This window comes from Rhinoderma darwinii, chromosome 7, assembly GCF_050947455.1.
Source record: "Rhinoderma darwinii isolate aRhiDar2 chromosome 7, aRhiDar2.hap1, whole genome shotgun sequence".
In the NCBI taxonomy this organism is placed as follows: Eukaryota; Metazoa; Chordata; class Amphibia; order Anura; family Rhinodermatidae; genus Rhinoderma; species Rhinoderma darwinii.
In genome coordinates, this window is record NC_134693.1 from 76,468,655 (window position 1) to 76,712,447 (window position 243,793).

Below are 243,793 nucleotides of genomic sequence, written 5' to 3' on the forward strand. Positions count from 1 at the left end.
GCCCCCCCCCCGGGTGCCACAAGCAGCCCCCCTTATAAATAGTGCCCCCTGTAGAATGTGCTATATAGCCCCTCCTATAGACAGTGTCACACCCCATTTGTAGATAGCGCCCCCACCTCCCGCTTGTAGATAGTGCAATACAGCCCCCCTGTAGATATTGCCATAAAGCCCCCACTGTATATAGCGCTATACCGCTCCCACTGTATATAGTGCCACACAGCCCCCCTCCTTTGTATATAGTGCCACACAGCCCCTTAGTAGAAAGTGCAGCACAGCCCGACCCCTTAGTAGAAAGTGCCACACACAGACCCCTGTAGATAGAGACACAGCCCTCCCCCTTGTAAATAGTGCCATACAGTTCCCCCTTGTGTATAGTGCCACACAGCTCCCCCTTGTGTATAGTGCCACACAGCCCCCCCTTGTGTATAGTGCCACAAGGCAATGGCACATCCGAGAAAGTTGTGACAGCCAGGGGGATGTCCATCAAACATGGAAAGGTGGGTTTGGAGGCAGGACTATGTGACTCTTCAGGATTGCGGCACCGCCCCATGACGCTCTAATGAGTAATTAGCATATAGTGTGCGCCATTTTAAAAGTAGATTTTAAGAATTTTGCTGCATCTGAAAAAAACATACAAGGGAATATTTGGAAATATTGTCAGGTCATGTAATACCGCATGGTGGCGGTTCAAGGGGTTAAAACCACCTGACGGATTTCCATTAAATATTCAATAAATTGAGAACAATTCCATCTGCCTTGCAATTTTGTCATTATAAATATATCCTATATAACTACAGATCCAGAACCAAGCTCTGACATAAATACAGTACCACAACCAAGATCAGTACATAAATACAGCACTAGAACCAAGCTAAGTACATATAGACAGCGAAAAACAAAGAGATGGATCCAGCGCTGTGTCCTTGAGGATTGTTCTACTACTTATTTGAGAATATCCATTTGTAACGCTACCTGTTTTTATACCAATTTTCATTAAAACTTGGAAATAGTTTCCGTTTTTAAACAATCCTCAAGGACACAGCGCTGGATCCATCTCTTTGTTTTTCCCTGTACAGCAAAAGCCATGACTAAGGACGCTGCATGCGTCAGAAACGCGTAGGCACCGCTCACACTGCCATAAACCCTACTACTTATTTGAGAATATCCATTTGTAACGCTACCTGTTTTTATACCAATTTTCATTAAAACTTGGAAATAGTTTCCGTTTTTAAACAATCCTCAAGGACACAGCGCTGGATCCATCTCTTTGTTTTTCCCTGTATTCCATACGTGTGCCGACACGAGGACCCGTGCGCAAGTCTACACATGCGATAAGGTGAGCTGGAGGAATCCTCCCAAACTTTTTTCTACATATAGACAGCACCAGAACAAAGCTCAGTACATAGATACAGCACTAGAACCAAGCTCTGACATATATACAGCACCAGAACAAAGCTCAGTACATAAATACAGCACCAAAAGCAACCTCAGTACATAAAAACATCCCCAGAACCAAGCTCAGAACATATATACAGCACCAGAACCAAACTCATTACATATATACACAGCACCAAAACCAATCTCATACGTATATACAGCACCAGAACCAAGCTCAGTACTTACATACAGCATCAGAACCAAGATCAGTACATATATACAATACCAGAACAAATACAGCTCAATTTAGTGCAACCCTTGCCGTATGGGTTTGTACGGCGTAAAACTACAGCTCCCAGCATGGCCCGAACAATGGTGAGGATATGCTGGGAGATGATGTTTCACCAAAAAAAAATCATATCATCTCGCTGCAGATCATACAGTGACTACAGTGCTGATTAGAGGCAGAATAAACATTTACATTAAGTGACTCACTGGTGACGTCTCAGATTCTAGTTCTTTTCTTCTCCCTCCGGTCCAGACCTCTATGATGGATTTCTACCGGCCATGACCCATTTCTGCAGTTTTCCGCTCAGATATCTACAGCTTCTCACTTTTAAAAAAAATTCTGTACCTATAAACAAAGTTAAAATTCTCCACACTTCTTGCACCTCTAACTATAATAGCACCATACACTGTGTCCCTGATTATAATAGTACCATACACTGTCACACACACACACACACACACACACACACACCGTCCCCCCTGTAGATAGTGCCCCCATAGCCACTGTGCTGCCCTACATAGGTAGTGCTCCACGTAAAGCCCACCTCTGTAGACAGTGCCCTACATATAGCCACCCTGTTGCTAGTGCCCCACAGGTAACCCACCCCTGTATATAGTGTCCCACATATAGCCCACCCCTATAGAAAGTGGCCTAAAAAAAAATAGCTCCCCTATAGATAGTGATCTACATATAGCACACCCCTGTATATTGTCTCACATATAGCTCCCCATGTATATAGTGCCCCACATATAGACCACCCTGTAGATAGTGCCCCACATATAGACCACCCTGTAGATAGTGGCCCACATATAGACCCCCTGTATATAGTGGCCCACATCCCCACATATAGACCCCCCTGTAGATTGTGCCCCACATCGACACATACAGACCACCCCTGTAGCTAGTGCCCCACATCCCCCCATATAGACCCCTCCTGTGTATAGTGGCCCACATATAGACGACCCCCGTGTAGATAGAGCCCCCACTATAGATAACGACATTAACAGTTTTATGAGAAAAAAAAAAAAAAACTTTACATACTCACATGATCCCGTTCCTGTTCGCTGGCGATGCAGATCTGCTCTCTTCTGAGCGGGTCTGCAGGAGCTGAACGAGCGTCGTCCAATGACGCTGATTGGCGGGGCAGAATGACATGCCTCGTCAATCAGCACCTTTCAAGCATGGAAGCGGCGCAATGACGTCATCGCGCTGCTAGCCAATCAGCGTCATTGTAAGGCGCTGAATGGTCGCCTACAGGCATGAGGGGGCCTGTGTCGTCCGGCCCATATTTGTTGGAGGCTAGGCGGCCCGGGCCCCATAGTAGTGGCACTAGTGCTGTAGCAGCCATAACGGCTGCTAGCGGCACCACCGGGCATATGGGGGGGCGTGTCGGCTGGCCGCTACGGCTGCTACCGCGGTAGTTACGCCACTCTCGCTGCTGTTCGGAGCAATGTGATCGTTGTAACAGGTTGTCACAACGATCACATGACCAGAGACCACGTTGAGTGGTCTCTGGTTAAAGTTCCATGATACAGCTGTCTAGAGACAACTGTATCACGGAGCTAAAGGCCGCCGGGGAGCGGCAAACAAGCTAACTCTGCAGGACGTTCTGCAACAGCCCTGCAGAGTTAATTGCGGAGTGCCTGGACGTTTATAGTCTATGGGCGGTCTGGAAGTGGTTAATTAGCAACAATTTTGTGTGGTATAACTGCCTGTCTTACAAGCAGATACATTTAAATTTAGAAAAATGAAATTTTTCGCTAAATTTTGGTGTTTTTCACAATTAAATACTGAATGTATCAAGCAAATTTTGCAAGTAACATAAAGTACAATGTGTCTCGAGAAAACAATCTCAGAATCGCTTGGATAGGTAAAAGCATTCCCAAGTTATTACAACATAAAGTGACACATGTCAGATTTGAAAAATGAGGCTCTGCCAGGAATGTCAAAAGTGGCCAAAGAGGGAAGGCGTTAATACAGTGATGCATATTTATGTCTCTGCATGAAGCAGGGGCATAGGGAGGCTGCAGGGATGGAAGCAGTTTCTATACCAGTCAACATCAGTTATAAGCTGTGATCTTCCCCATGTGTTAACAAAAGCATGTTTATAGTGTTGGCCTGCTTTAGACAACCCCTTTCCACGTGCGCTTTAAAGGCAATAGAGGCGGGTGCACCTGCTTAGGACCTTTCCCTATATAAACCTCTGTTCACACTAGCCTACATTATTACCGAAACCATGACCGTTATGACGGATCTGTTGCGTAGCCCCATTGACTTATAATCAGTCTATTGTGCATCACACTATCCTGTGAGTCAAAAAGCAACAAAAACTTGACAGAACAGATAGATAGATAGATAGATAGATAGATAGATAGATAGATAGATAGATAGATAGATAGATAGATAGATAGATAGATAGATAGATAGATAGATATGTGATAGATAGATAGATAGATAGATAGATAGATAGATAGATAGATAGATAGATAGATAGATAGATAGATAGATACAGATAGATAGATACCCTCATACACAAGAGAGATTTTGTTTGTACCATTCTTTAGTCTAGATTGATATTTGATTGCTGAGCTGCCATGGAGATAGTCAGGCAATAATAGGGCCAGCTACCGCAATTTCGTCTCCAGGGCGACGGAGGTGAAAGCCCCAACATACGTCAGCAGGAAGGCCGTCCTCCGTTTACCAATCGTAGGCGGTGTGTGAAGAAGAGGGCGTGGTCTACATGTCGGTGGCTCCGCTTCCGGGTTTGCTTGCGGTTGCCAGGGGAGGCCTGGGCCGCGGCATAGCAACGGAGAGCGGAGGGACGCTGTGTGAAGTCAGAGACCGATGCAGACTACCCTGGGCTGCGGTAAGTAATCGTGGGGTGGCTTTTAAAAGGGGGGCTGAAGTCACACTCTACACGTTGTACTGAAGAGAAGAATAGACCTGGAAAGAACAAAAGTAAACGACATTCTAGATACATGAACAGATCCAGCGGGAGAGTGCTAAAAGTCATAGAATGGAACGGGCACAGGGCACCGGGAGGGCAGATTGGAAAGATATGCGGGGATAAGCATTCGATAGTAGACTGCCCATAGCCTTTGTTTAAAAAAACTGCTCATCCATAGCAGTGATTGGCTCTTTGTGTTCTGCTGTCCCTGACTCCAGGTGATCACTGGTACTGCTCTGCTGCCATGTGTATGAGGGGGCTGTGGACGGCTGGAAAACACATGGAAAGTATCAGTCCATTGGAATGATCTTGACTTTCTCTGTACAAAAGCAAATGGAAGTTTCCCTTAAATTGAGATGATCACTGGGGGGCATATTACTGCAGACTTCAGGAGCTAGTGTGATTTTTTTCAGTAGCCAGACAGCTAGAACTACCTTATACATCAATGCTAAGAACCCTAAAAAGTTAGGCGCCAGCATCAAATTTGATTGGCTGCTTGGCTCCTGCCATTTGTCTTCTCTTCATCCTACGTATCCCAAGCATGTATGGCCACAGCATTGTTGCTACAACCAAAAGATGTCTTCATTTCGCCCGAGTATATAAGGGCATATACGTATTACTTGTTGTCATTCCATGCTCACTTATAACATCTTTCCCATTTAAAAGGGTCCTTGCTTTGTACAACACACCACCCCATATGGAGGTAGTAAAGTACAGGTAGGGTTCCATGATCGGAGTCCCCTCTCTCCCCAAAGGGGCACTACATGGAGCAGCTCCACTCTGCATGGAGGGCTTATTGACACGTGGGCTGCAGTGGAGATAATCAATTGGAAGCTTCTTCTCAATAAGGGTATGTGCACACGATAGCTGGCTTTTACGTCTGAAATTACAGACTGTTTTCAAGAGAAAACAGCTGCCTCGTTTCAGACGTAAAAGTTCCTCCTCGCATTATGCGAGGCGTCTTTGACGGCCGAACATTTGAGCTGTTCTTCATTGAATTCAAATTACGTTTCAAAGAAGTGTCCTGCACTTCTTTGACGAGGCAGTCATTTTACGCGTAGTCGTTTGACAGCTGTCAAACGACGACGCGTAAATGACAGGTCGTCGGCACAGTACGTCGGCAAACCCATTCAAATGAATGGGCAGATGTTTGCCGACGTATTGGAGCCGTATTTTCAGACGTAAAATGAGGCATAATACGCCTCGTTTATGCCTGAAAATAGGTCGTGTGAAGCCAGCCTAACAGGTGATCGCCAGGGATTAAAGTAGTAGTACCCCCTTTATCAGGTAGCCACTGGCAACGGTGATCGCCAAACTGGAGTTTTTAAAAGAAGACCACCTCTTCATGGTGAAATGCTGTGAAATGTGAAGCTACTTAAAAAAGATATTAGGGAAAATTCCCTAACCTTATAGAGTGATCCTATAATAATAAGAGTCTGCAGGGCTGTAGGTGGCGGGCCTCTCCTTCTCCTGCTGGGACCCTCACAGATCACTAGCATGGGGGACCTCACCAGGTGGGAAGCCCATTTCTGCTAACATAATAACATCAAGAAGAGTGAAATAATAAATGTTTGTCTGTTCCCAGAGGGCACTGGGGACATCGCGTTCAGAGATCTCTATAGTGAAAACATGAAAGCCAACACAACAATGGATTGCGGCGCTTGTTTTCGCAGGTTGCTATTATTCAGCATTGTATTGACACAACACCTGAAGACTGTTTGCAGGGTGTTTGATATTAAAATGAGGGGGGGGGGGGGTCCAGAGCCTCCACACTAGAAGTGACTCTTCTTTTAGTACCAAAAGCAATCAAATACAAGACGGGACTGGTCTCTTCTTTTCATTGTATATTATTGTGTCTGCAACAGTTTTGTTTTGTTTTTTGGAGACCATAGGTTGAGCACTATATATATATATATATATATATATATATATATATATATATATGAAAACAAACTACAACGAGGAAAACACTATCCGGATCAAAAAGTTGCACCAGTGCATTAAAGAGGCTCTATCACTAGTTTATCAATTCCCTATCTCCTATACTAATCTAACAGGTGCTATGATCCTGATAACTACAGTGTGATTTTGTAAATATTCTAATGTGGCTCTAATAGCCAAATAGGAGGTGGCCCTCTATTTTCACTCTGGGCAGTGTAATGTTTTCTGTCTGATGCTGTCCAATCAGGATGCAGCTTCTCCCCCTTCCCAGATCCCAGAAGCACAATGTGATTATATAATATACTGCTTCCATTCCTGACTGTGTATTCAACTGGTGATATCTCCGGTTGTTTCACATCTGCAATCCTGGTGTCGCTTGGAAGATTAGAATCTCGTCTTTCATATGACACCAGAACCACTGTTCTAGTTGGTTCACAGCCCAAGATATAGCTATATGAAGTGATACCCCTTCCCTCCAGCCTCAGTCTGTCACACTGTGTGAAGCAGCTTCATGCTGATAGGACAGCGTCAGAGGCTGTGAGGAGGCTCCACCTCAGGAGAATCGCTGCTGTCGACACCCACTTGTCTAATAAGGCTCATTTATATATTTATAAAAAAAGCTCATAACTTTTAAAATAATAAACGTTTTGGCACACAATTTTCTCTAGTATTATCAGTGTGACCTTGCCTATTAGATTAGCTAAGAGATTGGACATTACTAAACTAGTGACAGATCCTCTTTGCTATAAGCACATGTAGCAATTTTATAAACCACCGAACAATCAGAGTAATTGCTCGGGCTGATGATTTTACACTCACAGCTTGGGGCCTAAGATATGCGTTAATAGATGCCATTTTATATGCACAGGCAGTAGTGTATTAGTTCCTGTTTACGCAATGTATATTTTGGCACATTTTACACGCCGAAATACGCATCAAAAAGCGCTTCATTAAGCTTCTCATTCAAATTAATGGGAAAGCGCATAGTACATACAAGTTTTTTTACGCAAGCATGTTTAAAACTACGCCTGGTGTAAAAAAGAAGCGTCAGGTCAATTCTTTCACGTGTTAGGCACGCTGAAAACTTGCCAAATGTACCCATAGTCAATGGGAGTCCTAATTGCGCTCCAAAAAGCCCACATAAAATGCTTAAAAAAACACATGGAAAGCGCGTCAAAAACTACTGTCTTTTAAAAAGCGCTTCACGAGAAGCGCTGACAAGTTTACATGTCGTTTTTTTTTTTTTTGCAATCTTACAATGCAATACACTGAAAACTGATCGTTCAAAAGTCCCCTAGTTAGTGCCTGTTCACATCACCGTTGTGTAAGGGCCTGTTCACATCACTGTTGTGTAAGGGCCTGTTCACATCACTGTTGTGTAAGGGCCTGTTCACATCACCGTTGTGTAAGGGCCTGTTCACATCACTGTTGCCCTTCCGTAAGGAGTTCCGTCGGGTTGACCCCTCAGCGGAAAGGCAAACGGAAACCTAAGCTTCCGTTTCCCTCATCATTGATATCAATGATGACGGAAACCTAGCTAATGGTTTCCGTCTGTCACCGTTGTGACAGGGTTCCATTGTTCTTGACGGAACCAATAGCGCAGTAGATTGCGCTACTGATTTTGTCAAAACGACAGAACCCTGTCACAATGGTGACAGACTGAAACAATTAGCTAGGTTTCCGTCACCATTGAGTTCAATGGTGAGAGAAACGGAAGCTGAGGTTTCCATTTGCCTTTCTGCTGAGGGGTCAACCTGACGGAAACCTCCGACAGAACCCCTCAACGGAACACAGACGGTGATGTGCACACTGCCTTAGGCCCCATGACACTACCACAAAAAATCTCCATAATTACAGACTGTAATACGGTCCGCAATTACTGACCCGTTCGGTTCTATTGGGCGCGGACACCTTCCCATATTGCTACGGATAGGTGTCCGTGCCGTAGAACCGTGCCGGGAATTATGGAGCATGTCTTACTTTTCGTATTTTGCAGTATGCATGAGGCCAAAGGCCCCATGCAAACGAACGTGCTTTTGCGGCCGCAATTCCCCCGAAAATCCACGGGAGAATTGGGGCCCCATTCGTTTCTATGGGGCCATGCACACGATTGTAGTTTTTACGGTCTGTGCATGGCCCGGGAGCCCGCACCGCAGAAAGAGCAGACATGTCTTATTACGGCCGTCTTCTGCGGTCCAGGCTCATTGAAAATAATGGCCACGGCCATGTGCATGTGCATTGCCCGCGATTTGAAGGTGGCTTGCGGCTGACAGTCCGCTGCCGGCCGACCCGAAAATCACGGCCGTGCACATGGCTACGGTCATGTGCATGAGGCCTAAGGGCTCGTTCACATCAGCCTTAGGTTCTGTTGATGGGTTCCGTCAGACCGTTCCGTCAGGGGAACCCATCAACGGAAAGGCAAACGGAAACCATAGCTTTCCGTTTGCATTACCATTGATTTCAATGGTAATTCTTCCATTGCTTATGGTTTCCGTTTGTCACCGTTCCGTATGGTTTCCGTTTTTTTTGCAGAAACAATAGTGCAGTTGACTGCGCTATTGATTCTGTCAAAAAAACTGAATTGCTTCAGGATTGAGGGACGCATCACCATGGCTGCGAGTAAGTATACGTTTTTTTGTGTTTTTTTTTTTACACGTGCAGTTTTCCGCAGCGGACATTCCGCCCGTAAAACTGTACTACAATTTGGTGCGGTTTTTGGGACGGAATTCTCTCTGGTCTCCAGGGTGGATACGCTATGTATTTTTACACAGCGTATTCGCCCTTTGTTAACATACCCTTATGCCGAGTTCCCACATAGTGTAAATGCTGCAGAATTTGCACAGTATTTACAGTAGCAGCAAAGTGGATGAGAAACGCAGCGTAATCGTTAATAAATTGACCTGTGGTGTGGAATTTAAATCCGCAGCATGTAAATTTATGCTGCGTTTATGTTGATTTTCTGTTGCGGGTTTTCCCCATTGAATTCAATGGGGATGCCAACCCCGCAACAGAAAGCCAAGTGTTGCAAATTTTGCGTCAGAATCACAGCGATTACACCGAAAAAATCGCAACTCCGGATAATAAAAAAATCATACTTACCTAGAATGCTCTCCTTACTGTAGTCCAGCCTCCTGGGATGACATTTCATCCCATGTGTCCGCTGCAGCCAATCACAGGCTGCAGCGGACTACGCACAGAGAGGAGGGAGGGTCTAAGTATGAACAGCTATTTTTGGGAACACGGCCTAAGTGTGAGTTCACACAAAGTTTTTGGACGCGGAGACCGCGTCAGAATCGGTGCCAAAAATCAGCTCAAATCACCCCCCATTGATTTCCCTGGTGGCTTTTGGCCACTTGCGAAAATAAAAGCGCATGCTCTTTCTTTGAGCGGTTTCCGTCTGTCCTCCCATTGAATTCAATGAGCGTCAGAAAAAACTCCACTGCGTTTGGAGCGTTCTTTGCTCCGTTTGCAGGCAAAAACGCGGGGAAAAAAGTGTCAAACGGCATTGGTAATTCAAAATCTGCCTAAAAAACTCCTGAAGGAATTGTCTGTCATAATACTTCGTGTGAACTAGGCCTAAGGCTATGTTCACACACAGTATTTTGCAGGCAGAATTTCTTCCTCAAAAAATTCCGTTTGGAAGTTTGAGGCAGATTTTCCTCTCCCTGCACGCCGATTTTCGCGGCGTTTTTCGCCCACGGTCATTGGGCGCTGCGGGCATAAAACGCAGCGAAATACGCTTTCTCTGCCTCCCATTGAAGTCAATGGGAGGTCAGAGGCGGATACGCCCGAAGATAGGGCATGTCGCTTCTTTCTCCCGCGAGCCGGTTTTACTGCTCGCGGGAGAAAACCGCCCCCGCCTCCCATTGAAATCGACGGGAGGCATTTTCTGGCCGTTTTTGACGAGCTTTTTGGCGCGGTTTCCGCGTAAAAAAACTCTGTGTGAACTTAGCCTTAGGGTGTATTCACACTTTGCGGACCCGAAGCAAAAAAATGTGACAAAACTGCACTATGTGAATAGACCCTTAGTTCTGAGTTCCCCTTTGCACACTCTCATCAGCAGAACATATAAGTTCTTTTAACCCTTTAGGACTGGCCTAATTTGGCACATAAAGAGGATTTGTCACTAGTTTAGTTTTGCCCTATCTCCTAGCTAATCTAATAGGCGATGTTACACTGATAATACTAGTAAAAATTGTGTCCCAAACAGTTTATTATTTTAGAAGTTATGAGCTTTTTTCTAAATATGTAAATGAGCCTTATTAGACAACTGGGAAGTAACAGCAGCGATTCTCCTGAGGTGGAGCCTCCTCACAGCCTCTGACGCTGTCCTATCAGCATGAAGCTGCTTCACACAGTGTGAGAGACTGAGGCTGGAGGGAAGGGGGATCACTTCAAACAGCCATATCTCCGGCTGTGGCCCACCTAGAATAGTGGTTCTGGTGTCATATGAAAGATGAGATTCTAATCTTTTATATGACACCAGAACCACTGAAACCACAGTCGGGAATGGAAGCTGTATACTAAATGATCAGGCTGTGTTGCTGGCAGGGAAGGGGGAGAAGCTGTATGCTGATTGGACAGTGTCATACAGAAAACATTACACGGCCCTGAGTGAAAAGAAAGAGTCACCTCCCATTTGGCTATTAGAGACAAATTAGCATATTTAGAAAAATGCTCATAACTTTGCAAATAATAAAAGTTTTTTTTAAAACAAACTGTTATCAGCATCATGGTGCCTATTAGGCTATGTTCACACGGAGTATTTTGGGGGAGGAATATCTGCCTCAAAATTCCGTTTGGAACTTTGAGGCAGATATTCCTCTCCCTGCACGCCGATTTTCGCGGCAATTATCGCGCCGTTGTTCGCCCGCGGCCATTGAGCGCCGCGGGCATAAAACAGCAAGATATACGCTTTCTCCTGCCTCCCATTGAAGTCAATCGGAGGTCGGAGGCGGAAGCGCCCGAAGATAGGGCATGTCGCTTCTTTTTCCCGCGAGGCAGTTTTACTGCTCGCGGGAAAAAGACGCCGACGCCTCCCATTGAAATCAATGGGAGGCGTTCTCGGGCCGTTTCTGCCGAGTTTTGCGACGCGGTTTCCGCGTCAAAAAACTCGGCAAAATACCCCGTGTGAACATAGCCTTACATTAGTTAGGAGATAGGGCATTCATAAACAAGTGATAGATCCTCTTTAACCCCTTAATGACCAGGCCATTTTGCGCTTTAATGACCAAGGATTATTTTTTGTTTCACAGTCACATTCCAAGAGTCGTAACTTTTTTTTTATTCCGTCGACATAGCCGTAAAAGGGCTTTGTTTTTTGCGGGACGAGTTGTATTTTGTAATTGTACCATTTTTAGATGGTTATAATATATCGATTAACTTTTATTAACTTTTTATTTTAGGAGAGAATTGAAAATAAGCAGCTATTCCAACATTGATTTTCACGTTATAAATTTACGCCGTTTACTATGCAGCGTAAATAACATGTTAACTTTATTCTATGGGTCGGCACGATTAAGGGGATACCAAATATGTAAAGGTTTTATATGTTTTCCTACGTTTGCACAATAAAAACCCTTTTATAAAAAAATTACTTGTTTTTGCATCGCTGCATTCCAAGAGCCGTAACTTTTTTATTTTTCTGTCAATGTGGCTGTATGTGGGCTTGATTTTTGCGGTGTAGTTTTCATTAGTACTATTTTGGAGTACGTAGGACTTATAGATTAACTTTTATTAAATTTTTTATGGGGGAATGGGAGAAAAGAGATAATTTTGCTGTTGTTTTTTTTGGACGCCGTTTACCCGGCAGTTTAATTAATGTGTTAATTTATTGTTCAAGTCGTTAAGATCGCGGGGATAACATATATGTGTATGTGTTATTTGTTTTGTCACTTTTACAAAATAAAACCACTTTTTGGGCAAAAAAAAGTTTTATTTGATTTTGACTGTAAATTATAATTTTTTTTTCCACAAACTTTAAAGGCATGGTGTTGCCAGAAAAACATGTTTTTTTTTTAAAAATTAAACATTTAGTGTGTGGGTGATTAAACATGGTTCAAATTTTTTTTATTTTTTTCACGAGTCAGGAAATAGTCAGGAAATATTATAAATTAATTCTAATTTATAATACTACCCATTTTTGGTCACTAGATGGAGCTAGTTCCCAAAATTGCAGCATTGCAACATTGGGTTAAAAGCCCTCGCTCTAGTGAGCTCTCAGCATCCCCCCCTCCTTTATCCTGGCTAGTGCCGGGATAAACGAGGGGTTTGAAAGGTTTAACCTCCTACACTGTATGTCGCCATTTTTTGAGGTAACCCACAGTGTAGTAGGTTTACATACAGTAGTAAACACACACAAACACTAACATACATTGAAATGTCTTACCTGCTCCTGCCGCCGCGGCTCCCTCCGGCCCGTCCGCTCCCTTTGCTGCCGCTGTTCCATGTGCACAAGTCCGGAAGCCGCGACCGGAAGTAGTAATATTACAGTCCGGCCGCGACTTCCGGTCCACAGGAAAATGGCGCCGGACGGCGCCAATTTCGAATAGGACTGTGTGGGAGCGGCGCATGCGCAGTTCCCACACAGACGCCGTACACGGACGTGAATGGGACGGGAGCCGTTCACAGTCCCTATGGGACTGTGGCTGCCGTACTGCATGTCTGTGTGTGTCGTTAATCGACACACACAGAAATGGAACAAAAAATGGCAGCCCCCATAGGGAAGAAAAAGTGTAAAAATAAGAAAAAGTAAAACACAAACACACAAATAAATATAAACGTTTTTATTAAAGCACTAACATCTTTAACATATAAAAAAAATTATTTGCCATGACACTGTTCCTTTAACTGCTTTCCATTTTTTTCTAGTCCCACCAGGGGACTTCACTATGCGATCTGCTGATCGCATATATAATGCTTTGGTATACTTAGTATACCAAAGCATTATTGCCTGTCAGTGTAACAGCCTAACAGGCATTTGCTGAAGGCAGACCTGGGGGCCTATGTTAGGTCCCCGGCTGCCATGGAAACCCGACGGCGCCCCGCGGGGGCGCCGATGGGGTGACAGAGAGAGCTCCCTCCCTCTGTCAAACTCATTAGATGTCGCTGTTGCTATTGACAGCGGCATTTAATGGGTTGAACTGCCAGAATCGGAGCGCGCTTCGAGTTGCAGCAGGAGCCAGGCTGAGTATAGCAGCCGTGCTCCTGCTGCTGATCGCGTGTGTACACTGGCAGTGCCCACGCGATCAGAGGACGGATCTAGCAGCTGCAGAGGACGGATCTATCCAACCAATCAATTTTTTTCTATTTTTTTTCATCCTTACATTCAGAGAGCTATAACTTTTTTATTTTTCAGTCGACATAGTCGTATGAGGGCTTATCACGATCACGGCGCAAACATATATGTGTATTTTTACACTTTGACATAATAAGACAACTTTTTATAGAAAAAAAAATTTCTAAATAGTTTTACTATGCATCGTTTTTGAATTCACTTTATTTGACATTAACAAATAATTTTTCTAGTACCACTAGGGGGCATCTTTTAATCTAATCTTTTGATATACTTAGTATACCAAAGCATTATTGCATTATTGTCTGGCACAGCCTAATAGGCATAAAGCCATGGCAGTCCTTAAAGGAACAGTGTTACCACAAATTTTTTTTTAATATGTTAAAGATGTTAGTGCTTTATTAAAAACGTTTGGATTAATTTGTGTGTTTGTGTGTTACTTTTTCTTATTTTTACACTTTTTCTTCCCTATGGGGGCTGCCATTTTTTTTTCCATTTCTGTATGTGTCGATTAACGACACATACAGACATGGAATACGGCAGCTCCAGTCCCATAGGGACTGCGAACGGGGCCCGTTCCATCCACTAACATGTACGCCGCTGTGTGGGAACGGCACATGCGCCGCTCCCACACAGTTCAATTTGAAATGCGCGCCGTCCGGCGCCATTTTCCTGTAGACCGGAAGTCGCGGCCGGACAGTAAGATTACTACTTCCGGTCGCGGCTTCCGGACTTGTGCACATGGAGCAGCAGACGGAGCGGATGGACCGGAGGGAGCGGCGGCGACTGGAGCAGGTAAGGGATTTCTATGTATGTTTGTGTTTCAGTGTGTTTTACTAGTGTATGTAAACCTTCTACACTGTGTGTTAGCTCAAAAAATGGCGACACACAGTGTAGGAGGTTAGACCGTTCAAACCCCTCGTTTCTCCCGGCACTAGCCAGGATAAAGGAGGGGGGGATGCTGAGAGCTCACTAAAGCGAGGGCTTTTTACCCAATTTTGCAGCATAAAGCAATGTGGTTGCTTTACCACATGCAATGCTGCAATTTTGGGAATGGCTCCATCTAGTGACCAGCAATGGGAAATATTATAAATTAGAATCCAATTGAATCCAATTTATAATATTTCCTGACTCGTGAAAAAAATAAATAAAATTAGAACAATGTTTAATCACCTACACACTAATTGTTTAACTAAAAAAAAAAAAAGCATGTTTTGCTGGCAACACATTCCCTTTAAGGCCTTTCTTAGGCCCCTTACTGTTATGACAACCCATTGGCAGCCCACAATCCCATTCGTGAGCTACAGTCGGGTAACAGAGGGAGCCCCCTTCCTCTGTAAACCAGTTAGATACCACTGGCGCTATTGACCATGGCGTCTAAGGGGTTAAACAGCTGGAATTGGAACTAGCTACGATCCCGGCTGTTAGAGCAGCACCCCGGCTATCATTAGACAGCCTATCACCCGCTTCTAGCTTATTCTGATGTCCCATAAAAAGGCTCACGCATCGGAATAGGGCCTCTCATTGACCACCAAGAAAAGGCGTATTGGCGGTCACTAATTGTTTAAGGAACACTAGGAATGAATAATAAAAGTAAACAAGAGAGACTGTCAGTCTGCATTTACTACATTCTCCGGAAGTGTTGTTGTAGGAATCTTGCAGAGAAGATCGCTGTTTATTTCCTTTTTATAACTCCCACATATGGCTGAAGTTGTGAGACCATGATCATTAGAATAGGGGAGGGCTACGCCTAAAGGTGGCCATACACATTAGACAGCAGTAGGTTGATATTCGGCCAACAAATATTCGCTAAGCCGACGTTTCCATTAGGCCTCGTGCACACTTACGTCACCGTTTTCACGGCCGCTTTTGCCGGGTCCGTGAACCCGTTTTAGCGGCCGTGTGGTTTCCGTGTGCACTCCGTGTTTCCGTTTCAGTGCGCCGAGCATGGTACTGTCCAGGGTGACAGTACCATGCTCGGCGCGCGGAAAATACAATTTTAATGTAATAAAAAATGTTTAAAAAAAATAAGTTCATAGTTACATTCCTCCTGTCCGGCCTCCAGCGATGACGTTCAATCCATGTCGCCGCTGCAGCCAATCACAGGCTGCCGCGGCCACTGCAACCAATCACAGGCTGCTGCGTCCGCTGCAACCAATCACAGGCTGCTGCGGCCTCTGCAGCCAATCACAGGCTGCCGCGTCACAAAAGAAGGTCGGACTGGAGGAAGAAGAGGGACTCGTCACCAAGACAACGACCGGGTACGTATGAAATGCTTTTTATTTTATTTTTAATCAGCAGCCTCTTTTCTCTATCAGTTATTGATAGAGACAAGTGGCTGCCGATTAGTGTAATATTTTTCTAATGTTTTTCTGCCCGCCCGGCAGTTGCTAGGCAACGGCTCCGTCACACACGGACGGCACACGGATGCCTTCCGTGCGCCTTCAGTTTTTTTGACGGCCCCATTGACTTGCATGGGCCTCACGGTCACGGAATCCCGGACCAAAGTAGGACATGCTCTACTTTGGATCGGAAAGGAGCAACGGACCGTCAAAAAAACTGAAGTGTGCATGGCCCCATTGAAATTAATGGGTTCAGGGTGCTATCAGTGACAAAAACGGATAGCATCCTGAAGGAAAAAACTGAAGTGTGCATGAGGCCTTAGGGATGCACGATACATCAAAACTTGAATGAGGGGCTTCAACCTGGAGCTTCAACGGCTTGGTTTTAGAAACGATCGGGTCGGGCAGAGGCAGTCCACTCACTGAGGTAACAGCCAAAGATGTCTCCAGGGGTACTGTCGGCAACTGGAGATGATCCACTAGCTCCTTTTGGATGAAGTTTTCCGCGGACCTGGAGTCTAGATAGGCAGAAACCCGATGCATCACAGGAATAGTCAACTTGGAACAGAATGCTTTATTTGGTACCGTTCCACATAGGGTTGTGTCTCCAACCAATCCTAGGCACTGGGGTCTCTCCGGCCTCTTGGGAAACAAACGCACGATATGGCCTCCGAGGCCGCAATACAGACACCGTCCAGAAGTGCGTCTGCGTTGTCTCCTGGGTAGACCATTTGACACGGTTCATCTGCATAAGATCCTCTGGTAGGACGACTGAGGAGAATAGTAAGGATTGCTGGAAAGTAGAAAGTGGGAAATCTCTCCCGGGGAACCTCTTGGGAACGCTCCTGGATCCTCATGTCAACCCGGGTGGCAAGTAGGATGAGATCGTCCAGGGTAGATGGCAGATAGCGAGTGGCCAGCTCGTCCTTAATCCCAGAAGACAGTCCCTGCCAAAATGTGGCCACCAAAGCCTCGTTCCAGGTTAATTCAGCAGCCAGCATACGGAACTGAATGGCATACTCGCCCACGGAGTGGTCTCCCTGGTGTAGGGTCAGCAGAGATGCAGCAGCCAAAGAAACTCTCCCAGGTTCCTCAAAAATCGAGCGGAAAGTCCGTAAGAAGCACTGTAAGTCGCGGGTCTCTGGTCCCGGATGTTCCCACAGAGGATTTGCCCATGCCAGGGCTTTGCCAGTAAGGAGAGAGATGATGGAGGCGATTCTGACATGATCAGAACAGAAGGCCCTGGCATGTAGTCTGAAGTGGATTTGGCACTGATTCAGAAATCCTCTGCAGGTCCTCGTGTCTCCGTCATAGCGAGGAGGTAGCGGCAAGAAGCACAGGGGATCGGCACTGGTACAGATAGGAAGTGTAGCAGGAGGAACAGCTGGAATGTGTGCGGTGACGACTGTGGTTGGAGCAACCAACCGATGGGCAATGGCGTTCATCGACAGGAGGAGTTTGTCTTGCTCTGACTGGAGGTCTTGTATCTCAGCCAGCATGGCTTGTGTCGTCAAGGTCTCAGGTTGACCAGTGGGGTCCATGGCCTGAGCGTACTGTCACGGTTTGTGGGTATGTGGACCCACTATTCCGCACCGCCGTAGCATGGAGGCAGCGGGCCAAACAACAGAGCACCCCAGTAATACAAAGTTCCGCACTAGGGTACCTGAATAGTCCAGACAGTGACCGAGGCTTTTTTCACGGATGGAGGTGGGTGCAGCAGGTTACGCCAGACGTGGCAGATGACAGCAGGTGCTGCAGGTTGTGCCAGATGTGGCAGATCACACTGGACGTGGAAGATGACACTGGACGTGACGGATAACACAGGACGTGGCAAACGACAGCAGGTGCAGTGGACATGACTCAAACACTAGTAGGCACAGGAACAAGAACATAGCACGGGATACAGGAACAGGTAACAGCTGGAACGGGAAAACACTAAGGGACAGACTTGGGATACACTAACAATGCTCAGGCAAGGATCAGAAGGGCAGGCACCTTCTTATAGTCCAGGAAATCATGTGAGTTGATGATGATGATTGTTTTCATGTGCGCGCAATGGCCCTTTAACCCCTTCCCGACATTATACGCCAATGTCGGGTAGCGGAAGTATGGAACGGGCTCACCGAGTGAACCCGCTCCATACGATGCCTGTGTCGGCTGTTTGTTACAGCCGACACTTCAGAGTAACAAGCGGCATCGCGCTCGAGTGCGATCCCGCTCGTTAAATACTGCGGTCAATACCGACCGCAGCATTTAAACTGTTAGAAAGAGGGGGCGACCCCCTCTAACAGCTCATCGCGCCCCCCGCAACGCAATCATTGGGGCGATGGTTGCTATGGCTGCCTGGGGGCCTAATGAAGGCCCCCAGGTCCGCCATCTTTGTGCTCCTATTAAGCCCAATACATTAGTATAGCAGTATATCGTGCAAGCGATCGCTGGTTGAAGTCCCGTAGGGGAACTAATAAAAAATGAGTTAAATAAAGTTGTTGTTTTTTTTTAATGTAAAATTGTAAGGTTTAAAAAAAAAACCTTTTCCCATTTTCCCCTTAGAGCATAATAAAAAAATAAATAAATAAACATAATTGGCATCGCTGCGTCCGTAAAAGTCTGAACTATTCCAATATATCAATTTTTAACCCGCACGGTGAACGGCGTAAAAAATAAAATAAATTGTAAACGCCAGAATCTCTATTTTTTGGTCACCTCATCTCCTACAAAAAAATGAAATAAAAAGTGATAAAAACGTTGCATTTACACCAAAATGTTATTATTAAAAACTATAGCTTATCCCGCAAAAAATAAGCCCTCATACCACTTATTCGACAGAAAAATAAAAAAGTTATGGCTCTTGGAATTTGGCGACACAAAATAAAGTTTATTTTTTACACTTAGGTTTTTATTTGTAAAAGTAGTAAAATATAGAAAAAAATTATATCTTTGGTATCACCGTAATCGTATTGACCCACAGAATAAAGTTAATATGTTTTAATTGCACAGTGAATTCCCTAAAAACGACACGCAAAAAACAATGGAGGAATCGCTGTTTTTTCCATTTTCTACCCCACAAATATTTTTTTTTCCCGTTTCCTAGTACATTATATGGCACTATATATAGTGCTACGAAAAACTACAACTCGTTCCGCAAAAATCAAGCCCTCATAGGACTATATCGATGGAAAAATAAAGAAGTTATGGCTTTTGGAATGTGGGGAGGAAAAAACAAAGATGAAAACCGGAAAAAGGGCTGCGGCGGGAAGGGGTTAAGAGCGGGCACGAGCTTGCGTGCACCCTACGGGACACAGCGGACCAGAGCAGAAGTGAGCGCTGGCGTCTCCTAGGAAGGAGATGGGGGCCAGCGATCACAGATACATTGCTGTGGGCGTCGGGAGGTGAGTAAACCCGACGGCCCGCGGCCATGGACGCTACACTTATCCTGAAAAGTCAAATGAAACGACCAGTACCTTTTAAGGTAAAGTGGATACACCAGTTAGATTGGAAGAAGAGCAAGTTACTGGTGACCAACAAATACACTACTAAATGGGGTGTATTTAGACTACATCTGGTGCTGTCCCATACATTGAAATACAGCCCTGCTTGATTTTAGTCCAGCCCTATAATGCTTCAGAAGAAGTTAACATTTACTGTACAATACAGTAGATCATTGGCACTCCAGGCACAGAGACCCTCCACAATAGATTGCCAGCAGGGGAATCCCACAATGTTAGAAGAGGTTGACCAAACCTGGATAAGTAAAATAAAACAAAAGTGATCAATTTAAAGTTTTCCTGACTGTTTGTAGATGAGGAGTGTGAACGTTTTATTGTTCTCTAGTTTTGATCTATAGAGGGGATGTCCCCAAAAATGACTTAAATCTATCCATGTTTTGAGTATGTCAAAAGTTAGTACTCCAAGACTCATGTCTTTCTGTAACTTTAAATTTCTCTTCAATATCAATGTAATTTCTGTTATAAATGTGATAAGGCCTAACAAAATCTTTCAGCAATGTCTTTTATTTTCTACTTATTGTTTAAAATTTTACTTAAAAGGACACTAACTTTTTTTTTTTTCAAACTCTTTATTTGGTAAAAAAAGACATAACAAATCTGTAAACATTCCCACAAATCGGGAGCATGTTTAGCTTCGCAGAGCTATGATAATATTTCTAGAAGGAAACGTTGTGATAGTTTAATATCTAAACAGATGTTGCAGAAATATCAAAAAAATTGTCCATATGATGAGTTTGTTATATCAATGCAGTAAAGGATAGTTATGAGTACGGTGTTAGGAAAAAACACATAACCTCTTCCTAGTGTACGATGAAGTAAAATTCAGTAAATGTTTGTCTCTAGATGAAGTTGGGTAATCCGGCTCGAGATTGTAGAGGCAAGCAAGGAATGTTCAACAATTAAACCAAAACAGTTAAAACTTGGTGCAGCTAACTTTAGTAATGAATCTAATGCTTATCCTAGACAAATGAGTCCTAGAAACTAACTAAAGGCTCTAAGCGATTTCTACGAGGACCAACCCAGCCACTGGGCTTCACATTGTGGCAATCTGTTTTCCAGAATACTAATTAATTTCTCAAATTGGTGTATCTCTTTAGTTTTGTTGAGTATCCTCAGAAATGGCATATTTAGGGATTTCCAGCTAATGGCTACTGTCCATTTGGCTGCTGATAGAATATGTGAGATTAATTTTCTATTTTGTTTGGGTACATCAGGAATGTCTGCGTTCAGCAACGCCCACCAAGGGGATAACTTTATTTGTAAATGTAATTTAGAATTAATAAGGCGCTCAATTCGTTTCCAATGAGCCTGTACTACTGGAAGGACACTAACTTTTTAACAAACTTTTCATACATCAATAGTACAAGCAAATATAAAAAAAACTGTAATATATCTTATTAGAGAAAAATTTCACTTTCTTCACTTATCAAGCTCCTTTCCTTCACGCCCCCCTTCTCTAACTGTTCCCTCACTCTGAATTTACTGTTTTTTTCCGTCTCTTCAACACAAGATAAATTATTAGCTCACTGGGGGGTCAGGTTACATGTTGCCCACAGAAGTCTATGGAGAGTGGGAGGAGGAGTAGAGTGAGAGAGCGACACAGACCGTTCTGTAGCCTACTAGTAAATGTTTTATCCCACCCCAGTGCTAGATTCACAGCCACACTGCTCATTACTGCTATATGATGTCCTCCATGTCTCTGCTGCTATATATGTGTGTGTGATAAATAGAAAAAGAAGAGCAGGATTTTCCTCTTTTATGTGTGCAGTCTATGGGAAGCATGATAGCAGTTAGGCTCCAACAACATATGAGAGCGTATTCTGAAAAGTCACCTAAAAAATTTGGTAAACTTTAAAAGATAAAGTGCATCGATCTTTTTTTATTAGGTCCAAAACTCTACACGTATTAATTTCCTGATATACCGTATCTTTATAGGAGCCAGACTTCCATTGTTTCTTTTTTTTTTTTGTGTGTGTGTCACGGCGCGGGGTGTGGACCCACTGGGCCGTACCGCGTAGCGGGATAGCAGCTGGCCAACTAGGTATAAAACAATGTCTATAGTTCAGAAAGGGTACCTGAGGCAATGTAGACAGTGGCGGAGACACAACTTGACATTCACTGTAGATGGCACAGTAGATGCAGCTGAAGAAACTACTTGGCTCTCACTGTAGATGGCACAGAGGCACGGTAGCACGGGATACAGGGTACAGGCAGCAGGAACGAGTAACACTGGGAACTGGAAAACACTGGGAGACCATTTGCAAGACAAACTTTAGGTATACAACAATGCTCAGGCAAGGAACAAGTGGGCAGAACCCTTTTTATAGTCCAGCAGCATTCTGGGCTAATTACTGATTATAAACAACTCAACGAGTACAGGCCCTTTAAGGTCGTGCACGCCCTGTGGGAAACAGTCACAGAACCCGGAAGTGAGTGCCGGCGTCTCCCCGGAGGGAGATGTTGGCGAGAACACAGGCGCCCATGGCCGGAGCCGTCAGATGGTAAGTCTGAACGACGGTCCGCGGCCATGGACGTTACAGTATCCCCATGGACGTTACAGTATACCCCCCTCTTACGCCCCCTCTTCTTGGGGCCAGAGCGGGAGAGAAATCTCTTCACGAGGACAGGGGCATCGATGTTCTCCACTAGCTCCCAAGACCTCTCCTCTGGACTAAATCCCCTCCAATCCACCAAATAAAACGTCCTTCCTCCCACTTTCTTGGTGGCCAGGATCTCCCTCACTTCGAAAGTCCCTGACGATCCACCAGGAGCTACTGCGGTACTAGGAGTCCTGGAGTAGCGGTTCAGGACCACGGGCTTCAGCAAGGAGACATGGAAGGAGTTCGGGATCTTGAGGGTAGGAGGCAGCCGAAGCTTGTAAGTCACAGGATTGATTTGTAGCAGAATCTCAAAGGGTCCGAGGAACCTGTGAGCAAACTTGCAAGACGGCACCCTCAGCCGAATATTCCTGGAAGACAGCCAGACCTTCGTACCTGGAAGAAACTGGGGAGGTTCTCGTCTTCTAGTGTCTGCCTTTCTCTTCATGTGGTCCACCGCCAGCAGAATAGAAGATCGTGTCTGTTGCCATATCTGCAGAAAGTCCCTGACGGTAGAGTCAGCTGCAGGCACCTGGGACATAGTAGAGACAGGAAGAGGTATACGAGGATGTTGGCCGTAGACGATGAAAAACAGACTGGAGGTGGTGGACCCACTAGTATGGTTATTATAGGAGAACTCAGCCCACGGGAGCAGCTGCACCACGTCATCATGCCGTCTGGAGACAAAGTGCCGCAGATAGTTCTCCATAATCTGGTTAACCCTTTCGACTTGTCCATTGGACTGAGGATGATAAGCCGAGGAGAAGTCCAACTTTACACCGAGGAGGCCGCAGAGTGCTCTTCAGAACTTCGAGGTGAACTGGACTCCTCGATCCGAGACAATATGCAGAGGCAAGCCGTGCAAACGGAACATGCGTTGAACGAAGAGGTCGGTCAGTCGAGCAGCGGAAGGCAGGCCAGACGGGAACAAAATGAGCCATTTTAGAAAATCGATCCACCACCACCCAGATCACACTGCATCCCGCAGAGAGAGGCAGATCTATGACAAAGTCCATAGCAACATGCTGCCAGGGGGCATTGGGCACAGGCAGTGGTTGGAGCAGACCGGCTGGTCTGGAGTGGACAACTTTGTTTGCTGCGCACACCGTACAGGAGGAGACAATGTCCATGACGTCTTTGGGCAGAGTGGGCCACCAGAACTGACGGGCAATTAGGTCTCGGGTCTTACGGGCACCCGCGTGACCTGAGAGCTTGGAACTGTGACCCCAGCGCAGGATTCTTCCTCTGTCACTGCCAGACATACAAAAGTTCTTCCCGGAGGAATGTCTCTAACTTGCAGAGGGTTAACAGAGAAGATGCAGGAAGGATCAATAATATTCCTTGGGGACTCCACAGTGTCCTCTGTTTCAAACGACCTAGACAAGGCATCTGCCCTCACATTCTTGTCGGCAGGTCGATAGTGGAGTTCGAACCGGGACCGAGGAAAGAACGACCACCTGGCTTGACGAGGATTCAGCCGTTGAGCCGTATTTATATAGGTCAGGTTCTTGTGGTCCGTGAAGACCAGGATAGGATGAGCTGTGCCTTCCAGTAGGTGTCTACACTCCTGCAGGGCCAGCTTGATGGCCAGTAACTCTTGATCCCCAATCGAATAGTTGCGCTCTGCGGGAGAAAACCGCTTAGAATAGTAGCCGCATACCACAGTCTTGCCTTTGTAACCTCTCTGGAACAAAAGTGCAGCGGCACCAACAGAGGAAGCGTCCACCTCTAATGAAAACTATAGGGACACATCAGGGTGATGAAGAATAGAGGCTGACGTGAAGGCAGTTTTTAAATGCGACTTCTGCTTCTGGAGTCCACATCTTGGCATTCATACCCTTTTTTAGTGAGGGTGGAGATGGGAGCTGTTAATGAAGAGAAGTTGGGTATGAACAGCCGGTAGAAGTTGGCAAATCCCAGTAAGTGTTGTATAGCCCTTTAAGCCTTGGGGGCGTGGCCATTCCAGGACAGCCTTTACCTTCTCAGGGTCCATTTTGAGACCCTGATCAAAGATGATATAGCCCAGGAAGGGTAGAGACTTCTTTTCAAACTCGCACTTCTCCAGCTTGGCATAAAGATGATTCTCCCTTAATCGAAGCAACACCTGACGGACATGACCCTGATGAGTCACAAGATCTGGGGAAAAAATCAAAATGTCATCGAGATACAACATAGACATAGAGGAGATCACGAAAAATGTCATTGACAAATTCTTGAAACACCGCTGGGGCGTTACACAGGCCGAAGGGCGTGACCAGATATTTGTAGTGTCCGTCACGTGTATTAAATACAGTCTTCCACTCGTCACCCTGACGAATCCGGATTAGATTGTAAGCCCCCTGCAGGTCTAGCTTAGAATTTTTTTTTGCCCCCCCCCATATGCGATCAAACCGTTCCTATGAACGAGGTGAGGATTTAAGTATGAAGCCCCTCTCCAGATTCTCCTTAATGTAGGCTGACATAGACTGAGTCCCCGGAAAGCAGAGAGGGTATACTCTACCGTGAGGAGGGGACGAATCAGGAAAAGTTGATAGGGCAATCATATGCTCGATGTGGAGGGCAATGTCTCTGCTTCCTTCTTGTTGAAGATATCTGAGAACAGAGAGTAAAGCCTCATGCACACTTCCATCACCGTTTTCATTGCCGTTTTTCACGGCTCTGTGTGTTCGTGATTGGAACAGTGTGCTTCCCGTGTGTACTCCGTGTAACTTTCCGTGTTTCAGTTTCCGGGAGGAAACTGAAATCCATTCACACTATGTACACGATATTGTGAGTGCAGCACATGCTATTCCCTGTCCAGCGGTGTCCTTAAAAAAAAAAAAAAAAAAAAACTGCAACAAAAAAAAAGTTACTACTTACCCAGAACTCCCTGTTTGCCTGCTTCTTCCTCAAGTCCGGCCTCCTGAGATGACGTTTCAGACCATGTGACCGCTGCAGCCAATCACAGGCTGCAGCGGTCACATGGACTGCCGCATCATCCAGGGAGGTCGGACTGAATGTCAGAAGAGGGACGCGTCACCAAGACAATGACCGGGGTACGTATGAACTTATTTTTCTTAATATCGCTGTGTTCCAGCACTAATCAGCAGTCTCTTCTCTCTATCAGTGCTGACAGAGAGAAGGGGCTGCCGATTAGAGCAGTGCAGTATCTGTCTGTATGTGTACCTCTGCCTGTCTGTCTGTTGCTAGGCAACGGCTCCGTCACATACGGACGGCACACAGTCACGGAATCTCGGACCAAAGTAGGACATTTTTGTAGGACATTCTTGTAGGACATACTTTTGTCGGAACGGAGCAACGGGGCCGTCAAAAAAACTGAAGTGTGCATGGCCCCATTGAAATGAATGGGTCTGGGTGCTAGCCGTCTGAAAAACCCTGAAGAAAAAGACTGAAGTGGGCATGAACTGATTATAAACAACTGGACGCGTACTGGCCCTTTAAGGACGTGCGCGCGCGCCCTGCGGGAAACAGTCACAGAACCCGGAAGTGAGTGCCGCCAAGAACACAGACGTCCATGGCCGGAACCGTCAGATGGTAGTCTGAACGACGGTCCGCGGCCATGGACTTTACAGTGTGTGTGTGTGTGTGTGTGTGTGTGTGTGTGTGTGTGGGTAGAGCTGGCATTAAGGGGGCGGGAAAACTGGGCAATTGCCCAGGGCCCAAATCCTTTTATGGATGGCATGGGCCCCCTCATCCTCAGTGGCGTCGCTAGCACCAGAGGGGGCTCCAGTGCTAGCGTCAGCCACATTCACTTGTATCTGCATCCTCAGAACGCATATACTAATGAATACTATAAGCTGCAGGCCATGTTTGGACTTCAGCGTATAATGCGCTGGGAAGACTCCCTGCGCAGGCCGGCATGATGATGTCACTGCGTCATGCTGATCTGCGTGTGCGTCCCGACCAGAGCCTGTGCACCGCTCCGTCCATCGCGGAAACTGGGCTGGGTAAGTGCAATATTATAATGTTTTTTTGGGTGGGGGGGGCTGTGTGGCAATGTACAAGAGGGGATAGCTGTGTAGCACTATATACAAGGGAGGGGGCAGTGTGGCACTATATACAAGGGAGGGGGCAGTGTGGCACTATATTCAAGGGGAGGGCTGTGTGGAACTATATGCAAGGGGTTGTGTGGCACTATATATACAAGAGGGGCTGTGTGGCACTATATACAAGGGGGGCTGTGTGCACTGTATGCAAGGAGGGGCTGTGTGGCACTATATACAAGGGGCTGTGTGGCACTATATACAAGGGGGGCTGTGTAGCACTATATACCAGGGAGGGGGGCTGTGTGGCACTATATACCAGGGAGGGGGGCTGTTTGGCAATATATATATACAAGGGGAAGGCTTTGGAACTATATACAAGGGAGGGGGCTGTGTGGCACTATACAGGGGTGGGCTGTGTGGCACTGTATACAAGGGGGCTGTGTAGCACTATATACAAGGGCAGCTGTGTGGCACTCTATAGTAAGGGGGATTATGTGGCACTATACCCAAGTGGGGGCTTTGGCACTATATACAAGGGGGCCTGTGTGGCACTATATACAATGGGGCCTGTGTGGCACTATATACAATGGGGCCTGTGTGGCACTATATACAAGGGGGGCTGTGTGGCACTATATACAAGGGGGGCTGTGTAGCACTATATACCAGGGAGGGGGCTGTGTGGCACTATATACCAGGGAGGGGGGCTGTTTGGCAATATATATACAAGGGGAAGGCTTTGGAACTATATACAAGGGAGGGGGCTGTGTGGCACTGTATACAAGGGGGCTGTGTAGCACTATATACAAGGGCAGCTGTGTGGCACTCTATAGTAAGGGGGACTATGTGGCACTATACCCAAGTGGGGGCTTTGGCACTATATACAAGGGAGGGGCTGTGTGGCACTATATACAAGGGGGCCTATGTGGCACTATATACAAGGGGGGGCTGTGTGGCACTATATACAAGTCGGGGCTGTGTGGCACTGTATACAAGGGGGGCTGTGTGGCACTGCATACAAGAAGGGCGGCTGTGGCACTGTATACACGGGGGGCTGTGTGGCACTGTATACAAGAGGGGGCTGTGTGGCACTGTATACAAGGGGGGCTGTGTGGCACTATTTACAAGGGGGGCTGTGTGGCACTATACTAAGTGGGTGGGCTGTTTGGCGCTATCTATATGGGGCTGTGTGTGGCACTATCTAAAGGGGGCATCAGTCACTGTGGTTATGGTGTGGCGGTATTAATCAGTAACAGTATGGAGGTATTATTCAGTCACTATGTGGTCATGGTGTGGTGGTATTATTCAGTAACCGTATGGGGGTATTATTCAGTCATTATGTGGTTATGGTGTGGCAGTTTTAATCAGTAACAGCATGGGCATATTATTCAGTCACTATGTGGTTATCATGTGGCAGTATTATTCAGTAACAGTATGGCGGTATTATTCAGTCACTGTTATGGTGTGGAGGTATTATTCAGTAACAGTATTGGGTATTATTAAGTCACTCTGGTTATGGTGTGGCGATATTATACAGTAACCGTATGGGGTATTAGTAAGTCACTATGTGGTTATGGTGTGGCAATATTATACAGTAACAGTATAGGGTATTATTCAGTCACTAAGTGGTTGTGGTGTGGCGTTATTATTCAGTATCAGTATGGGGGTATTATTCAGTCACTGTGGTTGTGGTGTGGCGGTATTATTCAGTATCAGTATGGGGGTATTATTTACTCACTGTGGTTATGGTTTGGTGGTAGTATTTGGACCATATATTCTGTTATTATTGATAATATTGGTCTTTATAATAGTGAGTTGTGTTTAGTAACAGTATGTAGATAATATTTCATCTGGTGTAGTGGTATGATTTAATAACTGTACATGTATATAGATACATTTTTGGGTGAGAGGGGGGACATATTATTTTGGACTTGTAACACTCCTGGACGCGCTAGAAATCAGTGATGCAGTTCTCTGCACATCGCGTTCTGAATTTACTGAATTTACTGCATTATTGATACAGTAAGGGTGTGTTCACATCAGTGTTTGGTTTTCGTTGATGGGTTCATCAGACCTTTCCATCGGAGGAACCCAACAACGGAAAGGCAAACGGAAAAATAGCTTCCGTTTGCGTTACCGTTGATTTCAATGGTAACACTTCCGTTGATAATGGTTTCCGTTTGTCTCCGTTCCGTAAGGATTCCGTTTTTGTTGACTGAATCAATAGCGCAGTCGACTACGCTATTGATTCCGTCAAAAAAAGCAAACCGTACAGAACGGATATATTAATAATATATATAAAAAAAATATTTTGAAGCCAGAGTTGGAGTTGATCTATTTTTACCAACTCCGACTTCTCTAAAAGCTGACACCGTATCTGGTGAGAACACCTTGAATAGTTTTATACGCTTGTTATTTAAGCTAGTCATTCTCCGGATCGCTTGCACAGGTGTATTTAATGTTAAGGTATCCGTTGAAAGGGAAACGGTCAGCTACATTATGCTTCGCTCAGTGAGGACAGCATAATGTAGTGACAGACACACTGATTTCCGCGGTCTGTCACTTATCTGCTAATGTGAAGACGTTTCTAAGAACTTACATGAAGAGAAAAGGCATCATCGGCAGAGATGAGTCCGGTGTATTCATGAGCTGCCGCTTGCTCTGCCCACTCTCCGCTGATTAACAGATGTCACCCTATTACTGTACATAGGGAGACCGCTGTTAATCTGCTTAGAGTGGGCGGAGCAAACAGACAGTGGGTGGAGGTAGCGGCCTCTAATCTATACTCCAGACTCCTGTTTGCCTACGCTGCGTGGGCTCTTCATGCGAGGCAGGATAATGTGCATGACCAGTTCCCTTTAAATGTATACAATATCATTCTCCTGGCAACTGTCTTGTAACATTTAAAGGATTTTTTTCTTCGTAGATTTCTTTCTTTGAACACAATCCTATCTGCTGGTTGCCCTGGAGATACAAAGAAGAGCTGTTTTCTTTAATGTTTAGCCTGCTATTGTTTGGAAGTAAAAATAATATTATCTGGCACACTAGTGGCACTGAAGTTCACACACAGAACATTTCTAACACTTCATACTATTTTTTCCTTCCTCTGAATGTATTATTCTGGTCCAGGACTCGTTGCAATGTTTGATAAAAAGATCAAGACATCTTTTTTAATAGGAGAGGGGAAGCGGGGAAAAAGAGAGAGCAGATGAACAATGACATTTGGTATACCGTAGCTTGGGCTACATTATATATTCTGTGTGTGTTTTTAGGGTTTTGATCACGAACGCTCGACTGGATCTACACTTTATGTTCTGTTTTGCACAACACTAATTGCTGTTACTTGAGGAGGAAGAGTCATGGCAGATCCCGGAGAGGGCAAGAAGGATGAAGCGGACTACAAGAGAATGCACAGCTTCCCATTAATACGGGTAATAAGACATTTGTTCCAGCATCACCGGTTTTAAAAGGAGTGCTAGACCTATTAAATAAGCACTGTTTATTTTTTAAAGTGAAACTCTTAAAATATGGCCATAAGCAGATGTCAATTTTAGCATGTTTGTAATATATCTCCATTTCCTTTTTGCTGTTTTGACTTTCTCTTAAGGCCCTGTTCACACGGAGGATTTTGCAGGCAAAACAAATCTGCCTCAAATTTCCTTCAGGAATTTTGAGGCCGATTTTGACCTGCCTGCACTTTCTTGCCGTGGTTTTCGCTGCATTTTTATTTTTTTTGCAAAAAGGCAAAGAACGCTTTCTCTGCCTCTCATTTTAATGGGAGGTCAAAGGCAGAACAACAGCAAGAAAGAGCATGCCGCTTTTTTTTCCCGAGAGCGGCTAAAAGCCACTGTTGAGAAAAAAACGCCTCTGCCTCCCATTGAAATCAATGGGAGGCGGTTTTGGCCATTTCTTGGCACTGATTCCGACACGATTTCCGCGTCAAAATCAGCGCCAAAGAATTTTGTGTGAACTAGGCCTTATGTCGTTTTATTCTAGCAGGCTAGCTACTATCGACAGATATTATGACCTATGTAAACAATAACGACATTGACTGAGATTCATTAAAATATGAATATCAAAATAGTGTGATTGATATATGAATCAGTTTCAATATATTTTATTATAATGAAAAGTTATACATCTTGTTTTATATACTTTGTATTTCAATGATTCGCCGTTTTCAGGATAGTTCCTTACGCTCAGTACTCTGAACACTCATCCTGACCCAGTCCGTCTCACAATGGGTATCCGTTTATGAATCTATCAGTTTTGGTAAGAGACCAGTCTATGGACATATGGAAACATCACTTTTTTACTCAGCTGTATCTGAATCACCCAAAGACTTAAATAGAGAGAGATGACTCCACCAGGAAAAGGGACCAGGTGCCCCATTCTCAGAAATCATGGGGTTCCAGTAGTCATATCCCCACTGATCAATCATCTTTGGAATAGATATAATTTAGTACAGATACAGATGCCACTAGCCTCTCAAATTGATCGGGGACTGTAGTATCTGCAGCTTTGGCCATGCGTATTGGATGTTCTATTTAGATACGGTTTTGAGTTAAGTAAATTTTAATGTGCTCCAGACGTATTCTATAAGAATTTCACAACATTGTGTTTGTTTGTGTGGATACACATGTGTGTAAATACATAGATACACATACTACATGACCAAAAGTATGTGGATATCCAGACATTAAATTCATATGTGCTTTTTGAACATCTCAAAACCACTTTTCCTCTAGAAGAACAGAATTATTGAGGTCCTCAATTTCAGTTTAACTCAAAAGTGTTAAATGGGGTTGAGGTCACAGCTCTGCCAACCAGTCAAGCTTTTTCACACCACACTTAGGGCTCATTTAGACGAGCGTATATGTAGTCCATGTGACGGCCGTTAAAACGACGGCCGTCACACCGACTTATGTACTTCAATTGGGCCATTCGCACGACCATTGTTTCCACAGAGCGTGTGAAGGGTCCATGAAAAAATAGGACATGTACTATTTTACTGCATGTCACACATCCCTCCATAGACTAGTCTCTGAGAGATCCGTGACAACGCGCCCCGCACAGGTGCACCTCGGACGAGAAAAACTGCAGTTTTTCACGTCTGAGGTTAACTACGCTCATCTGAATGTAGCCTCAGAAAAGCTTTTTGTGTATTGACCTTGCTTTGCACATACATTGCCACAGGTGTAGAAGCAAACTACCTCTAGAACATTATTGCATGCTGTAATTCCCTTCACTGGATCTAAGGTGTGCAATCCATAAAAAGAGAGCCCCAGACTATTATCAGTACCTAGATTCCTCCAGAGTCAAATGGTGATATGATTCACAACACTTTTGTCGACGCTTTGCATTGTCCATAATAACTAGGCTTGTGTTTGGCCATGGAAAACCCATTTATGAACCGCCCTACAAACAGTCCTTGTGATGGAATTCCTAGAGGCAGTTTGGTACTCGGTATTAGGCATTTTTTGTGTGCTTGCGTCCTGACAGATTGTGTGGCCTACCACTAAGATGTTGTTACTTCTAGATGCTTCTACTTCACAGCAACAACACTTTCAGTTGAACAAGGCACCTCTAACTTTAGAAACTGTCTGGGAATGGTAGCACCCTATCACAGTGCCGCAGTGAAAGTCATTGAGTTCCCCAGAATGATCTATTCTGCTAATATTTGTCAATGAAGATTGTTAGAAATGGGTGTGGCTGTAATTGCCACACCCACTAATTCGAGGGGTGTCCAGATAATTTTGGCCATGTAGTATATACAGTTATATTTAATCATGATAATATGTGAAGTGTTAAATAACAGCATTTCTCTGGCCAAAAACTTGCTGTAACAGCCATTGTTTTTCCCTCCAGCACACAGACATGCCAGAAGAGATGCGAGTAGAAACCATGGAGCTTTGTGTTACAGCCTGTGAAAAGTTTGCCAGTAATAATGAGGTAACTTCAGTCTTCACATCCAAGATAAAAGACTCTTCCTACCACTGCGGTCATTTATACAGCACGCAGTGGGCTTAGAATACTACTCTGCAAGTGAATTACATGGATGGTACATTGTAAAATGATAGCACATTGGTGACTTGTACTATATACAATACATTGGCACTGGTGTTTTAGTCCATTGTAAGTGCAGCGGTGGTCAAGAACTTTCTACTCATGGACACTGCAATAATCCCCTTTACTTTTCTAAAGCTGGTCTTAGATGTAACGATTATTTTTAAAGAGAATCTCACTGTTTCTTGAGTTATAATTAATGTCATGTTACAATATATTTTCTTGGGAGTAATTCAATTTAATGAGGCATTTTTTAGTTCTGAGACCGCTGTATTCATGAGGGGAGCACTCCTCACCACTCAGTAGTGATTGACGGGCTGCTGTGAATCTGCATACATAGCAGCCAGCCATCAATACTACTGAGAGGTAGGAGGGGGCGCCCCCCTCATGAATACAGCGGACTTATAACTATGAGTTTACTCTATGCTTTGATCGCTACTATTAGCCAAAAGGCAATATATTTTTATTTTGTGCTGTTTGGGCTAATAGGAGAGTGGACCTGTCCCCACTCAATACTGCCCTTACATAAAGTAGCATAGTCTGAGGATAGATCCGCTTTAACTGTTGCGCAGATCTAAATGGTGTCGGTGGGAGAGAGAGTGAGCTCCCTCCCTCTCTCCAAAACCACTCTGATGCGTTGCTCACTATTGAGCACCGCATCTGAGGGGTTAAACGTGTGAGATCGATACTAATATCGATCTCACACGGCAGAGCAGGGACGCTCCCAGCCCTCAGCTGCCTCTAGCAGCTGAGAGCAGGGAGATTTGACAGCTCCCTGCTCTGTTTACTTATTCCGATGCCACGACGTAAAAAGTCTATGGCATCGGAATAAGGCCCGTTAGTGACCGACGTAGAAACACGATCGGCACCAGGCGACAGAGGCTACATCGACTTACCTGCAAACGCCGATGCTGCTGCAGAATGAACTGTAGCCTCTGTCACCTGGTGCCGATGTCCTCGCTCGTCCGACACGATGCAGGACCTGGGGCAGGAAGTGACGTCACAGCGTGATCTCTCGAGAACACGCTGTGTGTCTGTGCACTGCCAGAAGCTGGGTGGTAACGAAGAGAAGTGGATGATGCTGATTCGTCAGCATCATACACTTCCATTCACAACGCCCAGCTAGTAAAATAAGTAAAAACGCCCAGATGTACACATACAATACACGCCCACTTGTACTTCACTTTAAACACGCCCAGTTGTACTTAAAAAAGGCTCATTTGCATAAATATATATAAATGCTCATAACTTGGCCAAAAATGCTCGTTTTTGAAAAAAAACAAACGTTACTGTAATCTACATTGCAGCGCCGATCTGCTGCAATACGAGATAGGGGTTTGAAAATCTGGTGACAGAGCCTCTTTAAACATTATGTTGACGCAATCCTGGCCAAAATATATTAGATTGACATTTTAGATGGGTGTTTCAACTGACACCCTTCAGTACACTTATCCAGATCCATATCTATATGTTATATCGATACATCAGAGAGAAGTAAGAGAGACAGAGACAATGCTTGTATACCCAAAATATCCATCTCCGCTTTATTGACAGAATGTAATTACAATAATCTCTTTCAAAAGGGGAGTAGCCTTGAGCTCAGCCAATCGTTTACAATGTGACGTTGGCTCTATCTCAGCCATTTACATACAATGGGTAATTGCTCGTGCTGAGCCAATCACGAGCATGAAAGGCTATTCACTTGTAAGACTACAATTTCCCATAACATGCATTGTCACCACGACTGATGGGTCATAATGACCCCACAGCTGCCATATCACCAGTCTATTCCTCATAACAAAAATGGTACACAAACTGTGTTCCCAGACGGTATGGGGCAGCAGAAACGAAAGAACTGGTAAATATTTAGCTATATTCTCCAGCTAAGGAATAAAAAGCATATAATTATTCAGACAATCCCAGCATGAATTTACTTCTTTTAAAAGAAATAGATGATTCTTCAAACACAAAATGGATTCTTTAAGACAAGATGGATACTCCATGCAAGATGGAGTCACATAAACACATTTTACTCACTTTCACACACTATAATACATTGTTTTAATTATAAAAAGTCTTCAAAGGTTTCCATAGCCTTGAAAAAGAGTCATTTTGGTCGAATGGTGTCAGCAAAATTTGCTCTTCAAAACCAGTTTGCGCCCCATTCATTGTAAGCTCCACCTTGCACCCAGCGTATAAAAAAAATGCACATACATTTGGTATGACTGAAGACGGCAGAAGTTGTTTAATATGTACCTAAATTCACATGTTCACTTTCTTTTTTTCTCATTTGGTTTTTCTTTCTTCCTTCCATATTCTAAAAAAAAAGTAAAATGTAGCACTTTTTGTTTACACAATATGGAAACCAAATATGTTTTCAGTAAAACAAAACCAAATACTTGTAGGTTTGAATAGGAATAGAGCAACAATTTGCATTTAACCCGTACACGCACCAGGATGCAATTGTACTTCCTGGTGGGAAGTTACTTCGTGCACCAGGACGTACAGTTACTGAGACGTTCCCGGTGAACACTTTGTGTTAGTGTGAACCGGGAACCAGGAGAGCAGCTGTCCGCGACAGCCAACACTCCCCAGTCACCGTCAACGGACCCGTAAAAGCGGTCCAATGAGGCGATCGAAGTGATCGGTGAATCTGTACAGATTCACCAAACACATTGTTTTTACTGTAATAGTTTAAAAAAAAAACACGTTCCCGGGACTTATATTTCAGTCCGGGAACGGTTACTTTAGTCTCCCCCCTCCTAGCCCCATGTCCCATGTGACCGGCAATGGACCAATAGCAGCGGTCTATTGCCGTGATTGATGGGTCTGTTCAGACCCACCAATCACAGTGCGTTTTCTTCCAGGGCTTGTGAAAAAATACCGGATACAGGCTCTGATCTCTTAGTTGGTGAAGAGAAGTTGGAGGTCAGAGCCTGCATCGTGTTTTCTGCGCCAGAGAATAAACCCTAATTTTCAGTTCCCCTGTTCCCATTGTTTGACTCCCACCACCTCCCAGTGTATAAGGGAGTTTTGTTTTTTTTTTTGTTTTTTTCCGTCATAAATCACTAAATAATAATTAGATTTAGTTGTTAGGAAGTTGTCTAGCTCGTCTACGTCCATTTGTCGTGTCCGCTTGTCAACGTCAATCCGTTGTCAGTGTCTGTCTGTAGCGTCCGTCGCGTCACTTGTCCGTCAGTGTCAATGCGGCAAGAATTTATGTGCAAACAGAATGGGCTGCCTGTAATCGACTTTTTTTTAATTGTTTTTTACCGACAATTTAATACAGCTCGTGGTGGACCAAACCAACGTTTATGCCCACCAATTTATTGCTGAAAACCCCAACTCCTTTTATGCTCAGCCCAATCGCTGGGAACCAACGAATTGTTAAAAAATGCAAAAATATTGGGGGTAAGTACTCCACATGGGTCTCACTAAAAAGCCAGAAGTGAGAGCCTACTGGTCCACGGACATTTTGTATCATTGTCCGTTGTACCGCAATACTATGACCCGACACCGCTTTGAGGCTCTCCATACATTTTTGCACTTTAATGACAACACCCAATGCCCCCCCCCCACCTCCCCAGGATGACCCCAATTCGAACAGACTTTTTTTAAAATTAGGCCCCTCAATATTTTCTCCCAAAATTTTTCAGACCTCTACACCCCAGACAAAGAAATTTTAATTGACGAATCCCTGGTGCACTTCAAGGGCAGGCCGAAGTTTCGCCAATATTTGCCCAAAAAGCATATAAGTGATCACACCCTAAATAAATTCTTTGAAGGGTGCAGTTTCCAAAATGGGGGTCACTTCTTGGGGATTTTCGCTGTACTGGTACCTCAGGAGTTCTGCAAACGTGACATGGCACCTGAAAACCATTCCAGCAAAATCTGTACTCCAAATGGCGCTCCTTCTCTTCTGAGCCCTTCCGTGGGTCCAAACAGCAGTTTGACACATATGGGGTATTGCCGTAATCGGGAGAAATTGCTTTACAAATGTTGAGGTGCTTTTTTTTTTTTTTCCTTTATTCCTTGTAAGAATTAAAAAACTCTGTTTTTTCAGAAAAAAAGGAGATTTTCATCTTCTTAGACTAATTCCACTAAATTCCTCAAAAAAACATGTGTGGTCAAAATGCTAACTATACCCCTAGAAAAAGAGTGATGTCGTTTCCAAAATGGGGTGACTTTTGGGGATTTTCACTGTTTTGTTCCCTCCAGGGCATTGCAAACACGACATTGCACCAAAAACCATTCCAGCAAAATCTGCGCTCCAAAATCCATTGATTTTCGGCAAAAAAAATTAGACATATGGAAAATATAAAGTAGACATATGGAAAATGTTAATTAGCAACTATTTTGTGTGGTATTACTATCTGTTTTAAAAGGCGATGCATTTAAATTTAGAAAAATGCTCTTTGTTTCAAATTTTCGCCAAATTTTGGTGTTTTTCACAAATATTAAATTTGTTGACCAAATATTTTTCACTAACATAAAGTACAATATGTCACAAGAAAACAGTCTCACAATCGCTTGGATAGGTAAAAGCATTCCGAAGTTATAAAGTAACATGTCCGATTTGAAAGAATAGACTGTGCCAGAAGGCCAAAACAGCCTGCGTCTCCAAGGGGTTAAATTGGCACATGGCTAAAACTTAAAAATATGCCTGGTCAGAAAGGGGGGTAAAGCTTCTTATCATGAAGTGGTTAAACCTGTTTTCATAACTGCTTCCACGTGAAGCTGCTCTAGGACTTGTGATTCATTCATTTCTGTAGTTACCGTAAAGGGAGAAGCTTCACTAAAGCACTTCCAGGATGTTTCACACCATACTGTCACAGTTTAGGGCAGTGTTTCCCAACCAGGGTTCCTTGGAACCTGGTCATGGGTTCCTCAGGAGAAAGCATCAGGAGGAGTCGTTACTTTTACAGTAGGGATGGACTACTTCCTGCTCGAAGATCATTGGCAAAGTAGTCCACATATCTAGGCAAGAATATAGCTCAGGGCAATAATTATACAATTCTACCCCCCCCCCCCCTTCCCTACACCAGCTGCTTTGAATTAGGAATGGAAGTAGGGGTTCCCAGACAGTGGCTTTAAAGCAAATTCCGGGGGGTTCCTCCATGAAAATAGGGGTTTATGTAGGGGTTTAATAGGGGTTTAAATAGGGGCAATCCTAAGCAATTCAATATGGAGTGGGGAATGCAAGGATTGGCCCCGGGCAGCAAAGAACCATCAATATCTTGCATTTGACAATTCTGCTTCTGTAATATAAGGTTAAAGGCTATTTACTACTTAGACATTTTTATTTAAAAAAAACTCAAAAATTATTTCAATCAATGCGTTTTGTTGAACTTTCCAAAACCTCTTTTTTTTTTAAATTACAATTTTTTTACGTTTTGAGATACAGTTGCTTTTGTATTCTGAATACGCTCTGTTTCTAGCGCTGAAACCTGTATCTGTCAGGTCAGCGGCACCTACTGGTTCAGTGTCAGCGGATCCACCTGTTAACGATCACATCTGAGTTGTGATCGGTAACAGCTCGATTCTGCTGTCACTGAACCCATTGACAGTGCCATTGACCTAACGGATACAGGTTTCAGCGCTAGAAACAGAAATTTTTATTAAAAAGAAAACTATTTCAAAGGTGTACATATCCTTTAAGTACTTCACACAGCTACTGCACATGAGGATTGAGGAGCACTAGAAAGTTTTCATTTTGCCTGGATGTACACAATAACTTCTTAATGACATGGCCAATCTTCGTTTTTAAGTTTCGTTTTTTTCTCCCCGCCTTCCAAAAATGATAAGTTTTACGTTTTTTCGTCCACATAGCTGTATGAGGGCTTGTTTTTTGCGGGACAAGTTGTAGGTTTTCATGGCACCATACAGGATAATGTACTGGGAAGCTGAGAAGAAATTATTTGTGTGGTGAAATGGGGGGGGGGGGGGCGATTACGCCATTTTTGGGGGGTTTTGTTTTTACGCAGTCCATCAGGCGGTAAAAACTATATTCTCAACTTATTCTATGGGTTGATACGATTACGGCGATACCAAAAGTATGTTTTTTTTTAATGTTTTGCCACTTTTACAAGAAAAATAACTATTTGCTTAAAAAAGTTTTGTATCGCCATATTCTGAGAGCCATAACTTGACGAGCTGTAGTATTTACAGATACAGAGTCAGGGCTTCAAAGGAGTACAAAGATGGCAGACCTGGAGGCCTTCATCAGGTCCCCAGGCTGCAATAATGAACATCGGTATCCCGTGAACGCGTTGTGGGGGGCCGAGGGCACATTGGAGGGGATTGTCCCCCTGATTCTAACAATTTAAATGCTGCAGTCACGATTGATCGCGGCATTTAAGATGTTAAACGAGCGGAATCAAATTGATTCCGCCCGTTTCAGTGAAGTGTCGGCTGTATTACACAGCCGACACCCGCTGAATATGGAGCGCACTCAGCCCGTGAGCCCGCACCATACAATCTCTTTTATGGGTCATGGTGATGGCATTCAACTTCATGCTGTGCAGACAACTTTATTTGTGCAGCCCAAGATATAAAGGCTGGACGTGACATGAGAGGACATAGGGGCAGGGACCGCTCTTCTTTTGTCTTATTGTTCGTTTGTTTGATTATTTGTCATTTAACTTGTTTGCTACTTCTCCATTTGTAAAGCGCTGCGGAATATGTCGGCGCTATATAAATAAAGATTATTATTATTATAATTGATGTACAATGTAAATTAATGCAACTTTCTTTGTGTTTTAATTCCTGACCATTGTCAAGATCCCTGCCTGCTGTCGGTGACTTGAAACATTCTTGATTTACTTCTAAAGGCTTAAAGGGAATGTGTTGCCAGAAAAACATGTTTGTTTTTTTTTAATTAAACATTTAGTGTGTGGGTGATTAAACATTGTTCAAATTTTTTTTATTTTTTTCACGAGTCAGGAAATATTATAAATTAATTCTAATTTATAATATTTCCCATTTCTGGTCACTAGATGGAGCTATTCCCAAAATTGCAGCATTGCAACATTGGGTGAAAAGCCCTCGCTCTAGTGAGCTCTCAGCATCCCCCCCCTCCTTTATCCTGGCTAGTGCCGGGATAAACGAGGGGTTTGAACGGTGTAACCTCCTACACTGTGTGTCGCCATTTTTTGAGCTAACACACAGTGTAGTAGGTTTACATACAGTAGTAAACACACACAAACACGGAACATACATTGAAATCTCTTACCTGCTCCTGCCGCCGCGGCTCCCTCCGGCCCGTCCGCTCCGTCTGCTGCCGCTGGTCCAAGTGCACAAGTCCGGAAGCCGCGACCGGAAGTAGTAATATTACTGTCCGGCCGCGACTTCCGGTCCACAGGAAAATGGCGCCGGACGGCGCCAATTTCAAATTGGACTGTGTGGGAGCGGCGCATGCGCAGTTCCCACATAGACACCGTACACACAAGTGAATGGGACGGGAGCCGTTCGCAGTCCCTATGGGACTGTGGCTGCCGTATTCCATGTCTGTATGTGTCGTTAATCGACACATACAGAAATGGAACAAAAAATGGCAGCCCCCATAGGGAAGAAAAAGTGTAAAAATAAGAAAAAGTAAAACACAAACACACAAATAAATATAAACGTTTTTAATAAAGCACTAACATCTTTAACATATAAAAAAATAATTTGTGATGACACTGTTCCTTTAAGAGTGAGGCGACAGGTAGCGGCTGCGTAGTGAATAGAAACCGCGCTGGCAGAGCTGTGTTTTCTAACAATCACCTGTGCAAAAACTCTAGATATAAATGAACTGAATCTGAAAAATCGTGAGGGATTGAAGCACAACGTATATTAGAATGCTACAAAACATTATACAATGAATAAGCTTTATTTACATAAAACTGAAAAGTCCCTTTAAGTGAAAATGACCTGAGACTTGTTATATTCTGAAATGCTCAATCTTTATATTTTTCAGAGTGCAGCAAAAATGATAAAAGAGACAATGGACAAGAAGTTTGGGTCCTCGTGGCACGTGGTGATTGGAGAAGGCTTTGGTTTTGAGATCACTCATGAAGTCAAGAACCTTCTATACATGTTTTTTGGGGGCAGTTTGGCTATTTGTGTCTGGAAGTGTTCATGAGAGACCTTGCTTAGGATGGCCCCCTTTCACTTCTTATCTTCTACTCAGGATGTGCTGCTACAAGGCCTCGCTCAGGAAAGAGTCCACAGCCAGGCTCTCTATTTATCTTTTGGGGTGTCTGGGAGTCACCTCTTAACCCATTGGGAATCAGAAGGGTTTGCAATAGATTTGCAGGCACCTCCAGCTTGGATTGTTTTTGCTATACAAGAAGGGGAATACATCGGCTCTTGCAATATGTTCCAAATTAGACTCTCCAGAGCTTTTCAACAATCAATTACACCAAATGAAGAATAGCAACAGCCGTCAAACACCTTTTCAAACCCCTGACCCTCAGAGGCTTTTGTAACCAGTAATAAAGTATGCACAGGGTTTTACCGTCCAAATGGCACCGCAGCTCTGTTTGGTTTCCCAAATATATTTTATGGTCACTCTCATTCCTCATTTTCTTTTCCCCTCTGAGTATAATAAGAACATTTCTCCTCCATTATCGATTTTCTTGACACTCTACCCCCTTGTTATTCTCTGTATCACACATTCTGTCATGTATGAGTCATTCCTAACTTTTACTCTTAACAAGCCTCCCCTCTGAGAATATTTTTTAACATATATATATAATGTCATCACATCTAGAATTTTGTTATGAATTCTTAAACCGTATTTCTAAAGTAGACCTGTCATTCATACACTTCTAGAGTACCAGCATGTAAAGGAGAAAAGTGTCTATGACCTAAGAATTACTCAAGCTATGTGCAAATAAGTAACATTGAGTTTATTTGCATTGAATGTGTAATAGATGTGACAAATGGTGGGGTTCCGGAAATGTGTAGTAGTTTTGTTTAGGTTAGCTATTAAGTAACGTGTTTAGAACGGTTGATGGGCTGGTTTTCTCTATTCATTATACTTGCATTCTCCTGAGTGACATGTATACACTCATAAATAGATAGATATATATATATATATATTTGTGCAATATATTTTGTTTAAACTTCATTCTTTTTTACCTGCATGTGATCATATATATATTTACATCTCTTCACTCTATTTCTCACTCTCCCTCACCTCCTTTTTGTCCATTTGACGTAGATATGCATCATAAACGATCCGCAAGCCATAAATAATAGATCAGGAGATTAGGATACCACAGAGAAGCCTGCCAGCTACCAGTCCTTAATTCCTCTTGTTCAGTGGCAGAAACGTGAAGCCTTGTTTCTTTGAAAGATTTTATACTCTGCTGGAACTTCAATTATGCTGTTTTTTATGTTACCTCTAGTTATGAAATTGTTTACTCTACTTGTCATTAATAAACTACTTTTGATTTTTTTACAGAAAATGTGTGTGTGTGTGTGTGTGTGTGTGTGTGTGTGTGTGTGTGTGTCTGTATAGTGAAACCTCTTTGAGACGACCACCCAAAATTGCACGAAAAAATTGGTCTTTTATGGGGGTGTTCTCTCAAAGAAAAAAAGTATACAGAGTGCTGGTTAACCCCTTGACGCATTATCACGTACATATACAGACGTAGCCATCTTTACCTTGACTTTTAACGCATTAAATAAACAATGGCTAGATCCCTTATCTTGACTTTTTCAATGATATTTCAATGGCTTTTGTTGTATGATATCCTGCTGCAGCAAGTTATCAGAGTCCAGTTAAAGATGGCTACATCTGTACTTGATAAGCGTCATAGGGAAGTATGGAGCGCGCTCCATACTCAGCGGGTGTCAGCAGCGTATTGCAGCTGACACCCGGGATTAACGGCCAGGAACAGCTATCGCTTTGTTCCTGGCCGTTTAACCACTCAAATAGTGCAGGCAAACGCGACAGCAGCATCTGAGGCGGCCCCATAACGCGATAGTGGGTTGCCAATCGTTGTCATATTGAAGGCCCCCCAGGACTGCCTTTCTGCCTCTGGCACGGCTTAACAGAAGCCTGTAGAAATGACAGTACACTGGAATACATTATTATTGCAGTGTATTTTATCAGCGATGTGACGATCGCTGGTTCAAGTCCCCTAGGGGGCTAATACAATCTGTAATAAAAAAAAAAGTTTGATAAAGTTGTTAGTAGTGAAAAAAAAATATTAAAGTTACTTTTCCTCTAAAGTAATGTAAAAAAAAAAAAAATTGGTATCGCTGCATCCATAAAAGTCCGAACTATTAGAATATACAATTAATTAACTCACACGTTGAACGTCGTAAAAAAATTAAAAACTCCAAAATCGCTGTTTTTACCCAAAAATGACACCAATAAAAACTATAGCTTGTCCCGCAAAAAATAAGCCCTCAACCTGCTCAATCCACGGAAAAATTAAAAAGGTATGGCTCTCAGAATGTGGTGAAACAAAACAATTTATGTTTTTTAACAAAAAGATTTTTTTTAAAAAGTATTAAAATATAAAAAAAAACTATATCAATTAGTTATCACGGTAATCGTATTAAGCTGCAGAATAAAGTAAAGTTGTCATTTTTACCGAATGGTGAAAGCCGTAAAAATTAAAAACAAAAAATAATGTTGGAATCGCATTTTTTACCAATTTCAGCCCGCAAATAATTTTTTTTCAGTATCCAGTACGTTGTATGGTACTTTAAATGGTGCCATTAGAACGGCAACTCCTCTTGCAAAAAATTAGCCCTCGCACCACTCTCTTGACAGAAAAATAAAAAAGTTATAGCTCTTGGAAGGCAGGGAGTGAAAAATAAAGAAATGCCTCAGTCCTCAGTTAAGGGGTTAAACAGTTTAATGCAGTCCGCAAACCTGTACAGCACACATAGAAGTATAAATAATGATGATGAAACACGCCAACATCATGACATGTCATTTTCCATTTACCCTATATATGGGAAATATAGTCCTGACCTGTACTTGTATAAGTCTTGTAACTTATATGCAGGGCCGGCCTTAGGGGTGTGCGAGCGCACAGGGCGCTGCACCCTCCCAGCATGTAGGGGGCGCCACTGGGCTCTGCCTCTAGTCTGTGCTCTGTTCTTAGTTAAACAACGGTAGAGACAAGACCCAAATAGTTGGTGGGCTAATTTACGATCAATAGGAATAGCTGCCTGCCGGCAAAGGCCCTTGTTCTTAGTTACACACACAAAGTAAATAAAAGCCGAGAAGGAAGCTCCGCCCACAGCCCATCCTGCAAGAAGCCTGTGATTCTGTCAGCAAGGAGAGATGGTGAGTGTCTATGTGTGTGTATACAGTATGTATCTCTGTGTTTGTATGTACAGTGTGTGTATATATATGTCTGCATGTGTTTGTCTCTTTTTGTAAAAGTGTGTGTTCAATATTAAAGTAGAACAGATAAAACGAAGATATCTGTGCTGCCTCCTATATACCCTGCTGCCCCTTATATAACCTGCTGCCTAGTATATACCCTGCTGCCCCTTATATACTCTGATGCCCCTTATATACCCTATTTAGAACGGCGCCCCATTCTATCTTACCCGGCTCCGCTGTCTTACGGCCACTTCCTGGTTACATGGCCAAGTTACGCAAACAGTGTAACTCGCTGAGCTACGCAGTTTCCTTAACTTCCATAGAATTGAATAGTAGTTACAGAAACAGCGTAGCATGCTACGCTGCTTCTGTAACTGCCATTCACTACTATGGGAGTTACGGAAACAGCGTAGCTCAGCGAGTTACGCTGTTTTCGTAACTCATCCATGTATTGCAGTGTATTGTACCAGAGATCTAATGATCACTGGTTCAAGTCCCCTAGGGGAACTAATAAAATGTGTAAAAAAAAAGTTAGATACATTTTCAGTAGTGTAAAAATGTTTTAAAAGTGAAAAAAAAAAAAAACCTTTTCCCATTTTTCCCCAAGCACGATGTAAAAAGAAAAAAATTGGTATCGCTGCGTCTGTAAGAGTCTGAAGCTATTACAATAGAGCATTATTTGACTCACACAGTGAACGGCGTAAATAATGTCAATTTAAAACCCCAGAATCGTTGTCTTTTGGTCACATAGCGCTAAAAAGAATGAAATAAAAAGTGATATAAAAATCGTATGTACCAAAAAATGGTGCTAATAAAAACTACAGCTCGTCCCACAAAAAATAAGCCCTCACACCGCTCAAACGATGGAAAAATATAAGTTATGGCTCTCAGAATGTGGTGAAACTGAACAAATTATTTTTTTAGCCAATAGTTTTTTCTTTGTAAAATATGAATTTTTTTCCTATTTTCTGTTGTCTAAAACCTGGGTGCGTCTTATAGTCAGGTGCGTCTTATATTCCGAAAAATACGGTATATGTTCCAGTATGTGCGTGTCTATATGTGTGGTTAATTTTTAGTTTGTGTACAGGGTGGCAATAGAGAGTCCCGCACAGGGTGCCATCCAACCTAAGGCTGGCCAAGCTTATATGTAACCAATGAACTCCGTATACAAACTGTATATTGCAGTGACCTTCTACCTGTGCCTTCCCAGTTTACCCTGCCAGAGACTTGTAGCATTTTATGTGAATTTTTGTATTTTAACAGTATCCTTCTCAATCCCCCTCACCTTAGTCCCCAGCATGGCTCCACTCCCTTTCTCAATAGTCTCAAGCATCACTTTCCTCTTTTCAGTCCCCTGCATGGCCTTCCTTTCCTCAGTTCGCTAGCATAGCCTCACCTCTCGTTCTATCCAGCATGACTAACTTGTTTTCCTGTAAAAGATAGTGCTTCCCTCAACAGGTAGTGGTTCGCTGTGCTGCAGCTTATCGCATTGGCTGACCTCTGTTTACGTGCAGTCTGCCCGTATAGCTTGACAATGCCCCTTCTCTAGCTCCCTCAATCCTCCAGTAAGCGGCACCTTGCTCGCCTGTACTGCATTCACATCAGTGCTGGCAAGGCGGAAGCAAGACAAGTGATTCAAAGCTTTGCAGCTCCCTCCTTTCTTCTGGCTCCTTCCGGTCTTCTGCTAGGCCTTGCTGTACCGCCCTGCATTTTATTTCATAGGACACCGCAGAACATAGAAGGGTCAAATAAGTGACATATGTTGTCTTTACAAAGGGGGTCCCAGCAAAAAACGTGTTCAAACAAGGGTCGTAGGTGGTTAGAATGCAAGGTTTTTTTTTTTTTAATTTATGTATTTTTTTATTTTTGTAAACTGTACAAAGAAGCAAACAAAAAGAAAAAAATCAACAACAAGATGTCCCATGACAATAGCATCTCTGAACACTTATACCACTTTTTTGCATGTTGTATAATGTGCAAACAGTATAAAATACTTCAAATTGTCCTGGATAAAGATTTTACCCCAAAGACCAATTGAAAAAGTGTCAAAAGTCATAGAACATAAACCACAATAAATAAACCATAAAGAAAGGGGAAAGGGAAGGATAGAGGGGGAGGGGGGATGGGGAAAGAGGATGGACACGTGTATCCTCTATTGTTGCCGTGACGTAGTACGGATATTAAGGAATCATATTATGATTGGTGTCACACCAGACAGCTGATGTTCCAGATACCAAGTTGTGGAGCCAAAGCATGCAATTAGTTTTTGTTTTATATGAAGTGGTAAGAGAGGTATATAGTTCTCCCATAACGTAAAAAGGCTTCAGTTTTGTGCTCTTTTCGAAGAGAGATTTCCACCCAATCCATTCTGAAAAGATAAGATATTTTTTCTAGGAAAATGCGATGTGAGGGGGGTGCATTGTTTATCCAAACCTGGAGGATCGCCTTCCTAGCAGCCGCAGAGACATAATACAATACATTTTGTGATTTTTTTTTTTTGGTAGAGGGGTCATGGAAGGTGGCAGTATCCCAAATAGACCCCACTTCTGGGTGGAGGGGCATTGTATAGACAAGGGTGTTTGACACAAAATATTGTACTTTTCGCCAAAAGTCAACAATAGCTGGGCATAACCAGAGACAATGTAATAAGTCTGCACACGGTGCTCCACATTTCAAACATGAATGGTCAGAGGAGTTACCCATGAGAAAGCCCCTGTAAGGGGAGACGTAAGCCCTATGAGCTATTTTAAAGGACATATCCCTGTACATGGCTGATGGCAGGTATTTGGCAGCCCTAGTTACAGATGACTTGATGTCATCATGAGTTATTTGATCTAAGTGGTCAACCCAGTAAGATATGCCTGATCTCGATTTAGTGTAGTCCAATGGTTGTCTTAAAGCGTTATAATAGGTAGTGATCAGTCTTTTGTGGCATTGATGAGATGGAGTTAAGTGACAGAAGAAGTCATCCCAGTCTTGATCTTGTAAGTGACGAATGACCTTATGAGCATAGCTACAGGCCTGCATGTAATAAAATGGGTGTCGTCCCAGAAAATCGAATTGTATGCGTAGTTCATTAAATGAGTAGGGGCAACGAGTGAGCATGTTAATTATTTGGTTAATGCAGGGGAACCCCCTCCGAGCCCATCCATGAAAGACCGCACGGGGATTGGCAGCTTCGAAGTCAAAGTTATTGATCCAAGGAAGGAGTAGGGAGAGTCTAGGGTTTAAACCTAAGTGTTGTCTGTCCTTGGTCCATGTCTTCCAGGAGGACATGACGAGTGGATAAGCTCGTTGATCAGGTGACAGAGCCGAGTAAGGAGTGTGTAGGAGGCACATTAAGGAAGCAGGTCTTGAAAACTGTTGGTCTAATGTAGAATCCGTAGAGCAGGAGCTACCAGTTATCTAATCTCCAATCACTCGTAGTTGAGCTGCCATATTGTATAAGTGAATCTGTAGAAAGTTAATCCCACCATGTTTGCATAGGCTCACTCTTGGTCTCTTCTGGTTCCAAATGTAGCCACGAAAGAGAGCGTTCAGCTGCCTAATGTCCACTGGTCTCAAGTATATAGGCAAGGATTGTAGTAAATATAACAATTTAGGGAATATAACCATTTTTAATAGATTAGCCCTACCTAAAAAGGATAAAGTAAAATGCCTCCAAGCCATGAGTTGGGATTCCAAGCATGCAATAAAGGGATGTAGGTTTTGTTTATATAGACAGGATGGTTGTCTCGTGAGGCGCACCCCCAAATAGGCACTGTAATCAGAGTTCCATTTAAATGCATGCTTCGAGGACCACAGTGGCCTGGAGGGACCCTTAAGAACTAGGGCTTCCGATTTTTGTAGATTGATCTTGAAACCTGACAGGGAACCATAAAATGAGATATCCTGGAGGATCGGTTGGAGAGTAGAAGCAGGATTAGATATGAACAACAATATGTCGTCTGCAAATGCTGATAATTTAATTTGAGAATCTCCAATTTGTATACCTTGAAAACATGCTAGGGACTGTAGATGACAAAGTAGTGGATCTAGGGACAAGTTAAATCGTAATGGTGAGAGAGGGCATGATGTTGTTTTTTTTTTTGGAATGGTTTCGCTGTATACCCAATGTTTTTTTCACTGCGTTTTTCAAGAATCTTAAAAAAAAAAAAACGATACTTATTTAATTTCTTTTTACCAGATGATAAACTGCAATGGAGATATCTACTTGGGTGTGTGTGGCATTATCTGCAGAGGGCACTGTAGCAGCGTCTGTGGAGTGCACTGTGGCAGCGTCTGCGGAGGGCATTGTGGCAGCGTCTGCGGAGGGCACTGTGGCAGCGTCTGCGGAGGGCACTGTGGCAGCGTCTGCGGAGGGCACTGTGGCAGCATCTACTGAGGGCACTGTGGCAGCATCTTACAGAGGGCACTGTGGCATTATCTACAAGTTGGTGTGTGGCAGTATCTACAGAGGACACTGTGGCATTATCTACAGAGGGCACAGTGGCAGTATCTACAGATGGCACTGTGGCATTATCTACAGAGGACTCTGTGGCACTATCTAAAAAGGGGTTGCCCAATCTTGACATGTGTGTCTGCCAAACGCTGCCAACGGAGCCGCCGGACTGCATTTAGCGACACTTAAACTGGAAAATTGGATTGTTGAAATAAGCATGTGGAGAATTCTCTCAAATTTTAAACCTAGCGGTATTATTCTAGTAATGTAGTATTATTAATATAATAATATAGTGTTATAGTAGTTCAAATAACTAATTGATTAACCCCTTGACGATTGGCGTATAGTGTTTTTACGTCGGACGTTCAGGGTAGTTCTTCTGAAACGCTGCCTTTTCACGTCAGCATTTCAGATGAACTTTCCCCGTATCGTGTAGGGATCTCCTGAAGCCCGTGCTGTTGCTAACAGTCTCGGGCTTCAGGGCAACGATCGGAGACCACTAGCAGTGTTCTCCGATCATATTTAACCCCTCCGATGCGGCGCTCAATAGCGAGCGCCGCATCTGAGTAATTTTAGAAGGAGGGGGCTCCCATTCTCATCCCACTGGCATCCAACGTCTTGGTGACATTGAACAGGGCCTCACCAGATTACATCAGCATCTGGATGATCAGGAGAACAGACTGAGGTGCTGTAACCTTCGCTTTATAGGCCTGCCAGAGGGTTCGGAAGGGTTCTCTCCTAAATCCTTCTTAGAAAATCTAATCACTACCACCTTCGGCAGGGAGAAATTCTCTGTTATGTTTACAGTGGAAAGGGCGCACTGTATTCTATCCAAACCTCCAACTCCGGGAGCTCCGCCTCGCACGTTTATTGCTAAACTCCTTAACTACCGGGACAGGGACACTATCCTTTAACTCACAAGAGAAAAAGCATCAATTCCGTATGCCAACTCACAGATCTCAGGTTATCCTTATTTCTCTATTGAGGCTCAGAAGAAGAGAGCTTTAGGGTATATTCACACGCAGTGAGCAAAAACGTCTGAATATACGGAGCTGTTTTCAGGTGAAAACAGCTCCTGATTTTCAGACGTTTTTTTTTAACAACTCGCGTTTTTCGCTGCGTTTTTTACGGTCGTTTTTGGAGCTGTTTTTCAATGGAGTCAATGAAAAACGCCTCCAAAAACGTCCCAAGAAGTGTCCTGCACTTCTTTTGACGAGACGTCATTTTACGCGCCGTATTTTGACAGCGACGCGTAAAATAAAGGCTCGTGGGAACAGAACATCGTAATTCCCATTGAAAGCAATGGGCAGATGTTTGTAGGCGTATTAGGGGCGTTTTTTCAGGCGTAATTCGAGGCGTAAAACGCCCGAATTACGTCTGAAAATAGTGCGTGTGAACATACCCTTATTCCTCACTGCCAAGAGAAAGCTCAAGGAAATTGATCTCAAATGCGAAATGTTGTACCCTGCATGGTTGAAAGTTCTGGTGGATGGCAGATCACATTTTTTCACCACTCCCCAATAGGTCCTCGAGTGGTTGGAAACTTGTCCTCGTGGTCAATCAGGCTCTCCCCGTTGTCCGTATGCTTAATTGCTGATATTTGTAGCTGTGTAGCTCTACTGTACCGCGGTTCCAAGCTTATAGAACACTTTTCGTCTCTGACATCCTATGATGGAACTGTGGATCATTCATTCACCGTATGGACACCTTCATTCTTCAGTATCCTTTTTCTACTGGGGGGCTGCACCCTTGCATCCTTCTTTCTCATGCTCTTTGATAACTACTGTTTGTACTTTGTACTACTGTTGTTACGACTACTTTTTGTTTAAGGAAACCAAGACTTCATGCCTGCGTGCAGGGCCGCCATCAGGAATTTCTGGGCCCCATACAGCTAAATTTTCTGGGCCCCCGTTTTACTGCTCGCGGGAAAAAGACGCCGACGCCTCCCATTTAAATCAATGGGAGGCATTTTCGGGCCGTTTTTGACGAGTTTTGCGACGTGGTTTGCGCGTCAAAAAACTTGTCAAAATACTCCGTGTGAACATAGCCTTACACGTATAAATTCCCTGCGAGTGGTGCAGCACCCCAGCCTACTGTATAATGATATTCTGCAGCTTTCTGTCTTCTTGCTTCAGTTCCTCATGATTTTCAAGATCTCTGCCTGCTGTCTGTGAATCAGAACATTAAAACCAGTCCTGGCTTATTACTTTCACAGCTGATGGTCTTGTTACAATGTATCAGTGTAGATAAGAGCCATCTGCCTGGAGTCCAGCACAGGAGAGGGGTTTGTGCTGTTTCTGCGTTTAGCTCACAGATGATTTACTGATACATTGTAACAAACTTTCTTATATACAACTTTAACGCCATACAGCCCCCTCTGTAGAGAACTCCATACAGCCCCCCTTGTAGAGAACGCCATACAGCCCCCTCTGTAGATAACGCCATACAGCCCCCTCTGTAGAGAACTCCATACAGCCCCCCTTGTAGAGAACGCCATACAGCCCCCACTGTAGAGAACGCCATACAGAGTCCCCCCTGTAGATAACGTCATACAGCCCCCTCTGTAGATATCTACAAAGGGGGCTGTATGGCGTTATCTACAGGGGGTCTGTATGGCGTTCTCTACAAGGGGGTCTGTATGGCGTTCTCTACTGTGTTGGCTTTATGGTGTTCTCTACAGAGGGGGCTGTATGGCGTTCTCTACAAGGGGGTCTGTATGGCGTTCTCTACAGAGGGGGCTGTATGGCGTTCTCTACAAGGGGGTCTGTATGGCATTCTCTACAAGGGGGGCTGTATGGAGTTCTCTACAGAGGGGGCTGTATGGAGTTCTCTACAGAGGGGGCTGTATGGAGTTCTCTACAGGGGAGGCTGTATGGCGTTCTTTACGGGGGGGGGGTGTATGGCGTTATCTACAGGGGGCTGTATAGCATTACCCACAGGGGGGGACTGTATAGCGTTACCCACAGGGGGGGCTGTATAGTTCTCCATGACTAACCTCTGACTTACGGCGTCTGCGCAGCTCAATAAAAATGAAAGGAGCGCTGGTCACGCATGCGCACAAGCGCGACCGGCGCTCCATTCATTTCTACGGAGCTGTCGACACAGACCCTGGAAGTCCAAGGTTTGTGATGGAGAACTTCAGGGGACTTTCAGTCCCCCGTCCTCCCTATCAATGCCAGCGATCACACATGTATCCCCTATCCTGTGGATAGGGGATACATGTCTTTTGTTTAATGGCAGAGCGGGCCGTGCCGCAGGCCACTGGCCAGGCCCCTTACAGAAGTACCCCTAATACCCCCCTGATGGCGGCCCTGCCTGCGTGCATTATAGTAGGGAGGGGGGAAGGGATTTGTTTCCACTCTTTTTTTTTTTGCATGTCTCTTTCCACAATGCATATCACACTTCTAATCTTTACAGGTCTGAGGTATATTATGTTGCTCATCTACTGTTATGTACTAAGGTATGGGGCCTAGACTTGAACTTTTGCCTTTTAACATGTCTTCTGACTTAGTGTCCTTTTTAACGTGAAATGTGAGAGGTTTTAATGACCGCATTGAGAGCCCTTGTGTTTCGGTATTTACAGAAGCATGACTGTCATATTATATGTTTTCAGGAGACCCACATGACGGATGACAGGCTCCGTCTTCTAAGTAGACCCGGGATTGGCTGGTCATACCATTCCACATTCACTAATTTGGCCAGGGGTGTCTCACTATTGATAAAATGCTCTGTCCCCTTTCACCTGGTAGATATGTCTTCGGACCCGAGTGGTAAATTTGTTCTGATAGACTGTCTCATTTATCATAAGCCATTTCTCTTGATAGGGGTTTATGTCCCCCTTCCTTTTTCCCTTGCCACTATTAATGCCATCCTGTCGTTTATAACCAGTCACCCGTCAAATTCCTCCACCCTGGCCAAGACCTTGTAGCTCCTCCCTCCAGTCTCTCCTTTTAAAGTTCAATATTACGGATACCTGGAGAACTATAAATCCTCTTACCCGGCAATATTCTTGCTTTACTCCTCAATTTGAGGCTTTATCCCGCATTGACTTAATGCTAATACACACCTCCCTCCTGACGGCTGTGGATTCTGCAGAGTATCTCTCCAGGTCTGTCTCGGATCACTCCCCTTGCCGCTTATGTATTAGACCCCCCAATATACCCCCAAAAAATCAAATTAACCTCCCCTGTACAAGAAAAGGTTAGCATGTACATAACTATGATGCTAGGAGCCCGGTTCCCTGCAGTGTGTTCGGTCTGGGAATCGCGGCCGATATACGTTCCGTCCTTTACAGACCGAACATGCTCGTGTGAATCCAGCCTCACAGGGGGATAGTATGTTTATGTGGTAATAACTTTGGCATGCTTTCACCTATCCAAGCGATTCTGAGATTGTTTTCTCGTGACACATTGGACTTTAAGTTAGTGGTAAAATTTGGTAAATACATGCATTGTTTATTTGTGAAAACACCAAAATGTAGAGAAAATTTGTAAAGATTTGCATTTCTATAAATTTAAATGTAGCTTGTAAGACAGATAGTAATACCAGACAAAATACTTACAAACATTTACCATATGTCTACTTTATGTTGGCATTGTTTTTTGAAAATTTGTATTTTTATGGGACGTTACAAGGCTTAGAACTATAGCAGCAGTTTCTCACATTTTCAATAAAATTTCAAAAGGCTATTTTTTTAGAAACCACTTCAGTTCTAAAGTGACTTTGAGGGCCCAATATATTAGGAACCCCCATAAATCACCGCATTTTAAAAACTGCACCCCTCAAAGTATTCAATACAGCATTTAGAAAGTTTATTTACTCTTTAGGCGCTTCACAGGAATTACAGCAAAGTGGAGGGGAAATTTACAAATTTTATTTTCTTCGCATAAAATCTGTTTTAATTATTTTTTTTCTGTAACACAGAAGATTTTTTTTACCAGAGAAAGGCTGCTCAATATTTATTGCCCAGATTCTGCAGTTTTTAGAAATATCCCACATGTGGCCCTAGTGTGGTAAGTGACTGAAACACCGGCCTCAGAATCAAAGGAGCACCTAGTTGATTTTGGGGCCTCCTTTTATTAAAATATATTTTAGGCACCATGTGAGGTTTGAAGAAGTCTTATGGTGCCAAAACAGTGAAAACCCCCAAAAAGTGACCCCATTTAGGAAACTACACCCCTAAAGGAACTTATCTAAGGGTATAGTTAGCATTTTGACCCCACACTTTTTTTTTGCTGAATTTATTTGAATTAGACCATTATTTAAATTTATAATGTGGGGGCATGTATAAGTTGTGAATAGCAAATCAGAGTAAAATAAAAGGGTACATAAATAATAAAATTTATAATTCATAGATGTGTGGTAAGACTTGAAGAAATCCTTCATGCAAAGGCCAGGTTTTTTGGGTCAGGTGTCGCACTGGTAAGTGGTGTCCTTTCTCTTCCCCTTTTGCTACAAACTACACCTATTTTTGGGCTCTTCCCTTCTTTGCAGTTTGGGGAACGATGCAGGGAAAGTGTTTCCCTAGTACAATACAGGCACCCTCGTTCTCAGCAGATGTGCTTGGGCCCTCCTTTGCCTGGTTTTCAAACACAAGTGCCTTGATAATCTCCTCTTGAAACTGAAGGAATGATCCTGCCTGGCCTGCACATTTGGATAGCACGTAAGTGTTATACAATGCCATCTGTACCATGTGCACGGCCACCTCTGTACAGCGCTGCGTAATATGTTGGCGCTATATAAGTAACTGTAAATAAATAAATAAATATCTCATGGCACTATACGGCTTCAGCACTTGATCTGAGAGATCAACCCCTCCCATGTACTTCTTATAGCCCACAATGCAATCTGACTTGGGGGTCATTGTTGTGCTACCTCGTACAGGGACAGGGATGCTGCCGTTCCCATGTATTGTGGTCAAGAGAAAGACATCCCTCTTGTCCTTATAGTTGACGAACAGCACATTCTCGCTGCATTCTGCCCTGCTCTCACCCCTTCGGACACGTTGGCCAAGCTGTGTTTTAGGGAGGCCACCCTGGTTTTTGCTCACCGTGCCGCATGCTGCAGTATTTTTGGTGGAGAGGCATTTAAATAGTGGGATGCTGGTGTAGAAGTTATCCACATAAAGGTGGTAATCCTGGTCCAGCAATGGGTACATTAAATCCCACACTATTTTCCCGCTAACTCCCAGGACGGGGGGGGGGGGGGGATTGGCATTCTGGGGATACAATCTTGGAGTCCTTCCCTTCACAAACCCGAAACCCGTTAGGGTGTACCCTGAGCTACTCTCGCACAGCAAGTATATTTTAATTCCATACTTCGTCTTCTTACTGGACAGGTATTGGCGGAATTTTAGCCTCTCCTTAAAATGTACAGGCAACTCGTCTATAGCAATGTTTTTCTCGGGGGTGTAAGCTTCTTGAAAGTTGGTGTAAAAATGATTAATGACTGGCCTGATTTTGAATAGGCGGTCATATGTGGGGTCATCCCTGGGTGGGCACTGTGTATTATCATTATAATGCAAAATGTCTGTACTACAGTATTGCCTTATCCTTGGCTTCTTTACTAGCCCCATATGCAGCACAAGGACCCAAAATTTGAGCATCTCCGCTGCATCTACAGGGGTCCATCTGAGGGGTCCAGCATATGCTGACGTGGGGTTCTGGGCAATAAATTGCTAAATGTATAAATTGGTCGGGCCACCATTAAATTCACTAAATCCTCACTGAAAAAAACTTAAAAAAATTAATTATGTGAGACCTTCAGTCTCAAAATGAGTTCCTGAGCTGCCTATGACTTTAGTTATTTGAGGCTCATAATTCTCGTGGGGGGTGGGGGGTGGGTTCCACATGCATGGGATCACTTATCTGGGGGGTTGCCTCAGTTGATGTCTTGGATCGCCTTTACAGGGGGTTCCTCATCACCGGATGATATGGAAGAGGTGGAGGACAAGATGTATGGCATAAATTTCTCTTCTTCCTCGCTGGCCGAATGAGTGTCAGAGGCCAGGATGGCGTGTGCATCCTCTGCTGAATAGACCCTTTGGGATGATTGGGACATTTTTATTAGGGGGGTGTGTAGTGCTTGAACACGTGTAACACTGACTTTATTTTTACACAGGGCGTCGTATGTGTTGTGCTTTTACACGTGTATTTCAAAATTGCTGAATAAAAAAAAAAAGAAAAAAAAGGAAAATAAAAGTTTCGAAAGAAAATGCAGTATAAAAAAAATATACTAAACAAACTTCAGTAACAAAAAATTATGGCAAAATAGAACTGTAAAGAATTTCCTGCCTACCTGACACTAACTAAAATTTAGTGACAATGAATCTGCAACGCTATATATTAGTGCTAAAAAAAAACTGTAGTATAAAAACTATACTGCAGAAAATTTAGACTAAAACTATAAAGCTACGCTATGTAATATTTAGCGAACGAACGAAAAACTGAACGTCTGTCACTAACTGACGCTAAATCTGTAGGACTACAAAAAAACTGTAGTATAAAAATTATACTGCAGTAAATTTGGACTAAAACTATAAAGTTACGGTAACCACTGAGACTAAATATAACACTATATTTTAGAAAAAACTATAGTATAAGAAATATACTACAGTAAATTAACACTAACTTTAGAAAAATTATATAGATAAAAAACTACCTAAAATGCTATGTAATTGTTTTTTAGTATATAACGAACGCTACCCTAACACCCTACCTATTAACTACACCTAATCAGCTCTCCTAAACTACTGCTACCCTAATTTCCTACCTATGCAAGCACTAACTACATCTAACTATATTTTATTAAATTTTTTTTTTACAGTTTTAGGGCGGATTCAGACAAACGTGTTTTGCATCCGTGCCGGCCGCGTGGTTTTCATGCGGCTCGCGCGGACCTAGAGAAGTCTATGGGGCAGTGCAGACAGTCCGTGAGTTTTGCGCAGCGTTAGTCCGCTGCGTAAAACTCGCGACATGTTTTATGTGTCAGCGTTTTTCGCGCATCATGCACCCATTGAAGTCAATGGGTGCGTGAAAATCACGCATGCCCCACGGAAGCACTTCCGTGGGACAAGCGTTATTCGCACAATAACAGTAAAAGAATGAATGTAAACAGAAAAGCACCACGTGCTTTTCTGTTTACAAACATCCAAACGGAGTATCATAAAGATGGCGGCTGCGCGAAAAGCACGCAGCCGCGCATCCATATGAACAGGGCACACGGAGCTGTCAAGTGCCTTTTGCGCACGCAAAACGCAGCGGTTTTTGCGTGCGCAAAAACGGCACGTTCGTCTGAATCAGCCCTTATATATAAGAAAAAGAGCCCCAAAAAAACCTGTCAACAAACTACCACTGAGGCTGATTATGCACACAAGAAGATGGTGCAATAAAAACAGGCCCAAAATAAAAAACCTGCGCCAAAAAATTAGCACAAATGCCGATCAGTGATGGCGCACACACGGAGATGATGCAGAGGAAAAAATTACAAAAAAAAAAGTCCTGTGGCAAAAATTGCTGGTCAGTGATGGCAGTCACTGATCAGCGGCCGCAGCAAGTACACAGGAGGGGGAGACAGGAACAGGGACTGGGAAAGGGAAATTTAGGGATTTACTAGTGCTGCTGTAGTAGTAGTGCAGCGCAGTTGATGATGATGATCACAGTGAGTGATCACACAGCAGAATGCAGAAGAGGGAAATCGCAGCACAGAAGGCCACAGCAAGGGTAAGTATTCGGTTCAGAGACGGTCACACCAGCTCTGCTCACCGTTCCTAACCGGAATGAGGCGGGTAGAGCTGGTGGAGGGTGTTTGAAACGCCCGCCATGGCTACGATTGGCCACCACCGGGCAGCATGTCCTAGACAGCGCCAATCCCCACCATATTACTGTGCGACAGGGCACAGTGATTGGATAAAGCGGCAAAAAGCCGTGGTTGGCCGGTTTGAATTGACCGGCCAATCGCAGCAATCGCAAAAACCCCCTGGGCCACGAGTAAAGATGGCCTGCTATCAGGGACAGCAGCCATCTTTACTTGGTCACCGTGTATTTTGACACGGTGACCACTTAACGCTCCAACGTACCTATACGTCGGATTGCGTTACGGGGTTACAAAAGAAAATGTGGGACAACATCCCGGACTTACTCCAGTAGGGGGTGATATCCCAAGTATCTCAGGCTCAGTGGGGAGAAGGTCACTATTCCTCTCTGTTCCTGATAAAAAAGCCAAAGAACAAATACAGACTAATAATAAACCTGAAATACTGCAACAGATGGATAACTTACAGGAGTTTCTCATTTGGAATCAATAACATCTAAGACTCCCCTAATAAACAGAGGACTTACATCTGCACCCTAGATCTAAAGGACGCTTACTACCATGTCCCTATTCATCCCTCCTCACAAAAGTTCCTGGGGTTTGCCATAGAAGTCTCTTCAGACCGGATCTTACATTATCAATTTACGGATCAGCCCCAAGTGTATTTACAAAAATGATGATAGATGTAGTAGCATAATTTCGCAGACAGGGAATAATTATAGCCCTCTATCTAGACGACTTTTTGATTACAGCAAACACCTAGAATATCCTTTCCACTCAGGTGGAATTGGTAATACAGCAGTTATCAGACCTAGGCTGGATTATAAATTTCCAGAAATCCGATCTCATACCACACACACTCAGAAAAAGTTCCTAGGGGTTCTACTGTACTCGACTTTCCAGATATCCTTACTAGAGATGAGCGAACCGGGACAACCGAACCCGGTTTCGGTCCGAACATCAGGAAAAGTTCGGTTCGCAGCGAATCCGAACTTCACCGGGTTCGGCCGAACCCGTTTTGACCGAACCCGGTCAAAAATATTATACAAATAGGCAGCCACTTGTCTTTATCAATCACTGATAGAGAAAAGAGGCTGCTGATTAAAAATAAAATAAAAAGCATTTCATACGTACCTGGTCGTTGTCTTGGTGACGAGTCCCTCTTCTTCCTCAAGTCCGACCTTCTTTTCTGACGCGGCAGTCTGTGATTGGCTGCAGAGGCCTCTGCAGCCTGTGATTGGCTGCAGAGGCCTCTGCAGCCTGTGATTGGCTGCAGCGGTCACATGGGCTGTAACGTCACCCAGGAATGTCGGGCCGGATGTCGAGAGGGACGCGTCACCAAGGCAACGGCCAGGAGACCGGACTGGAGGAAGCAGAAAGTTCTCGGTAAGTATGAACGTCTTTTTTTTTTGACAGGTTACTCTATATTCTGATCAGAATTCACTGTCCAGGGTGCTGAAACAGTTACTGCCGATCAGTTAACTCTTTCGGCACCCTGGACAGTGACTATTTACGGACGTCGCCTAGCAACGCTGCCGTAATGACGGGTGCACACACGTAGTCACCCGTCATTACGGGGCCTCATGCACACGACCGTAAAAACACCCATTATTACGGGTCGTAATTACGACACGAAATAACGGGCCCATAGACTTCTGTTAGCCACGGGTACCTTCCCGTTTTCTCACGGGAAGGTGCCCGTGCCGTTAAAAAGATAGAACATGTTCTATTTTTTTATTTTACGGGCCGTGCTCCTATACTTTATAATGGGAGCACGGCTCGGAAAAACGACCGGCTGCCCGTGGCCGGCCGTGCTCATCTCCTGAAATACTCTGTGCTGCCTTAAACTCTGTGGACAGGTCAGGATCCTGTTTCTTTTAAATGCTGCTGGGGAACCCGCTCGATCCACTATATAAGGCTGCGCTACAGTGCAGCATTTAAAAGAAACAGGATCCTGACCTGTCCACAGAGTTTAAGGCAGCACAGAGTATTTCAGGAGATGAGCGTGCAGATTCAGTGCTGCTGTGAACTCTGCTCTTACCATTACGTAGCTCTCAGTCTGTTACCTCTCCTCCACTCCTGTCCTCAATAACACCTTCACATGATTGGCAAGTCACCACGTAATGGTAAGAGCAGAGTTCACAGCAGCACAGAGTATTTCAGGAGATGAGCATGCGGATCTTGTGCGGGGTGGTGACTTGCCAATCATGTGAAGGTGTTATTGAGGACAGGAGTGGAGGAGAGGTAACAGACTGAGCTACGTAATGGTAAGAGCAGAGTTCACAGCAGCACAGAGTATTTCAGGAGAAGAGCGTGCAGATTCTGTGCTGCTGTGAACTCTGCTCTTACCATTACGTAGCTCTCAGTCTGTTACCTCTCCTCCACTCCTGTCCTCAATAACACCTTCACATCATTGGCAAGTCACCACCCCGCACAAGATCCGCACGCTCATCTCCTGAAATACTCTGTGCTGCTGTGAACTCTGCTCTTACCATTACGTGGTGACTTGCCAATCATGTGAAGGTGTTATTGAGGACAGGAGTGGAGGAGAGGTAACAGACTGAGAGCTACGTAATGGTAAGAGCAGAGTTCACAGCAGCACTGAATCTGCACGCTCATCTCCTGAAATACTCTGTGCTGCCTTAAACTCTGTGGACAGGTCAGGATCCTGTTTCTTTTAAATGCTGCACTGTAGCGCAGCCTTATATAGTGGATCGAGCGGGTTCCCCAGCAGCATTTAAAAGAAACAGGATCCTGACCTGTCCACAGAGTTTAAGGCAGCGCAGCACAGAGTATTTCAGGAGAGGAGCGTGTGATTGGCTGCAGAGGCCGGTGCAGCCTGTGATTGGCTGCAGAGGCTGCTGCAGCCTGTGATTGGCTGCAGAGGCGGTCACGTGGGATGAAGCGTCATCCCTGGAGGCCGGCCTTCTGACGTCATCCTGACGTGCGTGACCGCCACTACAGCCTGTGATTGGCTGCAGCGGCGACATGGATGAAACGTCATCGCTGGAGGCCGGACAGGAGGAATGTAAGTATGAACGTATTTATTTATTTTTTTATTACATTAAAATTTTATTTTCCGTGCACCGAGCATGGTACTGTCAAGGTTGCTGAAAGAGTTAGTGCAGCCCATTAACTCTTTCAGCACCCTGGACAGTACCATGCTCGGCGCACGGAAATTACAGGTTCGGTCAGAACTAGTTCGGTCCGAATCGAACTTTTTCGTGAAATTCGGCGAACTAGCCGAACCGAACTTTTCATAAGTTCGCTCATCTCTAATCCTTACGCCCGGGGTAAAAAAGACAGAAACGAATTTCCAACATCAAAAAATGTCAACGCGCAGTCTCTTACAAAATAAGAACAGCTATGAATATGCTGGGCCAGATGACGGCTTGCATCCAATCAGTTGCCTGGAGCCAGAACCATTCCCGTCAGCTTCAGAAGTGGGTACTCTCATCATGGGACAAAAAACAATCATTCCTAGAACAGAAGATAAAAATACCCCTAATAGTAAAATCATCTCTGTGTTGGTGGACAAAGCACTCAAATCTCAGGAGGGGAGTAACTTGGCAACAATTGCCGGTAATCACCATACTAACAGACATATGTATTTTTTCAACCGTACTATCTTTGTAACAGATGCCAGCAAACAAGAGTGGGAAGCAAAACTTCCAGACAAATATATTCAGGGGACTTGGCCATCTTCCCTCAGTACCCGGTCTCCAAACTACTGAGAGCTCAGAGCAGTCTGGGAGACATTGAAGACCAATGGTGGATCATCATATGGGAACGCGCATAATCTTAAAAAACTATGGTCCCGCTTCCATCCGCAGGACGCAGATTCAGTTGGGTTAAATGCTGGAGCCTCGCTCCAGCATGCACTCTGCCGTGAGCGGCTCGGCGCAGGCAGGCGCGATGTAGTGATGTCATCGCGCCTGTCTGCACCGAGTCACTCACGGGACAGTGCAGAGGAAGAGAAGCATCCTCCACCCGTCGTGGGAACAGGAATAGGTAAGTAATTATGTTATTATTTTTCTATTTGGTACATACATATGGGGCATTATACTGTATAGGACAGCTAAGGGGAACATTATACTGTATGGGGCAGCTATGGGGGACATTATACTGAGCAATTACAAGAGCTGCAGGTCCAAGGAGTGGAGGCGCTGTGTAGCACTATATAGAAGGGGGGATTGCTGTATAGCATTATATAGAAGGGGGGAGCACTGTGTATCACTATATCTAAGGGAGGATTGCTGTGTAGCACTATATACAAGGGGGGACTTTGTGGCACTATATACAAGAGGGGGAGGGCTGTGTGATGCTATTTACAGCGGTCTGTGTGCAGCGCTATCTACAGGGGGGGCAGTGTGTGGCTCTATCTACAGGGGTCTGTGTTTGAAGCTATCTACAGGGGGCTGTGTATGTGTGGTGCTCTCTACAGGCGATCAGTGTGGCGCTATCTACAGGGGCTGCGTGTGATGCGATCTGCAGGGGTGGTGTGGCGCTATCTGCAGGGGGGGTGTGGCGCTATCTATAGGTAGGGCTGTGTGTAATGCTATCTACAAGGGGATGTGTGTGGCGCTACCCACAGGGGGGGGTGGCGCTATCCTCAGGGGTATTTGTATGGCGCTCTCTACAGGGGATGTGTGGCGCTATCTATAGAGGGGGTGGCGCAATCTACAGGGGGATGTGTGTGTGATGCTATCTACAGGGGCTGTGTGTGGCGCTATGTTCAGGGGGCTGTGTGTTGCACTATCTACAGGGGCTGTATGTATGTGGTACTTTACTTTACAGTGTTTGAAACAATTATATTCAGGGATAAAGTCTATGGTGGTATAATATTTAGGGGCACAGCGTTTGGTACTATTTTATTCAGGGGCGCAGTGTTTGGTGCTATTATATTTAGGGGCACAGTGTGTGGCACCATGATAATTTTATCTTTGTTTATAGGTGTGAAAATGTTGGAAAACTGAGGAGCCAAAGACATCTGAGTGCCAAATTGTGCAGAAATGGGTCATGGCCGGGAGAAGTCGTCATGAAGTCTGGACCGGAGTAGAAAAGAGAAATAAAACTACGTCGTCACCTGTGAGTCACTAGATTTATAGACAATCTGTCATCTCTACCGACATGTTTATTATAGGAAATCCTTGTATTTCACAAAAAGTCTTTGTGCAGTCCAGGACTGAAAGACAAATAAGTGTTACTATTCCCCTTGTGAGGAGAATGTGTCCCTACACAGTGCGATACTGTCAGCGATGGTTGGAGACTGTCAGTATGTGGGGACACAGCCTTTTGACAAGGGGAGTCGTAACACCCATTTGTTAATGCCTGGACAAAAAGGAAGTGTCAACAATAGTTACAGGGCGGCGGTGGAGAAGGGGGGCCCAACTTTGGGTAACAGCCCAGGGCCTATGGTCTACTTAATCTGCCACTGCTGTACATGTTTCAGCCTTAAGTACATTCTTTGACACCCAGCTCACAGAACACAGGTGGGTAAAAAGATTAATGACCGCAGATTCAGGGTGAGACCAACTATTAGACAAACATCTCCTCAGTGGGAGCTTGGCATTGTCCTAAGGGCCTTAAGCAGACCTCACTTCAAACCAATGGAGATCATAGACATCAAACACTTATCCTTTAAGGTAGCCTTTCTAATAACCATAATCACAGCAAGGAGGCTCTGTGAAATTCATGCTTTAGCCAAAAACGAACCTAATCTGAGAATAACCGATGATAGAATTGTATTCCAACTACATCCAAATTTTCTCCCTAAAGTTGTCTCAGACTTTCATAGGAATCAGGAGATTGTTCTCCCATCATTTTGTCAATATCCAAAGTCAGATTAAGAATTCCATTGTCTGGACGTCAGACGAGCAGTCTTACAATTTTTACAAGCTACTGCAGATTGGCGCATGGATTCAAACCTCCTCATCCAATTTGGGGGATAGAATAAAGGTCACAAAACCTCAATACTACCATAGCCAGATGGATTAAAACAACAATTAAAGATTGTTGTACTCTTGAGGGAAAATATGTACCAATAAACACCAGGGCCCACTCCACCAGATCCACAGCTTCATCATGGGCGGGGGGGGGGGGCTCCTTAGACCAGATTTGTACTGCAACTACCTGGGCTAGCTCCCTTACCTTTGCAAAACATTATAGGCGGGATCTTTCATCCAATAGAGACTTAGCCTTCGGCCGTAAAGTACTTCAAGCGGTATTCCCACCCTAAACCATCTCATTTGGTATTCTCCTAGTATGCCGTCATGGGGGAACTAGCATTCACATTCCCACTAATATCAAAAGTTCTTCAGGAAGACTACAGGGAGAATCTAAGACTAATTCTGATTGTCCCATTCTGGGACGTGGAAAATAAGAATTAGTCTTATCGGTAATTCAGTTATCCTAAGCTCACCATGACGGCATACGTTTGCCCGCCCTACTTTCTCAGTGGTATGTAACGTTAACATATGAATAAAATCAATTAGTTCCTTCCGGTGTAGTGATATAGTATACACTGGTCAGAGGCTGAAGGTGGGGCCTTTTTACCTCTCTCAGTTTCTGTCCTTACATAGGTCAAGGGATGATCCTCCTAGTGTGCTGTCATGGTGCACTCATGGAAACCGAATTACCGGTAAGACTAATTCTTATTTTAATTATGCCACAAAAACACACACAATTAAAACATCAAATACGGTCATATCAAGGTTCTGTCCAAAATAAGACACGTGACCAGAGACCAGCTACATAAATACACACTAGTCCCACCCAGTAAAAGAATCAATAATGGTAAAAAATCTAATGCAACAAATGGCGCACAAATAGAACATATACATATATAAAATGCCTTTTGTTATATACAATACCAACTGTGGCTTCTATAATCTCAAGATGTAAAAGCCTGTACAAGGTAAAGTAGCTTGGGTAGGCACTCTCACATTCTGTGGGTATGTGGACCCACTGGGCCGTACTGCCGTAGCGGTTTAGCAGCTGGCCAACAGGATACCAAGTCAATGTTTATAGTTCGAATAAGGTTACCTGTGGTAATTCAGACAGTAGCAATGTCTAGGCTCGGATGGGACCTTGGCAGTAGGCAGACACCAGGCATGGTGTAACACAGCAAGCGTAGTATATGGCACAACACGACTTCAACTCTCTACGACACAGGAACAAGGTAGCACGGGATACAGGATACAGGTAGCAGGTACGGGAACACTGGGAACTGGAAAACACTAAGGGACCATTTGCAAAGACTAACACGGGTAAACACAAGGCTCAGGCAACATAGGAAGGGTCAGGGCCCTTCTTATAGTCCAGGGTGATCATGGGCTAATTTTACATACTATTGAGGTGCGTGTGCTGGCCCTTTAAGGCCGGGCACGAGTGTGCGCGTGCACCCTACGGGACACCGCAGGGTGAAGCGGAAGTGAGTGCTGGCGTCTCCTGAGGAGGAGATGCGGGCCAGCGCTCACAGATCCATGGCTGCGTCCATCGAGAGGTGAGTAATCCCGACGGTCTGTGGCCATAGGCGTTACAGTATCCCCCTCTTCTTTTGGCCAGAGCGGGAGAGAAACTTCTTCACGAGGATAGGAGCATTGAGGTTCTCCTCTGGCTCCCAGGACCTCTCTTCTGGACCAAACCCCCTCCCATCCACCAAGTAAAAGGCTTTTTCTCTTATCCTCTTGAAGTCCAAGATCCCCTTGACCTCAAATACATTGGCAGAACCGCTGGGGGAAACTGCAAGGCTAAGAGTCTTAGAGTAGTGGTTAAGAAACACAGGCTCCAGAAGAGACACGTGAAAGGAGTTGGGGATTCTGCGGGTAGCGGGCAGCCTAAGCTTATAAGAGATGCTGGAGGATCTCAAAGGGTCAGAGGAACCTGGAAGCAAATTTGTAAGACGGCAGCCTCAGCCGAATATTTCTTAAGGACAGCCAGACCTTGGAACCCGGAAGAAACTGAGGCGGGTCTCTTCTCCTCGTGTCTGCCTTTTGCTACATACGATCGACCGCCAGCAGAATAGAGGACCGGGTCTGCTGCGTAAAAAGTCCCGGAACACAGAGTCAGCTGCAGGCACCTGGGGTGTAGCAGAAACAGGAAGAGGCATTCGTAGATGTTGGCCGTAGACAATAAAGAATGGTGTGGAGGCAGTGGACTTGCTTGTGTGGTTGTTGTAAGAGAGCCCTGGGAAGAAGCTGCACCCAGTCATCCTGCTGCCTGGAGATGAAATGTAGTAGATAGTTCTCCATGATCTGATTGATCCTCTCGACTTGCCCATTGGACTGGTGATGGTAGGCTGAGGAAAAGTCCCTTTACATCAAGGAGTTTACAGAGGGGCTCTCCAGAATTTTGAGGTAAACTGAACCCCCCGATCAGACACAATATGCAGAGGAAAGCCATGCAGGCGGAAGATGTGTTGGATGAAGAGGTTGGCCAGTCGAGAAGTAGAACGTAGGCCGGTCAGTGGAATGAAGTGAGCCATTTTCAAGAACTAGTGCACCACCACCCAGACCGTATTGCATCCAGCAGAGGACGGAAGGTTTGTGACAATGTCCATTGCTATATGCTGCCAGGGAGCAATGGGCACAGGCAGAGGTTGGAGCTGACCGGCAGGATTGGAGTAAGCAACTATATTGGTAGCGCACACCGTGCAGGACGAGACAAAGTCCACAATGTCTTTGGGCAGCGTGGGCCACCAGAAATGGCGGGCAATCAAATCTCGGGTCTTACTGGTACCCACGTGCCCTGCAAGTTTGTAGCTGTGTCCCCAGCGAAGTCCTGTCTGACAAGCGCACAAAAGTCCTCCCAGGAGGGATGTCTCTAACATGCAGAGGATTAACTGAGATGATACAGCATGGATCAATGATATTTTGTGGAGAGTCCACTGTATCCCCCATCTCGAACGACTTGGAAAAGGCATCGGCCCTCACAATTTTGTCGGCAGGGCGGTAGTGAAGCACAAACTGGAACCAAGCAAAGAACAGCGACCACCTGGCTTGACAGGGGTTCAGTCGTTGGGCCGCCTGGAGATAGGTGAGGATCTTGTGGTCTGTATATATCAGGGTGGGATGAGCTGTGCCTTCTAATAGATGTCTCCACTCCTCTAGAGCCAACTTGGTGGTCAGTAATTCCCGATCTCCAATCGAGTAATTGCCTTCTGTGGATGAAAAAAGTCTGGAATAATAGCCACATACCACTGCCTTCCCTTTAGAACCTCTATGGAACAGAAGTGCACGTGCACCAACAGAGGAGGCGTCCACCTCCAACGAAAACTGTAGCGATACATCAGGATGGTGGAGGGTTGAGGCTGACGTGAAGGCACTCTTAAGGCTATTAAATGCAGCTTTTGCCTCTAGAGTCCACACTTTGGCGTTCATACTTTTCTTGGTTAGGGTAGAGATGGGACCTGTCACTGAAGAGAAGTGTGGGATAAACTGCCGGTAAAAGTTGGTGAATCCCAAAAAACGCTGTATGGATCTCAAGCCTTGAGAAGGTGGCCATTGCAGGATGGCCTTTACCTCCTCAGGATCCATCTTGAGGCCTTGATCCGAGATGATGTAGCCCAGGACGGGTAGAGAATTCTTCTCAAACACGCACTTCTCCAGCTTGGCATAACAGCAATTCTACCTTAGTCGCAGCAGAACTTGGCAGACATGTCTCCGATGAGACGACGGATCTGGGGAAAAAAATCAAAATGTCATCGAGATAGACCACAACACAAACATAGAGGAGATCTTGGAAGATGTCATTGACGAATTCTTGGAAGACCGCGGGAGCGTTACAAATACCAAAGGGCATCACTAGGTATTCATAGTGCCCGTCTAGAGTGTTGAACGCAGTCTTCCACTCATCACCTAGACGGATTCTAATTAAATTTTAAGCCCCACGCAAGTCTAGTTTGGAGAAGATCTTGGCTCCTCATAAGCGGTCAAATAGTCCGGAAATAAGTGGCAACGGATATTTATTTTTAACTATGTCTTGATTGAGACCACGGTAGTCGATGCAAGGTCGAAGAGATCCGTCTTTTTACTAGACAAAGAAGAGGAGGATTCTTGTATGAAACCCCTCTACAGATTCTCCTTGACGTAGGTCGACATGGACTGAGTCTCTGGCAAGGAGAGTGGTATACCTGGCCACGGGGGGGGGGGGGATGGACGCATCTGGAACCAGTTCAATGGGGCAGTCATAAGCCCGGTGTGGAGCCTCCTTTTTACTGAAAAATTGAGAGAAGTGGGGAGGTAATCCTGCCAATGACAGGGGCAGAGGAAACTGGGCAGGATGAATCTGTAACCGACAGCGGCTGCGACGTTTAGAACCCCATTGGAGAACTTCCTCGGAATTCCAGTCAAGAACTGGGGCATGTAGTTGAAGCCAAGGCAGGCCCAGCAGGACAGGATTGACGGCTTTAGGCAAGACAAGAAAGGAAATTTGTTTAGAATGAAGGGCGTCTCAGTGGCTTGCTTGTAGAAGAAGGAAGGATTAATATTTAAAATTTAACCTTTAATACTGTCCATATAAAAATGGAATATCAATATAGTATAGTTATACTGTTGAGTTTCTCAGACATACATAACATACTCTATTCACAGTGATGTATAGAGGGTTCCAGTTTCTTGTATATATAGCAGAGTAAGCTTGGATCATGCACGTTTGCACAATGGCATTCTGTCTGTCCCTTAAGCCTCACACTCAGCCCTCACTGTTGACAACGTAATGGTCACCCATTCTGAAAAAAAAAGACCCTGCTGTCTCCAGAACCTATCCCTAAAATTGCATAGTAATTCCCTAGTGTTAAGGATCTGCCAGGCACAGCTTCTGTATCTACGCCCATAGGTAATCAGTCTGCACCTGCTTCTATGTCTGTAAGACTGACTCTATCTTCCACCACTCAGGATGGCAGGCTTAGGAGTGGGAGAGCCTATCACAGCCTGGCCAGACAGAGCTAGCTCCCGCCCTCTGTCTATTTATACCTGCCTTTCCTGTTCCTCCTTGCTTGTGATTCTTCTCGTTTGGTTTCCTGGCCCTGCTGCAGCTTCTTGAACTTTTTGACCCTGCTTCATATTGACCCTGGCTTGTTCACTACTCTCCTGCTCTGCGTTTGGTACCTCGTACACTCCTGGTTTGACTCGGCTCGTTCACCACTCTTGTTGCTAACGGTGTTGCCGTGGGCAACTGCCCCTTTTCCCTTGCTTCTGTGTACCCTTGTCTGTTTGTCTGTCGTGCACTTATTGAGCGTAGGGACAGTCGCCCAGTTGTACCCCGTCGCCTAGGGCGGGTCGTTGCAAGTAGGCAGGGACTGAGTGGCAGGTAGATTAGGGCTCACTTGTCTGTTTCCTTACCCCCATCATTACATAATCACAAGCCCATTTACCTAGTCTACCCTGGTCCCTCACACTACTATGGACCCCCTTGAGACCCTGGCTCAGCAAATGCAGGGTCTCTCCCTACACGCCCAGGCCCTGGCTCAGAGGGTCAACCAGCCTGATGCTACCATGGTAGTGCCCCTCACCTCACCTCTGAACCCCACCTCAAGTTGCCTGACCGGTTCTCAGGGGACCGGAAGACTTTTCTCTCCTTTCGGGAGAGTTTGTAAGCTCTATTTTAAAGTCCCACTCCTCAGGTTCTGAGAGCCAGCGGATGGGTATAATTATGTCCCGGCTCCAGGAAGGGCCCCAAGAATGGGCCTTCTCCTTGGCTCCTGACGCCCCTGAACTTTCCTCCGTTGATCTTTTCTTTTCTGCTCTCTGACTCATTTATGACGAGACTGACAGGACTGCCTTTGCCGAGAGTCAGCTGGTGACCTTACGTCAGGGTAAGAGATCTGTGGAGGAGTATTGTTCTGACTTTAGGAAGTGGTGCATAGCTTCTCGGTGGAATGACCCTGCCTTAAGGTGCCAGTTTAGGTTGGGTCTGTCGAACGCCCTGAAAGACCTGCTAGTTAGCAATCCCTCTTCTGACTCCCTAGACCAGGTTATGGCTTTAGCGGTATGACTTGACCGACGTCTCAGGGAACGACAACTTGAACGTTTTTGTGTTTTCCCCTCTGACTCCCCAATGATGCCTCCCGAGGTTCCGTTGTTTCGCTCTTCCACGGAAGACTCGGAGGTACCTATGCAACTCGGGGCCTCCGTGTCCGCCCGACAACGTAGAGAGTTCCGCAGGAAGAATGGTCTTTGATTCTATTGTGGGGATGACAAGCATCAAGTGAACACCTGTCCTAGGCGTAAGAATAAGCAGCCGGAAAACTTCCGCGCCTAAGTGATCATCGGGGAGGTCACTTGTGCGCACAGGTATTTCCCGTAAATATGAAACGTAATAAAATCTTGCTTCCCTTTCAGGTCTCTTTTGGTGGTAGGTCTGCTACCGGCAGTGCCTTCGTGGATTCAGGGTCTTCTGCCTGTGGAATTTGCTATGTCTCTAGCTATACCTTTGATTGATTTGCCTAAACCTGTCCCGGTAGTGGGTATCGACTCCACTCCTCTTGCTAATGGTTATTTTACACAGCATACCCCTGTTTTTGAACTCCTTGTTGGCTCCATGCATTTGGAGCAGTGCTCTGTGCTGTTGATGCAGGGATTATCGTCCGATTTGGTTTTAGGCCTTCCCTGGTTGCAGTTGCATAATCCCACGTTTGACTGGAATACTGGGGAGCTTACCAAATGGGGTAATGAATGCTTGACGTCATGTTTTTCTGTTAATTCTATTTCTCCCCCTGAGGAGGTGAACACGCTACCTGAGTTTGTTCAGGACTTCGCTGATGTTTTCTCTAAGGAGGCCTCCGAAGTGTTACCTCCTCATAGAGAATACGATTGCGCCATCGATTTGGTACCAGGAGCTAAGCTCCCTAAGGGTAGGATATTTAATCTCTCTTGTCCCGAACGTGAAGCCATGAGAGAGTATATCCAGGAATGCCTGGCCAAGGGTTACATTCGCCCCTCTACTTCTCCGGTAGGTGCTGGCTTCTTCTTCGTAGGGAAGAAGGATGGTGGTCTTAGGCCATGCATTGACTACCGTAACTTTAATAAGGTCACTGTAAGGAACCAGTATCCCCTTCCTTTGATTCCTGATCTCTTTAATCAGGTTCAGGGGGTCCAATGGTTCTCTAAGTTTGATCTACGGGGGGCGTATAACCTTATCCGCATCAAAGAGGGGGATGAGTGGAAGACTGCGTTTAACACGCCCGAAGGTCATTTCGAATACCTCGTCATGCCCTTTGGGTTGTGTAATGCTCCCGCGGTCTTCCAGAATGTCATAAATGAGATTTTAAGAGATTACCTGGGGGTATTTCTTGTAGTGTACCTTGATGACATACTTGTGTTTTCCAAGGACTGGTCCTCCCACATTGAGCATGTCAGGAAGGTGCTCCATGTCCTTCGGGAAAACAAACTGTTTGCGAAGACCGAAAAATGTGTGTTTGGGGTGCAGGAGATACCATTTTTGGGTCAAATCCTCACTCCTCATGAATTCCGCATGGACCCCGCCAAGGTCCAGGCTGTGGCAGAATGGGTCCAACCTGCCTCCCTGAAGGCGTTACAGTGCTTCTTGGGGTTCGCTAATTATTACAGGAGATTTATTGCTAACTTCTCTGTCATCGCTAAGCCTCTTACGGACCTCACTCGCAAAGGTGCTGATCTCCACTTGCCTCCTGAGGCTGTCCAGGCTATTGAGGTCCTTAAGAAGTGCTTTATCTCGGCCCCGGTGCTGGTTCAGCCCAACCAAATGGAGCCATTTATCGTGGAGATTGACGCATCCGAGGTGGGAGTGGGGGCTGTCTTGTCCCAAGGTACCAGGTCCCTCACCCATCTCCGTCCCTGTGCCTACTTCTCCACTAAGTTTTCGCACACTGAGAGTAACTAGGATATTGGCAACCGCGAACTCTTTGTCATTAAATGGGCATTTGAAGAGTGGCGCCACTTCCTGGAGGGGGCTAGGCACCAGGTAACCGTCCTTACCGACCACAAGAATCTGGTTTTCCTAGAATATGCCCGGAGGCTAAACCCGAGACAAGCTCGATGGGCGTTATTTTTTACCAGATTCAACTTTTTGGTTACCTATAGGGCTGGGTCTAAAAATATTAAGGCTGATGCACTGTCGCGTATCTTCATGGCCAGCCCTCCTTCGGAGGAGGATCCTGCTTGTATTTTGCCTTCAGGTATAATAATTTCCTCTATTGATTCGGATTTAGTCTCTGAAATTGCGGCTGATCAAGGTTCAGCTCCCGGGAACCTTCCTGAGAACAAGCTGTTTGTTCCCCTGCAATTCCGGCTAAAGGTACTTCGGGAAAATCATGACTCCGCACTATCTGGTCATCCAGGCATCCTGGGTACCAAGCACCTCATTGCCAGAAACTATTGGTGGCCTAGGTTGCCTAAGGACGTTAGGGCCTACGTCGCCGCTTGTGAGGTTTGTGCTAGGTCCAAGACTCCCAGGTCCCGACCAGCAGGCTTACTACGTTCTTTGCCCATTCCCCAGAGACCTTGGACCAATATCTCCATGGATTTTATCACCAATTTGCCTCCATCTCAAGGCAAGATTGTGGACAGCAAGATGGTCCAAGGCTCCCTCCAGTACCTGGTCCAATGGAGAGGATACGGGCCTGAGGAGAGGACTTGGGTACCCGCCCGGGATGTTCACGCTGGGGTATTGGTCAGGAGGTTCCACCTTCGTTTCCCAAATAAACCAGGTCCACCAAGAAAGGGTCCGGTGGCCCCTCATAAAAGGGGGGGTACTGTAAAGAATCTGCCAGGCACAGCTTCTGTGTCAACGCCCATAGGTAATCACTCTGCACCTGCTTCTATGTCTGTGAGACTGACTCCATCTTCCACCACTCAGGATGGCCAGACGGAGCTAGCTCCCGCCCTCTGTCTATTTATACCTGCCTTTCCTGTTCCTCCTTGCTTGTGATTCTTCTCGTTTGGTTTCCTAGCCCTGCTGCAGCTTCTGAACTATTTGACCCTGCTTCATATGACCCTGGCTTACTGACTACTCTCCTGCTCTGCGTTTTGTACCTCGTACACTCCTGGTTTGACTCGGCTCGTTCACCACTCTTGTTGTTCACGGTGTTGCCGTGGGCAACTGCCCCATTTCCCTTTGCTTCTGTGTGCCCTTGTCTGTTTGTCTGTCGTGAACTTATTGAGCGTAGGGACCGTCGCCCAGTTGTACCCCGTCGCCTAGGGCGGGTCGTTGCAAGTAGGCAGGGACTGAGTGGCGGGTAGATTAGGGCTCACTTGTCTGTTTCCCTATCCCCACCATTACAACACCTAGATAACATCCTAGCCTTTCGACAGGGGTGTTTCTAGACTCTGAAGACACTTGAACCACTAGTTTTCCAAGGGGTGTGTGGTATGGGGATGGCTTATAGTTAAAGTCATGTGTCCCACTTTAACCCCAGTACCATCACCGAATGGGAACTCTTCATAAAACATAACCTTTATTCATTATTCAGATTAAAATAGTCTATGTAACTCTTTTGAATACAAATACCCCTGACACAACTAGGGTTGAATCAAGTAATTAATCCACAATAATCACCTGGAGTATCCAGAAAATTATATCTAGATGTCACGGTACCATACGCCACCTATGGACAAACTCCAGGGATACAAAAAATTCTATCACACACAATTAGTGTAATTTCTAAGCACAAAATATTGCATAAAATTACCATAACATTGACACTTCATAACCGTCCTAACGCATTTCCCCAACCTAGTTGGTTCCTCAAGGGACAATATTGGACAATTTGTTTGTAATTGGAGACCTATAACGGTATATATGCATATATAAAAAATATTTACTTGTATCGGCACATTTGTGCCAGATTACAACTCACGAGTAAAGATGACAATTAGTTGAGGAAGGAACAGGTGGAAGTCATCACAGACCATGTGGAATGCCAAGCCTCCATCTACAGCTTCTAAAAATCAGCATGCCTTGTAAAATGGATTATCTTCATCCATCTGTTCCTTCCTCAGCCAATTGTCATCTTTCCTCCCAGGAGTCATGAGTTGTAATCTGACACAAAGGTGCCGATACAGGCACAAAGGTGCTTATGTACTTATCCCCTCCTATTTTGTCCGTTCACTTTTAATACACGTTGTACTACATATATTTTTCTATGTGCTATGTATTTTTTGCACGGTATTTTGTTTCTTATTTTGTATTTTGTGTTATTCACGTGTTTTCGCGATTTATGTTGCGATATAATCACTTTTGATTATTAGTGTCACTGTAACTGCATGATATATTATTGATATCAAATAATAATTATTTTTTAATTTTTATTAATTTTTATTAATTATTTTTTCTTTACACAGTTTATATATTTAATTGACTATTTTGTACACTTACGTTTCACTCTTTCTGTCCATTTGAGACAGTTATGTATTGCTTTGGCTGTAAACTCAGACTATGTATAAATTACTGTGTGCCGATTCACTAGTTCTTTATATCACATCTTTGCTGTCACAGACTAATGGGATGGGGCTTAAGGATGATCACACCTGTAAAACTATACACATCATTTGTGATATCCCAAATAACGGTTACATTATCTTAGCTGGGGTTGCGCATGAGCGGCGATGTGTGGCGTGAGACTCCTTCGCCGGTCGTCAGCGTGTGCACTCTACGCCTGCGCCGTCTCCCTAGTGACGCATCTTGGGAGCCGCACACGCGCAGTAGTGTCATGGCGAACGGATGATCAGTTCTCCCGTGCTCTCACCCAAATCGCTCGCATGTGCCGTTGACCGGTGTGCTGATTGGCTGTAAGCACATCACCTGATCACTTCCGTTTGATATTTATTCTGAGCACAAACATAGGATCTTCACCCCTTGAAAAAGCTGTATATTGCGAAACACGCATCGGGCGCTGTCTAAATTCTTTCTGGGCCATATGACGACACCCATAGGTAAGGTATGCTTTATGCTGTGTTATCATTACTCTTCCACCCCCTGTTTCTGGGGAGCTAGTTATGCTTGGCTACCATGCTAGTTTCTATCCCTCCAGTCTATAACCATACTCCCCATATACTGTTGTTGTAGTGGGTTTAAGAATGCACACTGTAAATACTCAGTCACTTAGACAGATACGCAGCATGTATTTAAGTTATTAGTATTTGAATTTTCAAACTATACTAAATGCTTGTTTTGCCACTGTTAATTACATGGTCTGTGCATTTCTATACTATAAACATATGTGGTGTTTATACTATTATATATATGGCCCTTATACAGACTCGATTTTTGGTTCCTCTGTAGTCTTTTATATGTCCTAATATTTAAATTGATATAATAACATTTATATTTTCTACTTTTTCAATAGTAGTGTTCAACTCCTTTTTCTCTGTGTTAATATATGTCATTGTGGAGTTTCTATCCCTGTAAGATTCTTTCTGAGACATTTTGTAGGTGGTAAACATTACATTGGTATCACCTAGCCATTCAATTGACCTGTGAGATTTGTTGTCTTTATCACTGGAGGGACCTAAACAGTAGAAACTCCCCAAAAGTGACCCCATTTTGAAAACTATACCCCTCAAGGAATTTTTCTAGTGGTGTAGTTGGCATTTTGACCCCACAGTTTTTTTTTCCCTGAATTTATTGGAATTAGTCTATGAAGATGAACATCTTTTTTTTCTGAAAAAACATTAAATTTTCTAATTTTTATAAGGAATAAAGGAGAAAAAGCACTACAACATTTGTAAAGCAATTTCTCCTGATTACGGCAATAGCCCATATGTGGTAATAAACTGCTGCTTGGACCCATGGCAGGGCTCAGGAGGGACGGAGCACCATTTGGATTTTGCAGCTCAGATTTTGCTGAATTGGTTTCTGGGGGCCATGTCGCATTTGCAGAGCCCCTGAAGTACCAGTATAGTAGAAATTCCCCAGGTGTGATCCCATTTTGGAGACTATATCCCTCAAATAATTAAATTAGAGGTGTAGTGAGCATTTTGATCCCTCAGGTGTTTTATAGATTTTATTAGAAATTGTCGTGAAAATGAAAAAATATTGTTTTTTCCAATAGCATGTCGTTTTAGCTCATAATTTTTCATTTCCTCAAGGAATACAGGAGAAAACACAGTCCAAAATGTGTTACACAATTTTTCCTGAGTAGGGAAATACCCCATATGTGGTTGTAAACTGCTATTTGGACACATGGCAAGGGTCTAAAAGGAAAAAGCGCAATTTTGGTTTTGGGGTGGAGATTTTACAAAATTGTTTTGCATTGCGCTATGGTACCAGTACAGTGAAAACCCCAGAGAAGTGACCCCATTTAGGAAACTACACCCCTCAAGGAATTAATCTAGAAGTGTAGTGAGAATTTCACCCCAAAGGTTTTGAAGAAATTTGTGCACAGTAGATGTTGCAGATTGAAATTTGCCATTTTCCACATATATGCTATTTCAGTGCTCAATGTGTTGTGCCCAGCTTGTACCACTAGAGACACACACCCCATAAATTGTTAAGTGGTTCTCCAGAGTACAGTAAGACACCATATGTGATCATAAACTGCTGTTTGGGCACACTGCCAGGCCTAGAAGAACCGCCATTTTGCTTTTGGAGAGCAGATTTGGCTTGGTAGTAGTTTATAATGTGGGGGCATATGTAAGCTGTGCGGAGTACATCAGGGAATATGTAAGCTGGGCAGAGTGCATCAGGTCATAATAGGATGATGATCAATATATAAACTCCAAAAGCAATTTTGTTAGAGGTTGGGTGATGTTTTTAATACCAACATCCCCCCATGATTTACCCTGCAGACAACTCCATAACTATATAAAACATATCAAAAGAATTGGAGCATGTAGCCAAAAGTATATAAGAATATAACAATTTTATTACACAAATAAGACAAACACTGTATTAAAAAACATATAAAGACAAGACTCTAGTACAAACAATGTGGTATAGTGGAGCGAAACATAGAAAATGCTGGATAACATTTAAAAATAGATAGGCTGCAATAAGTAACAACAAAATATTTTTAAACCCAAAGGGGTTCCATACTGTTTAATTCTAATACCCTGTAAACATATACGACTGGTCAAACGGGGAAAAGAAAAAGTATCAGTGCATAGAAATCACAGTTAAAAGGCAGCCTTACACATAGCAGCAGAATGGTTTACAAGATGTTCGCTCTCCCACAGAGACCCTAACGCGCGTTTCGCTGTAAGTGGGTCCTGAGGGGGTGTGTGTTGTTTCCTCATGCTATCCGGCCCTTATATAGTGTGGAGATAAGTGTATCCAATGTACACCATCGCCACAAAGACAAAATCGGCGGATTCCCACTGACGCGACCGGATTTTCTATATGTATCTAATATGTCGATCTGTGAGGCTAAGGCTGTTCTTTCAGAGATATTTCATTAGCTTGGGCTCATAGTCTTCTAAATCCATCTCCAGCGATGATGTGCACATGCTCGCTGTTGCTGCTGGCGGCGATGCATTGCCCTCTTCGGTTCCTTAGGCATATTGCACATATCCGCAACTCCCGTCACGCGTGGGGAATCCGGATGTGCGCTCCAGCGCTTGGAGCCAGAAGTGGGGCATGCCTCGCTTAAGGTCGCGGTTCCGGTTTGTTTTTAGATGCTAGTGGTAGGGATTGTAGAGAATTCAGCAGTAGGCTGAAAACATTATTGAACCAAAGAACAAAAATTTGATGGAACAAGGCATTTCTGGAAAAAAATTTATCTAAAAATCTCGTTCCCCGGGGCTTGAGAGTTTAGGTGTTCCCCTCATTTGATATTGAGAATGATGATTTTAAGAAGAAATGGGAGGAGCTTTCTGACATGCTCAAATGGTTACATGGAGTTGTTAGTACTATCTAATCAAGCTACTCTTATTGAATTAGAGAAAGGTACAGAGGATATTCATACTAAACTTAACACAGAACTCTCTAGCGGAGAATTTAATCAATTATCTGAGGACCTTAACAGGGAATTTGAGAAATGGGAGAAAGAGATATGTGCAGTGAAATCAGGTAAATTTCAACGAAATGTTCAGGACTGCCAACAGCACCGGGTATATAGATGGTGTAAGGGTAGGGATCGATCTAGGATTATGTCTCACTCTAGATCATCCTCCACCTCATCCCGTACATCTGTGGACGAGTCCTCTAGATTTAGAGAGACCAGAAATACCTCCGAATCTGGTAATACCCAGGGATCTCAAGGCCCGCGAAGGCACTATGACAGAAGTAAAACCCAAGAATCCATCTAACCACCAACAGGATAAGAAGCCTAGGAGCAACCTAGAGGTAAAAATCTCCCTTCATATGTCCTCTCTGATGCCCAATGTGAGGTCTTGGGTAAAGGCTTAACTTTCTCACCCACTAATTCCTTCAATTTCTTTACAGCCCTAAAAAATCTACATCTTTTTCAAGGAAAGTGGTGCTGAAAAAGTTACACAGTAGGGGAGATGGGCCTCTGGAAATTACTAGCCCGATGGAAAGGGAAGCTCTATAAGCATTGGAAGATTTACTGCGGGAACAAACTGCCGATGTGCCAGGTATGTTTCCAACAGCTGTTGTACCCAAATCTACCAGGTTTCCCCCCTTGTCCCTATGCCCTCAGGTGGAAATCTTTACTAAATTAGTCATCGATGATTTCAAAAGGTTATCCACCTACAGGACTAATGATAATCTAACCTCAGATCAATGATGTAGTATTTAAAGCTGCGGACAAGTGGGGAAACGTTGTGATTTGGCCAATAGTCAAATATGAGAATGAGGCATTTAGACAGCTATGGGATAGGCAGACTTATGCTAGGTTACCATCTAATCCAGGGTGCCCCTTTTCTCGGGAATTACTTACGATTTTGAATGGGCCTATGATAAGGGCATCATCCCTACAAAAAAATACATGATGGTTTAGTGACCAATGACCCTAAAATTCCCACTTTGTATTTTTTGCAAAGGATACATAAGAATCCCACGGACCCCCCCCCCCCCCCAGGACGTCCGATCGTGTCTGGTAATGATGGACTTTGTGACCCTATATGTAAATTCATTGACCACTATTTGAAACCTATGGTCAACGATTTACCTTCGTACGTCAAGGACACGACGGACGTCCTTGGGAGGATCGATGGGATTCAAATTGAATCTGACATGTATCTTGTGACACCAGACATAGAGTCACTCTATACCAGTATAAGACACCATGATGGGTTGGGGGCGGTCCGCTTCTTCCTGGTGACCGGCAACCGGGATGGCCAACTTTGTGACCTTATTCTGGAGCTATTACAATTTATTTTCAGCCATAATTTTTTTGTATTTCAAGATTGTTTTTATTTACAGAAACAGGGCACTGCCATGGGGGCGGAGTGCGTCCGTCCTATGCAAACCTGTTCCTCGGCTTTTGGGAGAGACGGCTTTTCCATGGGGACGGCGCTCGCGCCGCGGACCATGTGCATTCCTGGTTACGCTATATTGACAATATTTTTTTATCTGGCAAGGATCCAAGTCTGGGCTGATGAATTTCATGCAGCAGCTAAACGAAAACCAATTCAATATTAAGTTGACATATAAATATCATCCACAACGTGTTGACTTTCTGGATATACAGATTTTTACAGATAACTCTGGCTTTCTTCATAAAGATGTATTCCGGAAGTCAACACCTGTTAATGCGCTGCTGCACGCTTCATCAGCCCATACTACATCCACCATTAAAGCCATCCCGGTTGGTTCGTTCCTCAGGATGAGGCGGATCTGCTCTTCCAATGCCTTATTTGAACAGCAATCCAAAGATCTCAAGTCTAGATTCAAAGACAGAGGTTATAGCAATAGAACCATTAAATTGGGATACAGAAGAGCAAGAGTAACCCCCCCCCCCCCATAGGGATCTCTTGAGACCTAAACAACAACAACAACGTGCTAATGAGCCAGGTGTACGATTTATATCTACATTTAATGGTCAGTGGGATGAGATGAGGAATATCTTGGAGAGGTATTGGCCTATCTTGAGATCTGAACCACAACTGGCTTTAAATTTATCGGAGAGACCTATGATGACAACGAGGAGGACAAAAAATCTAGAAGCCCTCCTTGTTAAAAGTCATTACGTGCCGCGACAGAAATGTCCTTTTGGCTCTCGTGGACCCAGAAAGGGATGTTACCCCTGTGGAGATTGTAGATCTTGCACTAACATCTGTCGGGCAATTAATTTTTCGTCAGTCGATGGAATGAGGCAGTTTGAGATCAGAGAATACATCTCATGTAGTACGACACATGGGGTATATTATGCCATATGTGGGTGCCCTAAAGTATATATAGGACTTACCTCCAGAGACTTGAGAATTCGTACAAGAGAGCAGGTGCGTGATATTATGGGGGCTAGTGAAATTGAGGACTTAACACAGTTAAAGACCTTGCCCAAACACTTTAAAATTACATCATGGTTGCAATCCCAGAACGCTATCAGTGCGGGGGATTGATAGAACACATTGTAGTATCAGAGGTGGGAATGTGAGGAGAGTTTTGGCACAGAAATATTGAAAATGGATCGTCATGTTGGGATCAATGAAACCTTATGGACTCAATGAAAAACGTAGTTTTTTTCATTTTCTATAATCCCTGTGTAAAGGATTTGCCAGACACAGCTTCTGTGTCAACGCCCGTGGGCAATCAGTCTGCATCTGCTCCTATGTCTGTGAGACTGACTCCATCTTCCACCACTCAGGATGGCAGGCTTAGGTGTGGGAGAGCCCATCACAGCCTGGCCAGACGGAGCTAGTTCCCGCCCACTGTCTATTTATACCTGCCTTTCCTGTTCCTCCTTTGTCTGTGATTCTTCTATGCTTGTTTCCTGGCTTGCTGCTGCTGCTTGTACTACTCATCCTCTGCTTGTTATTGACCTTGACTTTCTGACCACTCTTCTGCTCAGCGTTTTGTACCTCGCTCTCTCCTGGTTTGACTCGGCTCGTTCACTACTCTTGTTGCTCACGGTGTCTCCGTGGGCAGCTGCCCCGTTTCCCTAGCTTCTGTGTACCCTTGTCTGTTTTGTCTGTCTTGCACTTACTAAGCGTAGGGACAGTCGCCCAGTTGTACCCCGTCGCTTAGGACGGGTCGTTGCAAGTAGGCAGGGACTGAGTGGCGGGTAGATTAGGGCTCACCTGTCTGTCTCCCTACCCTGTCATTAAATAATCACAGGCCCATATACCTAGTCTACCCTGGTCCCTGACACTTCTATGGACCCCCTTGAGACACTGGCTCAGCAGATGCAGGGCCTCTCCCTACAGGTCCAGGCCCTGGCTCAGAGGGACAATCTGCGTGATGCTTCCCTGGTAGTGCCCCCCACCTCACCTCAAGAACCCCACCTCAAGCTGCCTGACCTGTTCTCAGGGGACCGGAAGATTTTTTCTCCTTTCGGGAGAGTTGTAGGCTCTATTTTCGATTAAAGCGCCACTCCTCAGGTTCTGAGAGCCAGCGGGTGGGTATAATTATGTCCCGGCTCCAGGACGGGCCCCAAGAATGGGCCATCTCCTTGGCTCCTGATGCCCCTGAACTTTCCTCCATTGATCTTTTCTGCTCTCGGGCTCATTTATGACGAGACTGACAAGACTGCCTTTGCCGAGAGTCAGCTGGTGACCTTACGTCAGGGTAAGAGACCTGTAGAGGAGTACTGTTCTGACTTTAGGAAGTGGTGTGTAGCTTCTCGGTGGAATGACCCTGCCTTGAGGCGCCAGTTTAGATTGGGTCTGTCGAATGCCCTAAGAGACCTGCTAGTTAGCTATCCCTCTGCTGACTCCCTAGATCAGGTTATGGCTTTAGGGGAACGACTTGACCGACGTCTCAGGGAACGACGACCTGAACGTTTTTGTGTTTTCTCCTCTCACTCCCCCATGATGGCTCCCGAGGTTCCGTTGCTTCATTCTTCCACGGAAAACTCGGATGAACCTATGCAACTCGGGGCCTCCGTGTCCCCCCAACAACGTAGAGAGTTCCGCAGGAAGAATGGTCTCTGCTTCTACTGTGGGGATGACAAGCATCAAGTGAACAACTGTCCTGGGCGTAAGAATAAGCAGCCGGAAAAACTTCCGCACCTAAGTGATCATCGGGGAGGTCACTTGGGCGCACCGGTATTTCCCGTAAAGATGAAACCTAATAAAATCTTGCTTCCCTTTCAGGTCTCTTTTGGTGGTAGGTCTGCTACCGGCAGTGCCTTCGTGGATTCAGGGTCTTCTGCTAATATTATGTCTGTGGAATTTTCTATGTCTCTAGCTATGCCATTGATTGATTTGCCTAAACCTGTCCCGGTAGTGGGTATCGACTCCACTCCTCTGGCTAATGGTTATTTTACACAGCATACCCCTGTTTTTGAACTCCTTGTTGGCTCCATGCATTTGGAGCAGTGCTCTGTACTGGTGATGCAGGGATTATCGTCCGATTTGGTTTTAGGCCTTCCCTGGTTGCAGTTGCATAATCCCATGTTTAACTGGATTACTGGGGAGCTTACCAAATGGGGTAATGAATGCATGACGTCATGTTTTTCTGTTAATTCTATTTCTCTCCCTGAGGAGGTGAACACTCTACCTGAGTTTGTTCAGGACTTCGCTGATGTTTTCTCTAAAGAGGCCTCCGAAGTGTTACCTCCTCATAGAGCATACGATTGCACAATCGATTTGGTACCAGGAGCTAAGCTCCCTAAGGGTAGGATATTCAATCTCTCTTGTCCCGAACGTTAAGTCATGAGAGAGTATATCCAGGAATGCCTGGCCAAGGGTTACATTCGCCCCTCTCCTTCTCCGGTAGGTGCTTTCTTCTTCGTAGGGAAGAAGGATGGTGGTCTTAGGCCATGCATTGACTACCGTAACTTGAATAAGGTCACTGTAAGGAACCAGTATCCCCTTCCTTTGATTCCTGATCTCTTTAATCAGGTTCAGGGGGACCAATGGTTCTCTAAGTTTGATCTACGGGGGGCGTATAACCTTATCCGCATCAAAGAGTGGGATGAGTGGAAGACTGCGTTTAACACGCCCGAAGGTCATTTCGAATACCTCGTCATGCCCTTTGGGTTGTGTAATGCTCCCGCGGTCTTCCAGAATTTCATAAATGAGATTTTAAGAGACTATCTGGGGGTATTTCTTGTAGTGTACCTTGATGACATACTTGTGTTTTCCAAGGACTGGTCCTCCCACATTGAGTATGTCAGGAAGGTGCTCCAGGTCCTTCGGGAAAACAAACTGTTTGCAAAGACCGAAAAATGTGTGTTTGGGGTGCAAGAGATACCATTTTTGGGTCAAATCCTCACTCCTCATGAATTCTGCATGGACCCCGCCAAGGTCCAGGCTGTGGCGGAATGGGTCCAACCTGCCTCCTTGAAGGCGTTACAGTGCTTCCTGGGGTTCGCTAATTATTACAGGAGATTTATTGCTAACTTCTCGATCATCGCTAAGCCTCTTACGGATCTCACTTGCAAAGGTGCTGATCTCCTCCACTGGCCTCCTGAGGCTGTCCAGGCTTTTGAGGTCCTTAAGAGGTGCTTTATCTCGACCCCAGTGCTGGTTCAGTCGAACCAAATGGAGCCATTCATCGTGGAGGTTGACGCCTGCGAGGTGGGAGTGGGTGCTGTCTTGTCCCAGGGTACCAGGTCCCTCACCCATCTCTGTCCCTGTGCCTACTTCTCCAGGAAGTTTTCGTCCACTGAGAGTAACTATGATATTGGCAACCGCAAACTCTTAGCCATTAAATGGGCATTTGAAGAGTGGCGCCACTTCCTGGAGGGGGCTAGGCACCAGGTAACGGTCCTTACCGACCACAAAAATCTGGTTTTCTTAGAATCTGCCCGGAGGCTAAACCCGAGACAAGCTCGATAGGCGTTATTTTTTACCAGATTAAACTTTTTGGTCATCTATAGGGCTGGGTCTAAAAATATTAAGGCTGTCGCACTGTCGCGTAGCTTCATGGCCAGCCCTCCTTCGGAGCAGGATCCTGCTTGTGTTTTGCCTCTAGGTATAATCATTTCCTCTATTGATTCTGATTTAGTCTCCGAAATTGCGGCTGATCAAGGTCCAGCTCCCGGGAACCTTCTTGAGAACAAGCTGTTTGTTCCCCTGCAACTCCGGCTAAGGGTACTTAGGGAAAATCATGACTCTGCACTATCTGGCCATCCAGGCATACTGGGTACCAAGCACCTCATTGCCAGAAACTACTGGTGGCCTGGGTTGCTTAAAGATGTTAAGGCCTACGTCGCCGCTTGTGAGGTTTGTGCTAGGTTCAAGACTCCCAGGTCCCGACCAGCGGGCTTACTATGTTCTTTGCCCATTCCCCAGAGACCTTGGACCCATATCTCCATGGATTTTATCACCAATTTGCCTCCATCTCAAGGCAAGTCGGTGGTGTGGGTTGTAGTAGACCGCTTCAGTAAGATGTGCCACTTTGTTCCTCTCAAGAAACTACCCAATGCTAAGACGTTAGCTACTTTGTTTGTCAAACACATCCTGGGTCTCCATGGGGTTCCTGTCAATATTGTTTCTGACAGAGGGGTACAATTTGTTTCATTGTTTTGGAGAGCCTTCTGTAAAAAGTTGGAGATTGATCTGTCCTTCTCCTCGGCTTTCCATCCTGAAACTAATGTCCAAACTGAGAGGACTAATCAGTCTCTAGAACAATATTTAAGGTGTTTTATCTCTGACTGTCAACATGATTGGGTCTCATTCATTCCCCTCGCCGAATTTTCCCTTAATAACCGGGTCAGTAACTCGTCAGGGGTCTCCCCCTTTTTCTGTAATTTTGGGTTTAATCCACGGTTCTCCTCCGTTTCACCTGGTAGCTCCAACAACTGTGCACAGTCTGGGCCCAGGTTCAGAAGAACCTAGAGGCGTCCCAGAGCATACAAAAGACTCAGGCAGAAAGAAGACGTTCTGCTAACCCCTTGTTTGTGGTCGGTGATCTGGTGTGGCTATCTTCTAAAAATTTGCGCCTTAAAGTCCCGTCTAAGAAGTTCGCTCCCCGGTTTATAGGGCCGTACAAGGTCATTGAAGTCCTTAACCCTGTCTCCTTCCGACTGGAGTTGCCCCCGTCTTTTCGAGTGCACGACGTCTTTCATGCCTCCCTCCTTAAACGCTGCTCCCCGTCCTTGGCTCCCTCGAGGAAACCTCCGGTCCCTGTTCTCACCCCTGAGGGGGTAGAATTCGAGGTGGCCAAGATTGTGGACAGCAGGATGGTCCAAGGCTCCCTCCAGTACCTTGTCCATTGGAGAGGATACGGGCCTGAGGAGAGGACTTGGGTACCCGCCCGGGATGTTCACGCTGGGGTATTGCTCAGGAGGTTCCACCTTTGTTTCCCCAATAAACCAGGTCCACCTAGAAAGGGTCCGGTGGCCCCTCATAAAAAGGGGGGTACTGTAAAGGATTTGCCAGACACAGCTTCTGTGTCAACGCCCGTGGGCAATCAGTCTGCACCTGCTCCTATGTCTGTGAGACTGACTCCATCTTCCACCACTCAGGATGGCAGGCTTAGGAGTGGCAGAGCCTATCACAGCCTGGCCAGACGGAGCTAGTTCCCGCCCACTGTCTATTTATACCTGCCTTTCCTGTTCCTCCTTTGCCTGTGATTCTTCTATGCTTGTTTCCTGGCTTGCTGCTGCTGCTCGTGCTACTCATCCTCTGCGTGTTATTGACCTTGGCTTTCTGACCACTCTTCTGTTCAGCGTTTTGTACCTCGCTCCCTCCTGGTTTGACTCGGCTCGTTCACTACTCTTGTTGCTCACGGTGTCTCCGTGGCCAGCTGCCGCGTTTCCCTAGCTTCTGTGTACCCTTGTCTGTTTTGTCTGTCTTGCACTTACTGAGCGTAGGGACCGTCGCCAAGTTGTACCCCGTCGCTTAGGACGGGTCGTTGCAAGTAGGCAGGGACTGAGTGGCGGGTAGATTAGGGCTCACCTGTCTGTCTCCCTACCCTGTCATTACACCCTGCCATCTATGCGTTTTTACTAATTGTGTTCTGTATTATATGTTATTTATAGGTATTTGTTATTTTATTTCTTCATATCCGATTGCCTGAATAGAGGAGAATAGATCTTAGTCCATTGAATATCTTGTATGAAGATCAATTGTGGGAATGAGGATCCACTGCTTTACGTTTTGTGACCCAGTGTCATGCCGCTTTTTTCCTCATTTCTTCCTTTTGCCTCTCTTTATCCCCTTTTATATATATATATATATATATATATATATATATATATATATATACTACCGTTCAAAAGTTTGGGGTCACCCAGACAATTTTGTGTTTTCCATGAAAACTCACACTTATATTTATCAAATGAGTTGCAAAATGACTAGAAAATATAGTCTAGACATTGACAAGGTTAGAAATAATGATTTTTATTTGAAATAATAATTTTCTCCTTCAAACTTTGCTTTCGTCAAAGAATGCTCCATTTGCAGCAATTACAGCATTGCAGACCTTTGGCATTCTAGCTGTTAATTTGCAGAGGTAATCTGGAGAAATTTCAGCCCATGCTTCCAGAAGCCCCTCCCACAAGTTGGATTGGCTTGATGGCCACTTCTTGCGTACCATACGGTCAAGCTGCTCCCACAACAGCTCTATGGGGTTGAGATCTGGTGACTGCGCTGGCCACTCCATTACAGATAGAATACCAGCTGCCTGCTTCTTCCCTAAATAGTTGTTGCATAATTTGGAGGTGTGCTTTGGGTCATTGTCCTGTTGTAGGATGAAATTGGCTCCAATCAAGCGCTGTCCACAGGGTATGGCATGGCATTGCAAAATGGAGTGATAGCCTTCCTTATTCAAAATCCCTTTTACCATATACAAATCTCCCACTTTACCAGCACCAAAGCAACCCCAAACCATCACATTACCTCCACCATGCTTGACAGATGGCGTCAGGCACTCTTCCAGCATCTTTTCAGTTGTTCTGCGTGTTACAAATGTTCTTCTGTGTGATCCAAACACCTCAAACTTCGATTCGTCTGTCCATAACACTTTTTTCCCATCTTCCTCTTTTCTTTTTTTTTATCACATTTGTTTTTATTGAGTTTTTCAAATCGAACATACAAGTAAGCAGGAACTAAGCTTACTTACAAAACTTAAAGGGAACCTGTCACCAGCATTTCACCTATTAAACCGACTATACCTGGTGGTAGTGGGTGAAAAATCATTTCTATATAACCTATAATTATCTTCTTAGTCGGCTCTGTAGCTTTAGTATTTAGCTTTTTAGTGTTCCCACACCGTATGCTAATGAGCAGAAAAGAGTCAGATCTTCATTTGAAAAGAGTCAAATCTTCGTTTTGAAAAGAGTCAAATCTTCATTCCTCAAGTCTTTCCGAGTTTACCTCACATTCTTACTTTTGATTGACAGCTCCTCGCCTTCCCCCAGCACACAACATCCCGCGCTTGTGCATTGATGTCCTCCTTTGGTGTGTGCACACAAAGGGACACCGGATTATTACGATAAAAGGCGCGAAACGTTTGCAGACCGTTATTTACAGTCGGAGGAGGAGTTTAGGAAAGGGGATAACGGCAATGAACTTTTTATAGCAGCAACTAGTGAGGGAGAAGTAAAGTTCAATAGGTGAAATGCTAGTGACAGGTTCCCTTTAACATAGTAAAAATAGAAATAAATTTACATAACTTAACATAACAAAGGTATCAGTACAATATCATAGCTTTGTGTACAATAAATCATTATGAACAATAAAACAATATGTAAGGGAATACATCAGGGAGTCTCAATGGTATTTTTGCACAATAATATATGGTTTGTATGTGTGAATATCCATAAATCTAGTGTATCGCATTACAATACTGGCTGGAGGTCCAAACATCCCACATGTTGTCAAATGAGCTTTTTTTATTTAAGGAAGAGGCGATCATAGATTCAAACCAGCAGTTGTTGTTTATTCCCTGAATAATTTCTGACAAGGATGGGATTTTATTGGTTTTCCAGTATTTTGCTATTTTGAATCTAGTCACTATAATAGTGTGTAGGATAACTGCTCTGTGAGTGCGATCATACTTGTCGGCACCAATTGCCAACAAGCATAATGGGGCATCTAGGATAATTGGGTATCCACATATATTTGACAGAAAACGACCCATTTTTCTCCACACTTCCAGGATATGTGGACACTTCCACCAGATGTGCAACATAGTGCCTGTATTACTACATCTCCAACACTCTTTTGATTCTTCGTAAAATTTATGAAGTTTCTCCGGGGTGAGGTACCATCTATACAAGAGTTTTCTGGCTGTTTCAATATGATTAGTACATCTGGAGATCGATGAGACAGCATAGAAGGCCGAGTTCCATTGATCTTCAGATATAGTGACCTCAAGATCATGTTCCCACTTTTGTTTGTATATATGCAAGTCATTTGGGAAGGAGTTTAGTAAAAATTTATAACATTGGGAGATATTACCTCTGGAGGATGAGTTATTTGCTAACCATTTGCTTAATTTGGATTCTGATGTTGGGAGAGGTTTGGGTATGGATGTCAGTGCATGCCTAATTTGTAGATATTTATAAAAGTCATGTTTCTGAATATTGTACATTTGGGCCAGAGTTTGGAAGGGTATCAGGATGTCATTTTCCCATAAATCGGACATGTGGAGTAATCCATTAGCCATCCAAGTAGAGATGTCAAGATCTGGAATGAGAGCCATCAGTAGTGCAATACTAGATTTCTCATAATCCGTAGAATACAGGCTATGTTTAATAACTAGGTGGTGCCATAACTCCGTGATTGCCCTTATTGTAGGATGTGTGGACCTCATATGGTTCCCAAATAAAGAGGAAGCAGATAGGAATATTGCTAATGAGTGCCTTCCCAATACAGATGATTCAATGGAAACCCAATGTTTAGAAGCATCCTGTGACCATAACGATTTTAATTGGTCGAATATAGCGGCTCTATAGTATTGTAATAAAGTGGGGCATCCCAATCCCCCCTCACGCATGGGTCTGTAAAGAATATCTGCTTTAACTCTTGATTTGGTTTTCCCCCATACGAATCTCATTAAGATGGATTGCAGTTTATTTATGAAAGCGTTTGTCACAAATATGGGAACATTCCTAAAAGTGTATAGAATCTTAGGAAGAGTTAACATTTTGATGGCAGCTATTCTACCTAACCAAGAAACACCGTGGTGTTTATAGTTATGTAGGTCCTCAATGATTTTCTTGTGGAGAGGAATATAATTTTGGTCAAACAATTTTGAGACTGGAAATGTTAGATTAACCCCTAGATAAGGCAGGGCGTCTTCCACCCATTTGAAGGGGAATGATGCTTTAAGTTGTGCTACCATTTTCTGGGAAAGCCCCATATTCAGAATTTGTGACTTAGAAGTGTTTATTTTGTAGTAAGACGCATTACTAAATTCTGATAAAACTTTACTTATTTCTGGAAGGGACGTGGTTGGGGAAGAGCATATTATTATTACATCATCCGCGAACAGACCTATACGGTGTTCCTTTTTCCCTATTGTGATTCCGGAAATTGAACTAGAAGACCTTATTTTCTCAGCCAGAGGTTCCATTAAAAGCGCAAAAATTAAAGGGGACATGGGACATCCCTGTCTAGTTCCATTTGTAATGTCAAAGCGTGAGGATAAAAATCCGGCTGAGTATACGGAGGCGGAAGGACCGGAGTATAGAGCTAAAATGGCTTTCCCAAACGGGCCCACTATTCCTATTTTATCCAGAACCGACTCTAGATAACCCCAATGGATCCTATCAAAGGCCTTCTCTGCATCTAATGATAGGAGCAGAGAAGGGGTGTTATGCGTTTCTGCATAGTGAAGGATGTTGATTAGTCTTCTAGTTCCATCTACCGTTTGTCTATTTTTAATAAATCCTACTTGATCAATATTGATTAGAGAAGGAAGGATATCAACCAGCCTGTTGGCCAACACTTTTGAATATATTTTCAAATCGCAATTTAGCAAAGAAATTGGTCTAAAATTTTCGGGTCTGTCAGGAGATTTACCTGGTTTCGGGAGGGTAATTATTAGTGCTTGTAGCATTTCTTTAGGAAAACGACCTGAAATAGTGGCCTGATTGAACATTGATACTAGGTGAGGGGCTATAATCTGAGAGAACTGTTTATAATATTCATTTGTTAGACCGTCTGGTCCGGGAGATTTATTAATCTTGAGTTGTTTAATGACATTTTGTACCTCTGATACTGTGAATTGTGCATTAAGGAGTGTCATTTGATCACTCGGGATCGACGGTAAATTGACCGAATCTAGAAAGCCATCTATAAGTTGCTGCGTAGGTTGTTTGGTGAGAGGATCTTTGTTTAAATTGTATAAATGACCATAGTATTCAGCAAAGGCTTCAGCTATCCCCTGTGGGTTTAAGATTTTATCCCCAGATGGTTTAAAAATATAGGGTATTTTAGCCTTCAATGTTTTGTTTTTAAATTTGTTAGCTAACATCTTCCCAGCCTTATTACCCTGCCAGTAATAGATCATTCTGCTCCTTCTCAGGGCGTATTCACACTTGTGGTATAACAATTGGTGAAGTTGTGTTCTTAATTGTTTTAATTCGATTGTTAGACCTCTCGTGGTTCTCTTTTTATTAAGATCTTCTAATTTCTTAATTTTAAGCAACAATTCTTCTGTTTTAGCTAATCTTATTTTCTTTGCTGTTGCCGCAATTTTGATAAGGTGACCTCTGATTACTGCTTTGTGTGCACACCAGTTGTTAAAGGTGGACGTGTCATCCGGTTTATTAGTTTCGAAAAAGTCAGTCAACGCTTTGTTTATCTGTGCATTGTATTCCTCTTTGTTTAGTAAGGAGTTGTTTATGCGCCAGGGGGAGGTGGGAACTCGATTATATTGCTCATTAATAGAGATAGAGACTGGGGCGTGGTCCGACCAAGTGATTGTCCCGATGTTAGGGTTGATCACACGCTGGAGTAACCATTGGTCAGCAATAATAAAGTCAATTCTAGAATAGCATTTGTGGGGGTGAGAGAAAAAAGTATAATCTCTTTCTGAGGCATTACAAGTTCTCCATGTGTCATAGAGATTTCCCCTGAATAAAATGTTATAGATATCTGTGTTTTTTTCTTTTGGTTTGCTCCTACTCTTGTCTAATTGAGGAATCAGTACTTTATTGAAGTCCCCACATAGTATTAGGGAACCAAATTTATTATTCTCAATTCGTTTAAGTAGACGTTTGAGAAATCTGCCTTGATGCTTATTAGGAGCGTATAATGAGACCAAGGTGTATTTCTCATTGTTAATGAGGCACTGTATGATTACAAACCTATCACATTTATCATAAGTTACTTGTATAAGTTGAAAGGCCACAGAATTTTTGATAGCAATCAACGTCCCCTTTTTCTTGCCTGAGTTTGGGGTACAAAAAATATGGGGGAACTGTGCATTTTTAAGCCTGTGGATGTCTTTCTCCAAGAGGTGTGTCTCTTGTGCACATAACACATCACATTTCAGCATTTTACACTCTTTCCACATGAGAGAGCGTTTGAATGGACTATTAAGGCCCTTCACATTCAAAGATGATATTTTAAAGACCATTATACCCTAAGAAAGATCGATACTGTGTACTCTTGTAGCATACCTGAACTCTAAATATCTCCCCTACGTGAGTAATATTATGTGAGTGAGGACCACTCATCTCCGTTATTCCCCAACAAGAAAGACTATATGTACATAACGTATTTTTCTTATCAATCAGTAGTGATACCTTGTAACATAAAAACCTGAGAACACATATGAAAATATGTTCAAATATATCTAGCCAACTCCTTGTAAAGGAAGTTGGCCTCATGGGGGGGGGAAGAGACACAACACGTGTAACATAAGTGCCTTCCTAGCCCACATGGTTATTTAAAGGCACAATACAACCTGCAGCAATAAGATTATCAAAAAGAAAAAAAAAGGATATCAGACAACACCGTGAGTTCCTTATTCTGGATTCAACAGGGAGTCCAAAATTCTTGCTGGGTCATTCTCCTCTATATTCAATCAGATTGAATTCAGGGATTCTTAGGAGATCCAACCTGTGTCCATTCCTGGGATAATACCGGTGGTTTCTTTTTCGCCATCATTTGATGATCTCGAGGCTGAAAGTCGGGAAACCATTTTGCTAGAAGAGACGCTGCTTCTTTGGGTGTGTGAAGGACATGGGTGGCTCCATTTTTCGTGATGAGGAGCTTGACCGGGTAACCCCATTTATAGGGAATTTCTTGGTCACGTAGATGCTTTGTGAAAGGCGCAAATTCTCTTCTGCGATTCATCGTGGTTGGTGATAAATCTGCGTACAACGAGATGCCCACAAACCGCTCAGGGATGTCGTTATTTTTAAACGCCGACTTCAAGATGGCCTCTTTTGTTTGATAGAAATGAATTCTTGCCAGAACATCTCTCGGCGTTGTTTGCGGTAGATGTTTGGGTTTTGGCAATCTGTGTACTCTATCAATCATCAAATCTCTTTGATCCGCCTCTGGGATTAAAGCAGAAAAATAATCAATCAGGAACTCTCTGAGTCGCGCCGGCATGATGGATTCCGGTATACCGCGGAAACGAATGTTGTTCCTTCTGGAGCGGTCTTCCAAGTCAGCCAATTTTAATTTTACTGCTAGCATGTCTTCATCTGTCTCATTTTGAGCGTCCACTAAAGTATTAAAAGCAGAGGAAAATTCATCCATTTTTGTTTCAAGATGAGCTGTGCGATCACCAATATCTCTAATGTCCTTAGACAGTGTGGTAAAGGCAGTTTGGAAATCGTTTTGCATGGATGTCCTTAATTCTGACAATAGACTCCTCATATTAGATAAGGTGATGGCTGATTCCTCAGACGGGCTGCTTTCCCTAGATTTCCCCAGATTGGGCAAACTAGGAGGGAGAGAGACTGACCTGAAATCCAGTGCATACAGCTTGTCTGGTGTGCTTGAAGTTCCTTCCACACTTGGACTGCCTGCTGTGCAATGTGCTGCCTGGGAGAGGATAGGAGCTCCTAGGACCGGAGCGTTTTCCTGCAGAGTGTGGCCGGCGCCATTTTGTGAGTTTCCCGCCGGGGGATAGAAGGACGTGAGTTTAACCGGGGCAGCCGGTTTAGATCTTCCTCTCACCATCCCTTCTGCTTTGTGGCTACTTCAGGAGTCTCCAGGTATATTTTTGTGTCGGTATCCGACCTTTAAGGGTGGTTATGAGCCGCTTTATCTGAGGCTAGGAGAGGAGCTCAGACTTATGTGACCGCTCTCCTCGGCATCCGGACACCATCTTCCTCTTTTCAATGTCTGTCTGCTTTTGCCCATATTAATCTTTTCCTTTTATTAGCCAGTCTCAGATATGGCTTTTTCTTTGCCACTCTGCCCTGAAGGCAAGCATCCCGGAGTCGCCTATTCACTGTAGACGTTGACACTGGAGTTTTGCAGGTACAATTTAAAGGCAATGTGTTGCCAGAAAAACATGTTTGTTTTTTTTAATTAAACATTTAGTGTGTAGGTGATTAAACATTGTTCAAATTTTTTTTATTTTTTTCACGAGTCAGGAAATATTATAAATTAATTCTAATTTATAATATTTCCCATTGTTGGTCACTAGATGGAGCTATTCCCAAAATTGCAGCATTGCAAAATTGGGTAAAAAGCCCTCGCTCTAGTGAGCTCTCAGCATCCCCCCTCCTTTATCCTGGCTAGTGCCGGGATAAACGAGGGGTTTGAACGGTCTAACCTCCTACACTGTGTGTCGCCATTTTTTGAGCTAACACACAGTGTAGTAGGTTTACATACAGTAGTAAACGTACACAAACACGAACATACATATAAATCTCTTACCTGCTCCTGCCGCCGCGGCTCCCTCCGGCCCGTCCGCTCCGTCTGCTGCCGCTGGTCCAAGTGCACAAGTCCGGAAGCCGCGACCGGAAGAAGTAATCTTACTGTCCGGGCGCGACTTCCGGTCCACACGAAAATGGCGCCGGACGGCGCGCATTTCAAATTGGACTGTGTGGGAGTGGCGCATGCGCAGTTCCCACACAGACGGCGTACATTGAAGTGGATGGGACGGGAGCCGTTCGCAGTCCCTATGGGACTGTGGCTGCCGTATTCCATGTCTGTATGTGTCGTTAATCGACACATACAGAAATGGAAAAAAAAATGGCAGCCCCCATAGGGAAGAAAAAGTGTAAAAATAAGAAAAAGTAAAACACAAACACACAAATAAATATAAACATTTTTAATAAAGCACTAACATCGTTAACATATTAAAAAAAAAATTGTGATGACACTGTTCCTTTAATGAAGCTGCCAGTTGAGGACCTGTGAGGCGTCTATTTCTCAAACTAGAGACTCTAATGTACTTGTCTTGTTACTCAGTTGTGCAGCGGGGCCTCCCACTTCTCTTTCTACTCTGGTTAGAGCCTGTTTGTGCTGTCCTCTGAAGGGAGTAGTACACACCGTTGTAGGAAATCTTCAGTTTCTTGGCAATTTCTCGCATGGAATAGCCTTAATTTCTAAGAACAAGAATAGACTGTCGAGTTTCACATGAAAGCTCTCGTTTTCTAGCCATTTTGAGAGTTTAATCGAACCCACAAATGTAATGCTCCAGATTCTCTACTAGCTCAACGGAAGGTCAGTTTTATAGCTCTTCTAAACAGCAAAACTGTTTACAGCGGTGCTAACATAATTGCACAAGGGTTTTCAAGTGTTTTCTAATCATCCATTAGCCTTCTAACACAGTTAGCAAACACAATGTACCATTAGAACACTGGAGTGATGGTTGCTGGAAATGGGCCTCTATACACCTATGTAGATATTGCATTAAAAACCAGACGTTTGCAGCTAGAATTGTCATTTAGCACATTAACAATGTATAGAGTGTATTTCTGATTAATTTAATGTTATCTTCATTGAAAAAAACTGTGCTTTTCTTTCAAAAATAAGGACATTTCTAAGTGACCCTAAACTTTTGAACGGTAGTGTGTATATATATATATATCAGCATTGTGAGAAACTAGACATGGACCGCACAATCCACAGTATATACGTTGATCTGAGCCGCTAGGCATAATTTAGAAACATGAACATGAGGTTCTTTGTAAACATTTTGATCAAACTGTATAAGCCCACTTGCCACTTCACGGCGACCTCTTTAAAGTGGGTCCCTACTCTAGCGGTTGCAGCACCGCATGGCGGCTACCACCACCGCAGCACCGCTCCTGCAGAGGGAGCAACCCAGCGGCCCAAAAGCACCCATGCCTTCAGACCGTGCCAAGCCTCCTTGGCTCTGGGCCACGTCCCCCCACAAGTGCAGCACCACAGCAACAGACACCACCATACAGCACCACAACATGTGAACAGATGGAATGAGCTCACCTTGCCATGCGCCCCCAGTGGCCAACTGAGAGCACAAGCAAGAGCAGGAACACTTATGAGGTCATTCTGGAATTAAAATCAGCTGGGTATTTTTTCAAATGCGTGGAGTGCTGGTACCAAGTAAAACAAAGGAAATGAGGAGGATAGACTATACAATATCAGCTTGGAGGCTTGGCACGGTCTGAAGGCATGGGTGCTTTTGGGCCCCTGGGTTGCTCCCTCTGCAGGAGCGGTGCTGCGGTGGCGGTTGCCGCCATGCGGTGCTGCAACCGCTAGAGTAGGGACCCACTTTAAGAGGTCGCCGTGAAGTGGCAAGTGGGCTTGCATACAATTTGATCAAAATGTTACAAAGAACCTCTCGTTCATATTTAAATATTTTGCCTAGCCGCATTGATCATAGTATACAGTGGATGTGCGGTCCATGTCTTTTCTCTCCCCTTTGATATATATATATATATATATATATATATATATATATATATATATTACCCCTTTTGTTTATTTTTGTTTATTTTATATTCTAATTTGGTTTATGAAGTATGCTTTGCATTTTAGAAGAGGCTCTTTGTATAATGTAATAGTTCGTTACGAAAATATTACACATGTATCATACCTATTTCACTTCATTGGTACTCTGTGATATTATGTTATTTATCTCTGATTTGGGATAATACACTCTGTAATGTTGTTTATTGGGTTGAATCCTAACCCCCTAATTATGTGTTGTTGTTTCAATATACACATTTATGTATGAGACTAATCTTAATGTGTTTGGCTGTTGTATATTAGCATCTTTTCACTTTATTTATATATATATTTTTTCACATGTAGTCTAGTATCATATTTTTTCGTTTAGTTATTCATACTATCCACTATTTTTCTTTCACTTCACTTCAGAATTGTCATTTTTTTTGTAATTTTTGCTATACAAGGTTTTTTCTTTATTTTGCAATACATGCTTTATTTCAAGAGACTCTGTCACCACATTATAAGTGCCCTATCTCCTACATAAGCAGATGGGCGCTATAATGTAGGTGACATCAGTGGTTTTTATTTAGAAAAACGATCTATTTTTACCACTTTATGAGCGATTTTTAGCTTTATGCTAATTAGTTTCTTAATGCCCAAGTGGACGTGTTTTTACTTTAGACCAAGTGGGCATTGTACAGAGGAGTGTATGACGCTGACCAATCAGCGTTATACACTTCTCTCCATTCATTTACACTGCACTAGCTATATCGCTATGTGCAGCCACATAAACACACTATAACGTTACTGCAGTGTCCTGACAATGAATATACATTACCTCTAGCCAGGACATCATGTGTATTCAGAATCCTGACACGTCTGAATCTTTTCTGTGAGATTTCCAGCAAGGCAAACGTAATCTCGCGAGATTATGATGTAAACTGTCATTTAAAATGAGATTACATTTGCCTTGCTGGAAATCTCAGAGAAAAGATTCAGACGTGTCAGGATTCTGAATACACATCACGTCCTGGCTGGAGGTAATGTATATTCACTGTCATGACACTGCAGTAATGTTAGTGTTTGTGTATGTGGCTGCACATAGCGATATAGCTATATCGCTAGTGCTGTGTAAATGAATGGAGAGAAGTGCATGACGCTGATTGGTAAAAACACGCCCACTTGGGCATTAAGAAACTAATTAGCATAATGCTAAAAATCGCTCATAAAGTGGTAAAAATAGATAGTTTTTCTAAATAAAAAGCACTGCTGTCACCTACATTATAGTGCCCATCTCCTTGTAGGAGATAGGCCACTTATAATGTGGTGACAGAGTCTCTTTAAGTTATTCATTGTGGATATACTATTTTAATTTATCGTTTATTTGGGTTTGCTATATGTATCTAATATGTCGATCTATAAGGCTACGGCAGTTCTTTCAGAGATATTTCATTACTTTTGGCTCATAGTCTCCTAAATCCATCTCCAGCGATGATGTGCACATGCTCTCTGTTGCTGTTGGCGGCCATGTATTGCCCCTTCGGTTCCTTAGGCGCTTTGCGCAAGTCCGGAACTCCCGTCACGCGTGAGGAATCTGGATGTGCGCTCCAGCGCTTGGAGCCAGAAGTGGGGCATGTCTCGCTTCCGGTTGCGTCAGCCGGCATGCGCCGATTTTGCATTGAGGTGATGGTGTACATTGGATACACTTATCTCCACACTATATAAGGGCCGGATAGCATCAGGACACAACACACCTCCCCAGAGGAAGCACTTACAGCGAAACGCGCGTTGGGGTCTCTGTGGGAGAGCGAACATCTTGTAAATCATTCTGCTGCTATGGGTAAGGCTGCTTTTTGACTGTGATTTCCATGCACTTTTTCTTTTCCCCCTTTCACCAGTCGTATATGTTTACAGGGTATTAGACTCAAACGGTATGGAAACCCTTCGGGTTTAAAAATATTTTGCGGTTACTTATTGCAGCCTATCTATTTTTACATGTTATCCAGCATTTTCTATGTTTCGCTCCGCTATACCACATTGTTTGTACTAGAGTCTTGTCTTTATATGTTTTTTAATACAGTGTTTGTCTTATTTGTGTAATAAAATTGTTATATTACTTATATACTTTTGGCTACATGCTCCAATTCTTTTGGTATGGTTTACATAATAGGATGATGTAATAATGGGGTAAGTGAATAATAAAACTAATTATCCATGGATAATTATCCACGTACGCTTTGAACCAATCCTTTATGCACAGCCCAGATTTTTGGGTGCAGGAGTTGCATTTCTAAAGGGCCTCTGTGGCATCGTACAAAATATCCGCACTCCAGCATTGCCTAATCTTTGACTTCTTCACTAGCCCCATACACATGCACAGACCCCAAAATGTCATAGTTTCTGCTGCATTTACTGGGTCTGTCAGTGGGGGCCAGCAAATGATGACGTGGGGTTTTAGATGAGGAACTGCTGAACATATAAATTAGTCTGGGCCGTCGTTTTGCATTATTGCATTATTGCATTCCAAGAGTCATAACTTTTTATTTTTCCGTGGAACGAGCTGTAGTTTTTATTAGTATCATTTTGGGGTACATGTGATAATTTGATCCGTTTTTATAAATTTTTTGGGGAGGTGAGGAGACCAAAAAACAGAAATTCTCTCACAGTTTTTTTTATACATTTTTAACGACGTTCTCTGTGCAGTATAAACAACATGTTTACTTTATTCTGTGGTTCGATATGATTATGGTAATACGACATTTATACAGTTTTTATATGTTTTACTACTTTTACACAATAAAAACACTTTAGTGTCACCATATCCTGAGAGCCATAACTTTTTTATTTTTTTGTCGACGGAACCTTGTGAGGGCTTGTATTTTGCGTGTCAAACTGTAGTCTTGGTACCATGTTGAGGTACGTGCGACTTTTTGATCACTTTTTATTAAATTTTTTTTGGAAATAACGTGACCAAAAAAGGAAATTCTGCCATTGTTTTTTATTTTATTTTTTTACGGTGTTCACCGGGCGGGATAAATAATATGATTTTTTGATAGGTCAAGCCGACACGAACGCGGCGATATCTATTATGTATAGTTTTGTTTTTCTTTTTTCATTTTTTTCTAATTATAAAGAGCTTGATCAGGGAAACAGGGCGAATATTGTTTTTATTACATAAAACTTTTATTTATTTATCTAAAACATTTTTATTTATTTTTTTCACTTTTTATTTTACACATACTAGGGAACTTGAAGATCTGATGTTCTGATCCACAGTACAATACACTGCACTACTTATGTATGTAGTGCAGTGTATTGTAACTGTCATTTTACATCTGACAGTTAGCCTATTAGGTCCTGCAATGGCATTGTATGACTTGTTTTATAAGGTAATTTTAATATTAAATAGAATGCTTTAAGTTGAATTTCATTCTTTGTTAGTAAAGTTTATGGTTCGGTCATGTTGACCTGAGAAAGGCTTTTTCTGTTTACCGACAGCCTTTTTATCTTGCCATGGTTGTTTGAATATAGTAATGCTGCCCCTGATTCTGGTGTCAGCATGACCTGAAAACATTTTTTCCCCTATTTTTAACTAATTTGTCATTACTTTTCTATTCTGTAGTCTATGCCAGTGATCCCAAACTAGGATCTTTTAAATAATAAACAGGAAAATGAAATGGCAGATTCACTTTATTTTTTTGCTCTATGCTTACACAAGGTCCTTCCACAAAGCCAGCTGTGACATCTGTAACAGAACAATAACCATAAATATACATAACAAATGCTCAAATAGAAAAAAAATATTTAAATAGATAAAAAATGATCAATTTTTAAAAAAAAAGCCAAGGGGAGGGAGGGCGGGGGTCCCTTTCCTTATTTGGAGTGAGTCCAAATAGGGAGAAACCTCCCACCACAGGAATATTTATTGTGGTGGGAAGGCTGCCAATATTTTCCTCCAGCCAATGAAAGATCACCCACAGAATGTAGAATGCTGGGTAATTCCCTTAAGGGGACATTGCCTGGCATTAAGTGGCTCCCAAGCGTAAAATAGTATGGGAGCCATGAAGCACCTCATATTTAATGCAATTAAAAACCCAAAGTTCATACTTAAAAGCAATGTTTACCAGAGACACATTTAACTTCCAGAAATCTGGATTAGACCATTTTCACAATGTGCGGTTTCTTACAGAGCTAGAATCCATTTTGGCTCATAGAGGAGGGGTTGTGAGTGGGAAATCCTCCTCCTTTGTCAAAGACAAAAAAGATGTATAGGATAGAATATAGATTGTAGAAATATTGCCTATACAAACTGCAACTCAGTAGCTACTATGTTCATACCTCCCAACTTTCAAGTATCGCAAAGAGGGACAAACCTCGCGTAGCGTTTCACTGCAAATATTTTTCTTTTAAACCACACCTCAAACCCTGCCCAATCCCCGCCCATACACACCCGTTTCAGCCCACACAGTATCATGCTGCCATAGTGCCTCCCCAAAGTATAATGCCCCATAGAACCCCCCACACAGTATAATGCCCTTCTAGCTGCCCCGCCCAGAGTATAATACACCATAGTGCCTCCCACACAGTATAATGCCTAATAGCTGCTCCCACACGGTATAATGCCCCCATAGCTGCCCCCATACAGTATAATGTCCCCATAGATGCCCCCATAATGTATAATGCCCCCATAGCTGCCCCCATACAGTATAATGTCCACACAGACATCCTCTTACAGTATAATGCCCACACAAAGTCCCTCATACAGTATAATGACTCATAGCTGCCCCCGTACCATATAATGCCACCATAGCTGCCCCCATACAGTATAATGTCTGCACAGATGCCCCATACAGTATAATGCCCAAACAGATGCCTCCATAGCTGCCCTCCTACAGTATAATGCCCACACAGATGCCCCCATGCAGTACAATTCCCACACAAATTCCCTCATACAGTAAAATGCCCCCATAGCTGGCCCCATACAGTATAATGCCCCATAGCTGACCATACAGCATAATGCCCCATAGCTGCCAATACAGTATAATTCCCCCATAGCTTCCCCTTACAGTTCATTGTCCCTATAGCTGCCCCATACAGTTTAATGCCCTCATAGCTGCCCCATACAGTATAATGCCCCCTTAGCTGCCACAATACAATATGTCTCCTTACCTACCACCATACAGTATAATGCCCCCTTAGTTTCCTCCATACAGTATAATGCCCCCTCAGCTGCCCCCATACAGTAGAAAGCCTCCTTAGCTGGCCCCATACAGTATAATGCCCCCTTAGCTGCCCCTAGTTCCAGTGCCCACATAGTGCCACAGTGCCCATGTCGATAGTGCCACACACAGTGCCCACGTAGATAGTGCCACAGTATCCCCTGTAGAAAGTGCCTATATAAAGCCACAATGCCCATGTAGATAGTGCCACACCCCCTTAAATATAGTGCCACACCCCCCTTGAATATAGAGCGCCCTATACTAGATACAGTTGACACCTGGTCATACCACCAGCCGCCTGGGACAGCGGAACACAGCCCGGAATCCGGGGCTGTCGAGCGGAATCCGGGACGATTGGGAGGTATGTAAGTTGATCAGGGCAGCAGGCACCACAGCCTAACCTCTACACTCCATTGGAAATCCTGTGATGCCCAATCACAGCAGTGGTTCTGATAGCGCATATTAAATGACCAGCATTACTCAAGGGAACATGGTCGCTTATCTCCAGCACAGTTAAGAAATACATTTTTTGGGGTGTTTTTTAAGGTAGAATCATTATGACAGATATATCCATCACAGTGCAGGAGCTAGCACTCAACATATCTGGCATAACCCCTTAAAGACTAAGACAGTTTTAGCCTTAAATGAGTATTCCCATATTATGCCATATGCACTCAGCCATGTCTAAAAGTTGTAGATTTTAAATGCTCCATTTCGGAGTACATACAAAGTGTTGACTTGATCTGAATGTTTTTAATGACAGAATACATAAAAAAGCAATCTTGACATTTTTTTTTTCTTAATAGATGGGATAATTTTATTGTACAGGTTATTAGGGATAGTAAAGGGATACCTAATATGCATATGTTTTTTACTATTCATGGAGTTTCATTTAAAAAAATTTTTTATATGGAATTCAGCTTTGGGCTCCACATTGTGAAAAGGATATAGAAGAACTGGAGAGCTCTCAAAGGCGGGCAACTAGATTATTAAATAGTATGGGAGGTGTCGCTTACAATGAAAGGCTAGAAAAATTGGGCTTGTTCAGCTTGGAAAAAAGACGTCTTAGGGTATGTGCTTCGAAAAACGCCTGAAAAAACGGAAGCAGAACGCCTACAAACATCTGGCCATTGATTTCACTGGGAAATACGGCGTTACGTGCTGACGGGGCGTTCTTTTACACCTCGTTTTCTAAAAACGGCACGTAAAAAGACGCCCGTAAAAAATAAGTGCATGTCACTTCCCGAGCCATTTTTTGAGCCCTTTTTCATTGACTCCATAGAAAAACAGCTTCAAAAACGGCCGTAAAAACGCAGCAAAAAAACGCAAGTGGCTTAAAAAACGCCTGAAAATCAGGAGCTGTTTTTCCTAGAAAACAGCTCTGTATTTTCAGACGTTTTTGAGTTTGCGTGTGCACATACCCTTAGAGGTGATCGTATTAACATGTATAAGTATATCTGTGGTCAATACAGAGAACTAGCACATAATCTATTCTTTCCAAGGACTCTACAAAGGACAAGGAGACATTCATTGCGTGTGGAAGAAAGATGTTTCAGACATAAATATAGAAATGGGTTCTTTACAGTTAGAGTAGTCAAACTGTGGAATGCACTACCCCAAGAGGTAGAAATGGCAGATACTATGTCAGCATTTAAAAAAAAAAGGCTAGGTGATTAATTCATGACAAATGCCATTGAGGGTTATAATTAATCAATCATTAAATGACGTGTAATATATTGAGAAAGGTTGAACTTGATGGATCTGTCTTTTTTCAACCTATGTAACTATGTAATATAAAAAAAAATATGTTCATTGTATTTTTTTTCATTTACAACATTTTAACAATAATTATTATTATTAAAGGGGACTTTAACATTTTTATTCGTACACCGATGCAATTTTTCATAGGGGACATCTGCACTCATACAGGATCCATGCGTGGATTACTTTTTAAACGGTGGCACACAGAAGCATTGTACGGGTCAGTTTACACAGTCTTTGGGCGCTGGTTTTGACACAGAAACCGTGTCGGAATCAGCGCCAAAAAACGGCCTGAATTGCCCCCCTCCCCATTCATTTCAATGGGACGCAGAGGCGGAGAAAAAAGTGGCATGCTCTTTCTTCAGGTCTTATCTGCCTCTGACCTCCCATTGAAATCAATGGGAGGCAGAAAAAAATCCATGGCGCTAGTTTTTAAGGTTTTTGCGGCGATTGTTGCTCGCAGTTTTTGCATTAGAGTCAACGGCCTGAACAAAAAACATTGCAATAAAATAAAAATAAAAACGCTGGCAATTCAATATCTGCTTCAATATCCCTGTAGGAATTTAGAGGCAGATTTTTTTCTGCCTGTCAAAAAACTCGACCTGTGTAAACTAGGTCTAACATATAGGATCACAATAAGGGTAGGGACACACAGGGTGGATATGCTGTGTAAAGGTACACAGCGCATCCATCTTGGAAACCACAGGGAATTCTGCCCTAAAAAAATGCACCAAATTGTGGCGTTGTATTTCGGGCAGAAAAAGTTTATACTTACTGCTCAGGCGTTGTTAGGGCTTCACTTCCCTCTGCTCTGTGTCAAAAGCGACTGCAACATCTAAGTGGTTTGTAGCGGATTGGCATCGATGCGATCATGGGGGTGCCGATGGCTAACAATAGCTTCCTGGTCTGCCAAGTACAGAAGCCAGTGACAGGACCTAATAGGCTGCCTGTCAGTGTGACACAGACTGTTCTATTGCATTGCTTAGGTAGTGCAATGTATTACAGTAGAATAGCAATCAGACAGTTGGACATTCTAGTTTCCTTGTGAGACTAAAAAAAAAGTTAATAAAAAGTATTTTTTTTTTAAATAAAAACATAAACTAAAATTGCCCTTCCTTTTTGTCCTTCAGCCGCACCGGAGGGTAAATGGCCTTTGAGGCTTTAGCCCTGGGACAAGCACACCTAGGACAAATTAACATAATTAGTTAGTAATCATTAGCTACCAATCCACAAGTACCTGGCTGTTTAAAAGATTTGTCTTTAAGGAAGCAGGTAAAGCTTGCTTTACCTGCATGGCCCACCATCTTTTTTTTAAACTTTTTTTTATTTGATCAAATATTGAATAAACAAACAAATGACATGAATCCAATTTCTACCTTGGATACCCTGCACCCTCCCACCCCTCACCCTAAACCCGGTCTGGAGTGTTACAATAAATAAAGAGCAGTATTTATGCACAAGCTTGATTTTCCAAGAGTTCTATCTAGTACACCAGTGCATTGCGTATTTTTGAATTTTCAGACCTTGATAATGCATCTTTTCGATTACAATTATGTAGTTTAGTTGTTGGTTCCCACAGTAATTCAACTGAATAAGAGCTGGAAACTGCTGGGTACGTTTTCTAACCGGCAGGGACCATTAAGGTTTTCACAATGGCGGATCATCATTAGGGAGTTTTGGGCGGCCGCCTGGGGCCCAAGGCTCCCATTGCCGCCCAAAGTACAATTCAGTTTTGTAGCGTTTTTGCCGCAGCAAAAACCGAGACAAAACTGCATTGTGTATGTCTTGCAAAATTACCTTAAAGAGGCTCTGTCACCACATTTTGCAACCCCTATCTCCTATTGCAGCAGATCGGCGCTGCAATGTAGATAAGAGTAACGTTTTGTTTTTTTTTCAAAAACGAGCATTTTTGCCCAAGTTATGACCATTTTTATATTTATGCAAATGAGGCTTTCTAAAGTACAACTGGGCGTGTTTAAAGTTAAAGTACAACTGGGCGTGTATTGTGTATGTACATCTGGGCGTTTTTACTTATTTTACTAGCTGGGCATTGTGAATAGAAGTGTATGATGCTGACGAATCAGCATCATCCACTTCTCTTCGTTAACACCCAGCTTCTGGCAGTGCACAGACACACAGCGTGTTCTCGAGAGATCACGCTGTGACGTCACTTCCTGCCCCAGGTCCTGCATCGTGTCGGACGAGCGAGGACACATCGGCACCAGAGGCTACAGTTGATTCTGCAGCAGCATCAGCGTTTGCAGGTAAGTAGCTACATCGACTTACCTGCAAACGCCAATGCTGCTGCAGAATCAAATGTAGCCTCTGGTGCTGATGTGTCCTCGCTCGTCCGACACGATGCAGGACCTGGGGCAGGAAGTAACGTCACAGCGTGATCTTTCGAGAACACGCTGTGTGTCTGTGCACTGCCAGAAGCTGGGTGTTAACGAAGAGAAGTGGATGATGCTGATTCGTCAGCATCATACACTTCTATTCACAACGCCCAGCTAATAAAAGAAGTAAAAATGCCCAGATGTACATACACAATACACGCCCAGTTGTACTTTAACTTTAAACACGCCCAGTTGTACTTTAGAAAGCCTCATTTGCATAAATATAAAAATGGTCATAACTTGGCCAAAAATGCTCGTTTAAAAAAAAATAAAAAAAAAATATTACTCTTATCTACATTGCAGCGCCGATCTGCTGCAATAGGAGATAGGGGTTGCAAAATCTGGTGACAGAGCCTCTTTAAGACATTAGGTCACTTGATCTTATCTCTGCCGTTCTTACTACTGCTTAGAGACCTGCTGGTCACATGACCGCAGGTCCTCGAACAGCAGCAAGACTCCAGAGGAAAAACTGTGAGCTGCTAGGTAAGTATAAGGGGGATGGGTTTGTTTAGGAGAGTCTATATTTAGGGGGTCTGTTCTGCAGTGTGTATTTAGGGGGTCTGTATTTAGGGGGTCTATATTTAGGGGGTATGTATTAGTTTAAATGGCCTGGGGTCTGTATTTAGGGGGTCTGTATTCATTTAAGGGGCCTGGGCTCTCTATCAGTTTAAGGGGTTTGGGGTCTGTTTATTTAGGGGGACTTGTCTGCGTTCTGTATTAGCTTAGGGGGTCTGGGGTCTATAATCCCTTTAATGAATGGGCCTGGGCCTTGGTGTCTGAATTGGTGTGCTTATATGGAGGCTGGAAATGACTGCAGAAGCTAGGAACAAATGTCTCATCAGGAGAAGTCACCATAACGGTCTGTGTCAGATAAAGAAGAAAACAGAACGACTCCCATCAGAGAAGACATCTGTAAAGGATCTGCCAGGCACTACTTCTGTGGATACTCCCAGGATTAATCAATCTACACCTGAGGCCGGACCTCTTAGACTGACTCCGGCTCCCACCAATCAGGGTGGCAGGCTCAGGAGTGGGAGAGCCTATCGCGGCCTGGTCAGTCGGAGTTAGCTCCGCCCCCTGTCCATTTACTCCTGCCGTTTTCTCTTCCTCATTGCTTGTGATTCTTCCTGGTTTCCTGGCCTTGCTTCAGCCTTGCTACAGCTTCCGCTTATCCTGCTTCGCTCTGACCCCGGCTTGCTTTCTGCTCCTTGCTCTGCGTGCGTATACTTTGTGTCATCCTGATTCTGACTGGCTCGTTTACCACTCTGGTTTCCTCACGGTGTTCCGTGGGCTACTGCCCCTTCCCTTGCTTGTTCCCTGTTTGTATTCCCTTGCACTTAGTCAGCGTAGGGACCGCCGCCCAGTTGTACCCCGTCGCCTAGGGCGGGTCATTGCAAGTAGGCAGGGACAGGGCGGTGGGTAGATTAGGGCTCACTTATCCCCTTCCCCTTCTTCCGGCCATAACAACATCACTTGTGAGTCACTGGATCTATAGAGGATCTATTCCCTCTTCTGACATCTCTGTTGTAGGTAATCCTTGTATTCTATATATCTTTGTGTATGCAGGACTAATAGACAAATGCGTGTTACCATTCCCGTTTTTAAGAGGATGTGTTCTACACAGTGTGATGTCAGCGATGGTTGGAGACTGTTGGTATGTAGGGACACAGCCCTTTGATAAGGGGAATCGTAACACCCATTTGTCAATGCTCACACAGAAAGGTGGTGCTCACTATAGACACGGCAGAGCGGCGGTGGGGAAGGGGGCCTCAAGTTTGTGGAACAGCCCAGGGCCTATGGGCTACTTAATCCACGACCGGGTTTACATCTTTATGGTTCAATTTGGATTTACCTAAACTATACACTATATCGGGATATAATCTCCTGGGGGAAAATAGAGGATTAAAAACATCAGTGATATTATCGAGAACAGGAAAATGTAAAACTTGGGACACTATGGAAAGTTTGATAAATCTGTGGACAAGGAGATGTTCCAAATATTACCCATTTAGGGGGTATATAGGTTATTAGTGGAACAAAATTTGAAGAAAAAGGTTCAAATTTTAGTCATCTTGACTATTGTAGAAATGTGTGTTCTTGTTTATTGGGGTTTTCTTTCTTTCTGTACTAGGATACGATTTAAATTATCCTTATCTTTATGATCCTTTTTTTTTTTCTGGTCAGCATATTATAATGAATGTTATATTTATTACAGATGTCAAGCGTACAGAGAGAATGTTCTAAGAGAAAAAGAAAATCTAAACACCGTTTAGATTATTGTGAGAAATGTGTATCAGCTAAAAGAGAGAAAGGAAGACATCTTCTAAACAAAGATTGTGCATTTCCCCTATCAAACCACTTCCTGAGGATTGTACATCACATTTATTTGATTCTCCACCTCAACCCTCTTCCTTTGAGAAAAAAGCTAAAGATTTTTCTGTTGGTTAAAAAAAGAAATGACCATGTCCATGGAGGCAAAGAAATGTTCTTCAGAAAGTCAAAAAGTGGATGTGTTCCTACCATTTCTTCTTCATCCTCTGGGCACATTTTACTAAATATTAATTATGGTTGGATTTTAGCTTTGTGCAAAAGTAGTAAAAATCAACTTCCCAGGGTACTATTAACTGGTTCCCGTGGTATCAACAATATCAAAAGTTGCTCAGCTTATCTAGGGCATATCTAGATAAAAAAAACTGTAAAAACAAGATTAACCAGTTTGGGACCACCCATAGACTAAACGTCCGGCCGGTCCGCAATTAACTCTACAGAGACGTTCTAGAACGTCCTGCAGATCACCACTATTTGCCGTTCTGTAGCGGCATTTAGCTCCATGAGAAAGCTGTCTTTGGGCATGTGATCATTGTGACAACCTGTTACAATGATCAAAACACTTTCCCCCTCGGCAACCCCCCTCCTGTGCGCCCCTACCTCGCCACACCATCCCCCGGCACCCCCCCCCCTTGGGGCCTCTGAATTGTCAGGAAAAAATAGAGGGCTAAAGTTGTTTATTTAACTTTAAATGAATACCTTGGGGGGTCTAATTTCCTAAAAAGTCATTTTGGGGGTGTTCACAATGTTTTGGAAGTTCGCGACATCTGTAATGGTCATATGGTGTCAGCAAACCAGCCTTGGAATATTTGCTCTCCAAAAGCCAGTTTGTGCAGTATTAATTAGATGCTCCAACTTGCGCCCAGCGTGTAAGAAATGCACACATATTTAGTATCGCTAAAGTCGGCAGAAGTTGCCAAATATATATTCAGGTGTCATACACCAGATGTCAAGAAAACATCACCTAAATTTACATATTCACATTTATTTTAATTATTTTCCCTCTTTTCCTTTTATATTTACAAGTAAAATATAGCACTTATTTTTTTTTACACACTATGGAAGCCCATCATGTTCTGAGAAAAACAAGACCAAATACATGTAGGTTGCAGAGATCTTGACAACCGTGAGGAATTTATAGAGAAAGTATATTGGAAAATGTTATAACATTTAAACAAAAAATTTACATTAATTTGCTGAAACGTGACAAACTGGAATTCACTCTCCAGACCAGAATCCTATATACTTCCCCCTCTCTGGGTAGTAAATCACAGCACACTTGAAGTTACTGTGAAAAGTCCATTTTTATACTATACAGACACCTAAATGAATTCAGACCCCAGACAAGACCCCTAAATTAATTCCGACCCCAGGGTCAAAGCCTCCTAAAAAATTCAGACCCCAGACAAGACCCCTATGTACTTACCACTCCCGGGTCCCGCCTCAAGCTCCTGACGCTGCAGCTCTGCTCACAAGGTTCTGACACTTGCTTTTCTTCCACCCCCACTTTGTCACTATTATCCTCAGAAAAAAACAGGAGCAGAAGGAAATCAATTCAGCCACCCAAAAGTCAGCCTGTAGTAGCAGAATCGGTATAGATGGGTGATTATAGGCATAGAACAGCTCCTGCTCCTGGTCAGCAGGAAGACTCAGAGCCGCTCCTGTTTAGCCATTTAGCAGGGGGGCTCAGAGGAAGCCGCTTACTACTTAATTTATTTCATGGTTGGCATCTCTGCACATGATCGCCGTCCCAGCATCCCCGGTAACAAGGCATGCCCCAGGTGGACTATACAGCATTAGGTGGTGTCTCCTCAATCAGGCGCTCAGAGGTTGCAACACCGCATGCTACACTACATTCTCCAAACATCTAAAGGTACTAGGAGGAGGACGGTGGCAGCAGGCGGCAGAGGCGGAGCTCCTTTTTCTAAGATTTGTTGGTCGGGCCCCTGGCGGCAATACCAGCCGGTCCAGTCTAGAACTTACCTCCTCATAGAAGCTGATCAGATTAGGTGGACAGGGCCTATCCCTTATAAACCCATACTGATATGGAGTTATACCTTATTCTCATTGAGGAACTCCAGGATAGCATGTTTAAGGCCTCATGCACACGTCCGTATTCTGGTCAGTATTTTGCTTCAGTATTTGGAAGCCAAAACCACGAGTGGGTCCAAAACACGGAAAAGGTGCAAATCTTTCCATTATAGGTTTTTCCTGTTTATGGGGTCTGTCAAATACTGAAGCAAAATACTGACCAGAATATTGACATGTGCATGAGGCCTTGGAAGACCTTTAAACATTTTACCCACAATTGAGGTTTATAGTTCCCAGGCTCACTTTGACCCCTTTTTGAATATTGGTACAATATTTGTTATGCGCCATTCCTGTGGAACAGACCAAGTTATTCTAGACTTTTTAAATCCTAGTGGTGGCTTCAGGGAGAATTTTTTTTTATCAATTACCAGCTACTATCCAGATATGCAGAAATTAATAAGCACAGATTTTTATTTTAACCTATTTGGATTTAAAAGAAAAAAAAAAAATTCTGAGCAAAGGTAGACATTCACTTTAACTTCTTTAGAACTGAGTTGTCCTCACATCATTTGAAAAGACTTTAAAATAACTCATTTATGCTGTGTTTTGTATCCAGCCAGCCAACCAACAGGTATTCGACTAATAGTTTCTCTCTTTTTAATTGGATAATACAGATGTAAATACTAAACAATATTGCCTGCCATTTTATTTTGTCAAGTAAAGCTGTTCCTACCTGAGAAGAAGTCCATTTTATAACTCTCCATTTGTTAAAAGGTGCTTTTAGCATTTTAGTTTCCAGAGGTTATTGCCAAAATTCTTGCAAGTAAAATATTGGCTGGAGCTACATTTATTGATTGCACCTTGCTATCTCTCAATCTGATCTATTTCTATTGACACTGCTCTCAAATAACTCTCCAATGAAAAGTTGTCCTCTTTCTGCCCACATCAGGAGTCATCATGAGTCGCACTTTCTGAATCGGAAATAATGACAGGATAAAAGGGATCTTAATAGCTTTTACTTTCTTTTTCTTAAATTAACTTATTTTCCCTAAACTCTAAAGATTTATTATCAAATTTTTATTTGCTGGATTTAAAAAAAAAAAAATGATACGGCGTCTACAATTTTCAGTCCGAAGAAGGTTCAAGTTGATGGTCCTGTCACTTCTCTTCCTTATATTTATTATGCATTTTGCTCTGGACATTTTTTCTGTTTCCACTACAGTTTCATGCTCTTGCCCACCTCAAAACCACCCCAGAGCCAAGATACACATGGTAAGGAAATCACCACTTGTAAGAGCATTGCAAGATTTTAGTGGTAGTAATGGATCTTCCCTGGATGGAAGTCAGATGGTGAAAGTTTCAAAATCAAGTCCAAAAGTTTTGAACAAATCGTGGAAAAAATATCAAGGATCAAAATTAACATCTCTTTTCCAGCATCCTCTCTTTAATACCCTAATGCCAAATATTAAGGAAGAGGACAAGCTTTTTAGAGTTAACGCTGAGCAACGATTTTCACTGAAAGGCAGCGGGAGTGAGGAATGGTAAGTAACTTTTCAGTCAAATCTGAATTAGAAAAATCATTGTCAAAATGTTTTACATTTTTTTAAAAAAAAATAGGGAATTCGGAGTTAAAATAGGGGGTGATTCATTTAGAACCCTCATCTATAAACCAGATTGGTGGAGCTTCTCATTCTGGAGGCCGATTTGAACAGTGTAATGCTTAGTTTTTCTGATGGCCCCGCTACACGGAATTGAACTTGCTATCGGGTTTCACTACATACTACAGATGATCACTGGGGGTCACAGTTTATGACAAAAAGAGAATCTAGGTACAATCTGGATAACAAAGAAAGAAAATTCATTATTATCCAACAGTTTACCTGTACCCTATTTTTTGACAGACTTTTAGACATCATGAACACTTTTTAACCCTATCCAGACTAGGAAATAGATGTTTGAACTCATATTTCATTTGCAAGATTGGATGTAGTTATCGGAGCTAAATAATGATACAGGGAACTGATTCTAATGTATAAATGCCAGTGTAATTACTCATGAATTAATAACTATCTCTAAACATTGTCAAGTCAATCATTAAGAGATTAACCAACATAAGCCAGAACACACATATGCATATTTTGAAAGCCAACAAAAATTAGACGTAGATGGAGTGAAGTAATCAGACTGTAAACCACATACATTATGATACAGTTTAAATGGTATCCAAGGCTTAAAGGGAATATGTCATGTTGAAAATGCAGATCAATCTGCAGACAGTATTGTTATGACCAACAGGTTTGTGGACCCCCTGGGCTTCTACTTGAGGTGGTCCCAGCAGAGTAGCTGCTGGCCAGACAGGCAAGAAACAGGCACTGACAGATAGTACCTTGATGGATGTAAGCTGACAGCGGATCACTGGTCACAGGTGGATAGCAGATAGCTGAACACAGGCAGGCAGCTGTACACAGGTGGGTGGCAGGTAGATGGACACAGACAGGTGGCAGGACACAGGCCGGTGGCAGGTGGCTGGACACAGGCAGGTGGTAGGTGGTTGAACACAAGCAGGTAACTGATAGCAACAGTGGACAGGATACAGGCTGGTAACGGATGAATACAGGCTGATACCTAATGGCAATGGCAGACTGGATACAGGCTGATAACGGAGAAATGGATACAGGCTGATAACTGATGGTAATAGCAGGCTAGATACAGGCTGATAACGGACAACTCGATACAGGTTGATAACTGATGGCAATAGCAGACTGGATCAGCTGGATAACACTAGGTTGTTCCAATACTGCTCAGGCACCTGGTGAATAGTGAAGGTTCCTTAAATTGTCCTGGGGTGGGCAATAGGAATTGGTGAGACACTTTGGAATTTCGAGCGTGCTGGCCCTATAAGAGGCGCACGCACTAGGAACAGTGCGACTGCTAGCAGGGAACACAGTCAGATGCCGGAAGCCTGGTGGAGGGACAGGCCACCGAATAAGGTACAAGACCCGATGGCGGGGACCCGCCGCTGGCGTTACAAGTATGTTATAAAGCAAGAGGAGATGAGCAGGTTGATGTATATTTTTTTAGCATTTGAACCTCTGCTTTTTCTTGGCTTAGGGGTTCAGGGGGTGGTCCTAATAACTGATTGACAGCTATCTCTTTTTCACACTTGTACAGGGAAGGCTGTCAATCACTTTATAGGATAGCCCACTGAAAGAACAGGAGTTGAAATGAATAAATAACAAGTTATACTGAATCTTTTGATACAAAAATATGCATCAACCTGCTCATCTCCTCATGCTCAATAACATGATGCCCACCGTTTGGTCTGCTTTTTCAACATGACAGGTCCCCTTTAAGCCCCCGGGATAATAAAGTATATGTAAAGGATCAGCCAGACACAGCTTCTGTGTCGACGCCCGTGGTTAATCAGTCTGCACCTGCTCCTAAGTCTGATAGAGTGACTCGATCTGCTGCCACTCAGGCTGGTAGGCTCAGGAGAGGTAGAACCTATCACAGCCTGGCCAGACGGTTCTAGCTCCCGCCCTCGGTCTATTTATACCTTCATTTCCTGCTTGTCTCTGCCTGTGATACTTTCCTGTTTCCTGGCTCTGCTGCTCCTCCTCCATTATTGACCTTGCTTCATTTTGACCCTGGTTTTACTGACTACGCTCCTGCTCTGCGTTTGGTACCCCGTACACTCCTGGTTTGACTCGGCTCGTTCACTACTCTTGTTGCTCACGGTCTTGCCGTGGGCAACTGCCCCATTTCCCTTAGCTTCTGTGTACCCTTGTCCGTTTGTTTGTCGTGAACATATTGAGCGTAGGAACTGTCACCCAGTTGTACGCTGTCGCCTAGGATGGGCCGTTCAAGTAGGCAGGGACTGAGTGGCGGGTAGATTAGGGCTCACCTGTCTGTCTCTCTACCCCGTCATTACAGTATAATTAAAAGACTGATTAAGAATATGGATAAGAATAATAAAGAGCACCTTTCATACAATGTCATCTTAAATGTAGGGAATCACTGAGCATATTGCACAAAGGCTTTACAAATTGCAAAGTTTAAGCAAGTGAAAAGTACAATGTAATGTTCCTAATGAAGCACAACGCTGGGATGTACCATTGACTGTGAAAGTGTTAAAAAGTTGTCTCACACAGACACTCCTGTCCATATGCACAAAGATGGACTTTGGACAAACCTTAAAAGGGGTATTACCATTTTGAACATATATGGCATATCCAAAGAAAATGCCATAAATGTCTGATAGCACCACCTCTGAGACCCACACCTAACTCCATAACAGTGTTCCAGTGAACTCAGAATAAATGGAAAGGTGGCCAGGAATTACGGAAACAGCTGAGCTTGCTGTGACCTGCATTTTATAGACATATGGATTCACAGGGGAGAAAAGAAAGTCTGTACCGCACTTCCACTTGCTATACTTGATCTATTGCGGCTCAGCAAAATAAAATGTACGAACATGAGGTTCTTAGTAAACATTTTGATCAAACTGTTTAAGCCCCCTTGCCACTTCACGACGACCTCTTTCAAGTGGGTCCCTACTCTACTAAGTGTAGTATCCCATGGCAACTAATGCCGCTGCAACACCACACCTGCAGAGGGAGCAACCCAGAAAACCAACAGCACCCATGCTGCCGGACCGAGCCCTGAAGTCAGGGGGCCAACGGCCCCCCGCACCACATCAATGAAAAGTTACTATAGTAACTGGGGCATATGTAACAATATGCGCACAACATCCCGACCCTGGATGGAGTCAGGATCTCAGCTGCGGCCGAAGAGGAGGCTAAGTTTAATTCCACTGTCTGCTGGAGCTGATAGGTCGGGGTCCAACTCCCGGGAACCCCGCCAATCACCAGATTTGAAGGGTCATTCCGGTTACTTTCTCACACTGTGAATCGCCGACACGGACGTGTCAGCGATTCATAGTGTGAGCAACTAAGGGAAATGAAGGGTAAGCAGTGCTTGTACGAATGCTGCACTCCCTACAAAACAGCTGATTGGTGGGGGTCTCGGGAGTCGGACTCTGACCCATCAGCTATTGATGGCCTATCCTGGGGATAGGACATCAATGTTTAGGGACTGGACAACCATTTTAAGCCTACTATGTGGTAGGCTTAGATACGGGGCCCCAGCAGACAGTAATCTTATACTGTATAAGATTACTGTCTGCTGGACCCTGTAGGTAGCCTAGGTAGGCTTAGATACAGGGTCAAACAAACAGTATCACACATGCACATGGACCCTGTATCTAAGCCTACCATATGTGTTAGGCTGTGTTCACATCATTGCCCTTCCGTTGACGGGGTCCGTCGGAGGTTTCCGTCGGGTAACCCCTCAACGGAAAGGCAAACTGAAACCTCAGCTTCCGTTTCCCTCACTATTGATCTCCATGGTGAGGGAAAAGTTGTTTCCGTTTGTCACTGTTGTGTTTGTCAGGGTTGTGTTGTTCTTGACGCAACCAAAAGTGCAGTATTGATTCCGTCAAAACACGGAACCCGGTCACAACGGTAACCTTCAGCAATGTTTCTGTCGCCATGACGATCAATGGTGAGGGAAATAGAAGCTGAGGTTTCAGTTTATCTTTCCTTTGAGGGGTTACTCGACGGAAAGCTCCGATGGAACCCCTCAACGGAAGGGCAACGGTGATGTGAACAGGCCCTTACCAATGTTTTTTTTTGTGTTTGTGTTTTTTTTACAGGTTCGGTCGTTGGACTACGTCGGATTCGAGGACTAGTTCGATGACGGCTTTATTTTATTATCAATAAAATGGTTAACTAGGGTTGTGTGGGTTTTTTTAATTTCAGTTAACCTATTTTTTCTATGTCTTTGTATTTTTTTTAAACTTTATTACTACCGCCTTAGTAATGGCCGCTGACTGATTAACAGTGTCCATTACTAAGGCGGGGGTTATTGTTAGCCGGTGAAAAGCTAACACTAACCCCCATTATTACCCTGGTACCCATCGCGACCAGGGGTACCAGGAAGAGTCGGGTATGATTCAGTACCCGATCATCTGCAGTGATGGTCGGGCACTGGGGTGGCCACAAGCTGGTATTATTAGGCTGGGAAAGGCCAAACACAGTGGCCTTTCCCATCCTGGTAATGCTAGCCTGCTGCTGCTGTGTTGTATCTGGCTGGTTATGGAAAATGGGAGGGCCCCCATGTCATTTAAAAAATAAAATATAATAATTGGAAAGAACGATGTGGGGTTCCCCCATTTTTATAACCAGCCAAATACAACATAGCAGCAGCAGGCTAGCATTACCAGTGTGGGAAAGGCCACTGTTTTTGGGCTTTTCCAGCCTAATAGTAACAGCCTGCGGCCGCGCTAGTGCCCCTCCATCACTACAGATGGTCGGGTACTGGAACGTACCCGGCTCTTCCCGGTACCCCTAGTGGCGGTGGGTACCGGGGTAATAATGGGGGTTAGTGTTAGCCTCTTCATGTCTAACATTAAGCTCTGCCTTAGTAATGGACGTTGTCAATCAGCCAGCGGCCATTACTAAGGTGGTAGTAATAAAGTTTAGAAAAATTCATAGACATAGAAAAAATATTTTATGGAAATAAAAATCCCACACAACCCTCATTAAATATTTTATTGAGAATAAAAATAAACGCCATTATCAAAGTAGTCAACCGAACTTGTAAAAAACCACAAACACACAAAAATAATTAATAACACATAAAAAAGCAAACAATTATTATATTTACCTTTCCTGGATCCAGCGCTGGAGCCGCAATGTCAGCAAGCTGGGCCCTATATCTAATCCTATCATGTGTGATACTGTCTGCTGAGCCACTGTATCTAATCCAATCATATGTGATAAAGTCTGCTAAGCCACTGTATGTAATCCTAGCCATCGCTATAGGGTCATAGTGCTATAGATATGCTGTCTCCTATATACACATATACATACACGCACACAAATTTTTTTGGGGGGGGACATATGTATTGTGGCTATTTCCCCTGATGCGTCAAGACCTTAGTGATGCCCCAGTCTGCTAGGTCTGCATCGTTGGGTTACTTAGGATACCCAGTAATTCAGCTGAAAGCTGCGGGCCGTTGGCCATGAGAAGTTTGGGGTGTGTGGCCCAAGAAGAATCTTTTCATCGGGGCCCATGAGCATGTTTGTTGCAACTTTCTAATTACATTTTAGTAAAAATAATTGTTACTTTTTGAGATACAGCTGCTTTGTATACTATATGCAGAGCAGCTGTATCGTGAGTTGAATCCTGTATCCGTCAGATCAGCTGGACTGACGGGTTCAGTGTCAGCGGGTTCTGCGTGTCTCTGACAGACAGAATCGAGCTGTTACCGATCACATCTAAGTTCATAACTTAGATATGATCGATTACAGGTGTATCCTGTGTGTCAGAGACAAACTAGACCTGCTGACACTGAACCCGTCACTCCCACTGACCAGACAGATTCAGCTCTCAGCGCACGATACAACTACTCTGTATTAATAGCATCATAGATTTCACTCTGTAGGGCATAGCAAGTTAGATTGGGTGGGGGACCCTCCCGGACCCTCCCGGACCCTCCCAACCCCCATCAGACAATTACATAAAAGGAAAATTAAATAAAAAATAAATAAAAATGAATGTTCACCTCACTGCTCTTCTTCTCCCCTCAAGGCCCCTTCAGCATGACGTGGCTCATATAACATACTGAAGCTGAACAGTGTCAGGGCGACACAGCACTGATGACGTTGTTCAGCGTCAGGACCTTGTATAAGTCGTACTAGAATTCTGAGAGAACCGTGAGGGGAGAAGATGTGCGGTGATGTGAGTATGTGTTTTCTTTTCATTTTATGGCTGTTAGGGGAAAATGGACGGCACACAGCCTACCAAAAGATGTGACAGATTTATTAAAAGATGTTCCCCTCTTAATAACAGTTTTGCATGTTAGGCTTAATGTACACGACTGTGGTGATTTTGCAGTCCACAAAACCATGGATCCGTTGTCTGTATTTGCAGTCTGTTTGTCCCCAAAAAAACTTTCCGTAGTTCATCCGTGTGTCATCAGTATTCAGGGAGCCGAAAAAAAAAAAGTCTGGAACCCCCTGGGTAGGTCACATGATCCGCAAATACGGACAGTAAAATGTCCTGAGTTTTTGCAGACCGGAATTGCGGCCCCCAGACGGATCCCTGAACATCACGGTCATGTGCATGGGGCCCTATAAACAAAATTGCGGATAACACACTGACAAAATACCATAGTCGTGTGCAGTAGGCCTTACTCCAACTCTCTTTCTATTAAGACTGGCATAAAAAATTCTCCCCATTGTCCTTCTTGTCATTTGCCATTACTGCATATTTTCTACATTGCAGAATAAAATGGCTGCTATCTCCATGACACAAATGTTTGCCTCCTTGCATAACGTGAACTTTATTCTGAAGTACATACAAGTTAGCGTTTAATTTATATTAACTTTGTTTTCATAGCAGGATACATAAAGAAGAAAATTCCCTTTATTGTTTCGAGTACTTTGGATATATACTTTGGATATTTACAGCATTAAAACATTGTTCTACACAAAACATTTCAATTGAAAAAACTATGAGAAATGTAAAAGCTGCGTAATAGAGTGAAATGTTAAATAAAAAAATAATTAAACATGAACTTTTACAAAATATAAATACTGGATAAAAGTCAAGAATCCAAAAGTTATAAGTAAATGTAAACTATTTAGATTTGTATTGTGTTGGGCTACGTGAACACAGTAGCATAAGGCTGGGTTCCCACGTAGCGTAAATGCTGCAGAATTTCCGCAATGGAATTCTGTGCGGAAATTCCGCAGCATTTAAAGTAGCAGCAAAGTGGATGAGATTTTATAAATCTCATACCCATGCTGCGAAAAAAACTTCAGAGAAAACGTTAATAATTTGACCTGCTGAATGCTGCGTTTTTGTTGCTTTTCTGTTGCGGGTTTCCCCAATTGAATTCAATGGGGATGCAAAACCCGCAACAGGGTAGCGTCTTTTGGAGCGGAATCACAGCTTCTTCCTCCAGTCTGGCCTCCTGGGATAACATTTCATCCTCTGTGACCGCTGCAGCCAATCACAGGCTACAGCAGTCACATGGGCTGCAGCGGCATTCAGGGAGGTCGGACCGGACATCAAAGGAGGGACGCGTCACCATAACAACGGCCGCGGTATGTATAAACATTTTTTTGCTCACATTACAATGTGGTGCGGTTTTTCAGACGGAATGTGCTTGCGGGTTCCAGGTCGGATAAGCTGCATAGTTTTTACGCAGCGTATTCGACCCGTGGGAACCCGGCCTTAGTGTGCAATAGCTGTTGCAGCCTTTACGCTATACTTTTCTGTGGGACAGGGATGAACATCATATGGCCAGAGAATACTATTATCCAGATGGTAGGTGGCACTCCCCTCCACACAAAATGCAAACATCAGAGCAGGGTAACAACTACTGCAAACTAAGGCAAATATACGTTTGCCTTAGGCCTCATTTACACGAACGTGATATACGTCCGTGAGACTCGCGTGCTTTTCACGCGGGTCACACGGACCTATACAAGTCTATGGGGGCATGCAGACAGTCTGTGAGTTTTGCTCAGCGTGAGTGCGCTGAAAAAAACTCATGACATGTTTTAAAAAGCTGCGTTTTTCGCGCATCACGCACCCATTGAAGTCAATGGGTGCGTGAAAACCACGAAGGTCGCACGGAAGCACTTCCGTGCGAACTGCGTGATTCGCGCAAGAGCTGTCAAACTGAATGTAAACAGAAAAGCACCACGTGCTTTTCTGTTTAAAAACATCCGAACGGAGTGTCTTAGAGATGACCGAACCGAACTTCACCGGGTTCGGCCGAACTCGTTTTGACCGAACCCGGCAGGAGACAGTCACTGTCCAGGGTGCTGAAAGAGTTAAACTGTTTCAGCACCCTAGACAGTGACTTCCGATCCCAATATACGTGAACGTGTAAAAAAAAAAAAAAAGTTCTGACTTACCGATAACTCCCGGCTTCTTCCTCCAGTCTGACCTCCCGGGATGACAATTCAGTCCAAGTGACCGCAGCAGCCAATCACAAGCCAAGCACAGGCTGCAGCGGTCACATGGACTGCCGCGTCATCCAGGGAGGTGGGGCCAGATGTCAAGAGAGGCGCGTCATCAAGGACGCGTCACCAAGGCAACGGCTGGGAAGTTCTCGGTAAGTACGAACCCCTTTTTTTTTAAACAGGTTACTCGATATGGTGATCGGAATTCACTGTCGAGGGTGCTGAAAGAGTTACTGCCGATCAGTTAACTCTTTCAGCACCCTGGACAGTGACTGACGTCGACTAGCCTCATCTCTATGATGGCGGCTGCGCGAAAATCAAGCAGCCGCGCATCATACACCGATGACACACAGAGCTGTCAAGTGCCTTTTGCGCACGCAAAATGCTGCGTTTTTTTGCCTGCGCAAAATGCACACGCTCGTGTAAATGAGGCCTAATAGTGTATCAGGATTGTTAAAACGTGTATTTTATTTTACACTGGATGTTTTTTTCTATGAATAGGTCCCTAAATATGAAAATGTCTGCATAAAACTTTACTGAAAATAGTAATGTTTTATGTCTATTTCTTAGGATCAGTGCTGGAATGGAGTTTGAACTTCCCACAGGAGAAACAGCTGCTGACACTTATCCCACATGGTTAAAATATCACATAGCAATCAACCGCTATGAGTTATACCCAAGACAGGACCCTCTGGTACCCATCCTGCTTAAAGAAATGTCTACTCAGCGTATTCTTAATTCTGGTAATATCCTCCTCACAAAATATCCCCATATATTACAAAAGACAAAAATTGCTTGAAACAGGTTTTATTTAGACAAAAATTTCCTTTTTTATATAAAGAGGGATGTGGAGAAAATGATCGCTCCTAATTTAGCGCTGTCATCAGTGGTAAAAAATAAGCCAAGCGGCCTTTACAAAACGGTATCTTTATTCCAGCACTACTCAAGTCCTGGAATAAATATTTCTCCTAGTTGCAGGATAACACAAATATGCACATACTCTCTCTATCGCTAAGTTATTGCGCCCAGAGGCAAAGATGTACCTTTTTACCACATGTACATGTGGTGCCAAAACAATCAAAAGTGACCCTTTAAAGTACACCACTGAATAAATGGTATTCAAAGAGGGGTCTATTGGAAAATTGCCAATTTTTCATTTTTATCTAGTTTTGTTGGAAGATGGCACCAAAAATAAAAACGAGCACATTTTTTTTAACTTTGGTGTCAACTCAAAATAGTTTTTCTTGTACACCCCACAAATCATAGTAAAAAAAACAATCCATTATCTATACAGCAGCTTCTGCTGAAGAAAACTATATTCCCACTTGTGCATGTGACTCGCTTTTTGGTCATGTTATGGCACCCAGAGGCTTTTTACTTTCAAGTCGCATTTTTTGTATAAACAATTTTATGGCACCACACTATATGTTTTGGCACCACAGGTTCATTGTGAAGACAAAGTGGCCTGAAAACTACACCACTGAGTAAAGTGGACCCCTGGTGGTATTCAAAGAGGGGTCAATAGGAAAATTATCCCTTTTACATTTTCTTTTGATCTTTTTGGATGATGCCACAAATAAGTTATAATGGCCACTTTTTTTTTACTTTGGTGTCAACTTTGTGTAGTTTCTCTTGTACAAACTTTCAAATTTGACACCTATAGTATTTAATGAATGGTGTATTGTAAAATTTGACGCATTTCAAAGCCAGACCGGCTTTTTCCTCAGGCAAAATACATACTAAACAGTTTCCCCGAGTTAGGGATATTATCGGTAAAAGACCGCCAAAGTGAGGCATCATAGGTTAAAACATCAATGGGTTAAAGGTCACATTGGGTGCGTTTTTGAAAAATAATTACTTGTTGCTCCAACTTATGCATTACAAAAAAATCAAAGCTAGCTTGAAAGAATGCTAAAAATGGTGAAGACAATATATCTTTTAGGAAGTCGATGAACAAACATATTTTAAAATTCTAACATATTACCACAGATTTCCTGACAATTGTTGTTGCTTGCATCATAACTGGCGGGTGCATCATGAAACAGTGATTTCTAATATTTACGAAGAATAAGCCGGCATAGTGTGTAGAGGTAAAGCAGGTAGGAGAAATTACGATCTCAAAGGATTTGTATAGTGCAAGTGGAGATCTATAGGGGATTAACTTCATAGTGGTAGCACTTCACTGAGTGGGAACCTGAGCGTGATCGGCATAACCATTCTGTCTTAGCATCAATCCGGGATCACGGTTATTGGCCTTAATTTGCCACCACAGTCTCTGTTGTGGTGACGTGTTTGTGTGTTTCCGCATTTTGGGTTAAGTTGTTTGATCATTGATCACTGCATCATGAGGTGTCTAATGGCAACCATGGTTACCCTAGGACACTAAAAGCTGGCTACGGAAGCTTATCGTTCTGATTGTATCGAGGTGCATCAACTGGCAACTAGGGGTGTCACGATAGCAGAATTTGTACTTCGATACCGATACTTCGTGTAGTATTGCGATTCTCGATACCAAAACGATGCCAACAATAATAATAATAAAAAAAATCGTACATTTTCTGATGTCAGGCACGTGGTGTGATGAATTTTAAACCTTCATGTGCCTCACATTAATAGTAAATAACCCCATCATGTTTCACAGTCATAAGGTACAACATTGGGTTAATGTGTGAGGTACATGATGGAGTTAATTACTATTACTGTGAGGCACATGGAGGTACTAAATTCATAACACCTGGTGCCTCACATTAATAAGTGAAAGAAAGCAGTTTTTTTTTTGTTTTTTGTTACAGCGTATACATCATAAATGAAGCTATAAATTTGTGCAGGTTATTACGTTCGCGACGATACAGAATATGTGTATATTTTATGTATTGAGACTTTTATATTAATGTTTATTGTAAAGAATGTGTGTCTATTTTTTCATTCTTTATTTATTTAACATTACTTTATTTTTTTTACTTTTTTATTTATAAACTTTAATGTACTGGCATACATCTATATGCTAGTACATTAGCCTATGTACTGATAGTATACAGGCAGTTGTTAGGACATACCTAAGTATGCCCTAACAACAGGAAATAAGGTCAGACAGCCCTGGGGTCCTTCAATGGACCTTGAAATGTCTTCCCATATATGGTATATCCCTTGATCACGTCACAGGGATTCTATGTGACGCGATCCAAGGGGCATCCCTATTCTCATTTTCCCCTTGAATGCTGCGGTCAGCTGATTGCGGCATTCAAGGGAATAGCAGCGGAGACAAGAGGTTTCTCTGATCTCCACCGTTAGAGTGGGGCTATGTAATACAGCCATTGCACCGCTCCTGACAACAAGTGCAAGTGTGTGTGCGCGGTCAGCATGAGGTGATGCGGCCGGCGCTGCACTAATGAGCGGCGGTGCCGTAGCTGAAGATATAGAACATGGGGGTGTTTTGCAGTGCAGTGCCTGCATTCAGTAGTGCAGCGCCTGCACTCAGCAGTGCAGCGCCGGCCGCATCAGACCATGCTGACTGTGCGACACTTTTGTTGTCAGGGGTGGGGCAATGGCTACATTACATTGCCGCAGCCCTGCTCTGACTACATTCATGTGTTACAATACTAAGCTGAGCGGCTGCACAGCTTAGTATATAAATACATTAATTAACGGTATTGAACCGCCTGGTGGGTTAAATTCCAAACAATTGCTTTGCTTTCACCAGGAACCTGGAGAGAAACGCTCAGTCTGCACTACATGGCAGAGAAAGTATCTGAGGTCAGATGGCTTACATCTTAGGCAGTGGTGGATCATCATGAGGGGGCCCGAACCGCACATAACCGCACGGGCCCCCTCATGCCTGGTGGCATCACTAGAACCAGAGGGCCCCCCGTCCTAGCCACAGCCACATTAACTTGTATCTGCGTCCTCCGAATGAATAATATAGGCTGCAGGCCACGTTAGGCCTGCAGCCTATAAGGCGCTGGGAAGACTCCCTGCGCAGGCCAGCATGATGACATCACTTCATCACACTAGTCTGCACATACGTTCTGCCCGGAGGACGTGCAGCACTCCGTCCGTCGTGGGAATGGGGCAAGGTTAGTACAATATAGATATCTTTTTTTTTTTGGGGGGGCTATGTGTCAATATACCGGGGGGGGGAATTGCTGTGTAGCACTATATACCAGGGGTGGAGAGCACTGTGTGGCACTATATACAAGGGGGGAGCACTGTGTAGCACTATATACAAGGGGGGAGAGCACTGTGTGGCACTATATACAACAGGGATTGTGTGGCACTATACACAAGGGGGGCTGTGTGGCACTACGCACAAGGGAGGATGTGTGACACTATACACAAGGGGGGCTGTGTGGCCGTATACACAAGGGGGGGATGTGTGGCACTATTTATGAGGGGGAGGGCTGTGTGGCGCTATCTACAGGGGTCTGTGTGTGGCGCTATCTACTAAAGGGGGGCTGTGTGGCAATATACGGTGGGGTTTCTGTGTAGCGCTATATACAAGGGGGGACGCTGTGTAGCACTATATTAAAGGGGGGCTTCGTGTCACTATACACAAGGGGGGCTGTGTGGCACTATACACAAGGGACGTTGTGTGGCACTATACACAAGGTGGGGCTGTGTGGCACTATTTCCAAGGGGGAGGGCTGTGTGGCGCAATCTACAGGGGTCTGTGTGTGACGCTATCTACTAACGGGGGGGCTGTGTGGCACTATCTACAAGAGGGGGGCTGTGTGGCACTATTTACTGAGGGGGGCTGTGTGCAGGGCCGGCCATAGGCATGTGTGCGACCTATGCTATTGCACAGGGCGCATCACTCCAGCAGGTGGAAGGGGGCGCTGTGCTTGCTCCCTTCCCCTGCTTCTTTTAGAAGTGACGCCACTGAGTGAAGAAGCGCCCGGGCAGATAGGCGGCAGCTGAGTCGCAGGGCCTGGGCGCTTCTTCACTCAGTGGCGTCGCTACCGCTGTAGCAGCCATAGTGGCTGCTAGCGGCGACACTGGGCATGAGGGCGCCCGTGCTATAGGTATCTCTGCTATCTGCTATCTACTAGCGCCACTGTAGCCCTGAAGGAGCAGAATCCCTGTGTGGCCGGGGATTCCACTCCTGGAGCAATCCACATGATGTCTCTGTCCATATATGGACAGTGACATTAGGGGCAACTCTTGAAGCGGAATCCCCGTCCACAGCTTTGCCGACTCTGTGACCGGGGATTCCACTCCAGGAGAAGCCCTTGACATCACTGTCCATAAATGGACACAGACGACAGGGGCTTCTCCTGGAGTGGAATCCCTGTTCACAGTATTGGCAATGCTGTGGATGGGGATTCCGCTTCAGGAGTTGCCCCTGATGTCACTGTCCATATATGTACAGAGACATCAAGCGGAATGCTCTAGGAGCGGAATCCCTGGCCACGGGGGGATCCTTCAGGGAGCTACAGTGCCGCTATCAACAGGAAGGGGTGGGGGTGCTATCTACAAGGGGGATGTGTGCTGTGTGGCACTACCTACCAGGGGGCTGTGTGACACTACCTACAGGGTGCTGTGTGGCACTACCTACAAGGGGGCTGTGTGGCACTACTTACAGGGGGCTGTGTGACACTACCTACAAGATGTTGTGTGGCACGATCTACAGGGGGCTGTGTGGCACTACCTACAAGGGGCTATGTGTGACTATCTACAGGGGGCTGTGTGGCCCTACCTACAGGGGGCTGTGTGGCACTACCTACAGGGGCTGTGTGGCCCTACCTACAAGGGGGCTGTGTGGCACTACCTATAGGGGACTGTGTGGCACTACCTACAAGGAGCTGTGTGGCACTATCTACAGGGGGCTGTGTGGCACTACCTACAAGGGGCTGTGTGGCACTATCTACAGGGGGCTGTGTGGCATTACCTACAGGAGGCTGTGTGGCACTACATACAGGGGGCTGTGTGACACAATCTACAGGGGGCTTTGTGGCACTACATACAAGGGGGCTGTGTGGCACTATCTACAGGGGGAATCTGTGAGTGGCGGGCTGATGTTCATTTTACTGCGAGTGGCGGGCTCATGGTCATTTTACTGTGAGTGGCGGGCTAATGGTCATTTTATTGTGAGTGGCGGGCTAATGGTCATTTTACTGTGAGTGGGGTTCTGATGGTCATTTTACTGTGAGTGGCGGGCTGATGGTCATTTTACTTTGAGGGGTGGGTTGATGGTCATTTTACTGTGAGCAGTGGGCTGATGGTAATTTTTCTGTGAGTGGCGGGCTGATGGTAATTTTACTGTGAGTGGGGGGCTGGTGGTCTTCAAGTGGTTTCCACCTCTGACAATTGAAATGAATAGAAGGCAGAAAATACCTGTGGCGCCCGTTTGGCGCTTCTTTGCCTGCGTTTTTTTGCATTAGCTTCAATGGCTTAAGAACAACGCAAAAAAAAAAAGGTCAAACAACGCTGTCAATTCAAAATCTGCTTCATAATTCCTGAAGGAATTTTCAGGTAGATTTTTTTTGCCTTACATTAAACGCTGTGTGAACATACCCTTAGAGTGTAGTGCTTGTTTTTAGCCATTTTCGGTCTTCCTCTAAACAATTTTTGGTAGGGATGCACTGAGGAAATTAAATTTTTCCAGTGGTGCCTTGAGTCTGAAAAGGTTGGGAAACTCTGTACTAGGCAACACCAGCCTACGCAAGGATCCCGTCGTGGAGGAGCTCAGTTCGTTGTGGGAACGGGGCCTAGGTGAGTACATTTTTTCTTTTGTTTGGGGGCACTGTTTACAAGGGCGAGGTGGGGGGCTGTATGGCACTGTCTACATGAGGGAGGTGGGGGGAGTATGGCACGATCTTCAAGGGGGAGGTGGGGTGCTGCATGGCACTGTCTACATGAGGGAGGTGGGGAAATGTATGGCACTATCTACAAGGGGGAGGTGGGCGATGTATAGCGCTGTCTACAAGGGGGATGTGGGGGGATGTATGGCATTGTCTACAAGGGGGAGGTGGGGATGTATGGCACTGTCTACAAGGGGAGGTGGGGGGATGTATGGCACTGTCTACAAAGGGGAGGTGGGGGGCTGATGGCACGATCTACAAGGAGGAGGTGGGGGAATATGGCACTGTCTACAGGAAGGTTGTATGGCACAATCTACAGGGGGGCACTATCTACAAGGGGGGCTGTGTGTGGCAGCCAGGCGAGGGGGCATTATATTGTGTGGGGGCCACTAAGCGGACATTATACCTTGTAGGGGTACTACAGGGGGCAATATACTGTGTGTGGCACTTAAGGGGCATAATACTCTGTGGACACAATTAAAGGACAAAATACTGTGTCCTTGAAGGGGTTATAACATATTATTAAATATTATTATTATACTGTATGGGGTGGCACTAAAGGGGCATTATACTGTGTGGGGGCACTATATAGGGCATTACACTTTTTTTATGGGGCATTTTCTTTATGATGGGATGGGGCGCTGAAAGATAATTTTCCACAGGGCGCCATCTATCCTAAAGCCGGCCCTGGCTGTGTGGCACTATATACAAGGGGGAAAACTGTAGTGCTATCTGCAGGGGGCTGTGTGTGGCACTATCTGCAGGGGTTGTGTGTGGCGCTATCTGCAGGGGTCTGTGTGTGTGGCACTATCTACATGGGGCTGTGTGTATGGGGCTATCTGTGGGGGGCTGTGTGTGTCGCTATCTGCAGGGGGGCTATGTGCGGCGTTATATGTAGGGGGCTGTGTGTGGCACTATCTGCAAGGGGGCTGTATGTTGTGCTGTCTACAAGAGGGGCTGTGTGTGGCGCTATCTACAGGGGGCTGTGTGTGGCGCTATCTACAGGGGGCTGTGTGTGGCGCTATCTGCAGGGGGCCATGTGCGTGGCGCTATCTTCCGGGGGCTTTATGTGGCGCTATCTACAGGAGAAAGCGAGCAATGGGACATTATTACTGTGGGGGAACAATCTCATGTGGCACCGGATGGAGAAAAAAAGGTAAAGTGAACGACTAATCAGAGAGAACATCACATGTGAGTCACTAGATATAAATGTGCTGTAATCACTTATATGGTCTGCAGAGCTCCTCTTTATAACTGGAATCTTTCACTATATGGTCACTACATGGTGGTAATATTGGTCTTTGTGTAGTGTTTTTTATTCAGTAACAGTACGGGGGTATTAATCGGTCACTATGTAGTTATGGTGTATGGTGTGGGGGTATTATTCAGTAACACTATAGGGGTATTATTCAGTCACTATGGGGTTATGGTGTGGTGGTATTATTCAGTAACTGTATGGGGGTATTATTCAGTCACTATGTGGTAATAGTGTGGTGGTATTATTCAGTAACAGTATGGTGATATTATTCAGTCACTATGGGGTTATGGTGTGGTGGTATTATTCAGTAACAGTATGGGGGTATTATTCTGTTACTATGTGGTTATGGTGTGGCAGTATTATTCAGTAACAGTATGGGGCATTATTCAGCCACTATGTGGTTATGCTGTGTAAATATTATTCAGTAACATTATGGGGGTATTATTCAGTCACTAGGTGGTTATGGTGTGGCAATATTATTCGGTATCAGTATGGGGGTATTAGTCAGTCACTATGTGGTTATGGTGTGGTGGTATTATTTGGACCTTATAATGTGTTGTTATTATTGATAATATTGGTCTTATAATAGTGAGTTGTGTTCAGTAGCAGTATGCAGGTAATATTTAATCTGGCATAGTGGTATGATATAACAACTTTATATCTATATAGATAATGTTTTTGTGTGAGAGGTAGGACATATGCTTTGGGGCTTGTAACACCCCTGGACGCGCTAGAAATCAGTGATGCAGATCTCGGCACACCGCCTTCTGAATTAACTGTCTTATTGATACAGTAAGGGTGTGTTCATATCTGCGTCGGGGTTCCGTTGATGGCTTCAGTCAGACCTTTCCGTCTGAGGAATCCATCAACGGAAAGGCAAACGGAAACCATAGCTTCCGTTTGCATTACCATTAATTTCATAGACTTTCTTTTGAGACCATACACAAAGAGAGGTGTTAACATTTTTTATTTGATGTGTTAAAGCCCATGTACACCTTCTTAAAAACTACATTTTGTGATATAGCCGCTTTGTATCGTGTATACATAGCAGCTGTATCTAGCACTAAAACCTGTATCCGTCAGGTCCGCGGGACTGATGGGTTCAGTGACAGTAAGTCCTGCGGGTCTCTGACATGAGGGATCGCGCTTTTATTGATCACGTCTAAGTTCATATACTACGGTTTTATATTTGAAAAAATTATTAATAGGATTGTTTGTTTTAACGTTTTAATAAACGTTCAAAGAAGAAAAGCGTTGTTTAGGCATCTCGCAAGGGAATAGGGGGTTGGGGGGTTGCATTGCGTGTAAGAAAGAAAGAGGGGGTCCATGTTGTGTCAACAGCTCAGGACCCATGGTACACTTAATCCGTCACTGGTCTTAGTGGTCTCTTGCAGGGGCGTAGCTAAAGGCTCATGGGCCCGGGTGCAAGAATTCAGCTTTGGCCCCCCTACCCCTCCCCAACACCACTATCATCATCAGACCCCTGCGCGCGCCTATGCCCAGATGCCTTGCCCAACAGCCCCCATAGTATAATGCCCCCACACAGTATAATGCCCCATAACGTATAATGCCCCCCCATAACAGCCCCATACCGTATAATGCTCCCCATACAGTATAATGCCCCCCATCTTATCAGCCCCCATACAGTATAATGCCCCAATATGTGCATAATAGAAAAATAGCCTAATTACTTACCTACCCCCGGTTCCCACGTCGGGTGGAGGATCCTTCGCCTCCTCCGGTGTGTGCTATGAGTGACTCGGCGCAGACAGGCGCGATGATGTCGCTACATCCCACCAGCCTGTGTCGAGTCGCTCAGGGCACAGGGAATGCTGGATCAAGGAGATGTCAGCTCCTTGCTCCAGGATTGAATGGAAACGGGACCTCGGTGAGTGACTCGCGACCCCCCGGAGGTCTTCACACGAACCCCCAGGGGGACGCGACCCACGGTGTAGGGATGTCACGATACCAAAATTTCGACTTCGATACCGATACTTCGTTTACTTTGTGAACAGTAATTAAAAAAAAAAGTTATTTCGTTTTCTAATGTGAGGCGCGAGGTGTGATGCTGAATTTTGAATGTGCCTCACATTAATAGTAATTAACCCCATCATTTTTCTCAGTCATAATGGGTTAATGTGTGAGGTACATGATGTGGTTAATTACTATTAGGCCGGGTTTACACGAGTGTGTGCGTTTTGCGCACGCAAAAATTGCACCATTTTGCGTGCGCAAAAGGCACTTAACAGCTCCGTGTGTCATCAGCATATGATGCGTGGCTGCGTGATTTTCGCGCAGCCGCCATCATTATGACACTCTGTTTGGATGTTTGTAAACAGAAAAGCACGTGGTGCTTTTCTGTTTTCATTCATCCTTTACAGTGCTGTAGCGCGAATCACGCTTGTCCAACGGAAGTGCTTCCATGTGACATGCGTGGTTTTCACGCACTCATTGACTCGTGATGCGCGAACAGCGCACAAATATAGGACATGTCGTGCGTTTCACGCAGCGGACATACGCTGCGTGAAAATCACGCACCTGTCTGCACGGCCCCATAGACTAATATAGGTCCCTGCGACGCGCGTGAAAATCACGTACGTTGCACGGACGTATAACATGCTCGTGTAAATGAGCCCTGAATGTGAGGAACATGGAGGTTAAATTTATCATCGCACTTCGTGCCCCACAATAAGTGATAGAAAGCAGGTTTTTTTTTGTTTTGTTTTTACAGCGTACACATCAATAATGCAAAAATAATGTTGTGCAGGTTATTACGGCCGCGCCAATACTGAATGTGTATGTTTTATGTATTGAGACTTATTTTAATGTTTATTGTAAAAAAGGTGAATGTGTATTTTTTTTATTTAACATTACTTTGTTTTTACTTTATTTTTAAACTTTAATGTACTGACATATATCCGATATATGCCAGTACATTAGCCTGTGTACGGATAGCATACAGGCAGTTGTTAGGACATACCTAAGTATGCCCTAACAACAGGAAATATGGTAAGACAGCCCTGGGGTCCGTCAATGAACCCTGGGTTGTCTGCCCATATATGGTATGGCCCTCGATCGCGTCACAGGAATTCCCTGTGACACGATCCAGGGGCATCTCCCCTTCTCACTTTCCCCTGAATGCTGCAGTCCGCTTTGATCGCAGCATTCAGGAGAATAGCGGCGGAGATGAGAGGTTCTCTCTCTGATCTCCGCTGTTATAGAGCGGGGCTGCGGCTGTGTAATACAGCCATTGCCCCGCTCCTGACAGGAAGTGTGTGCGTGGTCAGCATGAGGAGATGCGGCCAGCGCTGCACTAATGAGCGGCGGTTCAGGCACTGAAGACAGAACATGGGGGTGTTTTGCATTGCGCCCGCCATGTTCTGTCTGCAGTCTGGCAATCATTAGTGCAGCGCCGGCCGCATCGCATCATCCTGACCCTGCGCGCACATGTCAGGACTCAGGAGCGGGGCTGTGACTGTCTTACACAGCCGCAGCCCCGCTCTCATACAGTCATGTGTACTATACTGTATTGTGTTGGATTGTGCAGTTTGCGGTGGAGAGAGGAGGGGGGGCTGTGATTTAACGCCCCCCCCCCTCTCCACCGCAAACAGCACAATACAGCACAATACATTACAAGACATTACATTACAAGTTACAACACAACACATTACATCACAATACAATACATTCCAGACTGCAGCTTACCTGGAGTCCTCCGCACCGACTCTACCATTCCACTGTCTGGAAGCCGTGTCACGTGACAACACGGTCACATGGTACACTAAGTGTACCATGTGACCGTAACCAGGAAGTGCCGGCTTGGCACAGAATATTTCTTTAGGAAGCGTGCTGTATGGCAACGGGGGCCCGTGGGCCCCCCAGGCTTAGGGGCCCGGTCGCAAGTGCGACCGCTGCGACCCCTATAGCTACGCCACTGGTCTCTTGTGATTTTAATAGAACAGTAGTGTCCTGAATGGTAATTCTTAAAATACGTCAGACTCCATTTCTTATTGTGATATATGATATCCTTCTGTATAGGATATAGATTCAAGTGGAAGATACTTTGTGATGAGAAGAGGAGGGTTTAGGTTAGATGATGGTAATTTTATTTGATCAATGGTGGTAATGGGGAAACCACCAAATCACCATTCTGTTTGAGGATGCAGTGTTTGGATACACAATGCTGCAGAGTCTTTTTGTGGCAAATCGACCTATGCTTCTTCCCTCTACAGTGAAGAGGTTGGATAGTCCTTCCGACTTATTGAACTTGGCAGCTACAGTTTATTAGATATATAACAAACTGTGACGTACAGTTAGGTCCAGAATTATTTGGACAGTGACAAAAGTTTTGTTATTTTAGCTGTTTACCAAAACATATTGAATATACAGTTACAAAATCAATATGAGCTTAAAGTGCAGGCTCTCATCTTTAATTTAAGGGTATTCACATCCTAATTTGAGGAAGGGTTTAGGAATTACAGCTCTTTAATATGTAGCTGCCTCTTTTTCAAGGGACCATGGGTAATTGGACAATTATCTCAAAAGCTATTTAATGGGCTCCATGTGCTATTCCCTCGTTAATCCATCATCAATTAAGCAGGTAAAAGGTCTGGAGTTGATTCCAGGTGTGGCATTTGCATTTTGGATGCTGTTGCTGTGAACCCACAACATGAGGTCAAAGGAGCTCTCAATGCAAGTGAAACAGACCATCGTTTGGCTGAAAAAATTAAGAAATCCATCAGAAAGATAGCACAAATGTTAGGAGTGGCCAAATCAACAGTTTGCTACATTCTTGAAAAAAAACGCACTGGTGATCTCATGAACTTTAAAAGGCCTGGACGTCCATGGAAGACAACAGTGGTGGATGATTGCAGAATCCTTTCCATGGTGAAGAAAAACCCCTTCACAACATCTACCCAAGTGAAGAACAAAGTCCTGGAAGTAGGTGTATCTAAGTCAACCATAAAGAGAAGACATAATGAGAGCAAATACAGAGGGTTCACCACAAGGTGCAAACCATTTAGCAGTTTCAAAAATAGAAAGGCCAGATTAGACTTTGCCAAACAACATCTAAAGAAGCCAGCCCAGTTCTGGAACAGCATTCTTTGGACAGATGAATCTAAGATCAACCTGTACCACAATGATGGGAGGAAGAAAGTATGGAGAAGGCTTGGAACTGCTCATGATCCAAAGCACACCACATCCTCTGTAAAACATGGTGGAGGCAGTGTGATGGCATGGGCATGCATGGCTGCCAAAGGCACTGGGTCACTAGTGTTTATTGATGATGTGACTGAAGACAGAAGAAGCCGGATGAATTCTGAAGTGTTCAGGGATATACTTTCTACTCAGATTCAACCAAATGCAGCAAGGTTGATTGGACGTCGCTTCAGAGTACAGATGGACAATGACCCAAAACATACTGCGAAAGCAACCCAGGAGTTTTTTAAGGCAAAGAAGTGGAATATTCTGCAATGGCCAAGTCAATCACCAGATCTCAACCCGATCGAGAATGCATTTCACTCGCTTAAGACAAAACTTAAAGAGGCTCTGTCACCAGATTTTGCAACCCCTATCTGCTATTGCAGCAGATAGGCGCTGCAATGTAGATTACAGTAACGTTTTTATTTTTTAAAAACGAGCATTTTTGGCCAAGTTATGACCATTTTCGTATTTATGCAAATGAGGCTTGCAAAAGTACAACTGGGCGTGTTGAAAAGTAAAAGTACAACTGGGCGTCTATTATGTGCGTACATCGGGGCGTGTTTACTACTTTTACTAGCTGGGCGTTCTGATGAGAAGTATCATCCACTTCTCTTCAGAACGCCCAGCTTCTGGCAGTGCAGACACAGCCGTGTTCTCCAGAGATCACGCTGTGTCGTCACTCACAGGTCCTGCATCGTGTCAGACGAGCGAGGACACATCGGCACCAGAGGCTACAGATGATTCTGCATCAGCGTTTGCAGGTAAGTCGATGTAGCTACTTACCTGCAAATGCTGATGCAGAATCAACTGTAGCCTCTGGTGCCGACACGATGCAGGACCTGTGAGTGACGTCACAGATCTGCACTGCCAGAAGCTGGGCGTTCTGAAGAGAAGTGGATGATACTTCTCATCAGAGCGCCCAGCTAGTAAAAGTAGTAAACACGCCCCGATGTACACACATAATACACGCCCAGTTGTACTTTTACTTTTCAACACGCCCAGTTGTACTTTTGCAAGCCTCATTTGCATAAATACGAAAATGGTCATAACTTGGCCAAAAATGCTCGTTTTTTAAAAATAAAAACGTTAATGAAATCTACATTGCAGCGCCTATCTGCTGCAATAGCAGATAGGGGTTGCAAAATCTGGTGACAGAGCCTCTTTAAGGCAGAAAGACCCACAAAAAGCACCAACTGAAGACAGATGCAGTAAAGGTTGGGCAAAGCATCACAAAGGAGGAAGCCCAGCGTTTGGTGATGTCCATAGGCTCCAGACTTCAGGCAGTCATTGCCTGCAAAGGATTCTCTACAAAGTATTAAAAAAAAAACATTTGATTTATGGTAATGTTAATTTGTCCAATTACTTTTGAGCCCCAGAAATGAGGAGGCTGTGTAGAAAAATGGTTGCAATTCCTAAACGTTTCACAGGATATTTTTGTTCAACCCCGTGAATTAAACCTAAAAGTCTTCACTTCAATTGCATCTCAGTTGTTTCATTTCAAATCCAATGTGGTGGCATGCAGAGCCCAAATCATGAAGATTGTGTCACTGTCCAAATAATAATGGACCTAACTGTATGATTCTGTTTTTTAAATCAAATGATTTTCCAGTACAGATTGAGAAAAATGACCTTTGGTTATGGGCACTCGTATGGCAACAGAGGCAGGGAGCAGTCCCACACTGGGGTCCTGGGTTCAAATCCAACCAAGGACAACATCTGCATGGAGTTTGTATGTTTTCCCCGTGTTTGCGTGGGTTTTCTCCGGGTACTCCGGTTCCCTCCCACACCCCAAAAACATACCAATAGGGAATTTAGATTGTGAGCCCCAATGGGGACAGTAAAAAAGAGGACCTCTGTACAGCGCTGCGTAATATGTTGGCGCTATATAAGTAACTGAAATAAATAATACCTATGTGTCACGACCAGTGACTTCAGCAGACCCTCTAGTCTACTCTTCCAGATTGGGGTAGTAGCTGCTTGCCGAACAGAAGCTAAACAGTCACAGACAGATGGAACCTTGGAAGTAACTGGATGCAGGCTAAAGCAGACTGTGTCGGATTACTGGAAGCAGGCTTTGTCAGATAGCTGGAAGCAGGCTAGGTCAGATAGCTGGAAGCAGGCTAGGTCAGATAGCTGGATACGGTATGCTGGGTGTGGTACACTGGATTCTCGACTCAAGATACTAGACTCAAGATACTAGACTCAGTATACTGGACCTCTGCAGGAAATACTTGGAAGTACAACATTGCTCCGGCACTGGAACACTGGGCAAACTTCTTATTATAGTCATGCAGGGATAGGCTGGGGAAACTTTACTGGTGCGCATGCACGCACGCTGACCTCCTCTTAAAGGGCCAGCGCGCAACAAGTAAAGTTTCCCCAGCCTATCCCTGCACCCTACGTGCAGAGCCTGACCTGATCGTATAACTGAGAGCTTGCCAGCAATCGCCAGCAGGGTGGGAACGTTGGTGGTTAGTGGCCGCAGGCACTACAGTACCACCCCTTATGCCCCCTCTTCTTGGGTCCAGAATGTAGCAGGAAATTTTGAATAAGAGCAGGAACATCACTTTTCGCCTCAGGCTCCCAGGACCTCTCCTCAGGACCAAACCCTTAGCAGTCAACAAAATAAAAGGTGCTCCTTCCCAGCTTCTTGAGATCCAGAATTTCATTGACCTCAAACACATCAGTCGAACTCCTAGGAGATGTAGAAGAATCAGAAGACTTGCTGTAACGGTTGAGCACCACAGGCTTAAGAACAGAGACATAGAAGGAATTGGAAATTATGATCGTAGAAGGCAAGCGTAGTTTATATGAAACAGGGTTGATCGGTTGCAAGACCTCAGAGGGACCGAGGAACCTGGGGGCAAATTTATAGGAGGGGATTTTCAAGTGGGTATTCTTTGAAGATAGCCAACCTTAACCCCAGGAAGGAACTGAGGAGGTGGCCTTCTCTTCTTATCAGCATATCTCTTCATACGACCCACCACCTGCAGGATCGCGGACTTGGTATGCTGCCAGATCTGAAGAAAATTCCCATGGGAAACATTCACTGCAGAAACTGAAGATGTAGCAGGTATAAGCAGAGGGATACACGGATGTTGGCTGTAAATAATGAAGAATGGAGAAGCCGCAGTAGATTTACTCGTGTGATTATTATATGAGAATTTGGCCCATGAAAGGAAATGTACCCAGTTGTGGCGTTGAGCCGACATGAAATTGCGGAGATAATTTTCAAGTACTTGTTTGACTCTTTCAACCTGGTCTTTGGATTGTGGGTGGTAAGCAGATAAAATGTCCAGTTTCACATCCAGAAAATTACACAGTTCTGTCCAGAACTTGGATGTGAATTGAACACCCCTATCAGACACGATATGGAGGGGCAATCCATGCAAATGAAAAATATGCTGAACAAATAGACTTGACAGGCAAGGAGCTGAGGGTAGGCCAGGCAGTAGAATGAAATGTGCCATCTTTGAGAAACCATCCAGAATGACCCAAATAGTGGTACATCCATCAGAGGGAGGAAGATCTGTAATGAAATCCATGGCAATGTGTTGCCATGGGCTCTTGTGGTATAGGCAAAGGTTGAAGCTGACCCGAAATCCATGGCAATGTGTTGCCATGGGCACTGTGTGGTACAGGCAAAGGTTGAAGCAGACCCACAGGCCTGCAGTGAGAAACGCTATTTTGGGCACAGTTGGTACACGAGGTGACATAGTCCACAACATCTTTGGTCAGTGTGGGCCACCAATAGTGGCGAGAGTTAAAGTCCCCAGTCTTCAGAGTGCCGGAATGACCTGCTAACTTCGAGTTGTGACCGCAGGAGAGAATCCTGCAACAGGTTGAGGAAATTTCTCCCCTTTGCAGTTGAAGCTGAACCATGAAACCAATAAATATCCCGGTAATTAAAATATCCCATTATCACTACAGTACCAGCCTGTGCAGCCCGCTCCATCTGTTTATATAGCTGACCTTCCATCTCCTCAGTTATATTGGGGGGTCTATAGATTACACCAAAAGTAATTTTTTTAGTGTTTACCTCCCTTTGTAATACCACCCACAAGGTTTCAATCTCCTCACAATCTTCACCCACTATTGTCTTTTCCATACTCGCCTTCATATCACTTCTCACATACAGACATACACCACCGACTTTCCTATTTGTCCTGTCTTTCCGAAACAGTGTAAATCCCTATAGATTTACAGCCCAGTCGTGTGAAGAGTCTAGCCATGTTTCAGCAACACCAACTATATCTATATTTTCCTCCAGTACCAAGGCCTCCAGCTCCCTCAGACTTCTGGCATTTGTGAACATACACTTTAACTTGCCTTTCAATTTTTCACTTCCAGTATCAGAAATTTGATTATTTGACATTATTTGGGCATTTTTATTTTCATTGCAATTTTGTAACAAAATAATCTCCTTATCCTGTTGTCTAGTCCTCTCCCCACAGTCTATTTCTCTCCCCACCAATATAGTCTGACCTCACTCTAACCTAACTACCCCTTTATTTTCTACAATGACCTCCCTCCTCAGCCCTTTTTTAAATACTCCGCCACCCCAGCTAGAATTCTCTCCCCCAGCACAGCGGACCCCCTTCTATTTAAGTGCAAATTATCTGCAGAATACAGTTTTTACCCCAATGAAAAGTCAGCCCAGTGCTCTAGGAACCCAAAGCCTTCTCCTCTACACCAAGACTTAAGCATGCATTTAACTCCCTGTGCTCCCGCTGTCTTTCCTGTGATGCGCATGGCACAGGCAGTATTCCTGAGAATAACACATTTGAGGTCCTTCCCTTCAGCTTGTAGCTTAGTTCTTTAAAATTATTCTTAAGGCTCCTCCACCTACCATGTATTCTATCGTTGGTACCCACATGGACCACGACAGCTGGATCATCACCAGCCCCTCCCAATAATTTATCCACCCGTTCCACCACATGCCGAACCCTGGCACCAGGGAGACACCAAACCATTCAGTTGAGGCCTTCTTGGCGACAAATTATTCTATCCGTCTTCCTGATTTTAGAATCCCCTACAACTACTAATTTTCTTGCCTTATCTGCATTACCATTCCGTCGACTACTAGCTGGGCTGTTCTTTCGACTGTTAGGGAGATCCATATCCACTAGGGCTACCATTTCTGAGACCAACACCCTCGCCTCATCACCCAACTTGGCAATTTTACTTGGAATATCAGAAACAGGATTCGCCTTCCTTTTCTTGGATCCCTTTCTACTGCCCCTAACTACATTAACCTAGCTACTTGCCTGATCCTGCTGACCCATGTCTTCACGCTCCAGTTCTACCCCACTAACTGTTTGCTCAGTGAGCAGCATGCTCCGCTCAAGATTGTCTATCGCCCTAAGTGTTGCATGCGGTTTTCCACTCATCACCCTTTTGGATGTGTATCATATTCTAAGCCCCACAAAGATCCAACTTAGTGAAACCTTGGTGCCACCGATTCAATCAAAGAGCTCGGAGATCAGTAGTAAGGTGTACTTGTTTTTAACGGTAATCTTATTCAGACCACGATAATCGATGCAGAGCCGGAGGGATCCATCTTCCTTTTCCACAAAGAAGAATCCAGCTCTGGCTAGAGAAGTAGGTTTCCTGATAAACCCCCTCTCAAGGTTCTCCTTGACATATGCCAACATGGCTTGGGTTTCAGGCAGAGATAGAGGATATACCCATGCATGGGGTGGTTAAGTCTCAGGAAGCAACGCAATTAGACAGTCATAAGGACAATGAGGAGGCAGAATCTCAGCCTCCTTCTTGCTGAAGACATCCGCATAACAGGCATACTGTGGAGGCGGACCAGGGAGTTACTGAGGCACTGGAGATTGGACAGGACGAAACTGAGGCAGACAGCGGTGTAGACATTGGGATCCCCGCTGGAGAATTTCTCCGGAATTACAGTCGAGAACAGGAGCCATGGTAGTCCCAGCAGGGTTGGATTAATAACCTTAGGCAGAACATAGAATGCTATTGTTCCGAGTGTCGAACACCCACTTGTAACCTCAAAGGTTCTGTGATGGAGAGAATTGGATCTGGCAATGATTGACCATTCACGGAAACTACTGCTAGAGGTTTCTCCAGATGAGTCGTGGGCAAGTGGAGACTAAGGTCTGTAGTATGAAGTTCACAGCTGCTCCAGAGTCCAGATAAGCAAAAACAGAATGCGATTTTTCACCTGAGGTGATTATTATAAGAATTGAGATTTTAGGAGAGAATTTTGCAGAAGGCATCAGTCCACCTAGGGTAGTCTCTCCTATCAACCCTAGGTGAGATGCTGGAGTTTCCTGGCTTCTAGAGACATTGGCACATAAAATTACCCTTGCAGCCACAGTACATACATAAGTTAGCAGAATGTCTGCGCTGTCGCTCCTGGTCAGATAGTCTATTTCTGTCCACCTGCATAGGCTCTTCAGGGACGACAGCAGAAGAAGGTAGCAGGGGTCTCTGAAAATTAGGTGCCAGTCTGTAGGATCTTCTCTCCCGAAGGACTTCCTGGGAGTGCTCTCTCAACTTCATATCAATGCATGTAGCCAGAAGAATCAGGGCATTCAGGGTAGAAGGGAGATCACAACCCGCCAGTTCATCTTTACTTGACTGGCTAATCCCTACCAGAAGGTTGCCACCAAGGCCTCGTTGTTCCAAGAGAGCTTTGCTGCCAAAGTACAGAAGTGTATGGCGTACTCTCCTACTGTTGATTTTCCTTGGTGGAGTGGGAAGAAAAGAGGTTGATCCAGTGCTGTTGTAGTGTTTAAAAAGGAATCATGTTCCTATATTTATTGAATATCAAAATGTTAAAATCGGGCAAACAAACTTTGATAGCCATGACTAAGAACACTGCAAGTGTTCGAAACGCGTAGGCTTTAAATACCTACTGGAAACTGCCTCACTGCCACGTCTGTTTGCTTGCCCGATTTTAACATTTTGATGTTAAAATCGGGCAAACAAACAGACGTGGCAGTGAGGCAGTTTCCAGTAGGTATTTAAAGCCTACGCGTTTCGAACACTTGCAGTGTTCTTGGTCATGGCTATCAAAGTTTGTTTGCCCGATTTTAACATTTTGATATTCAATAAATATAGGAACATGATTCCTTTTTAAACACTACAACAGCGCTGGATCAACCTCTTTTCTTCCCATTTGCTGCTTACCGTGGACCGTCACGGAGATCCGAGCGAAGCTGGAGTGTCAGACGTTGGACTGGTGAGCTGGAGGTTTCCTCCCCTTGTTTATTTTCCTTGGCGGAGTGTCAGAAGCGAAGCAGCAGCTGAAGAACTACGGCCAAGTTCCTCAAACAATGTGCGAAAAGTGTCTATGAACAGCTGCAGATTAGAAGACTCCGACCCCTCACGTTCCCAGATAGGATTCGCCCATGCCAGGACTTTGCCAGACAGTAGGGAGACAATAAAGGCTACTTTGGTCTGATCAGATGGGAATAGATGTGAATGCAGCTTGAAATGGATTTTGCACTGGTTGAGGAAACCTCGACAGTTTCTTGCATCTCCATCATAACGGGGTGGAAGTGGCAAAGAAATTCCTGCCCCAGAACTGACAGGAGCTATGATGGGTTGAGGAGTAGATGGAGCAGCAACTTGAGAGGTTGCCAGGGGAGCAACAGAAGCAAAGTCCAGGCATGTGGCAATGGAATTGACCGCTTACAGATGCTGAACCTGGCGTGATCGGAGATCTCGCATGTCCGCTTGCATGGCTTGAACTGCCATCTTAGGTTGACCAGCGGGATCCATGGCCCGAGCAAACTGTCATGACCAGTGGGTTGAGCAGACCCTCTAGGCTACTCCGCCAGATTGGTGTAGTAGCTGCTGGCCAAACAGAAGCTAAACAGTCACTGACAGATGGTACCTTGGAAGTAACTGGATTCAGGCTGAAGCAGATTGCGCTGAATTACTTAAAGCAGACTGTGCCATATTACTGGAAGCAGGCATGTTGGGTCAGATATCTTGAAGTAGGCCATGTCAGATAGCTGTAAGCAGGCTGAGCTGGGTAGCTGTAAGCAGACTGTGTCGGATTACTGGAAGCAGGCTGTGTCAGATATCTGGAAGCAGACGTGCCGGATTACTGGAAGCAGGCTGTATCAGATAGCAGGAAGCAAGCTGTATCAGATAGCTGGATCTGATATGCCGGGTGTGGTACGCTGGGTGTGGTATGCTGGGTACTAGACTCAGGATACTAGACTCAGGATACTGGACCTCTGCAGGAAATACTTGGAAGTACAGCATTGCTCGGGCACTGGATCACTGGGGAGACTTCCTATTATAGTCCTCAAAGTGCAGGGATAGGCTGGAGAATCTTTAATGGTGCACGCGCTGGCCCTTTAAGAGCCTGCCCTGATCGTGTGACTGAGAGCTTGCCGGCATCCCAGAGGAAGCAGGACCTGGCGAGCACAGTTGAGCTAGCGGCTGCGATCACCAGCAGGGAGTAAACATCGGTGGTCAGCGGCCTCCGGCGCTACACTATGTTTTTATGTATGTGAGTCTGTTTACTTCGTAGTTGGTGTATTACTTTCCAATGTCTGATGCGGCTTGGAGCTAGAATATTTTTATATTATGTGGGAGCCCTCCTGAAGATTAGTAGTATTCTGGAATGGAGGATAGTTTTTAGAAAGGGGTCAAGTTCTACAATGTGACAGTGCTTCCTTAGGCCGTCTCTAATCTTTTTGTGGACAGATTTATAAGTAGTTATAAAGTTGAAGTTATAAATTGTTGTAAGTCAAGAAATAAATTGAAGCCATTGGCTGTTGTGTTTGGGCAAAATAACCAACCTTTTTGTAGTAACGATAATTCAGATCTAGAAAGGTTGAAGTTGGGTATGTTGTTGTCCCTGGTGTATGAATCTACTCTTATTTTCTTTTTACGTCCTCTGCTACCTCTATATTATTTTTCCTTTTCCTGTTTTGCAAAGGAAATAAATTTGTGATCATCCTGGACCATGGCCCCTGTGGTTTAGATGCCCCTAAAAAAGGAACTGCTGGTGTTAAAAAAGTAACTGATGCTATTAGATCCACAGTGGTATTGTTAATATTGATATGTGGTGAGGGGGAAAGGGTAAGTAAAATTAGTTCTGTACATGGAGGAACCAAATCAGTGATGGGTACTGGGGAGTTAATTTGAGGGGGAGTAATAATAGTGGATACATCATGTATTTTCAAAGAGGAGATGTGTAGGAGATCATTCAGGGGATCACTTGGGGTGATGGAATTGGTTTTCATAGTCAATCTGAATGGTTAGGGTCATTGGAAATTAAGTACTTGCGGTGTATTGTCGCTTTTATACACAATAAATCCCTAGCATTTATGACCTGTCTGAACAACGTCGGAGCTTTCCGTCAGAACAGAGCCCTGACAGACACAAACGGAAACCAGAGGTTTCCGTTTTCATCACCATTTCAATGGTGACGGATACGGTGCCAATGGTTTCCGTTTGTCGTCTACGCTATTGATTCCATCAAAACGACGGAACCTTTGCACAACGGAGACAAACGGAAACCATTGGCACCGGATCCGTCACCATTGAAATCAATGGTGATTACATAGTTACATAGTTTGTACGGTTGAAAAAAGACATATGTCCATCAAGTTCAACTAAGGGATGGGAAAGGGGAAGTGGGATGGGAAAGGGGAACCAGAAAGCTCTGGTGTCCATGTGTGTCTGTCAGGGCCCTGTTCCGGCGGAAAGCTCAGATGGAATGTCGGAACGGAGCCCTAGCGCAGATGTGAACGAAGCCTTAGTCTTAATAGGAGGGTTATATGGGAACTTGTACACGGGCCTATTTATATACTATACACATTATGTAAGTTGGTGTTTCAGCCTTGCCACCAGCAGCATAGCACTGCTGCAGTTTTCTATATACAGTAGGAATAAATATACATTTTTAAAGGGAACCTGTCACCAGCATTTCACCTATTAAACCAGCATTACCTGGTGGTAGTGGGTGAAAAATAATTTCTATATAACCCATAATTGTCTTCTTGGTCCGCTCTGTAGCTTTAGTATTCAGTTTTTTAGTGTTCCCACACCGTATGCTAATGAGTATAAAAGAGTCAAATCTTCATTTGAAAAGAGTCAAATCTTCATTTGAAAAGTCATATCTTCATTCCTCAAGTCTTTCCGAGTTTACCCCGCCGCTATACTTTTGATTGAAACTCCTCGCCTTCCGCCAGCACACAATATCCCACGCTTGTGCATTGATGGCCTCTTCTGGTGTGCGCACAAAGGGACACCGGATTATTACGATAAGAGGCGCAAAATGTTTGCAGACCGTTATTTACATTCGGAGGAGGAGTTTAGGAGAGGGGATAACGGCAATGAACTTTTTATAGCAGCAGCCAGTGAGGGATAAGTACATGAGGTGTTACATCATTTAGATAAGCTGGGCCCATAAAACTGAGGTTATGGGGGTGATGACTTAGGAGATAAGGGATCCATGTAGTGTAAATACTGTTAAAATACAAACCCTAACCACCAGGGACAGAAGAGCTTGGTGCTTGTCTTTCCCAAATTTCCTCTCCAAGACCCTTGGGTTAATTCTCTGCACCCATGTTTACTAAGGCCTCATGCACACGACCGTAGTGTTTTTCTGGTCCGCAAATTCCAGGACCGTGTTCCGTGAAATGTCATCCGCAGTTCATCCGTATGTCCTCCGCAGTTCATCCGTATGTAATCCGCAAAATGCGGATGAAAAATAAAAAGCCTAGGTAAAACATGATGACGACAGAACTCATTCCCGGTCGTCGCCTAGCAACACTTCCGCAAATCCGCAAAACTGCGGATGACACACGGCGGTGTATCCGCAATTTCCACGGGCCCATTGACTTCTATTGGCATGTCCGCACCGCATTTGCGGCCCATAATAGGACATGTCCGTAGTTTCTGCGGCACGGATGTGCGGACATGCGGAGAGCCGTGAAAACACGGATAGTGTGTATGGGCCCATAGAAATGAATGGGTCCGCAATTTACCCGTGGATTTGCGGTTGAATTGCGGACGCAAAAACACGGTCGTGTGCATGAGGCCTAACACTTTAGGGCCTGTGTAAAGCATATTCCTTCACAGGTGTTCACTAGTCATTAAGGAGCCACATTGGCTGCCTCTACGGTACATACGCCATTCACAGATATGTAATATACTGCAGATATTTTTTATATGTATTAATGAAATACACTTGTGAAAATGAGAAGTTGTAACAAGTTAAAAAGCAATAAATGTACTGACCATTTCTGGGATTAAATGACTAGTATCACCATCTTTTGTAGTTCAGAAACCTGGTGGGACACAGCTTAAACTTCTCATGACCTTCCCGAATTACGGACAGGCTCTATTCAAACCTATGAAGTAAGTATTAAACAGAGAGGCATCACAGTAAAAAGAAAAATCTTACTGCCATTCATCAACCTATAATTTATTGCATGTCTTCAGTTCAATGTATCATTGGAGGCAAGGTGCATATGTATTTTGAATACTTGTTTCTATTTTTCTATATATATTAAAATGGATCCCTATTGATAACCAATAAACGTTATGCTGTGAGCTAAGTAGTAGTAGTAGTAGTAGTAGTAGTAGTAGTAGCAGTAGTAGCAGTAGTAGTAGTAGTAGTAGCAGTAGTAGCAGTAGTAGCAGTAGTAGTAGTAGTAGTAGTAGTAGCAGCGGTAGTAGCAGTAGTAGTAGTAGTAGCAGTAGTAGTAGTAGTAGTAGTAGTAGTAGCGGTAGTAGTAGTAGTAGCAGTAGTAGCAGTAGTAGCAGTAGTAGCAGTAGTAGTAGTAGCAGTAGTAGTAGTAGCAGTAGTAGCAGTAGTAGCAGTAGTAGTAGTAGCAGTAGTAGCAGTAGTAGCAGTAGTAGTAGTAGCAGTAGTAGCAGTAGTAGCAGTAGTAGTAGTAGTAGTAGCAGTAGTAGTAGTAGTAGCAGTAGTAGTAGTAGTAGTAGCAGCGGTAGTAGTAGTAGCAGTAGTAGTAGTAGTAGTAGTAGTAGTAGTAGTAGTAGCAGTAGTAGCAGTAGTAGTAGTAGTAGCGGTAGTAGTAGTAGCAGTAGTAGTAGTAGTAGCAGTAGTAGTAGTGGTAGTAGTAGTAGTAGTAGTAGCAGTAGTAGTAGTAGTAGCGGTAGTAGTAGTAGCAGTAGCAGTAGTAGTAGTAGTAGCAGTAGTAGCAGTAGTAGTAGTAGTAGTAGTAGTAGTAGTAGTAGTAGCGGTAGTAGTAGTAGTAGTAGTAGTAGTAGTAGCAGTAGTAGCGGTAGTAGTAGTAGTAGTAGCAGTAGTAGTTGTAGCAGTAGTAGTAGTAGTAGTAGCAGCAGTAGTAGCAGTAGTAGTAGTAGTAGTAGTAGTAGTAGTAGCAGTAGTAGTAGTAGCAGTAGTAGTAGTAGTAGTAGTAGTAGTAGCAGCAGCAGCAGGAGCAGCAGTAGTGGTAGTAGTAGTAGTAGTAGTAGTAGTAGTAGTAGTAGTAGTAGTAGTAGTAGTAGTACCATATGCTGTATTTTTATTCAGTCAGTAAAGGCATATTTCATGTAAAACACAGTGTATGTCGGTGGTAAATGTTGGTAAATACTCCCAACGTATCCCTCTGACGGTAGCCTCCATTGCATGCCACTGTATAAACATACAGGCATAAGTTCCCCAATTTTAAAGAAGCATATACTGTGTAGTATACTTTTTGTGCAAGATGCCTTTGTATTAAATAACATAGTTGACTACGCTATTCAATAATACAGTTGAAAAAAAGTATGTTGGGTCTCTGCGCCACTATGAATACATTTAGTGTATGCACCGGAAGCTTTCCCAGTGCATACTTAGAACGTAGAGGGGAAAAAGGTATCTGAACAGAGCCTAGGCCGTGACCACAAGACCTCTCTAGCCTCCTCTCCTTATTTGTCGGCTGCACCAGTAGAATTGCTAACAGTTTATATAAAAACCAAGTTTGCATTTAGTAGATGCAATTAATTTTTTTGATAACATACTTGAACTTTTATTTTGCAGACAGCAACGTGATCAAGAGACACCCCCAGATTTCTTTTATTTCTCAGATTTTGAGAGGCACAATGCAGAAATAGCAGCATTCCACTTGGACAGGTAAACATAAGACCAGAGTAAGATAATACATCGATCCATGATAGCCAGAAGTTATAGGACAACACAATGCATCATAGGAGATCTATAATGTACAGTAACGCCTCATTCACATGACAGGGTCCGTGTGTCGGCCGATAAAATCGGCCGTTTTGGGTCGTTTTTCCTGGCCAGTTTGCATCCGTTTTGCATCCTTTCCGATTCCGTTCCGGGCCGTGTTGCCGTTTTTAACAGCCGATTTTGACCCGTTTTGCATCCGTTTTTTTCCCTGTCCGTTTTAAAATCGGATGAATTTCATTTCAATTTGTTGCCACACACAGCCCTCTGTAGATAATGCCACACAGCACCCTGTAGGTAATGCCACCCAGCTGCCTGTAGGTAATGCCACCCAGCCCCCTGTTGGTAATGTCACCCAGCCCCCTGCAGGTAATGCCACCCAGCCCCCTGCAGGTAATGCCACCCAGCCCCCTGCAGGTAATGCCACCCATCCCCCTGCAGGTAATGCCACCCAGCCCCCTGCAGGTAATGCCACCCAGCCCCCTGCAGGTAATGCCACCCAGCCCCCTGCAGGTAATGCCACCCAGCCCCCTGTAGGTAATGCCACCCTGCCCCTTGTAGGTAATGCCACCCAGCTCCCTGTTGGTAATGCCACCGAGTCCCCTGTAGGTAATGCCACCAAGTCCCCTGTAGGTAATGCCACACAGCCCCCTGTAGGTAATGCCACCCTGCCCCCTGTTGGTAATTCCACCCAGCCCTCTGTTGGCAATGCCACCCAGCCCCCTGTAGGTAATGCCACCCTGCCCCCTGTAGGTAATGTCACCCAGTCCCATGTAGGTAATGCCACACAGCCCACTGCAGGTAATGACACCCTGCCCCTGCAGGTAATGCCACCCTGCCCCCTGTAGGTAATGCCACCCAGCCCCCTGTAGGTAATACCACCCAGCCCCCTGTAGGTAATGTCACCCAGCCCCCTGTAGGTAATGCCACCCAGCCCCCTGTAGGTTGCACCCATTCCCCCCCCCCCTTCCAGGAGAAGTCACTGATTTCAATGTCCATATATGGACAGTTTAGTCACTGACTTCTCCTGTAGCGGAATTCCCTGCCACAGGGTCGGGGATTCCGCTTCTGAAGTGAGTGACGTCACTGTATCCATATATGAACTGTGTAGTCACTCACTTCTCCTGTAGCGGAATTCCCTACCACAGGGTCGGGGATTCCGCTTCTGAAGTGAGTGACGTCACTGTGTCCATATATGGACAGCGTAGTCACTCACTTCTCCTGTAGCGGAATCCCCGGCCAAGGTGTCAGGGATTCCGCTTCAGAAGTGAGTGACGTCGCTGTGTCCATATATGGACAGCGTTGTCACTCACTTCTCCTGTAGCGGAATCCCCGGCCATGGGGTCGGGGATTCCGCTTCAGAAGTGAGTGACGTCGCTGTGTCCATATATGGACAGCGTAGTCATTCACTTCTCCTGTAGCGGAATCCCCGGCCAAGGGGTCGGGGATTCCGCTTCAGAAGTGAGTGACGTCGCTGTGTCCATATATGGACAGCGTAGTCACTCACTCCTCCTGTAGCGGAATCCCCGGCCACGGGGTCGGGGATTCCGCTTCAGAAGTGAGTGACGTCACTGTGTCCATATATGGACAGCGTAGTCACTCACTTCTCCTGTAGCGGAATCCCCGGCCAAGGTGTCGGGGATTCCGCTTCAGAAGTGAGTGACGTCGCTGTGTCCATATATGGACATCGTAGTCACTCACTTCTCCTGTAGCGGAATCCCCGGCCAAGGGGTCGGGGATTCCGCTTCAGAAGCGAGTGACGTCGCTGCGTCCATATATGGACAGCGTAGTCACTCACTTCTCCTGTAGCGGAATCCCCGGCCACGGGGTCGGGGATTCCGCTTCAGAAGTGAGTGACATCGCTGTGTCCATATATGGACAGCGTAGTCACCCACTTCTCTTGTAGCGGAATCCCCGGCCAAGGTGTCGGGATTCCGCTTCAGAAGTGAGTGACTTCGCTGTGTCCATATATGGACAGCGTAGTCACTCACTTCTCCTGTAGCGGAATCCCCGGCCACGGGGTCGGGGATTCCGCTTCTGAAGTGAGTGACGTCGCTGTGTCCATATATGGACAGCGTAGTCACTCACTTCTCCTGTAGCAGAATCCCCGGCCAAGGTGTCTGGGATTACGCTTCAGAAGTGAGTGACGTCGCTGCGTCCATATATGGACAGCGTAGTCACTCACTTCTCCTGTAGCGGAATCCCCGGCCATGGGGTCGGGGATTCCGCTTCAGAAGTGAGTGACATCGCTGTGTCCATATATGGACAGCGTAGTCACCCACTTCTCTTGTAGCGGAATCCCCGGCCAAGGTGTCGGGATTCCGCTTCAGAAGTGAGTGACTTCGCTGTGTCCATATATGGACAGCGTAGTCACTCACTTCTCCTGTAGCGGAATCCCCGGCCACGGGGTCGGGGATTCCGCTTCTGAAGTAAGTGACGTCGCTGTGTCCATATATGGACAGCGTAGTCACTCACTTCTCCTGTAGCAGAATCCCCGGCCAAGGTGTCTGGGATTCCGCTTCAGAAGTGAGTGACGTCGCTGCGTCCATATATGGACAGCGTAGTCACTCACTTCTCCTGTAGCGGAATCCCCAATCCCCGGCCGGGGATTGGAGATTCCAACTTTTACAGGGAGCAAAAAAAGACCCTCCTCACATGCACTCTGCACTGTGAGGATGAGGAGAGAGAGCACGAGCGACGGAATACATGGCCATCACTCGGGACACATTCCGGTGATGGCCGTGTATTACCCGGCCCCATAGACTTCTATGGGAGTCGGGCGGCCGGGTAAACGGCCGAAAATAGGACCTATCCCATTTTTTGACGGTCAGGTTTCCCGGGCCGTCAAAAAATCGGTCGTGTGAATAGCCCCATTAGGGGTCTATTGTTCCTACTGCAGCCGGGTGATGGCCGTTTTATGAACGGCCGTCACCCGGCCGGGAAAACCTGTCGTGTGAATAAGGGCTAAAACTTGCTGTGTCTGTCATCATGCGAAAAGATTCTCAAAGGCAGTCAGCAGAATTTGTTACAGCAGGGGTTCAGAGCTTCATATATATTATGAAACATAATTACCTAAGAAATGTGTTGTTTTTGAATGCCACATATTTAGGGCCTGTTCACATATGCGTTAGTATTTCCATTGTTCTGCTCCGTCAGAGGAGCAGAACAATGAAAATACCGGAAGCGCCGGTTCCGTTGTATGACGAACACCACCGGCAGCCAACAGAACCCATTGGCTTTAATGGGTTCCGTCGGGTAGTCCAGGGTTTTACCAGAAACAATACAGCAGCTTTCTGCGCTATCTTCTCCGGTTTTTCTGGCCGAATCTGTGACAGAGGCCCCTAATGGAGTCTCTAACGTGGAGGTAAATGGGCCCTTACATTTTTGCTTACATGTTCTCATGTGAATTCTCATTATCAGGTACTTTTTTTCATTAAAGGATCCTGGATTTTCGACGGATTCCACCCGTTGTTGGACGTTTGATAAATATCACAAAGGAGGTCAGAGATATTACTACAGACAAGAAACTATTCAAAACCTTCTATATCTCACCAGGTATGTTTGACATTAATCAGCATCAAAATGTGTATGTGCCATACTGTACATGGCAGCTGCTCCCATTATCTTCAATAAACCCTGACTTACTTTCCATTTTCTATGGAAAGTTTTTGGAAATCTAAAAACTTTATTAGTGATCCATGGGTTGGTTGAAGGCACAGCATATTCAGCACAGCATATTCATTGTATAATGAAAACTTATGCAGTTTTCTAATATACTTTCTGTATCAGTAGTTATCACAGCTGTATCTTTTAAAGGGATGAGCACTAAAACTATAACTCCCTTTAAGTAAGGCATAGAATGATTCTGTAATTGTACATTGCAGGTAAAGGGGGTTTTACACTGGGCGATTATCGGGCAGACAAGCTTTAATATAACACTCCTTGCCCTGTGTAAACAGGGCAGCGATCAGAAGATGAACGAGCAAATGCACAATCATCTGCTGATCGTATAGTTTTAAAAAAATTAAATATAATAGTTTTCGGCAGCGCATCTCCCTGTGTAAACAGGGAGATGCGCTGCCGATATGATAATAACATATGGGGACGAGCGATCGGAGTAACCACCGCTCGTCCCCACCCATATCTCCGTTTGACAGGAGCAAATGAGCGCCCATCAAAGATGTCTCGTTGATCGGCGCTCGCTGCATCGGCCAATTATCGGCCGGTGTAATAGGGCCTTAAGGCAATACATGTACAGCAGTCTCCCAAAATAGGGGAGATCTCTTGGACTCTGGGCAGAGCAGGCAAGTCTCCCACAGAGGCTGCTAGCAGCTGCCACTAGGGGGAGCTTTTACTACATATGTACCTGTAAATATGTACAGAATGTAGTGAGCTCGCCCTGTTAGTAGCTACATTTAACCCCTTAAGGACGCAGATTAGTTTGGGCCTTAAGGCTCAGAGCCCATTTTTTTAATCTGACATATGTCCCTTTATGTGGTAATAACTTTGGAATGCTTATACCTATCCAAGCGATTATGATTGTTTTCTCGTGACACATTGAACTTTATGTGCTATATAAAGGGGGGCTGTATGGTGCTATATACAGGTGGGCTGTATGGTGCTATATACAGGGGGGCTGTATCGTGCTATATACAGGGGGGCTGTATGGTGCTATATACAGGGGGCTGTATGGCGTTATCTACATTGGGGATGTATGTTGCTATATACAGGGGGCTGTATGGCGTTATCTATGGGTGGCTGTATGGTGCTATATACAGTGGGGCTGTATGGTGCTATATACAGGGAGGGGGCTGTATGGCGCTATCTACAGGGGGGCTGTATGACGCTATCTACAGGGGGGGCTGTATGGTGCTATATACAGGGAAGTTTGCTATTTGGCCCAGTCTTTCCTAGTTATGCCCCTGGCTGGCAGTATTGTTTATGGGCAGCTGTCTGCTGGTATTGCTTGTAGACACACTGTTGGCTGTCACAATCTGTGGGTATGTGGACCCACTGGGCCGTACCGCCATATCGGGATAGCAGCTGGCCACATAGTATACCAAGTAAAGTCTTTAGTCCGAGCAAGGGTACCTGTGGTAGTACAGACAGTAACGATGGCTAGGCTCAGATGGGACCTTGGCAGCAGACACCAGGTGTGGTGTAACACAACACGACTCCAACTCTTTTAAGGCACAGGAACAAGGTAGAACGGGATACAGGATACAGGTAGCGGGAACAGGAACACTGGGAACAAGAAAACACTAAGGGACCATTTGCTAGACTGACACAGGAAAACACAACAACGTTCAGGCAATGAGTAAAGGGGCAAAGGCCGGGACTGAGCTCGCTCGCGCTCCCTAGTGGTCACTGCAGGCCAGGACGGCCGCATGTGCTGGCATCTCTGGGATGGAAGGCGTCGGCAAGATGAGAGGAGTCTGCCATCAGTGGCCGTGGACGTTACACTCGCACTGTGTGTATGGAGGGAGCGCTGATAGAGATAAATAATGGTCGTACTTCAGATTTTATTATGGAACGTGGGTAGGTGTACTTGTGGGTGGGAGCGTTTACATAGGAAAAGAAACATCTTAAGACCCCTTGAGCTTATTAAAAGTGGCAAGTAGGCTTTTGTAGTAAATGTGGGCCATCGATTCCAGATAGTCGCCCTTATGTGCTTGTTCTAACTATATCATGTATACTTCTATCCTCCTTTTTTTGTAAAAAAAAAAAAAATGAGGTCCACCAACTACATTTGCTAATTTCAAGAAGTGGTGCTTGTATAAAGCATGAGGTTTGTGTGGGAGGGTTTGAAATAAACCCGTCTGTTGTATTACAATCAGTAGCGTAGCTAGCGGGAAGGCAGGGCGGGCGGTGGCCCCTGGACCATGCGGCCGTGCAACTGAAACCAGCCGCCGCCACCCCCTCCTGCACTAATTGTACCTGCGCCATTCAACGACGCTAGCCCTTCTGTTGTTGAAAGGTGCTGATTGGCATGGCAAGTCATTCTGCCCTGCCAATCAGCGCCTTTCAACTACACTAACGGCGCGATGACGTCATCGCGCCGCTTCAATTGTTGAAAGGCGCTGATTGAAGGGGCAAGTCATTCTGCCGTGCCAATCAGTGCCCTTCAACGACGCAAGTGTCATTCAGCCCCAGCAGACCTGCTCAGAAGAGAGCAGGCCTGCATTGACACAGGACGCGCGGGGACGGTATCAAGGTGAGTATGTAAAGTTGTGTTTTATCCACTCAAAAGTGTGAGTGGCATTATCTACATATATATATGTGGGGCACTATATACAGGGGAGGCTATATGTGGGACACAATCTACAGGGGAGGCTATATGTGGGGCACTATATACAGGGGGGGTTATATGTAGAGCGCTATCTGCAGGGGGCTATATGTAGAGCTCTATCTACAGGCGGTTATATGTGGGGCCCTAGCTACAGGGGGCTATATGTGGGGCACTATCTACAGGGAGCTGTATGTGGGTACTATCTACAGGGGGATCTATGGGGCGCACTATCTACAGGGGGCTGTATGTGGGTACTAGCTACAGGGGGGCTATATGTGGGGCACTGTCTACAGAGAGCAGTGTGTGTGTATGTGTGTGTATGTATGTGTGTGTGTGTGTGTGTGTGTGTGTGTGTGTGTGTGTGTGTGTGTGTGTGTGTGTGTGACACACAGTGTATGGTGCTATTATAATCAGGGACACAGTGTATGGTGTTATTAGAATCAGGGACACAGTGTATGGTGCTATTATAATCAGGGGCACAGTGTATGGCACTATTATATTTAGGGACCTAGTGTGTGGCCCCATGAGAATTTTATCTTTGTTTATAGGTGCAGAAATGTTTGAAAAGTGAGAAGCTGAAGACATCTGAGCAGCAAACTGCAGAAATGGTCTGTGGCCGGGAGAAGTCATCATAGAGGTCTGGGCCAGATGGAGAAGAAAAGAGAAAAAGAACAACTAGAATATGAAAAGACGTCACCGGTGAGTCACTTAATGTAAATGTTTATTCTGCCTCTGATCAGTACTGTAGTCACTGTATGATCTGCAGCGAGATAATGGGTGGTATGATTTTTTTTTGTGAAACAGCAAGTCCCAGCATATCTTTACCATTGTTTAGGTCAGCCTGGGAGCAGTAGTTTTACGCTGTACAAACCTATACGGCAGGAGTTGCCTGACTGGTATATACAGGGATGATGGTTGTTATATACAGGGATGATGGGTAGTACAGCCATCATCCCTGCATTAACCCCCATCATCCCTGTGCCTACCAGCCATCATCCCCTTATATAAACCCCATCATCCCTGTATATAACTCCACATTATCCCTGTATATACCAGCCATCATCTCTGTTTATATACCCCCATCTTACCTGTATATACTAGCCAGGCTGGTATGTACAGAGATGATAGGGGTTATATACAGGGATGATGGGGGGTTATATACAGGGATGATGGCTTGTATATTTAGGGATGTTGGGGGTTATATACAGAGATGATGGGGGTTATATACAGGGATGATGGCTGGTATATAATTAGCATGCACCTCTTCAGTTGTAAACATGTGTTAGGGGGGGCCCACTGGGTTGGGGCCCACTCAGATATGTCGTCCCCCCCCCCCCCCCCTGTGCTAAACCCCTAGCTACGCCTGTGATTACAATACTTTTGACATTATTGTTTGGCATAAATCTCTTGTTACGCATTGGTTATGACTGTACCTCCTTGTATGAAATTTTGTTCTGATGCCGCAAAAGATTGTTTCCATGGATACTTCATAATGCCTATACTGACCCTAGCCTTTTCACTGAAATGTAGATTAGATATATTTCTGGATATAGGGCACAGAGGGGACTTTCTGTGTTTTAAGCTGATAATAATTACTGAGTACATTCCTTTGTGTTGCTTCAGTGTTTCCAAATGCCATAGGTTTCATTGCAGATGAGACTCCAAATGATTCACACAAAGACAAGCAACCACTTATAATTGTATGATTATTTTCAGTCAGACACCTAAAATATGTCACTGCAGAAATTCACTTCATCTAAACGCATTCAAAAGCATCTGCCATGTCCTTGCCTTTTTAAAAATCACAGCCTTGGTTTTCTAGACTTCTATGTGGGGAAGAAAAAACTGAGAAAACGGCAAATTAGTCACTAAAGATGAAACTGAAATAGATTCCTCGAAAATAATAAAACTAGATAAATGTAATGAAGAACATGTATATAAACCCCAGGGTTTAGTTTTATCTTCTGACAAAATAATATACTCCAAATGTAAATTAGTTTAGGTCTTAGAAGTGAACGTGGATCAACAAAATGGTAAGATTTATTAAGACTGGCCTTTCATACGTCAGTCTTAATAAACAGGTCGCTGGAGTAAGATGCGACACATTTATTAAATGTGTCGCATCTTTCTGCTAGTCGTGCTCCACAATTGTGGGAGTGCGACTGTGGTCCCATGCCTCCCCTTCCACGATCAGATATAAAATAAAAAATATGTATGCTCACCTCCCCGCTCCACTTCGCTTCTCGACACTGGATCCCCTGAGCTCTCACTACAGGCAGCTGCTTATACAAGGTACTGACGCCGAGCAGCATCAGCGCCTTCTATGCGACGGAGCAGTCAAAGTCCTGAGTGCTGCGTCACATACAACTTCCTGACGCTACCCGGCATTAATACCTTGTATGCTCCACAGTCTGCCGTGAGAGCCTGAGGAGATCTGGTGGGCCGAAGCGAAGCGTTAAGGGGAGTAAAAAAATTCTCTATCTATTTGATTGTCTGATATAGAAGGTGCAGTAGTCTGATCGGGTGGGCAAGGTACAGGGCCCAGCATGGGCCTCTACCTTGCTAGACTCCCCCTCAGAGTGAAATCTACGCCAGCTGGGTGCTGGTGTAGATTTCCTTTATAATTTACTACATTTTTCTGCCGTAAATTATAGTACATCTGTCAGGCAGGGGTGGCTCTGCCCGTTTTGATAAACCCCACATAAAATGATCAAATGAAAAATGGCGTAGAAAGGTTAATAAATACCCCCCAACGTGTCCTGGAACCTAATGCTATTATACAGTACAAGAGTATTTTCTAGTAAGGGTATGTTCACATCGGTAGCAGAACGCCTCCAAACATCTGGCCATTAATTTCAAAGGGAAAAACGGCATTCTGTTTTTAACGACGCCCGCATAAAAAAACGCCCGCGAAAAAGAAGTGCATGTCACTTCTTTAGCCGTTTTTGGAGACTCTATAGAAAAACAGCTCCAAAAACAGCCGAAAAAAACGCAGCGACAAACGCGAGTTGCTTAAAAAACTTCTGAAAATCTGGAGCTGTTTTCCTTTGAAAACAGCTCAGTATTTTTAGACGTTTTTTAGTACGCGTGTGCACATACCAAAATAGTATCCTTCTAATGTAGTATGTAATAGCATGTTAACAGTACCCGCAATATGTAAATGTACATCACTGAATGATTTCTACTAAACAGTAATTCATGCCTTTTACGTTTCTTTCCAGCCAACAATGTTTGCTTCTATGGCGAGTGCTCGTACTACTGTTCCACAGAGCATGCTCTGTGTGGTAAGCCTGACCTTCTAGAGGGATCTCTGGCTGCTTTCTTGCCAGATACTGCATTGGCTAAAAGGAAATCCTGGCGCAGCCCTTGGAGACGATCGTACCACAAAAGTAAAAAGGCAGAGTGAGTAAAAAATATATAGATTTCTTCTGTGTTGGCCTCAGTACAGGGGCAGCCTGAGAGAAGTTTGGACCCCTTAGGCTGGGTTCACACGACCTATTTTCAGGCGTAAACGAGGCGTATTATGCCTCGATTTACGCCTGAAAATAGGGCTACAATACGTTGGCAAACATCTGCCCATTCATTTGAATGGGTTTGCCGACGTACTGTGCAGACGACCTGTAATTTACGCGTCGTCGTTTGACAGCTGTCAAACGACGACGCGTAAATTGACTGCCTCGGCAAAGAAGTGCTTGGCACTTCTTTGCAACGTAATTTGAGCTGTTCTTCATTGAAGTCAATGAAGAGCAGCTCAAGATTTACGAGCGTCACAGACGCCTCGAATAATGCGAGGAGGAGCTTTTACGTCTGAAACGACACAGCTGTTTTCTCCTGAAAACAGTCTGTCTTTTCAGACGTAAAAGGCACTTCTCGTGTGCACATACCCTTAAAGATCCAATTCACTGAGTTACCACATTACTTTTAACCAACCGAGCAATAATCTCAAATATACCAGTGGTCCTAGTGACTGATGGATCAAACCAAAAAAGAAGAAAAGTTCACGACTATATAATTGAAAAAAAATACAAAAAATCCTTTATTAATGTCAAATAGACACATGCAAACAGACAACATTAGACAAGATAAAATAGCATAACACTCGCAGGATAAAAGATGGAATCAGAACACTAATGCAGCAGAACACCCAGATAGTAATCTGCTCACACGATCCCCCAAAATGCTAAAGTGCATGAATATTAAGTTTTTAAACAGGTAATAGGTATGAAACTTTTGCACAGATTGGTACATAAACCTAAATAGATGTAAATACAATCGAATAATCACGTTTGAGCAGCAATATGCCTACACCTGCAAAGTACGGGAATAGCCGGGAGATCAAGACCGGGGGTCCGCTGCTGAACCCAACGCGCGTTTCGCAGATGCTTCGTCAGGGATTGATGTCCGACACACCCATAGAGCCCTAAATAGTCCCTCCTCACAAGTAGTTTCATGAGAAGCATAAACTGGTAATGAATGATTGCCTTTTCCCATAGGGCGGCACTGTGTTCGGCAGTAGTCACCAATGACAGCCGCCGGCACACCCTGCCAGCCCACGATAGCGTCCTATCGTACATTGCCTTGGTATAGAACCCCTCCTCTCGTGTACACCCCCACTAACCGAGCAAAGCAGGATGGGCGTGGAAGGAGTGATCACTCCCCCGTCCTACGTGGCGCGGCGGCTAAGGGCAAACACCGGGAGCCGAAAAAATAAGAAAAATATAGAAGTATCAGACCTAAGTGTAAACATTTTATTAATTTCAAAATCAAGCCTACAAAAGTGCCAAAAAAGTGACAAAAAAAACTGAATGCACCAGTATATACTACGCAAAAGCTTCAAGTTGCCAAGCAACAGTACAGTACAGGAGCAGCGGTCGCTGTCCGCACTACTGAAGATAGTAACAAAAGGCGGTCATAGCAGCGGCTGCTGTACAAGGTGCTGAAAGTAATAGAAAAAGGCTAGAATACAGCAGAAAACTGATACAAAGTATCGAAAAACGATAATGGTGCTGTGAAAGTGAAAAAGATGAAAAATATGTGAAGAAATAAAAGAGTAAAAAAACTTGAAAAACGTCAACATGTAGAGAAAGGAAGGGGTGATAAGATGCAAACCATACAATGTGTAAAAGAATGAACAAGTTTATTAATAGACCAACATTTTAATAGATAGGAATACATACACAATACTGAATATATCTGATAAAGTTAAAAAATGGATTAAAGTTTAAAGAGGTCGACCTGCAAAAGGCAAATAACCCTAATAGAAAACTCCATGGCTTTGATTATAGTAAAAGGGATGGAATACATCTAGAACCGATATTTACAAAAAATTAATTGTGATGCATGTGATACAAATAGTAACAGTACTACAAACATTGTAAAAACATATTAAGACATTCAATGCCAATCTGTGCAAAAGATACCGAAAGACAAGGAAGAGATATAGAGCGGGCAGCCCAATGCATAAAATGCAATCATTGGTTAATAGAATGCATTATGAAGCAGTCACAACAAATGTGAGCCACTGGACAATTAGAATACAAAAAATTCATACATACATGCAGTGTGGAAAAGGTACATGAAACAGGCAATCAATACCCATAAAGACAATACAAATTGTGGAAGTAGATATAGATTGATCCGCCAATCGTGGTAATAAGTCATGATGGACCTCGACCACCCTCATTCCAAAACGAAGGTGACCAAAAGGGCCAACATAAGTACTGGTATTGAATGCAGCTGCGGAATCCAGGTCCGGACATACGATAGAGACGCCGTGGAAGGCAAGGCTGACACCTCCAAATGGTGTACAAGGAGCCATACTGAAAAATACCAAATATGTACGTAAGAAAATGACAATAGATATACATCGATAGCCACAATCAGATTCAATGGTATAGATCAATCAACACCTTATATATGGGAGGGGCAAGGGCATGGGTGAAACGAAAAGTACGCAAAATAAAACTGTTTAACAGTGACACTTAGTTACGTTCGGCAATCTGCAGCTGCCGAACGAAGCAGCCATACTCTGGTATCCACTACATTAAATTATACCACAGTGAAGGCACTGTTTTCATTTCAACTTGTGCCAAGCTGACTTTAGCTACAATTTTAACTAACCGTGCATGTTGTCTGTCTCTCTTTGGACTTTTTATTAGTACATCAATAAAAGTTTTATATTTTATTTTATTTTGTTTCTTTCAGTAGTTGGGAAATTGGGTCTTCTCTATGCTATAGGCACATTAGTTCCCTGATTCATTCATTGACCTGCCAACTATTAGGGTCTTTATAGTATCTCATTGACAAAATACTCACCTCTCCACATTCCTGCAGTCCTCTTCACTCTTGGGCACCATTGCAAACATCACCCTGATGCCCGTGCCAGCATCTGAACATTGTCTGTAGCGGTGCCCAGGAATGAAGGCCACTGCAGGAACAGGGAGAGATGAGTATCGGCATGTCTGGTCTGAGGTCTGTCTTACTTTAGGGGGTTTATAATTTGGAAGTATTTGTTTATTTAGTGTGGTCTGTATTTAGGGGGTCTTGCGTCTGAATTAAGGGAGCTTTGGTGTCTGCATTTAGTGGGTCTGGGCTCTGCATTTATTTAGGGTCTCTAGTCTGGGGTCTGTATTTAATTAGGGGGAGTAATCTGTGGTCTGTATTTATGTATATAGGGTGTTTCGGGTCTGTATTTAGCTGGTCTGCGGTCTGCCTTTATTTAGGGGCTCGGGTCTGTAATCTGTATTTATTTAGGGGGTCTAATGTAGTCTTTAGTTAGGGATTCTGGGGTCTGGTCTAGGGTGTGTATTTGTTTAGGATTCCTGGTCTGGGGTCTGTATTCATTTAGGAGGTCTCATCTGGGGTCTTTATTTGATTAAGAGGGCTTGTCTGGGGTCTGTGTTAAGGGTGTCTGTGGTCTAGTTTGGGGTCTGTATTTTTAAGGGGCGTGATGAAGGGGGTTAAGTGCACTATTTGTGATTTAAATGCTGTAGTTGGGGGACGGGGATTCTTATATCAATGGTCACTTTGTCTGAGGCTTTTCATAATCTCCCTGATATCTCTAAATTAAGAAGTATGACTTGGTGTCCAGTAGGCACTATAGGCAAGGGACTTAATCTACAGGGGTAGGTTTCCTGGTAGGTGAGAATGGTAGATAAGGTTTTGGAGTCTAGTGGGAGGTAGAAAACAATGCTCTCCAACTTCTCTACTCTTTCATAGGATTATGGGATTTTGGGCCCAAATGAAAAATGTATATAGTGGAATAAGTAGACATGTCACTGCAAAGTCCCTTCAAATGTCTTTAAAATTTACATTTATTTATGTAAAATATATAATTATCAAGAGGGGACGCTGTTACATAATTTTTTTCATGTCTCACTTTAGCCTGGAGAATCAAAAATAAAGGTTTGTACTGCCACCTGCAGGCTGAAAATTAATTGGTATTACATGAATAGAAATATTATCAAAATACTGTATATGATAGCACCGATGGAAAACACTGATCCAAGAAAAAGGATATGTTTAGTATATCATGGGTCAAAGAAATCACACATATATATATATATATATATATATATATATATATATATATATATATATATATATATATATATATATATATATATATATATATGTGTGTGTGTGTGTGAAATATAGCACCTATAGAGAAACTGTATGCGCAACCCATTAAGATAGAAGTACATAGATTTATTAGTATACATTAAAAAAAACACATACACATAGTATAAAAAAAGGCAAATAACATAAAAATAACATAAAATACAATGGTGAGTATGTAGGGCAAATAATCTGGTCTCAAAAAAAGGAGGGAAAATAATTTTCCACAGACCATGAGACACAATAGTAAGAATAAAAATGCTAAGGTATAGCAAGCCAGAATGAGTAAAACAGTAATTTTAATTTAGTATAAAATTCAGAAAAAAGTGCCTTTGGACCAGTGACCATTCATACCCACCCGACCCGTCGCGTGTTTCGCTTAGAAAAGCTTTGTCTGGGTTGGTCACAATGTCTTTTATGTGATGTGTACTGTGTCTTTTTTATGCTATGTGTTTTTGTTTTTTTCATGTATACCAATAAAAATTTATGTACTTTTATCTTAATGGGTTGAACATACAGTTTCTCTATAGGTGCTATATTTGAAATACTGTATATGGTTATATGGGGCCAATATGAAGCACATTAATAATAATGTGCAAACAAGTCCCTCTGCAATATTGGATCTGATGACATTTTGTTTAATAGCCCTCTAAATCTACTCTAACAGATAAACACCTATATGGAATATACTTAAAGGGGTTTTCCACATTCTGACAACTGATGACCTATCCACCGGATAGGTCATCAGTATATGATCGGTGTGTGTCCGACACCTGGACCCCACACCGATCCACCACTCCGTCTGCCTCCGGATACCCGACGATATTGCCGGAAGCAGATAGCTCCGGTCAAAGAATAGCGGCTGAGCTGCAATACTGCTGCTCTGCTCCTATTCAAGTGAATAGGAGCAGAGCTGCAGTTCTGCCGAATGGCCGCTATGCAGTGGTCTGAGCCATCTGCTTTCGGCTCCAACTACTGCATACCGTTCCAAACATCTGGTGCACGGAGGCAGCGGGAGTGGCGGATCAGTGCGGGGTCTGGGTGTCGGACTTGCACCAATCATATACTGATGACCTATCCGGTAGATAGGTCATCAGTTGTCAGAAAGTGGAAAACCCCATTAATATTTATTAATTAAGCACTAGGAAATTTTTATTTTAGTGTAAGATTTTCTTCAGTTCTATGGTGAATTGATATATGACATTATATTTCGTATTTGTTTGTATGACCTATTTATGCTATTAAAGTGTTTTTCCATAATTAATATTTATCAACTATTCAAAGGTGCCTGCTCGGGCCCTGTATCTAAGCCTACTATGTGGTATGCTTAGATACATGGCCCATCAGACAGGATCACACATGGCCATTGTATCTAAGACTACCATGTGATAGGCTTAGATACAGGGTTCAACAGACAGGATCACACCATGTCTGATGGGCCCTGTATCTAAGCCTACTACATGTTAGGCTTAGATACAGGGCCCCAACAGTATATTACTGTACTGTCTGCTGGGGCCCTGTGTCTAAGCTTACCACATGATAGGCTCAGAAACAGGTCCCATGTGTGATCCTGCCTGCTGGGCCCTGAATCTAAGCCTACCACAAGGTAGGCTTAGATTAGCGGCCCCAGCAGACAGTAATGTTACTACTTACCCTGCTCTACGGCTCCAGGCGCAGCCGAGGTCCTGACGCCATCCAGCGTTGCGACGTCATGACACAGGAAGACGTCAGGAACTCTGCACTCTGGAACGTGGAGGGTAAATATATTGTAATAACTAAAGTAACAGGGGCCCGTGTATTTTATTACATAGGCCCCATATACTATAGTAACTTTTTATAGACGTATTGCAGGGGGTCGCGGGCCCCCCTGACTTCGGGGCCCTGTTGCAATTGCGACCGCTTCGACCCCTATAGCTACGCCATTATGTGGAAGTTGCCCGGGGATCCGGGGCACTGGGCCAAAAATCTAGGGTTTGGGCCCCGAAAGCCCGGTGCTAGCGACGTTTCTGGTGCATGCTAACTATACTGTACCACTTCATGGTTCATTGCCCATGAAAGATACAAATATAGATAGGGTGGTAACGAGGAATAGTTTAAAGGCTATGTACACACTTGGAGGACAATTTTTATTTTATTTATTTCAGTGTGATTAGTTCAACTTTCTTAATAGTTTTTATTAAAAATTTGTTTCACTTTTTGAGATACAGTTGCTCTGTATCCTGTATACAGAGCAGCTGTACCTAGTGGTAAATCCTGCACCCATCAGGTCCGCAGGACTGACAGGTTCAGTGTCAGAGACACGCAGGATTCACCTGTTGTTCATCACATCTAAGTTCATAACTTAAATGTGATCGATTACAGGTGGATTCTGCGTGTCTCCTGCTGTCACAGAACTCATCAGGTTTCCATCAGGGACTGACAAATTCAGGTTACAGCGAACTATACAGCTGCTCTGTATACAGAATACAGAGCAGCTGTATCTCAAAAAGTTAAATTCATTCTTAAAAAAAAATATTTAGAAAGTTGCACCAATCACACTGACTGACCTTATTAAAGAAAAAAAAAATTGCCCTCCAAAGGTGTACATAGCCTTTAACCCCTTCCTGCTTTGGCCACTTTTGACCTTCCTGACAGAGCCTCATTTTTCAAATCTGACATGTTTCACTTTATGTGGTAATAGCTCCGGAATGATTTTACCTATTCAAGCGATTATGATGAGGCTGTTTTCTCTTGTCATATTGGACTTTATGTTACTGGCAAAATTTGCTCGATACATTCAGTATTTTATTGTGAAAAAACACCAAAATTTAGCGAAAAATTGCAATTTTTTTTATTTTTCGCAATTTAAAAGTATCTGCTTGTATGACAGGCAGTTATACCACATAAAATTGTTGCTAATTAACATTCCCCATATGTCTACTTTAGATTGGCATAATTTTTTGAACATCCTTTTATTTTTCTAGGATATTATAAGGCTTAGAACTATAGCAGCAATTTCTCACATTTTCAACAAAATTTCAAAAGGCTATTTTTACAGGGGCCAGTTCAGTTGTGAAGAGTCTTTTAGGGCCTTACATATTAGAAACCCCCAATAAGTCACCCCATTTTAAAAACTTCACCCCTAAAAGTATTCAAAACAACATTTAGAACGTTTATTAAATCTTTAGACCTTTACAAATTTAATTTTTCTTTACAGAAATTCATTTTTAATCAATTTTTTTTGTAACACAGAAAGTTTTACCAGAGACATGTAACTCAATATTTATTGCCCAGATTCTGCAGTTTTTAGAAATATCCCACATGTGGTCCTAGTGTGCTAATGGACTGAAACACCGGCCTCAGAAGCAAAGAAGCACCTAGTGGATTTTGGGCCTCCTTTTATTAGAAAATATTTTGAAGGGCTCTTGCGGTGCCAAAACAGTAGAAATCAACTTGGGAAACTAGACCCTTCAAAGAAATTATGTAGGGGTATAGTGAGCATTTTGACCCCACAGGTTTATTGCAGAAATTATTGGAAATAGGCCGTGAAAATGAAAATCCACATTCTTCCAAAGAAAATGTAGGTTTAGCTAATTTTTTCTCATTTCCACAAGGACTAAAATAGAAAAAGCACTGCAACGTTTGTAAAGCAATTTCTCCCGAGTAAAACAATACCCCACATCTGTTCCTGAATGGCTGTTTGAACACACAGCAGGGCTTAGATGGGAAAGAGCACTATTTGGCTTTTGGAGCACAAATTTAGCAGGAATGGTTTGCGGCGGGCATGTTGCATTTGCAAGGCCCCCGAAGGAACAAAACAGTAGAAATCCCCCCACAAGTGACACCATTTTGGAAACTACACCCCTTGAGGACATTTTCTAGGGGTATAGTGAGCATTTTGACCCCACAGGTTTTTTGCAGAAATTGTTGACATTATAAGACCCTGAAGGACCAAAACAGAGAAAATGCCCAAAAAGTGACTCCATTTAGGAAACTACACCCCTTGAGGAATTCATCTAGGGGTGTAGTGAGCATTTTGTCCCCACAGGGGTTTCATAGATTTTTTTAGAATTGGGCAGTGAAAATAAAAACAATCCTTTTTCTTCAATAAGATGTAGGTTTATCTCAAAATTTTTAATTTTCTGAACAAATAAAGGAAAAAAAGAACCCCAACATTTGTAAAGCAACTTCTCTGGAGTACGGAAATACCCCATATGTGGTCATAAACTGCTGTTTGGGCACTCAGAAGGGAAGGAGCGCCATGTGGCTTTTGGAGTACAGATTTTGCTGGATTCGTTTTTGGGCGCTTTGTCGCATTTGCAATGCTCCTGTGGGACTAAAACAGTGGAAACCCCCAGAAGTGATGCCATTTTGTAAACTACACCCCTCAAGGTATTCACCTAGGGGTGTAGCAAACATGTTAACCCTGCAGGTGTTTTGCAGAAATTAGTGTGCACTCGATGTTGCAGAGTGAAAATGGGATTTTTTTTCCATAGAAATGCCAATATATGATGCCCAGCTTGTGCCAGCATAACAAGACAGCTCTCTAATTATTATGCTGGTAAAAACAAATGGATCTATGTTGGCGCTGCTGCTTAATGTGGACAAGGTAAGTATCCAGAAGTCAAGTTTAAGTTCTTTGTAAACTGTTTAATCGCAACGCGTTTCAGCGCCGAACTGGCGCTTTCATCAGGCATAAGGATACAGGAAAAAAGACACATGTTTATATAAGGCCAGTTCAGATTAGACAATTAGGTAAAAAACCGCGAAAAGACATCAGCAGGTCAAAGTTCAGATGGAACGATCTAATACAATGTAAGAAATAGTTTTAATGCATAAATAAAAGGACAATTAAAAGAATATAAATAATAAAAGACTGGATGTCCTATCAAGGATTGATTTTGGAGCAGAGTAGATTAAAGCCTTGTGCTGTGTATACGGGACCGGCACCATTCAATTGCTTGAAACATTAGTTAGTGTCATCGGGAGATAGGGGTGAGTAGATAGTATCTGAATTTTATTAATTGTTTATTTTAGTTGTGTGTTGTGTTTGGGAAGTAAAAACGATTCTGTGTGATAGTTACATTGTTTATACGTTGCCTCGGTAACCAACTGTGTTACGGAAGCCGAGGCGCTCCACAAGGGATGGAACGCATGGTGAACCGCATAGCGCAAGAGATCGTTGAACTGCTCGGAGGGGACCAAGAACAGAAAGCGTGTCTGCTAAAAAGAACGGAAAAGTGGAGATCGGGCGGAGGGTGAGTAAACCGAAATACCATACGTGGATTTGGGCAAAATGCCTTGGTTGATATGTTAGTTTGTTACTTGTGGGCGTTTATTTTGAGGAAACGCTGAACAGTATTACGGGTAGTACTGGTACGCTTGTCCATAACTGTATTCTTTAAAGGTATGTTTCGGTCACAATTGGCACATTGTGTACTTCTTACAAGAGGATTGAATTTTGGTTTAATATGAGAAAAACACACAAATGGACAAATGAATAATGTATAGTTGTTACAGGGAGAGGATGATTATTAGGGTGCTATTAGGAGATAGGATGTCTTGAAGTATATTGTGTACTGGTATACATCAATTTTATTGGTCTATGTGATATTACAATTTTACAAGAATACTTAGGGAATCCAAGTGGTGTCTTATTGTCGGATATTAAGCGTATTTGTACATTTTGGAGTCAGTCAGAACAATTAGTCCAAAGATGACTCTGTGATGTCATTCAGACCCAAAGGGTGAAGTGTATTCATTTTAAAAATCCAGTAGTTTTCCCTTTGTTTTAACTTGCTGAATCTATTTGGGACGTCAAAATTGATATGTTCTACGGGAGTGATTTTAATTTTATTAAATTGGCAATCATGCACTTGAGAAAAATAACGGGATATGCTGTGTTTGAGGTAACCGGTGTTTACATTGAACCAATGGTTGTTAACTCGGGTTCTTAGGCATTGGGTGGTTCTTCCGATATATTGTAACTGGCACGGGCACTCTAATAAGTTACAATATATCGGAAGACATCACAGAGTCATCTTTGGACTAATTGTTCTGACTGACTCCAAAATGTACAAATACGCTTAATATCCGACAATAAGACACCACTTGGATTCCCTAAGTATTCTTGTAAAATTGTAATATCACATAGACCAATAAAATTGATGTATACCAGTACACAATATACTTCAAGACATCCTATCTCCTAATAGCACCCTAATAATCATCCTCTCCCTGTAACAACTATACATTATTCATTTGTCCATTTGTGTGTTTTTCTCATATTAAACCAAAATTCAATCCTCTTGTAAGAAGTACACAATGTGCCAATTGTGACCGAAACATACCTTTAAAGAATACAGTTATGGACAAGCGTACCAGTACTACCCGTAATACTGTTCAGCGTTTCCTCAAAATAAACGCCCACAATTAACAAACTAACATATCAACCAAGGCATTTTGCCCAAATCCACGTATGGTATTTCGGTTTACTCACCCTCCGCCCGATCTCCACTTTTCCGTTCTTTTTAGCAGACACGCTTTCTGTTCTTGGTCCCCTCCGAGCAGTTCAACGATCTCTTGCGCGATGCGGTTCACCATGCGTTCCATCCCTTGTGGAGCGCCTCGGCTTCCGTAACACAGTTGGTTACCGAGGCAACGTATAAACAATGTAACTATCACACAGAATCGTTTTTACTTCCCAAACACAACACACAACTAAAATAAACAATTAATAAAATTCAGATACTATCTACTCACCCCTATCTCCCGATGACACTAACTAATGTTTCAAGCAATTGAATGGTGCCGGTCCCGTATACACAGCACAAGGCTTTAATCTACTCTGCTCCAAAATCAATCCTTGATAGGACATCCAGTCTTTTATTATTTATATTCTTTTAATTGTCCTTTTATTTATGCATTAAAACTATTTCTTACATTGTATTAGATCGTTCCATCTGAACTTTGACCTGCTGATGTCTTTTCGCGGTTTTTTACCTAATTGTCTAATCTGAACTGGCCTTATATAAACATGTGTCTTTTTTCCTGTATCCTTATGCCTGATGAAAGCGCCAGTTCGGCGCTGAAACGCGTTGCGATTAAACAGTTTACAAAGAACTTAAACTTGACTTCTGGATACTTACCTTGTCCACATTAAGCAGCAGCGCCAACATAGATCCATTTGTTTTTACCTGCATTTCTCGTACCCAAGCGGTCACCTCGGTAACCGGTTCGGATCTGGCAGCAGCTACCCCGTGGACCCCAGCGTTGAACTCTCCTAAACCTCACGGTGAGCATATATATCTCCTCCTTTCTCACCTCACCTTCTTTGATCCACACCAAGTGGCGCCGTGGCTCTTTTCTCTTTATCCTAATTATTATGCTGTGTTTCCTGATTTTAGAAACAACCTACATGTGGCCCTATTCTTTTGTCTGGACTATCGACAGGGCTCAGGATTGAAAGAGTAGCATGCGAAGTTGAGGCCTAATTTGGCAACTTACACAGAATAGGTTCACAATTGCAGAGGCTCTGATCTGAAATAATAAAATAAACCCCTGAGAAGTGACCCCATTTTGGAATCTACACCCCTCAAGGCATTTATTAAGGGGTGTAATGAGCATTTTCACTCCACAGGTCTTTTCCATAAATGATTGCGCTGTGGATGGTGCAAAGTAAAAATTACAATTTTTCTCTACAGTGACATTTCAGTGGGTCGTGCCCAGCTTGTACCACTTGAGACACACACCCCAAAAATTGTTAAAAGGGTTCTCCCGGGTATGGCGATGCCATATATGTGGAAGTAAACTGCTATTTGGGCACGCTGTAGGGCTCAGAAGGGAGGGAGCACCATTTGGCTTTTGGAGCGTGTATTTTGCTTGGTAGTAGTTTTGTTTGAGTATTACTGGTATTTCAGTTTATAATATGGGGATACATGTAAGCTTGGCAGAGTACATCAGGGGCATAGTCAGGTGATATAATAATGGGGTAAACAATAAAATAATCCATAGATGTCTGTTATGCTATGAAGCAATCCTTTCTGCACAGGCCAGTGTCACGCTGATAAATCCCCTTTTGGTCCATACTCCACACCTTTGCAGTTTGGGGAACTTTATCCCCTTTTGGTACACACTCCGCACCTTTGCAGTTTGGGGAACTTTACTGGGAAAGTGTTGTCCTGAGGTATAATACGGGCACCCTTGCTTCCAGCAGATATGTTTGGGCCATCCCCTTCCTGGTTCCCTAATTTTAGGGCCTTGATAAATCACCTCTTGAAACAGAAGAAATGTTCCCCTCAGGCCCGCACAACTGCATATTTTTTAATTCCTGACTTATGGAAGCCTTGACTTATCTTATTTTTTGACAGACATGGTGGTATAAGGGCTGTTTTTTTGCGGGACAAGCTATAGTTATTATTGGTACGGGCTACATGTGACTTTTTGATCACTTTTTATCCTTTTTTTGTGTGGCAAGGTAACAAAAAAGTTTTTTTCGTTTTTTTATATAGCGTTCACCAGGCGTTATAAATTACATGTTAACTTTATTCTGCGGGTCAGTACGATTCCAGCGATACCTAATTTCTAGCACTTTTTTATGTTTTACAACATTTTGCACAATAAAATAAGTTTTCTAAAAATAATGTATTTTTTTTGTCACCATGTTGTAAGAGCCATAACTTTTAACATTTTTAGTCGATGGAGCTGTATGAGGGCTTGTTTTTTGCCAGACGAGCTATAGTTTTTATAAGTACCATTTTTGGATACATGCGACTTTTTGATTACATTTTATTTAGATTTTTGGAAGACAAAGTGACCAAAAAGACAACAATTCTTGCAGCATTTTTTAGGTTTCTTTTTTTTTACGGTGTTCACTGCGCGTGACAAATACCATAGTGTTTTTATAGTTCAGGTCGTTACGGACGCGGCGATACCAAATATGTATGGTTTTATTATTTTTTTCAATAATAAATTACTTGATAAGGGAAAAAAAGGTGATTGTGTTGTATTTTATTACTTGAAAATTGTATTTTATTTTTTACAACTTTTATTTCTACTTTTTTACACTTTTATTTAGCCCCACTAGTGGACTTGAAGGTCCAACTGTTTGATTGATGTTCTAATACATTGCACTACCAATGTAGTGCAATGTATTAGAGCTGTCAGTTGTTCACTAACAGCAAGCCGAAAAGGCTCTGCCTCCGGTCGGGGCCTGCTTGGGTTCCGTAATGGCAGACAGGAGGCCATTGTTAGGCCTCCTATTGCTATAGTAGCAGTCCAGTCAGCAGCCTTGTCATCGCATGGTAGGGCTGCCAATTTGCTACAAACCACTAAGTTGCAGCGATCGGTTTCGATCATCGCTGCATCTAAGGGGTTAATGGCAGGGATCGGAGCTAGCTTCGGTTCCTGCCATTACATCGGGGTGTCCGCTGTAACGTACGGCAGACGCCCACTGCTGATGACGCCGGCTCAGCTTCTGAGCAGGAAGCTGAACCGGCGCCATCTTGCCGATGGTACCGGAAGCCTTTTAGGCCCCGCCTCCAAGCGGGGCATAGGAGTCTTCCATTACTGGCAGACCTGGAGGCCAGTATTAGGCCTCCAGTTGCCATTGTAACCACCGGCAACTCAGCGATCACGTTGCTGGGGTGCCGGTGGCTAAAAACTCCTCACATGCTGCGATCTCTATTGAACGCAGCATCTGAGGGGTTAATCAGCCGGATCGGAGGCCAGCTCCAGTCCTGGATGTAACATCAGGGTGCCAGCTGCAACATACAGCTGACACCAGGCGGTGATGGTGCGGGCTCAGCTATATATATGGCGGATTTTGGGAAAGGGTTAAAGGCTATGTAAACTTTTGAAAGCAGTTATTTTTATTAGTTTATATAAAAAGATCGGTCAGTGTATTTTGTGCAACTATATAACCAGTTTTTATTATTTTAATAATATTAAATTTTTGAGATACAGCTGCTCTGTATTCTGAATACAGAGCAGCTGTATCATTCGCTACGACCTGAATCCGTCAGGTCCGCAGGACTGATGGGTTCAGGGACAGCAGGAGACATGCAGGATCCACCTATAATCGATCACATTTAAGTTATGAACTTAGATGTGATAGATAACAGGTGGATCGAGACACGCAGGACCCGCTGACAATAAACCTGTCAGTTCCGCACACCTGACGGGTACAGGGTTCAGCATAAGATACAGCTGCTCTGTATACCGAATACAGAGCAGCTGTATTTCAAAAAGTTAAAGTGTAGCTAAACGTTTGACAAACTTCTGACATGTCATAGTGACATGTCAGAAGTTTGGATTGGTGGTGGTCTAAGCACTGAGGCCCCCACCAATCGCTTGAATGAAGCAGCTGAAGCGGTCGTCTGAGCGCTCAGCTGCTTCGTGTCTGTTCGGCTTTTTCCAGAAAGCCGATGTATCGGAGTACGGGCTCATAGACTTTCTATTGAGTCTGTACACCGATACATTTATTTCCGGAAAAAGCCGAATGGACACGAAGTGACTGAGTAAGCACGAGTGCTTCTGCTGCTTCGTTCTAGGGATTGGTGGATTGGTGGGGATCTCAGTGCTCAGACCCCCACCAATCCAAACTTCTGACATGTCACTATGACATGACAGAAGTTTGTCAAACGTTTAGATACACTTTAAAATAATTTGTAATAAAAACGAAATATAAAGTTGCACAAAACACACTGATTGACCTTTTTTTTTTTTTCTTTAAATCACATTCAAAGGTTTACATAGCCTTTAAGGGTGTTGTAAAATAGTGCATGTCAAGCTGTTGTAGAGGCACAAGCTGTGTTTGCTGTGCTGACCTACAAGTCCAGCTGTAGGGGGAATTGCCCGCCAACCAACTGGGAACATACAAGGATCTGGAGGGATATAGCTATAAAGGGTGTAAGTTAAAAAAAACAAAAACTTTACATTTTTATATATTAGCAATATGGACACTTTGTCCATGAAGACTTGTCATGAAACAATCCAGACCCCATCGTCTGTCTCAGCAGATTGCTGGAGGTATTATTAATTTAGGAGGCACAGAGTGGATTATTACTTTGGGGGCACTAGTACTGTGATGTTACACGAAGGGGCATATTATTACTCTGTAGGGGCACTGGGTGTAGCAGCAGCATAGGACGTTTGTGTGTAAATACGAGTCATGGCTGGAACTTGGAAGAAGTCAAGAAAGGAAAGAAAAGACGTCACCTGTAAGTCATTGGATGTAACTGTACTGTGTTCACTTTTCATTGTGTAGAACTGGTAGCATTATTGGGGGCTGCACTATTTAGAGGTATGGGGGGGGGGCAGTACAAAATATATGTCTTGGGATTTATGCCCCTGATCTTTTCAGACCCTAGCAACGCCCCTGGCTAATAGTGCTTTATTAATGGGTCACCTAAGAGACCCAGCAATGCCGCTGAAAATTACAGGTGAGCCACAGCCATCGGCCGTAAAGGTAAGTTGCTAAGAAGGGGGGGGGGGCAGGCTTAACTTTTGCACCAGGGCCCAAGAGCCTTTAGCTAAGCCCCTGCATACAAATTCCTTTCATAGTAATATGATAAATACGTTTAGTAAAAAAGCTTAATAAAGTGACCAAGTGTACATGTGCATAATATAATCACATAATAGGATTTATATTGCCCTATACAAACTCACCACCATGTATTTGTGATCCCTGCAGCGCAGTTTCACATGTGGCATTCAATGGAAGAGGCTAGAACACATGTATCCGGAAACACCAAGCCAAACACTGAAATATGAAGTGGGCGTGCTAAAACGGCCTGGAGCCATATTGCTTAAGGGCAAGCCCATACTCCTGACTAAAAAAAAGCCAAACGTGCAGTTGAGCTGTTGAAGCAGTCAGCACCATGTTGCTTATTGCATATGTTGAGGGCAAAGTCACAAAGGAATAGTTACAACTGATATAATTCCCACTTAATATAGAAATTACAAATACGGGCAGCCTTCATAGATAGTATAATATAAATACCTACACTGATCTAGACCACAGACAAACGTCTCAATAAGCGTCCGCACATATCAAAACATAGAAAATCAATACCTATAAATGTATGTGAGGACATATCAATATTCAGGAAAATCTAATAATACAAAGTACAAAATATGTACCATGCAAAATACAAATACTTTATTGAATTTATAATAAAAACAGATTGTCCATCAAGACCTAAAAATAGACATACAATTAAAATAAAATAGTATGGTGATGAGTAAGAACTACGAAAATTGCATACTGTTGTCATACAAACAGAATAGGACGTAATGCAGCTTTAGTAGATTACACTGAAAAGCAAGTTACATGTACAAGGGTCAATTATTAAAAATACAATTTCATAAGCACCAGAAAATAACCAAACATGAGGGCCCTAGATCAAGTACTTGTCATTACCCCTTGAAAAAGCTGACGGCGAAACGCGCGTCAGGGCTCTTAGTGTGGTGACTGTTTGTTTGGGCTCATTATGCAGCACACGGGTTGGTACTTGGTCTAGGGCCCTCATGTTTGGTTATTTCCTGGTGCTTATGAAATTGTATTTTTGTTTCATAATTGACCCTTGTACATGTAACTTGCTATTCCGTGTAACCTACTAAAGCTGCATTATGTCCTATTCTGTTTGTATGACAACAGTATGCAATTTTTGTAGTCCTTACTCATCACTATACTATTGTATTTTAATTGTATGTCTATTTTTAGGTCTTGATGGACAATCTGTTTTTATTATAAATTCAATAAAGTATTTGTATTTTGCATGGATCATATTTTGTACTTTGTATTATTATATTTTCATAGATAGTATGACTAGGTTAGAAAAACACATCACTGGTAATAATAAAACACACACAGCCCGCTATAACAATTTCTTACAGACCAGGGAGACGCAGAAGAGACCTCTATATGCGGGGTCCATGAGCAAAACCCTAGGTCGCAACAAGGTAAATCAACAGTATATGACTGTCGGTCACCCATGCGTGCGACCCCTACAGGCCATTGGGAAAATGACACCAAACAAGGCTATTTCTGTGTGTAAAAATAGCATATTTAGGCTATCTACAAATTAGGCAGCCTCTAAGTACCTCCATATGTATAAGTCATAACCAGCACTACACATAAAGACCAAATTAGTTATATGGAACCATGATCCCTAAGTAGGTGATTCTGCTTACATATTTCCATGCCTCATACCAACCTGACCAAAAATATAGGGAAATAAAATATACAGAAAAATAAAATATCAACCTTTTATTATAATAAAAAAAATAATATGCACAGTGATTATTGTAATCCTTAAGGATCTGTTCACACAGTTGAATTTGCAGGCAGGAATTTTGAGGCAGATTTTGACCTGCCTGCACTTTCTTGTTGTGTTTTTCGTCCACGTCCAAAAATGCTGCGAAAAATGCTTTCCTTACCTCCCATTGATTTCAATGGTAGGTCAGAGGCGGAACTATGGCAAAAAAGAATACGCCGCTTTTTTTCCCCGCGAGCGACTAAAAGACGCCGTGGAAAACAACGCATCTGGCTCCAATTGAAATCAATGGGAGGCGGTTTCGAATGTTTTTTTTGGCGCTGATTCAGACGCAGTTTCCGAGTCAAAATCAGCACCAAATACTCAGTTGTGAACTGGCCCTTAACGTAGATTTCAAATTGACTGTAGAGTAGAGTGTTCAAAAACAGCAGTGTTCTAAAAAGAAAAACATTATTATCAAATATTGGTAAACATACCATAAATTACCATTTCCTACTCAAGGATGTGGGGGGGGGGGGGGCAGTAGGGAATTGCAGGGCAAGCTGCACTCCTAAACAAGTCCAATAAGTTTAAAGTCATAAAGTCAAAGGTGAGCCCATTAGGCCTAAATGTGTTAAGCCGATATATCCAATCTAGCTCTTTTCTTTTAAGGATCCTAGTTCTATCGCCTCCACTACGTAAGGAGGGATATGGTTAATACTCCTGTACTTTGTCTTTCTGTACGTTTCAATTCTGTAAAATGCCTGTACACCGGTAGATCCATCTGTTTTTTGCAAATTGTATATCTATGCTGATTAAAGCGGGTTTTGAAATCTAATCTACGGTAGTTTCACCAATGTATAATTAATTACAGGGGCAGATCAGCATAAAAATAACATATGTACTCTAACAAGTGACGAAATGTTTGTTTTTAAATACCTCTGAAGTAATAGGATGCATACATTTTTCACCTTTCAAACATTATTGGACAATTGATACATGAAAGACATGGATAATATCCTTTACGGACACGTCCTGAGATTGAGCCTACATCGGAATACACAATTCGGTCTTTAAGATCCCTACCCTGTTTGTAAGAAAATAAGGGGGATTCTAGAATTCTGTTACCTGTTTACAACATTTTCCCAACATTGGCCAATGTCTCTGAATAATGTTGGCGATAGCCACACTATTGTTACTAAAAGTGGATACAAACACAATCCTGTTTTGTTCCTTAATATTCCTGTTTCTCTTCAATAAAGCAGTTCTCATTTGTTCAGCTCTATTTCTACTCCTGGCAATTACACTAGACAGATAGTCCCTATCACTAATTTTTTTAGACATCTAATCCACATGATATCCATATTGATATTTGACTTGCTCTGCTCACAATTCTTTTGATCCTCAAAAATTTACTATAGGGTAATGAATTTATCATAGCCCTAGGATGACCACTTTCAAATTTTTGTAATTGGTTTCTGTCAGTAGGTTTGCTGTATAGATCTGTTTCAATCTGGTCATTTACTACCAACACCATGGCATCCAAAAATTGTATTTTGTCTTTGGAACGTACCATAGTAAATTTAACCTCCGCTTCCAAGGTATTAAGAAATTCATGGAAGGAGTGTAACTCAATCTCACCACCCTACCATAGGAGGAAGATGTCATCTATGTATCACCACCACCTCACTACATTAGAGAAGTGGTGGGACACATAGACAAGATCCTTCTCCATGACAGTCATGTATATATTAACATACATGGGTGCCATGTTTTCATCCATGGCGGTCCCACATAGCTGTAAATAAAAATCGTCTCCAAAAAGCAAAATAGTTGTTTGTAAGAACCATTTTAAGCAATATAAAAATAAGTTCACAAGTCTCTGGTGTATAGTTAAAGGTCAGTAGTTTTTTCTTTAACGCCTGCAAGCCTCATTGATGATCTAAAGATATATATAATGAGGTTACGTCAAATGACACCTCTATAATTGCATAATTTAAGAGATAGTGCCTGTAGCTGCAAAAGAAAATCGGAGGTGTCCCTTATGTATGAAGCCCCATTTACTGTGTATTCCCGTAATACTTTGTCTAAAAATGAAATGAAAATACTGAGCCAGTACTGGCTACAATCGGCCTACCCGGAGGGGACTCAATACATTTATGACTTTTTTGGCAAGATGTATATAACTAGTGTAACAGGGCAATCAATCCATAGATATTTATACAGCTCGCCATCAATTACGGAACCATCTTTAGCATCATCCAATACGAGTCTAATTTGCCTCATGAAATCAAATTTGGGATCAACGGTAATCTGTCTATAAACCTCCTCATTATCAAGTTGTCTCTTGATCTCTGCCAAGTATGAGACCATGTCCCTGACGACGACAGCACCACCCTTGTCAGCGGGTTTTATGGTGATGTCGCTGTCACTGACCAGGTGATAGATAGATTAGATAGCTAGATTAGATAGATAGATCTAATTTTTTGTATTTTCCTTTTAGCTGGGAGATGAACCCCAATTATTGTGAATCAGTAAAAGTGACACCACCATACAACGAGGGAACACGACTGCTGGACCTAATAGATCTTTCAATATTGGACTTCTTCATGGGTATGATGATTAAGGAAATGTTTTTATTTGTTCATTCAGGTTTTTGCTTGTTTCCACTGCATTCTAATATTAATGATATCAGAAACATAGACTTGAAAAACTGGGGAACTTATTTGATATACCAGTATGCTTTTGGTGTTTAGACAGATACAGTTCTTCTAGTTGTTATCGGGTCCTTATGAAATATTTTTTATTACAGGCTTAAAATTTGATTATTCTGTAAAATTATGATGCTTACCAATGCTCATCAAGTAAAAATTACATCTTGTTCCCCTGGCTTGCCCCTTTACTTTCTGAAGGCCCGCAGCCACATGTAAACATTCAGGCTGCCTGTCTCCTGCCATATACTGTGTTTCCATACAGCAGTATAGGGCTCTCTATACAGTGGTCACATGACATTGACAAATGCATCCGTAAGAAAGAAAAGTATATATTCTGTAATTGAAATACAGTTAAGGCTCTGTTCACATCTGCGTCGGAGGTTCCGTTAGGGTTTACCGGAGACAATAAAGCAGTATGCTGCGCTATTGTGTCCGGGAACATCACTGACAACACAACAGAAAGCCGATGGAACCCATTAAAGTCAATAAGGTTCTGTCGGCAACCGGCGGTGTACGTTGTGCAACGGAACTGTTGGTTCCGTTATTGCCTTGTTAATTTCTGACGGAGCAGAACAACCGAAATTCCCAACACAGATGTGAACATAGCCTAACATTCATTTGATGAATCAGTTTATTTTCTTTTTAAGCAGGAAGTAAAGATTTTTGTGCCATTTTATTTTTTTACTTCACAAAGTATGCCATTAACTTGCATTTATATTTGCTGCATTACAACCTGGAATTGAAAAGGATTTTAAATTTGATTTATTGTAATCGACCTGGCAAATTAGTCCATATTGTTACAGTGGGGAAAAAAATACCTTGTTTAAAAAAAAGAAACTTCTAAACTAAAAAGTTGTAAGTGGATATGTCTTCAGCCCCTTTGCTGTGAAACCCTTAGGCCCCATGCACACGACCGTGCCCGCAATCACGGCCCGAGATTACGGGCACGGCCGGCCGCTGACTGGGAGCACGGCCCGCAAAATGCAAAAGAACGGACATGTTCCATCATTTTCGGAACATTTCCACAGCACGGACACCCTTCCGTAGTGCTACGGAAAGGTGTCCGCGTTCAATGAAAGTGAATGGGTCCATTTTTGCGGACCGCAATCGCAAAAACGGAGGTTTTTTACGGTTGTGTGCATGGGGCCTTGGGCCCCATGCACACGACCGTAAAAAACCTTCGTTTTTGCGGACCGCAATTGCGGTCCGCAAAAACGGACCCATTCACTTTCATTGAACGCGGATACTTTTCCGTATCGCTACAAGTGAGTGTCCGTGCCGCAGAACTGTGCCGGGAACTATGGCGCATGTCCGTTCTTGGTCCGCAATTGCGGCACGGACTCCTCCATAGAAGTCTATGGGGGAAGCTCAAATTGCGGATGGCTACGGAGGTGCTTCCGCAAATACAGATTGGCATCCACAAATACAGAAGTGTTGGTAAGCAACACAAAGGGGACTTCCCATCAACCAGGCATCTTTTTATTGTGGATCCGTATATACGGATGCACTACGGACCGTATTTGCGGATACCATTCAGCAGAAATGGGTACGTTGCTGATGATTTGCTGATGACTATAAAGCCATACGGAACCGTACTGTATTTACGGTCCGTATTTGCGGATACGGTCGTGTGCATGAGGCCTTAAGGGTGGGTTCACATTGTGCGTTTTTGTTGCATTTTTTTGAAATGCTAGAAAAAAAATTTGCCTGGAAAACGCATGCTTTTGTTTAAAATACTTATGTGTTTTTACAAAGCATTTCAGCTGTAATCTGGTTTTAAATTTGCTTGTCATAGGCTTACAGCTGAAACAGTTTGTGAAACGCATGGGTAATTAAAAAACATTTTCAGAAACATTTTTCTTTCCAGTATTCCAAAAACTTAACAAAAACGCACATTGTGAACCCAGCCTATATGAAGTCTGGTCAAACCAATTAACTTCAGAAGTCACATAATTAGTTGAATAACATCCCCCTGTGTTCAATCAGAGTGTCACATGATCAGTCACATGGTGTCAATATATTCCCATGTGTGCAGTCAAAGTGTCACATGATGTCAGTATAAATACACCTGCTCTGAAAGGCCCCTGAGTCTACAACACCACTAAGCAACATGAAGACCAAGGAGCTCCCCAAATCACTGCTACATGATTCAGTTCCGACGCATATGTTACCATTGTAGGTGCTTTCGGCCATGGACAGGTCAGCATGTTTGGTCTATTGCAGCAAGTTGCACTGTGTATTCTGACACCTTTCTATCATAGTTAGCATTAACCTTTTCAGCAATTTGTGGTTCAGTAGCTCTTTTGTGTGATCGGACCAGACGGGCTAGCCTTTGTGCCCCATTCACATCGGTGAGGCTTTGGCTGCCCATGACCCTTTTGCTGGTTCACTTGTTGTCAGATGCTGGATTTGAGCCTTGGTGCTGGATTTGAGCCTTGGGTGGCAAGCACACAGCACTGGCCAATGAGAAGTGGTACATCCTTAACCTCTTACCTTCACCTGCCGTATGAATGCAGCTAAGATAACTGGGTTTTATATCCAGCCATCCTTAAAATACGGCGGCTGGAGATGATGCTCTTATGCAGGGCCGATTCTAGCTTTTCTGCTGCCTGAGGCGAAAATTTATATTTTGCTCCCACATTCCGCAAAAAAAAAAAAATCATAAGTAAGAAACTACATGTAAATTGAAACAAAAAAATTAAAACTATGTAAAAAAACAACAGCATTATTGAACGTTCCTATAAGCTGCAAGGTCTCATGATGCTACAGGCTATTGTGTAGTAAATATGCCTATGTTACCCCAACTATAAGTACTAGTAAAATGATCACTTACCAGGGCAAAGTGTATACAAAATGCAAACAAAATAATGAAACAACAATGTCAGCGTTCAAACTTGTGTCAGAGCTCCTTTAATGGCTCTTTACAGTCAGTATAGTAAGGCACGCTGCACTTTCTCTCTAGCGGAAAAAAACAGATCAGTAACGATAAAAGGATCTGTCCATGTCTGTTCGATCTGTACAACCAATCCATAACATTTGTAAACAGAAGCTACACAGACCGGACTAGGAATGAATGTGTTCATCAAGCCAGTAATATAATCTGAAAACTATTCACTGCATGTTGAGGCCTTACAGGGGTATTCCCAAGATTAAATATTATCCCCTCTCTAAAGGATAGGAGATAACATGCTGATCAGTGGGGGTCCCTTGTACCCCTGAGTTAATGACGCTGCAAGTCAAGCACACCCCCTGCCACTCCAGTCACTCAGGGGTTCAAGGGACCCCCGTTTTAGTTATCAGTGGGGGTCCCAGTGGTCGGACCCCCACCGATCAGCATGTTATATCCTATTCTTTAGACAAGGGATAACATTTAATCTTGGAACAACTTCTTTAACTGCAAGGCGCAAATGTACAGTTAGAAAAAAAGGTATAAGGAACAGTAGCAAAGCAAAGAATAAACCGCGCACATCCTATAAATAAATATATACCAGCAGTGAATATACTGCACAAATAAATGTATACCAGCAGTGAATATACCGCACAAATAATATATACCAGCAGTGAATATACCGAACAGATACATATATAAAGAAAGTAAAGAGGAATGCTCCAGCTCACCATTTAGCAGGATTTGACTGCAGACCGCGCCAGGATTGCCACGTCGGCACGCGGCGTTAAAGAGGCTCTGTCACCAGATTTTGCAACCCCTATCTGGTATTGCAGCAGATAGGCGCTGCAATGTAGATTACAGTAACGTTTTTATTTTTAAAAAACGAGCATTTTTGGCCAAGTTATGACCATTTTTGTAGTAATGCAAATGAGGCTTGCAAAAGTCCAAGTGGGTGTGTTTAAAAGTAAAAGTCCAAGTGGGCGTGTATTAGGTGCGTACATCGGGGCGTTTTTAATACTTTTACTAGCTGGGCGCTCTGAAGAGAAGTAACATCCTCTTCTCTTCAGAACGCCCAGCATCTGACAGTGCAGATCTGTGACGTCACTCACAGGTCCTGCATCGTGACGGCCACATCGGCACCAGAGGCTACAGTTGATTCTGCAGCAGCATCAGCTTTTGCAGGTAAGATCGATCTTACCTGCAAACGCTGATGCTGCTGCAGAATCAACTGTAGCCTCTGGTGCCGATGTGGCCGTCACGATGCAGGACCTGTGAGTGACGTCACAGATCTGCACTGTCAGATGCTGGGCGTTCTGAAGAGAAGAGGATGTTACTTCTCTTCAGAGCGCCCAGCTAGTAAAAGTATTAAAAACGCCCCGATGTACGCACCTAATACACGCCCACTTGGACTTTTACTTTTAAACACACCCACTTGGACTTTTTGCAAGCCTCATTTGCATAACTACAAAAATGGTCATAACTTGGCCAAAAATGCTTGTTTTTTAAAAATAAAAACGTTACTGTAATCTACATTGCAGCGCCTATCTGCTGCAATACCAGATAGGGGTTGCAAAATCTGGTGACAGAGCCTCTTTAAGACAGGAAAGAAGGAGAAACAATGATCCAGAGCATTGAAGTTTAAAATGAAACAATGTTTCAATTTTATTCCAAAACTAAAAAAAAAAGATAGCTTCCAGGTACAGGGAAATAAATCGTTGGTGTTGCCTACGTGTTTCAGACGTATACTATGTCCTTCCTCATGGCTTCTCAATAGGAACATTGTTTCATTTTAAAATTCAATGCTCTGGATCATCGTTTGTCCTTCTTTCCAGATACATATATACTAGCAGTGAATATACCGCACATATAAATATATACCAGCAGCGAATATACCACACATATAAATATATACCAACAATGAACAATGGCGGATCTTCATAGTGCGTTTTCGGTGGCCACCTGGGGCCCGGGGCTCCCGGGGGACCCATGACCGCCCAAATTACAATGTCGTTTTGTCACGTTTTTTTCTGCGACTAAACAGCATTGTATATGTCCTGCAAAAGGAAATTTAGACGTAAGGTCACATGACCTCATCTCTGAAGTTCTTACTACTGTTTAGAGACCTGCTGGGCACATGACCGCAGGTCCATGAGCAGCAAAAAATACTTCACAGAGAAGACTGAGGTGAGCTGCTATGTAAGTATAAGGGGATTGATTTGTTTAAGGGGTCTGTATTTAGGGGGTCTGGTTTGGGGACTGTATTTATGGGGTCTGGTCTGTATTTAGGGGTCTGAGGTCTTTATCAGTTTAAGGGGTTTATGGTCTGTATATTTAGGGGTCTGTGTTAGTTTAAGGGGTCTGGGGTCTGTATTTAGGTGGTCTGTAATAGTTTGACGTCTGGGGTCTGTATTTAGGGGGCCTGTTCCAGGGTCTGTATTAGTTTAGGGGTCTTTATTTAGTGGTCTGGTCTGGGGTCTGTATTAGATTAGGGGGTCTGTATTACTTAAGAGAGTCAGGTCTGGGGTCATTAATTAGTGTATGGGGTCAGCTCTGTGGTCTGTATTTAGGGGGTCTGTATTAGTTTGAGATTGGGGTCTGTATTTAGGTGTCTGGGGTCTGTATTAGTTTATGGGGTCTGTATTTAGGGGGCCTGGTCTAGGGTCTGTATTAGCTTAGGGGTCTTTATTTAGGGGTCTGTATTAGTCTAGTGGGTCTGGTCTGGGGTCTGTATTAAGGGAGTCAGGTCTGCGGTCATTATTAGTGTAGGGGGTCAGGTCTGGGGTCTATATTTAGGGGTCTGGTCTGAGGTCTGTATTTATTTAGGGTGCTTGTTCTGGCGTATGTATTTGTTTAGGGGGGTCTGGTCTGGGGACTGCAATAGTTTAGCAGGTCTGGGTCTGTATGTATTTTATGATCTAGTCTGGGGTCGAAATGTATTAGTCTGAGTAAAAGGGGTTGTCCAGGCACATCGATAGGTCATCAGTATAAAAACCAGTCTGTGCCCGGACAATCCCTTTAATGTATGGTTCTGGGCCTTGGTATCTAAATTTGTGTGTTTCTATAGAGGCTGGAAATGGCTGCAGAGGTGATGGGCAAAGATGTCTCATCAGGAGAAGTCGCCATAACGGTCACTTGTGAGTCACTGGATCTATAGGGGATCTGTCCCCTCTCCTGACATGTCTGTTTTAGGAAATCCTTGTATTCCACATATCTTTGTGTACCTAGGACTAATAGACAAATGCGTGTTAACATTCCCATTGTCAAGAGGAAGTGTCCCTGAACTGTGTGATCATGTCAGCAAATGGTTGGAGACTGTCACACACAGTCCTTTGACAAGGGGAATCATAACAACCATTTGTCAATGCTCACACAAAAAGGTGGTGTTCACTACAGACACGGAAGAGCGGCGGTGGGAAAGGGGTGCCCAAGTTTGTGGAACAGCCCAGGGCCTATGGTCTACTTAATCCACCACTGGCAGCGAATATACTGCACAAATAAATATATACCAGCAGTGAATATACCGCACAGATAAATATATACCAGCAGTGAATATATCGCACACATAAATATATACCAGCAGAGAATATACCGCACAGATACATATATACCAGCAGTGAATATATTGCAAATATTAATATATACCAGCAGTAAATATACCGCACATATAAATATATACCAGCAGTGAATATACCACGCATATAAATATATACCAGCAGTGAATATATCGCACATATAAATATATACCAGCAGTGAATATACCACGCATATAAATATATACTAGCAGTGAATATGCTGTACAGATACATATAAACCAATTGTAACGCCCATGGCCACGGACCGTCGGGATTACTCACCTCACCTCCTGTCAGCAAGTACGCCATGCAGTTCCGCACCCTGGTGGCAGAGCTGTCCTGGAACGACGAGGCTTTGGTGGCTACATTCTGGCAGGGACTGTCTCCAAAAATTAAGGACGAACTTGCTGCTCGTGATCTGCCACCTACCCTGGATGATCTCATATGTTTGGTCACTCATATTGACATGTGAGAGAAAGCAAAACACGGCGCCACATGGTGCAGGTTACCCAAGTGGGAAATGGATAATCAAGAGGAATGATGCTTACCTTGAAGCAATGAAATAAGAGCGATGGAGAGAAAAGTGCTGCTGCTGCCGGGACTCGAGGCCGGTAATTCCAGAAGAAAGACCGCAGATGCTATGCTGGGTAGGCTGGAAAAAAGAGAGTCTGCAAAGGCGCTGCTGCACACGGATGGGACCGAAGTGAAAACTCCGGAAAGATGATGATAATGATGATGATAATCCAATGAAGCAATGATGATAATTGAATAAAATTTATTGGTATGACTACGCGTTTCAATGCCGAACCGGCATCTTCATCAGGTCATGAAAAAGAGCACAGACATCAACGTTTAAATAGAGTCATAAAGTTCAAAAAAACCCGCCAATGTGAACAAGGGCAGGGCGATAAGATGACGTCAGAGTTCAAAGGTTAAAAATAACAGATAACAGTGACCACGAAGTAATGAACATAATCAAAATAATAAAAATGTTGAAAAAGAAAAGATAAAGACCATCAGTTAGGAAACAATATAGGAAAACTGACACAAGTGGTACAAAATTAGGGGATGCAGAACAGGATGAGGTGTTATCCGTGAAATAAACGGAACAATAGGTGCCGGTGTCAATGCAACAATTATAAACAATATAGTAAAATATGTAAAATGTATAAATAGGCAGTATATTGGCACAATAATTAGGAAGGACAGAGAGACAATTAAAAATTAATCATTATACACTAAAAGAATGAAGTCGGCAAATGCCGGTAAAACATCAATAAATAACGGTACAACGAATATAGACAAAAGGGATGTCATATATATAAATTTATAATGCGAAAACATAAATGTGGTCATTAATGAGAGGATAGGGGTGCAAATACTGAAATTAAATAATTAATAAGAGAATTATGAACAAATGGATCTGGTATGATGAATGATACGCTATAAAGCCGATATTACAGCCGGCAGCCGGTAAATGATAATAGGTGGAGAACGAAAAAATAGAGATGAAGAATGATGTGGAGACGAGAAGCTAAATAATGACATGTACAAATGCAAAGGACAGTAAGTGATAATTAACAGTATGTACTAATAATGCTGATGTTGACAAAGGGCAAATGTCCTGAAACTATTCCCAAGAAAACAGGACTATGTCTATAACGGACAAAACTACTGATAATGCAAGAGAAAATACAAGTAAGCAAAGATGGAACATCAATGGTACAAAACATAAAATTGCACAAATGTATAAAGCCGACAATATGGGTCAAAAAACAGTATAGCCATAAACATATAAAATAACATATCAAAAAATAAACATAAAAACATAAATGGCGAAAATAAGAAGGACAAATATTAATCCAAAGTGGACTCAGAGACATCATTGAGGCCATCAGGTTGAAGAGTTTTCATTTTAAAAATCCAGTAGTTTTCGCGTTGTTTAAGTTTGCTGAATCGATTAGTGATATTGTGCGGAATTTGCTCTATAGGTGTAATAAGCAAACTGCTAAACTGACTATTATGTGTGGTGGAGAAGTGTCGAGAGACACTATGTTTTAAAAAACCAGTATTAATGTTGAATCTGTGGTTATTGATTCTAGTCCGTAAACATTGCGTAGTACGGCCAATATATTGGAGATGACACGGACATTCCAACAAATAAATAACGAACGAGCTTCCACAGTTCAGGAAGCTATTGATCTTAAAAGATTCTTTAGTCATTGTGGATGTGTAAATGGAGGTCTTGTGAGTGATATTGGTGCAACACATACATCGCTGTCGGCCACATTTGAAAGAGCCTAAAATTCTAGGAAGCAAAATTGAACCAGGTACCATGGGAATTTTTAGTTTACTAGGTGCTAGAATATTTTTAAGAGTTTTCGATCGTCGATAAGTAATGGTGGGTCTATCCGGTAATTCAGTTTTTAAAAAAGGATCATTTCTCAAAATATGCCAATGTTTAACAAGGATCTCACGGATTTTTTTGTTTCCACTATTAAAAGTTGTAATAAAATTATTACTAAATTTCTGTTTATTTTCAATTGTTCCAACTTGCTTAATGCACGAAGATTGTGACAATAAAGAAGCTTTCTGACGTGCCCCTTTGATTAAACTTAAAGGAAAATGTTTTTCCTTGAACCTTTTTTCCAATAGGTTACATTCCTCTATGAAATCGGAGTCGGTTGTACAATTTTTTCTCACTCTTCTAAACTGTCCAAAGGGAACATTTTTTATCCATGGGGGGTAATGGGCACTGTTGAAATTTAGGTAGCTATTCACATCAACCGATTTGAAATGCGTCTTCGTAATAAATTTGTTAATTCTAGTGTCAAAAGAAATAGTAAGGTCTAAAAAGTCGATAGCCAAAGTGGAAAAAGTGTATGTGAAAGACAGTCCTAAGTTATTTAAATTGAGATGCTCAATGAAAGATGAAGCTTCAGTCTCATTGCCCAACCAAATGAAGAGGAGGTCGTCAATATAACGCTTATAAAATAAAATTTTACTTTTGTAGGGGTGATCATGGTATATATATAGTTCTTCAAAATATCCCATGTATAAATTAGCATAGGACGGTGCGAACTTTGAGCCCATGGCACATCCTTTGATTTGGTTGTAGAATTTATTATCAAAAATAAAAGAATTATGATTTAAAATAAAGTCCACACATTTGTTTAAAAATGTAATTTGATTCTCTGGCATACAGGTTTTAGTGGATAATGCAGAACTAATGACCTTTAGACCTTTGGAATGGGGAATATTGCTATAGAGGGCAGTTACATCAGCTGTGAGAAAATTGATGGGGTACATAGAATTGGTGATGTTAAGTGAGTGAAGTTCTCTGATTACTTGGGTCGAGTCCCTAAGGTATGATGGAAGACTGACTACTAAAGGTTGAAGATGAGTATCAATGAAATGAGAGAGGTTGCTAGTAAGGGACCCGATCCCCGATATGATCGGACGACCTGGGGGGTTAGTTATGGATTTATGCACCTTAGGGAGATGATATAAAAAGGGTATGCTTGGGAAGGGCATATTGAGAAAAGCTCGTTCTTTTTTAGTGATGATCCCTTCATGGAAAGCTGTATCTATAAGAAGGGCGTATTTAGGTATATGAATAGGTAACGGGTTTTTAGCTAATTTAACATAAAAATTGCTGTCGTCCAAAATTCTATATGATTCCACCAAATATTTGTCCTTGTCCATGATAACAATCCCACCGCCCTTGTCAGCAGAACGGATCACAATAGTATTGTTTTTGGCCAATGATTTCAGGGCAATTCTCTCCTGGTAAGTGAGATTCTGAGGAGTATTAATGGGTTTATCGAGGGATCTGAGTTCATTACCTACTAAAGCAGAAAAGGTTTCTATAAAAGAGCCTTGGTGGTGCAAAGGGTAAAAATTAGATTTGGGCTTCAAACTAGTGGCAATAATTACTTGGGGACTGACTGAAGTGGATGGTTCGGAAATCACAGTCGGTAATGGAACGGTAGGGGCCATTTTGGACATAGAGAAATGTCTAGTAAGGGTAAGTTTGCGGATAAAACGATTAAGGTCCATAAAGAGATCAAAAGTGTTGGGAGGGGAGACAGGGCAAAACGAGAGACCTTTGCTAAGGAGACTAATCTCATGTGTATTAAATTCATAAGAGGATAGGTTGAAAAGTTTGATTTTTAATATATCGTTCGATGTTTCTTCAGATTGGTTGGTGAGGGTCTCTTTGTTTGCATTTCGTTTGCGGCCTCCTCTTCTTCCTCTATATCTAATTTTCTTTTTGTCGATATTTTTTGAACTAAGGGAAAAAAATGTGTAATTGTTTGAATTTTTGGACTTATGAGGTAAGTGATGAGGTGGTCGTTGCTGTTGATGGTCGGCGTGACCGGTGGCATAGTGAGTTGGGAAGGAAGTCCTAAAAAAGAAGTAGTAGTGTCTAAAAAAGATACAGGCGCTGAAGCTGCAGCTTCAGATGCAACAAAAATTGCATCATTGGGCAATGATGCACAGGCGACATTCTCTGTGCAGGTGGGTAGAGACAATTCAAAAAGACTAGCAGAGGTATTATGAATGGACAATTGTAAGAGGGAGGGGGATAAGCCTGGGTCAGAGGATAAAATGGACACATTAGGAGATAGGGATATTGGGATGGGATTGGAGGACTCTTCAATGGTGGATTGGAATTGTAATAGACGAAATTCCAATTCTGAAGCCTTGAAGGCATTAATGGGTACTTTGGTAAGGTGATTAGTGGGTGGTGCTGAAATAGTATCCATGGGGACATTATGGTGCTTAGATACAGTAGGAACGGAGGTAGAGACTGGGGCTGAAACCATAATGCGTTTGTCTGTTGGTGAACCAAGGTGAGCGAAATTTGCAATAAGTTTTGAAGGATTATTGCTCCTCAAACTGTTCTTAAAAGATCTATTACGGGGTGAAAAATTACGTGGTTCACCCCTATTAAAACCGTTAGTAGGGGGATAATTGTAAGCAGCCGCTCTTAAAGGGAGATGCAAACCTTCACGACGGGAGTTAACCGTATTCTCAATGCAGTTGTCAGAAGTTTCATTGTTTAAACTGGAGAAATTTTCATAGTCACGACGGTCTCTTTTGAATTTGTTCGTTTTTTTGAGAATTAAATCTTTTTCATAAATATTCAGACGTTTGTTGATGGATGTCTCTATTTGTAAAAAATCAGGATGATCAGAGAATCTGAGAAGATTACCCTTGATCGTGTTAACCTCTAATTTCAGTGTATCACTGATGGCTGTCCTTTTTGTGAGAAGGACATTGAGGATGCCTGAGTGACAGTCATCCAAAACCTTTTTCCAAATAGTACTGAAGGATATATCAGCAGGATAGGGGTTGCTAAGCTCAACCCTCAAACCCCTGGGGGTAATTTTTTCAGAAATATAAGTTCGTAGAAACAGGCAGTCAATATTTTGTTTAGCTTCATCCACGAGACAATTTTCTAATGTTAGGAATGTATCGGTCATAATCTTCGTGAGTTCGGGAGTAAATTCATTACTCACCACGTCTGCTGGATCCATGGTGTCCATGATCCCTAAAGATTGTAGAATCCATTGTTCACGGAAGTGCCTCCTGTCATTGATAAAATCCGTCATGTTGGAGAAGGGTAATTTAGGAAAATTAAGGAAAGTTTAAAACAGTCCAAGATCCAGATGGTGAAGACTTCGATGATGGAGAAATCTCAAAGGAAATGAGATGAAAAATGCTTCTGAACAAATGAAGTGGCAGCCAGTGTAGAAAGAAGAAACCGCTAGGGCGCTGTTCACACGAGGAGACCAAATCCGCAGCGAGATAACTTAAATAATCCATCATCGAAGTCTTCACCATCTGGATCTTGGACTGTTTTAAACTTTCCTTAATTTTCCTAAATTACCCTTCTCCAACATGACGGATTTTATCAATGACAGGAGGCACTTCCGTGAACAATGGATTCTACAATCTTTAGGGATCATGGACACCATGGATCCAGCAGACGTGGTGAGTAATGAATTTACTCCCGAACTCACGAAGATTATGACCGATACATTCCTAACATTAGAAAATTGTCTCGTGGATGAAGCTAAACAAAATATTGACTGCCTGTTTCTACGAACTTATATTTCTGAAAAAATTACCCCCAGGGGTTTGAGGGTTGAGCTTAGCAACCCCTATCCTGCTGATATATCCTTCAGTACTATTTGGAAAAAGGTTTTGGATGACTGTCACTCAGGCATCCTCAATGTCCTTCTCACAAAAAGGACAGCCATCAGTGATACACTGAAATTAGAGGTTAACACGATCAAGGGTAATCTTCTCAGATTCTCTGATCATCCTGATTTTTTACAAATAGAGACATCCATCAACAAACGTCTGAATATTTATGAAAAAGATTTAATTCTCAAAAAAACAAACAAATTCAAAAGAGACCGTCGTGACTATGAAAATTTCTCCAGTTTAAACAATGAAACTTCTGACAACTGCATTGAGAATACGGTTAACTCCCGTCGTGAAGGTTTGCATCTCCCTTTAAGAGCGGCTGCTTACAATTATCCCCCTACTAACGGTTTTAATAGGGGTGAACCACGTAATTTTTCACCCCGTAATAGATCTTTTAAGAACAGTTTGAGGAGCAATAATCCTTCAAAACTTATTGCAAATTTCGCTCACCTTGGTTCACCAACAGACAAACGCATTATGGTTTCAGCCCCAGTCTCTACCTCCGTTCCTACTGTATCTAAGCACCATAATGTCCCCATGGATACTATTTCAGCACCACCCACTAATCACCTTACCAAAGTACCCATTAATGCCTTCAAGGCTTCAGAATTGGAATTTCGTCTATTACAATTCCAATCCACCATTGAAGAGTCCTCCAATCCCATCCCAATATCCCTATCTCCTAATGTGTCCATTTTATCCTCTGACCCAGGCTTATCCCCCTCCCTCTTACAATTGTCCATTCATAATACCTCTGCTAGTCTTTTTGAATTGTCTCTACCCACCTGCACAGAGAATGTCGCCTGTGCATCATTGCCCAATGATGCAATTTTTGTTGCATCTGAAGCTGCAGCTTCAGCGCCTGTATCTTTTTTAGACACTACTACTTCTTTTTTAGGACTTCCTTCCCAACTCACTATGCCACCGGTCACGCCGACCATCAACAGCAACGACCACCTCATCACTTACCTCATAAGTCCAAAAATTCAAACAATTACACATTTTTTTCCCTTAGTTCAAAAAATATCGACAAAAAGAAAATTAGATATAGAGGAAGAAGAGAAGGCCGCAAACGAAATGCAAACAAAGAGACCCTCACCAACCAATCTGAAGAAACATCGAACGATATATTAAAAATCAAACTTTTCAACCTATCCTCTTATGAATTTAATACACATGAGATTAGTCTCCTTAGCAAAGGTCTCTCGTTTTGCCCTGTCTCCCCTCCCAACACTTTTGATCTCTTTATGGACCTTAATCGTTTTATCCGCAAACTTACCCTTACTAGACATTTCTCTATGTCCAAAATGGCCCCTACCGTTCCATTACCGACTGTGATTTCCGAACCATCCACTTCAGTCAGTCCCCAAGTAATTATTGCCACTAGTTTGAAGCCCAAATCTAATTTTTACCCTTTGCACCACCAAGGCTCTTTTATAGAAACCTTTTCTGCTTTAGTAGGTAATGAACTCAGATCCCTCGATAAACCCATTAATACTCCTCAGAATCTCACTTACCAGGAGAGAATTGCCCTGAAATCATTGGCCAAAAACAATACTATTGTGATCCGTTCTGCTGACAAGGGCGGTGGGATTGTTATCATGGACAAGGACAAATATTTGGTGGAATCATATAGAATTTTGGACGACAGCAATTTTTATGTTAAATTAGCTAAAAACCCGTTACCTATTCATATACCTAAATACGCCCTTCTTATAGATACAGCTTTCCATGAAGGGATCATCACTAAAAAAGAACGAGCTTTTCTCAATATGCCCTTCCCAAGCATACCCTTTTTATATCATCTCCCTAAGGTGCATAAATCCATAACTAACCCCCCAGGTCGTCCGATCATATCGGGGATCGGGTCCCTTACTAGCAACCTCTCTCATTTCATTGATACTCATCTTCAACCTTTAGTAGTCAGTCTTCCATCATACCTTAGGGACTCGACCCAAGTAATCAGAGAACTTCACTCACTTAACATCACCAATTCTATGTACCCCATCAATTTTCTCACAGCTGATGTAACTGCCCTCTATAGCAATATTCCCCATTCCAAAGGTCTAAAGGTCATTAGTTCTGCATTATCCACTAAAACCTGTATGCCAGAGAATCAAATTACATTTTTAAACAAATGTGTGGACTTTATTTTAAATCATAATTCTTTTATTTTTGATAATAAATTCTACAACCAAATCAAAGGATGTGCCATGGGCTCAAAGTTCGCACCGTCCTATGCTAATTTATACATGGGATATTTTGAAGAACTATATATATACCATGATCACCCCTACAAAAGTAAAATTTTATTTTATAAGCGTTATATTGACGACCTCCTCTTCATTTGGTTGGGCAATGAGACTGAAGCTTCATCTTTCATTGAGCATCTCAATTTAAATAACTTAGGACTGTCTTTCACATACACTTTTTCCACTTTGGCTATCGACTTTTTAGACCTTACTATTTCTTTTGACACTAGAATTAACAAATTTATTACGAAGACGCATTTCAAATCGGTTGATGTGAATAGCTACCTAAATTTCAACAGTGCCCATTACCCCCCATGGATAAAAAATGTTCCCTTTGGACAGTTTAGAAGAGTGAGAAAAAATTGTACAACCGACTCCGATTTCATAGAGGAATGTAACCTATTGGAAAAAAGGTTCAAGGAAAAACATTTTCCTTTAAGTTTAATCAAAGGGGCACGTCAGAAAGCTTCTTTATTGTCACAATCTTCGTGCATTAAGCAAGTTGGAACAATTGAAAATAAACAGAAATTTAGTAATAATTTTATTACAACTTTTAATAGTGGAAACAAAAAAATCCGTGAGATCCTTGTTAAACATTGGCATATTTTGAGAAATGATCCTTTTTTAAAAACTGAATTACCGGATAGACCCACCATTACTTATCGACGATCGAAAACTCTTAAAAATATTCTAGCACCTAGTAAACTAAAAATTCCCATGGTACCTGGTTCAATTTTGCTTCCTAGAATTTTAGGCTCTTTCAAATGTGGCCGACAGCGATGTATGTGTTGCACCAATATCACTCACAAGACCTCCATTTACACATCCACAATGACTAAAGAATCTTTTAAGATCAATAGCTTCCTGAACTGTGGAAGCTCGTTCGTTATTTATTTGTTGGAATGTCCGTGTCATCTCCAATATATTGGCCGTACTACGCAATGTTTACGGACTAGAATCAATAACCACAGATTCAACATTAATACTGGTTTTTTAAAACATAGTGTCTCTCGACACTTCTCCACCACACATAATAGTCAGTTTAGCAGTTTGCTTATTACACCTATAGAGCAAATTCCGCACAATATCACTAATCGATTCAGCAAACTTAAACAACGCGAAAACTACTGGATTTTTAAAATGAAAACTCTTCAACCTGATGGCCTCAATGATGTCTCTGAGTCCACTTTGGATTAATATTTGTCCTTCTTATTTTCGCCATTTATGTTTTTATGTTTATTTTTTGATATGTTATTTTATATGTTTATGGCTATACTGTTTTTTGACCCATATTGTCGGCTTTATACATTTGTGCAATTTTATGTTTTGTACCATTGATGTTCCATCTTTGCTTACTTGTATTTTCTCTTGCATTATCAGTAGTTTTGTCCGTTATAGACATAGTCCTGTTTTCTTGGGAATAGTTTCAGGACATTTGCCCTTTGTCAACATCAGCATTATTAGTACATACTGTTAATTATCACTTACTGTCCTTTGCATTTGTACATGTCATTATTTAGCTTCTCGTCTCCACATCATTCTTCATCTCTATTTTTTCGTTCTCCACCTATTATCATTTACCGGCTGCCGGCTGTAATATCGGCTTTATAGCGTATCATTCATCATACCAGATCCATTTGTTCATAATTCTCTTATTAATTATTTAATTTCAGTATTTGCACCCCTATCCTCTCATTAATGACCACATTTATGTTTTCGCATTATAAATTTATATATATGACATCCCTTTTGTCTATATTCGTTGTACCGTTATTTATTGATGTTTTACCGGCATTTGCCGACTTCATTCTTTTAGTGTATAATGATTAATTTTTAATTGTCTCTCTGTCCTTCCTAATTATTGTGCCAATATACTGCCTATTTATACATTTTACATATTTTACTATATTGTTTATAATTGTTGCATTGACACCGGCACCTATTGTTCCGTTTATTTCACGGATAACACCTCATCCTGTTCTGCATCCCCTAATTTTGTACCACTTGTGTCAGTTTTCCTATATTGTTTCCTAACTGATGGTCTTTATCTTTTCTTTTTCAACATTTTTATTATTTTGATTATGTTCATTACTTCGTGGTCACTGTTATCTGTTATTTTTAACCTTTGAACTCTGACGTCATCTTATCGCCCTGCCCTTGTTCACATTGGCGGGTTTTTTTGAACTTTATGACTCTATTTAAACGTTGATGTCTGTGCTCTTTTTCATGACCTGATGAAGATGCCGGTTCGGCATTGAAACGCGTAGTCATACCAATAAATTTTATTCAATTATCATCATTGCTTCATTGGATTATCATCATCATTATCATCATCTTTCCGGAGTTTTCACTTCGGTCCCATCCGTGTGCAGCAGCGCCTTTGCAGACTCTCTTTTTTCCAGCCTACCCATCATATTGACATGAGGATCCAGGAGCGATCCCAAGAGGTTTGTCGGGAGGAAGGGGAGCTTAGGCAGGTGGACCTGCTTAAACTGTCTGTCCAGGAGAAACTACGCAGACTCACTTCTGGACTTTGTCTGTATTGCGGCCTCGGAGGCCATATTGTGCGTGCATGCCCTCAGAAACAAAAGAGACTCCAATGCCTAGGATTGGTTTGGAGAGAAAACACTAAGGGGAACGGCACTAGATAAGAAGTTCTCCTCCAAACTGTCAATTCCTGTGACCATTGGGTCTGGGGAGAAGACGCAAATCGCCAAACCTAGACTCTGGGTCCAAGGTAAACTTAATCATAAAATATCTAGTGGACCTCCTCCAGTTGCCCACAGTCCCTCTGGACACATCTTTGTCTGTGGCATCAGTGAATGGACTACCTCTGCCTGACCCGATCGTGTCTGAGACCAAGCCACTGAGACTCCAAGTTGGAGCCCTTCATTCAGAACTAATTTCCTTTTTTGTCTTGCCTAAAGCTGTCAATCCTGTTCTGCTGGGTCTGCCTTGGCTTTGACTACATGCCCCAGTTCTGGACTGGAATTCCGGGGAAGTTCTACAATGGAGCTCTAAATGTTGCAGCCACTGTCTGTTACAGATTCATCCTGCCCAGCCTCCTCTGCCCCAGTCATTGGCATGATTGCCCTCCCACTTCTCTAAGTTTGCAGATATCTTCAGTAAAAAGGAGGCTGAGACGCTTACTCCACACCGGGCTTATGACTGCCCCATTGAACTGGTTCCAGATGCGTCCCCTCCCAATGGCTGGGTATACCCTCTCTCCTTGCCAGAGACTCAGTCCATGTTGACCTACATCTAGGAGAATTTGGAGAAGGGTTTCATACAAAAATCCTCCTCCCCGACCGGAGTAGGGTTCTTCTTTGTCAATAAAAAAGATGGATCTCTTCGACCTTGCATCGACTACCGTGGTCTAAATCAAGTCACGGTCAAAAATAAATATCCCTTGCCACTTATTTCCTAACTATTTGACCGCATACGAGGAGCCAAGATCTCCTCCAAACTAGACTTGCGTGGGGCTTACAATTTAATTTGAATCCGTCGAGGTGATAAGTGGAAGACTGCGTTTAACACTCTAGACGGGCACTATGAATACCTGGTGATGCCCTTCAGTCTCTGTAACGCTCCCGCGGTCTTCCAAGAATTCGTCAATGACATCTTCCGAGATCTCCTCTATGTTTGTGTTGTGGTCTATCTCGGTGACATTTAGATTTTTTCCCCAGATCCGACATCTCATCAGAGTCATGTCCGTCATGTTCTGCTGCGACTAAGGGAGAATCGCCTGTATGCCAAGCCAGAGAAGTGCGTGTTTGAGAAAAGAATTCTCTACCCTTTCTGAGCTACATCATCTCGGATCAAGGCCTCAAGATGGATCCTGAGAAGGTAAAGGCCTTCATGGAATGGCCACGTCCTCAAGTTTTGAGATCCATACAGCGTTTTTTGGGATTCGCCAACTTTTACCGGCAGTTTATCCCACACTTCTCTTCATTGACAGCTCCCATCTCTACCCTCACCAAGAAAGGTATGAACGTCAAGGTGTGGACTCCAGAGGTAGAAGCTACATTTAATAGCCTTAAGAGTGCCTTCACGTCAGCCTCAACCCTCCATCATCCAGATGTATCGCTACAGTTTTCGTTGGAGGTGGACACCTCCTCTGTTGGTGCAGGTGCACTTATGTTCCAGAGAGGTTCTAAAGGGAAGGCAGTGGTATGTGGCTATTATTCCCGACTTTTTTCGTCCGCAGAACGCAATTACTCGATTGGAGATAGGTAATTACTGGCCATCAATTTGGCTCTGGAGGAGTGAAGACCTCTATTAGAGGGCACAGCTTACCCCGTCCTGATATATATGGACCACAAGAAGCCCACCTATCTCCAGTCGGCCCAACAAGTAAAGCCAGGTGGTCGCTGTTCTTTGCTCGGTTCCAGTTTGTGCTCCAATACCGCCCTGCCGACTAAAATGGGAGGGCCAATGCCTTGTTCAGGTAATTCGAGACAGAGGACACCGTGGACTCTCCACAAAATATCATTGATCCGTCTTGTATCATCTCTGTTAATTCTCTGCAAATTAGAGACATCCCTCCGAGGAAGACTTTTGTGCATTTGGCAGACAGGAGGAGAGTCCTTCACTGGGGACACAGCTCCAAACTTGCGGTGCACGCGGGTGCCCGTAAGACCCAAGATTTGATCGTCCGTCTTTTCTGGTGGCCAAAGACAGTGTGGACTTTGTCTCGTCCTGCACGGTGTGCGCTGCCAATAAAGTTGCTCACTCCAAGCCTGCCGGTCTGCTCAAACCTCTGCCTGTGCCCAACGCTCCCTGGCAGCATATAGCATTGGACTTTTTGTCAGAGACCTTCCGTCCTTTGCTGGATGCAATACGGTCTGGGTGATGGTGGACCGTTTCTCGAGAATGGCTTACTTTGTTCCACTGACCGGCCTACCTTCTGCTTCTCGACACCTCTTCATCCAACACATCTTCCGCCTGCATGGCTTACCTCTGCATATCATCTCTCATTTCGGGGTCCTGTTTGCCTCAAAATTCTGGAGAGCCCTCTCTAAACCCTTGGTGTAAAGTTGGACTTTTCCTCAGCCTACCATCCCCAGTCCAATGGCCAAGTCGAGAGGATCAATCAGATCATGGAGAACTATCTACGTCATTTCATCTCCAGGCAGCAGGATGACTGGGTGCAGCTTCTTCCCTGCAGTTGCCCCCAGCGGTTCTGCCGATGTATTTGAGGAGATCATGAACTTCGAGAGGATAAGAGGAAAAGCCTTTTACTTGGTGGATTGAAGGGGATTTGCTCCAGAGGAGAGGTCCTGGGAGCCAGAGGAGAACCTCAATGCTCCTAACCTCGTGAGGAAGTTTCTCTCCTGCTCTGGCCCCAAGAAGAGGGGGCCTATGAGGGGGATACTGTAACACCCATGGCCACGGAAGGTCAGGTCCCGATGGTCGAAGCCATGGATCTGTGAGCGCTGGCCCGCATCTTCACCTCAGGAGCCGCCAGCACTCACTTCTGCTTCACTCTCATGCCTGGTATAAATATATACCAGCAGTGAATATAGCGCACATATAAATATATACCAACAGTGAATGCTAGCAGTCACAGTCCGCCATTCTCCTCCTCCTCTCATCTAATAAGATGTATAAGCTGTGGAGGGGAGATGCTGGTGCAGAGTTGCAAAGCCAGCCATACTCACTAGCGTGCTCTTCTCCGCTGCAAGCTCTATTGTGATATTGTAATAGCACACAGGCTGGTATTATGAGGCTGAGAAGGGCCAAAAACTGTGGACCATGCCACCCTGGTAATGCTAGCCTGCTGCTGCTATGTTGTATCTGGCTGGTTATGAAAAAAGGGGGGACACCACGTAGTATTTTCAATTTTTTTTTTAAAATGACGTGGGGTACCCCCCATTTTCATAACCAGCCAGTCATAACACAGCAGCAGCAATATAGCATTACCATGGTGGGAAGGGCCACAGTTTTTGTCAATTCCCAGCCTGCGGCTTCCCCAGTTCCCGACCATCACTACAGATGGTCGGGTACTGGGTTGCACCCGGCTTTTCCCGGCACCCCAGGTGGCAGTGGGTACCGGGGTAATAATGGGGGTTAGTGCTAGCCTATTTACTGGTTAACGCTAAGCCCCGACTTAGTAATGGATGCAAAAACTCAGACAGAAGCCATTTCTAAGGAACTAATAAAGTATTTAAAAAAACAGACACAAAATACTTTTTTTCTTTATTGAAATAAATGCTCCCCAACACAAACCTCTTTGACCATTTTTTCGACGTAGTCCAACGAAACTTCAATGTATTACAAACGGTCAAGCGAAACTTGCAAAACAAAACAGCAGTCTTCTACCCTGCCCCGCAATAGACACTAGAGGTCAATGAACTGTAATTTGTATTGTGGCGCACAGGACCTAGAGATGCGCCACAAATATTAATAGATATGAATAATTCTGGCGCATCTGGAAGATCCTGTGCGCCAGAAAAAGCTAGCGCAGGGACTCATCTAATAGAAATTATAACACTTTTACGTTAAAGTGTAACTAAACTTTTTAAAAACTTTTGACATGTGACACTGACATGTCAGAAGTTTTGGTCGGTGGATTTCCAAGCACTCAGAGCCCCACTGATCGCTAAAACGAAGAGGCATAAGTGCATGGGTGAGCGCAGTGCGTCTTTGAGCCCGTACACTGATCCTAGAAAAGCCGAAGCGAATCAGAAACGAAGCGCCACAACGCTCAACTGAGCACTTCTGACGCTTCATTTTAGCGATCAGTGGGGATCCCCACCGATCAAAACTTCTGACATGTCAGTGTGACATGTCAAAAGTTTTTTGAAACTTTAGTTACAGTTGAAGCAGTCAGACACCTCCCCCCCCCCCCTTGCAGTATAATAACTACTGAGGGTGCTATGGGGGAAATTATACTGCAAGGGTGGTCTGAGTGTCTGGCTCTGATGGCTCTGTGGGGGGAGTAATGCCCCCATAGAGCTCTCAGCAGTCAGTCAGATGCTCTGGCCCCCTCCCTGAACTGTATAATAACTACTGAGGTCTCTATGGTGGGGATTATACTGCAGGGGGGCTGAGCATCTGACTAATCCCCCCATAGAGCCCACAGTAGCTAATATACTGCAATATCTGACTGACTGCAGTGGGCATTACGGGGGTACCCATAATAATGCCCACTGCAGTCAGTCAAATGCTCAGACCCCCCCCCCCTTTCAGTATGGACCCTATGGAGGGATTATTGCTCAAACAGAGCCTTCTGCTGTCAGCAAGATGCGCAGATAACCCCCCCCCCCCCCACACACACACACACACACACACACACACACACATCTCACTGTATGGCATACAGAGGGATACGTCACCCGGGGAATGGCCCTGGGGAAACTCCTGAAGTCACTGTCCATAAATGGCTTTCCCAGGGCTGGTGTCCCCAGAGCTTCTACTAGAGCTCTGCCCAGGGACTCTCAGGATGAAATGGCAGAGTATACTACGCTATTCCATCGTTCAAAAAAAAGGTTAACCCCATTCACATATATTGTAATTTGTAGTGACTTTTCAGTTCGGAATCCACACCGAAAATAGGAACGTTTTAGCCATGTGCCAATTCAAAAGCAAATTGTTTTCCTATTACTCTTCCAACCTATATGTATTTGGTGTTTTTTTTGGTTTTTTTTTGTTTTTGTTTTTTTCATGCTTTCCTATAATTACGAGTTACCAGGGTGGGAAGGGCCACTGTGTTTGGCTTTTCCCAGTCTAATAATATCAGCCTGCGGCCGCCCCAGTGCGTGACCATCGCTACAGATGGTCAGGTAGTGAATCGTACTCGACTCTTCCCGGCACCCCTAGTGGCGTTGGGGACCGGGGTAATAATGGGGGTTAGTGTTAGCCTTTTCACCGGCTAACACTAAGCCCCACCTTAGTAATGGACGCTGTCAATCAGTCAGTGGACATTACTAAGGCGGTAGTAATAAAGTTTAAAAAAAATACAGACATAGAAAAAATAGGTTTATTGAAATAAAAAACCCCACACAACCCTCATTAACCATTTTATTGATTAAAAAAAAAGCCGTCATCAAAGTAGTCTTCGAATCCAACGTAGTCCAACCACCGAACCTGTAAAAAAACACAAACACACAAAAAAAACATTAGTAAGGGCCTATTCACATCACCGCTGCCCTTTCGTTGAGGGGTTCCGTCAGAGTTTCCGTTGGGTAACCCCTCAACGGAAAGGCAATATGAGACCTCCGCTTCTGTTTCCCTCACCATTGAGCTCAATGGTTTGTCACTGTTGTCACAGGGTTCCATTGTTCCTGACGTAATAAATAGCACAGTCGACTGCGCTATTGGCTGTGTCAAGAACAATGGAACCCTGTCAGGTTAGGATATCAATAGCTGATGTGTCGGGGTTCGACTCCTGGGACCCCCACCAATCAGCTGTTTTGAAGGTGGTGCAGCGTTCATACAAGCGCTGCTTCCACTTCATTTCCCTTACTTGTTCACACTGTGAATTGCTGACACGTCCGTCATGCATTGCTCACAGCGCTGTGACGTCAGAACCTCCGCTGCGCTCCCGTGTAGTTAATTACATAGGCCCCAGTTACAATAGTAACTGTTCATTGATGTGGTGCGGGGGGCCGCGGGCCGCCCTGGCTTCGGGGCCCGGTCACAATTGAGACCACTGCGGCCCCTATAGTTAAGCTACTGATCTCATATCTATTTATCTTTCTAGCTCATATCTATCTATCTATCTATCTCATATCAATCGATCACAAAAAAAAATTCCGACAGCACACTGAAAACCAATGTCACCTAAACTGGTAAATATAAATAAGTATGCATTACATCTACTTATAATAGGGAGGTTCTTAGTGCACATTTTGATAAAAAAAAGTGTTTTCCCACCTGCCACGGCAAGGCATCCTCCATAGGTGGGGACCTACTCTGCACATACACCCAGAACTGGGACTAAGCTTACATATATCTGGGGATGGTAGGAACAAGCATTAAACTAATTAAAATCACCCAGGGCAGAATGGGAGGAGTGCAATATCAAAAATGGAGGCAGTCACTAACCCAACATATATGTACTGCACAAACAACACAAAAGTTTGAACAGCATATTCCAACAAAACGTGTATGCAGGTGCAAGAACGCCTGTGACTGCAAATATACAGCACACACAAAAATGGCAAAAGCACACTGCGTACACCAATGTCACCTAAACCGCTAAATAGAAATAAATATGCATTAGATGCTAAATCTACTTATCAAAAAGTGTCTATCTATCCGAATGGGAGGAGTGCAAGATCAAAAAATGGAGGCAGTCACTAACCTCACATCTATCTATCTATCTATCTATCTATCTGTCAAAAAATGAGCAGCAACTCCAAATATCAAAGTGAAAAAAAGTGGGTACTTTATTGTCCGTGCAACGTTTCATCTCAGTCCACTGGAGCCTTTCTCAAGCTCTAGTGGACAGAGAAGAAGTGTTGCACGAGCAATAAAGTACCCATTTTTTTCACCTGAATCCTTGGAGATGCTGTTCATTTTTGCAATTTCTGTGTATTTGGAACTTTGGTCTGTTCCTCAGAGCTTTCACCCACATGCTGCCAGTGCTTCTGGGCTTTCTATCTATCTATCTATCTATCTATCTATCTATCTATCTATCTATCTATCTCTCTCTTACAGGGGCATAGCTAAAACATCATGGGCCCTGATGCAAAGGTTCTTCTTGGGCATCCCCAAACTTCTCATGGCCGACGGCCCGCAGCTTTCAGCTGCATCGCTGGGTCTCCTAAGTGACCCAACGATGCAGCACTAGTAGCCAGGGGCATCACTAAAGTCTTGAAACATCAGGGGAAATAGCCCCAATACATATACCCCCCAAAAAAATGTATGTCCGTGTATGTATATGTGTATATAGGAGACAGAATATCTATAGCACTACGACCCAATAGCTATGGATAGGATTAGATACAGTGGCTCAGCAGACAGTATCACTTATGATAGGATTAGATATAGGGCCCAGCTTGCTGACATTGCGGCTCCAGCACTGAACCCAGGAAAGGTAAGTATAAGAATTGTTTTGCTTTTTTATGTGTTACTAATTATTTTTGTGTTTTTTTACAAGTTCAGTTGTTGGACTACTTTGGATTCGAGGACTACTTCGATAACAGCAATTTTTTTTTATTCTCAATGAAATGGATAACGAGGGTTGTGTGGGGGATTTTTCTTTCAATAAAATATTTTTTCTATGTCTTTGTATTTTTCTAAACTTTATTACAACCACCTTAGTAATGGCCGCTGGCTGATTGACAGTGTCCATTACTAAGGCGGGGCTTTAAGTTAGACATGAAGAGGCTGACACTAACCCCCATTAATACTCCGGTACACACCGCCACCAAGGGTACCAGGAAGAGCCGGGTATGATCCAGTACCCGACCATCTGTAGTGATTGAGGGACACTGGCACGGCCGCAGGCTGGTATTATTAGCTTGGGAAAGCCCAAAAACAGTGGCCTTTCGCACCTTGGTAATACTAGGCTGACTGCTGCTATGTTGTATTTGGCTGGTTAAAAAAATGGGGGAACCCCACATCATTCTTTCCAATTATTATTTTTTATTCTTTTTTAAAAAAATGATGTGGGGTCCCCCCCATTTTTCATAACCAGCCAGATACAACATAGCACCAACAGCCTATAATTACCAGGGTGGGAAAGGCAACTGTGTTCGGCTTTTCCCGGTCTAATAATAGCAGCCTGCGGCCGCCCCAGTGCCTGACCATCGCTACAGATGGTCGGGTACTGAATCGTATTCGACTCTTCCCGGTACTCCTATTGGCGTTGGGGACCGAGGTAATAATGGGGGTTAGTGTTAGCTTTTTCAGCGGCTAACACTAAGCCCCGCCTTAGTAATGGACGCTGTCAATCAGTCAGTGGCCATTACTAAGGCGGTAGTAATAAAGTTTAAAAAAAATACAGACATAGAAAAAATAGGTTTATTGAAATAAAAAACCCTACACAACCCTCGTTAACAAATTTATTGATAAAAAAAAGCAGTCATCGAAGTAGTCCTCTAATCCAACATAGCCCAACCACCAAATCTGTAAAAAAACACAAACACACAAAAAAACATTAGTAAGGGCCTATTCACATCACTTCTGCCGTTTTGTTGAGGGGTTCCATTGGAGGTCTCCGTTGGGTAACCCCTCAACAGAAAGGCAAACTGAGACCTCAGCTTCTGTTTCCCTCACCATTGATCTCAATGGTGATGGAAACCTTGCTAAAGGTTTCCATTTGTCACCGTTGTCACAGGGTTCCGTTGTTCTTGACAGAATCAATAGCGCAGTCGACTGCGCTATTGGTTGAGTCAAGAACAGTGGAACCCTGTCAGGATAGGATATCAATAGCTGATGTGTCGGGGTCCAACTCCTGGTACCCCCACCAATCAGCTGTTTTGAAGGTGGTGCAGCGCTCGTACAAGCGCTGCTTCCACTTCATTTCTCTTACTTGCTCACACTGTGAATCGCTGACACGTCCGTGTCGGCGATTCACAGTGTGAGAAAGTGACCGTAATGAAGGTTAAGTAGCGCTCGTATGAGCGGATGCACTCCCTTCAAAACAACTGACTGGCAGGACCCCGACCTAACAGCTCCAGCATACAGAGGTATTAAACTTACCCTCCTCTTCGGCCGCAGCAGAGGTCCTGACTCCATCCAGGGTCGGGAGGTTGTGTGCAGTGCATAGCGTTGTGACGTCATGCATTGCTCACAGCGCTGTGACGTCAGGACCTCCGCTGCGCTCCCGTGTAGTTTATTACATAGGCCCCAGTTACAATAGTAACTTTTCATTGATGTGGTGCGGGGGGCCGCAGGCTGCCCTGGCTTCGGGGCCCGGTCACAATTGCGACTGCTGCGACCCCCATAGTTACGCTACTGATCTCATATCTATTTATCTATCTTTCTATCTCATATCTATCTATATATCTATCTATCTATCACACAAAAAAAATTACGACAGCACACTGAAAACACCAATGTCACCTAAACTGCTAAATATAAATAAATATGCATTACATCTACTGATAATAGGGAGGTTCTTAGTGCACATTTTGATAAAGTGTTTGCCCACCTGCCGCGACAAGGCGTCCTCCATAGGTGGGGACCTACTCTGCACATACACCCAGAACTGGGACTAAGCCTACATATATCTGGGGATGGTAGGAACAAGCATTAAACTAATTAAAATCACCCAGGGCAGAATGGGAGGAGTGCAATATCAAAAATTTGATCAGTGTACGGTAAGAACCTCGCTATTGTAAGTAGATTTAGCAGCAATGCATATTTATTTATATTTAGTGGCTTAGATGGCATTAGTGTTCACAGTGTGCTGTCGAATTTTATTTATATATATAAATATAAGATAGATAGTGTGTGTGTGTGTGTGTGTGTGTGTGTGTGTATATATATATATATATATATATATATATATATATATATATATATATAATAGATAGATAGATTTCTTTTTTTTTATAGATAGATAGATAGATATTATTACAATTAATGCTGTAGAAGTAACAGCATGTTTGGGGGTGGGCGAGGGTTGGGCCTGCGAGTGGGGGCTGGGGGTTGACGGCAGTGCCCCTAGTACTGCTCTGATGTGCGGCCCTGCACATACACACACCCAGCATCACTTTTAAATTAGTGGGGGCAGGAGGCTGAGTGCAGTAAGTGGCGCTCTGCCACTCAAGTCTTTAAATACGACTCGGCTTCTTGCCCTCACCTCATTACTTACCAGCTGCTCTTTTCTTTTCCTCAGGGGAGAGCGTTCGACTGCTCCTCGCGTAAACCTCCAGCTTCTCTATGCTCCTCTCTGGCAGCGCGTGCGTCAGAGAGGAGTATATTAGTAGACGTGCACCTGTCGTGCCGCACGTCTGCTAGGTAAAATACGCTCCCATGGCATCCCCACGCGTCCCCACCGGCCCTGCCTGTATGCACAAGATGCCGCCCCCTGTTTGTAGCACAGTGGCGCCGCCTGAGGCGGCAGGCTCAACTCGCCTCATGGCAGGTGCGGCCCTGCTCTTATGTTGGGATCACACACACACATGTGCAATCCCAGATACATGATTGAACTGTCAGCATCAGAAGGAACAGGAACTAAGAACTATTGATTTCTGATCCCGTGGCAACAAATCCCCCTACTATATATTACATGCAGGCTAGAGATCCCCTCATTACTATATATTACAATCAGGCTAGAGACCCCCTTTCCCTCTTACTATATATTATGTGCACACTACAACCCCCCTCCCCCGCTTACTATATATTATATGCAGACTAGACACCCCCCTCCCCTTGCTATATATTATATGCAGGCTAGAGACACCTTCCTTTGCATATAATATATATAGTAAAACTAGAGACCCTCCTCCCGCATTAATATATATTATACGCAGTCTACAGACCCCCATTCCCCATTAGTATATATATTATATGCAGTCTAGAGAACCCCTAGGCAAAATTAAAAATGTGTCACTTTGACAAGGGACTAATTGTGACGTCTAGACTACTGGGTCAGAGCATCTCCAAAAGGCAAATCATGTGGGGTGTTCCCGGTATACAGTGGTTAGTACAGGGGCAGATCAAGAATTGAAATCTATCATGGGTGAGAGCAACACGTGCTGCATCGAATATAACTTTTTTTGGCCCTGCCCCCCGCCATTCCATTCAATATGTAAACAACACAATCAACTCAAGCAGGAAAATAAAAGTGGAACATAGAAACACCTAATCACATGTTCAGGGCCTGGCGTTGCTTTTTCAGTCAGGGATAACAGTACGCAACCGAGAGGTTGCACTAAATATTTTCCAGCAGGGTATTCCTCTTAACATTTTTGAGAGGTATTTTTAGCCAAAGAGGAGTACGTAATTTGTGGTAATTCAAATAGATAATACGTAGAGATATGTGTTTTAAAAACTCACTATTTATGCAGAGAAACATTACTATAACTTATAACAATGCTTTTATGCCTAAATAGTTAATAATGTTAAGTGTAATATAAAATAGGTTTATAATTAACTTAAGTGTGAAACCCTACTCTTCCTAAAGCACTGTCACACAGGGACCAGGGTAGTAGACCATGCGAACAGACCAAGTCAACACAATATTAGTTCAAACACTGAGCTGGAACAGTGGAACTTGTCAAATAATGTGTATGCCCCACCCGACTCCGCAAGACAAATAGTACTATTTAAAGGAGTTTTCCCATAATCTATATTTATCACCTATACACAGGATAGGTGATAAATATCTGATCGGGGGATCTGGCCGCTGGGACCCCCACAGTTCCTGAAAACGGCTTACCTGGCCGTTCCTGTCAGGGTTGCCAAACTCCACTTCAGAAATTTCTGGACAACAGAGCTAAAATTCACGGACAGACCAAAATTTTTATGGACACATTACAAAATCGTTGCCTGTGCAGTGTGCAGTGTGATAGGAGTGACTTAGAAATCGCAGCTCCGCTTGTAACTTTCGGTAGCTATCTTAGGTGATTTTCTCTGATTAGTCGTTTACTTTCCCTTTTTTTCTCCATCCAGCCCAGACCACTCTGACGACTTATTCCAGCCACGACTCGTCTCTGCAGAATTTGACACACAGACATGTTGGTTTTTCAGCATCCTCCACACACATACCCCAACCTCTAAACAAACTCGTAATCCAGTGATCCAGATGGTAATAATGATCCCTTAGTGCTCAACACAATACAAGTGCCCCATCGGTAACCGTGCCCCCTGCAGATAACACCACACACAGCCCCCCTTGTAGATAGTGCCACACAGCCCCCTCTTGTAGATGGCACCACACAGCTCCCCCTTGTAGATGGCACCACACAGCTCCCCCTTGTAGATAGCACCACACAGCTCCCCCATGTAGATAGCACCACACAGCTCCCCCTTGTAGATAGCACCACCCAGCCCCCCTTGTAGATAGCGATAGCCCCCCTTGTAGATAGCCACACACTGCCCCCTGTTGTAGATAGCCACACACAGCTCCCCCTTGTAGATAGCCACACACAGCCCCCCTTGTAGATAGCCACACACAGCCCCCCTTGTAGATAGCCACACACAGTCCCCCTTGTAGATAGCCACACAGCCCCCCCTTGTAGATAGTGCCACACAGCCCCCTCTTTACTTGTGCTTAGTGCAAACAGAGCAGAGAGCGGTAGCCTACCGCTCCCCCTTGTAGATAGCGCCACACAGCCCCCCCGTGTGGATAGCCACACAGCCGCCCTTGTATAGAGTCACACCCACCCCCCCTTGTACATAGCCACACAGCCCCCCCCCCTTCTAGATAGCACACCCCTTCCCTTGTAAGTAGCGCCGCACAGCCCCCTCTTCCCTTGTGCTTAGTGCAAACAGAGCAGAGAGCGGTAGCCTACCGCTCGCCCTTGTAGATAGCCACACAGCCCCCCTTGTAGATAGCGCCACACAGCTCCCCCTTGTAGATAGCGCCACACAGCTCCCCCTTGTAGATAGCCACCCAGCCCCTCTTGTAGATTCCACCAGCCCCCCTTGTAGATAGCCACACACAGCCCCCCTTGTAGATAGCACCCCACAAAGCTTCCCCTTGTAGATAGCCACACACAGCCCCCCTTGTAGATAGGCACACACAGCCCCCCTTCTAGATAGTGCCCCCCTTCTCTTGTAAGTAGCGCCGCACAACCCCCCCTTGCCTTGTACTTAGCGCAAACAGAGCAGAGAGTGGTAGCCTAAGACGACTCACCATCAGGAGGAGGAGGTGGTCATGAAGCGAAGTGGCGCCGTGGAGGATCACTTTTAACTGGGGTCGGTGACGGCACAGGACTGGACCAATCCACTCACCTGACCTGAGTCAACTGACCTCATGTCAGGTGACTGGATTGGTCCACTCCCGGCACCGACCTTACTTGGCAGCAGCCGGCCTGCATATTTTCAGATTCCGCAGAATCTGAAAATATGCCTGGCCGCAGCCTACTATTCCTTTGCACTGCGCATGTACATTTTGGCGCATGTGCAGTGCAAAGTTCAGACCGCCATGATGACTTCTAATGACGACTGCAGATTTTCCTGCTGAGACATTTTGAGTCATCGCTTTTCTGCAGTCACAGCCTCTATAGCAACACAAAGAAATTCAGACCCCAGACCAGACCCCTTAAAACGTACTTCTACTTTCAGTGAAAACTATTATAGTGCAGGAGTATGCACTATAATAGATTTTCTAAATCACTTGTTTTACTGATTTAGCCCTGAGAAGCAGCAAACACTGTGTCTGTATAGAATGCTGCTAGCTGCTCATAACTCTTCAGTAAGAGACAGAGCTTCTTGTTTGTGTCCATGGCTCCCGTATCCAGAACGGCCGTTAGTCTAGTATAGTTAGTATAGGATTTTATAGCGCCTGTGATCGTTCTGCATACGGAAGCCATGGAGAGGCACAAGATGCTCTGTCTCCTACTGCATAGTTATGAGCTACTGGCAGCACAGACTTTATACAGTACCTCCTTTCCTGCTCAAAGCAAAATCAATAATACAAGTGATTTCGAAAAACAATGACAGTGCATACTCCTGCACTATAATTGTTTTAACTGAAAGTGGAGGTACGCTTTAATTTAATTAAGAAAAATAAAAAAAAATATATATATATATATATATCCAGAAATCAGATAAGATACATTCGGCGTCGAATGTAATGTGTTGCGGGACCTCCGTTTTAGTGATCGCGGGGCTCCCGTTAATCAGACATTTATCAACTATCTGGTGTATGGGTGATAAATATCCATTGTAGCACAAACCCTTTAAAGGGGTTGTCCCAGAATCATAAATGATCACGTATCCACAGGACCCCCACCAATCGCAGAAGTGGGGTCCTGAACCCCCTGTTCCTCCTCACTGCTTGACCACAGTGGAGAGGAAATTTAATGGAGTTGACCATGCGCACTACCTCTCCTTTCAAAGTCTATAGGAATGAACAAAAACAGCATAGTACAGGATACATCTGTTTCCGTCATATGTGGTTGCGGGCGCATGCTCAACCGCCACTCTATTAATGGGAGCCCCAGTGGTGGGGCCCCAGAGATGAGACAATTATCACCTATCCTGTGGATACGTGATCATTTTTGATTTGGGGACAACCCCTTGCTTGCTGTCCAGGGGTGTTGGAAGGACAGTATACCACTGCGCAGCATAGTGCTTACCTGCTCCTGTGCCCTGGCCCCTGAGGGAAGTCCTTGGTGCTGGTTCTTTGCACTTCTTTCTTCTTACCCATTCTTCTTACTCCCACCGCTACAGCTGCCAAATTGGCTCCGCCCCTTGCCAAACTGGCCCCACTCATTGTCAAACAGACTACGCCCCCTTGATGAACGTGTGTCGGGCCAAAGTAGAGGAGACTAAGAGGCCCTAGGAGCGGTGAGTTTATACAGCCGTACTCACCGCTCCCCAGGCTCAATTTTGGTGCGGCCCTCAATGTGTGCTGGGGGACCGGCTCGAGGGTCCCATGTCCCCCGGCTCAGTCCGCCTCTGCCGGTTGTCCTTTCTTGGACCACTTTTGGTAGGTACTAACCACTGCATACTGGGAGATGCTCAGACCCATTCATTTAGCCATCACATTTTTGCCCTTGTAAAAGTCGCTTCGCCCCTTAGGCTTGCCCATTTTTCATGCTTCCAACACATCAACTTCAGGAAATAAGGCCCCCTGCACACGGCCGTGCCCACAATCATGACTGGTGATTACAGGCACGGCCGGCCATGGACAGCCGCCCGCATTAGCGAGCACAGTACGTAAAAAACATGTCCTATTTTTTGTGGGTCATTTCTACGGCCTTGACACCTTCCTGTAAATATACAGGAAGGTGTTCATGGGCAATATAAATTAATGGGTCCATGCTTTGATCCGCAATTACAGTCTGTAATTGCAGACCAAAATTACAGCCATGTGCATGGGGCCTACGTGTTCACTTGCTTCATAAAAAATATCCCACCCTTTAACAGGTGCCATTTTAACGAGATAAACAATGTTATTCACTTTGTTATTTAATTTTACTGTTATGGCTGAACGGTGCATGTTATTTGATATAAAGATGTATATGTCTGACATAGGCTAAAAACATGGTGTGACCAGTGGCTTATCTCTACATTTCTGTTAGGCTGGATTCACACGAACATGTTACGTCCGTAATGGACGGAACGTATTTCGGCCGCTAATCCCGGACCGAACACCGTGCAGGGAGCCAGGCTCCTATCATCATAGTTATGGACGATGCTAGGAGTCCATGCCTCGCTGCAGGACAACTGTTCCGTACTGAAAACATGATTACAGTACGGGACAGGTGTCCTGCAGCGAGGCAGGGACTCCTAGCATCGTACATAACTATGATGCTAGGAGCCCGGCTCCCTGCACTGTGCTCGGTCCGGGATTAGCGGCCGAAATACGTTCCGTCCATTACGGACGTAACATGGTCTTGTGAATCCAGCCTTAGATTAAATCCATGAAAACGGTTTCAGCATAACAGCTACATTTTAGGAAATTAATAAATCACTATCAGTATTTAATATTATTCAATAATAGAAACATATGCTAACATTTCTATGGAAGAAAACTAACATTTATTTAGAACAATTTTAGAATTTGATGAAATGTATAATGACCTCTTTATTTAAAATAGGAAACCAAGATCGCCATCACTACGAGACATTTGAAAAATTTGGAAACAGGACCTTCCTTTTGCATCTGGACAATGGGAGAGGGTAAGAGGAACAGTCTAGACCCTAAGCTGCCAGTGTTTAAATAGACCAAGGCATACCATACCATCTGGGCCTCCAACAAAATTGATGGTGGAAGCAGATGACAATTCTCACTTACTGTAGGTAGGGACACATTTCCCAAGGATGCAAAAAATAAGCTTTCTTAAAGCACCAATACTGGGTCAACTAGTGCTGCGGAACTCCAAAGCATTAAACTAAGCTTTATGGCGACTAGAGACTGGGATCAAGTTTAGTGAGGGATTTCTCAACAAGGCTAATTTAAAAAAAAAAGAGTAGCGATCCTAGCATAATGATGCTGCTGACAAGGAATTATTGTGGTCAATGTACTTTCTTCTTCGCAAAGATAAGCTTCGTGCTAATTTACTAACATGGCAGCTAATGGACAATTGACCTGTCTGAAATGGACCAACTCAACTTGCTGTAGACAGTTGTCATACTCTAGTAAGTAGGAAGGGTGCTATGCAGCAGAGAAGTGCTCTAATCTAAAAGGACATCCACACAAAAGGGAAGGAGGAGACCAATACTTAGGTGCCCACAGGAAGAGCGGGTGGGAAGCTGCCAATATGGAAAATACTTACCTTACTTGACTTCCAAGTTCGTGAGCCACTGTATAGTGGATTAAACCACAAAAACAGTTTCACTATACTTAAGTTGTGGGCACAGGTGGCCATTTTTCTCTTTATGATATTTAAGAAGTGTAAGGATACATGGTAAACCAAAGTGTATGAAAGGATTTACATGATCCGTAAACACAGAATGATTCTTCATTGCTTCTCTGAACTCATCTTATGCAAATACTAATTCATTCTCTATTGGAAGCATTCAGATAATAAGCTCACAGTTATGCATTTTCCCGATGTGTCCATATGTATGCAAAAAGATGGTTGAAAAAAAGATGAAATATTTATTTGGATTTTTTTAAATTTTATTTCCCATTCCTTATGTAGCACCATAATATTCTGCAGCACTGTACAAAGATTACCTCACATCACTACCTAGGGCTCTCAGACACACACATTAGGGCTCATTTACCTGCGAATATGTTTTTGTAACGTGGGAGGAAATTCATGAAGGACACAGGGAAAATACATAAACTCCAGTTAGATGTTGTCAAACTCATACCCAGGACTGAGAGGTAACAGTGTCGACCATTATGCCACCATGCCGATCTTTGCTTGATCATACTTACCAAAGTAGAAAATATGCTACCCATCAGAGGTCCCCAACCTTTTCTAGCTCGTGAGCCACTTTTAGGTTTGATAAATGGCGTTGAGTCATACTTTTTATTGAAAAGGGAAAAGTTTACAGAAAATATAACCATGTAAAATTGCTTTAACTGTTGGCTTTTAGTGTTAACTACCCATGAGATGGTCTGATCCTGGTGCCAACATTCATTAATTCTATTACGTCCTTGGTACAAGCAATATATTACAGTATCTAGAGCTGGCAAAAGGCTGCAGAGCCACATGCAGGTGGCCTGAATGCCACTCCCAAACAACCGGGTGAAGAACACTATCTATATCTATAAATGTATATTTTTATGCCCTTGAGAATTTAGATTTAAACTCAAGGACTCTGTCCCGTCCTATTTTCAGTGCTGCATTTCACGAGAAACAGAGTGGGATTAGGATAAGGAAGGGAAGGAATATGTGTAAAATAAAAGTAAAAAGAAGAAATTGGAGGTTAAATTGTACATGAGAATAGGAAATTAATAAAAAGGTAGAAAGATAAGAAAAGAAAGAGGTAGGAGATATATAAGAGACAGAGGCATGGTTTTGTGAAAGGGAAACGCTAAGGTATAGAGTAAGTGTATGTAATGGAAAAGAAATAGATAGTCAATGGGAATTGTTATACACAAATGTTTAGAAAATGCTTTTATGATAGTCTTTCTTTGGAAACTGCTGTGTGGTCACTAAAGTCGCTCATTGGCATACAATGCAACACATGCCAATAAATCTAAACTTGCATCCCTTACATTGAATCACACGCACATTTTTAAATATTGTCTGAACAACCCACTTTTGAAAGCGAGGTATCACGCTACTGTGGCAATAGTGATGCTACAAGCAACTTGAAGTGTAGCCCTTGCATTAGATACTGTGCTACTAGCAACTTGAAGTGTAGCCCTTACCTTAGATACTGTAGCAAGATATTGTATTTAAAAGGTAAAGGTGAGAAATAGTAATAAAGGGCAATGCTGTAGAATTGAAAGTACTGACAAGAGAATGGAACTTAAGTGTCTCTTTTTTCTCTTAGGTTTGGGCGTTACTCATATGATGACCTGTCTATTCTTGCCCCTCTTCAGCAGTGCTGCAGGTTAGTATCACAAACATTTTTGTTGGTGGAGACCACTAATTTTAGTGGGATCTACCAACAATCTAAGTCTACAGGTCCTGGCAGACCCTCACCTGAGAGCAGCAGTCAGAGTAACTCCTCATCTTCTCCTCTCTTGAAATTACACTGGTGCCTGGATCCCATTGTAAATTCTAAATTTTGAAATATAAAGTTGTATATTCAATACTGATACAGCAAACCAAATACACAGGGGTGGGATTTAAATTTTTAACAGTTTCTCTAATTTTCCAACAAAGATATATGTGCCCGGGTGGTAGGGAGTGACAGTGTGTTGTGCAATGGAAAATTATTATGACTCCCGTCTGGCGCGTCATATCACATACCCGGAACTCACAACCACCGCCTAACCAAACGCGCATGCGCCGAGAGAGTCAGCAGAGCGCATCCAAATAAAGTCTGTAGCCCTTTCCATCTGGGGGGGAAGAGTAGCTCGTTACCATGGGAACAAAGAACGCTGTCCAGCTCCAGACTGCATCCTGGCAACCAATAATCTAACATGCCTACTGATCCAACACTATAGGAAGTAGATAAGCGAAGCATTAAATTACAAAATAGTACTGGGTAACCCACAAAAAAACACATAAGTGGAACCCTAGTCTCAATACAGAGAGATTCAATAATATGTATGACTGGACTTTAATAGATTGGAATTTAAATAAAGCATGTGTAATTTGTCTGCTCTGGTTGTGTACATGCCAACCTATAAATCCACTGGGCCTCATTTCTCAGGATCAAATTAACCCAGTCCCCGCCTCGTTTTGGTGGACACACTAGTTCAATTGCCTGAAAATGTAAACATTCCGCTCTTTCTTGATGTTTTTACAAATTTTACACTTTAGTCACAATCAGTGAATTGTTTCTACTAATTTGTGGGAGCACAAGTGATATCATTTTCCACAGTAAATTATTACAAATGTTCTACAGCTCTTATATATACAGTGAAGGAAATAAGTATTTGATCCCTTGCTGATTTTGTAAGTTGGCCCACTGTCAAAGACATGAGCAGTCTAGAATTTTTAGGCTAGGTTACTTTTACCAGTGAGAGATAGATAATATAAAAAAAAAAAAAGAAAATCACATAGTCAAAGTTATATATATTTATTTGCATTGTGCACAGAGAAATAAGTATTTGATCCCCTACCAACCATTAAGAGTTCAGCCTCCTCCAGACCAGTTACACGCTCCAAATCAACTTGGTGCCTGCATTAAAGACAGCTGTCTTAAATGGTCACCTGTATAAAAGACTCCTGTCCACAGACTCAATTAATCAGTCTGACTCTAACCTCTACAACATGGGCAAGACCAAAGAGCTTTCTAAGGATGTCAGGGACAAGATCATAGATCTGCACAAGGCTGGAATGGGCTACAAAACCATAAGTAAGACGCTGGGTGAGAAGGAGACAACTGTTGGTGCAATAGTAAGAAAATGGAAGACATACAAAATGACTGTCAATCGACATCGATCTGGGGCTCCATGCAAAATCTCACCTCGTGGGGTATCCTTGATCCTGAGGAAGGTGAGAGCTCAGCCGAAAACTACACGGGGGGAACTTGTTAATGATCTCAAGGCAGCTGGGACCACAGTCACCAAGAAAACCATTGGTAACACATTACGCCGTAATGGATTAAAATCCTGCAGTGCCCGCAAGGTCCCCCTGCTCAAGAAGGCACATGTACAGGCCCGTCTGAAGTTTGCAAATGAACATCTGGATGATTCTGAGAGTGATTGGGAGAAGGTGCTGTGGTCAGATGAGACTAAAATTGAGCTCTTTGGCATTAACTCAACTCGCTGTGTTTGGAGGAAGAGAAATCCTGCCTATGTCCCCACTGTCAAGCATGGAGGTGGAAACATTATGTTTTGGGGGTGTTTCTCTGCTAAGGGCACAGGACTACTTCACCGCATCAATGGGAGAATGGATGGAGCCATGTACCGTCAAATCCTGAGTGACAACCTCCTTCCCTCCACCAGGACATTAAAAATGGCTCGTGGCTGGGTCTTCCAGCACGACAATGACCCAAAACATACAGCCAAGGCAACAAAGGAGTGGCTCAAAAAGAAGCACATTAAAGTCATTGAGTGGCCTAGCCAGTCTCCAGACCTTAATCCCATTGAAAACTTATGGAGGGAGCTGAAGATCTGAGTTGCCAAGCGACCGCCTCGAAATCTTAATGATTTACAGATGATCTGCAAAGAGGAGTGGGCCAAAATTCCATCTAACATGTGTGCAAACCTCATCATCAACTACAAAAAACGTCTGACTGCTGTGCTTGCCAACAAGGGTTTTGCCACCAAGTATTAAGTCTTGTTTGCCAAAGGGATCAAATACTTATTTCTCTGTGCACAATGCAAATAAATATATATAATTTTGACTATGTGATTTTCTGTTTTTTTTTAAATATAATCTATCTCTCACTGGTAAAATTAACCTAGCCTAAAAATTCTAGACTGTTCATGTCTTTGACAGTGGGCAAACTTACAAAATCAGCAAGGGATCAAATACTTATTTCCTTCATTGTATCTATCTATCTATCAATCGATCCAAGAATCAGGCAGCACTCCAAGGTGTAAGCAAAATAGAAAAGGTGCTTTGGACTTCCGGGGGTGGGGCATCGTGGATGGCCGCTTTTAGATTGAGCTCCCTCACGGCCAGCTGAATCCGAGTTGTGTCGCCGCCATCCTGCTTCACACCTGGGCATCGGCATCTCTCTGGACTACAGAGAGTCCGGTGCATCACATCAGCTTGCCATTACTTCTCCCCGGAGCCTTGAGTGGTGTAACGCCGAAACTGACCTAGCCGCTGCTGCCACCGCCATCTTGGGTGACACACGCGGGCTGACAAGAACACCGGGGCCTGCAACGCAGAGGTAAGAGGAAGCCTTCACCCTAACCCTGGGCCATGCATAATTACTGGCTAGTGGAGGTCCTCTGTCCTGCTCCCCTATACAGCTTTGTTGCTGCCAACCAGACGGCCACAGACGCGGCCATAGTCATGGAGGCTTCCTGGGCCTGCACTCCCGGCGTGACACTCCAGTCCTCTTCCTGGAGTATATTCTCCTCAGGCCTGCAGGACACAGGATCAGATCCTTTGAGCTCCCTGTGGTGGAGCAGAGGGAACTGCGCCACATGAGAGTCCTGGACATTTTGGGCCACATGTAGTGGAAGCGGGGTCCTGCCATTTTATCCATTTCAGCCCTGTGTCCGCTTGTACTGCAGGGCGTTACACCTCTGCCTGCTTCTTATGGTCTATACTATACTCGTGCCAAGGTATTCTAGACTCTTGATTTAAAGCGACGCACGCATGGAGGCTGGGCTGGCCTGTGACTATCTAAAAACGTGGGGCGCTACTGCACGTATGTTTATTTTTCTTACTACAACTCGCTGGGGGTTCACCATGATTTCACATGCTTAGGATCGCAGCACTATGTTCCTAATGCCACAATGAATATGTGACACATCACTGAATTGCTTCCCCATCATAGCCCTTTGCTTGCACCTGTAGCGCTCCTTAGGCGCACTCACTTCTCCCCACGGTTTTGGGATTGTGTCATAAAGCAGCACCAAAGGGGACAAACAGGCTGCCAAATCCACGTCTGCCAAAGCTTCTTCAAAACGGCCGCAGTTTTCACCGGAGTTGTCGATGGGAGGGGACATTACGCCACCAAGTTTGTCTCCACAATACAGTTCGCAGAACAGCGGTGAGATGGATGCGTTTTGTGGGCATCCCGGAAAAGGTGACTGGTGAACAACTGCTGGATTATCTTTTTAAAGACCTCCCTACTGCTCTGAACATTGAGCTTGGCGGTGACTCGCTCATGATAGAAAAGGCACACAGACTGGGCCCTCCCAGAGCTGGGGGCGAAATGCGGGGGATAACAGACCTCGTCCGGTGATTGCCAAAGATTTTCACTGGGCGATAAAGGAGAAAGTCCTAGGGGCATACAGACAACAGAGGGAACTACTCATCCATGATTCTAAGATCCTAATCTTCCAGGACTACTCGGCAGTGATCGCTCAGAAACGCAAAGCCTTTGCCCCAATCTGCCGTATACTATACACCGCGTTCCAAATTATTATGCAAATGTTGTTTTTTGCTGATTTTCCAGTATAATCTTCGAGCCATCAACCGTTGGAGTATAATGCAATTTTATTGAACAAATCTCCTAATGATAAGAGTTTGTTTTTTTTTAAAGTAAAAAAACTCAAAATGCACTGTTTCAAATTATTATGCACAACAGAGATTAAAACATTTTAAAGGTTGTAAAGAGAACTAAAATGGTAATTTGTTGAATTTGCAGCATCAGGAGGTCATATTTACAGAAATCAAAAGCTCTTTCAATCAAAAAAAACTTAGCAGGCCAAGTTACATGTTAACATAGGACCCCTTCTTTGATATCACCTTCACAATTCTTGCATCCATTGAATTTGTGAGTATTTGGACAGTTTCTGCTTGAATATCTTTGCAGAATGTCAGAATAGCCTCCCAGAGCTTCTGTTTTGATGTGAACTGCCTCCCACCCTCATAGATATTTTGCTTGAGGATGCTCCAAAGGTTCTCAATAGGGTTGAGGTCAGGGGAACATGGGGGCCACACCATGAGTTTCTCTCCTTTTATGCCCATAGCAGCCAATGACACAGAGGTATTCTTTGCAGCATGAGATGGTGCATTGTCATGCATGAAGATAATTTTGCTACGGAAGGCACGGTTCTTCTTTTTGTACCACGGAAGAAAGTGGTCAGTCATAAACTCTACGTACTTTGCAGAGGTCATTTTCACACCATCAGGGACCCTAAAGGGGCCTACCAGCTCTCTCCCCATGATTACAGCCCAAAACATGACTCTGCCACCTCCTTGCTGACGTCGGAGCCTTGTTGAGACATGGTGGCCATTCACCAACCATCCACTACTCCATCCATCTGGACTATCCAGGGTTGCACGGCACTCATCAGTAAACAACACGGTTTGAAAATTAGTCTTCATGTATTTCTGAGCCCACTGCAACCGTTTCTGCTTGTGAGCATTGTTTAGGGGTGGCCGAATAATAGCTTTATGCACACTTGCAAACCTCTGGAGGATCCTACACCTTGAGGTTCGCGGGACTCCAGAGGCTCCAGCGGCTTCAGATACCTGTTTGCTGCTTTGCAATGGTATTTTAGCAGCTGCTCTCCTAATCCCTTTAATTTGCCTGGCAGAAACCTTCATCATTATGTCTTTATCTGAACGAACCCGTCTGTGCTCTGAATCAGCCACAAATCTTTTCACAGTACGATGATCACGCCTAAGTTTTCTTGAAATATCCAATGTTTTCATACCTTCTCCAAGGTATTGCATTTTTTTCTTTCCCATATTGCTTGAAACCTGTGGCCTGCTTAATAATGTGGAACGTCCTTCTTAAGTAGTTTTCCTTTGATTGGGCACATTATCACAAGTTTCTGAGATTGATTACAATGATCCAAAGAGCCCTAAGACACAATACCATCCATGAGTTTAATTGAAAAACTAATAATTAAATGTTTATGACACTTAAATCCAATGTGCATAATAATTTGGAACACGGTGTATGACAGGAACACTCGGTTGCATCTCCTGTTCCCAGCCAAATTGAAGGTGCAGGATGGTGACCACACACTCATCTTTGAGGATCCTGTACAGGCCAGAAGACGACTTCGCTTGGAGGAAAATGGTGCAGGGTGACTCACGTCTTTGAAAGGGGAATGCTCGCACACTTGGCATATGGACATGTGCTTATTATTCTTCTAGTCAAAAAATTGTTACTTATAGTTGTTCTACCTCTTTGATGGCAAATATGTTGTTACCCAAACCCGGGTTCGCCATCGATGTTGTTTACATGTTTATTTTGTATTTACTATTCTCGCTTGTGCTAAACTCCTTTCTCTTGCAGATAACTGGGGGCATGGTTTTCGCCTCTACACACACCACTGGGATTAGGCTGTGCACGCGGCTTGCTGGGACCGCGGGGTGAAGCCAGATGTTTTGTAATCTGACTTGGATCACGCTTCGTGACACGGGCTGAGTACCCAACATACACACCTTCCTGACACATATCACACTTCTCCCCATATCCGATTCCTCTCCTGGAATGCGGATGGCTTGAATACACCCTTGAAGAGGAAGAAGGTGCTTAATCACCTTAAACGGCTCTCGCCCAATATTTTCTTTTTACAGGAGACTCATTGGAGATCGAGCACACAGAGCAGATTGATGGCCCCCTTGTTATCTGATTGCTACTCAGCATCGCATTCTTCCTCCTCAAGGGGGGTGGCGATCCTTTTTATAAAGGGCTTGAACTACACACTGGAAAGTTCATTTAAAGGCATGGTGTCGCCCCAAAAACATGTTTTTTTTTTAAAATTTAAACATTTAGTGTGTGGGTGATAAAACATTGTTCAAATTTTTTTTATTTTTTTCGCGAGTCAGGAAATATTATAAATTTTTTCAAATTTATAATACTACCCATTTTTGGTCACTAGATGGAGCTGTTTGGAGCTAGTTCCCAAAATTGCAGCATTGCAACATTGGGTTAAAAGCTATCGCTCTAGTGAGCGCTCAGCATCCCCCCCTCCTTTATCCTGGCTAGTGCCGGGATAAACGAGGGGTTTGAAAGGTTTAACCTGCTACACTGTGCGTCGCCATTTTTTGAGGTAACCCACAGTGTAGTAGGTTTACATGCAGTAGTAAACACACACAAACACTAACATACATTGAAATCGCTTACCTGCTCCTGCCGCCGCGGCCCGTCCGCTCCCTTTGCTGCCGCTGTTCCATGTGCACTTGTCCGGAAGCCGCGACCGGAAGTAGTAATATTACTGTCCGGCCGCGACTTCCGGTCCACAGGAAAATGGCGCCGGACGGCGCCAATTTCGAATAGGACTGTGTGGGAGCGGCGCATGCGCAGTTCCCACACAGACGCCGTACACGGCAGTCAATGGGACGGGAGCCGTTCGCAGTCCCTATGGGACTGTGGCTGCCGTATTCCATGTCTGTGTGTGTCGTTAATCGACACACACAGAAATGGAACAAAAAATGGCAGCCCCCATAGGGAAAAAAAAGTGTGAAAATAAGAAACAGTAAAACACAAACACACAAATGAAAATAAACGTTTATATTAAGGCACTAACATCTTTAACATATTAATAAAATATTTGTGATGACACTGTTCCTTTAATGACACACAGGGTAGATACCTCATTTTACAAGTAAAGATCGCTGATGTCCCTTATTTGTTGGTGAATATCTATGCTCCCAATCATGACCAGCAGGAATTTGATCCAGAAATTCTTCAACTAATATTGGGTCTCCCTAGACATAGCCTAATTATTGGGGGCGATTTCAACCTGGTGCTATGTCCCGATCTTTTGTCTAATGCTCAAACGGGTTTTACACGAGGTAGGACTTGTATAAAAAATATCAGATCTGCAATAGCCGCTACAGTCGCGGCACAGGATCCCGCGCAGCCAGTGACTATGTTAATGAGAAAGCGTTTGATATGGTGGCATGGCCGTTTTTGGATGAGGTGCTGGTCTGTACGGGGGGTGGATTCTATTTTTACCGAATTCATCCAGTCGCTTTGTGTGGGGGCTGCGACCTGTGTGGCGGTCAATGGGCATAACTCCACCCCTATAGATATTTTTAGAGGCACCAAGCAGGGATGCCCCTTGTCCCCCCTTCTGTTTAATCTTTCCATAGATCCCTTACTGCGTCACCTTTCTAAGACCTCAAATTTTCAGGGCCTTACTGTATAAGACCTAGAACTAAAAGTAGCCGCTTTTGCGGATGATATCATGTTGGTAGTTACAGACCCCAAGCAAACACTAAACCCCCTTCTTGAAGAACTAGACCGGGTGGGTCGATTATCGGGATAATATCTTAAAGAGGCTCTGTCACCACATTAGTGGCCTATATTGTACATGATGTGATCGGCGCTGTAATGTAGATTACAGCAGTGTTTTTTATTTAGAAAAAATATCATTTTTGATGGAGTTATGACCTATATTAGCTTTATCCTAATGAGTTTCTCAATGGACAACTGGGCGTGTTTTACTATATGGCCAAGTGGGCGTTGTGGAGAGAAGTGTATGACGTTGGCCAATCAGCGTCATACACTTCTCTCCATTCATTAATACAGCACATCGCGATATAGCTATATCGCTATGTGCTGCAACATAAACACACATTAACGTTAATCAAGTGTCCTGACAATGAATATACATTACCTCCAGCCAGGACGTGATGTGTATTCAGAATCCCGACTCTTCGCTAATACAATCCCGACACTACAGCACAGCAAGCGTAATCTCGTTTGAAATGACAGTTTACAGCGTAATTTCACGAGATTACGGTTCCTGTGCTGTAGTGTCGGGATTGTATTAGCGAAGTGTCAGGATTCTGAATACACATCAGTCCTGGCTGGAGGTAATGTATATTCATTGTCATGACACTGCAGTAACGTTATAGTGTGCTTATGTGGCTGCATATAGCGATATAGCTATATCGCTATGTGCTGTATAAATGAAAGGAGAGAAGTGTATGATGCTGATTGGTCAGTGTCACACACTTCTCTACACAACACCCACTTGGCCATATAGTAAAACACGCCCAGTTGTCCATTGAGAGACTCATTAGCATAAAGCTAATATAGGTCATAACTCCGTCAAAAATGATCGTTTTTCTAAATAAAAAAACACTGCTGTAATCTACATTACAGCGCCAATCACATCATGTACAATATAGGCCACTTATAATGTGGTGACAGAGCCTCTTTAAGATAGTATCCCGATAATCGGCCCACCCGGTCCTGGTACAATATAGGCCACTTATAATGTGGTGACAGAGCCTCTTTAATAGGGACAAGACAGAGACATTATTGTTGAGAGGGCCTTTTAAACCCCTTTCTATTTAGATGGAGCAATCATGTGATCAAATATTTAGGAGTTCAAATCTCCAGACACCCTGCTAAACTCTACAGATTTAATATCACACGTTATATAGAGGAATTAGAAAACCCTTCACCCTTTCATACCTAGGGAAGGCCAATCTTCTTAAGATGACGGAGTTCCCTCGTCTCCTATATATTTTCCATACCCTCCCAATAAATCTCACCCCTAAAGATGAAAAACGCATTAACTACTTATACAGGACATTAGTGTGTGGGGGGGGATCCCGCATTGCCTATCAGATTTCACAACAACCAAGAGCCAATGGGGGCATTCATTTCCCCGACATTAGGCAGTACAACCTTGTGGCCTTGTTCCATTATGTCTCGGACTGGCTTGGGAACACCTCTCATTATACCTCGTACATTCTGGATTCCAGATTATTTTCTGGACGGGCTTTGTTGGGACTCTTGCACCTTCCATATGAAGGATTATCTGTAGAGACTAGAGCTAACCCGCTACTTTTTTGCCACTTGGAAAGCCTGGCAGAAAATCAGGCGATTTGGCCAGCTTTCTCCTCTGTTATCTCTCCATTTACCACTAATCTGTAATAATCATTTTCAGGATGGTAATCCACTGTCAATTTTCCACAGATGGCACAGGTTAGGAATCACCTCCCTAAAACAGCTTTTAAATAAGGACGAACGTAGGGCTCTTACACTTTTAGAACTCCGCTCTAAATATCCTGAGTTACCCATCGATCACTTTAGTTTTCTTCAAGTCGACAGTTATATCAAAAAGGTTTTACCGCAACTGCCAGACCTGGAATGGAATCCTTATTTGCTCCTAAAATGTTCCAGTCCCAACTCCTCGAAGGGCCAAATATCTAGAAACTACCAATTCCTTCATGTTCCCCTTGATTACTCACAATCCCAGACTCCTTTAACTAAATGGCAGGGTGACAATCAGACACTAAGTCCTACCATGATACTGGCGGCTCTAGAGCAGGCACATAAATTTTTTTTCTCTGCCCGTTTTCTGGAAATGCGACTTAAGAGTTCCCATAGGTCCTATTTGACCCCAAGTGTGGGGTATAAGATTGGTATCTATGAATCATCGTGTTGCTTCAAATGTAAAGCACCCGCAGCCAATCTCTACCATTGTTTGTGGTCATGCCCGCACATTCGTGTATTTTGGTCTCGCATACGCACATTCACTACTACTCACCTCACCAATTTTGTCCCTGATACGATATTGTGGGCGGTGTTTGGGTACATGGACCCTGAAGTTCACGGGTGTTCCCCCGGGGCACACAAATTGTTGCATTATGTGGCGGCAGCAGGGACGAAAGCCATATTACAAACCTGGCTTGCTAATCAGCCCCCACCTTTCAAATTATTCTTGGATAAATTATCCTATTTATTGAACATGGACTGGGTGGAGGCCTCTCTCCATAAGGAATTACAGGTCCAACGATATTTTGAAACATGGGAAACATTCATTGCATTACTCCCGCAAAACATTCAAATACAAATACGGAAATTCTTTGAACCAACGGTCTGGTTCCACGAACAGGTGCTCCTGGGGAATGCACCCGTGTAAGATATGGTCAGGATCCCAGTGGTTGTCTGGTGTGGGCGAGAGCCATGCTTCTTCTTCTTCATGTCCTTACTATTACTCCCCTGTCCCCGCATAGATATGATGGGTTCTGTTGTGGTGGCTGTGTGCGGTGGGCTGGTTCCCGTGGATGCCTCCATCCCTGATTTATGTTTTTCTTTTTAAAATTCAATGGGGTGGGGAATTGCTTACAATTTAAAACAAATGTGAGTGTTTCATCTGCATTGTTTCCTTCATAAGCACAGCGAGATAAAAATTGAAAGTTATTTAGTTTTCTTTTCTTTCCCCCCCTTATCTCCCTTCCCTGCCTCCCCCCCCCCCCATCTATTTATCCTGCTTGACCAGTTAAGTCAATCTCTTGATGATGTGTAATTTGTGTTTACTGGAAATCTAACTGATCCTCTGCACTGCTGATTGTATTACATTGTTCCCCCTCCCTTCTTTCCTTCTGTTTTCCCCATAAACTTAATTGTTTTAAAAAAGAAAAAGAAAAGGTGCTTTATTGGTCCATAGAAAATCACGACATTTTAGCTCAACACAGGAGCCTTCCTGAGCTGAAACGTTGTGTTTTTCTATGGACCAATAAAGCACCCTTTCTATTTTGCTTACACCTTGGAGTGCTGCCTGATTCTTGGATCTATTTGCATCAGGTTCATTAGCCCTGACCTGGACGGACTTGCACCCACATATGATAAGAAAAGAGGCTGTGCGGCTGACATCTTGTTCGGATCTATATACAGTGAAGGAAATAAGTATTTGATCCCTTGTTGATTTTGTAAGTTTGCCCACTGCCAAATCATAAACAGTCTAGAATTTTTAGGCTAGGTTAATTTGACCAGTGAGAGATAGATTATATTTTAAAAAAAAACAGAAAATCACATAGTCAAAATTATATATATTTATTTGCATTGTGCACAGAGAAATAAGTATTTGATCCCCTACCAACCATTAAGAGTTCAGCCTCCTCCAGACCAGTTACACGCTCCAAATCAACTTGGTGCATGCATTAAAGACAGCTGTCTTAAATGGTCACCTGTATAAAAGACTCCTGTCCACAGAGTCAATTAATCAGTCTGACTCTAACCTCTACAACATGGACAAGACCAAAGAGCTTTCTAAGGATGTCAGGGACAAGATCATAGACCTGCACAAGGCTGGAAAGGGCTACAAAACCATAAGTAAGACGCTGGGTGAGAAGGAGACAACTGTTGGTGCAATAGTAAGAAAATGGAAGACATACAAAATGACTGTCAATCGACATCGATCTGGGGCTCCATGCAAAATCTCACCTCGTGGGGTATCCTTGATCCTGAGGAAGGTGAGAGCTCAGCCGAAAACGACACGGGGGGAACTTGTTAATGATATCAAGGCAGCTGGGACCACAGTCACCAAGAAAACCATTGGTAACACATTACGCCGTAATGGATTAAAATCCTGCAGTGCCCGCAAGGTCCCCCTGCTCAAGAAGGCACATGTACAGGCCCGTCTGAAGTTTGCAAATGAACATCTGGATGATTCTGAGAGTGATTGGGAGAAGGTGCTGTGGTCAGATGAGACTAAAATTTAGCTCTTTGGCATTAACTCAACTCGCCGTGTTTGGAGGAAGAGAAATGCTGCCTATGACCCAAAGAACACCGTCCCCACTGTCAAGCATGGAGGTGGAAACATTATGTTTTTGGGGTGTTTTTCTGCTAAGGGCACAGGACTACTTCACCGCATCAATGGGAGAATGGATGGAGCCATGTACCATCAAATCCTGAGTGACAACCTCCTTCCCTCCACCAGGACATTAAAAATGGCTCGTGGCTGGGTCTTCCAGCACGACAATGACCCGAAACATACAGCCAAGGCAACAAAGGAGTGGCTCAAAAATAAGCACATTAAGGTCATGGAGTGGCCTAGCCAGTCTCCAGACCTTAATCCCATCGAAAACTTATGGAGGGAGCTGAAGATCCGAGTTGCCAAGCGACAGCCTCAAAATCGTAATGATTTACAGATGATCTGCAAAGCGGAGTGGGCCAAAATTCCATCTAACATGTGTGCAAACCTCACCATCAACTACAAAAAACGTCTGACTGCTGTGCTTGCCAACAAGGGTTTTGCCACCAAGTATTAAGTCTTGTTTGCCAAAGGGATCAAATACTTATTTCTCTGTGCACAATGCAAATAAATATATATAATTTTGACAACGTGATTGTAATGATGGGGGTAGGGAAACGGACAAGTGAGCCCTAATCTACCCGCCACTCTGTCCCTGCCTACTTGCAACGACCCGCCCTAGGCGACGGGGTACAACTGGGCGGCGGTCCCTACGCTCAGTAAGTGCACGAGACAAACAGACAAGGGTACACAAAGCTAAGGGAAAAGGGGCAGTTGCCCACGGCAACACCGTGAGCAACAAGAGTGGTGAACGAGCCGAGTCAAACCAGGAGTGCACGAGGTGCCAAACGCAGAGCAGGAGAGTAGTCAGTAAGCCAGGGTCAGTATGGAGCAGGATCAAATAGTAGAAGCTGTAGCTGGGCCAGGAAAAGACACGAGAAGAATCACAAGCAAAGGAGGAAAAGGAAAGGCAGGTATAAATAGACAGAGGGTGGGAGCTAGCTCCGTCTGGCCAGGCTGCGATAGGCTCTCCCACTCCTAAGCCTGCCATCCTGAGTGGTGGAAGATGGAGTCGGTCTCAGAGACATAGACTCAGGTGCAGACTGATTACCTATGGGCATATACACAGAAGTTGTGCCTGGCAGATCCTTTACAGTGATTTTCTTTTTTTTTTAAAAATATAATCTATCTCTCACTGGTAAAATTAACCTAGCCTAAAAATTCTAGACTGTTCATGTCTTTGACAGTGGGCAAACTTACAAAATCAGCAAGTATACTTGATACTTATATTTATTTAAGATAGAAGTCCCCACTGAATTTTCCACATTTTTGTCCAAAGGGCAACTATTGAAAATATTATTAAGATCATCCCAATGGATGATCATTAGTTCTATCAAAATAGACATCATTAGGTGTGCTCTCCTCGTTTAGTTGAGTTCCTATCGATATGGGTTTAATAGTAGTTTTAATCATTTTCACCCATTAAGTTCATTTCCCTTAAATTTGTTTTCATTTTAAGTAATTGTTTAATTACCGCAAAACATCGCTAATGCGATACAGCATAAACTTATGTATATTTTGTTGAGTTTCAACTCATGTTTAAATTCATCGACATGTATATTACTGTATTTATGAGATTGTCTTTAATTGTCCTTTTTATTTATATCTTTTTATATTCCATACCCTTTTTAATTTTTTGTCTTCTCTAGTTTCAATCAATTAGTATATACAAATGGATGTTTTTCATGTATTTTTAAGCCTGAACTTTCCCCGGTGATTACGTCACCGTTGCACTTTGACCCTGTTTACATTGGCGGTTTTTTTCCCGCGTGGTGTATTTAAAAGGGCTGTTGTTTAAGACTGCAATGTGTGTGGCCTGAGGAAGATGCCGGTGCAGCATTGAAACGCGTAGCCTGTAACAATAAAGCATCAGTTACTATTACTATTGAATCCTTTTTGAGTAGCAGCGCCTCACGGAGTCCCGTTTTTCAAAGAATCTCTACAGTACCTATTGCGGTGGTCCTTCCGGGCTGACCGGCTGGGATCTCGGCAGCAGCACTCATTCAACACCTGTCTACCTATTACACGCTCTAGATCTATCTACCTGTGGTAAGCCTCCATCTGCCAAACAATAGCTTGATATTTCTTAGGCTTACTTACACTATGTGGCGCCGTGTTTTTTCCTTTTAATTCTTATCTCAGTAGGAAGACTCTGACGATCTGGCTTCAAGCCAGGTTTCGTTGGATTCCAGATCATCTATAGTTCCTTGGCCCAGTGACAGTAGTAATATGGGTATTTCTAGCGTTTCCATTCCATCATCTATGTCTTCACTCCCCCTTCCTAGCGGGAAGCCATCTTTCCTGAGAGTCCTAAGAGACATCTCCTCGGGTGCGAAGGAAGATACTGAACAACATTGTGATGATGATTTGTTTTCCGCGAGTCAGCCAACGGAGTGTGTTGCGGTGGTGGTGGAGGTGGAAGCGGTGTCCGAGACGCATAGCTGTGGTAGTGGGGGTGTTGGTGGTGGTAGCCGTGGTGGCAGACGCAGTAATGAGGGGGGGCATGGTGCCCGCCATAATGTCACATCACATTCACAACACAGTGACAGAAGTGGCGGGGATGATGAGGAGGGCTATGATGATGATGTTGTTTTAGACAGGACGTGGGAACCAGGTGACGAGGTGATGACGGCGTCAGAGGAGGAGGGTAGTAGTGGCGGCACTGGCAGTGATAAACAGCCAAGCCGAGGTAGGGGCAGAAGTCAATCTGCAAAACGTTGCAGCGGTAAGGTCAGCTCAGGAGCCGGTGACGGCGACACTGATTCTGGTGTAGGCTCCCGAAAAAAGCCTGCCAGACAAGGGGCAAGCTCGGGTGGTGGTGGTGGTGGTGGACGTGGTACTACCTCCTTACGGCACTCTGCCATGTGGCAATTTTTCTGTACCTTCCCGGAGGACGAAAACATGGCACAGTGCCGTATCTGCAAGCAGAAAGAAAGGCGTGGGCAGGGCAGCCATGTAGGAACTACCGCTCTACGTAAACACATGGAGCGGCATCACAAGGCCATGTGGGACAATCGACATGCCCCACCATCATCATGTACATCTAATGAAGACCCTCTGCCGCTGCTGCTGCTGCTCCGAGTCCCTGTCATCTAAGTAGTAGCCAGGCCTTATCCACCATGTCGTTGTCATCATCATCATCACTGTCATCTAGTGCTCCTCCTACGTCCCGTCAGTTATCCATTACGGAATCGTTGTCCAATAAGCAACAATATATACCCAGTCATCCACTTGTCGTGCGGCTTAATTCACACCTGGCTAAATTGTTGGTGGTGCAGTCGCTGCCGTACCCCCTGGTCGACTCCGCCGGCTTCAAGCAATTGATGGCGTGCGCACAGCCTAGGTGGCGAATACCTAGCCGACATTACTTCTCCAAAACAGCTGTCCCTGCCTTGCACAAGCACGTGGAGGAAAAGGTGTGCCAGTCCTTGCAATTATCCGTGTGCAGCAGGGTACATGCCACCGTCGACACGTGGAGCAGCAACTATGGGCAGGGACAGTACATGTCTTTCACGGCCCACTGGGTCAATATTTTGCAGTCCGATGCACCACCGCAGCAATGCCAGGCATTTACCACCTGCACGCTTGTATCTTTCTGGTTCAACTCCGGACACAAGGCACCTACCATCCTCCTCCTCCTACTCCTCCTCCTTGCCCTCCTCAATGGAGGTCTTCCCGTCCCCGACAGGACACAGCGTATCTTCCACTCCTCCTCCCTCCTCTTTTCATAGATGCAAGGTGAAGCGCCACAACGCTGTCTTACACCTGCTGAGCCTGGGCGAGAAAAGCCACACAGGGCAGGAGCTGCTGCTGTGCATCAAGGAGGAAATCGCACGCTGGCTGTCTCCTCTGAAACTCACACTGGGCAATGTTGTCTCTGATAACGGGAAGAACGTTGTGGCTGCACTGCGTCTAGGTCACCTGACACACGCTCCTTGCATGGCACATGTGATCAATCTGGTCATAACACGCTTCTTAAAGTCATATGTTGGTTTGAAGGGTGTGCTGGCCATGTCCAGGAGAGTTTGCGTTCGCTTTAGACGTTCGTATGCATTTAAGCACGCCCTCCTGGACTTGCAGCGTCAAAACAATCTCCCAGAACACAGCCTGATTTGCGACGTTCCAACACGCTGGAATTCCACCCTGCACATGTTGGACCGTCTGTACGAACAGCGGAAAGCCGTGAATGATTTCCTGATGCAGCAGACGGGCAGCGTTTGGAGCCAGTGTAATTTCGAGCTCAGGCACTGGCAGCTGGTTAGAGACGCATGTCGGGTTTTGAGGCCCTTTGAAGAGGCCACACGATTTGTGAGCCGTGACGCTAGCGGAATGAACGATGTTATGCCGCTGATATTCATTATGGAGCAAACGCTTCCAGCGATGATTCAGCAAAGGATGGAGGAAGGATCACATCTGGCTATGGATGTTGAGGAAGAGGAGGAGGAGGAGGATGTGGATGAGGAAACAGGACCTGAAGAGGAGCTGGATTTGGAGATGGAATCACAGGAAGGGATAGGAAACGAGGCAGCCGCACAACATGACAGTGATGGTGATGACGAGTCTGACGACGACCTTGATGATGGACAACCATGGCAGTATGGGGCGGAGATGGAACCAACCGGGCCCTCTGAAACGCTGGCCAGGATGGCGAGCTGTATGCTTCGTTACTTGCGCACTTACTTTCGTATTGTTAGCATGAAGCAAAGAGATGAGTACTGGATAGCCACACTTTTAGACCCTCGGTATAAAGCCAGAATGCGGGAGTTTTTTGCGCCTTCCGAGAGGGAGGCAAAATTGGCTTATTATCGAGAGAAGCTATGAAGCTAGCTTGTCATGGCTTTCAAACGGCAAACACCTGCTGCAAGCATGTCTGACCGGGGGGCCACTCTCCGCTCCCCACTGTCTCATCGTTCCACTGCCTCTGGCAGAGCTAACTCTGCAATAGGCGGCAGCAGCAGCAGCAGCCAATTCAGTTTGGAGAATATGACAACATTTTTACATCCAATACCCCGACCTGACACACATCGTAGTCACCAAAGGGATGTTCACCATCACCAGGTGCAGCACCTAAACAACCAGGTTCACTCGTACCTGGACTGTGCCCTTTCTCCGTCAGAAATGCTGATCCCAGGCCCCATGGACTTCTGAGTGAGCAGATTGGATCATTGGCAAGACCTGGCCCAGTTTGCCATGGGTGTACTATCTTGTCCACCCTCCAGTGTAGCGTCAGAGAGGGTATTCAGCGCGGCAGGGGGCTTCGTCACCCCTAAGCGAACAAGATTGTCCGCCAACAGCTTGGAAAATCTCACGTGTCTGAAAATGAATCAAGCGTGGATCGGTGAGAATTTTAAAACCACTGTACCTGATGCCACTGATTAGATCTGACATTGCTGCTGCTGCTGCTGCCGCTGCCGCCTGCTACTGCCACCTGCTACTACGGGATTCTGTCATGTCCACTCTTTTTTTTAATGTGCCGCTGTTGGTGCTGCTACTACTTCTACCACCAATCCACCCCCAGTATCGTCTGCTACAAGCAGGCCTGCCCCACCACAGGGCTTTGTCCTGTGACTATCCAGTGTCTTTTAATGTGCTGCTACTACTACTACCACCCTTGCTGTCCGTTGGCTACCTCTACTACTACCAATACACCTCCACTGCCGTCTGCTACAAGCAGGCCTGAGGCCTGCCCCACCACAGGGCTTTGTCCTGTGACTGTCCAGTCTCTTTTAATGTGCTGCTACTACTACTACCACCACCCTTGCTGTCCGTTAGCTACCTCTACTACCACCAATACACCTCCACTGCCGTCTGCTACAAGCAGGCCTGAGGCCTGCCCCACCACAGGGCTTTGTCCTGTGACTGTCCAGTCTCTTTTAATGTGATGCTACTACTACTACCACCACACTTGCTGTCCGTTGGCTACCTCTACTACCACCAATACACCTCCACTGCCGTCTGCTACAAGCAGGCCTGGAGGGCTTGTGAAAAGCTACGGGCGAAACGCGCGTCGGGGCGCTATCCTATACCGCTGGGTCACACTCAACCTCCCATACATGGGTAAGTGCATACATTGGATCTAAATTTGGCTCTTTGCCATTTTTCCAGGCACTAATTACTTACTCTTTAGTCACCATAGGCCTTTTTAGAGTTAGGCATATTGTCTTTTTTCATACAACTTATACTTTGACATCATTCCTATGTTGATGCACCCCATGTTAGAGTTACATTGAGTTATAGTAACTGTGTATACCATCAGTGTATTTAAAAATATATATATATGCTCAATGTATACATCTGTGATCCGTACAAGGATTTATTTTTAGATTCTCTGTCTATGTCATTTAATGTATTTTATTCGGTTTTTTCAATAAAGATATTTAGTTGTTTCATACATTGATATATATGGACTCTGTTTCTCTGGTTTGTCATATATTGTTAGAGTCCTTATCTCTAATTTTCCATATGGGTGGTTGAGTGTTTTTCCCACCTTTATACGTATTTGTCCTGTGAGACATCCTGTCTAATCAATACTACTACCACCACCCTTGCTGTCCGTTGGCTACAAAAGGTTAAATTTTTGGAGGGCTTGTGAAAAGCCATTGCTTGTTGCTTTTACATTACATCCATGTATGGATGAACCCCGGCAGGCATCTGCCAATAAAAAGGGTACATTTTTGGAGGGCTAGTCAAAAGCCATTGCTTGTTGCTTTTAAATTACATCCATGTATGGATGAACCCCGGCAGGCATCTGCCAATAAAAAGGGTACATTTTTGGAGGGCTTGTAAAAAGCCATTGCTTTTTGCTTTTACATTACATCCATGTATGGATGAACCCCGGCAGGCATCTGCCAATAAAAAGGGTACATTTTTGGAGGGCTTATCATAAGCCATTGCTTGTTGCTTTTACATTACATCTATGTATGGATGAACCCCGGCAGGCATCTGCCAATAAAAAGGGTAAATTTTTGGAGGGCTTGTGAAAAGCCATTGCTTGTTGCTTTTACATCCATGTATGGATGAACCCCGGCAGGCATCTGCCAATAAAAAGGGTACATTTTTGGAGGGCTTGTGAAAAGCCAATGCTTGTTGCTTTTACATCCATGTATGGATGAACCCCGGCAGGCATCTGCCACCATAAAGGGTAAATTTTTTGAGGGCTTGTCAAAAGCCATTGCTTCTTCTTTTACCACCTTAGGCCCCATGCACACGACCGTGCCCGCAATCACGGCCCGCGATTGCGGGCACGGCCGGCCGCTGACTGACAGCCGCATTTTCAGGCCGTGCTCCCATACAAAGTATGGGAGCACGGCCCGCAAAATGCGAAAGAACAGACATGTTCCATAATTACCGGAACATTTCCACGGCACTGACGCCCTTCCGTAGTGCTACGGAAAGGTGTCAGTGTTCAATGAAAGTGAATGGCTCCGTTTTTGCGGACCGCAATTGCGGTCCGCAAAAACTGAGGTTTTTTGCTGTCGTGTGCATGGGGCCTTATATGTATGAACCCTGGCAGGCATCTGCCGCCAAAAATGGTTAATTTTTGTACCTTTTTTAACAATGCATTAAGCACACAACATGCACAATTGCAGTGGTTTCTGTTAGTTATCACCGTGTCCCATCCGTTTTCCTATAGCCATACATGTTGGAGTAACTTTAACACTAACTTTGCCTTAAAGACAGCTCAAAAGTACTTGGATACACTCATGGGTGACGTAAGAGTGTTATACAGAGCTTCTAGGGCTTTTAAACAGTGTTATACATGATTTTTAGGGGCTTTCTTGTATTACAGGTTCGGTCAGAACTAGTTCGGTCCGAATCGAACTTTTTCATGAAATTCGGCGAACCAGCCGAACCGAACTTTTCATAAGTTCGCTCATCTCTAGTGGTAATTGTACCCCTGATTTTAGTGAGATATTTCATAAAATGTACTCTTTAGTCACAATAATATAGAATCAACAATCCGTCAGGACCTGGACTTTTCCCTCCAGGAATTGATGTCAAAACCTTGGAAATTTCTTCAATCATGAAAGGGGAGGTGAGGGCTGCTTGTTCTGAGGATGAACGACTGGGCATATTAATGGAGTCTAGAAAGCTGAAATTAGATTCATATTGTCTAGTTAGTCCTGCCTGGAGTTGGATTCATGTAAATTATATAGGGAGGAATAAAATTTGTGAAATTCCGATGCGATTTCTATAGACTCAGTAGCTATTCCACCATTGCTCAATCTTATGCCCGTAATGTAGGATCTTTCTTTCTGTTTCTTAAACAATGCTGACATTATCTTGGATCCTCTATCACCATGAGCATAATATTTGTGTTCACACATTAGTAGGTTCTTTGCAGCTTTGACATTCAGGAGATCTCGAAGTTCATTCCTGAGTTTAAGGAGATCACTCTGTGCATCACAGAGCCTAGATTTTTTGGCTAGGTTCTCTAAAGTGGAGATTTGACTAAGGAGCGAGTTCATCTTTGCTGTACGACTCCTTTTAACTCTTGCTCCTAACGCTATAAATTCACCTCTGTAGGATTTGTGGGCTTCCCATAAAATCGGCCAAGAGATCTCCTGATCGTCATTAAAGCCAAAGTATTCCTTTAGCTGGTTTTGTAAGAATTCAACATTTTTGGGATCACCTATCTCGTTCAAAGACAAGGTCCAGGACTTAGTTGGTAGCGAAGCAATGGACAAAGTCACGGAAACTGGGGCATCGTCTGAAACAGTGGTTGGTCCTATATCCGTAGCTACTAGTCCCGTGACATGTCTCTGTGAGATATAGAGTCTACCGATTCTATGAAAAGTACCATGTATTTGGGAGAAAAAGGTATAGTCCCTTTCGTTCGGGTATAACAATCTCCAAGATGCATGTCAGATAGGATTATTTTCATTTTCTTCATCGCTCTTTTGGAGAGGGAGGGAGTTTTAGCTGTGGTGTCTAGTATAGGGTTAGTAATACAGTTTGTCACCTCCTACGATCAATAAGCCTTCTGAAAACAAATAAAGGGATTCTAGGGTGGAAGCAATCCACGCATCTTGATTCGTGTTAGGAGCTTACAAATTCGCTGGGGTAATCAGAGCATTTCCTATTTTCCCTTTTACAGAGGTGTATCTTGCATCAGGATCCAGTTGGTGAGAAATTAGAGTGAAGGGAATGTGTTTATTAATCCCAATACTGGTACCTCTAGATGCAGATGAGTGCGTGCTGTGGAACCATGTGGGGAAAAGAGTGTGTGAAAGTGAGGGAACATTGAAGTGGCGGAAATGTGTTTCTTATAGAAAAAGGATCTCTGCCCGTTGACTCTTTAACATGGTGAAAACTCGTCTATGCTTTTGTGGGGTGTTAAGTCCTCTAGTTTTGAGGAAGGTTATTTTAATTGTCGCCATATGTGGGTCTTAAAAGGAAGGATTGGATAGGCCAGTGGGTCCCACTTCGAGAGCATACATCTGATACAGAACAAAATATACGAATAACAAACATGGCATAATAGAACATGGAAAGAATACTCTTCCAAAACATTAAGGAAACAATACACATCACAGTAACTGTCAGTACAAGGGAGTACAGCGGTTATCTGCAATGTCACAGTATATAAAATCTATGGACTTATTGTATTCAATGGAAAGAACGCAATAAGATAAAATCACGTTGCAATCAAGGGTAGAACTTTAGCGGGGGGAGGGGGGGTTCCAAGAGACTTGCACTCAAGGAGGTTAATTATAGCCCCGTACATGCCATTAGGCATGTGAGCAGTAGAAGGATAAAACTTGACAAGTGTTATACAGTAGGAGAATAGTACGCTTAGTCATGAAGGACATAGACTAGACCTGTGAAGAAAAGGCAGTAACGTATCTACATAGAAAATAATATCAACAGACTCACGAAACCTGAGAGAAAGAATAATTGGTCACAGATGAGACAGTCAATTCTTTTCCAAGGTAAAGGTGATAATTGCTTTGAGTTCTACGTGAAAACTCTAGCCCAATCTTCAGGGTACTGATAAGTTGTGGTCACCAGATTTACGTTTGGGAGATTTCCCATTGGTGTAAGTATGCCAACCGTCTTGTTTTGGGATATCCGAAACAGATGTTTCAGGACAGATAGGCAACCAAGATGGGATGTCACGAGGAGGAATATCAAGTCTCTGCCAGATTTGATAGAGATCGTCTTGATTGTAAATTGTTTTCCATCGCACATGGCAGCAAGTCCGAATGGGAACAGCCATTGGAATGGGGTCTTTCTAGTTCGCAATATATCTGTCAGCGGCTTAAGTAATCTTCTTTTCGCCAGGGTGTTAGCCGCAAGGTCTTGAAAGAAAAGAACCTGCAAGCCTTCATTTTGAATATGCAAATGCTCTCTAGGAGTGCAGCAGTGTCCACATAGCTCAGAAGTCCGCGAATTACATCTCGAGGTGGGTCAGCCATCGTGGGTTTGGGGCGCAGAGCCCTGTGAATTCTTTCAATTGTAACTGCCCGTGCTCTGTCTTCTCCTAACAGTTCTGTGAAGAGCGATCTAGCAGCAGCGGGTAAAGTCTCATGAGCTACTGACTTCGGTATGCCCCTAAGACGAAAATTTTTCCTTCGACTCCTGTTCTCCTGATCTTCAATCATGAGGAAAGCAGAGTTAAGGTGGTCCTGTTGGGCCAAAAAAATTGGTTTGTACAACTTCAGGCCTGATTTACACGAGCGTGTGCGTTTTGCGCACGCAAAAAAACGCTGCATTTTGCGTGCGCAAAAGGCACTTAACAGCTGCGTGTGTCGTCAGTGTATGATGCGCGGCTGCGAGATTTTCTCGCAGCCGCCATCATTTTGACACTCCGTTTGGATGTTTGTAAACAGAAAAGCAACAGTTGTAACGGCCATTGCTCCTAAACCTAAGATAGCCGCCTACACACCGTCTAAATCTGCTGTTCCTTGTGAGGAATAGTGTCTCTGACTTGCCATCCTAGTTATCAAGACATGGGGACAAAAGAAAGAAACCGGCACCTGAGTTGGAGATGTCGGTCTCTTCTCCGCTCCACGCCGGTCTCCCGGAGTGCAGGGCCAGGAGCAGTATCACACACAGTCAGGAGATGGCCGCCTCAGAGACATTGCCACGTGTTCCAGGCACCTGTGTGGTGACTGTATCCCAAGATGAGCTGTTTCCGCAATGTGGGCAATCTGGAACAGCTCGTATATAACTCTGGTTGCTTTGCACTACCAGTGCGCGGTGCCGGTCTCAGAGGCACCTAAAATAGCTATTCCGGTCACGGAATAGCAGCCAAGCTGCCGTACTGCAGCTCTGCTCCTATTCAAGTTCTGCAGCACGGACACCATACAGCCAACTGCTTCCAGCTCTGTATGCTGCATACTGTGCAATAACATCCGGTGCTGGAGCAGCTGATCGGTGCAGGGTCCAGGTGTCGGACCCGCACCAATCACATACTGATGACCTATCTGGTGGATAGGTCATCAGTTATTCGGTAGTGGACAACCCCTTTAACTCACTAGGATGTGACTAAGATGAAGTATGGACAAGAGTTTCTGGAAAAGAAAGTAGACCTTTTTTTTCTATTCCCAGACGGCACAGAAATGCTGAAGATTTTCCGCAGCTCATCCGCAGCATTTCCACATAAAAATTTTGCTGCTGATATGACCACTTCTACATTGGAAAGAATCCGCAGCATGCAGATTTCCGTCTGAAAAATGTTCAGCAGTATGCAGATGAAATTTGTTCAAATCTCATCCACATGGCTGGACTGTAATCCGAAGCATTTCCATTTTATGTGAATCCAACCTTCAAGAAGCACTCTGGCAGGGTTATTTATTTGCACATGTCATGCTAACTGACCAGCAATATTCTAGCATTGTCATCTCTTTTTTCCAGCTCAGTAGAATCTATACCATTTAAACCCTTTCATTATGGGCACCCTTGTTTCATGTGATCTCAGTCTGATCACCAAAATAGACCATGCTCTCATTTGTAGACACGAGGTCAGTTTCTCCTATGTGGCTCACTTCCTGTGAAATATAAGATTATCACCTATCAAATTCCTCCTAGAAGCGCGGAGACACATCCACTACCCACCCAGCTCCACCCTCCTTGTTCTTCTGTATGTCACCATGCATAAAGTTCTTCTGAAGAGATAATTTCTGCTCTATCTAAGGGCTTATTCAGACGAACGTATAATTTGTCTGTGCTACGCGCGTCGCACGGACCTATGTTAGTCAATGGGGCCGTTCAGACTGTCAGTGATTTTCACGCAGCGTATGTCCGCTGCGTAAAACTCACAACATGTCCTATATTTGCTAGTTTTTCGCGCATCACGCACCCATTGAAGTCAATGGGGGCGTGAAAACTGTGCGCGACACACGGACGCACTTCCGTGATGCGAAATGTAGGCTGCATTAACGGAACCATATCAGAGAGAAAGAAGGAACCAAGATAGCAGACAAACCATAAATGGCACAGCAACTAAAACTGAAACACAAACCTTTTCCGCCGCAGATTTTGCAGAAAATCCGCTACAAAATCCACAGGTGTTACATGCAGATTTTGATGCAGATTTGACCCTATGCACTGAAAAGGCGGAAATCTACAATGCACGGTGAAAAACAGCGTCAAATCTGAGACAGAACTAACATGTTGTGGATTAGAAAAGAAAAGGTTTTCACGTGTATTTTACTGTATATTTCTGCAGATATTTAGTGCAGAATTCGCACTGAAAATCTGCTACAATTCCGCAGTGTGTGAATTCACTCTTTGGCCTTGCTTGAACAATGCATATTTGCTGCAGATTTTGCATGTATTTTTTAAGCCAAAACCCAGAACAGAACCTAATCTGAAGAAATATATAAAGGAAAGCCTTATGGATCTGCTCTCCTGGATTTGAAAAAAAATGCGTGCAAAATCTGCACTGTGTATAAAAGGACTTGGGGTGGATAAACACATGGCAGATTTAGGGTATGTTCACACGGCCTATTTTCAGACGTAATTCGGGCGTTTTACGCCTCGAATTACGCCTGAAAAGACGGCTCCAATACATCTGCAAACATCTGCCCATTGCTTTCAATGGGTCTTACGATGTTCTGTTCAGACGAGGTGTAATTTTACGTGTAATGGACGCCGCGAAAAACGTGTGCACTTGCAAAAACATCTGAAATTCAGGAGCTGTTTTCGCCTGAAAACAGCTCGATAATTTCAAGCGTATTTTGTTAAGACGTGTGAACATACCCTAAGGCCTTATTTACACGAGCGTGTGCGTTTTGCGCATGCAAAAAACGCTGCGTTTTGCGTGCGCAAAAGGCACTTAACAGCTCCGTGTGTCATCAGTGTATGATGCGCGGCTGCGAGATTTTCTCGCAGCCGCCATCATTATGACACTCCGTTTGGATGTTTGCAAACAGAAAAGCACGTGATGCTTTTCTGTTTACATTCACAGTTTGACAGCTGTTGCGCGAATCACGCAGTTCGCACGGAAGTGCTTCCGTGCAGCATGCGTGGTTTTCACGCACCCATTGACTTCAATGGGTGCGTGATGCGCGAACAACGCACAAAGATAGGACATGTCGTGAGTTTTACGCAATGCACTCGCGCTGCGCAACATTCACGCACTGTCTGCACTGCCCCATAGACTAATATAGGTGCGTACGACACGCGTGAAAAGCACGCGCGTCGCACGCACGTATATTATGCTCGTGTAAATGATGCCTAAGTTGCAGAAATTTCTGCGACTGAAAATCAGTTCCATTTGTCTGGATGGAACTTGCAGAAAACCATGTACCTGCTGCAGAAAGAAATATGCATTTAGATGTCATTATTAGCTGGATCCTGCGTGTCAGAGACCAGCAGGACCAGATTCATCGAAGCTGTTAGTGCAGCTGACCGGACGGAATTGGCTTTGATGGAAGGATAGAGCATCTATGTTTACAGGATACATAAGGATACATAAGAGCTGTATCTTAAAAAAAAAATACATTTTGATTCAAAAGTGTATATAACCATTAAATTGTCTCCTCTCCTGGATCCAATTCAAGTTTTGGCTCCAAAAAAAGCTGAGGTGTCTGAACAAGGCCTGTACTGATCAGCACTATTGTCTCACATAAAATGATCTAAAAAATGAATTACCTTCTTTCCTTCCCTGTAATTGCATAACCCCTCGTCGATTCTACATGATCATTTAGGGAGTAGCAGACTTTAGGTCCCTTAGCATTTTTTCTGCTCACTGCCGATCCTATCCAGAACTGCATTGTAGTTCCTGATAATAATTTATTTTAATATTCAATAGCTACTCTATAAGCTGCTATTAATTCTATATATCTTTTCTTCATTTATAGTAAGTCAATGAAAGTTATGTTTTAGTGTACCAAAATTTCCCATTTCAAAGCTGTTACTGCTGAACTGTAGGTGTATCAGCATGCGTGATATACTTTAAATTCCTCTTTTCAAGATAAGTATGTTTTTTTCTGTAAGAAAAATAACTAGAGCCACTAAACAGGTCTCGCTATCTCTCTCCCTCTCTCCCTCTCCCCCTCTCCCTCTCTCTCTCGTCTCCACCTTTGGAATCGTATTTATAATTTTTTTCAATTTTAGGACTATTATTAACAATCTGAGTCATGATATTATATTTCTTGTTTTCAGGATTAGGAAATCTACACTGCAACGGCTTGAACTGCTTCATACTGAACCATATCGCTTGAGTGATGTCATGCGTGAATCTCTATCCATGGACCCTCTTACCCCCATCCTGTCAGAGCCACATCTTTTAGCCCTTGATCGCAGGCTGGACATAATGCTCAATGTTGTGAGAGAGTGCTTAAAAAAACAGGGCCAACACCGAGTGGCCCATGATGACTTAGGCAAGCTCTACGAGGAAAGAAAATTATAAATTTAACTTTTTGACCATACCACTAAACTGGTAACATGTTAAAGTGAAAGCTACCCTTGAACATCATTCTGTTGTTTTAATCTGAACAGGACTAAATGTATTACTGATACATTTTTTTATAACTTTATAACAACTGGAGCTCTGCTTTTCTGATACTGAGTTTTAAATCCCCTGTATAGACATAATGTTAAATGATAAAATTATTTCTGCCAGCAGCTACCACTAGGAGGAGCTTAGAGGCTTACTGCATACATTTATAAAATTAACTTTCCAAGATCACCCCCAAACTAAGAAACAATAAAAATCAATTCCCCAACTGTAGGCAGCTTGATAACCATGCTTCTATAAAAAAAAATCATTACTTACTGTGAACAGCATTCCTGTCTAGCATCATTGGTTGACATAGCTCTGGGTGCGATTTTGTTTACTTCTGCTTCCTTACACACTCTGAGCAGCATGTATTAGGCTCCTCCCTGTTGTTTCGATGTATCTTCTTGTTCCAACTTGTCACCACCCGCCTGACATCCTGGTCCAAAGAGAGAACAGCAGAGACCGCGCATGTGCGTTCCCCTGCTGCGAAAGTACACGCCTCACCAGTGACGTTCCATATACTGGGCTAAGACTTTTGGCTTCTAGCCCATGTGGTCAGTGTACGGCACCTCAGTAGAGAGAAGAGGAATGGGGCACTTTTGAAATCATCAGTTAATTAAAGAGTTAGTGTGGAGGAGAGCCTAAGAATAGTGACCACATAAAACACAAACTCGGAGAACCCCTTTAATAATCAAACAGTATTCAGTATGCTCCCTCTACTAGTTGCTGCAGCCAGAATTGAGTCATTTAACTCTATGGCCCAGATATGGTGAGACTGACGTTTCATACACCAGTCTTAGTCAGAAGCCCAGCAGGAGTAAGATGTGACTAATTTCTTAAAAATTGGAGAGCGCGGCGTAAAAGTTAAAAAAGTTGAAAATATTTGTGGGGGAAAAAAAAGCAAGCGTCTAAATTTTGTATGTTTGTACAGTGGAATACTGGTGTACAGCCTTTCATAAATGCCCCACAACCTATACATTTTATTTTTTATTTTTTTAAAGGCTTTATTTTCAAATCTTGTGTAGTACAAACGAGTACAAAAAGTCAAACAATACAAAACAGAAGACATGTTGAAAGGCATCAATACAACAAATAGAAAGGCAATCCATAACAGATACAGTGCATATGAAGGATATATAGAAAATTACCATTGTTTAATGCCTAGCACGTCAGAACTGACATTCACACACATTTATCCCAGTGCTCCAATCTTCCCCCAAATCTCCGCCACCTGTGTCAGTAACATCTAAACTGCGGTTTCTGAAGTCTCCAACCACCTGGACCAGATCTTACCAAATTTATCTGGACATTTTCTGCTAATATACAGGTTTTTGGTACATAGGTACAGTGAAGGAAATAAGTATTTGATCCCTTGCTGATTTTGTAAGTTTGCCCACTGTCAAAGGCATGAACAGTCTAGAATTTTTAGGCTAGGTTAATTTTACCAGTGAGAGATAGATTATATTTAAAAAAAACTGAAAATCACATAGTCAAAATTATATATATTTATTTGCATTGTGCACAGAGAAATAAGTATTTGATCCCCTACCAACCATTAAGAGTTCAGCCTCCTCCAGACCAGTTACACGCTCCAAATCAACTTGGTGCCTGCATTGAAGACAGCTGTCTTAAATGGTCACCTGTATAAAAGACTCCTGTCCACAGACTCAATTAATCAGTCTGACTCTAACCTCTACAACATGGGCAGGACCAAAGAGCTTTCTAAGGATGTCAGGGACAAGATCATAGACCTGCACAAGGCTGGAATGGGCTACAAAACCATAAGTAAGACGCTGGGTGAGAAGGAGACAACTGTTGGTGCAATAGTAAGAAAATGGAAGACATACAAAATGACTGTCAATCGACATCGATCTGGGGCTCCATGCAAAATCTCACCTCGTTGGGTATCCTTGATCCTGAGGAAGGTGAGAACTCAGCCGAAAACTACACAGGGGGAACTTGTTAATGATCTCAAGGCAGCTGGGACCACAGTCACCAAGAAAACCATTGGTAACACATTACGCCGTAATGGAGTAAAATCCTTCAGTGCCCGCCAGGTCCCCCTGCTCAAGAAGGCACATGTAAAGGCCCGTCTGAAGTTTGCAAATGAATATCTGGATGATTCTGAGAGTGACTGGGAGAAGGTGCTGTGGTCAGATGAAACTAAAATTTAGCTCTTTGGCATTAACTCAACTCGCCGTGTTTGGAGGAAGAGAAATGCTGCCTATGACCCAAAGAACACCGTCCCCACTGTCAAGCATGGAGGTGGAAACATTATGTTTTGGGGGTGTTTCTCTGCTAAGGGCACAGGACTACTTCACCGCATCAATGGGAGAATGGATGGAGCCATGTACCGTCAAATCCTGAGTGACAACCTCCTTCCCTCCACCAGGACATTAAAAATGGCTCATGGCTGGGTCTTCCAGCACGACAATGACCCAAAATATACAGCCAAGGCAACAAAGGAGTGGCTCAAAAAGAAGCACATTAAGGTCATGGAGTGGCCTAGCCAGTCTCCAGACCTTAATCCCATCGAAAACTTATGGAGGGAGCTGAAGATCCGAGTTGCCATGCGACAGCCTCGAAATCTTAATGATTTACAGATGATCTGCAAAGCGGAGTGAGCCAAAATTCCATCTAACATGTGTGCAAACCTCATCATCAACTACAAAAAGCATCTGACTGCTGTGCTTGCCAACAAGGGTTTTGCCACCAAGTATTAAGTCTTGTTTGCCAAAGGGATCAAATACTTATTTCTCTGTGCACAATGCAAATAAATATATATAATTGTGACAATGTGATTTTCTTTTTTTTTTTAATATATAATCTATCGCTCACTGGTAAAATTAACTGAGCCTAAAAATTCTAGACTGTTCATGTCTTTGACAATGGGCAAACTTACAAAATCAGCAAGGGATAAAATACTTATTTCCTTCACTGTATATATTTAGTCACCAAGTGCTTCCAGTGTACCAAATTCGGACCCTCCGTATTTTTCCAGGCCATAATCACATTCTTATTGGCACAGAAGAGAACAAAACGAAAAAATATCTTATCATACTGGTTTTGTATAATTCCATTCATAATGCCCAAAAGGCACATCTGAGGAGTAAGGAGTCGTGGAAATTCAAAGTGGGTATGAAGGAACTCCACTACCTCCGACCAAAAGGGGGTAATTCTGGGACACACCCATACACAATGCATATCACAACCTATATCTTTGCAGAGTGATTTGGAGCTCTGTATCAGAAAAAGCTCCAACTAATATAAAGAATATTTAAAAAAATGACTCCAAGAATGTTAAACCTAAAATCAATTATGTTAAAAAGTTATAAATTCACTAAGCAGTGTATGTGCACCTAAGATTATTTTGAGATTCAAGTTGCACTATGTTGGCTGATTTCGATTTCAACATTTATTTTATTTTCAAGACCTGCTTTCTCTGACATGTCTGCATGTGAAGCTGCATGTTCTGAGCTCAGTGGGTGTTCCCTGTGAAGCATTGTCTCTCACTCTCTTCTCCTCCATTCTCTCAATACTATAGCTTGTGTCTATGTTTCTTCCTACTTTATTCACACTAACATGGCTGTGAAAGTTATGATCTCTGTGAGAAAATGCAGCTCAGAAGTCTCCCCAGGGATAGATAACGTTCTTTTTGCGAAAAATACTGACCTGCACTGACCACCGATGCCTTTCCAGTGTCCGAGAGTGAGTTAGCAAGAAGCAGAGAAGTTATGCAGAAAAGTAGGATCAGATTATACAGGGTTTGTTTGTAGCCTGTAACTATGGACAGCAGATGCATCAACCTGCTCAAAAAAGGACTGCATAGAAGCTGTGAACACAAAACTTTAGATTTGTGACCAAGACTAATTGAAAAGCAAGGGGAAAAAAGCAGTTGCAAAAGTGCACAGAGCTTCTTAGGGTCTAAAATAGGCCAATTAGTCAAGAATGCTTGCTTAACCCCAATACCAATGCCCCGTACAGCTAGAACATAATTATACATAGTAGTCTTGAATGGCAGATCACGCAGCTCCCTGTCACATCTACCCGGACCGCCAGGAAACATCCTCTGTGACATGTACAGTGAAGGAAATAAGTATTTGATCCCTTGCTAATTTTGTAAGTTTGCCCATTGTCAAAGACATGAACAGTCTAGAATTTTTAGGCTCAGTTAATTATACCAGTGAGAGATAGATTATATAAAAAAAAAAAAAAAAGAAAATCACATTGTCACAATTATATATATTTATTTGCATTGTGCACAGAGAAATAAGTATTTGATCCCTTTGGCAAACAAGACTTAATACTTGGTGGCAAAACCCTTGATGGCAAGCACAGCAGTCAGATGTTTTTTGTAGTTGATGATGAGGTTTGCACACATGTTAGATGGAATTTTGGCCCACTCCGCTTTGCAGATCATCTGTAAATCATTAAGATTTCGAGGCTGTCGCATGGCAACTCGGATCTTCAGCTCCCTCCATAAGTTTTCGATGGGATTAAGGTCTGGAGAGTGGCTAGGCCACTCCATGACCTTAATGTGCTTCTTTTTGAGCCACTCCTTTGTTGCCTTGGCTGTATATTTTGGGTCATTGTCGTGCTGGAAGACCCAGCCACGAGCCATTTTTAATGTCCTGGTGGAGGGAAGGAGGTTGTCACTCAGGATTTGACGGTACATGGCTCCATCCATTCTCCCATTGATGCGGTGAAGTAGTCCTGTGCCCTTAGCAGAGAAACACCCCCAAAACATAATGTTTCCACCTCCATGCTTGACAGTGGGGACGGTGTTCTTTGGGTCATAGGCAGCATTTCTCTTCCTACAAACACGGCGAGTTGAGTTAATGCCACAGCACCTGTCTCATCTGACCACAGCACCTTCTCCCAGTCACACTCAGAATCATCCAGATATTAATTTGCAAACTTCAGACGGGCCTGTACATGTGCCTTCTTGAGCAGGGGGACCTGGCGGGCACTGCAGGATTTTAATCCATTACGGCGTAATGTGTTACCAATGGTTTTCTTGGTGACTGTGGTCCCAGCTGCCTTGAGATCATTAACAAGTTCCCTCCGTGTAGTTTTCGGCTGAGCTCTCACCTTCCTCAGGATCAAGGATACCCCACGAGGTAAGATTTTGCATGGAGCCCCAGATTGATGTCGATTGACAGTCATTTTGTATGTCTTCCATTTTCTTACTATTGCACCAACAGTTGTCTCCTTCTCACCCAGCGTCTTACTTAGGGTTTTGTAGCCCATTCCAGCCTTGTGCAGGTCTATGATCTTGTCCCTGACATCCTTAGAAAGCTCTTTGGTCCTGCCCATGTTGTAGAGGTTAGAGTCAGACTGATTAATTGAGTCTGTGGACAGGAGTCTTTTATACAGGTGGCCATGTAAGACAGCTGTCTTCAATGCAGGCACCAAGTTGATTTGGAGCGTGTAACTGGTCTGGAGGAGGCTGAACTCTTAATGGTTGGTAGGGGATCAAATACTTATTTCTCTGTGCACAATGCAAATAAATATATATAATTTTGACTATGTGATTTTCTTTTTTTTATATATATAATCTATCTCTCACTGGTAAAATTAACCTAGCCTAAAAATTCTAGACTGTTCATGTCTTTGACAGTGGGCAAACTTACAAAATCAGCAAGGGATCAAATACTTATTTCCTTCACTGTACATTAACCCCTATAATAATGTGTCCATATCACAGAATATACTGTATGCTGTATAAAATACACACAAATTGTTACCTCTCACTTGATTTTGTCTCCATAGCCCCTCCCCTATCTGCTCTTATACCTGCAATAAATAAAAAAATCTAATTTTTTTTGCCCATTTAAAGATCCTACATATGACATGAAGGTGTCAGCATTTTTTTTTTTT

The 243,793-nt window shown here is 43.7% G+C and overlaps 2 protein-coding genes across 3 annotated transcripts; both read left to right on the top strand.

Annotated features, from left to right (window-relative positions):
* Positions 1-4,373: 4,373 nt before the first annotated feature.
* DNAL4 (dynein axonemal light chain 4) lies at positions 4,374-41,794 on the top strand. Of its 2 annotated transcripts, none has more exons than XM_075833560.1 (4): positions 4,374-4,532; positions 29,549-29,707; positions 32,145-32,228; positions 40,300-41,794. In XM_075833560.1, exons 2-4 carry the CDS (start codon positions 29,636-29,638, stop codon positions 40,462-40,464), a joined length of 321 nt encoding a protein of 106 aa, XP_075689675.1. In that variant the 5' UTR covers positions 4,374-4,532; positions 29,549-29,635; the 3' UTR covers positions 40,465-41,794. The 2 variants fall into 2 exon arrangements, with proteins under 2 accessions (XP_075689675.1, XP_075689676.1); XM_075833561.1 differs by lacking the exon at positions 4,374-4,532 and adding an exon at positions 30,461-30,548 and having other exon boundaries at positions 29,624-29,707.
* Positions 41,795-109,549: 67,755 nt separating this feature from the next.
* LOC142657243 (extracellular serine/threonine protein kinase FAM20C-like) lies at positions 109,550-237,905 on the top strand. Its single transcript, XM_075832291.1, has 10 exons — positions 109,550-109,986; positions 119,056-119,228; positions 143,025-143,103; positions 144,734-144,826; positions 148,320-148,435; positions 154,391-154,571; positions 174,525-174,634; positions 208,340-208,421; positions 210,696-210,755; positions 237,577-237,905. The coding sequence occupies exons 1-10, from the start codon at positions 109,550-109,552 to the stop codon at positions 237,821-237,823; spliced, it is 1,578 nt and encodes a 525-aa protein (XP_075688406.1). The 3' UTR covers positions 237,824-237,905.
* Positions 237,906-243,793: the final 5,888 nt, after the last annotated feature.

Bases quoted from the DNA above. Each gene is read 5' to 3' on its own strand.
- DNAL4 (XM_075833560.1), top strand. From the start codon at position 29,636: ATGGCAGATCCCGGAGAGGGCAAGAAGGATGAAGCGGACTACAAGAGA. The intron at 29,708-32,144 runs GTAATAAGACAT...TTTTCCCTCCAG, and splicing joins ACAGCTTCCCATTAATACGG to CACACAGACATGCCAGAAGA. The intron at 32,229-40,299 runs GTAACTTCAGTC...TATATTTTTCAG, and splicing joins AGTTTGCCAGTAATAATGAG to AGTGCAGCAAAAATGATAAA.
- LOC142657243 (XM_075832291.1), top strand. From the start codon at position 109,550: ATGATACGGCGTCTACAATTTTCAGTCCGAAGAAGGTTCAAGTTGATG. The intron at 174,635-208,339 runs GTATGATGATTA...TATTTAAAATAG, and splicing joins AATATTGGACTTCTTCATGG to GAAACCAAGATCGCCATCAC. The intron at 210,756-237,576 runs GTTAGTATCACA...TCTTGTTTTCAG, and splicing joins CCTCTTCAGCAGTGCTGCAG to GATTAGGAAATCTACACTGC.